This window comes from Dasypus novemcinctus, chromosome 2 (genome assembly GCF_030445035.2).
Source record: "Dasypus novemcinctus isolate mDasNov1 chromosome 2, mDasNov1.1.hap2, whole genome shotgun sequence".
In the NCBI taxonomy this organism is placed as follows: Eukaryota; Metazoa; Chordata; class Mammalia; order Cingulata; family Dasypodidae; genus Dasypus; species Dasypus novemcinctus.
This window is the reverse complement of record NC_080674.1, coordinates 26209498-26497855: the sequence shown is the minus strand read 5'-3', so window position 1 is coordinate 26497855 and position 288358 is coordinate 26209498. Positions and strand designations below refer to the sequence as shown.

The following is a 288358-nucleotide window of genomic DNA, read 5'->3' as shown; positions in this document are numbered from 1 at the left end:
CTAGACAATTGATGAAGGCAGCAAACTAAATAAAGATTGCCAGTAAAAGCAAGTAAATAGATAGTTTTAAATGCCGATATTATTTTATTGTATTTTTAGTTTGTAACTCCCCTTTTTGCTACTTATGGGATCTAAAACACAAATGCATAAAAAATAATGATATATACATGATTTGGGCCACTCAATGTATATAAACATAATTTGTGACAAGAATAACAAAAAAGTGTGGTGACTGTGAGCTATAGGAGCATAATTTATGTATGCTATTAATGTTAAGTTGCTATCAAATCAATGAATTATTATAGATTTAGGATGTAAAATTTAAAATCAATGGTATCCTCAAAATTTATTTTTGAAAAAATATACCTAGAAAGAAATGAGAAAGGATTCAAAATGGAACACTAAAAAGATGAAATAAATTCTGAAGTAGAGAGTAATGAAAGAATTTAGGGACAAAAAGAATGAAATTTAGAGAAACCAAATAACAAAATGACAAAAGGCCAGTACTTATTAGTAGTTCCTTTGATTAAAATGTTTAATTAAAAACAGATTAGACATTTAAAAGGCAGAGATGGAGAGAATGGATAAATTCATGGTCCAAATCTGTGCTATTTAAAAGAGACTCACCTTAAATTGAAAGATAAATGTTGGTTGAAGAATTGAAGAAAAAAAATCATTTAACACAATAGTAAGCAACAGAGAGCTTGGTGACTATTCTAATAACAGGTAAAAAGACCTGAAGTCAAAAACTGTTACAAGGGGCAAAGAATGACACTACGTGCTGATAAAAGTGGCAATTCAGCAAAGAGAATTAACAACTATAAATATATAGGCATCTAACAGCAGAGCCCCAAAATATAGGAAGCAAAATTGACAAATTTAAAGAGAGAAAAATAAAGTTCTATAATAATAGCATGAGATTTCAATAGATCAATTTAAATAATGGATAGAATAACTAAAACACAAATGAGAAAATAGGCAATAAACCACTAGATCTCACAGATATGTATATAGAACACTTCATCCAACAACAGCAGAATACACATTCTTCTCTAGTGTCATGGATCATTCTCTAGGATAAACCATGTATTAGGTCACAAAAAAAGTTTCAATAAAACTAAAACATGGAATCATATCTTATATGATCACAAGGAGGGAAACTAGAAATCAGTAACATAGGGAGAACTGAAAAATATGTGGATTTTTAAAAACACACTCTTACAAAACCAAATAGATCAAAGAAGAAAGAAAAAGAGACATAGGAAATATCTTGAGGTGAATGAAAATGAAAATAAAACATACCAAAACATATGAGATGCAGCAAATGCAATGCACAGAGAAAATTGTATAGTTCTAAATGCTTACACAAAAAAGAAGAAAGGTATCAAAGTGGATTGTCATTACTGCTAAATTCATGAATAAAAAGGACAATGACAGGATATTATGAACAGTTGTATGCCAACAAATTAGATAACCTAGATGAAATGGACAAATTCATAGAAACACACAGATAATCCACACTGACTTTAGAAGAAATGCAAGATTGAAAAGACCAATTACACGCAAAGAGATGAACCAGTACATAAATAAAAGTGCAATACCAGATGGCTTATCTGGTGATATTCAACAAACATTGGAAGAATTAACAGCAATCCAGTTCAAACTCTTCTGAAAAATGAAGAGGGTGGAACATTCTTAAGTGATTCTCTTAGGACAGTATAGCTCTAGAACCACAGGCAGATGTATAAATCAAAAGAAAAGGAAATTGCAGACCAATTCTTTTACGAATAGAAAGGCAAATATTATCAAATATGACCATTGAACTGAATTCAACAGGACATTATAAGAATTATACAGCATGTTCAAATGGGATTTACTTCAGTAATGAAAGGATTCAACATAAGAAAATTAATCAATATAATATGCCACATGCACAGAATGAAGGGGAAAAGATCCACATGATCCTATTAATTGATGCAGAAAAAGCATTTGACAAAATCCAGCACCTTTACAAAACTAGGAGAAGAAGGAAACTTCTTCAACTTGATAACGGGCATATATGAAAACCTCACAGCTAACATTAAACTCCAGGTGAAAGAATAAAGCATCCACCCTTAAGGTCAGGAAGAAGATAAAGGAGCCCACTGTCAACACTGTTATTCAACATTGTACTAGAAGTTCTAGTCAGAGAAATTAGGCAAAAAAAAAAAAAAAAAAAGAAAGAAAAGAAATAAAAACATCTAAATTGAAAAGTAGAAGTAAACCTTTCCCTACTGTCAGATGACTTGATCCTATAGAGAGAGAATCCTGAAAAATCCACAAAAAAAGAAACTAGAGATAATAAATGAATTCAACAAAGTGCCAGGGTGCAAAATCAACCTGCAAAAATCAGGGGAAGGGCAAGATGGCATCAGAGTAAGTGCACTCACATGTTCTTTCCTACAAAAAATGGCTGAAGTGGGAAATATCCTGCCTGAATGAGCTGTTTTGGGAACCCATAAAGCAGGAAGCTTCAAGACATCAATCTGGAAAGAGTACGACAAAAAGAGGGATTGCTCAAGGTAAAACCATAATTTTTTGGCACTTGAGGCTGAAGCTGTGGGATGGCTAAGCCCCTCCCTCAAGGCAGGAAGCCATGGCATTCTGTGATCCTTGCTGGTCAGTCAGCTGAAAGAGACAAACTCCAAGAGTGGAAGGGTTCTGGTGAAGGGTGGAGAGAGATATCTATAGTGTGGATTCTATTGTCTGGATCTTTTTTGTTTACTTTGAGGATCATACCAGCTGGCTTGAGGAGAAACCAGGTAGAGGAGAGAGGCAAATCTGCTGAGGAAGCTTGATTACCTAACTTCCCTGAAATAGGGAAAATTGGTCTGGGAGAAGGTGGAGTCAGGCAATTAACTAGCCCTGTGCAACCCACCTAAGGGACAGTAAGAAGTGTTTAATAAGCTTCCAAGAGCATATATAGGGTTCCTGGCAAAGTATGGGTGTTCATTCTCAAAGAGAGAGAGAGTTATTTTTTTCTGTAGTGAGTTAAGTCACGAGGGTCCCATTTGAATTTCAAAAGTTAACACTCACACAGGTTATTGCTTCCTGCTGCCCTGGGATAGAAAGCAGCTAGGATAAAAAGGGAGGGGGAAGGACAGATTCCTAATTAGTAGTTTATCCAATTGCAAAGAATTAATCCTGCATTGAAGAGCTGTTCAACCCAGTTGAAAGGTAGCTCAGTGGAGGAGTTTCAGCGTTGAATATACAAGGTCTCTAGTTCATTTCAAAGCCCCCCCAAAATAGGTTACTTTTGTTATGTAATTTAACATAGTTTACTCACTAAAACCCACTTCAAAATCTGCAGTGAGAAAGCTGCAGGGTAATTGATAAACTCTAGCAGCCTAACAAGTTCCACAGGGGCTTTGGAGGGAAGTCTGTTTATTCTTATTGTTTGGTAGATTCCTTGCTCATGGGTTCATCTGTCTTTTTGTTTCCTTGTCTTTCCTTCCACTTTATCACCCTACTTTGTTGTTTTTAATTAGGTGCTGTCAAATTGTTTCTTGTTTGATGTGTTTCTACTTCCTTGATTTTCTCTTTTTGGTGTGTGCTGATTTTAGCTACCAATGCTATCTCTTTTCCCTCATATGTCTTTTTATCTTCTGCCTTCTGTTTTTGCTCTTACATTCCACCTCTCTTGGTTTAGCCTCCAATTTTTCTAGCTTTTCATTCTTAACACTTCTATTCTGTTTTCTGTCTTTTACTAACTCTTTCTATTTTTGTCCTGTCTTTTCTCTTTCCCTCTCTCCACATCACACTGGTCTTTTAACTCATATTATATTCTTCTCCATATTCAGTTTATCATTTCATTGTAGGAACTCCACTTTTTTGTTTCTCTAACTGCACTGCTTACATGAGTTTAATATTCATTCTCATAGGTCTTATACGGTTCTTCTGCTAAATTTACTATCAAAATTACTACTGTACATTTTCTTTTCTTGCCTCTTGGGTGTTCCCTGGCCCTAATCTTTTTCCTTCAAGGTAACTTAGACGACAACAAGGAAATAGAATAAGAAGAAAAAAGTGTCAAAGAGAAAACATAACACATGCACACAAACAGAAACTAAATTAAACCCAAGACCAGAAGGAGAAGCTAACCAACTGAAAAAAAAAACAAAACATCAAAATAAAACAATGGCCAGACAACAACAAAAAATCACAAACCATACCAATAATCAGGAAGGCATGGCCCAGTCCAATGAACAAACTAAAAACCAGGAAGAGGAACAGAACACTAAACAACTAATAAAAACTGTCCAAACAAATATCATGGACCAACATAATGAACTGAAGGAAGAAATTAAGGATGTTGAGAAAACACTTGGAGAGAATACTGAAGAATTTTTAAAAATACAAGAAAAGATAACAGATGTGATGGTGATGAATGGCACAACTCAAGAAATAAAAAATACACGCTCAACAAATAACAGCTGATTTGAACAGGCAGAGGAAAGAATTAGTAATGCCCAAGACAGTACACCTGAAATCAAACACATAGTAGAATTGATAGATAAAAAGAAAAAAATCCTGTAGGGGCTTGAGGAATTGAAAGACAATGTAAAATGCATAAACATGTGCATTACAGTCACCCCAGAAGAAGAAGAGAAGGGAAAAGGGACAGAAGGGGTGTTGGAGGAAATAACGGCTGAAAACATCCCAAATCTATTGAGAGAGATGGATGTGAACATCAAGGAAATATAGTGCACCCCAAACAGTATAAATTCCAGCAGGCCTACTCAAGACATATACTTGTCAAATTATCCAATGCTCAAGTCAAAGAGAAAATACAGAAGGCAGCAAGATTATAAAGAACTATCATATACAAGAGAAGCTCAATAAGATTAAATGCTGATTTTTCATCTGAAACCATGGAGGCTATAAGGCAGTGGTAAGACATAGTCAAGACACTAAAAGAAAAAAAAAAAATCCAGCAAAGAATTCTCTATCCCACAGAGCTGACATTCAAAAAAGATGGGAGTTCAAAATATTCACAGATAAACAGAAACTAAGAGAGTACGCCAATAAGAAACCACCCTTCAAGAAATGCTAAAAGGGAGTTCTGCAGGTTAAAAGAAAAAAGAAACAGAGTAGGAGGAGAGTATAAGATCAACTAAAAAGACAAAAAGAGAAATAAAAACAATATATGACATATATAAATCCAAAGATTATATGGCTAATGCAAGTAATTCCTTGAGAGTAATAACACTGAATGTTAATGGATTAAACTCACCTTTCAAGAGATGCAGATTGACAGGATGGATAAAGACCTATGACCCATTTGCTGTCTACAAGAAACTCATCTTAGATACAGGGATTCAAGGAGGTTGAAAATGAACAGCTGGAAAGCAATCTTACAAGCAAAAAATAACCAAAAAAATGCAGGAATAGCTATACTAATATAAGACAAAATAGACTTTAAATGTAAAACTATTGTTAGAGACAAAGATGGACACTAAATATTAGTAAAAAGGATAATTTTCAAGAAGAAAGAACAATAAAAAACATTAATGTGCCTAACCAGGATGCCTCCAATTACATGAGGCAAACACTGGAAAAATTAAGTGAAGGAATAAATGCTTCTACAATTATAGTGGGGAAATTTAATACAAAATTATCACTATTAGGCAAAATGTCTTTACAGAGAATCAATAAAGAAGCAAAGACATTGAATAACCTATTAGAGGATCTGGACCTAATAGACATATACAAAATACTAAACCGAAATACAGCAGAATATACATTCTCTCAGGCACACATGGATCATTCTCCAAGAGAGACCACATGCTAGGCCACAGAGAAAGTCTCAATTAATTCAGAAAGATTGAAATCATACAAAATAATTTCTCTGACAAGAATGGAATGAAGCTGGAAATCTGCAAGGGCCAGAGAACCAGTTTAGGCACAAAGATGTGGAAGTTAAGCAACAGGAGGAAATCTCAAAAGAAACCAGTAACCACCTTGAAACTAATGAAGATATCAAAACTCATGGGATGCACCAAAAGATCTACTGAGAGGAAAATTCATAGCCATAAATTCAAATATTAAAAAAAGGAAAAAGAGTTAAAATCAAAGACCTAACTGCATACTTGGAGGAATTAGTAAAAAAGAAAGAAAAAAAAAAAACCCAAAGGAAGAAGAAAGAAAGAAATAACAGATCAGAGCAGAACTAAATGAAATAAAAAATAAGAAAAGACTAGAAAATATAAACAAAACAACTGGTTCTTTCAGAAGATCAATAAAATGGGCAAATCCTTAGCTAGACTAACAAAGAAAAAAAGAGAGAAGATACAAATACACAAAATAAGAAATGATAAAGGGGATATCACCACTGACCCCACAGAAATAAAGAGTATCATAAGAGAATACTTTGAAAAACTATATGCCAACAAGATGAACAATTTAGATGAAATGGACAAATTCCTAGAATCACATAAGCAGCCTACATTGACAAAAGAAGAAATTGATAATTTCAACAAACCAATCATGAATAAAGAGATAGAATCAGTCATTAAAAACCTCTCAATTAAGAAGAGCTCAGGGTCAGACAACTTCACAGGTGAATTCTACCAAACATTCCAGAAGAACTAACACCAATCTTGTTTAAATTTTCCAAAAATTTGAAATGGAAGGAACATTGCCTAACTAATACTATGATGCCAACATTACCCTAGTACCAAAGCCAAACAAAGACACCACATGAAAAGAAAATTACAGACCAATCTCTCTTATGAACCTAGATGCTAAAATTGTCAACAAAATACTCAAAATACTAGCTAATTGTATTCAAACACATCAAATGAATTATACACCATGACCAAGTGGGTTTTATCCTTGGTATGCAAGGATGGTTCAACATAAGAAAATCAATCAAGAAAACATGCCATGTAAATAGAACTGAAAGAAAAAAATCACATGATCCTATCTATAGGTGCAGAAAAAGCATTTGACAAAATGCAGCACCCTTTCCTGATAAAAACACTGCAAAAAAATAGAAATAGAAGGAAACTTTCTGAACTTGAGAAAGGGTATATATGAAAAACCCACAGCTAACATCATATACAATTGTGAAATCCTAAAATCTTTCCCTCTAAAATTAGGAACAAGGCAATGTACACTATCACCCCTCATACTTAACATTGTGGTAGAAGAACTTATTTGAGCTCTGAGGCAAGGAATAGATATAAAAGGCATCAAATTGGAAAGGAAGAATTCAGAGTTTCACTATTAGCAGACAACAAGGTCTTATACATAGAAAGCCCTGAGAAATCTACAACAAAGCTTCTAGAACTTATAAATGAGTTTGGTAAAGTAGCAGGTTATAAGATCAATGCACAAAAATCAGTAACATTTCTCTACACCAATACTTAGCAATCTGAAGAGGGAATCAAGAGAAAAATATCATTTACAATAGTAAGTAAAAAAAAAAACAAATACTTAGAAATAAATGTAAGTAAAGATGTAAAAGACTTAAACACAGAAAATTAACAACACTGTTAAAGGAAATTATAGAAGACTTAAATAAATGGAAGAATATTCCCTGTTCATTGATAAGAAGACTAAATATCATTAAGATGTCTATCCTACTCAAACTGATCTACAGATATAAAGCAGTCCCAATATAAATCAACAAAGCATTTTTTTAATGAACTGAAAACACTCACTATGAAATTTATTTGGAAAGAAAGAGGTCCCAAATAGCCAAAGACATAGCGAAAAATAAAAATGTATTCAGAGGAATCACACTACCTGACTTTAAAACATACTACAAAGGTATAGTGGTCAAAAAAGCATGGTATTGGCACAAGGATAGACATACTGACCAACGGATAATAATTCAGAGTTCTGATATAGATCCTCACATATACAGTCATCTGATATTCAACAAGGCTACCAAGCCCACTAAATTGGAAGAGAATGGCCTCTTCAACAAATGATGCTTAGAGAACTGGATATCCATATGCCAATGAAAGAGAGAGGAATACTACCTCACACCTTCTACAAAAATCAACTCAAGATGGGTCCAAGACCTGTATAAAAGAGCTAAGGCCATAAAGACCTTGGAAGACAGTATAGGGAAGCATCTACAGGACCATGTAATATGAAATAGCTTCATGAGTTTCACACCCAAAGTACAAGCATCAAAAGAAAAAATAGATAAATGGGGCCTCCTCAAAATTAAAAACTTTTTCACCTCAAAGGAGTTTATCAAGAAAGTGAAAAGACAGCTTGCCCAATGAGAAAATATTTGGTAACTATATATCTGATAGGAGCCTAATATCCAGAATATATAAAGAATTCTATATCTTGAAAATAAAAAGGCAAACAACCCATTTAAAAAATGGGCAAGAAATTTGAACAGATGCTTTTCCAAAGGAGAATAACAAGTGGCTAAACAGAACATGAAAAGATGCTCAACATCACTAGCTATTAAGGAAATGCAAATCAAAACTATAGTGAGATATCATCTTATATCCATTAGAGTGGCAGCTACTAAAAAATCAGGATTACAAGTGTTGGAGAGGATGTGGAGAATTGGGAGCCTCATCCACTGCTGGTGAGAATGTAGAAGGATCCAGTCATTGTGAAGGACAGCCTGGCAGTTCCTCAAAATGCTAGCTATAGATTTGCCATATGACCCAGGAATCCCACTGCTGGTTATATACCTAGAAGAACTGCAAACAGGGCATGGATTGATATTATGTACACCAGTGTTCTTTGTGACATTATTCACTATTGCCAAAAGTTGGAATAAACCCAAATGCCCATCAACAGATGACTGGATAAACAAAATGTGGTATATACATACAATGGAATACTACTCAGATGTAAGAAGGAATACAGTACTAACACATGGGGTAAATCTTGAGGACCTTGTATTGAGTGAAGCAAGCCAAGCATTGAAGGACAAATATTACATGACATCTCTGATATGAAACAAGAAAATCAAGCTGTCCTAGAGAAATAGAGACTGGAAGATAGACTTACAGGAAATGGGGGGGGGGTGGGGGAGGAAGGTTGTGAGCCAAATCCCAAATGGGTGAAATCTATGATAAAGTGGAGATAAATAGTTGTACAGTGAAGGGATAAGACAGGGGTATAGGGATACTATTGGGTTGGGCTTTGCAGGCTTGAGGGGGGCTAGGGTTGGGAGGATGGGTCAGATGGTCCATGGAATTGGGGGGAGGGTTGGGGGAGCAGGTGAACACAGGGGATTGGCAGATACATGGTTGAAACTATAATGTTGATAAAACACTTTAGAATATTCAGTAAGGAATGATTTTAAGTTTAAGGTGTTTGATTGGGGGCATCTGACACAGGGTACACCTGGGTCAGGCTTCTAGGGAGTGTGTGAGTGTTCCTCTTGTCATAGAATGTTATATCAGTGGGTGGAGGCCCATACAATGAGCAGGAAGGTGTTGTACCCACATCCGGGATGGCCTGATATTCTCAAACAGAGGGGAGAGTGTCTCTCAAGAACATGGGTGGCTGGCTACTAATGTGGGAGGACAGACTAGTGTGTCAATCGTTCAGCAATGTTGCAGGTATCTATAGATCTTGTCCTTCAGACAGTGAAGCTTGGTTGTCACTGTGGGGCCTGGGTGGTGGTGGTGAGAGGAATAGAGTAGATTGAAGAGGGGGTAACTGGTGGGTCATGAAGGTGTTCTGCATGATCATGCCATGATGGATGTAGGTCATGTTAAATTTCACCAAAAATTTGTAGAAGTGTATGGTCTAAAATGTAAACCATAGTGTAAACCATAATGTAACCATGGTTGATATCTATGTTTCAATATTTGTACATTAGTTGCAGCAAATATAACATCCACATGTAAAAAGATCATTACTGGGGAGGAGGGAGGAGGGGATGATTCGGATATTTGGGAACCCCCTGTATTCTATATGTTACTTTACTGTGACCTAAAAACTTTTGTAGACATATTAAAAAAAAGAGGTAAGATACTGAGGAAGAAATGGAAGAGACTGTCTTGCCACTGTACTTTCAGGGCAACACATATCACAGTCATGAAAGGAAAAAAGTAAAAAAAATAATTTATGACTTTTTCATTTTTTTAATAACCCAATTTATTTTTTACTTAATTTTAGTTATTCTAAATTAATATACATTCTATTTCTAATCTTTAAACATATCTTTACTATTTCATTTCCCTATTAATTGAATTTGCCAATATATTAGTCTTCATTTTTTAAGAAGTTTTGGATCTCAGAGTGGTTCAACTATGGCAGGGGAGGAGCATTGGTGTGGGGTGTCATTGATAGGGAATGCATGGGTGGGAGGGAGTTTTCCAGGGCATGCATACGAGATGTGTGTGTATATATATATATATATGTTCAGATGTTCATTGGCTATTGACATAGTGGGTAGTTTTACTCAACAACAGAGAGGTCCTGAGTTCACATCCTGGGGAGCTTTGTTGCATTCCCCAATGGAACAGTAACAATCCCAGTGAAGACAGATGGTCCAATGATGGGTCCTCGATACTGATGACTATGCTTATACGCCTGTGTACTTAAAATTTCAACTAGGCCTAGAACTGCAGGGTGCCTAAGAGTTACCTCCTGAGAGCCTCCATGTTGTTCAAATGTGGCCACTGTCTAAACTCAGCATATAATGCATTACTTCCCTTCAGCATGGGACATGACTCCCAGGGATAAGCATACCTGGAGCTGCGGGATTACAACCAAGCATCAGCTGGTGATGCAGCTAGAAAAAGATCTTGAATAAAAGAGGAAAATGATAAAGACAAATGAGTTTATATGGCTAAGAGACTTCAAAATGAGTCTGAAGGTCATCAGAGGGGCCACGTTTATGCACATCTCAGCAGGAACTCAGAGACAGCTAAAGTAATTACAATCATGGGTAGTTGTGTTCCTGAGTGCTATGGAGAAACACAGGTCCTATGGTCATGGCAGATAGTTACAGAGTTCAGTGCTTTGCCAGTGGGCCCTACTTTGGAATTTGTGCTCCTTAATGTGATGGAGTTGAACTCAGATGTGACTTTTCTGCACATGCCTCTTCTGTCACTTTTACTGAACCTGTGTTTGGTGCTGGGGTTGGTGTATGCTCAGGAGATTTGAATCTCTGGACTGTCCATGTGCAAGTTTGGGCCTTGAGACTCAGCAGAGTTTCAATACCTACTCTCGAGTTCATTGGACTTACTCAGGTCCACTAATAAGGAGATGAGGATGGGCAACCACCACACCAAGGAACTGAGATCATCTACAACTGCAAGCAGGAGAATCCCATCCATAAGCCACGTGAGATCTAAGCCCCTCTCAATTTAAGTGGAGTAGACATCACCATCCCAGGGTCCTCAGGCTGGAGGAATAAAATATAGACTAGAATGGACTTACTAGTATTTTACTATAGAATTAGTGTGACTCTAGCAATGGAAGAAAATGTATCATTTATGTGGAGACAGTAGCCATGGGAATTGCTGAGGGCAGGGAGAGGGAAGAAGAGATGTGCTATGGGGGCATTTTTGGGACTTGGATTTGTCCTGAATGATATTGTAGGGCCAGATGCAGGACATTATATATCTTGCCATAACCCACTGAACGGACAGGGAGAGAGTGTAAACTACAACATAAACTATAATCATGCTGTGTAGCAGTGCTCCAAAATTTATTCATCAAACATTATGAATGTATCACACTAATGAAAGAAGTTGTTGATGTGAGAGGTGTGGGGTATATGGGAACCTCATATTTTTAATGTAACATTTTGTGTGATCTATGTATCTTTAGAAAAAGATAACAAATTTAAAAATGCAGAAAAATCAGTGGTGATTATAAAAACTAGTAAAAAAATCTCAAAATGAAATCAAGAAAAAAATTCCATTTACATTAGCAACTGAAAGAATAAAATACCTAGGAGTAAATGTAAACAAGGAGGTAAAGAAGTTATACATGTAAAAATACAAAACACTACTGGAAGGAATTAAATAAGACCTAGTAAATGGAAGGAAATTCTTTGTTCATGGCTTGGAAGTTTATTACTGTGAAAATGTCAATTCTACCAAAGTAATCAGTGGTTCCAATACAACCCCAATCAAAGTACCAATAGTCTTCTGTGCAGAAATGGAAAATTCAATTATCAAATTCATATGGAGGGATAATGGGGTCCTCTGCTGGTTTGAGTCTTTTATGTGGACCTCAGAAAATTTTGTTCTTAAATTGAACCTATTGTAAACCTTTGATTAGTGTGTGCCAGTTAAGGGTCTTTGATTAGGTTATAGGACCTAGAATGGGTCTTAATTCACTAACTGGAGTCCTTTAGAAAAGTAGGACTAAAAAATGCTGCACACACTCTGGGAAAAAGCCACATAGACAGAGAGAAGCCAAGGGAGATGAGCAGTTGTTGTTATTTTGCCCTGCCATATGCTGGATCACCCCCAGCTGAGCTCGGAGAGAAATCATCTTTAGATGATGCTGCCATTTGCCTGATCACTCACATTTGCAACTTGCTGAGACAGAGTCTTTGATGATGACTTGACTTGGACATTTTTACATCCTCAGAACTTTAAGGTTTTAACCTAATAAATTCCAAGCATAAAAGTCAAGACATTTCAGGAACATTGCTCCCAGAATCCTTTAGCTAACTAAAGCAGGTCTTGAGTAGAACCAAAAAATACTTGAAAAATAACAAGATTAGAGATCTCACTCTTTCTGATTTTAAAACTTACTACAAAACTACAGTATTGAAAATAATTTGGTACTAGCACAAGGACAGGAATGGAACAGAATTGAGAGTTAAGAAATAAATTCTGACATCTATAGCTTTTTAACAACGGTGTCATGACCATTCAATGGTGAAATAATAATCTTTTCAACAAATGGTAATGGGAAACATGTATGCATACTCAGAAGATTGAAAGTAGACCACAACCTCATACCAAAAATAAAAATTATATCCAGATGGAACAGGAACCTAAATATAAGAACTAAAATTATAAAACTCCTAGAAGAAAATAAAGGGGGATATCTTCAGGGCTTTGATTAGGCAATGCATTCTTACACTTTATACCTAAAGAGCACAAGCAATTAAACAAGCACAAGTAAATGGGACTTAATTAAAATAAAAAAATATTAATTCATCAAAAGATACTATCAAGAAGATCAAAAAATGACCCATAGAATTGGAGAAAATATTTAAAAGTCATGTATCTAAAAGGGTTTAATATACAGAATATATTATAAATACCTACAACTAAATAATAAAAAGACAAGTAACCCAATTTTTAAAATGGGCAAAGGACTTGAATAGACATTTATTCCAAGAAAGTATATGAATGTCCAAAAAGCACATGAAAAAATATTTAACGTCATTAGCTAATAGGGAAATGTAAATCAAAACCATAAATACCACTCCACTCCCAATAGTATGCTTATTATTTTAAAAAGTAGAAAACAACAAGTGTTAACCAAAAATGTGAAGAAATAGGAACTCTGTACATTGTTGGCGAGAGTGTAAAATGGTGCAGCCACTATGGAAAAGTTTGGCAGTTTCTCAGAAAGTTAAGCATAGGATTACCATATCATCCAGAAACCTCACTGCTAGGTATCTACCCAAAATGAAATCAGGGAGTTGAAGAGCAATATTTGCATACTGATATTCAGGGCAGCATTATTAAAAAGTGTCAAAATTTGGAAGCAACCCAATCATGCATCCAAATGAATGTTTGAACAAAATGTAGTAAATACATACAATGGAATATTATTCAGCTGTAAAAAGGAATTAAATTCTGAGAGTTGATACTACAGGGATTAACCTTGAAGACATCATATTGAGTGAAATAAGCCAAACACAAAAGGACTAATATTGGATTATCTCAATCATATGATATAATTAGCATATGCAAATTCAGTATTAGAAACTAGAATACAACCAATGACAAGGAGAGGATTGGAGAATGGGGAGTTTTGGAAGGGAGGTTATGAAAACTTTTAGTAATGGACATTAGCGATAGTAGCACAATATTGTGAATGCAATTAATAGTACTGAATAGTATACTTTAAAGTGGTTAAAATTGGAAATATTATGCTGTATATGTTACCACAATAAAAAAAATTAAAAAATGGAACTCACAACACAAAGAGCGACCTCTAATATATGCTTTGAACTATAGTTAATAATATAATTATAATTATTGTTTCATCAGTTGTGACAAAGTTACCATGCAAGTACCATATATTATATAGGGAGAAAGTGCATGAGGTGAGGTTCTATGGGAACTCAGTACTTTCTGCCCGAATTTTCTGTAAATCTACAGCTGATGTAATAAAAAATAAATAAATTCCTGTTCATTTCTTCTAATCTCCTGCTCTCTGTGCCATACTGTGCCTTTTCCATTTCTTTAGTCAAATGCGCCTGCTGCCCTGGCTTCTTATTGTTTCAAATTTTTATGCTGCACCATTGTCCCTTCTGCTTTCTGCAGTATGTACTGTAATATTTCAATAGAAAGAGAAATGTTTATTTAAAATAAACTGAGCAAAACAGACATTCCTAGATTCTGACACCAGGACAGCATGTCATCTGCCCTCCATAAGGAGCTCTTTGCCTGAGGGACATACCGTATCACCCAGGAAAGCTCTTATTAATGTATAAACTGTACTGCAACCTACAAATCATGGTTGTCATACCAGAACTTCTTTCCTTTCACTGTCCTCAGTTCTATAGTTCTTTTTAATCTTTTCTTTTTTTCTCCACTATTGTGTATACTTTGACATCTTTCCCCTGGAATACAGCAACTACTAATCTTGTGAATTTTAAAACATCTAAATCATTATTTCCTTGTACCTTCAATGCCTTCAGTGGGAATTGTGGGATTTTTTTTAAAGAAAACAGCTGCACATTTCAAGTGTTCTTGTCACATAATTGGAAGGTAATAAGGCAAAACCTAAAACATACATAGATTTTAAATATCATCACTTGTAAATACATGATTATAAAAATAAATGGGGGGGAGGAGTGGGGTGAGGGGGTGGGGGGTATTTGGGGAACTCATATTTTTTAATGTAATATTAAAAAAATAAGTAAAGACAAAAAATAATTTAAAAAATGAATGAACACACCACTTCTTGAAAACTGTCACCAACTTACACAAAATGTCAAACTTTGGCAACAATAAATTTCCAAATATTTATAACAAACGTATAAAATGTGCATAGTTTAATAGCCCTTAATCAATCATAAATAAATGTTATATTGAGAAAAAAGTTATGCATGATGAAATGCAAAGATTTTAATTTGGTGAGTTTCTATTAATGCAAACACCTGCATAAAGACCAAACCAACTAAGATAAAAAATATGTCATTCCTCCAGAAAGTTCCCCTGTGCCCAATTCTAATCAATCCCAATCCCCTCATATATTAACTGCATTCTTATTTCTATTTCCACAGAATAATTTTGCCTTAACCTGAACTTCTTAAAACGTAACCATAGACTATGCATTATTTTCTTTCTGGCTTCATTTGTTCAACATAATTTCTTGAGATTCATTCATGTTTTGCCTGTTTCAATGGGTTATTCTTTTCCATTGCAAAAGATTAACCCATTATATGAATAATGGGGTATGAATATTCCCCAATTGGTTTCATCCTTTACCCGTTAGTAGACTTTTGGGTTATCAGTTTTTGTCTATTATTAATAAAGCTACTATGAACACTTATGCACAAGTCTTATGGTAAACATACATTTACATTTCTTTGAATAATTATGTAGCAGTATGTTTGCTGCATCATGAGATAGGTCAGCTTTTAAATTTAAATTGCCAAGCAGTTTTTCAGAGTTATCGTGCAATTTTACACTCCCACAAGAAATGTATATGAGTGCCAGTTGTTTTACATCATCATAAGAATTTGATACTGGCACTATTTTTAGTTTTACCCATTCTGTTGGGTGTGAAATATTTTAATTTACATTTCTCTGATGACTAATGACGTTGAATACTCATTTATTTGCATATTGGCCATTTGTACAATCTCCTTTTAAAGAATGCTTGCTCATGTTCTTGGACTATCTTTCTTGGGTTTATTTTTTATAATTAGTTTATATGCAAGTATCTTGCATATATACTCTTGGCTTGCTTTTTAATTTACTTAATAGAGTCTTTTGAAATGCAGTGAATTATTAAAATAAACTTTATTTTAGAACTGTTTTATATATATAGAAAAAATTACAAAGATAGAATAAGAGTTGCCATATAAACCACACTCATTTTCCCTATTAGTAAAATTTTATATTACTACGGTATCTTTGTTGCAGTTAATGAATTTTACTGATACATTATTATGAAATAAACTCTGTAACTTATTTGATTTCCTTAGTTTTAAAATAATGTCCTTTTATGTTTCAGGATCCAATTCAGGTTATCATATTAGAGTTAGTAATGTCTCCTTAGGCTGCTTTAGTATTTTCTTTAATGTCTTTGATGATTGTTGCAGTTTTGAAATATGTTCAAGCATGGATTTGTAGATTTCTCTCAATTGGGATTTTTCTGACCTTTCACTCTTGATCAGATTGTGGTTACATATTTTTTGAGTTAAAGTGAAGGGACATTTTCATCATATCATAAGCTACACAAACTATATATGAGTTATCACTGTTGATATTGACCTGATTCCCTGGCTTAGGTGTTTGTCAGCTTTCTCCAGTGTAAAGTTACCCTCTCCCATTCCATACAGTATTTTTTGAAATTCGCAATGTGAAGTCCACACTTACATAGTGAGGAGTTATGCTTTACCACCTGGCAAGCAAGGTATCTACAAAAATTACTTGGAATTCTTCTATACTGGACATTTGCCACTTTTCCCCAATTTATTGATTGATTCAATCACTGATTTATATCAGCATTGACTCATGGATATATTCTTTTTACTTTAAATTATGATACATTATTGATACTTGTTGTATTTTGAAATCATTTTATGAATCCTTAAAAGAGAAAGATTATGTTTGTGAATTAATCCATTCATGTCATTATGAGATCCTTTCAGTTGGACTACATCAGTGAGGTATGACTCAGGTTGAGTCTCTGCCCTCTTGCTGGGTCTGATAAAAACACTGACACAGAAAAAGGGAGCCCCATATTTGATCCTGCCATGTGAGAGAAAGGACTCCAGTTTTGTCCACAGTGGAGCTGTGAGCCCCAGAGCCTCAAAGAGCTGAGGCCCAGGGAGAAATGAGCCTGATAGCTTATAGAAAAACTCAAGAAGGAAACAGCTGAGAATGACAGAGAAGGCCCAGAAAGACAAGCCAATGCTTATTTGTCAACAGCTGCGCTCCAATAGATGACAGTAGATTCTGGAGTGGAAGACCGAAAACTCAGCACAGATTGGCAGCCCTCTTCGTTTACCACATCACAGCTGACTGTGGTGAGAAAGCATCTCCGATGATACCTTAACTGAGATATTTCATGGCCTCAGCCTCAGAATTGTAAGCTTTTATACTAAATAAATACCCTTTATAAAAGTCAACCCATTTCTGATACTTGCATCAGCAGACCTTTGGCAAACTAAAGCAATACTTTTATTTTGCTGCTCCAAATCTTCCAATTTTGGCCATTGGGAGCTCTTTTCTTTGGCTCCTGTGTACATTTGTTTAATACTATCTCATCGTGTTTGTATGTGTGTGCATGTAATCATTTGTATTTACTTATTTAAACACTTCCTAACTTTCTGTCATTTCAGAATATTTCATGCACATCTTGTATATTCCCTGCCTAAAACAGGTCATTTCTCCAGGGAGACTTGGCTCCTTTTATCAGATAAAGGTATTAGAAACCAAGATCTGGACCAAAGGTGTGCTCATGGCTACTTGCTTATCCTTGCTTCAAAGCCAACTCTGCAGACAAAGGAAATATATGTGTATATACTAACCTGTAGAAACCTGTAGAAATACATACATACAGAAATACATACAGATAGATATATCTATCTTTTGTATTTGGCTGTAGTTTTATTAAGGTAAATATGAATTCCTACTGATTTATCCAGCTCTAATCCATTAGTATATAGATCATTCTAGCCTCCTCCCCCTCCTTAATTAAGAGTAAGTTCCATTCCATCATTGATAAACCTAGCTCCCACCATCTGACAACCCTATATTTAATGGTTCAGTTCCAGTATACATGTATAGTAGTGTAGGAATTTGTAAACATTACCCCATGAGAAGAAACATTATCAACCAGAGCATAATGCTATATAAGTTTCCTTTTATATTTAGAATTACAAGCTCCACTCATTTCCAGTGTTACCAAGTTCAGGAACTTTTCCCCTCATCTCCCTGCAGTGAGGTTGTTTCATTCATTTACAATAAAATTAGAGTGTTTTGCCACATTCTGGATTCTATGTGATCCCCCAATCTCCAAAAAGATATTTTTAATATTGATTACATTAAGTATATTTTTGTTCTATAGGTTTTGACAAGTGCATGATGACATGTATACACTATTACAGTATCCTACAAAAGCTTCACCTCCCTAAAACATATCTTATATTTGACCAATTCAACCATCCCTGCCCTCATTCCAAACTTCTGGCAAACAATGATATTTTTTACTATCTCTATAATTTTGCCTTTTCTAAAGTACAGCACAATTGGAATCATGCATTATTATGTAGCTTTTTCAGACCAATTTATTTTACTTTGCAAAAGGCAGTTAAGATGTATCAATAATTTGTTCTTATTTGGTGACTAATATCCCATTGTGCAGACACACCACAGCATGTCTTCTGCTATTGTTGGATGGAGTAGTCTCTAAATGTCAATTAAATCCAGTTGACTGATTGTGCTGTTTAAGTCAACTCTATCTTTACTGACTTTCTGTCCAATTCATCTATCAATCTCTGACAGGTTGTTGAAGTCTTTGATTATATAAGGGTTTATCTCAATTCAATAGGCTTTTGACACCTGAAATAGGGTGTTATGGTTTTAGTTGTGTAGATGTTTAAGATTGTTATGTTGTAGTCGATAATTCAACCTTTTATCATTATGTAATTTCTCATGCTGTCCTTGATAATTTTCTTTCTTCTCAGGTCTGCATTGTCTGAAATTAATATAATTATTCAAGCATGTTTTGGTTGGCATTAACATGGACTGTCTTTCTCCATCTCTTTACTTTTAACATACTTCAGTCTTTACAGTGAGTGTCATATAGACAACACATAGGTGGGTCTTGGCATTTTCTTTTTAATATGTCTTTTAATTGATGTATTTAGAACATTCATGTTTAAAGTGATTACTTATATAGATGTATTGATAGCTACCATGTTATAACTGTTTTCTATTCACTGATGTGTTGTTCCCTTTTTCCTCTTTTTTTTTGACCTTCTCTAGTTTTACTTGAATATTTTTTGTGATTCCATTTTATCACCTCTTGCTGTTTTATAATTATATTAATTTTTAAAAATTGTAGCTTCCTAAAGTTTCCAATTTACATTTTTAACTAATCTAGATCTACCTTCAAATAACACTATAACTTTTTCTTTTGGCTGATTTAGCTTGCTTATATATACCTTTTGTAATCATACCTGTGTTTTGCTAAGCTTCTTGGATTTTTGATATAATGTTTTCACTTAATTTATAAGACTTACAATAATTATTTTTTCATATATTCTTTTCCTTCCCCACTCTTTTTCTACTCATTTCTCTATTCTAATTAGATATATATTAGAGCAGTTGGTAGCTCTTTCAAGTCATTGAGTTTTTAAAAAATCATTTCCCTTTATTTAAAAGTGGATCTTATTTCAAATTCATAATCCTAACTTTTGCTTTCTCTCTGCTGATGGGACATACATTATATTTTTGTTTTGTTTTGTTTCTAATTACAGATACACTTTTCACTTCTAGAATTTTCTATTTATTTTTTGTTAAAATTTCTAGTTTCCTTCTGAGATATTTTATCTGACTGTTCATTATTACCATATTTTCTTTAAGTTCATGAATATACGTATAATACCTGTTTAATATTATTTTCCTATTGCTGCATAATAAACTACCACAAGCATAGTTTCTTAAATCAACCCAGTCATTATGTCATAGTTTTGTAGGTCATCAGCCTGTTTGAACTCTACAGACAGGTTTCTGTGTATGGTGTCACAAGGTCAAAATCAAGGTGTCAGCTGGGATGGATTCTTATCTAGAGGCTCTAAGAAAGAATGTATTTCTAAGTCCATTCTTGTTGTTGGCAAAATTAATTTCCTGTTGTTCTAGGTCTGAGGTACCCAACCTTTTTTTTTATGGATCTTTTCAGGTTTTTTCATGAAGGAATTAAACTAGTCCAAGGTAAAACTGGACCCCAAATGGTTACATTATGCAAGCAGTGAGATTTTTTAACTTGTGACAAGGGACAGAAGGGAAATTTTCTACTCATTGCAAGGACATCCTCACTTAAACTCCACTGAGCCACAAGCACTTAAAACCCATGAACCTTCAGCTGGTCATCCTTAGCGAGTCCAATCTCTACAAGGAACTGGCATATCTTCTTGTGTGGTCACCCTGTAGCTGAATCACTTCTCCTTATTCTGCATGCTCAATTAGAGTATCATTGCAGGCAACTTTCTTCTTAAATGCCTTCACTAGTTTCTTTTTATTGTAATCATCAGTGACCCCTTGGACAATGATAAGTATCTTCCTGCCATTTCTCTGTTGAATTCTTATATGGATATAGTCCTCAGTCCCAGCAGGAAGCAGGTTATCACCCTTACTTGCATCAGCAAAGGGGTTGAAAGAGTGGAGATTCTGGAGAGCGGATATATCATATGATTCCTTTTCCTCAGTGGAAATGACCTGTGGAGGGACCAGCTGGAGAAGGCAGGCAGGGTGAACCCTACTCTCAAGTCCTAGAGATCCTTATCAGATCTTAGAAACATCTCTATGGTTATTACATTGGTCTCTCCACATTCAAAACCAGTATTGATGTATCACATCCTTCTTGTGCTTCTATTCACCCTGCAACCAGCCAAAGGAGGCTTTCTCCTTTTAAAGGGCTTGTTTTCTTATGTTAGGCAAATTTGTCTAATAATCATTTTGACTAACTCAAAGTCAAATGATTAGCAACTTAATAACATCTGCTAAATCCCTTTTGCCATGCTACATAGCAAAATAATGGGTGTGACATCCTCATTCTAAAATGATGGTCCTGGGAAATAGGACAGAAACCTTGGTGGGCAGTTTTAGGATTCTGCCTATCACATGTTTTAAAGTTCTTGTGTGTTCTTGTGTGGTGTTACTAATACCCAAATCATATATCTGTTTCTATTTCTAATGGCTGGTTTTTCTCTTGACTTTTGATTACGCTTCCTGATGGGGCACAAACTTAGTTAATTCTGTCTATAAACTACATAGTATGTATTATATATTGTGGAGACTCCGAGTTCTGTTATTTGCTTCAGAAATGCTTATTTTATTCTAGGATGAAGGCAAATTGCTGGCTGATCACCTTGAATTTATGGAAGTTTGTTGTTAGGGAAATTCCTTTAGTCATGGTATGTAGCCTTACTTCTAAAGTGTGGCCATTCTAGGTTTTAAATGATAAGGCTGAAATATTTACCACATCCCTTCTAATTATTTTGTACTGAAAACTCCATACTTATGTCTCCCACAGCTTGGCTCTTTTAACCTTCTATTCATATCAGGGTTCATTAAAGTTTTGTATTGACTTCTATGACTTCCATCTTCAGAGGATTTCCTTCCTCAATTTACAGCCACTGTGGTGTCTGAGAATTCTATCTTCTAATAAACTAAGTTAAGACTGCATCTTTCTTCTTATGTTCCAGCCAGCTCCTCCCTGTCCCCCTGGATTAGGAATGTCACTCAGGTTGAAAAAATAAGAATAATTTTTACCTAGTGTATTTTCCTATATTCAAGAGTGACAATCATGCAGATTTCTACTGGATTTTCTTCTCTTTCCAGTGCCTTCAAATAGTTGGGGCTTTTATTTATTTATTTACTCAGTTAATTTCAAAATTTGTCCTGAAATTGTAATTCCTGTCTTTGAGAGGATTTGCCTGATACCAGTTGATAATGAGCTGTATTGTGATTACCAAAACCAGAACAAACTATTGGCATTTTATTTAAAATATTAGCAAATGTTTAGATAATCATAATAATATTGATAATAACTCTTAAGTGTGGTATGGTCCCAAGTTTGCATATTGATTTACATTTATTCAATTTTAATATACACACATGCAATTTACATATAAATTCATATATACATGTATATGCACATATGTGTATTTAGCAGAATTTGAATATCTCACAATTGCATTTTGAGGAAGTATTGAAATCATTACCATGCTTAATTTGAAGTATTCCAAATAAGATCAGTGAGTTATTGCTTAATCATGGATCCTAAACTATCCAAATTGTTTATTCATTTAAGATTTAATTCAATATATCTTCCAAATAAAGAATTCTTCAACAACTGTTAACATTCATTGGTATTTAAAATGTGATTTAGTACTACTTTTCATACTAATGTGGCTTTCTCACTTTTTGAGTCATATATATTACTCATGCCATCCTAACTTGAGAGCAACGTTTTTGAACATAAGTTTCTGGTTTAACTTTATTTTGGAATAGTTCATAGTCTAACTGAAAGATTTAAAAACCTATACTCAAATATACATAAATTGTAGTTCTGACCTAACAGATTAGCTGGGTGACCCTGACACATTTCCTAAATTTTCTGGCCTCAATTTTCTCCTTTGTATTTTTTTTAAAGAAGTACTGGAGCTTGAACCCAGGATCTCCTACATATGATGCATGTATTCAACTGCTAAGCTACACCTGCTCTATGTAAAATGTTTTGAAGATTGTAAGTTGGTCTATGCTATTATTTTCTCTGGGATCATATCTTAATTTTGCAAAAATACTATGTTTCAATAACATGTTTAGTGATAATTCTACCATCTTATTTTTCCCACAAGCTGTGAGTACTAAAATCTAATTGGATTTGTATGCTTCTATTTATTACATGTTCAACCACAACATTTTAGGACTTTGTGGATACTATTTATAAATGATATTTCCCTGATATCAATAATGAATACTGCATAGCTATTTTAAAATATCCACAGGCAAACATGTTGGCTATCCCATGGTGGTTGAAAAATTTCAGTGTGAAATGTGTAGGCTGATGACAAAGATTTTTTAAAATCTTTAGTTTGATTTTAAACAATGGTAGGATTTATCCATTTTCTGCTACGTATCAATTATGGATGAAAAGTGATTTTTCATAAACAGAAATTGGAAAACTTGAAATATTCCCTTGGAGAGAAAAGAAAACTAGGTTGTGGTGGTTGTATTTTCTTTATTAGAGAGATCATGGGTTTCTTCTCTTTCAAGATGGCTTTGGTTATTGTAGACCACTTACCCTTCCATAAAAATTTGATGATTGGCTTTTACCAGTCCAAACAAAGGTTGTTAGAATTTTTGTTGAATCAGTAAATCATTTTTGGTAAGAGTGACATCTTAACAGTACTTTGTCATCCATTCCATGAATATGGAAGGCTCTTGCATTCATTTAGGTCTTCTTTGATTTTATTTAGCAATGCTTTGTAGTTTCCTGTGTACAAGCCCTTTACATCCTTGGGTAGTTAATTTGATTCTTTTTGTTGCTATTGTAAATGGAATTATTCTCTTGATTTCTTCTCATTGTTCATTGCTTGTGAATATAAATGCTACTGATTTTGAAGTATTGCTTTGAAGTCCTGCCAGTTTGCTGAATTTATTTATTAGCTCTAGGAGCTTTGTTGTGGATTTTTCAGGATTTTCTCTACTTAAGATCATGCCTTGTATAAATAGTCTTCTATTCCAATTTTCATGCTTTTTATTTCTTCTTGCCTGATTGTTCTGATAAGAACTTCTGTGTTGAATAAAGTGGTGATAGTTCCTGATCTTAGAGGAAAAGGTTTGAGTCTTTCACCATTAAGAAATCAGATGTAAGTTTTTCAAATATGCCCTTTATCATGTAGAATATGTTTCCCTCTATTCCTAGTGTTCTAAGTGTTTTATTAAGAAGGGATGCTGGCTTTTGTCAAATGAGTTTTCTGTTTCAATTGAAATTATCATCTGGTTTCTTTCCTTCATTTTGAATTAGTAGGGTTCTCTCCTCTTCAATTTTTTGGAAGAGATTGAGCAGAATTGAGGTTACATCTTCTTGGCATGTTGATAAAATTCCCGTTATGCCATCTTGTCTTGGAATTTTCTTCGTTAGGAGGTTTGTGTTGACTGAATAAATTCTTTACTAGTAATTTCTTTGTTGAGACCTACTATTTTTTCTTCAGTCACTGTAGATGATGTATTAGTCAGGGTTCTCTAGGGAAACAGAGTTGACAGATGTTATTTATAAACAATATGAGATTTTATAAAATTGCCTAATGTGATTGTGGGGGTGCATATATCTAATTTCCATAAAGCAGGTTGCAAACTGGGAACTCTGATAACAGTTTTTTATGAATTCCTCAGAAGTTAATTGGCTGAAGTAGAGATGAAAATGTTTTCTTCTGTTGAAATCATTACCTCTCCTTTTAAGGCCTTGAACTGATTGAATGAGATTTCTCTCATTGCTGAAGTCAATCTCTTTAGTTGGTTTTAGATGTAGTCAGCCATAGGTTCAATTGGCATACTGATGTTTGAAGTTCATGAAATGTTCTCACAGTAACAATCAGGCCAGTGCTTGCCCAAACAGCTGAGCACCATTACCTGGCCCCATTTACACATGAACCTAACCATCACAGATAGACTGTGTGTTTGTTAGATTTATCCAGTTCATCTAGATGAACTTATTAGTGAACTGGTGTTCATAGTACCCTCATAGTTCTTTTTATTTCTTCAGGATTAGGGTAATGTCCCATTTTCATTTCTAATTTTGTTATTTGTATCCTCTCTTTTATTCTTTGTCAATCTATCTAAAGACATCAATTTTATTCATCTTTCCAAAGAACCAACTTTGGGATTTTTAAAATTTTCTTCCTTTTTTTTTTTCTTTTTGGTTCTCTATTTCATTTATATCTATACTGAAATTGTCATTTATTTTCTTCTGCTTGAATCAAGTATGTTTTCTTTTTTTAGTTCTTCCAGTTTTGGGGTTAGGTCTCTGATGAGAGGTCTTCTATTTTATGTAAGGATTTAGAGTTATATATGCCTCTCAGCACTAGCTTTGCTGCATCACTTGTCTCAAGATATTTCCTAATTCCACTTCTGATATCCTCTTTAACCCACTGGTTGTTTAAGAGGATGCTGTTTAATTTCCGCATATTTAGGAATTTTCCATTTCTCCCTGTTACTGATTTATAGTTTCATTCCACATGGTCAGAGAAAATACACGATATATTTCCAATATTTTTAATCTATTGAGACTTGTTTTGTGACTCTAATATACGGTCTACACAGGAGAATGATCCTGTGCACCTGAGAAGATTGCATATTCTGTTGTTGTTGGGAAAAGTGATCTGTAAATGTCTGTTAGGTCTATTTGGTTTAGAGTATTATTCAAGGCTTGCATCTCCTTATTAATCTTGTGACAAATTTTATGCATTATTGAAAATGGTGTATTCAAATCTCCTACTAGTAATATAGTCAATTTCTCCCTTCAAATCTTTCAGTATTTGTTTCATATATTTATTTATTTACCTATTTTTGTTTTTTTTTGAAAATACATAGATCTCAAAAAATGTTACATTAAAAAAGATGAGGTTCACACACACCCCAACCCCCTGCCCCTGCTCCTCCCACATTAACAACCTCTTTCATCATTGTGGCACATTCATTACATTTGGTGATTCATTCTATTTGTTATATTTTGGATCTTTCCTGTTAGGTGCATGTATATATAATTGTTATGTCTTCTTGCTGATTGACTCATTTATCGATATATAATGACCATCTTTTTCATAATAACTGTATTTTATAACTTTAAGACCTTATTTTAGATGGAAAAGAAGGTTTGAAAAAGAAAATGTAAATTTAAACATTTGTTCCACTATACTTATAAAAGAAATGCTAATTGAAATTCTGCTGGCATATTATTTTTCACTTATTAGGCTGTCAAATTGCAAAAGTTTGAGCACCCAACCAGCTTTCAATGTTGAGGGAAAACAAGTGAGTTGTTGTTAGGTACGTACATTGGCAAATCACTTATGAAAGGGAATTTGGCAATACCATTGACCCAAAAATTCTTGGTCTAGAAATTTATCCTACAGATATAATTGAACATATGGACAGTGATATATGTACAAAGTTATGTATTTACAGCAGAGTGTGTAATAACAAAAGATTGAGAGAACTCTCAATGTTAATCGATAGGAGATAGTTATACAAATTAAGGTACAATATACAAAGAACAAGGAAGGAATCTATGAACTGATATGAAAAGATCTCCAAGACACAATGGCAAATTGGAAAAGCAAGGTGTAGAACAGTAGTAGATACTACAATTTGCATGGATAGGGGTGATTAGAATTTATATTCCTTTTAACTATTTATGCATCAAGAAATTATGGAATGCCACAAAAAAATAATAACATAGATTAATTGTGGAAGGGAATAAGAATTTTCACTTTACAATTTATACTTTTGATTTTGAACCAAGTAAATATATTGCTATTCAAAAATTAAATTAAAAAATTACATTAGAAGCTAATGTATTCTGCAGTGAACACATCTGTGGCCTGAGGAGGAGGGAGCTGCCAAACCACTTGTCTTGTGTGTTAGGAGTGTCAGCAACCAGTTGACTAAAGCTGGTGTGTTTGGTTAGAGTTATGACATGTGAGGCTTAGCAAACACCCTAAGAATGTAGATAAATATTTTAATATTCTCAGTATTCTGAATTCCTAAGGATTTCTTTGGGCCCCATCATTTAATGTGCTTCTTTTGGTTCCTTTTTTCCACCCATATTTTTCGTTCTTAAGTAAAATATTTTGCTTTAAGCAACTACCTTGGGGTCAGGGCACTACAGGAAGATGCGATTAGATGTATGTATGTATAGGTGATAGAGAGAGAGAGAATGCCTGGGTTGAAAAAGAATTCCTCTCTTCTCTTCTGCTCTTCTTCTCAGTGCAACACACACACACACACACACACAATTGCCATCTTTTATTCTAATATATAATTACAATCTAGGCATGGCAAACAAGCCTAATGATCCTATAACATTTCTGGCTGGGCCTTAGGCCAGAGCTGCCAGGAGCCTGGACATGCACATAAGAGAGACCTCTGTGCTCTCAAATACAGTCCCATAATCTCTCCACTTCTAGACAATATGCTCCTTGTGTGGAGAGTAGTTGTTACTGATCTTGGTATCTCTAGTGCCTAACATAGAATTTAATAAATAGTAAGACTCAGACAAAGATTTGTAAAATGAGTGGAGCAATGAACAAATAAACATGATGGTTTAGCCTAAAGGATTTTGGGTATTGATATATGGATAAAAATGTTTGCTTTCAGGTGTCTGAGTTCTTCACAAAGACCAGCTTCAAAATGAACCTAAAGAGCTGGTTTAAATGCACCTTTATATTTTTAAATTTTTTTATTATCTTTTTTTAAAAAGATACATAGATCACACAAAATGTTACATTAAAAAAGTGTAAGTGGTTCCCATATACCACACTCCCCACACCCCCACTCCTCCCACAAGACAACTTCTCTCATTAGTGTGGTACATTCATTGCATTTGATGGGTACATTTTGGAGCATTGCAGCACAGCATGGGTTACAGCTTGCATTGTAGTTTACACTCTCTCTCAGTCCATTCAGTGGGTTATGGTCAGATACACACCATGCATCTGTCCCTGCAATATCATTGAGGACAACACCAAGTTCCCAAAATGCCCCAATATGCCTCCTCTTTTTCTCTCTCCCTACCTTCAGCAACTCCCGTGACCACTGTCTCCACATCAATGATATAATTTCTTCCCTTGCTAGAGTCACAATAATTCAATAGTAGAATATCAAAAGAATGCAAGGAAGAGGCAGGGGAAAGTGCAGGGAGACTAGGTGGTCAGAGAGTCATCCAGGATGGAGTTAAGATACCCAAGAGACACTTGTTAAGATAAACAGACTCTATAACCAAACTGCATGTACCTCAACAGTTTTACAATGTATAAAGTGGCCATGCTGTGCAAATGGTGGGCTGAAGTTTTAATTTTTAACTGTATTACATCTAAAGCTGTTTTTGTATGATATTAGTATAGCCACACGAGCTCTTTTCTGGTTATTGTTTGCATGGAATGTCTTTTTCCAACCCTTCACTTTCAACTTATCTGAGTTCTTGGTATACGTTGAGTCTCTTGTAAACAATATATAGCTGGATCATATTTTTTTAATATATTCTGCCAATCTGTCTTTGGATTGTGAAGTTTAATCCACTAACACTCAATGTTATTACTGTAAAGGTAGTACTTACTTCAATCATTTTATCATTTGTCTTTATTTGTCATATCCTATTTTTGTCTCTCTTTTTACCTTTTTAGTTACCACTACTGATAATCTTCATTTCTACACTCTTCTCCAAGTCTATCTTTCCTGTCTTTTCCTTTCAGTCCACAGAACTTCCTTTAGTATTTCTTGTAGTACAGGTCTCTTGTTGACAAACTCTCTATGTTTCTCTTTATCTCTATAAAAACTTTTCCTCATTTTTGAAGGACTGCCTTGCTGGATAAAGAATTCTTGGCTTTAGAAACATTAAATATATCATATCACTGCCTTCTTGCCTCCATGGTTTCTGATGAGAAATTGATACATAATCATATTGTGGTGACTTTGTATGTGACAAATTGTCTCAGAGAAGGCCCATTAGGAATTATTTTGTTTGGAGCACATTGCATGAACATGTATGTTTATGTCTTTCATAAAAGTTGTAAAATTTTCAGATATTATTTCCTCAAATTTTCTTTCTTTCTCTTTTCCCTACTCTTTTCCTTCTGGGACATCCATGATATGTATGCTTGTGCTCTTCATGCTATCATTCATTTTCCTGAGACCCTGCTCAGCTTTCTTTTTTTTTCTTCCTTCTTTGCTCTATTTGTTCTTCTGTAAGATTTCGGATGTTCTATCCCCTAGATTGCTGATACTTTCTTCTGCCTATTCAAATGTAGTGTTTTATGTCTTTCATGTATTTTTTATCTCATCTATGTGCCTTTCATTCTCATAAGTTCTGTTAGTTTTTGGTATGCTTTCAAAGTCTTCTTTATACTCACCCAATGTCTTCTTAATATCCTTTATCTCTTTAGCCATATTTTCCTTCATATCCTTGAATTGATTTAGGATACTTTCTTAAATATCTTTGATTCATTTTTCCAAGTTAGTGGCACCTATAACTTTTTAATTTGTTTCTTTGACTGGGCTTTAACTTCCTATTTCTTACTATGGCTTGCAATATTTTGCCAGAGTCTAGGCATCTGGTTATCTTGATGGGTTTACTTTGATGATCAGCTTTTCTTTCTTGCCTAAGGTTTTATTGTTGTTTAGCTTTGTTTTACATTTCTTTTCTTTTCTTTTATAATGTAAAATAATTTTATTTTATTAAAATAAGGAAATATTAATATATGAACACTGAAGAGAGTTTATGGTAAAAGAAATGAGAAAGTGATATGAATTTTTTTGTTTGGTTCAACTGAGACAGTCAAACACATCATAAAATTTGACAAAACAAATAAAGACTCATTTATATAGGACTTATCAAACAGAGGGACAGGAGTCTCTTGAGAGCATAGGCAATGCCTAATGGAGGAAGACAGGCCAGTATGTCCAGTCCTCAGTGTTGTTGCAAGTAAATATGAATCTTGTCCTTCAATGAGTTAATCTTGGTGGTTACTGTTGGTCTCGAGGGGAAGGGGAGGGAGGAATAGAATAGATGGAACATGAGGCATTTTGGGGGTGATGGAGTTGTTCTGCATGACCTTGCAATGATGGATACAGGTCGTGTCAAACTTCATCAAATCTCTAAAAGTGTATGGTCCAAAATGTAAACCATAATGTAAATCATTTAGCACGGTAAGCTGCAATGTGTCAATATTTATCCATCAATTGTAACAAATGTATCATCCACATGTAAAGTGTTGTTGATGGGGGAAAGAGGAATAGGGGGAGGATGTTGGGTATATGGGAATCTCACCTACGCTCTGTATGTGATTTTTCTATGAACTAAGCCTTCTTTGAAGACAAAATGAAAAGAATAAGACACTGGGGAAATAAACAAAAGAAAATGTTACTGTACATACAAGACAACAGATCTTACAGAAATAAAGCTGTAATGCCAAAAAAAGTTTAATTCTCTATTTTTTATTATTTCAAACTCAATTTTTTTGGGGGGGAATTTATTCATCACTTTTAAAACTATCATTTTTATTTCATTTTCCTATAAGTTGTATTCAGTTATTTTGTTGGCTTCAATTTTGAAGCAGTTTTGGCTCACAGAGGGATTACAGCTGTGGTGGGGGAGGATCATCTGTGCAGGGTGTCAGAGATGGGGGATGCATAGGAGGTTCACCTCAGGCATGCCTATAAGGCATGTGTTTAAAGTTCTTCTTTCCACGGTGGTTCAACTTATCCTAGAATGTTATAACTGTCCATGTTTAACTGATAAAAACAGGGCCAGAGACCCACAAAGGGGATACAGATGAGTTCCAAAGGGCCCTGGGCAGAGGGTCAGGAAAGATGCCCCCAGACTTTTTGTTGTTGTCGTTTGGCTCCCTAAACCTAGGCTACCTAGCAGATGGTGATTTTCAGCAAGTCATTCCCCACAGTTAAAAGGAGGGAGGGTGTTTTTTCAACCTCCACCAGGTGGCATTGAAAAAATGGCCATGGGGATCCTTACTCAGGACAGGCTAGAACTGTGATTCAGAGCTGGGAACCAGCAGTCCAAACTCACTGAATATGGTCAGAAACCATATTCAGCTTGTACCATGATCACAGTGTTCCTGGGGAGGAAGGCCTTTATGCCCTCTCCATCCACTATGGACTAGACATGAGGCAAAGCTCAAGGGGAGGTGATGGGTGCCAGCCACAGCTGCACAGCAATTCACTCATAGTTCCTTTGCTGCAGCTTCTCAGTCTCCCCATCCTGCTCTTTTCTCGATGCTGCACAGTGTTCTTCTAGCCTCCAGTAGCCCAAAACTGCTATTTTAGATAGTCTCTGTTGTCTACTAGTTGTCATTATAGGAGAAGTGTATCTTGCAACTCCCTACTTTGTCATCTTCCCTAGAATTCTCCTCATAACTTTTGACTTAAGGTTCATTTTATCTGATATTTGGAAAACTACCCCAGCTCTCCTTTGGTAAAGCTGTTTGCACGGCATTTTCCTCTCATCCTTTCACTTTCAGTCTACTTGTGTCTTTGAATTTAAGGTGAGCTGCTTGTACACAGCATATAGTTAGGTTGGACTTTTTTTGAAGCATTCTTGCAGTCTCTGCCTTTTGACTGGAGAGTTTAATTTATTCACATTTAAAGTCATTATTGATGATGTAGGACTTTCTTCTACAATTTTGCTATTTAGTCTTTGTAAACCTAATGCATTTTAATCCCTCAAATATTGTTAGTGCTTATTTTTATATTTACTTGAATTTTTGTGTATTGTACTATATTGATTGCCTTCTTCTATCTAACATGATATATTTTTTCATATAACTTCCCTGTGGTTACCAAGGGGTTAAAATTTAACATCTTAAATATAAAACAATCATATTTAGTTTGCTACTAACTTAACTTCAATAACATAAACATATTTTTCCTATACCTCTCCACCTCCCAACACACATTTTTTGGCCTTGTTACCACATATATATTTGTCTTTGTATGTCAAAATCCATAGATTAATCATTACCCTTTATGTATTTTCATTCTGTAGGAAGAAATGGAGTAATATACCAAAAAGTGCATTGCAGTAATACTGTCATTTATAATTATCCAAATGATTATCTTAGCCAGCAGTCTTTATTACTTTATGCTTCCTCGAATCACTGTCTAGTGTCTTTCCATTTCAGTCTGAAGAACTTCCTTTAATATTGCTTCTAGGGCAGGTCTAGTGGTAATGAATTTCCTCAGGTTTTGTTTATTTAGAAATATCTTAATCTTTCTCTCAGTTTTGAAAGACAGTCTTTTTGGATATAAAATTCTTGATTGACAGTTGTTTTCTTTCAGTACTTTCAGTATTTCAACCCACTGTCTTCTTTCCTTGGTGGTTTATGAAAAGAAATCAGTACTCATTTATTTATTTCTCTGCATTTTACTTCATCTCCTTGAGCATTTTTAAGATCATTTTTTACTAAGTCTTTATTTGATGTTTCCATTTCCCAGTCTTCTTCACTGTTGTTTTCTGGATTTTTATCTTCTTTTGGATGGGCCATCATGTCCTATATCTTTGTCTTCTCATTCTTTTTTGCACACTGTACATTTTAATATTTTCAAATGTTAACTCTGGGTTTTATTCCTGAGATGTCTGTTTCTTGATATTGTAACCAGGTGATTATAAGACAGTGAATTTCTTGAGCTTCAGTTCTCCTCTCAGGAAGATCTGCCCAAAGAAAATGCAGTGTGAAGGATCCTCCTTGTCTTTTCTGGGTCTGTGTCGTGTCCTGGGCTTATAGTTGTTAGTTGTTTTGGTGTTCCGCTATTTACAGGCATCTGAATGTCCTTTCTTTTTCCCAGGGGCAGACCTTCCTCTACCCAATGTTTAAAGCAAGTAAACCTTTTCCACAAACTATCTGCTTTTATAGTTTCTTACCTTTCTTTTTTTGTCTCAAACTACTTTTGCTTTGAAGACAAATTCTGTGTGGGGAGGGGGGCAACTCAGAGGAGAGTTTCCCAAATTAGTCCCTCCCAGCCAAAACAGAGCCAAGGACCCATAAAGGGGCTGCAGCCCAGCTACAAATTGCCTTATGATGGAGGTCAGGAAAGGTGCCATGAACTTCCTCCATGTCTTACTAAAGCCAAACTTTCTTCACCTTCCCAGCAAATGCAGCCCTTCAGGTAAGTGTCCTCCACAGCCCTGAGGAAGCATAGTGTCTTTAAGTCTCCTCCACTACTGCCTTTGTCTAGGGTGGGTTGGAACAATGGCCACCCTCAGAGCTGTGTCTTCAGCAATCTAAGTCACTAATCAAAATCTGTGATCAATGATCAGCTGTACTCATCCCTGATCTTAGGGGGGAGGATTTATTTTTGAGGTACTAGAGCTGGGAATTGAACCCAGGACCTCAAATGTGGGAAGCCAGCACTCAAACACAGAGCCACATCAGCTCTCCTGAGTCAGTTTTTTCACTTGTTTGCTTGTTGTTTTTGTTGTTATTGTTTTTAGGAGGCACTAGGGGACAAACCTGGGACCTCCCATGTGGGAAGCAGGTGCTCAACTGCTTGAACCCAGTCATTCCTCACTAGCAAGCTATCCAGGAGCTGGCCTTCTAAGAGAGTTGGGGCTGAGCACCCATAACTGCTGGGTGGAGAGAGCAATTTCCTGGCCTTTACCCTATTTACTAGCTTCTTACTCCTGCTTCTCCCTGGATGTTATAAAGTAAATATAATTCAAAATAGTTCTATAATTTCAAAATAGTTCTTTCAGAGAGTTCCTGCCTATTTAATAGTTGTTCAGGTTGAAGCACTAAATCCTGGATCTCCCTACTCAGCCATTTTCCCACAGTCCCAGGTAGTTTTTTAAATAATTAGTTATTCTAAATACCTTTCAAATTATGGATTCTTATACTAATTTCAAAAATTAATTTAAAATCAGAGAAGAATGGGATAGTACTTTATTTAGCTTACTGTAATGAATAAGATTACATATATTTTATATTTATATAAGTATATATATATTTATATATATTTTATGCATAGATACTGATTATCCTAGAAACTTTAAGTGTGAAATATATTGCAATGATACCATATTAAATTCAACTTTTGGTTTAGATGAGAATTTTAAAACATTTACTTTATTATTTATCATCCTCTCCTCCTATATTTTACCATAACTTTCTCTTTGCTGTAGCCATCTTCTGATCTTTTTTAGGTTAAAAATAAATCTGGAAAAATTCATAGACCATAACGATAATGGAAAGAAAGAAAACATTTTTCATAGACATGTGTATGCTTCTCAGAAAGGGATAATGAAATAACTTTTTTTTTCTAATTGTGCATATTTAATTCTGTGAAATTCTATTTAAACACAGGGATTTACAAGGATCAGAATATAACTAAATGAATACTTTAGGGAGATATACTAGAATTTGATCAATAAATTTTAACTGTTAAAAATATGTAGAGGATTATTGATAGAGTTGAGACAAGTTTTAATTTGAAGCTGGTAAAAAAAAAACTTCTATTCATTCACTTTGTAATTCTAAGTGGAAATATGTATTTTGTTATCAAATATTTTTTTAAAAAAAAAACATTTTCTTTCTTATCTTCTTGCATTTTATTATTTTACTTCTTCCTTTAGGACCCAAGTCCATCATTATTCCAAATGAGATAATGATGATAATGATGAACAATTTTCATTAGTTAGGTTAGTTGAAAAGTGTTACATGAATTTGATTTAAATAAATGACTTATTGTCTTTTGCCCTAGTTTCATGACAATGGGTTACTAAAGTTACATTTGAAAAAGGATAATAAAAGTGTTGGAGTAATTAATATTAGGAAAAAAATCGATTCTTTTCATTTCATTACACTTACATTGACTTTTAAAAATCTCTACATTTATTTATTATTTATTAACAAATCTATTCAATTGATACATAATAATAAAGCATAAATCCATCAAAAGTATATAGTCAGTGGTATTTGATATAATCACATAGCTGTGCATTCATCACTTTAATCATTTTAAGAGCATTTTTATTATTCCAACAATAATAATAAACAAAAACCAAACAACAAAACAAAAAACTCATTACCTCTCAATTACTATGCTTCTCCTACCATACATAGTTGTTATTCTGTTTCCATCTCTCTAGTTTATTTGTATTTATATTTAGTAAAAACAGTCTTATATATGCTCTATTTCACATGAGATTTCATTGTTATACAGTCCCATGTTACATTTTTAGATTTCCTTCTAGTAATATGCAGGTCCTTAGACTTTCCTTTTCATTTATCCTCATAAACATATAAGCTCTGATACTTACAAACCCTATGATCTTTCATCTTTTCTATTCATTTCCAAAGATTTACAAACAACCTTCTTATTAATTTCACAGAGATTAACTGTCAGCTTTCTATTCTCTTTCCTCATTCTATTTTCTGGTGATCTATATTCTAATTATTAACTCCATGAGTCTATATACTGAGTTTTCATCTTTGGTTCTGTTGTTCAGACAATTTTCATACTTTGTGTGTGGTAAAAATGAATTTATGTTCTTCCCTTTCACTTCAATTGATTGCCTTGTCTTTGAGTTAAATTAATTCATTTTTATTCTCAAAACAGTGCTATAAAGTAGCGGCTATTATTTCTCCCCATTTTACATAATATGAAGTACAGAAAGGATAAATGGCCTTCTTTTCCTCCCACAGGTGGTAAATGGCAAAGCCAAGATTTGGATTCTGGATATTTGGCTGCAAAATCTATGGTTTTAATGAATTCACTATGCTTCTTAACACTTAATGGGGCCTCTCCTAGAAAAGCATTTTAAAGTGCATGTTGCTAGGCATGAACTGAACAGAAGCTGAATCCTGAAGTGACCATGATATGTGGTATTCAAGAACCTCTTATCTTCATGCTCCAATAAGCCCAGAGACCCATCTAAGCTGCTGAAGTTGCCATAGGAAAATAAAGACTGTTATTTGATTCTTTCTTTGGGTATTTGTTTACCTAAAACTGTAGTTTTTATTGGAAGTTTCTAAATACTAGGATATATAGGTCATGTTTTTTAAACTATAATTGATCTGGTTAAGATAAAAAGATAAAGACAGTTTACATAATGAAGAAAGAAAAAGAAAGGGGAAAATATTGTAGCAATATTCTCAGTTAAGGGAAAAGGAAGCTATTTTTTTTGGGTGGCGGTGGGGATGGTTGAGGGGATAATGAGCAGGTGTGAAGTAGTTACGATGTATGGGGCAGATTGTAGAAGGAGAAGAAAAAGTAACTGAAATATTTCTGCAGACTATTGGGTTTACTTTATGTATTTTTTTATTTATATATGTAAAAGAATGGAATTGTAGAGAATGTATTTTGTTTTTTACAAGAGCATTCATTCTAAATTGCATGGGAAACTTATACACACTATATAGCTGCCCTCCCTTCAACAACCTCTGTTTCTTCTTTAAGCCAAAATTGAATGTCTATCTTAGCATCTTCCTCAAGAGAATCCCACAGTGCATGATATTAATGAGCAATGTTATTATTATTCTACTACTGACATTATTATTCTAGCAATGGAAGAACTCTTATCATTGATATAGAGGCAGTAGCCACCAGAGGTTCTAAGGGGAGGAAGAGGGAAGAAGAGGTGTAATGTGGGATCATTTTTAGGACATTGGAATCGTCCTGCATGACATTGCAATGACAGATACAGACCATCATATATTTTGTCATAACCTACAAAATTGTGCAGGCCACAGTGAAAACTATAATGTAACCTATAATCCACAGTTAGGAGCAATGTTTCAGTATGTGATCACCACTTGTAACAAATGTGCCATACTAATGAAGGATGTTGTTGATGTGGAAAGGTGTTAGAGGGGGAAGGAGAAGGACATATGGGAATACCCTATATCTTTTTTTTCATTTTAGTTAGGTTTTATTTTTTTAAATCAAACTTTTTTAAAGATACATAGACCACAAAAATGTTACATTAAAAAATATGAGGTTCTCCCATCCCCCACACCCCATGCCCCAGTCCTCCCACATCAACAACCTCTTTCATCATCGTGGCACATTTCATTGCATTTGGTGAATATATTTTGGAGCACTACTGCACCACATGGATTGTAGTTTACATTGTAAACTCTCCCCCAGTCCTTTCAGTGGGTTATGGCAGGATATATAATGTTCAGCGTCTGTCCCTGTAATATCATTTAGGACAACTCCAAGTCCTGAAATTGCCCCCACATCACATCTCTTCTTCACTCTCTCTGCCCTCAGCTAATACCATGGCCAATTTCTCCAGATCAGTGCTACTGTTTCTTCCATTACTAGTCACAATAGTTCTATAGTAGAATACCAGTAAGTTCACTCTAATTCATATTTTATTTCTCCACATGGTGGACCCTGGGTTGGTGATGTTCACGCCACCTCTATATCAAGAGGGAGATTAGATCCCACATGGTTGATGGATGTGATTCTCCTGCTTGGAGTTGTAGGCACTCTCAGTTCCCTGGTGTGGTGGTTGACCATCTTCACTTCCCTGTTAGCCAACCTGTGCAAGTCAAACAAACCAGAGAGTAGGAGCTGAAACTCTTCTGAGACTCAAGGCCCAGATGGTACATGGCCAGTCCAGAGATTCAAGTCTCCTGTGTATACATCAACCCCAGTGCCAACCACAGGTTCAGTAAAAGTGACAGAAGAGGCATTGTGTAGAAAGGTGACCTCTGAGTCCAGCTCCATCACACTCAGGAACACAAATTTCAAAGTAGGTCTCACGGACAAGGCATTGAACACCAGGCCCAAATGCCATGATTGTAGAACCTGTGTGTCTCTGTAGCTCTCAGGAGCACCAGTACCTGGGGTTGTATCTACTTTGGCTGTCTCAGGGATCCTACTGAGGTGTGCATAAGCCTGACCCCTCTGATCCTCCAAGTGCAAAGCCCAGTGAAGGATCCTCCGATGATGAGCACTTGATACTGGTGACTATGTTTATGAGCCTGTGTGCCTGAAATTTCAACTAGGCCTAGAGCTGCAGGGTGCCTAAGAGTTACCCCCTGAGGTCTTCCATGTTACTCAAATGTGGCCACTCTCTAAGCCAAACTTAGCATGTAAACACATTACCTGCCCTCCCACCATGGGACATGATTCCCAGGGATGAGCCTCCCTGGTGCCGAAGGATAACTACCAATTACTAAATGGTGATGTAACTGGAAAAACACCTGGAATAAAAGGGGGAAATGATAAAGACAATTGAGTTTACATGGCTAAGAATCTGCTTTATATCTTTTATGTAATATTTATATAATCTAAAGCTTCTTTAAAAATAAAAAAGAATAATTTAAAATATAAACAATGTTGATTTGCCTATATCATTGGTGATACTGGGAATGGAGTTCTTTGACTACTTTTAATTTTATCTTTGAAATCTTTGCTGTTATAAAAATGGTGAAATGACACAGGTTTTGTAAACTTTTGTAATGCTGTAAATTCTGTTCAAATTGTGAACTTTTTATTTTCTGCTGAAACCATTGCAAAATTGAGCTATTGGGGGAGGAGAGTTTTGTGGGTCCTTTAATTTGTACAGAATATAGTAATTACTTCTCTCCAAATTTTTAATAAATTTGGTATTAAATTAAATGTTAAAAAAGAAAAGTGCCCCACAAAGCAACTTTAATACTAAAAAAAATTAATCATTAAAGGATCTTTAATAATATTTGGTGGATTTTTTTTTAATTTCAGACATGAACCTCTGAAGTATATCTTTCCATTTTTATCTTGCCATTATTCCTGAAACTAATGAATTGCTTTTCCAATATTGTGCCTGCCAATATGCCTATAAAATCATCTTAAGCATCAGAATGAATACCAAATTGTTAGTCATAATTTTATTTATGCCTTTATTTCTCCTTTCTTGAAAAAAGAAGTGCCGTTTTGATAATTAGGCTTAACACATTGCATTATAGAGTATCTCTCATCAAACTATTTTAAATATTTAATTAGGTGCCACTTAAATTTATTTTATTATACCGGAAATAGTTGATTACTGAAGAGTTTTAAATGGTATGAACTGAGAAAATTGAAATACTATTAATAACACGAAGTACACAATATGACCCAAACTCTTTTCTAAATGTTTTATTTAGTTTTAAATGTTTACTTTTCTCAGCAATATGAGATAACAGCACTTATTAGCTCCATTTTATAGATGGGAAAACTTAGGAATAGGGAGGTTAAGTTACTTGCTCAACGTCACAAAACTACTGAGTGGCAGAGCAATAACACTAAAACAAGAACTACCTCCTATATCCTCTAACTTACAGTAATATGAGGAGATATTTCCCTTGCTTTCCTCTGTACAATAAAAATTCTGATCATTGCCATTATATCACTATCATTGGCCTTACAGTGAGGGACAAAGAAGCTATCTGAAAAAAACAATATACAGATCCTTCTTGTTTTGTCTCTGAAAATACACTGAGTTTAATACATTATCTCCAAAACAAACTTATCAGAGTTTAGGTACGATCATTTAAGCATCAAAGACACATATAAATGTTTCAACTAAAATATACAATTCCAAATGGACCCATGCCTGCTTCTTTGACTAGATCCACACAGAGTATACATTAAATCAAAATTGGTTAATCAAAAAAATTGGTTAAATCAAAATTGGTTAGCTCAAAGTAGAAATCAGTAGAACTGTCAAAAATACTATTTAGCATTTTGAAAATGAATCAACTGCATGTTTCTTTTATTTCAAGTAGTCGTGTTGTTTTGTTGATATAGCTAGAAATATAAAAGCTGACATATCTTAAACTAGCAAAACACCTCTATATATTGCATTATATATATTATATTATAATATATTATATTATAATTATAATATTATAATTATAATAATATATTATATTATATTATATATATATTATATATATTACTTTATATACTGTGCTATTTTATGAGGCTACCTTGGTCCTTCTAAAAGTTTCATTAAGTGAGTGATTTTTTGGCCTTTTTACTTTTATAATTGACCAGTAGTGAAAATGTAAATGAAAAAATATATATAAGATATTGTCAGAGGCTGATATATTCATAGTTGAATTTTGCGATGCATTGTTCTAAAATTGAAACAATATCTGACTTTCATGTGGAACTTCATTCATTTTGCCAGTATTAAATGTTAATGAAAACAAAACTCTTAATTTGTTATTAATATTAACCCTTAAGAATAATTGATAGTGCTTTATCATGATAAAATATTAATTAGACAAAGCATCTAGTAAAACTATGCTTGAATATGTTTCTTTTATAAGAATGTTTGTGGTTCTTAAAAAGATTTTCATGTTTCAATTTTTAATTCTGTGTGGATTTAAAAATCTAAAGCATAAGCAAAACAAACAAACAAAACATACATCTCCAAGTGTCTGAGTCTTGGGATAATAATTTCCCATAGGTCTTCATTATAGATCATGACTTCATTCAGTTAGAAACTGCCAAAACTACAATTGGGCTGTGTGCAGTTTTCTTAGAGAAACCGTGAAAGTAAGGGGACTACCATCAAAAGCTATCACAGCTTTCCATTTTATAGATGAACAATAAAGGCCACTGACTACTTAAAGTCTTCATTTGCTTTTGTTGTCATATTTGTGTGCATTTGTCTTTTTGAAAAATACATTACCTGAAGCTGAAACTCTTTTATTTTAGTTACTTCATGGCCATACTCTGTGCTCTACTGTACTTTGTCTAGATAAGGAAATAAGCATTTCTTTTGGGAATGGAAACATACAATGGGCCAAATAATAATAATATTTTAGAAGTCTATTTCAGGGAAAATATTGCAATGAAACCCCTTTCTAATCCACATTGACCTATGAGCTTTTACCTTTCTCAAATAAATTATAGGCTAAAGAGCTGCAATAATTCTGCACTGTGCATAAAATCTAGTTTCTCAATTGGTGGGGTCACAATAAGTCAAAATGAAACAGTCAAGGTCATTGGTTTATTTTCCACTATACACTTAACTTTATCTATCAGTCATAGATAGTGTCCTAACCTTGGAAAATGATTTTGAACTGTGAATTTTGGGATCAGGGTAAGAGAGTGCAAATGGAAATGTGCAAATAGATCACCACTGGTTTTATTAAAAAATAGATCAAACTGCAAAATCGACAAAGAGGATTGAGGAGGAGTAGCTCCCACGGACTCTACATTAATGTGCATTATTTGCACATACAAGTGTTCTTAAAGATTTAATCCTCTACTTCAAGCATACAACTTCCAGCTAGGAAGTGCCAGACCTCAAAGGTCATGGGACTCAGTGCATTTCTAATTCATGAGAGCATGCACAGGAATAAATAAATACCTAAGTATCCAGTTGTTTGACAAGTCTTAATTTTGCTAACAAATCAGCATTGTGATTTCAAGCAAGGAACAATCTCTTGGACTCAGTTTACTCAACTCTCAAAAGAGTATTTCTGAGTTTACTCTCAAAGTTCCAATCAGACCTGAGATTTAAAAGTTTATTGGGCTGCTTACCAATAAATATGTTGTAAGTTTATATAATGCAGACACAGATTAAAATTTAGAAGGAAAAAATTCATGCCAAAATCAGAGAAAACTATTGAATACTGCAATTAGACTTTCCTCAGTTGTTTATGATAAGACATCAGAAAAAAATTGTTGTGTTAAAGTGATAGAAAGTAAGATTTAAAATATTGTGACTTGACCTGTATTTAAAATGCCTTGTAAAAAAATACATGGAATAAATTGACATTAGCAATTTCCTGCTTTAATTTGGTAAGAAAAAAATAAGACATTTACAGAAAAAGCATTATCTAAATATATGGAAAGTAAAACTAGCAGAATACTTTTATTTCAACATCTCTAAATTTTATAGACTAGGAAAAGAAAAAAGTGTTAACTTTTGTCTTAATACAGATAATGCTATGATCTCCTTCCTATGGCTATTCAGCATATCTCATAATAGTATTTAAATAGCAATTGGGGGAATGGATGTAGCTCAGTAGTTGAGCACCTGCTTCCCATCTACAAGGTCTTAGGTTCAATTCCCTGTACTTCATTAAAAAAAAAAGCCATTAAGTGAACAAGAGTTTTTCTCTGATTATTTTTTTAGATGATTTCAATAAATTAGCAGGATAGTAAGTTAATTTTATTAGTTTCAAAATTCTTAGTTTTGTAGAATAGAAACTTTTTTGTGAAGCAGAATGAGGTATAAGATTTGTATAAATGGCATTGTTTATACTTAGATGATTATTTAGTGAGTAAATTTTATCATTATATTTTTATTAATTCAGTGAGTATCTGGGTCATAGATCATCTGTTACTAGTATTTAATAACTATTTAATACTTGATAAATATTCTTTTTTATCCACCTAAGCAGTACTCTTCACACCATGTACTTACAAGAATTCACTAAGATGTGTTTGCCTCCAAGACAACATCAAATGTCAGTATTAACACAATGAATCTTGTAAGAACACACTTTAGCCTGTAGAAAGCTCACATGCCCAGGCAGGGAAAATATTATTTTTCTTCAAGAATTTCTAAGTCTTGATAATGCCTCAAATATTTGGACTTAATCCCCAAAATATAGAATGAATATTTTTATTGCTTTACATTGAAATTATTTCATCAGTAGATCATTAATGAGAATTTATGTTGAATCAGTAAATATTTTGAAATACTACTTTGCTATAAGAAAATCATATGAGAGATATACATTTGCATTTCATTAAACTAATGATTCTTTAATATATAATTATTAGATTTATATCTACATATTAAGTACTTGATATGGTTTGTGAAATAGTCTGTTATTCAAAATTACAATCCCTGTAAATATTTTAAATAAATACAAATTATAATTTACTTGATTTTATTCTGATTAATTCACTTTTTAATTTACTATTATGCATACAAATTTAGGCCTCCTCTTTTGGAGTATAGTGTTCTCCAAATGTATAGCTGACATATTTGACCTCATGAAAACAGTAGTAGTTATGTTTAATGTTTGAGACTTATAATTGAATAGGCACAATTGCTTACTCCCACATAACTTCATCTAGGAACAACTGCCATTGCTATGGAAATATAAAAGCAGAACTTTATAATACTGAAATCTCATCTCAATGCATTTATCTACACCTTCAAAAATACCATTCTTATTTAAATTCTCAAATTAGGTTTAAGCTATAAAAACATTGACTAGGCACTACTAGAGTGAAAAATGTAGAATTTGCAGAGTGGTTAGAAAGATGATTAAGCAGAAACAGTGATGATAATTTTCAAGTGAGCAGCATAGGACGTGTAATACAAACATGAAAATTTTGATGGTCTCTTCTAAAGCATCAATTCAAACATTTTGAATTAATGAAAATAATGATAAGGGGAGATATTGAAATTAAAGTAAAAGCCAGATAAATTCAACATATGTGAAATGCAGAGAAGTAAAAAATATTTTAGTCACAAAACAGACAATTACAAATATGTTTGCTGTCTCCAATTCTATCCCTCCCTTGGTTCTCATCTCAGTAAATGGTCATTTTGCAGGTGGAGTCAGTTCTTATGTTTTCCTAACAACTACTAGTTAATCCATAATCAAATCTTCATATATTTACTTCCAAAATATGTCCTAAACCTAATAATTTCTCCCCACATCCAAGATTCATCAACTCTCACTTAGACAAGCCTTTCCTTTTGCATCCCAGGCTTTGTCTGCTAGGTAACCAGAATTGTCCTTTTCAGATCTAAATCAAATGATGGTTTTCCTATGTTACAAGACTCCAGAAGTACCCCATAGCAATTAGAATAGAATGCCAGTGTTCACCAAGATGAACGACCCCGATTTGTGTAGCACCCTGATGCCGGTATTCACCTTATTGCTTAATTATCTGCCCCTGATTTACTGCTTTTTAGCCATGATGGCCTCCCTGCTGCTATACCTCAATAAGGCAGGTTTCTGCCTCAGGGCATTCACACTTACTTTTTCCTCTGCTTGGAGAGCTCTTCCCATGCATAAGCAGATGGGCAGCTTTGTCACCTCTTTAACCTCTGCTCAAGGATCACCTAATCAGAGATTCCTACTTTGACCAGATAGTAAAAGGGCATGTATCTACTACTATCTCCTGTATTAGTTTTCTCATTTGCTGTAGCAAATTACCTCAGATTTATTATCTTAAAGTTCTTTAGGTAGCAAGTTCTATACATGTCTGGTTTAAGGGATTAAGGCATGGACACCTTGGGGATCAATTCTGCCACCCACATCTCCCTCGCCTGCTTTGTTTTTAGCTTGAGCACTTGTTACCATCTGTCATATTATTTGCTCTTTTATTTGCTTACTGTGTATCTCTCCTTAGCTGAAAGCAAGTTTTTTGAGAATGCATTCTTCATATATTTTGTTTACTGCAGTATCACCAAGGCTTAAACTAGTATACCACATCTCCTATGTCCATCCAAGAAATGGTAGTTTAGTAGAAGAAAATGAAAAAAAATAAATTGAAAATTTGTAGGCAGATGAAACTTTATATTTTTAACAAAGACAATTACAAACAAGAGCATATTAGCTGTTAAGCTACATTATCTCCAAAGCTTTTTAAGAATGTAGAGGTGTAAAGTACAGGGGTGGAGAAACAAATGAAGTCTTGAGATTTCATATGAACAGTTTTACATACCAATGTCTTCCACTTGGCAAGTATTAGCACTCATTAAAATTATTATCATCTGAATTCATTCCTTTCTGTCATGGTCATAAATTTATTCTAGTGTTGTCATTCAACTTTTACCTCAGCATTATATTTATTTTAGTTTACTAGGCTGCTTCAAGCAGATACCATGTAATAGAATGGCTTAAAGTAATAGGAATTTATTAGATTATGTTTGAGACTGAGAAAATGTCCAAATCAAGACATCATCAAGGCAATGCTTTCTTCCTGATGACTGGTTGCCAGCAATCTTTAGGTCCTCTGCCACATGATAAGGTACAAGGCAGTGCCCGCTGATTTCTCCCTTCTTTTTTTCTGAGTTACAGGGCTTTCAGCTTTTTGCCTCTGTGGTTTTCTCTTTCTTTCTCTGTTATAAAGCCCTCCAGGAAGAGGATTAAGGCCGATCTTGAATGAATGGGTCACACCTTAACTGAAGTAGCCTCATCAAAAGATTCCATACTCAGAGGAATGGATTAAACTTAAGAACATATGTTTCTAGGCTGCATACAAATTCAAACCACCACAATATGTTTGGGGGATTTTATATAAAAAACATAAAATATTTTTTTCTACTGGCTTCAAAATACAGGCATGTACATTCTTGCCTATACTAAGAATGCAAGCTCAAGGAGAACACATAGAATAAAGGGTAGTGACCATGAGGACAGAGATTTTCAAAGGCCTGGTAATTACTATCTATAACTCTTTTTCTTTTATATCATATAGCCATTTACATGTGATTGTTTTGTGCTGAATTTAAATACATCCTTATATTACATATGATCCACTTAGCCGTGTTAATACTGCTTAAAATTTTTTAAACTTTCTGATTCATACATGCATAAATATCAATTTAATAATTAGTTCTGTACCTTCCATCAGAAATAATTTTTTCTTTAAAAATCATAAAAGAAAATATGAAAATTAATTAAATGATAGATTATATTGATTATAGTGGTAAAGACAGAGGCCTATCAGAATGTGTATGAGACTTTAAGATCAAATGAGATCATGGAAAATAAACTATTTTAGCAAAGACCACCCTATCCTTATCCTCCATTCCATTATATGGAGGGGAACCAGTCCACTGTTGAGGTGACAGCCACCTGTGCCAAGGCAGGAACAGACATCTCCAGACACAAGGTCAAACTTAGAGGGCTTTCTATTCTGGGGCTACATGGTGAGCTGGGTTTTCCAAACTATCCTTGAGGGTCTCCTGTACTTCCTTCTCAAGTCATGCCTTCTATCCTTGCTACTCACTCCCCTCAATTCTGGTAAAGATTTTTAGATTTTTAAGAAGAAAAAAATCTAGATTTATTTATATTAGAGTGAGCATGAATCTACTCAAAGAATGACAAATAGATTCAGAAGGTTTATTAAGGGATATATGAGTAAGAAAGAAAGGCAGCTTGGGATGGAGATGGAGAAGGGGATTCTTTTTGATAAATAAAATAATAATAAATAAAATAATAATAATACTGTTTAAATAGAATTTAGCAATTTAGTATTTTGAATATAATACATACAAACATTTAAAAAATTTAGAATTATTACAATTTTTTTAAGATTGTGAGTTACTTATAGGCCATCTGTATAGTTAGAGCAAATTGTCTCCAAGAATGTTCTCACTTCTGATACTGGTTGCAAATTTGCGGGGTTCCCAAACCACCTCCAGGGTCAATAATTCTATAGAATGAATCATCAAACTAAATGAAAAATATTATACTAGTAATTATAATTTACTACAGAGAAAAGGTACAGAATAAAATGAGTAAAGGAAGAAGTCCATAAGGTAGACTCTAGAAAAGTACTTCCATTGTTTCTGCTCAGGCAGTAAGGATGTGTTATTTTCTGGTATCTGGATATGATAATCCACATGGAGTATTGCCAACCAGGGATGTTCATTCAAGTCTTAGTTTTCAGAGTTCACATAAGTATCTATTACATAAACATAAATGAATGTTTGCCCACATGCTTGATTTCAGCCACCATGTTGAACTGATCTATCTTGACCCCAAGCTTTCCCCTGCATCATATTATTGGTCTTTCTGACATGGCCAGCTCCCACACAAAAATGTGGCCAGCTCCTACTCTAAGTTATTTTATTATTATCTGGTGTTTGATTATTCCAAGGCCCTCAGGCAAATAAAGATTACCTCCCAGAAATGAAGTAAAGATACCACCTCTCTTGGGTCAGAATTAAATTCTTAAGAATAGCCTTTCCTCTCCCACTATTTGGAATCCTGTGCTTAGCAGTACTGATTTTATTAAATGTGATTCTTTTGTTGTTGTTGTTTTTTTTAATATGGTCATTTTATTTTAACTCTGGATAAAGAACATTTTAGTATACTAGAATGATGACAAATAACAAAAATAAAATTGATAAAGGACAAATTTAAGGAAAATTTTCAATTCCTGGAGTATCAACTCTAATTTGACCAATAGTCATTTTTATGCTTTGCTGTGTTTTGTTCTTAAATTTTATTGTTCTGTGTCCCAGGCAAAATGTAAATCTGGGGTTCCTTGTTCAAAAATTATTAAGAAATTCAAGAATGCGGAGCAGAGCATTGCATGCTGCTTTCAAGAATAGATCCCTTCTAAGCACAGATCTCCATGCAACTGCACAAGATGCAAACCCATGAAGCCAGTCCTGCCAATAAGGAGGAAGTCATTTCTAGTTTTCTTTAGTTTGGGACTCAAATTTTTTACATTTCTCCTCCCTATTTCTTCTCATTTCCTCTCTTTCTCTTCCTCTTTCTCAGCATCCTACTGTTACACTTATACATGCAGACTGGAGAAAGTATTCCGAAAAGAGGGTCTGGAACAAGGACAGCTATTTGTATGCAAAGCAAACTACTACCATCAATGGAGATTGTAAGGAGTTAAAAACCCCTCCTCCTTCTAGTCAGCTTTCTTGGAAACTCTTGTGAGTCTTCTATTATGAGTTTGCTTCTAGGATGGAAATCAGAGTGTCAGTCTTTTGTATACTCCTCACTGCCATCCATCAAAAAATACCCCTGCCAGGCTGACCTCTGAAATGAAAACCAAAGCAGATATTCATCACAGTTGTAATACTCTATTCTGAAACCTCAAGAGTAACTAGTTTTACTTCCATCACTTACTTGGCAAAATTCCCTTCATTTCTTCCCCTTCGTTTACTTTTGTGTATCACTTGTTTTCATTTCTGTCTCTCTCATTAGATGATAAAATCCTTTTTCATCCAGGACCACGGTTATAGTTCTCCCCCACAATCTCATAAATAGCATATTGTTTTGCAGTGAATCTGCATGTGATATATATGTGTTAAAAATAAGTGACTGCACAAACAAATCTCTCATTAGTAAACCAGTAGTTTTAAGTCAGGGTTTTTTGCTTTTCTAGATTGTCTTAAAGCACTTATTGTAGGGCAGAGGTAATCAAATTTTAGCCTTCAGAATCAACTTCAGAGTTTTGAAAACTCAGAATTTTGGCCACTCCCCAGAGTTTCTTTTTCAGTCGTTCTGTGTTGGAGCCTGAGAATTTGCATTTATTACAAGTGCCCAGGTGATTCAAACCTGCTGGTCCATGGGCATATTTTGAGAGTAATTGTTCAAGGCCATATAATTGGTTGTGGAGGTAGAAACCCAAACATCTTCAGAAGTTTCCTAAGGATTAGGTCACCATGTACTGGGGATATATGAGTTTCCCAGATGACATACTGAGGTAAGATAAATCACTCATCATGAATGATTTCCAGTTAGAGATTCACCACACAGAGCTTGAAAACCTTAATGATGTTCAACTTATATTGTATATATTTGGTAGGATTCTTCTGCCTGAGCTCTGAGCTTTGGAAAAGAGTACAAGAAATTATTACAGCCTTTTAGGGAGTAAGACAAAGATTCTTTGTACTGATACAAAACGATGAAAAGAAATGAACGTGTTCAGCGAATTTCAGCTTTGTCAATGTGAATTGAGGGTTAAATTCCATGAGAATGGTTATATTCAAATTGCTTTGTTAAATAAGCTTCCTAGTCTAATATGAAAGGCTGAATTAATGGTTACTCTGAAAACCAAGTTCCCTAGCTAACTTCTCACCTTTAGCCTGCATTGCTTATAGAACCTATACCTTCTCTAGCCACCCATTGCTGTGGTGGTGGAGATGATAGTGTGCCTTGATAGAAATAGTGGCAGTATTTTTTTAAAATATTCAACCCACATCAGGGACAATTTCTAGATGGAGGAAGGGTCACATTCCAAAGGCTCATAGTCCAGGTGCCTGGTGGGATACAGTCACAAGAGAAATGAAGAATACAGTAGCTACTGGAGCAACTAGAATCTGCACTGCCTAAAATGAGGTGAAGACATTGGGGAAAGGTTCTATTGTGCAACAAGGATTCATAAACCAGTCAATTACATGAGTTATATAGCTCTGCTAATATTTCTAAATAAAATATGATCTATACTTATGGAGTATTATGTTAAATGACATCAGTCATCACTGTACTTGCTACTTTCTCATAACTCGCTGAAGTTTATTTATATATTTCTCATAGATCCATAAAAAATAAACAGGGGAAAGAATTGCTTACAGACCTCTCACATTTTTTTACTAACCTCTCTTTTGTTCTGGACTATCTTTCATGGACATTTGTGTAAGAGTGGTCTTGGATGATAGAGGCAGTATTCCTAGTATCTCTATAGAGGGAAGTTTGTTTACTCTACAATTAAAAAAAAAAAAAACAATTCCCCCTTTGGAGAAAAGTTCAGGAAGTTTGCTCACAGCAAAAAATCCACGTACTGTAAATTTGAAGCCCTCAGCTGTGTTGCAAACCCTATGCATGCATAGCATACATCTGAGCTATCACAGGCTCATGGAGGACAGATAATTGACACAAATATGACCAGAATGCTCATGCTGCTTTCAGTGTCCTTTGTCTCTGACTCAGGGGTCTTGGGTCTTACACCAGCACTATTGAAAATGTCATGCTAACTTGTTACCTTCCAAGAAAGGTAAAATCTCACCCCATTAGAGGTTCTTGACAAATAATATGGGAAAGAAAGGAGGAGGAGAATTGAAATATTTTGAGAGAAGACATAAAAATAAGACTTGTTATTTGCCTGATCTTTTATAACAGAGACTTAATTTATTAAAAATATTACCATTTTCTGGATATTGATCCAAAGATTGCCTTAGCACTCAGACCAACTCTGCATTAAAAATAAATTTTAAAATATAAATCTACAGGATTCTATTAATGTTCATTAAAAGCAAACACAAATACATTAGAATTAAAATGTATTGTTTTCCATGTTTTTTTCCTTTTAAATATTTTTTCTTTCATTCAATTCCTCAGGCATAAAGTTATAATCACAACTAGGCAATGTAAAATTCATTCCTGCTTACTTTCACTTCATCAGTGTTTCAACATTTAAAATAGGTCGCTAACCTTATTCTGATATGGATGGAAGCAGTCAGATTAAATAAGAATTTAGTTTTCAATCAATATGAGAATTATTCAATCCATTTTTTTCTGTCTTGCTAAGAAGATAAGATTCAATTTACTTGTAAATCTTTTCATATGTAACACAAATTCTTAAATTAAAAATAGTAGAGAAAAGATCAAGTAGTGTTATTTCAGTTTGATATTAGAAAGTCAAGAAAATAAGTGGTGATCTTAATACCTAAATAGAACAGGTAGAAATAAAATAAATTTAAGACCACATTTTCTTCCATTAACTTGATTATTTTACATTTTTGGGAAGGAAAAAAAAACACTCAATATTTTATCTTTGTTTTTTAACCTGACTCAATCCGCCCTTCTCCAGCCCTGGTTCCCACATTTTATGATTTAAGAAAGGGTGTGCTATGGATAAACAGGACAAGTTTCTGTAAGAGTTAAGTTGCAGATTTCAATACTTTATGCAAAAATAATTTAATGTTGAGTGGTAGGTGGCTGTAATGGTTTGGAACTATGTGTATCCCAGAAAAACATGTTCTTAAATCTATTCTATTTCTGTGGATATGAATCATTGGAAACAGGACTTTTTGATGAGGTTATTTCAGTTCAGCTGTGCCCCACCTCAATCAGGAAGGGTCTTAAACTTATTATTGTAATCATTTACTAGAATAATGAAATTCAGGCAGAAAGGAAGAAAGACACAGAGGGAGCAGCCAGAACCTGAAATCAACAGAACCAGAGGAGAATAGAAAGGCCAGAAGAGACCACCATGTGCCCTGCAATGTGATAAAATAAGAACCAAGGATCACTGGCAACCAGTCCCAGAATCCCACAGGCTTCAGGAAAAAAGCATTACTTTGATGATGCTTTGATTTGGACTTTTTCCCTAAACACAAAACTATGAACAAACAAAATCCCATTGTTTAAGCTGGACCATTGCATGGTATTTGTTTGAACAGGCAAGAAAACTAAAGCAGTAATTTAAAAAATTTATGGAAAGAGAAGGCCTAGTTGGCTATCAAGAACACTTGCAGCACCCAGAATCGTACATCTACTGCTGTGGTCCAAAAGCCACCACTATTACCATAGATGATGGTGACCACATAACCAGCTACCTCGCCCATTATCATGCAAGTCATATTAATGTCTCCTACATGGCTTTACTCTTCATTAAACTCAGTTTCTAATCTAAGCACGATAAGTGCATGTAAAGTACTGAGTATGAATCACCACCCCTTCACTCTCTACGCTGACACTAGCTGCAAGGGAAATGCAGTTTTCAGTTTTCCAACCTCTACATTCCAGGATAGATTATGTTTAGAAAAATGTGTCAACCAAAGTATGGCACATTATTTTTCTGCCCATGCATCTGTAGAGAGTAGAACAATGTTGACATTGTCAACTCTACTCTCATAGCCCTACAGAAAGAACTAAGTTTGAGAAACGTTATGTTTGAGTAGAAATTGATATTTCTCATAACATTAAAAAGGACCCAGGAAATGGTATCTGTGAAGCTATTACTTTAAAATAAGTAAGTAGGCATTTCACAAACGACACCTCAAAAATTTATGCCCATTGTTTAGTAACAGCATGACACACATTTAGGTGCAAAATAATTCCACACGAAGAAAGTTTTTTAGTTTTTGTTTTTGTTTTTTACCCAAATTGGGTCTTTAACATTTGCAATGAGGGGTCAGTTTCGCAGGTGGCCATTATTTTAATAATGACATAATGCTTTTCAATTTTTTAGGTCTTTTATCATAACAGTATGGCCTTTTCTTTGTTCACATTTATTTTACAAAGATGGGCAAGGTAATATATTTTGAAAGTTCTCATTGTATTTCAATTGCTTGTACAGGACATCTGACTTCTAAAGTTGAAAAGTACTGTTTTTGAGGCAACGGCCCATTCATAGAGATTTGTCTTTTTCTGACTTGCCTTATTCTACCATTTACTCAGTGGTGACTATAGGGGTATTTACCGTAATTCACAGGATGAGTTTAACTAAGATTTTCAGGGAAATCCAAAAGTAGAGAAACTTGCAGAATCCCAAATTAACTTAATTATTGGTTGAAATACATCCAATAGGCTAGCATTATCACCTCACACAGAGAAGCCTTATTTTACAAGGAGGCCATTAAAGGAAATATGATGGTTAGTACATTCATTGTCAAAAGCACGCACTCTCTTTGTATCTATATCTATGTTTCTATCTAAATCTCAACTTTGTAATATATGGGAGTTTTGATTATAAGTTACTAAATAGATAACCTGAGCAAAGAACAGAAAAAGCAATAACAGTTGTTGGGAATTAAATTATGGCCCTTACAAAAGACATGCTCATGTCTAAACCCCATTACTGTGAATGTGAAATCATTTGCACATAGAACCTTCAAAGTTGTTATTAGTTACGATGTAGACTAATTCATGAAGAGATCTTTGGGTGTCTTTATAAGAGGAAGCCAAATTCAATCAGGGTGGGCCTTAATCCATATGACTGGAGGCCTTAGAAAGAGGGGGAATTCGGACACAGTCAGAAGAAGCCAGGACACAGAAGTCAGCAGAAACCAGAAGAGCAGACACCAGGAGGGAGAGATCGCCCTGTGTCAAAGGATTGTCGGCCTACTACAAATTCTGGGTGAAAGAAAGCCCTGCCAACACTTCAATGTTGGACCTGTAGGCTCTGAAACTGTGAGACAATAAATTCCTGTTGTTAAGCCAACCAGTGTGTGGCATTTACCATAGCAGCCCCAGCAAACTAAAACATATTGAGAACATTACCTCTTATTTCAAACTTGTGAAAAATTATGATTAGAATTGATTTTAATTTGAGGTCAGGGCAAAATTTTACTTTTCTGTTCAAATGGCACAAAATACACTCCATATGATAGAGCAGTATAACAGACACTGCTGCTCTTTGAACACAAGGCTGTTACCTACTTCTCTACTAGTGTCACTGACTTTTAGGACAAATAGCTGCCCAGTATAAATATGACATTTCCCAGCCTCTCTAGCCACAATCTATGGTCAAGTGCCTTGTTCCCAGCCAATGAGAACACGAAAGTATTGTGTCCATCTTCTGGGTCATGTACTTCATTGGGAGGGACATATCTCTCCCTTCTTTATTTTACCAACTCTAGAAGACAGATGTGGATGTGAGCTCTCTTGGATCATATAAATGAATTCAATCCCTTAGGAATGGTTGACTATCAAGAGAGAAAAAGCCTGGCTGACAACACAGTGCAACACAAATACCAGTTCAGAAATGTGTGTAAGAGAAGAAATAATAAACTCCTATCTTGTTAAAGAAATTCTTATTTTTGGAATATAACATCTATTCATAACATCTTACTTCAAATCTCAGGCTTTGGTTATTTTCTCCACTGGCTTATTTAAATGTAGTCCAAAAAATTCCTCACACAATGTAGCAATTTATTCTGAAACTAGCAACAAAGAAATAAGTATACAAAGAGTTAATTTAATAAGAGATATAATGTATGTGTTTGTGTGCACCCAACCCATCACATTTAAGGACAGTGTAATGTACCTATGGAATGTAAGATTCTATAATCTCCAGGTAAAGCATTTTATTTGTTTCAATTACAGAATTATAATGATGACACACTTACAAAGACTAACACAAATACATATGTCACAGAAAAAATGGGATACTTATTTTGAACTGACTGTGAAATTAAGGCACTATGCTGAAACAACTAATGAGCATGTGCTTTAGGAATAACTGTCAGCCTTCTAGTTCTATTATTATACAATCTCAGTAGGTTCATTAGAACTTTCCAGATCTTACTTCCCTCATTTATAAAATTAGGATTTTCATAAGTCCTTTCCTACTCTAAATATTTAGCTGATTGGGAAATATTTGGTATTTTAAAAATATAAAACTATTTGGTAACATTGGCCATGTAGTAACCTTGTAATATACTAAAATATTTGACATCTAATTTAGAATACATTCCTTCTAATTTTTTTCCAGATTGAGTTACCTTTCTTTCCCATCATGCTGATTATATAAGGGGACCACTGACAGAACAATCAAATTTGTACACAGGAGGCAGTAAGAAACAGTACTAAACTGGAAAGCAAACCTCGTATTGTAGTTTTAACCTTGCCTAGTCAGCTTTGTGCTCTTAAGCAAGTCATTTAGGATTTCTGTACATTATAATCTGTCAAAAAAAAAAAAAAAGCCATAGCTGGGCACAGTCTTCCTAATTCCTTGTCTAGCCTTAAAATTATTTTTATGATTGACATTTTAAATATTTACATATGACTATATCTGTAAAGAATTTACATGTAGCCAGAAAAATGTAAAGATGTTAATTGTTTTGTGGAGTTATACTGACATCCTTTGGTAAAGTCTTGGCTAATTCCAACTTAATATAAAAGACAATTATATAGGGAGATGGTCTATTAGATGGTTGATAAGAGACAGAACTATCCACATATATTTACATGAAATTCATAACACTGATGAGAAACAATATTAAAAGGAAAAAAGAGAGATGATTGTGGGAGGTCCAAAATACAAATATTCGTTTCTAATGGCATTGTTTGTCTATTTAAATAACTAATAACATACATCAACTGTAAAATACAGAAATGCAAAGCAGATGAGATTGAGCAGGCGAGACTGTAGCACACACATTCCAAAATGATGAGCAAGGTGTGCTCTCTTATGACAATAAGAAACACAAAAGGGTATTTGGAGGATCAAGAAGAGAAAGTTCAGTGAAAGCAAAAATAAATAAAATTTAAAACTGCAACGAAAATCTCTTTGGCAACATACATCACATCCGGATGGAATTTAACTTGGCACTCCGTTAATAACTTGTATTTCGGTGGTCTGGCGTAAGGATGATGCAGGAATATGTATGCCAGTAAAAGAATAGATACCGTTAAAAAAAAAAAAATGGCAAGAAACAGTCCCGCTGCTGAGAGTGTATTACTGACACAGGCGGATTAGATTAGGCTGGTTACCTTAGCCTGGAAACAGAGAGTCTTTCTGCCCTGCGGGGGAGGGGACTGCTTTCATCCACAGCCCTCCTCTCGGATGCGCCCTCCCCTCGCATTCACTTGCAAATCGCTGTGTGCTCGCGAAAGCCAGCACTTCCCCAGTCTCTAACCTTCCCAAGGCGAGTGCTGCAGTTCTATCAGCAGAACCTTTCTCTTCGGGAGAGGAAAGGCTTTTTCCTCCCCTTTCCTTTCCTTGTTCTTCCCCCCCCTTAATCAGAAGCACTGAATGAAAGCCAATCAGAGAGAGAGCTCGCCCCCGTTTTCTTCGGTTCCCTGTCGTCCAGAGTTAAAAGTGATGCTGAGAGAAAGCTTGAGTTAGACTGAAGTAGAATCAGTGATAGAAAATAACAGCTGAAAACAAACAAAAAGGTGACATAGTGACAATTTCTCAAGGGTTATTTTGGCTGGAACCAACTTCCGTTATCCAGAAGCTGAAAATAAAAGGTAGGAAGACTTCATCTCTTCTTTCAACTCCCGTAAGGTCTTTTTATTTTCTTCCTCTGGGAGAAAAATGTTAAGTTGTTTTTAACAACGATGTCAAAATAGTTATCTTTAATACAATAAATAATTTAAATAAGCATACAACTATATTAGATTCTAGAAGCAGCTGCTTTGAATATATAGGTAATGTAAACTGGATAAATTGTATGTTATGTTCAACAGTGAGTCAAGATATTGGAGTTTGGGAATTCATTTACTCTTAAGAAATGCTAAAAAAAATATTATGGAGTATAATTTGTTGTGCTTGTGTTGTTCGCCTTTATTTTAAAAATCAGTTTAATGGATAACACTGATGCTGTAAACTCTAACATTACTTTGCATTCCATATGAATGCATGCACTCTGCACTTACAGTGATAGTTCATTGCACATTCAGTATAAAGATAAATGGCAGGTGGAATACAGATTTCTTGAAACTGTCCATGGTCACTAAGCATCTGCATGAATAAAATAGATTGACATCCATCAGAAAAAAATAGGCATAATTCTTATATACACATTTTATATCCAAGTCAAAAGTATGAGAGGGAGAAGATGAAGAGGAGAGAGTAAATGCGTGTAGTCAGCAGTTGCAGCATTTATCGTCTCTGCTGCAATAAAATCCATATTTTATGTGGTGTTAAATTAATGCAGTACATTGTGAGCCTAAATGCATGTCCCTAACAAGTAACTATTGATAGCACTGTAAGTATGAGCAAAAGCAGTCGTCTGAAAGTGTTTTCATGTGACTGCAATAAAAATCTACATTCCTCTTATCATAAAAAGGAGGCGTTCAACATGTGCAATCAGAGAAAACATTATTTTAAAACTGACCTATCATCTTTGGCTTCCAGAGGAAACCAGATATAATTCCTATAACTGTTTCTTCCTTCCAGGAAAATCTTTTATCTTTTATTTTCCAAAACTGGACATCCATTACCTCTCTCTCTCTTCACCACCCCCCCCCCCCTTTTCTCTTGAAGGATCTATATTGAAAATAAGCTGTGGGTCTAATGCTGTCAACAACAGTTATACCTCAATGCATGTGTTAGTAGACTTTCTCTCTCCACACCATCCCCCTATTTTTCCTTATTAAAAACGTAGCTACAAGAGCTTCTCTGTGGTGAACAGCTCTTGGCAAGAGTGTGCCCTTTTTTTTTTTTTTTAAGGTCTGGTATGGTGAGGGTTTTTAATTAGTAGAAGTTTCATGAAAACATTATGTCATTGACAGAGGTGGGTTGTCATTTTTAGTTAAAGTGATGAAGAAAAAAGGAAGAGGTTGCTTCCTAGACAAATATATGAATTGCATAACTAATCAGCGCTGCCTCCACCCCCACCCCACCCCCCGTTTAGTAAATGTAGCACATATGTATTCAATGTGCAATGCATAAGGAAATAATGGCTTATTTGCGGGGATTAACATGTGGGAGAGTGATCAAATATAAGCAGCATGTGTCTTTGGCTGAAGAGCACACCAAATCCAAACCCATTCTGATGATAAAAACATAAAGAAATGCTTCTTTCATTTGCTTTCACTCCCCCCCCCCCCCCCCCCGCCCCCTTGGCTGTGTTTTTAAAGTATGAGTCAATGTCTGCTTTCATTAAATCAGATACTTCTTTGGTTTCACATACTTGCTGCTATCAAACTGACTTCCCTGGAGAATGCATATGCCTTCTTTGACTCCAATCAAAGAATTGAATTCCGTACACTTAGCTATCTGGGGGTTGAGGGAAAAAGCCCAGGGAAATGGAAAAAGAGCATGGAAACTGTATGAGCCACCCATATACATATGCATACGTGTGACACTAATGGTTAAACTGCCTTGTTCCTGATCAGTGCTTTACTTGATGTTCCTCAATGCTTATAAAAACTAGCTGTTTATTGACAAGAACAGTATGGCACAGGTATTCAATTTAATATTTCATCATTAGATGTTTACCTACCTTGGAATTTTATTGGAAAAAAAAAAGAAAAAGAAGAAGAAGAAAGGGTAGAAAATTGGTTTCTTGTCTACAGAGATATTCATTTCTGACACAGAAGAAACTTAGTATAATGTGAAAAACTGATATACGTTTTTCTTGTTGAGAAACAATATTTGAAACTGAAAAGGTCAATTCAAAATATGTGATCCCCATCTACAATCTAGGGAGAGTTTCTTGATCTTCACTTAATTTACCATATAAACAAATAGCTTAGCTGTTAACTTAGCTGTTAACTACAGTTCTTAACTGTATGTTATCTTGGTGATTTCTGGGCATATGCCTTATTTGCCATGTTTCTTAACCTACTTTGCAGCAAGCGATAACACCACGTCCTCCAGTAATATGTCATTTTTATACCAAATCATTCCACTAGGCTGCAGCACAGGAGCAGCATTAGCTGGGATATGCTGATTCAGCAGTAAAGTGAACCTTATTGTTGTTAAGCATTATTATCAGTAATAGTGGTGTATAATAAGCAATTATACAAATCAGAAGATGTAAAGACAATTGCATGTCTAGCCTTTGGCTTTAAAAAGTATTATTTACAATATATTATGTATCCTCATTTCTACTATGAAATTGCATTCTAAACCTGTTGTCAGCTTAGAAGTGCTTATAAGATACTGAAACAAAGTAACAAAGTATAAATAGAGACATAAAAAAATAGTGTATGCCTATACAAGTAATTTTATGCAGTTATTTCATCTCTAAATATCAGGTCTATATTTAAAAACTCTACTTTTGATTAACCTATTCTACTATCTGTAATAGGGTTTCTAAAAAGTCTACTTTTTATCCACATTAAATGTTAGATGTGTCTTAAGTGCACCAAATTGACAACAAAGTACCCTGAAAGATGTCCTCAGAAAGATGTTAGACTTGTACTGAGCAATGGTGAAATTGATTAAGCATGGTACTAAATATCATATATTATCCCTATCATGAATATTTTTATAAATCATAGTCTAAAATAAAGGATATTATGAATACACATTTAAGGAACGAAAGTTAACATAGAAAAGCCTATTTTCCATTTCTTGACACTTTACTCAGACCAATGAGCTCATCAAGAAAAGTTTGCTTTGTGTGAGTTAAAATTTTGTTTTGCATAATAAATATGTAGATAGAAAAATTGTTAAATCTCCCTCGGTTTTTTTGTAGTTAAAGCATATGGATCATGTTTACAGAGTAATAGTAAGACATTTCCTAATTTTACCTCAATAAATTCCATACCCACAATTGTAGGTCATTTACTTTATACTCATAAGAATAAGAGAACATCTCAAACAATCATCAAGGGGTGCCTGTTTTCTAAGACAACAATATCAGCTCAGGGACACCTCCACCCTCTTCTTTTCTGGCTCCATTGCAGACTCAACTCACTTGACCTTTTAGTATGTGTCCATAGCTCTTTTATAAATCCAAAATCTAGTAGATGAGGCCGTTTTCACATCTGCCATGCCACCTTCTTTTCAGGACTTAGTCCATCCAACTCAAGAGAAAAAACCTTGTAAGAAAATAAAATTTATCACCTTGAAGATGCAGATTTCTGGGAATTTATTATCCTTAATGCATTATTAACATGAATTAGTTAAAATAATCTCACAGTTTTTCTTCAATCTAACTTTTACCTAACTCTTTATTATCAAGACTTCATTAAAAAGTAACTTTCCAATTTCTTTAAGGAAAGTGTTTTGTTTTCACCAATTTCTTTGTAGTCTTATCCTGTTTCTGTCTTGCAGTGAATGTGATATTGTACCCCTCCATATTACTGAGAGTCGTTTATTAAATGTTAACCGTATTAGTGGTGTATAAGCTGCAAATTCAGTAAGGACTGGCAAAATCAAGTTGTATTTTATATACTTTTAGGATATAAAACATAGCATTCCTTTGAAAATAACGTCTTCCTGTGGGAGGCTGAAATGCATTCATATAGCAATCTCTTGTAGTAAAGGGATACACATCCTTAAGGAGTTTGCCAGTAACATTAGAAAGCCCTTTACCACATCATGTGACCTCAGTTTTCAATCCATGCTTTGTTTTTTGCTTTAAGAAAATGGTCTTATTTCTACAAATTTTATAAAATGCAGAAATATAAATTAAAGTTGAATGGGTAAATGACATTTCAAGTTTAAGAACAAGATTAAGTAATAGGTTTTAAGATATGAGAGAACATTGCTTCATAACAGGAAATTCATCATTAAATGACATGTCTAAAGACTTTAGAGCCCTGCTGATGCTGATAAATGTACTACTTTCCTTTCTCTCTCTTTTCCTCCACCTCTACTGCTCTTCTTCTCTCATACTGCCCCCCACCCTCACTCCCTCATTTATGACAATTACAAAAGTCCTTGAAGGAATTTCCCATGTGCTTTTTTTTTTTTTGTATTACTCTTAATGAAATAGTATTTCTGTAATGTTCTGGGTTTTGGAGCTAATATTCTATCATCTGCCACATTATATATTAAATTTGTTACATTATCTTTTGCATTTTTGCATAAAGTACCTGACAATTCATTTGGCTAGAGTGCATCAATAAGAATGGAAACAATCCTTACAGATATTATAACACCACAGCATTTAAGGAATTGAAAATGGCACCAATGCTGTTTAATGCTCTACCAAGTAATTTATGGGGAATTCAGCATTTATTATTGAAATGACTTCTCCAAAGTATCAGAAAGTGTATTGCATAGATATAATAGTATTTTCAGTATATCAGTTACTGATTGGGAATCTGTTGATTTACATAAATATTGAAATAATTTTTAAAGAATCAATTTAAAAAATAAATAAAACAAATAATTAGCATATTTTTGGAAGGCAGTGTTTCATTAGACATTTTCATTCTTTGCTGCAAATTTTTCCAGTTTGTAATATAAAAATGTAAACTGATATATAAAGAGTAAGTAAATTCTAGATATTGTGGGGTAAATATCTACCAGGTCTTCTTCTTGTTTCTCATTAGTATTTGAGATATGCAAACTATAACAATAATCATTTTGAGCAGAATGTGTAGCAAATTAAAAATAATTAAGAAACTGAATGAAGTAAGAATTTTGACTTGAGTTATTAAAGTAATTCTCTTCAGTGTTCACATTGTGTATAAAAATATGAGAAGAATTGAAAGTTGAAATAGTTATATAAGTATACCAAATATATAAATATACCAAAGGCAATCAACATACTTGCTTAGGTTATTGGAAAATTCTAAATATATATTTTTGTGTGTACATAATGCAAGTATCATAAATTTTTAAACTGTTACTGATTCTTCCTCTTCATTTAACTCCACTTCCAATAAAACAAGTTGAGTGAACTCCCTTAAAAATATTGTAATATATGGGGGATTTTAAAGTAACAATGTTTCCATAATTTTTGAGCCAGACTTCAAGGTTAAATGAAACCCCATAAACTTTCAGGATAATTTGACTTACCTCTAAGGACTAATTTTAAATCATTAGCTTTACATTTAGGTAGATTTGAAAATATTTGAAATCTCTGAGAGATGTTAAGAGTTTTGAGTTTACCATATAAATCTTTTACATGCAAATTCTATTCATCAGTTGTTTTATTTAAAATATTTGCTTTACCTAAAATAAAATATTAATACCTTTAATTCAGTTGGTTTCACCCCACTGTCAACAAAATGAAGAAGATGAATTATTATACTTTTAATACCATGCATTTAATGTGTGGTATTTATTTGCTTGAGAAGTGACATAAAGAAATGAAACCATTAGAATAAAATAAAGTGTGTCAAGTGATTTCATCAAATAAGCAAAACAGAATATAAAATGGTTAACCGTTAGCCTAGTCAAGTACAAAATTTTCCATTGTTTGTCTTAACTTCTTCCTCAATATGATAGGTTAGGCTTTTTCCTGCTCAGTTGTCCTGAACTGTGTTCCGTCACTGAGTGACTTTTCAATATGTAGTTTTTAGAGAGTGAAAACCACCAACAGGCACATTTATTCTATCTGCATTAAGCTTCCTAAATTTGAATAAAAGCCTTTTCCCATGAATAAGAAGCCATGGAAAGCATTTATCACTTTATCCACAACCTCTTCCAAGGCCCCAGCTTTTCTTTTCTACTTCTTTTGCTTTTTTTTTTAGATTAGTTCAAAATTGAATACTAAGTACAGGAATGGAAGTTTATCCCTCTACCTCATCCCTCATCTCTCTCCCCTTCATTTTTTTCTTGCTGGAGTGATGAGTGGAGATTTTCTATTGCATTTCTGCATTAGTAAGTGATTTTTTTTTCCTTGCTGACATAAAGAGTTTTGGATGGATGCAATTAAAAAGGGGGGGGGGGGAGAGGAAAAAAACTGCTTTTTTTCTAAGAACCTCTTTTCTACTATTCCTTTTATTAAATGTATGCCCTAATTTTTTCATTACTTAATGACTAGATAGTTCTACAAAATAATTTTTATTAATATGCATTCATTCACTAATTTGGGAAGGAACACAAGTATTTTGTTTTCAATAAACTAAAAAAAACATTGGGGAAATGAAATCTCCATAAAAATCTGTTAAGAGAAATATTTTCTTTAAAAATTATTTTTTCATGGAATTGAATTTTGCTCTATCATTTCTTGTGAAATTCAAACAACATGGGTTAAAAATTCTCTTTTAGGACAATGCCACTTCAGTGTGATTTACAATCTCTTTTGGGCAGCCTGTCTAGTGAAGAAGCAAACTGAGAGAAATGGGAACCATAATCTTTAGAGCAAAGTTAATAGTTTATTTCCCTTGTTGTATAGGAGTTGGATCAAGATTTCTAGTTAAGTCCAAAAAGGAACATATGTGAATGAGAACAACGTTGTCCTTTCTAGAACAAATGAGGATGTTGTATATACACCACTGGCTCCTAAAAATCCATAAGGAAATTTTCAACATTTAATAATACTAAAAGGCTAAATACTATGATAATACAGGATCCAAAAACATTGACTTCATCTCTTTTGATTTTAGATTATCACATATTGCTGCTTATTTTCTGCTTATATTATACTTTTTTTGCATTACATTATATAAATAAAATGTCCTCCTGATATCTAAACAATAGCCTTCTCTATTTACCTTCAGTTTCTAGTTAATTTCATTCATTTTCTGGAAAAAATTCACTGTGAGCCATATATGTACTACAGCCAGATATAAATGAATGAATCAATACAATTTTTGTCATGAGGTGAGGCAGGTCTTGACTGTGAGATTCACAACTAATTATCAAATGATTTATAATAGTTTTAATAGTTGTATTAAAAATATTTCAACTTTCATGAAATAATAATTAAGTATATGACAAAACATCACTGAGCATTCATCTATTCCTTCTTGGTTTATTCATTCATTCCTTCTTTCCCCAACTATTTTTTAAGTACCTACAGTAAACCAGGTACTACATCAGCAATCAGACATGCAAACATGGAAAAAGATACAAAACAATTAAAAAAACACTGGCATTAAATGAATAGTAACATGGCTTGTTATTAAATTCTAATTTTGATAAATATAAGCAAGATAAGTACTAGATGCTCATCTCACCTATTTGTCTGAAAGATGCATCATTATATTCAAGAGAATATCAGAATGAGTTATCAATTTGATTCAAGATACATTCTTTGTGTAGCCTTAGATTTGTTCCGTTAGAATCCTGTGAATGGATTCTGAATTGGTGCTTCAGTCAGGAGTAGCCATCTTTGGTGATATTGATTCTTTGTTGCCCTTCAAATTTACAATAGCCAGTTGCCATCTTTCAGATTCAGCGAATATACGGAATACAGCAAGTTCTCCACTTTGAGAACAGAATAGAGATTCTAATATATCCAGCCCAAACTAGAAGCTGTGAGAAAAACTATGTATCTGAAGGCCAGGTTGACCTAAAATTCTATTGCTAAAATTTCTTATGGATAGAAGTTTCCACACCCGCATGAGTAATTATTCTCTCCAGAGAAGCACTGAATTTCAAACTTGGTCACTGTGAAAAAGTTTCTTCCATATAATATTCTATTTTCATGTGCCCACTAAATATAAGTCTTGTCTAATAGGGAGACTGCACAGTGATAATTTGCAGGCTAGAACCGTTGAGATTACCTTCCTTAGAAAATGTGATGACACTAACCCAAGAGCCCTCAGAAGGCTCTTTGATGGTTACAAGCAAGGACAATTGGGACCAGGTTGTCTGGGTTCAAAACCTGGCTCTGCCACCTACATATATTTTATATTTAATATTCTAGGTTATACCATCATCTGTAAAATGGGTTAACAATTGTTCATGGTTAAATTGTTATGGTTAAAGTTAGTGTCACCAATGGTTGTAATTTTTCTCTCATTTTTATTGTAATTATTGTATGAAAATTCATATCACCTACATTTTAATGTTCACTATATTTTATATTAACCCAAGTATAGTGTATGACCAGACTACACTTTTGTACTTGAGTTGAAGTGAGAAACCTATAGTATTTTATGTCTGATTCTGCCAGTAATTCTAATGACAGCCCCATCATTTCTTCATTCCAAGTTCTTTCTGTTTGTGACCATGGGAGTTTGAACCATATAATTTCCAAGGACAAAGTCAGATTATCTTTTATTATAATCAGAAAGGGCTCAAACAATCTATTATTTTAACTGGGAAGGTCTCAACTTATAAGTGTTATAAATATGTTCATTCCCAAGCGATTGTGAAAATGTCAGTTGCAGAAAGTGGGAATGTTTCATGAAAATTTCAATTGCAGTCTCAGATCACATAGAGTCATTGCATGAGTTAGGAAATTAATGGATATGAAATTTTGAAAATGATGTGAAGAACCCAAAAAGGAAAGAGAGGAGGAGAAAATCATTAGAAGAAAAAGAATAACTGTTGAGAGTCCAATAAACCTCATAAAGTTACTCAGGTGAAACATGAGCCATTTCTGAATATACTGCAGTAATGGTTCCTTTCACAGATTCTCCTTCTTGAGGTCATAGTAATGAGAATTAGAAAAAGAGTGATGAACAGAGGCAGTGTACTACAGAAATAATCCCATTAAAATTTTGATACCTATAAATCTCAAGAATAATTCTACAGACTTTATTACAAGCTGAAAGGTCAGTGGACTGCTACTTTCTTAGACTAGATCCCTGAAACTACCTGATGAACTCATTGAACTTGCTGCAAAATGTGAAATTTTTAACAGGCTTTATTTAGATCATTCATTCTTTTCATTCTTTGGATTCAAGGTGACATGAAGATCAATTTAAAATCATTGTGTCTGACTTTCTCTAACTTTTTAGAGGCTCTATTTATATGGTAATTTTAAAAAGATTCTGGAATAAATTCTGTGGATTAATAAACAAAACAAAACAACTTGAGTTTATAAAACATGCATTTATCTGAGTCCATAACTACTTACTTTTTGAAACTATATTTTAAAAATTCAGAATTATATTGTTTTTTTCAGAGTTATTTATAATTCAGGACTAATTCATAATTTCAATTTAGAAATTTGAATATTTTAAGTGTATATTTTATGATTTATCTTATCCACCAACATGGAAAGGTGAGGTGAGCCGTAATAGATACTACTAAACTTAGCCAACACACATAATTTAGTCAAAACACTCAAGCTCATTTTCATTTTTTGCTTTAGCTATATTTATATTTATTATCTATTCAAGAAAGAACTATCTTTTTCATACATCTTTATTAAATGCTGAGGTCATTTAATTGCAATCACTGTGTTTTCACAGCTTCACTATAGTATTTGGCTGGATGATTTAACCTTATGACTGCAGGGCACCTACTTTAAAACATTCTACTCCAGCATACATTTTTATTTTTATTTACTTCATTTTTTATAAGTGTGTACTATTTGACCTTCCAAGGTCTGAAATATTAGACATTCTTTCTTTTTAGTTTTAAAATTCTTTATCATACTAAAGAAAGAAAAGTATTAGTGTGCCTATATTTTCCATTCATTTATGTGGAAATAGAGTGAGAATAGAACTTACATTATACAACACTAGTGGAAAAGTTAATTAAAAGTCTAGGCAAAAGAAGGATTATTGAGCAATTAATAATGCAGAGGACCTAAACAATCATTTCCTTTCAGAATTCTTCAACTTCTTTAGTGGTTTTTAACCATTTGATGTTTGAATGTCTGTGTTTTGAAATAATATAAATTAGACCTGAAAACTCGATCCGAGGGCTGAAATGAGGTTGTGATTATGAAGTATTGACCCATTTATAGGGTAAATTGCTGCTAATATTTCTGGCAAAATCTATTCACTTTTAAGAGGGAAAATAACATATTTTGGTGTTTGGAGCCATCTCGTGGCCATACAAAGTATATTAATGGATGTTCTTCGGTTTGTTTTTCTGCTTGAATATTGCAACTTAGAAGCATTAAAACAGATGCAAATTTACATTGAGGACTATAAAATGGCTTTTAAAGTGGATCATGTTTAGATTAATGCAATTTAATTTTATTCCGTGTTATGAATTATAACACATAATGTTTTACACAAAATCTAAACAAGATTTTTTAAAAAATCCCTTTGACAAAAGATACAATCTTTAAACTAAAAATATTTTACTGTGCAGCTGCAAGTAAACTCTAAAAACCCCTTAAATGCTTAACTTTGTCAAGGTAAAATTCATTAAAGTATCCTCTGTTGTACAGCATACACCCCCCAGCACACAACAGGAGCGGCGTTATTGTTGGTTATACATTTTGTAAAACTTAAATGTAAGTATGCTCCCTGCATGTAAAGCAAAGAACGGATACCAGCAAACTCTGGTCATTTAACATGTTTTTCGTTGGACTTAATGGGATTCTAAACAGACTAATTTGTCGCTTCTATTTTCCATAAGTACTGGGGTAATTTCCAATTTGCTGAGTATAATGCATATGCTCCCTTACTCCCATCTTCTTTTACTAGGTTTGTTGTTTACTAACCCACTTACAAGGAATCTTGGTTCATAGTTACATCTTCCCTTATAATTTTACAAGGAAATACAAGGACAAAAACAAAGCCACACTCTTCTTTCCTAAAAACTGGAAATAATAACTCTACCAGATATTTGAAAGTAGAATGATGTTGTTTACATAGTCTCACTCCTCAGTATTTACTTTTACTTTATTATGTGAAGGTAAAAATTTAGAAAACGACCAAAGTGAGTTTCTTTGTACATATCCTATAGTTATAGATGAACATAAAAATTTCCCCCAATTTATCACCATATCAATCTATACTTACATATTTATATATCTGAAAATATTTATGTTACTATCCAAATGATTATTATTATTATTATTATCATTATTAAAAACTGAATAATACTGCAATTCCAAGAATGGACATGGGATAGTTTAGTCAAAATCCCAGGGTACCACATGAACAGCTCCTGAATTGCCTCTGTTTGAGGGACTGGAAAGATTTGCTTTAATAGACAGAAACAGAGCTCAATGGAACTGATGACTCATTAATAAAATCACACAGTTTTGTGAAGATTATCCCCATGTTTTGTGTGATAAGTCGTAAGTAGTCCATTTCTAAAAAGCAAGTGATTTTCTCTCATTATTTTGAACATACCAGGATGACTTTAATGCAAAACTAGTGGTCAGAGCATGTCATTTTTCATGCATAGCCCAATATTCTGACTGGAAACAAAGATTATTTTGCTTCCCATTAAACTACGCTCTTGCTCTTCTATCAACAAAAGTGTTTCTATTCTAAGAGATATTAGTATTGATTTGTTTTTATTCTCAAAAGAATGCTTGGTTTTTTCTGTGTAATGCTGCATACCTAGGAGTATTTCAAATAAATATATGAATTACTTGTCTGAACTTGAAAAGGAGCACAGAGATTGAAATGGTATATTTAAGAGTTCAGAAATTTTTAACATGCAAATTTTGATGATGTCATATACACATTTAGTGCTTTGACTTCAGGAAAATATTTTTTTTCACAGAGTAAATAGTGAATGGGTTACCATAAATAAAGAAAAAACATGACAGTACCACCCCAAGGAAGTAAAAAACCAAGGAACAACCCAATATACTTTTAGCTAGAAAATTCTAGTTCCTTCTCCATTTTGGCCTAAAGCATAATATACCTGTTTATCCAAGATTATCTAGCCTCAAGTGATAAAAGAGATTTCTGTAGCTAACCATAATCCTCAGATCATTTCTCAAACTCGTTATTTTCTTTTTTACTGACCTGGGACTAGAAATGGATTGTTTATAAACCTAACTCTTTTCTTGATCCTTATAAATAATTATTTGCCAAATCTGTTTAATTCTAGCTCTAAACAAACCATAAAAATTGTTCCCTTCCTTTTGATTTCAACTCCATACTACAGAAGAGGTTCAAATTACATCTTTCCTTCACAAATTAAATATAATTTAGAGTTCTTAATATATATTATAGAGTGCTAGGAACTTGGGAAACAGAGTTAAGATATATTCCCTCCTCAATGAAATCAGCATCCAGTAGGAGAGAACACTTAAAATTAGTAAATCATTTAGTATTTTGCTTGTGGTTTGAATAAAGTTTTAGAGGAGTATAGCTGAGAAAGCATGGTAACTTAAACACAGGAAAAAGGAAGCAGATATGTGAAGGTATTATTGCATTGGATATTAAAAGGGGAAAATGAGGAAATAAAAGGCTTGTCACTCTCCAAATGAAAGCAACGACCTCCTAACTGATCTTCCTGTCTGCATCTCTACCTGCCTTTGCTTATTCTAAGATTTATTTTTCTTAATTCACTTTTTCATGCATTTTTTTTCATTTTATAATGATTACTGATTTTCTATTATGGAGAAAGTAACAACTTAGGCAATAGGATGTGATGGAAAATAAGTGATATTCAAATTTCCTGACTTCAGCTGACTTGCAGTGTACTGCAGTAGATACAGTGAAAATTACATTAGTGTCTGATATAAGTACAGGGTGCTGTGGAGTACAGATGAGGAGATATGCCAGTGTTAGCATCTAAAATGGTTTCATGGAGGGAGCAGTTTGCAGTGACACCCTTAGGTCTGTAACACTTCATGCTGATCAGTAGCTCAAAATTGTTCATGAACTGCACCATTTTGAGAGACACTATCCTTAGTGATAAAGTGCTCTCACTCCAGAGTTAGGCAAGTCTACTTAGAATTTTACCTCTGCTGCTATGCAGTTTGAAAATCTTCACCAAAGTATTTAATCTAGCTAAGTCTCAGTTTCTCTGTCTGGAAGGTAGGCTAATAAAGTGGTTACCTCACAAATCTGCTAAAAGGATTGAATAAGGCTCAATTTGTCTTCGTTTGCCAAAGCTTCTATGACAAATACCACACAGAGTGTTGACTTAACAAAAATTTGTTGTTTCATGGTTTTGGAGGCTAAAAGTTCAAAACAAGGCTTCAGCAAGGCCACAAGTTCTCCCTGAAGTCTGTCCTATTCTAGTGCTGGCTTTTGCTAACCCTTAGCGTTCCTGGGCTTGTTCCCCTGCCTTCAGTCACACGGGCATCTTCCTTTGCTTGTGTCTGCTGTTTAGTTTCCCCTGGTTTCAGGTGTCTTCTTATGGCTTCCTCTGACTTTTTTATAGGGCCTTCAGTAGTCCAGGTTAAGGTCCACCCTGATTGAATCTGACCACATGTAAATGAATCCACACCTTCACTGATGATCCATCTTCATCATGTTTACAAATGGTTTCACACCCACAGGATTAAGATTAAGAATTTGTTTTTATTTCCGGGTACAACATTCAATCTATCACACTTGTAAAGCGCTTAGCAGAATTTCTTGTAGTTAGTAAGTGTCTAATAAATATTAGCATCATTATTATTGCTAACTGGTTAAATTCCAAACTCCTTAATCTATTCTAATTTAATTCTTCCTTCTTTTTTAAAAATCATAGCAGGCCTCTTGGTTCCTTCCCCTGTAGTTTGCTCATAATACAAATAAGTTGACTAGCTCTCAGTTCTATAAGTCTTCTTTCTTATTTTATTCATTATTTTATTATTACTAATTTTAATCTAATTTATGTTGGTTACTGTTGTCCAGAGTCTGTCTGCTAAAACTTTACTCCAATGAGGCAGGCTTCAAAGTTACTTTTTCCTGAAGCTGTTAGATGGACCTCTCCAACTACAAGGGCACTGCAGCTTTGGAAACTCTTAACACCCTTTACCTCTCTCTTTACCATTTAACATTGTCTTACTTTAAATTATTTTAGTATATGCCTTGTTTCCTTTAGTAGGTTATTGCTTCCTTAAAGCCAGAATCATTTTTATATTTGTCTATAACCACATAGCTTAGCCCAGTAAATCCCACATGGTAGCAAATGTGTGATAAGGAAAGTTCATGCATCAAATAAGTAGATCATATATTATAGTTTGCATTTCACAGATAAATATACTACTCTAGAGTAAATGAAAGATTAAGAGATATACCAAAGGCACAAAAAAAAGATTTTCTTTCCACTGGAAAATATTCCTGTTCTCTTCTTTAATGTAAAGCACTTTTTTTTCAGATGAAAAATAAAAAGCCTAACATTTTGCTCTTCAACCTGATAGTTTAATTTATTTGGTTGTAAGCTTATTAATTTTATATTCACAACTGGCCCAACTGCATTAGACCTACTGAATTATAATTTTTGGAGTTACAGTATAGCCATTCCCATTTTAAATTTCTTGTTGGGTGATTTGAATGTGCACACCAGTTTAGGAATTGTAACTGTAAAATACTGAGATGTTTTTATGTTTGAGCCCATAAACTGATAATAAAATCAGTTTTAAAAGTGAAAGTGTCATAAATATATGGAATAATCACAAGTATTTATTCTTTAAATAAGTGCATCAGAGTGCACATTAATCCTTTTGAGATATACACATTTATATTTGATTTTTTTTAAAAATAGGCTCTTGCCATATAGCCAGTCATTGTTTTATGCACCTTTTGTGTACAGAGTCTTGTGCTACACATTGATGCGAATATAATAGAAAATGTTATTGAGAAAATTAGTATTTGGTAGTACTAGGTGGCACTTACAATAAGTACTAGGATTCAGCAATATAAGTCCAGAAACTGAGGTCATGGGGATGGTGAAATTGGATTGGATGGTATATAGCATATATACGATGGGGAGATAGTGCAGAATTTGTATCATTATGAGCAGGAATAAACATGGAGGCCTGGTTGGATACTGAAAGTGAAGCCAGGTCTAAGCCGAGTAAACTACATTTGTGAAGAATCCTGAACACTAAGTTTAAGAGTTCAGACATGATGGAAAAATTCATAAAAGACACTCAAACATGAGATAAATATTTATATTTTACTATTTACCTTGAACTGATTGGGGCTAAAAGTTTAAAGAGTATCAACCACTTTTCTTGGGATATTTTATAGGCACCAGCAGGTCATATTGATAGAACCAAAAATCCTTTCAAAGTCAACCCAAAACTATTGTTTTTGCAAGATATGACAACCTTGTGGTGTAGCAATAGAGTTATGCTAATAAATAATATTTGTCTGCATCTTCCCATTCTCCATCCCAGCAGGTGTCTCATATGTGGTCTCAAACACACATGTGCCCTGAGTTACTACTTGGCACTAGCAATTTTCTTTCACTCCGTGTCCAGTTCCTCATGGTTTGAGCACTGTCTTGCATCTTCTCCTGCTAGTGGAAGTAATTCTGCTTGCTGATGGTGTCCTGGTGTTCGAAATCTGTTAAAACTGGCGGTTACATGAATCATTTAACATCTTTGATGTGTCAGAATAGTTTTGTTTAAGTCATACTTGAGTTTAGGCTTATGTTGTATGACTGGGGCAACAGTTATTTATTTCAAATGCTCTTTATTTTAAAAAAGCTGGTTTATCCTGAATCTCATAGCTATTTATTGGCAAAATCTGAAGTACAACTTTTGCCTTAAAACATCAATCCTGTGTTATTGCCATCATATCCTAAGAGTTTTCCCTCACTCTAAGATGAAAAGTGGGACAGTAACTTCATGATTTTGTATTTTATTAATTAAATGTACTAATATATGTTATGTACTGGATAGTGGTGTTTGTGGTTCAGTATGTACTCTTAATGTTGTTATTTTTTAAAATTGATTTTGTAAAAATATTACATTAAAAAATATATATGAGGACCCATTCAACACCCCCCCCCCCACCACCACTCCCCCCCCCCCCCCCCCCCCAGCAACACTCATTCCCATCATCATGACACATCCATTGCATTTGGTAAGTACATCTCTGGGCACCTCTGCACCTCATGGTCAATGGTCCACATCAAGGCCCATACTCTCCCCCATTCCATCCAGTGGGCCCTGTGAGGATTTACAGTGTCCAGTGATTGCCCCTGAAGCACCATCCAGGGCAGCTCCAAGTCCCAAAGACGCCTCCACATCTCGTCTCTTCCTGCCATTCCCCATACCCATTAGCCACCATGTCCACTTTTCCCACTCCAATGCCACCTTTTCTCTGTGGACATTGGATTGGTTGTGTCCATTGCACCTCTATGTCAAGAGGAGGCTCAGATTCCACATGGATACTGGATGCAATTTAATGTTGTTATTAAAGCTCTTGTTGTACTTTCACTATACTGGTTATTTGTAGGAGATATTAGTCTTCTTATTTTAAAAAGACAAAGCAAATTATTAAATATGTATAATGGCCATAATAGCAATAGCTATCATTTATTGAGCACTTACTAATGTTTGAACTATACAGAGTGGCTTGCATATAGTTTTGTTCTTCATGCTATTTCAACACCCACTTATGATCATCATCCTTTTCGTGTCTCCTTGCAGGCTTCTGAGAAAGAAACAGAGGTGGACCAATCTGTGATGTTATGATGAATTACATGACTAACTGAAAGTTTTGCAATATAGAAAAAAGTGGACAAAGTTTATGTTACTAAATGTGTACCAGTCTCTAAAGAATACCCATCATAGCTATCAGTGCCATATGCTCATAGCCATCAACCTCTTTGATTTTGCAAACCAAAAGAATCTGCTTCATAGAATTAATGTTTATTTGAATGCTATTGGTTTTGTCATTTTATTTGCAATTGTATTTAAATTTTGTGTTGACTTTTTAAGTACACTGAACACAAGTGTTTATCATGTTACTGAAATATGTTTATAAGCCTTTATGCTTATTTTTATGTCTGTACATGTTCCAGTAACAGTAGTATAGAAATAATTCACATGAATGAAGCAGAAGACATCATAATAAGAGAACAAGATTCAAAATACAGGCATAAGATAAATCTGAAATAAATAATCTTTCTCAATGTTTAGTAAATTTTTTGACAAATCATAATTTCTGAGTTACAGTGATAAGTAGCGTAAGTATTTCATCCTTCAGCCAAGTTTGGCATTTTAAAATGTGACAAATCTTACAATATGAAAGACATTTATGGATCCCTAGCACCTAACATAAGATGCTTCAAAATAATTGTTTCTATGTATCAAAAACTAGAATGCATATCTGGTAGGGAAGTTGCCTTTGGTACATATTCATGTTTATGTATGAATCAGCGAGGTCTTACAGCTAAATGTGGAGATTTAATCTAAACAAATGTGCGAGAAGGCACACTCAGAAAGAGTTCAATATATCTAATCACATTTCACAATGGTTGAATGGCCATTTGGAAAGTTTACTTTTGCCATAGGAAATTAATTCATTCACCATTTAGCTGTTGAGTATTTACTGTGTGTGAAGTACTGCACCATATCAGCTTCTGCTGTCTTGTCCATATTACTAGACACCTGGTTCTTTAACGTCATCATAAAAATGTCTAAGCCTGGTTACTTCAAATATAACTAAAGAGCAAGGAAAGCCCAGTACTTGGGAAAAGATAAAAGCAGTATTAATGGTATGTGGGCCAATTCCCTTTAATAGTCTAGAATTGATTTATTGTATGTTTTTATCTAAACCTTTTATAAGCCTATTATATTTTCTGCCTGTGTTACTTCCATGAGCACTCTACCTAATAAATAAAAGGCTATGGCACTTCCCATTATTTGTCCCAAATTTATCTCTTTTAAACTCCAAAGGGTGCCCTTAGACCTTGTGTAATTGAAGTTTGTGGATGTGTGACTTTCACTCTCTCCACCTTCTTCATGATTTAATAGATGTCAGAGTTTCCAGATTGAAGATTCTAATCTTTAAGGTCTTCTTGTCCAAAGCTTTCTGTTTCCCTAATGATAGTTGAGTTGTCTTTCTGGGAGAATTTTCTAGGCCTATAATATTTCTCAGAAGTAATGCAGTCAGTCAGCATTGCATGGGAACATTCATGCCCATGGGCCATAGAAGCTAATAATGTAGTGAGCATTTTTTAGTATATGAGTTCCAGTCCTCCCCTTTCCACTAATCAAAGGACCTTAAACGTGTCTAAATAGCTCTTGATTTTTCTTTTATTTTTCTTTCATCAAAAATTGGGCATTTAAGAGAATTGACTGTTAAGCTTTGTTCTAAATATAGAATCCCAAAAATGAAATAACAAATTTGTTATTGAAGAAAACAAGCTTTAGGTGTGGTTAGTGAGACAATGAACAAACTGATGAACTGATTTAAACTTACCTTCTATGTGGTAATTGGTATGGACTAGCCACAGAACTTCATATACTGATATAGAAAACTTTTTGTACCTCTACTACCACCAGACCCAGTCTTGTGTCACCTCATTATAACTTTTCTTAAATGTCTCAGAGGGAATCATGTTTATGTTGTTTATTCACAGTTCAATCACAGAATTTCCAGTAATATTTAATGATTATTGTATTCATTCATTTAAATATTTATTGATGCAGGAGAAAAACTTATATACAATATAGATTAATAGACTATGTACAATATACTTATATACAATATAGACAAAATACACTAATTTGACTTCATGGAGTTTACATTCTGGTGTGGATATCAGATAATAAAAAAACTGCATAAAAATTAATATGATAAGTTATAATAAGAGCAATTGAGGAAACAATTCCAGGAATGGGAGCATTAGGTTTTTTCTTCACAGGCACACTTCAGAGAACCCACTGAGCCCTCCAAAAATGGTTGCTGTGTAGATATTTGACTATGAGCTGTTTTCTGCCTTCAACCTGCTGTTTTACTTTGATAGTATAGAAATGTTACAGAAATGTATTTCTTAGGAAATAAAAAGAGAGAGGATTTTCATTTCTCACTATATGAGGTACATTTCAGAAAATGCAAAAAATAGTTTTGAGTGATACATTTTTCATTTTCATCACTGATATAGTTGACAGTTATGTGAAAAAAAAGGCACATGCTGTGAGACAAATCCCTAAAAACACATATGCGGTTATTTAAAAGCTCAGCTCACCCTGTAAGTGCATTCAGAACTCAGCATTGCCTTCTGCTTGCTTTGTTTTTGATAGCTTTCTTCTTCCGCAAGGTAAGAAATACTCTGGCCAGCAGGTTGTTTCATTTCATAAATATTTTTGTCCACATGATACTTAAATGCTATTGAAGTACTCTTGCCAGACCAGCAAATCACCCTGATTGGGGTTGTCTTATTTCTTCATTGCTAACTTTGCATCATTTTCCATTCATGTATCTTTGAGGTGATTGAAAACAGAGAATTTCTTTGATTGCTTAAATTATGTCTGATTTGAAGGAAATACTCCATTATAAGAATGCCCATTTACAATGACAGTTCCCTTTTAAAATTTGTTAGGCAATTTACAGGTTTTGGACTGTCAGTGCACATTTGTTCTGTTGTATATTGCTATTACCTTTTTGCTTCATTGCATGTCATATTTTATGTGCAATCACCAGACACTTTCATGCTCAAGTGGTCATTAGCTGTGTGCTCTCCAGCTGTTGTTGAATGTTAAGTAAAACCAGTACCCCCATCGGGAGTGAGACTGACTAGCTTCTCTGCATCTCTAGCAACTGCTGGCTTGGAATTGGCTGCCGAATGAATAGTGTGGGGCTGCCCTGAGCCAGTAGCTGTATTTCCCAGCCCTGTATCTTCTTCCTGAGTGACACAGAGGAAAGCTACAATAATCCTCATTTCTGGCAGAAGCACACCATTTTTTTCCCCCATATACTTAGAATTATAAGCACAGCACTCTTTGAAGCTACCTCACATTTTTATGTGTCCTAGAAAGTGCCAGAACTAAGGTCACTTATGCTAGTCACATAATCTTATTTGGTCTCAGAGTCCTCTTTTTGAAATGAAAGGATTGAACTGGATGATTTCTAATATTTTTTCAGAGTTTCACAAAATGCTATAATTCTAAGTGAAGACTTAAAAATATGGACAAAATTTAAACTGGAAATAACCTTGTTTTTCCCTCACTAAATTCATTGTAATTAAAACAGAGAGATTGAGAGGTGAAGAATTTCTTGTTTGTCTGTTTTTTGTTTATTTTTATTATTGAAATAATGAAAGTCGTCTATAATGATTGATGCAATGAATGCACAACTCTGTGATTATACCAAATACCACTGATTGTATAGTTTGGATGAATTGTATGTTTTATTAATATGTACCAATAAAATTGATTTGTTTAAAATTAAAAATTAAAAAAAAAAAATTGGGGAGCAGGTATAGGTCAGCGGTTGAGCACCTCCTTCCCATGTATGAGGTCCCAGGTTAGATTCCCCATACCTCCTTAAAAAACAAACAAACAAACAAAAACCCAAAAACAAATGAATCAATGTTTTGTGTCTTGTGAATATTGAGAGTTGCTGTACTGCCACCACCTAGCATTTTCTTAGGCACTGAGAACTTGAAGAGGATTAAGACGTAATCTGTGGCCACATTTTCTTCTGAGCAGCTTCAAAGTATATCATGATTATCGCTATTATAGCTAACAAGGATTTAGAATTGTGATTTAGTGTCTAATCAGGAGTTAGGTTGATCTGCATAAACTGTATATCTGAATCTGAACATTCTCATCTACCCTGATACATTCCAAATTGCTTAACCCGCTATAGTAGATCTTTTAGACTCAGCAGAGCTAATGGATAGGATTGGCTAGCTAGAAAAATGTCCCTTCCTCCTCATGGTCCCACCTTCCTCCTCCTTGTATATTCTCAGAGTCCACATGTGACTAAATATGTTCTTGATCCACCATGTGAGTGGTTGCTTACAACACTTAGAAGCTGAAAATAATTTGGTCAATGATCACTCATTACATCAAATGCATAGGCTCTGTCAAAGGTTAGCCACGGCTGGTGAATTTTAGTTTATGCCGACATCTTCTGGAGCCTTCATCCTGCCTGAACTCAGTAAACTTCAAATGGGTCTCCTTGTTTCTATGACTTCCCCACTTTAATCTATTCTCAACCCATTAAGGGAGACTATGTTACTCTTCTGTTCAAACATCTCACTTAGTGCAAAATCCGGAAGTTTTGCAAGTGCCTGTACAACCCTGGCACGGTCTGGTCTCCACTTCTTCTCTACCTTCATGTCCTTCTCTCTCAATGCAGATACCACTCCAGCCATCCTGTTTTCACCTGATCATGAAACACACTACCATACCCTTGCCTTTTGTGGGGCCTTTGCACTTTGCTGGCCCTTTTGCATGAAAAAATTTTCCTACATCTGTCTTCCAGGCTTACCCTCATTTCCTTCGAGGCTTTACTTAGTTACCACCCCATTAAACAAGGCTTCCCCTGATGCCTCTCTCTAAAATGGAGATCCCTCGCCACTCTCTATAATGTTTTTCCTGTTTTGGTGTTTTCTAAACATATCACATGTAACATATATTTTACTTATTCTCTTTGTTTATTGTTGGTATCCTCCCAATGAAATCAAGCTTCTTGCTAACAAAGAATATATTTGTTTGGTTTCTGTTGTTTTACTTATTTATTTTGTTTGTTGCATCAAATTTTTTTTTCACCCTCAGTATGGTGGGGGACGGAAGAGGTACTTTTAGACACTCTAAGGTTTCTCCTGACCCCAACAGCTCTGACTGTCATTGTGTAGTGAGGAGATGAAGGAACCCCCCTCTTGAATTAAACTGCATCAGAGGAACTGTTTGCTGGATGCCGGCAGACATAGCCCAGTTTCAATCTCAGAATGTTAAGTCAAATGCTGATAAGTCCAAGTGTCTTATATATTTACCTGGCAGTTAGACCTTGATGATAAGATGAAACTGAAAGAGTTTTCCCATAAACCTTCAAAAGTTGAAACAAACTGTCTAGAGTTAGTCATGCAGCTAAATTGATTGCTGCTTTGTAGGATTTGTATATTTTGTATGTGCCTCTTCTGTCAACATTCTTTATGTCTAGTATTACTGGTACAGAGATCACTTATAAAACTGTGGCAATGAGAAGAGGAAGGAAATAAAAATCTGTTCTACCCCATAACAGTGGTAATATATAACTGACATATTCAGATTTGAATGCCTAGAATAATTCTAAAAAATTAATAAAGGTTGGGAAAGTACAAGCTAAACAAGCATATGCTTTTCCTTACCACAGGCTTAGAAAAATAGTTGGACTTAGGATATTTTAAATCAAATGCAATGTTAATGTACTTCTCCTTTTTTAGTGATTGTTCATTATTCATAGGCCAGGTTTTGACAAGGAAAGAACCTGCTCAAATTTTATATGTCTTATGCAAGCTCTTTTCTTATCTGAATTGACTAATAATTAATGCTTTTACATTCTGAACAAAATGGAAGAACTTTATTTTTTAATGATCTTTTTCAGCTCATTTAGAGAGCTAAATATTGAGGGAAATATAGATTTACATCATGAAAGTGTCCATCATCTTTATATATATATATCTTTCAAACTTCAATAGATGTAAATAATTGACTACAATACTTTGAGACATCTGATAAAAGGATAACAGGGAAAATCTAAGTTTTAAAATATTAGAAATATTATTGCTATGTCTATTGCAAGATTTTAAAAAAGTTTTAAAAATGTACTAACATATGTGAAAAGGGTATAGCCTTATGACCTGAAGTCACTAAGGTAGGATTAAAAAGAAAAGAAAATAAATTATATTTTTGAAGAAGTATCTTTGCTGAGAGTTATTGGTATATATATTTCATTTTACTGATACAAAACTATTCCTTTGTATGAACAAATCTTAGTGACAACCTATATTACAAAAAAAATTAAAATAAACCTGTGTGATAGAAAAAACATACAGAATAAAAATATGTATTGTTTTAGATACAAATATTTTTAGTAAAAATATAAAAACTATGGATAAAAATGTACACATCGGATTGGAAGAATGGGATATTTTTAGACTGAACTGTAAAAGGCAAGTGGAAATAAGGTTTATCTGTCTATCTGTATGTGTAGTATCTTTTTTTGATTTTTTAAAAAGAGAAATCTGAAGCAAATATGATGGTTTATTAGCATGTCTAAAATCTGATTTGTGGGTACTGAACTTCTTTTGCAGTATTTCCTATATTTTAGACTACAGGTATTATCATAATACCATGGAAAATACTGTAAGATTGCATATTTATGGAAACTATTAAAAAATTGTAGACCACTTTCAAGCATTCCAGCTTGTGTTTAACTTTCACTCAACACATACAATTGAGAGGAAATAAAATATCTTCACCCAAAATACTTAAAATTACATCTAGAAGTATAATATTGTAAGATTTATTTCAACATGAAAACTGAAATATTCATTCCATATACCAATACACATCCCATCTTTATTTTATTTTTTTTTATTGACTTTGTAATAATATTACATTAAAAATATATATGTGAGGTCCCATTCAACCCCACCCCCCCACCCCCCCTCTCCCCCCCCAACAACACTCGTTCCCATCATCATGACACATCCATTGGATTTGGTAAGTACATCTTTGGGCACCTCTGCACCTCATAGACAATGGTCCACATCATGGCCCATACTCTCCTCCATTCCATCCAGTGGGCCCTGTGAGGATCCACGATGTCCGGTGATCACCCCCGAGGCGCCATCCAGGGCAGCTCCACGTCCCAAATACGCCCCCACCTCTCATCTCTTCCTGCCCTTCCCCATACCCATCGTCCACCATGTCCACTTTTCCCAATCCAATGCCACCTCTTCTATGTGGACATTGGATTGGTTGTGTCCATTGCACCTCTATGTCAAGAGGAGGCTCAAATTCCACATGGATGCTGGCTGCCATCCTCCCATTTTCAGTTGTAATCGCTCTAGGCTCCATGGTGTGGTGATTGTCCTTCTTCAACTCCATCTTAGCTGAGTGTGGTAAGTCCAATAAATCAGATTGTAGGTGCTGGAGTCTGTTGAGGCTCAGGACCTGGCTATCACATTATCAGTCCAGAGATTCAAATCCCCTAACTATATCTTAAACCCCAACATTAACTGCACCTCCAGCAGATTAGTATGAAAGTCTTATGAAGGGAGATCCCATCTGAGTCCAGATTCATCACACATAAACACCATTTCCAGAGAGGGGCCATCTGCCCTGGTAGTAAACCCCATCGGCCATGACCATAACTCTCATGGGTCTCTTTAGCCTTCATAGGAACCAATATCTGGGGGTTGTATCTGCTTTATCTGTCTCTCTGACTCTGCTCAGTTGTGCATGAGGGCAATCCTTCTGCCAGCCTCCAGACTCTTTTTTAGAAACTCGTAGCCATATAAACTCATTTCTCCTTTCCATTTCCCCCTTACTTTAGGTCAAACAGCATTTTAAAGTCATGTTATTTTATGTAGACATCACATCCCATCTTTAATATGCAGTTTTACCAATATACAGTTTCTATATTCTGATTCCAACATTTTAAAAATGCGTGATGGAAAAATGTTTATAGTTTTCAAAGTCATGGAAAATTATTGTTTAAGAAGTCTTGATTTAAAAATATTAATACTATTAGTGAGTATTTTTGAAAAGTATGGTAGTTAAATTCATTGACAATGGACTATCATAATCTTTGTATATAGTGGAATGTTTTTGAGATTTAACTGCTAAGTCTTATTCTTTCGGGATGTTAAAAGAAGTAAAAACATAAAAGTTGTTGTGAGGGTATATAAAAATTGTCCATGCTGCTGCTTACTATACTTAAAAAAAAATTCAGAAAGCGTGGTCAACCCATAATCATATTTTGACCTTATATTCTGGTTAGACATGTGTGCATGGGGAGTTGGATAAAAGATAAGAAATTATAATGAGCTTGTAATCTAGATATGAATTTAAAATATACATGTATATAAAATTATCCATAAAGAATTATATGACTTATTATCAATATATGAACCAGACCACAGGAGGATTTAGGAGTTTTTGAGAAGATTAATTAGAGCATTGCATTATTTCTTCAACATCAATGAACCTATACAGTTTTTGAATTACAAAAGATCTTATCAGCAACCAGGCTGTCTTAACTCCTACTTTTTGCATAACCAACCGAGGTCAAAGATGATATATAACTTTACTTGTGTCACATGCAATTACTAAAAGAGTGGCTATTACACACCAATTCACCATTGTCTAGTCACAATGTTTATGTGGTTATTTTTTTTTAATGTATGTATAGAACACAAAGTATTCCATCATTTGTGCATTTGGAGCCTGTGTCAGAAAAAGAACTATTAATATATGCACAATTATGGGTAAAATTGGGTCCAAATAATTTACTGTGATTATGATGGCAATAAATCTGGGTTTCTGGAAACTGCATTGTTGTGAATGTGACTGTATTAGTCAGCCAAAGGGGTGCTAATGCAAAGTACCAGAAATCTGTTAGCTTTTAAAAAGGAAATTTACGTGGAGGGAAAGCTTGCAGTTATGAGGCCCTAAGTCGAACTCAAGGTACCATAACAGGTACTTTCTCACAAAAGTCAGCTGCCACATGTTAGTCGCCCTGTTCTTCTTCCTGTTAAGGCTCCGTGGTCCCAGCTTCCTCTTATTTCATCTGTAGGCTGGCATAGGGCTCCTTTCTTTCCAGGCTTTCTCAGTTGCTCAGCTGCTGTGTTCTTTTCAGCTGCAAACTATCAGATGAATGACTCATCTCTCCTTCCGTGGCTCCAGGATCAAAACTGACAAAGTTCTCCCGCCTCTGTGTGTCTTCTTGAGTGTGTCCATTTAAATTAGCCCACTAAGGGGGCAGGGACTTACCCTGCATCATGCCCTACTGATGTGGTTGAATCAAAACCCCAATCCTAACAGGTAATTTAATCAAGACATGTCAGCTGTAGCTAATGAATTCGAAGGCTATCACAGCCAGAAGAATGGATTAGTTTGCAAACATAATCTTTTTTTTATATTCATAAAAGATAATCTCGAACTGCCACAGTGTCCACAGGCAGATTGGTTATGAAGCAAAAGTTGAAACCCAGTTTACAAGATAACTGCTATTGAACATGTAAACTTTGTGAAGGTGCTTTCTAAGTGTTTCATTACCATTTTGCTTTTGAAATTTTTTTCAGTAAGTATGGTCTTACTGATAATTTAAATTTCATTGCTAAAATAATAGGGAACTACTACTACTTTTCTGCAGAAATATTGCTTAGACAAGCATGGACATTTATTCTGTACTTTATATTTTTAGCATTCTTAATTTGTATTAACCATACGTTTGAAACTATAGTCCCTTAATGTTATTCTGAAATGACGATTTCAAGGAAGGAGTGAATACTATTTTATGAGATCTTCTAACCATCTAGCTCATTAAAAATGTGGTCCATTAACTAAAGCTGGGCACTTTATAGAATCATGGAGGGAAAAAAAAGTTATATTGTCCAATTATCTAAGTAATGCTTCAGTCTCTAAACAGTTTCATCAAATGTATACACATGACCAAGAAACTCCAATCTATAGGATCTTTCCTTTTCTTTGATTTAACTTTTTGTTCATTTGTAGAGGTTATTTTATACTGGAGTTAAAAGACCTATTAGGCATTAGTTAGAAGTATTTTGTATTATTAGTGATGTATTTCCTAACTTCTTAATCATTTGCAATTTGTATTTGATAATAATGATTAATTTTTAATTTTTGATAGACTTCAAATGACTGTAAAGTTTAATTTTTATAATTGTTACTATTCATTTCTTTAGTGTGTTCTATAGGACTTCTTAGTGACATACTCTTAAAAATAGCTCAAAATATGAGTTTAGTTTTAAAAATCATCTCTACTGTCAGTAATCTAAAATAGTAATAAGAATCCCTAATCCTAACTTATTTCAGGGGTAACTTGCATCTTTAAAATGAAGGAGCAATAGCACAGAGAGTGTAATTACAAGCCGCCTTTACGTGTTTTAATAAGATGTGACTTAGACCTTCTTAAATACACATGCATACATTGGAGATACTGCGGTACTACTATATCTATTTTTGAAAAAGTGCAAAATAAATATAATACAGTAAATAACATATTCTCAAGAGATCCAGCAGCTGATGTAACAGACATTACATGCACAATTCTTATTTCTAAGGAAGAGATTATGGGGCATAATTATTTTTAATTAATTTGTAAAATTGTTATGAATTTTTATTACACAAGGTAAGGGGATTTGCCCTTCAACATACATATTTTTTTCTTTTTCAGCATACATTTTTGAAAGTTCCTCTTGTTTTATTTATTTCTAGTTTGTGTTTTGCTTTACATTGTTGTTTTGCTTATCATGTTTTTTTAGCATTTAATAAAATGAGATTATTTAGGTTTTTTACAAACTATAGAAATGGTAAATCTGAACTTGGATAATAAAAAGGATTCGTACAAATAAATATTAAAATTAACTGAAGTTTCACAACACAGAAAAAATGAATTTTTATTCTGTTGCTGAAGATTTTGCAAGTATGGGGCTCACCATGCAGACAACCCATTATGTCTTCAGTATAAGTTAATAATACAAGTGAAATCAAAACAGGAGCAAAATTTGCTTAGATCTCAGAGTTTCATTGAATCAGTTCATGAAATGTGGAAGAGTCCCATCACCAGAAGATAAAGAGAAATTCCACAGAACAAAGAGAACAGGCTTTTATAGACAGGGCAAGGGGTATATTTGGAGGAAATCTTAATTGGTTAATGCAGAACACATTCCCTAATATGGTTAGTACAAGCAGTTGCTTAATAATGGGGAATTTAACTCACATAAGACTAGGGTGATAGCTGACAGACTGTTTTAAATTATGTTTTCTGGATGAGCTAGGCATTTACAGGGAATAGAAACCTAGATTTTGGGTTTGTTGACATGGGGCTTAGCACAGGCACTTGTAATTGGGCCTACTAGATTTTATTTATCAAGATCATATACAAATACTACATGTACTAGTTTTTAAGCACTTTGTCATACAGGCATCTAGTGTTTGCATAATAACTCCATGTCAAAAATGAAGATATACATCAGCAAAATGGCTTTTAGTATTCTATTGCTTGGATTTTCTAAGCTGTATGAAATGGTATTCGTCACTATATTTATTTACATTTAAGTTGTTTCCAACATTTTTGGCAAGCTCATGCTTGCATGTATTTCTTTGTACACATTTAACTGTCGCCCTTAGAATGGATTTTTAGACACGTAATCACCCTGCCAAGGAGGATTTGGATATTAAATGCTCATATCCATTATCAAACTGACTTCTAGAAAGATTTATTACTTTATATTCCCAATAAGAACATTCCTATTTTTCCAGTCAATACTGTGTTAATTTTGTTAAATATTTTCTTCTTTGCTAATCTGAAAAGTATATGTATTTCTCTTCATTTTACCTCCTTCAATAAATACTAAAAGTGACATTTCTTCTTTATATTCTTGGCCACTGCATAAGTCAGGGTCCTTACCTGGAAGGAAAAGCAGAAAAGTTCTGGTTATTTTTTTCTGATCACCTAGTCATAGATGTGGATTAAGGGAATATGACACTTTAAGAATATGAGCAACATGGTCATAAACTTGTGCCAAGTTTGTCATATGTAAATCACTTCCTCTACAAAAAAGAAATATGTGGCTTGTGGCTTGTGGCAGAATTTAGGGTTAGTTGATATCAATTGGCACCTAGTTTACATAACGTAGTTTAGATCACAAAATTACTGTTTTGGTATAATCTTGTGCTCATCCAGCATCAAGGTCCACTAGTAAACTGAGTTCCCAAACAGGAAAATTGCACAGGACTTTATGCTAAATGTTATGAAGCTCCACTGTAATTTCAGAGCTCGCCCCAGATCACATATACCATTTCCATCTACCAGAGATATCCTGACAGTCACTGGATCTTTTGTACCCTAAGAACGAAGTTACAAAACTGCTTAGATTTCAGCCTGGAACAAAGAAAAAGCATTTTCTTAGTCTGGAAATTTTCAAATCCACAGCCTTGTAGCACGCTCCCTAAATAATTTGGTGCAGCAAAGTCAAATGTAAATTTTGATTCTGAAATTCATAGAGGTTTGTCAAGGGTTAGGTCTCCCTTAATAATTGGAAGTAGAATGTGAAACTACTCTCTCATATTGAATGGTAGATTTCAATATACCTCAAACTACTGCTCTGACAAAAGTGTTTTAATATAGCAATAAAACTACCCACTTCTTCTTACTATTTAAGTGCTATCAGTGTATCATGGATTTAGTAGACCAATGTCATGTCTTTAGTATGAAGAGACAGTGAGTGTTCTTATTTGCGATGGGAGCTGGGGCTGTAACCCTGAGGCAGAACAATGAGAGAACACTGTATTCTTATTTCCTAGGTGAAAACAAACTATTTCTGGTATTCTCTGTTTACTGGAATAGAAATAAATCATTTTTCCTATTGATAACTCCATTCAAGATGTCAGTGGTTTTGTTTTTGTGCCAGTGCTAATAGAATATTATCTGCAATCAGATTGCTACCTGATAGTTTATGATAACACACTGAAATTTTCCCTGGTCATTTTTCTCATACCTAGTCCAAACAAACTAATTGGAGATGTATTAGATATAATTTACTCTTGTATATTTTATGTGTGTTAAGGCATCTTCCCACTGCTCTTCCCTACCTAGGGCTGTGGCATTTCTTTTGGAAAACATTTTTTATTTTTTAATGGGGAAGAACTTCATGGAATTCTATCTAGCATTTCTTGACAAAACAGTTGGGTTTTTATGGCTCACAGACCTTGAGCTCTGTGGGAATCTCTAAGTTTCTGGATAGGTTTGAGGCCTCACTGTGTTGATCATGTTGTGAAATTAGATCTAAAGTGCATTTTAACACTTAATTATCTCTTTTCTGGCCAGTGGATCATAAAAGTATTTGGGTCTTTAGGTATTTTCATAAGTTTGAATCTCTCATCTATAGTTCTCAAAATGTTTGGTTATTTATTTCTGCCTAGTGCCGAGTTAACATAGTAAACGGCTAGAGTTTCGTTTAGACAAGCTAGGAGGAAGATATTTGTCTTAGCAGGATTATTCCTCCATGTACCAAAATAATTCATCATTCGATAGTCTCTTAGTCTTTGAATTGATCCAGATCTAGAATTTTGATAAGGATCCAGAGCTCTCTGTTGCAGTAGAGCAAGACCTTTCTCTGCCTGATCAATATCAAGGATTTAAAATTTACAATTCATGTAGGCCTTAGAGTGCTATATATGTATAACAGTTATAGAGATTTTATGAATAATTAACCACTGAAAAATAGTCCCTTGCAATTCCACTATTTGTTTTAATTATAGACGATTCATGTTTAAAGAAAAATGATGAAGAAAATACAAAGTTTCTAAAAATGCCCCATTCTTCAGTTCTCCCTTTTATTAACACTTAACATTATGCGGTACCTTTGTCATAATTGATGGACATGTATTATAATTGTACTATTAGCCATAGTCCGTAGTTTACAAGACATTTAGCTATGTGTACAGTCCTGTTTTTTTAAATTCTAGTAACATATTTACAAACTAAAATTTATACATGAACCACATTAAAATATATAATTCAGTGGCACTAATTACAATCATACTACCATAAACACCATCCATTACCAGATCATTAATTCTGCATTCTCTATCCCTATCCCAGCCTCTGGAAACATGTATTCTTGTTTCTGACTATGAATCTGTTTATTCTAATTGCTTCATATCAGTGAGATCATACAATATTTACACTTTAGTGTCTGACTTATTTCACTCTACATGCATCTTCAAGGTTCATCTGTGATGTTGCAGGTATCAGAACTTTATTCCTTTCAAAGGTTGCATAATATTTCATTGTATCTGTATACCACGTTATTAGCCCTTCATCAGTTGATGGATACTTGTGTTGCTTCCATCTTTTGGCAATTGTGAACAATGCCACTGTGAATATAAGTGTGCAAATATCTGAGTCCTTACTTTTAAGGGATATACCTAGAACTGGGATTGACAGGTCATATCATAATTTTATAATAACCTTCTGAAGAACTGGCAAACTGTTTTGCACAGAAGTTCACACCAATATGAATGAGTGTCCCTATTTCTCATCATCCTTTCTAACACTTATTTTCTATTAAAAAATTATAGTCATTCTAGTTGTGTGTGAAACGTTATCTCATTGTGTTTTTGATATGCATTTACCTAATGGCTAATGATGTTGAGCATCTTTTCATGTACTATTAGCCATTTTTATCTCTTTTTTTGGGAATTGTACAAGTGTTTTGCCATTTTTAAATCAGATTGTTTATATTTTTTCATTAAGTTGTAGGATTTCTTTATATATTCTAGATATTAAACCCTTACTGGATATGTGGTTTACCAAATATTTTCTCCCATTGTGTTGGTTGTCTTCTTAATTTCATTATAAAGTCCTTGGAGGCACTAAAATTTTTATCTTGATGAAGGCCAATTGTCTATTATTTCTTTTGTTGTTTGTGCTTTTAGTGTAAAGTCTAAGAAATCATTGCCTAACAGTTTTCTGCAGATGCTTCTATCTATATTCTATTCTAGGAATTTTATAGTTCGGGTTCTTATATTTAGGTCTTTGATCAGTTTTGGCTTAATTTGTTTATGGAATGAAGTAGGTTCATTCTTTTGCCAGGGGATAGCTGTTTTTTTTCAGTACCATTTCTTGAAGAGATTATTATTTCCCCACTGAGTGGACCTGGTATCCTTTTAAATTCAATTGTATGTAGATATGAAGGTTTATTTCTGAATTCTCAATTAGATTCCATTGGTCTTAATCTGTCCTTATTCTAGAACATAATCTTTTGATTGCTATAGTTTTGTAATAAATTTTAAAACCAGAAAGTGTGAGTGCTCTAACTTAGTTCTTTGTCTACAATGTTTTGGCTATTAAAGTACCATTAAACTTCCTTATAAATTGATGATTGGCTTTTCCATTTCAACAAAGAAAACAGTGGAATTTTGAATGGGATTACATTGAATTTGTAAATCCGTTTGGTAGTTTTCATTCCAATCCATGAAAACAAACTGTTCTTTCTCTTATTTAGGTCTTGCTTGGTTTCCTTTACAATGTTTTGTAGATTCCCATGTACAAGTACTTTATGTTCTTAGTTAACATTATTATCCTAGATATTTGATTTTTTAGTTGCTATTGTAAATGGATATTTCTTCTTGATTACCTTTTTGAATAGTTCATTAGAGAGGTTGTGTGTTTAGAGAAGAATGATGCCTAAAATAAGGATTTCCCATATACCACCCCACCACCAACACCTTGCGTTAGTGTGGAACATTTGTTACAATTGATAATAGCACATTTTAATCATGGTACTATTAATTAAAGTCCATGGTAAACTTGAAATTTTTATTGTTACCATATATACAGCCTAACATTTCCCCTTTTAATCATATATTTCAGTACTGCCAATTGCATTCACAATGTTGTGCTGTTATCACCACTTTCCATTACCAAAACATTTCCATCATTCCAAATTGCAACCCCATACATTTTAAGCCTTAACTTCCCATTCCCTATCCTCACCCTGTCCCATGGTAAATTTATTCCAGGTTTTGGCTTAGGGTTTGCTTATTCTAATTGTTTAAAATCAATGATATCATACAAAGTTTGTCGTTTTGTCTCTGGGTTATTTCTTTCAACACAATGTCTCTTAGGTTCATTCATGTTTTTGCATGTAACAGGACTTCTCCTTTTTATGGCTGCATGATATTTCACTGTATCTATATACCATCTTGTACTTATTCACTCATCAATTGATGAACTTAGTTTGCTTCAATCTTTTGGCAATTGTGAATAATGCTACTACAGAACACTGGTATGCAAATATTTGTTTGAGTCCCTTCTTCCAATTCTTCTGGGTCTATACATAGTACTGAGAATCGGTCATTTGGTAGTTCTATACTTAGTTTTCTGAGAAATTGCTAAACTGTCTTCCACATCAGCTGTACAAATTTACATTGCCACCAGCAATGAATGAATATTCTTATTTCTCAGCATCCTTTCCAACAATTATTATTTTCCACTTTTTAAATAGTAGTTATTTTAAGGGGAGTGAAATGGTATCTCATTGTGGTTTTTGATTGGCATTTTCCTGATGGCTGGTGATTTTGAGCACTTTTCATGTTCTTTCTGGACATTTGTATATCTTCTTTGGAGAGACCTCTGAGTCTTTTGCCAATTTTTAAATTGGGATTTTATCTTTTTGTTGTTAAGCTGAAGGATTTCTCTATATATTCTGGATATTGAGCATTTATTGACATGTGGTTCCCAGATATTTTCTCCATTGTGTAGGTTGTTGTTTTACTTTCATAATAAGTTCTTTGAGGAACAAAAGTTTTCAATTCTGATGAAATCCCATTTTTTCTATTTTTTTCTTTTGTTGCTTGTGATTTGATTGTACAGTCTAAGAACCCAATGCTTAACACAAGGTCCTGAAGAAGCTTCCCTATGTTTTCTTTAGGGGTTTGATAGTTTCAGCTTATATTATGCTATGTGAATCATTTTGAGTTTATTGTTGTATATGGTGTGAGGTGGAGTCCTACTTCCTGTTTTGCAAATGGAGACCTAGTTTTCCCAGCACCATTTGTTGGAGAGGCTATTCTTTCCTAATGATTGGTTTTTGCTACCTGGTCAAAAATCAATTGAGGGATAATTTATGAGCTTTCAATTCTATTCCATTGCCCTGTATATCTGTCCTTGTGCCAGTACTATGCTGTTCTGATTCCTGTGACCTTGTAAATAAGTTTTTAGATTGGGCTATATGAGTCCTCCATTTTCATTCTTTTTTTTTTTTTTTAAGATAACTTTAGGTATTTAACACCACTTTCCCTTCCATATAAATTTGATGATTGACTTTTCCATTTCTATAAAGAATGCTGTTGTTGGAATTTGGTGAGAGGGATTGCATTGAATCTATGAATTGCTTTTTGTAGTATTACATCTTAGCAATATTTAGTCTTCCAATCCATGGGCATGGATATCCTTCTATATTATGTCTTCTTTAATTTCTATTCATAATGTTTTTCATTTTTTTTGTTTGTTTGTTTTTTGTTTTTGTTTTAGTTTTCTGTGTACAAGTCCCTTATATACCTGGTTAGATTTATTTCTAGATATTTGATTCTTTAGTTGCTATTTTAAGTGGAATATTTTTCTTGGTGTCATCTTCTGACTTTTTATAGATACACGACTGGTTTTTTGGATGTTGATCTTGTACCCTGCCACTTTGCTGAATTCACTGATTAGCTCTAGGAACTTTATTGTGGATTTTTAAGGACTTTCTGTATATAGGATATCATTTGCAAATGGAGAAAATGTTACTTCCCCCTTTCCACTTTGGGTGTCTTTTTTAAATTTATTTATTTATTTATTTATTTATTTATTTATTTATTTATTTATTGCATAATTGCGCAGATTAGAACTTCCAGAACAGTGTTAAATGACAGCGGTGACAATAGGCATTCTTGTCTTGTTCCAGATCTTAGGGGATAAGCTTTCAGTCTTTCACCATTATGTAGGATGTAATTGTGAGCTTTCCATATATTCCCTTTACCGTGTTGAATAAGTGGGGTGAGGGGGGTTGGTGGGTATATGGGGACCTCTTATATTTTTTTATTGTAACATTTAAAAAAATAAAGAGAGAAAAATAAATTTTAAAATGTTCTAAATGTTTTTATAATTAAAGGATGCTGGATTTTATCAGATCCTTTTTCTGCATTAATGGAGTGTAGTTTTTCTTTTCATTTTTGTAATATGATATGCTACATTAATTGATTTTTTTATGTTGAACCACCTTGTACAACTGGGAGAAAACCCACATGATCATGGTTGTATAATTCTTTAATATGCTCTTGGATTTTATTTGCGGTATTTTGTAACAGGCTTTATTTTTGGCAACTATTTTCACAAGAGGTATTGGTCAGTAGTTTCTTTCCTAGTGGTATCTTTATCTTGTTTTGGTATGAGGGTTTTCTTGATCTAGAAGAATGAATTAGGGATGTTCTCTCTTCAATTTGTTGGAGAAGTTTGAGTAGAATTGAACTTGTCTCTTGGAATGTTTCCCTTCTTAAGTCATCATTACTGGGTTTTCTTTTTTGGAGGAGTTTGATTACAGATTAAATCTCTTTATTAGTAATTGTTTATTGAGACCTTCTATTTCCACTTGAATCACTGTAGGTAGTTTGTGTATTTCTAAGAATTTTTCCATTTCATCTAGGTTATCTAATTTATTGGCACTTAATTGCTCCTAGTATCCACTTATAATTCTTTTATTTTGGCAGGACTGTTAATAATGTCCCCCTTTTCATTTTTGATGTTCATTATTTCTATCTTCTCTCTTTTTTTCTTTGTCATTCTGACTAAAGATTATTTAATTTTATTGATATTTTCAAAGAGCCAACTTTCAATTTTGTTTGTTCTATTGTTTTTTTCTTTAACATTTATCTCTGCTTTAAACATTGATTATTTCCTTTCTTATTCTTGCTTAGGTTTTAGTTTTGTTTTTATTGCTAATTCTCCCAGTTTTGACATTAGATTTCTTATTTTTTCTATAGGTATTTAAAACTATTTATTTCTCTCTCAGCACTGGTTTCACTGCATCCTATAGATTTTGTTATGCTGTATATTCATTTTCATTTGCTTCAAGGTATTTCCTTTTCATTTTTCTGACTTCCTCTCTAACCCATTGGTTGTTTAAGATTATGTTGTTTTATACATATTTGTGAAGTTTCCATTTCTCCCCCTGTTATTGATTTCTATTTTCATTCCATTGTTGTCAGAGAAGTTATATTGCCTGATTTCAATATTTATGAATTTGTTGAAATTAGTTCTGCAGCTCAACATATATTGTATCCTAGTGAATGACTCACATACACTCTAGAAGAATGTGTTCTCTGATGTCATTGGGTGCAGTGTCCTATATATGTCTCTTAGGTCTAGATGGTTTCATATATTGTTCAAGTCCTGTACTTCCTTAATGATCTCCTGACTAAATGTTCTATCCATTATTGAGAATGGTGTTTTAAAGCCACCTATTATTATATAGAACCTTCCACTTCTCCTTTAAAGGTCTCAGTATTTTCTTCATGTATTTTGGGGCTCTAGTGTTAGGTGCATATATATTTATAATTATACATATTCCATTTCAATTGTGCCCTTTACCAGTTTGTAATGACCATCTTTGTCCCTTGTAATTATTTTTTACTTAAATTATTTTTTATTCAATATTAGTATAGCCATCTGTGCTTTTTTGGTTACAACTTACATGTTATTTATATTTCCATCCTTTCACCCTTGATTTACCTGCATCTTTGACTTTAAGGTAAGTCTCCTGCTGACCATAGAATTGGGCCATACTTTCTTTCCCACTCTGCCAATATCTGCCTTTTGACTAGAGAGTTTAATCCATTTACATTTAAAGTCACTACTGATAAAATGGGATTTTCTGCTTCCATTTTGCTATTTAGCCTTTGTAATTCTTATACCTTTTATTCCTCACTTCCATTAAAACCTAATTTTATATTTATTTGCTTTCTTGTATTGTGCCATACTGAGTACCTTCTAATTTTATATGTTTTCATTGTGGTACCATGGGGTTAAAATTTAACATCTTAAATATCTAACAGTCATATTTAGTTTGATCTCCATTTAAATTTAATAACCTGCACATTTATTTTTCCTATACCCATCTGTCCCCCAACCATATTTTTGTATTTGTTACCACTTATATCTTTGTACATTGTATATCCAAAAGACATTGATTTATAATTACTTTTTATGCATTTGCATTTTATTACTGTAATTTATCAGTCTCTTTCTTCTGTTTTTCAATGGATGTACAGTGTTCTTCTGGCCTCTGGAGTTTCAAAATAATTGTTTCAGAAAGTCCATGCCTGTTTTGTAGTTAATTTGTGGGAGGACGGATTTATGTAGCTCCCTACTCTACCGTCTCCCCCAGAAGAAAAGCACCACTGAATTTTGTGCAGTGATCTTGAACTCTGCCATTGTGCTGGATTATTTTATTAGCTCCAGTACTTTGTTTTGAATTTCTAAGGACTTTCTATATATATATAGGATCATGTTATTTGAAAATAAAGAATATCATACTTCTCCTTTTCCAGTTTTGATCACTTTTTACATTTTTCCCCTCCTTATTGCTCTGATTAGAACTTTTAGTACAATTAAGAATAACAGTGGTGACAGTGGGCATCCATGTCTTGCTTCTAATCTTAGAAAGCTTTCAGTCTTTTACGTTGCATAGGATGATAGCTTTGGGTTTTTCATATATGTCTTTATCCTGTTGAGGAATTTGTCTTCCTCATTTTCTGAGCCTTTTTTAATCAAGAGAAGATGCTGAATTTTGATAAAAAACATTTTCTGCATCAATCACAATGATCATGTCTTTTTAAATTTTTTTGTTTTATTAATGTCACTTATTACATTAAATGATTTTCTTCCATTGAACCAATCTTTCATAACTGGTATAACCCCCTTGGTTTTGGTGTGTAGTTCTTTTAATGTGCTTCTGGATTTGGTTTGCTAGTATTTTGCTGAACATTTTTTGCACCTGCATTCATAAGGGATACCAGTATGCAATTTTCTTTTTCTTTTCATATGGTATCTTTTTCTGACTCTGGAATTAGAGTGATTTTGGCAGACTCATTATTAACTGTAGAAATCACATCTTGTATGTAATAATTCATTGTTATTATTTGGTTTCAGCACCAAGATATTAGTTCTCTATATTGATATAAGGGAGTCCATTTCAACTGCCTACCAACATTCCTGGCTAACAGAGAACCGCTTCTACATTCCTGGTTAATAGTGAACAGCTTCTGCATTACTTTTCAAAGACACTATTACTCCATCACCCATGCACTTCCCAATTATGAAGGTATTTTACATATTCTTTTAAAATCGTAAAGAGAGAATTGATAAAACTCTTTACTATTCTCATTTCCCTGTTTGGCCAAATTTTTTCAAACACAATATACCAAAAATTTCCAGCATCTATCAGTGTTCATTAAGTCCATATTTCAGTAAATCAACCAAGCAAAAAAGCAAATGACTATCATGAGCTCAGGTTAGCACAATTACAAATATTCTAGAAAGTAAAATCATACTAATAAATGTTATATCTATGATTATATTCCACGATACATGGTTAGTATTTTCTGAATATATTCCCATGCATTTTTTAAAATTTATTGAAATATCGCTCATGCATAAACATGCATAAACAATAAATGTATAATAGTTGTGAACTTACAAAACAAACATATATAACATCAAACATATATAACATCTCACCCTACCAACAATAACTTGCATTGTTTTTAAACCTTTTTAACTAATGATCGAAGAACATTGTCAAAATATTACTAATAGACAAAGTATTTTCCCCTAACTAATCCAATTTATTTTTATCTTTGTATCATTTTATATGAACATACATAAACAATTAATTGTACAGTAAAAGTTGTGAACCTACAAAGCAAACATGCATGCATTTATTCCCTAACATTTTTTTGACATGTTTGCTTTTAAAATCAGAAAATTCTTGGCCTCTGGAGTTTCAAAATAGTTGCTTCAGAAATTTCCTACCTTTTTCATAGTTGTTTTGTGGGATGACTGTTTCCTGGAGCTCCCTACTCTGCCATCTTTCTCAGAAAAGAAACACCACTGAATTTTATGCAGTGTTCTGGAAATAAGTAGGAATGTTGGAGGATGGAAATGATGAAAAAAAATTTCCCTTGTAAGATAATTTTCCCAGACAAGGTTTTATCGGTTTTAAGTAAGAGAAAAAGAGTTCTTGGAATGGGAGGAAGGTTTCTGATAACAATGCATACTCAGGAACTTTTGGGAGATTAGGGTATACCGAGTCATGTGTACCTATCATATTTTCCTGATCGTACTTTTAGAATCTTACTTTTTCACACTCATTTCATTGGCTTTAATATGGGGTAGTGATGTGGTTGTGTATCCAACCAACATTGAAATTTTGTAATTGGTGGGATTATATTTCTCGAGTTCTGCCTCAAATCTGCAGCAGCAAATGATACAAGATGATTTCCTCAGAATTATGAAATCTCTATAGTTCTCTCTGTGCCTTGAGTCAAGCTTTATGGACTTTGAGCTTATTATTCTTTTCTTTCAAGTTTCCAGTACAGGTTGAAGCAACCAGCTCACATGCACAGTTCATACATTCCTCATGGCCTTTATATTGTGCTAGCAGAACAGCCACCAGATCATGCAAAGCATTGTGTGCCATGGGCATTTTATTTTAGGTTGCCTTTAGTCATAACTTAATTATGTATTTTACCACCATAAACCATGGGGTAAGAAATTCCTATTTTTTATTTTATCTCTTTTTTTTTTTTTCTTGGAGCCATCAGCTCTAACCAGGCCTGGTGATAAAGTCAACATTTCTCCTCTCTCCCTAAATTACTGTTGTCTGCAACAACTTTTTGTATCAATTGATGTATCATTTTGAATTTTGATGCATCAGGTTGGTGAACCCAAACATAAATTTAAGTTTCCTAACTGCAAGGAAGATAAGAAAACTACTTTTGGAATTCTTCCTATAAATAAGGAATTATAAGGCAGAACATTAACTCAGAATTAGAAGGATATTCAAAACAGACTTGACAGTAAAACTAACAACATATAATAGCCATTCTTAATTGGGGGAGGGCATTGCCTATTAATTTTTTTGTTTATTTTTATCACCTTTTTTTCTTATTAAATGTTCAAAAATGTTTCCCTTAGTGGTATAAAACCTTTATTATACATGTTGCATGTGTTTGGTTTTTTTTTTTTTCAAATAGGCATAATGTCCTTAAAATGTATAGAAGAATTCTTATTATTAAAGTTTTTACATTTATCTCTTTAATATGTATGATTTCATTCTTTAAAGTTTTAAAAAATGTTATATATATAATTGTGTCATATTTTTACAATTACTTTTTGGTTCATTTTTATTTAATTTCAGTTAGGATCCTGTTGTTTTATTTTTTCAAATGTCTAGCCAAATATTCGAATATGTTTTCCCCAATGAAATGAAATGAAATTGTATTTGGAAATTAGTCAAAGTTGACATTTATCAGCTATTGCTCTGATTCTGTTGTGAAAAGAACAAACCAAAATCTTAGTAGTTTATTAATCTGCCGGTCCACTGGCCTAATAAGTCAATAGGTTGGGAATGTGAGTGCCACTTTCTCTACATGGAGCCAATGCAAAGACACAAGGCAAATGGAATAGATATTTAATTCTAATAAAAGGAGCAATTGCAGAATTAGAAACAGCTATTTGATTATTCTTCCATAGCATCTTCCATTAATTTATTATCATTCTTTTTTCTTTGGTCCATTTTTCATTCTATGATCTGAAAATATGCAACATTTTCCTAGAGCTTTCTAAAAGATAACTTCATTTTTACATTTACTCTTTATGTCCATTCAATCTAATACCTCATCCTTTTGAAACATATCCTCTTAGGATTATCATTAAATTTATAATGATATCCCTAGGTTAAGAGGATCTAATTTTAAATCAAATAGTCAACTCAGTTTATCACAAAATTCAGATGAACATATTTTTTTCATGTTTTAACTTAGTGGCAACTGTTACTTTTTTTTTTTTCTTTGTTAGAGAAGTTGTGGGTTTGCACAGAGGAATTATGCATAAAATAAAGGATTCTCTCATGCCATCCTAATTCTCTCATACCATCCCATTTTAACGCTTCTATTGGTATCTAATATTTATTAGAATTGATGATAGCACATATTTATAATGTACCATTAATTATAGTTCATGTTATAAATTAGGGTTCATTGTTTGTTTAGTGTCCAAAACCATAGATAAGTCTTTACTTTTTATGCATTTGCATTTTAGCACCTGTTGGAAGTAAGAAGTGGGGATACATACAAAAAAATATAGTGCAATAATGTTGGCATGTATAATTACTCAAATCATTACCTTTACTGGGAATTTTTATTTATAGATGCCACTTTGAAACACTCTTAATTGCCCTTTACTTTCAGTCTGAAGATTACCCCTTAGCATTGCCTGAAGGTCATGTCTAGTGGCGATTAACTCCCTCATAAGTTTGTGTATCTGGAAATGTGTTCATCTCTCTCTCATTTTTGAAAGATAGTCTTGCTGAATATAATATTCTTGGTTGACTGATATTTCCTTCAGCACTTTAAGTATTTCAACTCATTTTGGCCTTCCTGTTTCCATGGTTTCTGATAAGAAATTGGCTATCAATCTAATTGGGTCGCCCTTGTACATAAAATGCTGCTTTTTTCCTGCTTTTAGACTTTTCTCCTTGTCCTTTGATTCCAATGGTGTGATCAGAATATGTCAGTTTCTGTTTTTCTTCATGTTATCCTAGTTAGTGTTCTCTGAGTTTCTTGGATGTGCATAGTCACATCTTTACTAAATTTAGGAATTGCTCTGTCATTATTTCTTTGAGTTTTCCTTCTGTCCCTTTCTCTCTCTTCTCTTTGTGGGACCCTTATCATATGTATGTTGTTATGCCTGGTGGCATCCCAGAGATATCTTAAGCTATTTTTACTTTTTATAATTCTTTTTTCTTTTTACTCCTCAACCTGATTCATTTCAAGTGCCTTGTCTTCAAGTTCATTGATTCTTTTTGGTCTGCTTCAATTTGCTTTTGAAAGCCTTTCTGGGGATTTTTCATTTCAGTTATTGTGGTCTTCAAATCCATTTCTTCCATTTGGCTCCTTTTAAAATTTTTTTATCTCTTTACTAAGGTCCTCATATAGCTCATTCATTGTTTTCCTGATATCCTTTAGTTCTCTCTCTATTTTTTTTCATCTCCTTGAGCATTTTTAAGATCATTTCTTCAAAGTCTTTGTTCAGTACATCCATATCCTGGTCTTCTTCCTTGGTGTTCTGTGGATATTTATCCTCTTTCTTTGGATGGACCATCATTTCCTTTAATTTTGTTTGTCCTGTACTCTTTTGCTGCATTTTGATATTTTAAAATCTTAACTCTGGGATTTATTCCCTGATATATCTGTTTCTTGGTTTTGTCATGGCTGGTGATAAGGCAAATTTTCTTCATCTTCAGTCCTCCTATCATGAAGGTCTGCCCAAAGAGGATGCAGTGTACAGGGTGCTTGCTCTCTGTATTTCTGGGGCTGTGTTTTATCCTGGATTTTGCTTATTAGTTGTTTGGAGTTCTCTGGTTTACAAGAGTTTAGTCATCCCCTCTGTATCCTGAGAGACAGATCTCTCTCTCCCTTTCTTTGAAGCTGGCAAGCCTTTGTCCAAGACTGTCTGCCTCTACGGTTGGTTTCTTACACTCCTTTTGTTGTTTCAAACTGCTTTTCCCTGAAGGACAAATTCTGGGAGAAGAGACATTCCAGAGAGGTCTTTCCCAAATCAGTATTTCCCAGCTGAAACAGGGCCAGGGATCAATGAAGGGGTTGCAGACCAGCTCCAAAGTGCCCTGCAGAGGATCAGAAAAAGTGCCAAGAACTCCTTGCATGGCTCCCGAAAGCTAAGCTTTCTTGGCCAGCTCAGCAAATGCAGCCCTTTAACTAAATCTCCCCTACAGCTAGGATGAAATGTAGTGCATTTAAATATGTCTTCTCTACCCTTTGTCTACAGAGGTTTAAAACAATGGCTGTTACAGCCTTTCTCTGGAGTGGGTTTAAAAAAATGGCTGCCCTCAGTGACCGGTCGCCAGTGATCTGAAGTTGCTAATGAAAAGCCATGATAAGTGATCAATCATGCCCAGACCTGGTCAGTGGGAAAAGGATTTTTATGTCCTTTTCTGTCATCAAAAAGTTATCCAAGTGCTGGACCCCATGGTGGCCTACCACTTGAGTGGTGGATGGGTACACATAGCTGCTACATGGAGAGTGCAATTTCCTGTTTGTTTGTTTTTTTTACTGCAATATATCAGCCTCTCACTTTCATTCTTCCCTGCATGCCACTATTCAGTTCTGACCTTTGGTGTTTCATAATAATTGTTTCAGACCCTTCCTGTAGTATTTGTTCTGGTGTAAGGAGTAAGTCCCGGAGCTCCCTACTCTGCCATTCTCCCACAATCCTCCTGCAACTGCTTTTTTATGGGAATGTACTGTGAATATTGAAAAATATCACATGCCTCATCTCACTAAGTTGTCAAAAGATTCCACAAATGGCATTTTATTTTTATTATTTCCCCAAATCCAAAGTAAAGAAGTTCTTTGCAAAAGATTATGTCGATTCATTTCAATGAATGACAAAGTGAAAAGAGAAAGAAAATGGATATACAGATACCTAAGATAAAATCTCTAACAAGTATATATCCCATATTGTCATTCATGGATAACTTTTCATGCTCCCTTGAACCTACACATTCTTACCTCCTCTTACTCTCACATAACTCATGTCCCAATTTTTGCAGCTACTCTCTTTGCCAGTTACTACGGAAAAGAACTTACCAAGTCTCATATCTCATTTATATACTTTATTGTAAATGAACTTTTCAGTCTTTTCCTGAGATTCAGTTCAGTGCAATGGAAAAGACAGTCTTGGTGGATTACCATATGCTTGAGAGAATATGGAACGTTTGAGAGAAACTGGTGTGAGACTAGATTTGGTTTTTTGGATCAACTATCTTAGCATGAACACTTGGGGAATAATTTACCTCTATGACAACTAACATTTTGCATTTGTACAATTACTGATTTGGTTTAGATGAACTCTCTGAGGTAATTTTAAACTTTAAGCTTTTGTGAAAATGGTTTGGAAATAGGAATACAAAGCAGTAGTCATTTATAAAAACTTGGCTTATATTATAAGTTTCCATATGAGTTAATTAGCAACCATATGCTTAATGCCCACTTCTTTTTAGGAATTTAGCCAGGTCCTAATTCTGGTCTTATTTTTATTTCAGTTTAGCTTTTGCTTTCAGGGCTTAATTAATTTACTCATCTAACTACAAATATTCTAGGCAGTGCTACAATTTTGTTTCTCCAGTAGAGCAACAGACAGAATTATATAAACCAGTGGTTCTCATATGGGAGCCATTTTACATCCTAGAGAGTATTTGGTAATGTCTGGAGACATTTTTGGTTGTCAAAACTGGATGAGGGTATTGCTCTGGCATCTAGAAGCTATAAACAATGGATACTGCTGAACCCATCACAACAAAGAATCATCCAGTCCAAAATAATAATAGTGCCACTGTTGAGAAACCCTGATATAAAGTTACTTTGAATGGGACTCTTTGCATTTACAAGAGGCTGGGTTTTTCTTTCCTTTTTTGTCTAATATGTTTCATTATTAGACAAGGATGAGATTTAATGGAAGGTTAGATTTAATGGAATCCCAATATTGAGAGAAATGTGTTTTTTCTAACATCACTTTGTTGCTTAGATGTCCTAGTAAAAATAGTGCATACACTCAGAGATCCAGTATAATCTATGGCCATACCACACAGTGAATTTAGGTGACATACAAAGTAATAAACTTAAAGCATTGGCTTCAATCCAATGGTCTAATTGAAATGTAAATTTGATATTCCTATTTATCTGGAATCAATGAAAGCATCTGAATGCCTACCAAAGCTTTCTGGAAAATAAATTTTATTTTGCTTCACATTTAAGTTCTCACAAAACAGGAACAATTGGTTGCAGAATACTTTTTGTCATATGGAAAATATGTTATGTCCAGGAATTTCAAAATAATTGCAATCTAGTCATAGTCCTCACTTTGTTAATTGTCTTCACTCATTTTTACCAATGCTACTATCTCTTTTTATGTCTATCTATTTTATACTTTCTTCTCCTTTGCTTTGTTTTTCTGCATTAAAAAATTCCCACATGTAGAAAATATCTTCAATGTACTTTCCAAAAAGGCAAATAATCTTGAAAATCATAATGCCAAAAATTCTCCAAATTTATTGCTTAAAAAACAAGTTCCTGTTTGTCATTAGCCTCAAAAAACAAAAAATGTTCTTCATTTCAAGGCTTAAGTGGGGAGCATTTAAATATTGTTTGGTCTTTACAATTAGAAAAAAATATATATAATAACTGAAGTCTCTTTTGTTCATTAAACCTAGTGCTTTAGTTTCCTAACCGCTAAAACCAAAACCCTTCAATGGATTGGCTTCAAAACAAATTAGCCTCACAGTTTCAGAGGTCACAATTATCTGGTTAACTATCAATCCTTAGGATTCCTTCACTTTCTTGTAACACAGCAATGCACAATGTGGTATCTTCTCCTTTCTCTTCTGGCTTCTGCTCAGTTCCAAATTCTTGCTTCTTCTGTGTCTTTGGCTTCTGTACACAATTTTCTTTACTTAAAAGAACTTCAGCTATGGTGAGTTAAGATGCAACTTCATTCAGCATGGGCACATCCTAACTAAAACTATCTTCAATGATCCCACTTACTAATGAGTCCATACCCATAGGAACAGGGGCTGGGTTCTGAATATGCCTTTTGTAGAGGAAATAATTCAATCCCCAACACCTGAACTCCTTTTCTTAACAATTATTACACAGATATACAGACATTCTCCCCACACACACACATGGACTTTTCATTTTTTAATTGTTGAGAAGAACTGAATTCTTGCCATGGAATGTAATATATTATTTCTTAAAAAACAGAATAAAAAATTAAATACAGGTAATACATTGCATAAAAAGACTATGGCTCCCATTGACATAATTTGTGATTCTTAAAACACAGGCATGATGATACCTTAACAATGTAAACAGGTAGAAAATAACCATAACTGTAGTCGAGATCATAACTTCTAGTTACCGAGGGACTTGTTTAGTAAACATCTGCAAATGCAAATCACACTAAGGACCACTTCATTTCTCAATATAAAATCTCAAAAAGATGTGGAATACTCAGCCTTGGTCCTTTTCTTGAATGAAATATATGAATTAATGCATGCCATCATCAGTACAAGGAGAACCAGTCTAATGAGTAGGCATATCAGTTAGAATCCAGTGGTACCTGGAATTCAGGTGGAGATTAGAGTTCTGCTGATATTACATGAAGCATTATGCTTGGCAGAAATGGAGGTTTCCAAGAGCATGCTTCATCCATGGTAGGAGATGGAAGGCTTTAAGAAAGCGCCTTTGTTTTAGAAAAGACTGCAGTTCTTCATTCATTCTTTGTTTCCTTCCACTGGTTTCACCTAAAATGTGCCAAATACTGTTCTGTGCATTGTGGATGCAATGAAGATACGTTTCCTTTTCTCATGCAGCATATATTTTAGTAAATAGAAACTGAAGTTTTAAACAAGAAATCAATACTACTACTACTACTACTACTACTATCATACTGATATAAAATCTAGGGAGAAAATAAATGAGAGGAAGTGAATAGGAATGTCTTTGAGGGACAGATTAAAAGTGAACAGTCAAGAAGTTTCTAAGGATGTGATATTTGAGCTGAGAATTGAGGAATGTGAGATATGAAATCTATGAAATGTGAACAGAGGAGTTTTTCACACAGATGAAACAGCAAATACAAAGGTTGTATTGCAGAAATGGGCTTGGTGTGTTGGCTGAAATGACTAGAGGCCAGTGTGGAGGAGGGAATTGATCAGGAAAGAGACATGAAGAGAGGCATGTTTAGAAGCAGATAAGGAGGGAACATATTATCATGAATTGCAGTCACTTGGGCAATTTGAGAAGAAAATACAATTAAGAATATGGTAGCATGTTGAGCAGGTGTCCACACTCACTAGTCCAGGTGCTTGGTTCCATCAGTTGAAGATGTCATGATGGTCAAGGTCCAAGAATGCACATCCTCATCAGCTACTGTTCTAGGCAATAAAATCCGGGGAGAACTATAAAAAATGAGCTGTCACTTCTTGACATTTCATAGATAAGCTGGTGACATAATGATGACTGTAAGCCAAGGTAAATTGGGTCCTGTGCTCTGCCCTTAACTAAACAGGTGCTCAGGATTCACCAGAAAATATTAAGTTATAGCCTAGTTGACTGAATGTGTAAGTGCAAACACCAGAAGCCCAGTAGATATAACTTTATCTTAGTTTATCTTGTCTAGAAACCTAAACTTGAATTCAAAACTTAACACCCAACTATGAGAGGTTAGTGAAAACATAATATAATGGAACTACTCCATGACTCATTTCAATGGTTTCTGCAATGTTATGCTGGTCATTTTGCCATAAGTTTAATTTATCAGCTTGATATTATTTAGAAGTTAAAACTTTAATAAATTTAGCCTCAACTATAGTGAGATCAGCAAGTACAGTTTAATGATTTTTACTGTTTCTCTTCCCAGTTAGTATTGTCCGAATCCAGTATCATGGGATCAGGAAGTATGGCTACAGTTAAGTGTGAGCTCTGGAACTAATTTTGTGGCAATGAAAGAGATTTTTCTAGTCCTCCACGGTTTTAGGAGTAATTAAAGGGTTTGTGTCTGTTTCAATTATTCAGGCATGCCCTTCATTCATACTTGAGGATGCATTTTCTAATTTCATTTTCCAATTTCATAAGTTTTAATTGTATTGATATGATCTATCTTTGGACCCAACTGAATATGTCCTCTCAATAGTGAGTACGTATTATGTAAAACCTTAGGATCCATCATATTTGTTTTATATATATGTATCATCACTCAATGGAACCAGAAAAACACCTTTCTCAAAATTATCAGAATATATTCCTTAGCTATCTACTTTGATTTTAGTTGATCTGTTTGTATTAGTGTTTGGGTTTCCCTCTAAATAGATAATACTTCAGATATAAGGCTCAATTTGCCATTTTCCTCTTCTAAAAAAAAATGATTCATTCAGTGAACATTTATTTATTGAGTAGTCCATACAAGTTTTTTTTTCCTCTTCTGGATGTGGGAAAAGCAACAGAAAAAGTTCAAAAGAGGCCTTTCTCCTAGAAGTCTTTCTACTAAAAAAGTAGTGAAAGTATTTCATCTATACTATGTAACATATTTACATAAAAGAAGGCTTCTTTTAATGACAAATAAATCTTGTCCCTCAATATTAGTGTAATTACATCTTGCTACAATTGCCATGATGTCTGATATAGCAGCACTATCCCCATTTGAACATGCTGAGAATGACTTCACCAGCTGCCCCCAAAACCTCCAAGGACGTTCTTTCATTTTAATGGCAAATGAAAGTTGTCATTTCTCTTTTTTCAGCCAAGAGGATGCTTATGAACTAAACAATAGAGTGAAGAATACAAAGAAAACAACAAAATTTTGAAAACTGCCATACAGAGAAGAAAAGGAACAGATAGAAAATAAAGATGATTTAATCTCTTTTTGCTAGGAAGAACATAAAAGTGAATCATACTGCTGTGAAAATGAGCCTTATCTAACCACTCAGTTATTTATATTTGTTCATAGATACATTAACAGCAGATGGGACAAATGCATTATTTTTCGTGAGCTTTTTAGAGGTGCTTTTGCTAACTACAGTTGTTGTCAAACAAAAGATGAAATAGTACCAGTATAATGCTGATACCTAAGCCATTTTCGACATATTCTCTGCTACTTACTTAAAATTTGATTATCCATTTTTGGTTTTAACAAACTGATGCCTCAAGTAAGGGTAAAATAAAAACCATCACATTGCAATCTTTAATACGGTTTTTGTGTGAAAGTTGTGGTGGGCTGAATTATGTGTTCCAGATTTATGCATATTCTTGGCCTTAATCCACCTTCCTGTGGGTATAATCCATTGTAAATAGGGTCTCTGGAAGATGGTATTTTTAATTAATATGTGGCTCTACTGGATAAGGGAGCATCATAATCTGATCACCAGAGTCCTTTAAAAGGAAAAGAAATTCAGAAATAGTGAATGAAGGCCACAAGAAGGTGTGGGGAACCAGAAGTCCATGGAACCCAGAAGAAAAACAAGACAACATCACCATGTGACTGAGGCAGGGATACAAATCAAGGAACCCAAAGAATGCCAACCAGTCAGAACACCACTGACTGGAGGAAGGAAGACATACAGCCTCTGAAACTGTCAGTCAATAAATCCCTGTTGTTAAGACAACTTATTCTGTGGTATTTCTCATAGAAACTGTGGAACTAAGACTGAAGTGCACTAGAGGAATGTGCCCTTATGCTTCACAAATAGAATGCTGCCCAACTCTGATAAATAAGTCCAAGCAACTTTTAAAAAGACTCAAAAAATAATAGTTCATTAGGGGCTGTGATTATCAAATATATTTTATGATGGACTAACAAACTGTTAATGCCTTATATTCCCGAATTCAATTTATGTCATGTTAATATGTCTATATTGATTCAGTGGGAATACACCTTTAAATATGAAGAAATTTAAGAAAATAACTTTTAAAAATTATTATAACTGCATGCATTAGACTGATAAATTAATGTATGTTTACTTAGGTGAGGTGTGACTTTCTAAGGCTTAATGTGTTCATTTAACTTGAATTTTATTCCTGAAATTTTTAAAAATAAAAGATAAATAATTCAGACCACTAGCATTTATCGGTTATCTCAATTTATCAATTGTACGAGCACCACTACTTTGTATCACGAAGAAAGTCAACTTCTTGCAATTCAATTATGCAATCAGTTATAAGATGTTTTACAAATTCAGGGATGATAAAGTGTGAAAAAATTGCATCTTGGAATGGATGAAATAAGATAATAATAAATGGGTTTTCATGAAAAAAATGTTTGCTATTAAAATTTTCCTTTTTGAGATATCTTATTGCAATTGGAACCACAATAATTATTATGTCATTTAGTTTAAGGAAATTACCAGTAGGGGCCACTAGGACATTTTGTTGCTTTTCTACATATATTTGTACCCACGAGAGCAATCGATACTGTTTCTAGAAAAAATACTAAGCTTGAAATATTAATTTATTTGAATGTTATTGCATTCAGTATCTATTCATATATGTAATAAAGTATCACAAAACTTATTTAAAACAACATACATTTATGATCTCACAGTTCCTACAGGTCATGAATCCAGGTATGGCTTAATAGAGTCCAGCTGCTTTAGAGTCTCACACAGGTTGCAATCAAGGAATCATACAGAGGAGGAGGAGGGGATTTGCTCCCATGATTGTTGGTCAGATTCATTTTGGGATGTTGGACTGAGGACCTCAATTTCTCAGTGACTATTGGCTAGAATCTACCCTCATCTACCCCATGGGCCTCTCCAATGTGGCAGATGTTCGATTCAAATATGTGAACCAAGAAGGCAATAGAGAAAGTCTGCTAGCAACACGAATGTCACAGATTTTTTGGGAACTGAATCATGGAAGGACCTTCCCCTTCATCCTTGCTGTAGTTTGCTGGTTAGAAGCAAATCACTTGACCAGCCGTGCTCAAAGGAAGTGATCGCATGGCAGCGGGAACACCAGGAGGAGAGGATCACTAGGGGCCACCTTGGCAAAATGTCTGCCACAATCACTAATAAACATCTATTCTGAAATGAAAAAAAAATTATTTAACCACTTTGCTAGGGATCCTATTTTGTTTTCTCCTCTATAACTATGTTTTCACTATTTTGCAAACTATGAACAGTCTATTATTTGAACACAGTATAATAAAGAGGAAAGAGAAAGAAAGACTATTTAAAATCCCTGTTAGCCACTTACTAGCTCTATTGCATTGGACATTACTTAATCCCTCACCTTTCATTGATTTATTAATTAAATGGGATTAATACTTAATACTACCTTGTCTTGGCATCCTATGAGGGAAATACATTAATAATATTACTTTCCAAGAATTTGAGTGACTGTATATAGAAGGATTTGTGCTAGATTCTGGGGGTAAAAAGCTAAGTAATAAATAGTCATTTGCCTGAGCAGTAAATAATAGAAAGTAAGAAACAATGTTTAAACTATCTAGAAATATAACTGGTCTATAGTAAGAACTTAGCAAATGTTCACCCTGAAGAGGGTTTCTGTTCTCTTTCTAGTTTGTTTGTTTGTGTTATGTATAATACTGATTGTTGAGCCATGCTATGAATTTTACCCTTTTTCCTTCAGTGACAGTAAGATTACAAATGTTACACTCTTAGCAGAAGAGCAGTTAAAGGGACTGCATGGTGGTTTGAAACTGTGTATCCCAGAAAATCATGTTCCCAAAGCTAATCCATTCCTATGGGTGTAAACCTATTGTAAGTAGGACATTCCCATTGTGTTACTTCAGTTAAGGTGTGGCCCAGGGTGGGTCTTAATCTCCTTAATGGAATTCTTTATAAATGGGGTGAATATACAGAGAGTAGTCCATAGAAGCAAGAAGCTGAAAACAATGTAAACCAGAAGAGAAATGAAGAACTCAGTAGATGCTGCCATGTGCCTTGTCAAGTGACAGAGGAGTCCAGGAATGCCAGTAGATGGTCTTCAGCAAGAAAGCATCACAAAATAATACTTTGCTTTGGACACTTTTCTCAGCCTGATTTCTGTAAGCTTATAAACTAACAAATTCCCATAGCTAAAGGCAACAATTTTCATAGTATCTGAACAGCTTAGCAAACTAAAACAGGCAGCATGCCTTCTTTCACCAGCATTCTCACCTGTTAGGTTACATTTCTCTATCTCCTTAACACATCCATTCTTTCAATCTGCTGTGAATAACTTTTACTTTTACTGTTTTCCCATTCCCATTACTCTGCTGTACACTCCTGCCTTGCTTTATAATGGTTATCAGATGTGAATATAGCCTGAAATCTGGGAGTGATAGAGCAAGAGTTGGATGGAAATCTGACAGGAAGGCAATGGAGCAGTGTGATCAACAATTTTCACAGGTGCCTAATCATTGGAGGCAAAGTCAACTGGCTGTGGAACTTAGAACACTGTCAGCAGTGGCGAGGGTGACTGGAAAACATACATGCAGTGTGTGACAGTTTGAAATTGTGTGGACCCCAGAAGATCATGTCCTTAGATATAATCCATTCTCGAATTAAACCTATTGTAGATGTGTAAACCCATTGTAGATAGGACCTTTTGATTAGATTCAGTTAAGGGATGTTTTGATTAGATTGCTCTAGTTAAGGGCATTTGATTAGATTGTGGGACCCAGGATGAGTTTTAATTCTCTTACTGGTGTCCTTTATAAATGGTGGGATAGAAAACCAAAGTGACAGAGAAAAGCCTCCAGATGTTGATGAACTTAGGAGAAAGAAAAGCCACAGTTGGAGGAGCCCAAAGCTGAAGCAATGCGCCTGGAGAAGAAGGGAGAGACAGGCTGATACTACTATGTACTGATTTTCCATAGCTGAGTTGGGGAAGAAGTGAATCTGAAAAAGAAGGCAGAGACTGACAGAGCTGCCATTGTGCTTTGCTGATAGGCAGAATTCCAGGGCCACCAGAAGCCAACCTTTACGGAGACAGCGTCTCTGATGATGCCTTGATTTATACATTTTCATAGCCTCAAAACTGTAACATTTTAACCTAATAAATTCCTACTATAAAAGCCAACACATTTCTGGTACATTGCTCCCAGCAGCTTTTAGCAAACTAAAACATAGTGAAAGACTATAGGGAGGAGCAGGAGATCAAAATATTGCAGGGAAGCTTATAGAGTCTCATGATGGTAGTTCTTAGTTTCTTAGGGTCCTGTTGGTCTGAGTTGCAAAGTAGCTAGTACCCATGAAACTACACTGTAATCTTCTGGGGGTCGAAGTGGTGGTGGTGGTGGCTGTGACAGTTTGAGATTACTTATGAATCCCTAAAAGATAAACACTATGTTTGTAAACTAATTTATTTTTCTGGGTATGATACTCTTTGATTATATTGGATTCAGTTACAGGGCCCTTGATTAAATTACCTTTCAAGATTAGGTCTTTGATTTGACCATGCAGTAAGGCACGATTGGGGTTGAGTCCCATCCCACTTGGTGGGCATATGTAAGAAGACACTCACTCTACAAGACACATGGGAAGAGAGATAGTTCCATCATTTTTGTTCTTCAAGCCCTTGGGAAAGATGAGCCATTTTCTTGGTAGTTTGTTGACCTTGGGAATAGACCAGCATAGCTGAGATTGATATAGAAAGCCTTGAAAGAAATGAACCCCATGCCAGGAGAGAGAGAGGAAGCCCTGGGAGACAAGCCTTATGCCAGCCTGCAGCTGAGAGAAAGGAAGCCGTGAAGGGAAGACTGAACTTTCTCAGAGATCATTGACCATCTTGCTTCAATGCGTGGCAGCTGATTTTGGTGAGAAAGCAAACTTGAGTTGGCCTCTTTAAAATCTTGTAACTGTAAACTTTTACCCCAGAACAATAACCTTTATAAAAGGCCAACAGATTTCTGGTACTTTGCATTGGCTCCTATTTGGCAGACTAATATAGTGGCCATCCTAATATGTTCCCACAGAGCTGTGCTGATATCTGGTATAGTGTAGTGGCTTAAGTTTTTTAGTAGCACCCTATAGTGATGTACTGTTGAAATCTGTGATCCCGGAACTCTGTAGGTTTTCTGTTTTGTTTTGTTTTGTTTTTGCCAATTCTCCCATCCCCCCCAATTTCTATTCTGGTTTACAAGTAACTTCCTCTGTACCTGCTGGATATTATGGGGCTTGTGAGACTTCCTTCCAACTCTTTCAAGTATACCCATTCATCTACCATTTATTTCCACTCAGTCTGTGTGTCTAACCCTTCCGCCTCTTCCTTCAGTAGAGCTTCAGGGATGTTGACTGGCTTGGAAGAGGATGAAAGAGCCAGGATCCAAGAGATGAATTCTCTTTGATCATTTGCCATTCTCTTTCTCCTCCTAAGAGCCATCCTTCAGAATCTGTAACAGTTTCACTTTTCCAGTAGCGTAGAAATTCTCCTACATGTTATAATAAGCTGTTTCCATGATGAAGTTTATAGTAAAGCTTTACAAATCTAAAAAATTCCTAACTTTTAAGGCATTTGTTCTACAATACACTTTAGAAAATAAAATTTGAAATTCTGTGCTAAATAACTTTATTTCTAGTCATACCCTGGGAACTTAACACCCGAAACCTCTAATCCAAAAACTAGCATTAATTCATTCCAGTTATAGTCAGAGCAACACATTTTATGGAAAAGTTTAAAGATACATGCATTATTTTAACTTTAAAAATTCAGCTTCTTCAGTTTACTTTGTTAATATGTCTATTCCCCCCTATTGAATTTTAAGCTTATGTAAAAGAGTATTATTTTGTCTTTATATTCTGATTATATAGCCCGGTAGCTGATTCATATTAGGTATTAAACAATTGTTCATTGAATGAATTAAGGAGGTGACAGATATTAAAAAAATTGACGTTCTGCTGAAATATTGGAAAAATATAATATAAATTATTGTGCTGTATTTTGAATTATTTTGCCCAAATATTCACTACAAAAGACAAATCAAGCCATTAAGTAATAACTCACTGTGTTGACAGAGGGTAAGAAAGATCAAATAAGATGGCTAAGTAACTGAATCAATTACTATACCATATTTTTTAGCATTACTATTGGTTTAAAATGGGACAATTCTGTTTTATTTCAGGAGTATGTCTACACAATTATTAAAAATAACAAATGCTGTCCATATATATAGTTCACTGTCCTTTCTCCAAATATTAAAATTCTTTGTCAAGGATATTTCAATATCATGCTGTGGGAATTTGAAACATTGACAGATAAGTCAAAATGTTCAAGATGATACTGTCAAATAAAAAATTTAGAGGGCTTGTTTAAAATATAAAATTGTCTTCATAACAACACAGAGCTAATATATTTTTATCACAAGATAATCTGTAATATTTCAATTGGAATAAGAAATAGAATATTTTAAAGTATTAATAAAATATTTTTATGAAAATCTTCACAGACTATTTGCTTTTCCTGCAATGTGAACAAAACTTTCATTTGTATGATCTCAAATGAAAATTCCTTCCTAGCTATGTGAATGATACATAATTCAACCTCTTTTGAGAATTCATTAAGTTGACTTTTTCAGATATAATTTTAAAAGGTATAACTAAGGGATATTTCTAGACAATAGAATGTAAAATACAGTATATTGAATTCTTGCCCACAGCACTTTAATTTCTCCAGACATACAAGAATTGTTAGAAGGCTTAGCAGAGGAGACTTAAAAATATTACCCCTTATTTATAATTTATGTTAGAAATTCACATGTGAATGAAGAAGGAATAATAGAAGCCTGGTGGTATAGTTCATAACTTCCATTCTCATAAATAATGCAGTTCTGTCAAGTTGGTTTCCCTCATTGGTTTTCCCTATGTGTCCTTCCCTATTTTTGTTCTCTTCCTCCAGACACATGTAATCTAAATCCCTTTAAGAACAGTTCTCCTACCTTGTATCCGTCTCCAAGGGAAAATGTAATCTTCAGTCATCTAATTAGAAGGAGTGGGAGTCTCTATGCTGCAGGCATCGGCATCAGCACAAGTCTGATGAGCCAGTCTGCTGACATCAATGAACAATGTTATTAAATTACTCACTCCCCTAAGCAGGCATGGGCTTTCAGTTTCCTAATATTTTATGCGCTATTGCCCTGACTCCCTATTTTTTGAAGTTGTGAGTGTGCAGGCAAAGCTTAAGATATATAAAGTCCGGATGAGATTATGGATTTTTAAAAAAAGATACTTGGCGTGCTGTTAGGTGTTAGGCTTGGTCTGTTTTGAAAACTGATAACAACTTAGAATTAAAGGATAATGGGAAACAAAGACAGGACATACAATTCGGGTATCTTTTTCTTCGGAATATCAATTTCTCGGAATAGAATCAAGGATAAACTGTTTTAAGTAAAATTTCAAAACGATGAATCTTTTCCTGGATTCTCGATATTGAAATATAGAATCAGTTTGTATTAGGGTTTAGTTTTCTGAATTACTTATAAAAATAAACATGCTTTAATGAAAAAAATTGGTATTAGACGGAGGTACTCACAGTAGAGTCAAATATCCTTTCTTTTTTTTTTTTTTAAGAAATACAGTCACTTTCACATTGGGGTATAAATTATATACTGTAAAATTTACACTTTTCAGTATGCAATTCATTGAGTTTTGACAAATGCATAGTCTTTTAACCATCTCCACAACCAAAATAAAAAACATCTATCTTTCCCTCAAAAGTTCCTTTATGTAACCTTTAGGTCAATGATTTCCCCACCACTAAGCCCTGGCAACCACTATTCTTCTTTGTACCCTTATAGTTTTGCCTTTTCAAGAATATCACGAAAATGGAATAATATATTATTTATGAATTATGAGTCTAGTTTCTTAAGCTGCATTTGAAGTTCACCCATGTTGTTGCATTTATCAATATTTCATACCTTATTAATGCTAAATAGTATTCCATTGTGTGGATGTAAAAATGTTTATTTATCCATTCACGCATTGAAGAATATGTAGTTGTTTCCAGTTTTTGATGATTATGAATAAAACAACCATAATTTATGTGAATAAAGGTTTCCATTTCTTGTGGACAATTATCTAGTGATCTTATTGCAGCAAATGATAAGTGCATTTTTAACATTCTAAGGGCCTGTGAAACTGTTTTTTAGAGTTCTGTAATATTTCGTCTTCCCACCAGCAATGTGCATACGTTCCAACAGCGCAACACCCTTGCCAGCACTTGCTAATGTATATATATATATTTTTTACTTTAGCTATTCTAATGTTGTGTAGTGGCAAGAATTGTGTTTTTAATTTTCCTTCTATACTACTAATAATGTTGAGCAACTTTTAATATGCTTTTTTGCTGTCTGTGTATCTTCATTTTCAAAATGCCTTTTCAAATATTTCACGATTTTTAATTGGATTGTTTGTTTTAATTATTGAGTTTAATATGTTTTATTTTAATTCTAAGGAATCAGCATCTTTTTTTTTAATTAGATGCTGTGAGTTAAAAGAAAAAAATCATGCAGAAAGTGCAGAGTTCTCATATAACCCCTCAAACCCACAGTTTTCCCTATTACAAGCATCGGGCACTAATGTGATAATTTTGTTACAATTGATGAAACAATGTTATTACAACTATGCTTAGCTGAAATTCATAGTTTACATGAGGATTTACTGTTTATGTTGTGCAGTCCAATACTTTTTTAAAACAAATTTTTCTTAAAATTTCCCCTTTTAACTGCATTCAAATATATAATTCAATGTGTTAATTATATTCACAATATTGTACTACCATCACTACCATCCATTACCAAAACTTTTCCATCATAGTAAATGAAAGTTCTGTACCAATTAAACATTAACTCTGCATTCTCAACCCCCACTCTAGGCCCTGGAAACTTGCATTTGATTTTACTTATTTATATTGTTTCATGTTAGTGATACTATTTAATATTTGTCCTTTGGTTTCTGGCTTACTTTATTCAAAATGATATCCTCAAGATTCACACTCATTGCTATATGTATCAGAACTTCATTCCTTTTTACAGCTGAATAATATTCCATACCATATTTTGTTCATCGATTCAGCTGTTCATGGACACTTGAGTTGCTTCCATCTTTTGACAATTGTAAATAATGCCTCTGTGAACACTACTATGATGAATACCTGTCTTAGTCCCTGTTTTCAATTGCTTGGGGTTTAGACATAGATGTGGATTGTCAGATAATATGGTAATTCTGTAATTAATTTATTGAGGAACTGCCAAACTGTTTTCCACAGTGGCTACACTATTTTAGATTTCCACAGACAATGAGCAAGTGTTCTTGTTTCTCCACATCCTCTCCAACATTTGTTATTTTCTATTTTGTTTTTTGTATTTTTTTAAAAAAAAATTTATAGTAGCCATTCTAGTGGATAACTCATTGTAGTTTTGATTTATATTTCCCTAATGGTAATGAAGTTGAGCATCATTTCATTTGCTTATTGGCCATTTGTGTATCTTCTGTGGAGAAATGACTATTCAAGTCTTTTGACCATATTTTGATTGGATTATTTGCATTTCTCTTGTTGAATAGTCAGATTTCTTTATATATTCTGTATATTAAACCATTACTGGATATGTGGTTTCCAGATATTTTCTCCCATTGAGTAGATTGTCTTTTCACTACTGTGACAAAATATTTTGATGCACAAAAGTTTTTAATGTTGATGATATTTTCTCCCACACTGTGACTTCTTTTTATTATATTAATATCTTTTGAAGAGATGGTGTTTTTAATTTTGAAGTCCAAATGTGTCATCTATTTTCTAATATAAATCATAATTTATATATTTTCTCTAAAGAAATTTACCAAACAGAAGCCACAGAAGTTTTATCCTATGTTTTCTTTTTGACATTTTAGAGTTTAGAGTTTGTATTTAGGTCTTTAACCCATTACAAGTTAATTTACGTAGGTGGTTCAATGAATGGGTAGAGTTTCTTTTACTTTTGCTTTACTTTTATTTTTATCAGGATATCCAATTTTTCTCCTTGCATTTGTGAAAAGACTATTATCTATCTGTTGAATTGTCTTTGCAACTTTTTGTAGAAAGCTATTGATCATATATGCAAGTCTATTTCTGGACTCTCTAATCTTTTCTTTTATCTATATGTCTAATCATTCACCAATATCTTACTATCCTGATAAGTGCAGCTTCATAGTAGGTCTTAAAAATGACATAATGTGAGTTCTCAAAATTTGTTCTTCTTTTTATCCATTCTCATAGCCAAGTACATGCTAAGCAATTTCAAAAACATTTTGACCATTTTCTTTCCTTCGATTTTACATATAATTTATTTTAAATAAATTTGATGACAAAAAAAGAAGTTTGTCAATTTCCACACACACAAAAATCTGGCTGCAGTTTTGATTGGTATGGTGTTGATTCAGTGCATGAATTTTGAGGAAAAATTAGCATCTAAACAATATTGATATAAAGATTGTTAATACAATATATCTCTTTTTTTTTTCACTTTTTCTGTTTGACTTTGAAATTTTCAGTATTTACGTATTGAATATATTTTTTTCTTCCTAAACATACCATAATTTTAGAGCTGATGAAAATGGAATAACTTTTATTTTTACTTCAATTTATAACTGTTAATTGCTAATATGTTAAAAATGTAATTACTTTCTTATTTGACCTTTAGTCTGTGAACTTGCTAAATCCGTTGATTAGCTATAGTAACTGTTTTTTGTAAATTCTCTGGGATTTCCTACATTTGAAATCATGCCATTTGCAAACAAAGGAATTTTATTTTTTGCCTTTCAAGGTATATGCCTGTCATTTATTTATTTATTTATTTATTTATTTATTTATTTATTATTACTATTATTATTTTTTGTCTTACTGCTTTGGCAAGGACCTCCAGTATAATTTTGACTATAAGTGGTAAGAACAATAAATTCAAAATATAGATCCTATTCTAGTTTTGGTATGTGATTTCCTCTGCAACCTATGGGTTGTTTAGAAGTTGATGTTTATTTTTCAAATATTTAGTGACACTTTGAATATTTTTCTCTTTTTGATTTCTAATTTAAATCTTTTCTTGTCAGTGAAAAATTATATGATTTCAAACTTCTTAAATACGGTATGACTTGTTTTATAGCCCGAGTATGTCCTGTGTTAGCATGTGTTACATGTTGTATTAGTCAGTCAAAAGGGTCTTGACGCAAAGTACCAGAATTCTGTTGGCTTTTACAAAGGCACTTTTATTTGGGGTAGAAGCTTACAGTCACAAGGCCCTAAAGAGTCCAAATCAAGGTACCATGTGAGGTACTTTCTCAACAATGTCTTTGACCACATGTTGAAGCAAGATGGCAGGCAATATCTGCAAGAGTTCAGCCTTTCTTCTGCCTCTTAAGGCCCCATGGTTCCAGCATTTCCACTCTCAGCTGCAGGCTGGCATAAGGCTTGCCTTTCTCCCCAGAGCTTGTTTCTTTCTGGGCTCAGCTACTCTGTCCTCTTCACAATGTCAGCTGTAGACTTTCAGGCTCACCTCATCTAATGGTTGTGAAAACCAAGCCGTAACCCTAACATAATTTAATCAAAAGCGTCTCAGCTGAATCTAATGCAGTCAAAAGGCACCATACCCAGAGAAACAGACCAGTTTACAAACATAATCAATATCTCCTTTTGGAGTTCATCAATAATATCAAACTGCTACATATGTACTTGAAAAGAATATCTCTTCTGGTATTTGGGGGTGGAATGTTGAAGATTCCAATTTTAATTGTTGATTTTCTCTATCTCCTTTAGTTTGTCAATTTCTGTCCATGTGTTTTGACATTCTTTGTTAGTTGTACACATATTTAGGATTGCTATGTCTTCATAGTGAATTGAGTACATAATGTCTTTCTTTATTCTTGTAATATTCCTTATTCTGAAGTCTAATTTGTCTAATATTAATGCAGCTACTTTATATTTCTTATAAATAATATTTATAAGGCATGAATGTTTCCCTTATTTCAATCTATCTAGATACTTCTATTTAAAATAGGTTTCTTATATACAACAAATAGTCAGGTTATACTTTTTTATTCATTCTGATGTCTGGACACATTAAAATATTAGGTTTGCTAAAATGTGTAAGCACTTTACTAATCCTAATTAACTAAAAATATAATACAATCAATTGTTAGTTGATTATATTTTATTCATATATCATTCATTTTCCCATTGGTGATAATTTTACCTTTACAAGTAAAAATCAAAATTTAAATCTTGTTATTTATATTCATAAACCTTATCTACACTGGGTTTCATGAGTGTAATATCACAAAACATTTATTAAAAATGTTTGGTTCCCAAAGTTGGGTAAGTTGTTATCATTTATTTGCAAAGTTACACTTTGCAATCATACTTTACAATACAAACTTAGAATGTATATGTACACTGCATACCAAAAATCGTCAATATTATGAAAAATAAAGCTGGAAAGAAGCACTACAAACTTTATGGCTTTAAACACTATTTTGATTTTTGTGCTCTCTCATCTAGTTTTATAATCCTTTCCTGATGTCAGACATTTTTATTCTTCAGAGCCTTATTGCAAATTTAGTATGAGAGGTGCAAACCCACTCTCATATTTACTACCTGCTTGGTTTGGATCAAATGCAAGAAATGAAATGCCCAGGCTTACAACTAAGGACATGGAGTGCAAAAACTGACATTTTCAGTTGTACAAAGTCCTGCACTTCATTACCAGAGTGCATTCTGTATTCCATCTATATGCCAACAAGTTTTATTTCTTCCCTAGTAAATGTCCTATAACTCTGATATTTAAAAAAATAAAATAAAATCTTTTAAGCGTGAGGTAGTTATTAAATGAAATTAGCATGGTCCAAGATAGTTATGGGAATAGTCAATGAGTTATGCTGAAAAGGGTAATAAATTGGTGGAAAAATTCAAATATAAATAAACTTATCTTCTCAATATCCCTCCACCACCTCTCCATGTATTGGCATGTAAAACTCCAACTTCCTAGGTGGTTGTATGTTAGCAGAATTCTGTGCGTTTCTAGGTTCTTGGCTATGTAACATAAAGTAACTTAAGGACATAGCATAAGGTAGACAAGGGTATAAAGAGATGCACACCTCCAAGACGTGGATGTGAGTATGCTGCAGGATGAGATGCGTGTACATAGGGCCCTGGGGTAAACCTTTTTAAGGCCTTTCCTCCTCCCCTTTTCCCATATTAATGAGGGATAGCATCTATTTTCGGTCCTGATCCATTGCCTTTCTACCTCACCTGACAGCCTTCAAGGAACCAATGGGAGGACTTGCTGTTTGGATTATCCAGGACTTCTTTTGAGCCAGAGGGTTTCAAACAGGACCTCGTGACCAGGGTCTTGGAGAGCTTTCAGGCTGTAACAGTTATGGCTTTGTTCTCAACCTGCTGTTATGTTCAGACCAGCAGCCTCGCTGTTTCCTATACTAATCTGCCTCAGTAAGAGGTAGGGACACATATTAAAAATGCCCTTAGCTGTGGTTTGCATGGTAAAATGAGAAAGATCTCTCATGAACAATAACAAATATACAATACTAATATAGGGTATTCTTTTTTCTTATTATTCTTTATTTTCTTTTAAATGTTACATTCAAAAAATATTAAGTCCCTGTATACCCCCTACGCCACCTACCCCACCCCTCCCACATCAACAACCTCTTCCATCACTGCTGCACATCCATTGCACCCGGCGAATACATTCTGGAGCCCGCTGCACCACATGGACAGTGGTCCACATTGTAGTCCACACTCTCTCCCAGTCCACCCAGTGGGCCACGATAGGACACAGTGTCCAGCATCTGTCCCTGCAGCACCACCCAGGACAACTTCAAATCCTGAAAATGCCCCTACACCATATGTCTTCTTCCCTCTCCCGACCATCAGCAGCCACCGTGGCAACCCTCTCCACATCACTACTACAATTCTTAATTTTGTGGGTTGGGAGGAAAATACACCAAATGTAATAAATGAGCTATAATATTTTGACAATGCTCTTTCATAGTTTGTAACAAATTTTTCACAGTAATGCAAGGTTTTGGTAGTAGGGAGATGTGTGGGAGCCTTGTATGTTTGTTTCATAAACTCACAACTTTTGCTATACACTTATTGTTTATATATGTTCATCTCTGAAAGATAAATGTCAATAAAAATTTATTTTAAAAAATAGCAAAAAAAATGCTCTTAAACAGAAATGCTATCCTATAATATTAACTCATTTCATTACAGTCCATTAAGAACCCCCCCACACACATAACTATAAAACTAAGCTTTTCCCCAAGACGCCAAATGTCTGAGTATAACAATATATAAGTATCACCATGCGTAAATTGAAAAGGTGTAGTGTAAATGTACAGGGAATAGGGAATATAAACAAGTTATATCAACTATCCCGGGGAACTAGGAAATGCTAAAGCAGCAACTCTACTTGAAATGATATTTTGCAATTAACTGATTGGCACTTTATAAATTGTACCTTGAATGTCTAGAATTTAAATATACTATTCATTTCTGACATTGATTTTAGTCCGCTAAATTCTTCCTGAAATGATGAAGCTTTCTGGTTCCCACAGTGATTGTATGGACTTGTGACTGCAAGATTCTACCCAAAATAAATACCCTTTATAAAAGCCAACACTTAGGTCCTCTGTCTTTTTTTTATTACTTTAATTTTTTTTCTCTGTAAGTAGAAAAATGGGTGAAGTCCAAAAAAGTCTACCACTTTTTTATTAAAGATAATTTACTTTTGATTAATGTATCATGGGTATATAAGAAACTAACAGTAGAAAATAGTTATGGGTTCTGTAAAAATCTCTATATTTTCTCAGTTTTTCTGTGACTTTAAAACTTTAAAGATATAAAATCTATTTTACAAAGGAAAAAAACCAGTAGATTTCTGGTACTTTGCATCAGCACCCTTTTGGCTGACTAATACCTGCATTAAGGTATAAGTTTTAATCACAATAACATTTATTCATTATTAAGTTTTGCAGGAGATTTCAGAAGAGTGCAAGGTGAATTTGGTTACTTGAGTGATATTTCTTCTGATGACACTAACTGCTTGAGACTCAAAAAATCACTTAACATTGCTTTTGAAGTTGTTTCCATATGTCAGCTTAAGCCGTAGGAGAAAACATGTCTTTCTGAAGATTGGTTTAAATCTCTGTGATTGTGTATTTTCCACTAAAGTTAGGTCTAACTTCTCTAGTAGGCATAGCAGGTACAGAGCTTAGGGTCCACAATACTTTTAGGGGCACATGAAAATATTTTAATTTCTTTAAAAATCAGAAGGAGAAATAGGAAATGTTAGGTCTGCAGTTGCAGACAATCTCTGCTCCTTGGGATGGGTTTTGTCCATCATCATCTCCTTTTCAGTTGTGCTGGGTGAATCCAGTGAACTAGAAAGTAGGTGTGCATCTCTATTGACATTCAGGACTCAACTGGCACATGGACGGACCAAATATTTAAATCTCTGGTACATATATTTATCAAGTATAGTATTAATTATAGGTTCCAGTAAAAGGGGCAGAATAGCCAGGTGTAGAGAAACAATAAATGAGTCTAACTCTTTTACACTGGGGAGCATAAACTCCAAAATAAGGGCCACTGGACAGAGTGCTGAATTCCTGAGTGCCTGCCCTGCTTATAGTTTCTGAGTATCTTTAGAGCCCTCAGTAGCCCTGCTATTTGAGGCACTATTTACTATGGAACTCAATGAGATCCTGTTGAGAATTGCATCATTGGAACCTCTGGAATGAAACCTGATTCAGTTTGAAATCTCTTAGCCATAAAATCTCACTAGTATTTACCATTTCCTCCTTTTGGTCAAGGCCTTTTTCCAGATGCATTGCTATTTGGTGCTTGGCAATAATCTCTCCATACCTGGGAGGCTCATCCCTGGGAGTCATGTCCCAAGTTGGGGGAAGGTAGTGTGTTTATATGCTGAGTTTGGCTTAGAGAGAGGCCATATTTGAGAAACAAGGAGGCTTTCATGAGCTAACTCATAGGCACTATAATACTAGATTAAATTTCAATTTCACAAGAAAAGGTTCATAAGTACAATCATCAATGTCAAGGGCCTGGCAAAACAGTCTGTCTTCCTTCAGTAGACATTGCCCTTGCACTTATTCTTGCTGACCTATTAGAGAATGCAGCAGAACTCCCCATGATGGGAATTAGATATTCTTTAGGTTATTTTGTGAATCTCTACCCACTGAGACAATATCTTATGAACATATGAACATATTTATATGTCTTAGAGGGATCCCCAGGTAAACCCCTTCCTATGCAACCCCACACCAGTGATCATCCTGCACCAGTGATCCTTTCTGCCATTGCTGTGACCCTTCTGTGATCAAAAACCTCTCCAAAAATGAAGCCAACAAAATAACCAAATAGAATTAATAAGAAAATGAAATACTAATTTAAAAAATAACCAATAAAATACAAAAAAATTAAAACAATTTAAAATAATAAAAAAATTTTAAAAATTTAGACATTGTGTTCTTCATCACTGTAAGATATGTTGTCTTATATGTACAATGACATTTTCTTCCATATATTCTCCCAGTGTCTTATTGTTTGAATTTTATCTTCAATGGTGCTTTAGGATACAGAAAAGTCACATAGAGAATACAGGTGATTCCTGTATACCCAGTACCCTTCCCCCTTTCTCCTCTACCTTATTAATAACACTTTACATTTGAATGGTACATTTGTTATATTTGATGTATAAATATTGAAGCATTGCTATTAACCATCATCAATGGTTTACATTATGGTTTACATTTGGATTGTACACTTTTATAGAATTGGAAAAAATTGGAAGTGGCATATATCTGCTATTTCAAAATCATGTTGAACAATTCTAATACCCTAAAAATACCCTCCATTCCATCTATCTATTCTCCCCTTCCCTACCCTAGGAATCTGTGGTAATCACTAAGTTTCAATTATTGAAGAATAAGATTCAAAGTTAAATAAAATAATATTGAGGGCTTGACATATTTGTCTGTTTTATTTTATTAGGCAATGCCCAAGTTTTGAGGGATTCATGTCCCTCTAATTGAGAACATATCAGGACTCCCCAGGATGGGAGTTTAACATTTTCTCATTTTACTGTGTGGGTATCTACCCACTGATACAACACACTATGACAAAATGAACACTTAGATATTCCATGGAGGCCTGCTCCAGGTGCACCCTATCCTGTATACCCCCCACACACACCCGACACCCTATACCAGTGACCCTCCCCTGCCATATTTATCAAAAGTACACTTCCAACATTATAGGTTTAACCACAGACTTGCAAATTCCCAGAGTTCATTTGCTCCTTTTCTCAACCCTCTCCCCAGTGACATGGATAGTCCAACCCATCCCACACTACACTACTACCCCTCACAGACCAGCACTGCTGAACCCAATCATTTCACTGCACCACTGTCATGCACATCCACTGCCCAACCACACACTTCTACCTTACCATAGATTTTGCCCCTATGGGCATTGGCTCACCACCCTGTACTCCCTGCCTCCTGTAAACCTATCTTCCAGATTCCAGTTATTTGAGTCTGTTCAATTTGCTTAATTCATATCAGTGAAGTCATGTAATATTTGTCCTGCAGTGCCTTCCTTACTTCACTGAACATAAGGTGTGCAATATCCATCCATGTTATCCCATGTATTAATACTGCATTCCTTCTTACAGCTGAGTAATATTCCATTGTATGCATATACCACTGTTTGCTTGTCCATTCATCTGTTGATGGTCATTTGAGTTGCTTCCAACTTTTTGGCAATGGTGCATAATACTGCTATGAACAGTGTGCATACATCTGTTCTTATCCCTGCTTTCAATTCTTCTAGGTGTATACCCAGCAGTGGGATTGCTGGATCATATGGCAGTTCTATAGTTAGCTTCCTGAGGAACTGCCAAACTGTCCTCCAGCAGTGGATAAACATTCCCTTTCTTCCACGTCCTCTCCAACACTTGCAGTCCTCTGGTTTTTTAATTGCCGCCAGTCTAATGGGTGTAAGATGATATCTCATTGTCATTTTGATATGCATTTCCCTAATGGCTAGTAATGTTGATCATCTTTTCATGTGCTTTTATTTTTAGTTTAATTGAAAACTATGATGAAAGTAATGCTTAGCATGGAACCATGCCTTATGAAAAATAGGAAGTAAATTACTGTCTAGTCTTTTGGGCCCTCAAGAAGATGAAATTTAACTAATGTAATGTTATTCTAAGTTTCTATTTCAGCTCTAGATACATAATTTAGGAGCTAATCCTTTTAAATGTATTGGGCCTCCATATAGAGATAAGAGAGGATATCTGCAAATGGGCTCTCCTGTACTGTGAAAATATGAAAACATAATTAGAGTTAAAATTAATTTTGATAAAAATCCCTTCCTCTTTTACTCAAGGCTTACTATCTTACAAATACATACCACCAAGATTCTGTCTGATAATTACTGTGCTTATCCTCCTGCATTGCCTATATTTATTTTTAAATTTAAGTAGATTTTAAATACCCGATAATAACTCCATATATTTGTACCTTTGATTAATTTGCACAAATGAGCTTAGCATACACTTTGCACTTTTATTTATAATGACAAAAAATGGATTTTGTGATACAGGTAGCCACCATTTAAAGTGCATTTTCTACATATTCATATAGTAGAGCACATTAAAATATGCAGTGATTTAGTTTACAAACTGCTCATTAGTTACATGTACAGAAATGTATCCATACCATTAACTTTGAATGGGGTTGATCTTTAAGAGATTCTTTCTTCCAGTTTTGAATATTTTTTCTCAATATTCTAATAGTAAGACATGAAGTGGGGAATGCCATCTTATCTTAAGGAGGAATTCCTAGTAAAATCCTCAAACCCTCTTTCCTCATTTCTTCACTCATTGCCTTTAGAAAGTAGTCTACATCCTGGATCAAAGAAAATTCGGTACCAGATAGCTTTGCTTCTAAAATTTTCAAGTTATACTGAGAGCATTCTTTGCTACCAATTCCCAAATAATGAAATAAATCCAAGCTATAATAAAAGCACATTCTAGGAAACAGCAGGTGTAATGCCACAGCTGTATTAGCAGTGATAACATGATTTGTGGATCAAGTTACAGCCGAGACTTTCACACTGCTGAAGCTAAAAAGGCTGCTGAGGGTGTAGCCAGAACTCTTGAATGGTGTCTTTATTTACCCTATTAGCAAGTCTTTCCTTAAGATAATGACAACACCAAGTTTTGTGCCTCACTCACTAATGTGCCTCTTTATGTCTGCCATGTACTTTATCTACTCACTGAGTACAACTATGTAGGTTATATGTGGTTTTGAAAATAGTTATATTAAAAGCGAAATTAGATTAGTTTCTGACCAGTGTGTATGCAAGTTATATTTCTAGAGAATAAAAGAAATTCCAAACGATTTTGCTTGAGGGGGAATTTTAATCTGAGAAGAGTAGCAAGGACCAGAGATTCTTGGAATTTTTCCTGCATTGGTGACAATCATAGAAATGTTTGATAATCTAAGAATAGTTTACCTTTGTGTTCATAATTCTTTCAAAGACAATGTATTGATTGCCCATTTGGTGGCTGTATTGTATGAATTTTATAATACTAAATACAAATCTAATAATGGCATAAAATAGGTCCATGAAATGTTGCTATTGTTTTTACTTGTTTTGTTTTTAGGAAAAGTTAAAAAGTTTTCCTTTCCAGCAAACATTCCTCAAGAATGAGGAATGAACAAACATAAAGGGGGAATGCAGCTATGGACTAAACTAGACTTACGATTTCCTAGCAATAGAAGAACTCGTATCATTGATATAAAGGCGCAGTGGTCACTAGAGGTTCTGAGGAGAGGGAGAGGGAAGAATAGGTGTAACACGGGGCATTTTTTGGACATTGAAATTGTCTTGCACGACATTGCAATGACATACAGGTCATTATATATTTTGTTAAAAGTATTGTGTGGTGCAAAGTACAAACCATAATATAAATTATAGACCATGGTTAGTAGCAGTGCTTCAATATGTGCTCATCAGTTGTAACAAATGTACCACACCAATGAAAATTGTTAATAGGGGAAAGTGGGGGAGGGGAGGGTTATATGGGAAGCCCCTATATTTTTTATATAACATTTATGTAATCTAAAGTTTCTTTAAAAATAAAATCTATATATAAAAAATATTTTGGGAAGAATAATAATGTTCACCCAAGTCAAGAAATAATTATTGAACATTTTGTGTGAATCCTGTATTAGTAATTTTGGATGCAAGACAGATCCTGCTTTAAACTTACGTTCTTGACAAAGAAACATATGCAAATAACGGCTTAAAATATTGATAAATATTCAATGCAGAATTATATGTTTTCTATGGTATTAGAACACAGTAGGTAATGTGTAATTAACTCTTAGAAAACATGATTAACCATATGGACTCATAGTATTTGAGCCCTTAGTATAATGCTTTGATTCAATTATATCACATAGTGCATTACACTAGATGCATAAAATCATATCAGCTGCATACAAAGGAAATATTTAGTATGCACTGACTCACTGTAATTGTAAAAACACAACTGGAAAATGTTTCTTCATTTTGCAAAGTTGGAGTTTTAATAGGTTGTATTGGTGGTATGAAAATCTAAAAGGATTAAAATTGCCACCCCCATGGAGACTTGGATTTGGTATCAATAATCTTTAACATTATCTTTCATTGCTATAAATAGTGAAATTTAAAAAAAAACTTCTACATTATGATTCTAATCAATATAACTAATTGGTGAATAACTAGTTCATTTTATTAGCCTAAGATCTTAATGATCAACTGTGATATATGTATACTTAATTAGTAATTGAGTTTTGTCTAAATGCAAATATTATATTCTATAATCTGTTGTTTTGGACAGACAATATAATAAAATTGAAGGTTCTAGAGAAAATAATCATATGATAAATATTTCACAAAAATTATGAAAACCCCCAGTTGTGAAATTGAAATAAGGTTCAGTGAAACAGATAATTTAAATTATCCATTTATAGTTTTCATATAATTTTCTGTTTGTATTTAATCATTTTATTGTTTGAAAGGTTTTATCTAGTAGTCTTTTATGTAAAGCATAATTTAAATATATTCAATTATTTTAAGTAAGTGTTAAAATTGTATTATACTCAAGATTCTTCAGGAAATTCATCACTAGATAATTGAAACTAAAGCAAAAACAAAATAGCTTTTATAGATACAATCACTCACTTTCCTACTCCTGTAATATTCATGTTTAGACTTTCAACATTGTAGGTAATATTATAAATGTATTTAAAATGATCACCAGTATAACGTATAGCTTCTGGGAATTTTTAAAAAGATAAATAGAAGATAAATAAAATGAGAATGACTATTGATTTAACAAGTTTTAAAGCTTTTACAGAAGAGAACAGAAAACCTCAATTACCTGAGCACCTAGTCCCCACTTCCCTAATACATAAAAAGATAAACAGCCTTTAATAAATATTTCTATTACTTCAAATCTATTCAACTTAGGTTCCTGTAAAATCAGCATTTTGTTGATATAAGACCATTTTATGTATGAGATCATTTCTATACTCAAAGTATAGTATTACATGATTTATTTTAATACAGTTTACATCTGTCATGTATATTTTCATATGTCATTTAATACAGTCAAGGGAAATACTGGTTCACCAATCTAATTTCTGAAGCACTTTTGCATTAACCTTTAAAATTTCTTAACATTAAAACAAAAAAAAGTAGACAGATTGCTTACAAATCATTGTGAATAAAAGCATACATGTAAATGTAAGAGTACATAGAATATATTGCTAAATTAGAGATGTATAATTCAATCTTTTTGGTGTCTTAACTACTTTTTATAATCAATATTTTATCTTACTCTGAAATAATATTCATACCAAAAACAAAAAAGACTGACATGTCATTTAAAAATAAAAATGCTATCATAATAACATAAATGAAGAATATAATAGAAATAATTATATAAAACATGCATTCCATCCTTCCTTATGGTATTATACCAGGAAGATAGTATATATTCAAAATAAATAAAACATATATAAAATATCAGTTAGTGCTAAGGAGATGCATTAATCAGGGGGATTTGAAATGTCAGGGCAGGTTTTAAAGAAAGACGTGAAAGAAGCAAGAACTTAGCTGTGGGGATCTCTAGAGGAAAAGCTCTGCAGGCAGAGGGAACAGGAAAACAGCACTGGTTGGGGAGGGGACCACTTAAAGAGTATTGCAGGGTATTCAAGAAGGCCCCTGTGACTGGAAAGGAGTCAGTGGACTCAGGGAACAAAATGAGGTGTGAGGTCAGAGAGGTGATGGGAAGACACAGGTGTGTGTGCAGCTTTGGAGGTCCTTGTCAGGCTTTGTTTTTTTTTACTCAGGAGTGAGATGAAAAGCCATCGACATGTTGGGTGCAGTGAAGTGACATGATCTGATATACATCTTAATGGGATTGCATTGGATACTTTTTTTGCAAAGAGAATTTCAGGGAGGGGATGGAAAGCATCAGGAGGCTATGCAGAGCTCGCACTGGGACATTGTGGGGTTTTTAACCAGGGTAGTGGCTGCCTGAGTAGTTAGAGGTGGTAGTTGGTGGAAAGATTGTGCCTGTGTGTCAAAGGTATAGTTGCAAACATGATTAAATCCTCCTACACAATAGGATTAATTAAATTACAAGTTGGTTCACTTTAGTAGGGATTTATTTGAATTCTAGGGAACTTTGTGTGTTCCAGACTGATCTGAGGGAGGGGAGAGGGGAGGTCTTCAGTCACTTCATTTTTGGCTTTACTGCTGGGTAGGTTTACCTTTTTAGAAACTTTACTACTGTTTACTTAAATATAAATACCATTTTGTTGCAGCACAGAATGCATATCCCCTGTAGATTATTAAAATATTATCTTGTTTTAAAATTTTAGTTTATGTTGAATTTCTCTGAAGTGCCACACAAAAAGTAGGAAAGAAACAAAACAAAACAACACCTTCATGTTGCCCCTCTTTTAGAATTTGTTTTGAAAGACATTGCCCCCATTATCTTTTCTTAAATTGTAAGCATGCTATTGGGTATATAATGTTTAGCTAAACTAATAATTATTTTCTGAAAAAGAGGAAAAATAACTATTTTTGGTTGTAGTTAGTTAAATAAATCATTGTCCCTTTACATTTAAAGTGACTGATGACATTCATAATATTGTCAACTGACATTTTCTTTTATTTGTTGTTTGTTTGAAGCTTTTGGAAGCATGTTCAAAACACTGATGAATTTGGAAACCAGTTGAAACACAGTAAAATCCAATCCAGTAAAATAGGACTACATTCTCCTTCATCCACGTTGGAATTGGTCAAGAATTGAACTATGACAATATATCAATTTTTACTACTGTTTCTACTCTGGATATGCCTGCCAAATTTCTGTTCTCCAGAGATAGTATTCAGAAGGACATCTGTGCCCCAACCAAGAATTTTAGGTGGACGTGTACCAAGAAGTGATGGCAAAATTCTGCACCGTCAAAAACGTGGCTGGATGTGGAATCAATTTTTCTTGCTAGAGGAATATACAGGATCTGATTATCAATATGTAGGCAAGGTAAGTCTGTAATGAAATGGCAAATGCTTACATTGTTTCTTTATATGTCTTATTAAGGAATATTTCAAGATCATTAAGACCATCATTCTTATAGATTTGATTCTCTAAATATACTGAAGGCATTTTTATTTATTTAATAATAATTGTAATTTGAAAAGTTTGTAATGGCTATAACATGATAAATCTAGGAACACATTTGGTAGAATTAATTCTCCTTGCTAACTCTTGTATTAAAGAGATACTAAAAATTATAATATAGTAGTAGTTAGAAAGCAGAAATAATGAAAATACTATATATCAAGCTAGCCATTTATCTATATAATTAGATATTATCATGAAAAAATTTCCAGATAAATCCATGTAAATATATTGACTGAATATTCTGTATATTATTATTCTATTAAAAGTCATGAACTAAAATAAATTTGGAGATAAATCTTATTATATGCATGTATAATTTTCTGTGTATGCATTTATGTATTTGGTAGATTTTTCAATGTGCATGCATTGTATTTATAATCAGAAAATATAGGTTTTAATACTGAAAAACATAGTATTAGTTCTAAGTAACTGTGTTAACAGATCTTATGATTACTTTATTATGTGATAAATTCATTTTATATTATAAATTTTTAATGCCAGAGAACCCAAATAATTAAAGATTTCAGTGAAAGGAACATTTAAAGTTTAACATATTATGAGTTGTACAGATTCGTGCAATCAGTAATTATTTATTGGAAGACCCACACAAATACATGTAAAATTCAAAATGTAGTAACTTAATTCAATACTGTGATAGATACGTTACTACAAAACTATTGATGCCAGAAACATTTATAGAGTAATTAGACAGAATCCAATATTTTGGGAAGAGAAGGTGGTGTCATTGACACCTTTGGAAGAGAGTTGAACAGAAGAGGGAAAATCTTCTGTGTCACTTGACCTCTTATAAAATTTCTGAAATATTTCTTGGAGTGAAAATACTCATAATAGAAGGCAAATTGCTGTGGGTAGTGGTGGTGGTGGTTGTTCTTCTACCTCCTCCTCCTTCTCCTCTTTTTTTTTCCTCCCTCTCCTCCCCTTCCTCCTCTTCTTTTTTCTGATACAATGTCTTCTTCTTCTTCTTCTTCTTCTTCTTCTTCTACTACTACTACTACTACTTCTTTCTTCTTCCTCTTCCTTTCCTCCTCCATGTCCTCCTCACCCTCCTTCTTTATTTTCTTAAAGTCAGGGGAAATGTCAGCACTCATTTTAACAGTTGCTAAACCGGGACAGTAGGAAAAATGCTACAGTTAAGGAACATTAAGTTCAAATTGAGGATTTGTGTGTGAATACAATGAGGCAATCACTTTGGAAATGCAATCAACAAACTGAAAATTCTGTTGAATGATTATTAAAATATATTAAAGTATGTGTAATACATTTGGTAAAAAATCATTACTCTCTAAGAAAATCTTAAAGCATGGGAATAGAGGCATAAAAGTAAGTGATGTATTTTTTCAATTGTGAATCAGAATGGGAGGCACATTGAAAATTAAGTATTAAGTGCTCAGAGGGACATGAACAGTTAGGTATTGTTTATGAATTCCAAAAATAGATATTGGATTATTTTTGTAAACTGTTCTGTTCCTCTGGGCATATTAGATTGTATTAGATTCAGAGGTTTCACTCTCACTTGATTAAATTATGATTAAGGCTTTGATTGGGCCACGTCAGTACAGTAAGATGGCAGAGGAGTTAGTTGAAGTTTTGGATGCTGAAGCCCCGGGAAGTAAACACACAGGAGAAGAACTTAGAGGAATAGAAATGGCTCCATAGACATGGCAGAGGCCCTGGGAAGAGAGAAAGCTTGATAGTCTACAGCTGACCTTGTGGAGGGTACAGAGCAGCTAAGCCCAGAGAGAAATGATCCAGGGAGAGAAACAAGACTTATCCCAGCCTACAGCTGATATTGGAAGAAGATGAAAGCACAGAGTCTTAAGAGGAAGAGGAAGTCTAGACCCTTTCAGAAGTCAGCAGCTATCTTGCTCCAACACGTGATAACAGACTTTGGTGAGGGAAGTAACTTAGGCTTTATGGACTGGTAATTTTAAGCTTCTACTCCAAATAAGCACCCTTTATAAAAAAGCCAACAGATTTCTGGTATTTTGCATCAGCACTCCTTGGCTGACTAATACAGACATTGAGACTATTTTCTAATAAGTATAATTTGAGAAATAGTAAAAACGTGACCAGATACTACTAATGGGTGGATATAAGGGATAATTTGCCCCTGGGGATGATTAAAACAAACAAACAAACAAGCTAAGTTTCCTTAGGTTGTGAGATGGAAGAAGTTATGACAGTGACTGGAAACCGTGTCTTGAAATGGGAATCATTCCATGCAGTGAAAAGAGAAAGCTACTTTATAGGATGACTGCAAAATGAAGAAACTGTAAATGTGAATTTATAGCTCTTGGCCCCTGATGTATGGGAAACTGAAAATTGCCTAACCTACTTGTCACTGCTGTTGACTTCAGTGAGAAAGACAAGATACATTTATGAATTGTTTAATCTTCCACAGAATGAATAAGGAAATATTCTCTAAAATATGACCAATGCTAAAAAATTGCTTATGTTTGAGAAAACTATTCCAGATACATGTATTGTTTATTTTTAAAATTCTACTATGAATAAAATTATGTAAGTGAAAAAAAAATTGGAAGGCAATTTCCAAAAAATTGGAAGGTAAAATCAGTTTATTTATTGTGATATGATATGCATAAAGAAGAGCTTTCATGCCAATTAATTATGAAAGTTAGTAAGCAAAATAATGGTTGGGGATAAAATGAAAGGTGCAGTATATAAATAACAATGAATGCTTTATCACTAGATTTATTGATTTCTAGTTTTCCCTTTGGTACCCTGTGAATCTAATCAAAGTAAGCCAAATCTTAGCACACTTGAGAACTTAAGAAGAAATTCATTTTAATAGTCTCAGTGTTATTTTATGGATGGTATATGAAAATATGCCACATCAAAAAGAGGAAATCAAACCCACTAAAAAAGAAAAACGTATAATCATATCACATGTTAATACTATAAAATTATTATGGGTACATTACCATGTTGGCTACTTCTGCATTTATATAAACTTTAATATCTTCTTTTAAATAATTAAAATTGTGGTAAAATACTTTGTCTTCTGAGGGAAAAAAAACATCAGTTTTGGCAGAATTCATTTTCATTGATTTTAAAACACTTCACTGTGTTTTGTCATATTACTTTATGCCCATCCCTTTTTGATGTCTGATAAGAATAATAAGAGGACATTAACTCTTAAATGACATATTGGCTAGAAGGAGAAGGAAGGGAACAGTAACCTAAACAATAACATCAGTGTCAGACATCCCAGGTCTCATCTAGTTGAATGATTAAAATCAGGGGTGAAAGTAAATTTTATGGGTACTTTTATTTATGAAGCCAGTCACATAAAAATGTATTACCAGAAATCTGAGTTGTAGAAACTGTAAAGTAAATAGACTTCTTTAGTCCTCCCTGAGCACTTGACTTATTTATATTTATTTCCCTTCATCTAGCTCTTAATGAGGATCTAATAAAATTTGGTAAATTGAATTATTACATTTTATAATGTCTCATGATAGTCAAACTAGTTCTTACATACTTTTCTTTTTTTCCTTCTAAATAATATCATCTCCTTGAAGTCAAGAACTCTGCATCACAGCTCTCCATCTATAGCTTTTGGAGTAGAACTTAAAACTTATTTAGTTGATTTAATTAAACTAAGTTATGCCGAACTGAGCTTCAGCCATCTCATGACCCAAGGCTCATTGGCAGAAAAAAACTAGTCAAGAATTTTAAAGCAAGGTGGGCAATCAGTGTTGGCAAATGTGCATCTTGATGTGCATCCCACATTTTATTCTTCATTACTTCTATAAAATAGAATCAGAAAACTCTAATGAGAAAAGGCATAAGAAATTTAAGAAATGTGGTCGCCAGTTCCTTGATATACAGTATGTGCTCACACATACATATACACACATACATATACTACAAGCTATCGCTCTCAGATTCTCAGTCTACTTCTAAAAGCCACATTGCCTTTTTTTTTCTTTATTATTTATTCCAAGTCCATTTTGTAGTTTCTGTGGTTTATGTCATAAACTGTGAAATAGCTCTTTAAATTTTTTGACTATATCATATTTATATGAATCATTTATTAATTATATTAATTACTTATACTTCTTCACTTTCATTATAGCACCCATGACCTTAAAAATACAATTTCCCCAGTGAAAAATGCCATGTGTGATTTTCAAATAAAACACGTAAACTATGATGAATACTCACTACAATTATAAAACTATTGTGTTTAACTTAAATTCATTTTTATTTTTTCTAGTCATAGATGTATACATATGCATACACAAAATAACTTTAATTTTGAAATTTTACAGCCGAGTTGGTGTTGACATTCTGTTTCCTGTCAGATATAATAAAAATGTAGATACATTATCAAAATATTATCATGCAATTGTGCTTACCCTATCTAATACTATCCACGTTGACTTTTATCATGGAGATTTGAAAACTAATACTTCAGAGTAAAATCATTTCAAATTACCTGATCTTTATCAGTTAACTTTTGAGAATTGTTTTATTATTGAATTAAAGATGAAGTACAAATATATAGAGTTTTGTGCATATGCTGTTTTACTGGAATAGCTTCCACAAACATGAATAAAAGGAGGATTCCGTTATAGTAGAAAGGGAATTTTGCTGGGCATTCTTGGTTGAGCTAACCTAGTAACTCTATGTTCTCATTTTGCCTGTAACCTTTTCACTAAGCTCCTGTTTACAATGGCTCACTCTTACTCTTTTTACGAGGGAGGCAGCACCTTTTTTCCAGTTTGGAGAAAGAATGTATTCATGACAAAAGAATTAGTGGGAAAATTGTATATAGCAGGGGGAAAGAGGGGAAGCCATTTACATTCTTGGTCCAGGCAAATTGCTGAAAAGTTCCTATCAGATGCATTTGATTACCAGAGAACCTGGTGCCAAGGGCATACTTGTTTTCCACCCTTTGTCAAGTCATGCAAATTCTCTTCTTTGATTTACACTGTAAACAGGGATTTTACTATTTTTTTTTTCAGATAGAAAGGTTATTTGTTTAATTTAGCGCACTGTAATCTTGATATACACAATAGATCTTTGTGATTCCAGTGAATAAATTGGCAAGTTAGCAAGAAAAGGGTAAAGTCAACAAGGATTGCACAAAGAGCCATCAAGCCCAAACTGTGACAAATGGGTAACATAGACACTTATGAACATTCCTCAAAATGTGAAATTTGTTTCAGATAAATGAAATGCTCTCTACAATCATAGAATTGTGATTCACTTTAACCCATTTTTATTATTATTTTCTAGTAACATCTTAATATGGAAAAAAATAGCTTTGATTTTGAGATTTTTCCAATTGAGTTGGTCTGCAATAATAGGGATCCAATTGTCCTCACTTCTTAGTTCTGAATAACCAGACCCAAGTTATATGGTCCTGTGACATTTCCTCTCCATATGAAAGAACATTTCACAACACACTGTAGGCCATAAAGCTTTGCACTGCAGAATAGACTGAACATTGGAATTAACAAATCATTGCAAATGGAATTGTAGCTAAATATTAGTTCAGAGTCATAGTCATACTACTAAATTGGGTACACTCTAAACCTGATGTACAAACAGACTTACAAGTACAGACATCAGATTTCTCTTACTGGCATTTCTTCTCAGTAGACGTGCCAAAAGGAAACACTAAGTGGCTATTTTACAAAATATAAAATGAACATAATTATTGGGATTCTGTACATTCAGAAAATACATAGTTTTATGGCCATGCATGAGATCTTGACTTAATGCTAGTTTTAAATCAATGTTTGAATTCTAGAGCACTTAATTATTTCTTTGCTTAAAATGCTTACTATGTGTGGAGAAGGAACACAAGCCTTGTGAAAGAATAGATATCACCTTGAATTTTGCCCTCTGTGGGACTGAAAACTAGGACAACCTGCCTCTCTTACTCAGGGCACAGGTGAATGTTATCTAGGAAAGGATGGCAAAAGCCAGAGGCAGGTAATCTTCATTATCTACACATCATTTTGAAGTGCTGTAGAATTTTCAGAAGAGGCCTTCTTACCCATTTGTCACAATTTGGCCTTGACCGCCTATTGCACAAATCCTGAAAAATGTACTTCTTTTTTTGGTAACTTTTCAATTTACTTTGCAGAATCCTAGAAGTGATGTAAATCACTGTTCTCAACTGTAGGCAATTTCCCCCAGGCATATTTGGGAGACATTTTAGCTGTTGACAACTGGTAGTGTTAGGGGATGGGGTGTTGTGCAGGTTCTACTGATATCTAGTAGATGGAGCTAAGGGATGTTGCTAAACACCCTATAACACACAGAATAGATCCCTGGACCCCATCCATCAACCAAAAATCTGTGTGAGGTTCAGAACCCTGGAGTATAGTAATAGTTTTCACATTAGTTTCTGCTGAGTTCTAGGGGTCAAGAGATGCTGCAGAAAGGTGTTGCTGAAACAAAGACAGGAGGCAGCGCTCAGAATTCTTTTACCACCTTTTCTCTCCTACCTAGTTCACTCCTGGATGCTCTGACCTGTTTCACATATTGAACTTTCTCCACTGAAGATGACATATCCTTTCCATCTCTCTCTCTATATATAAGTGTGTGTGTGTGTGTGTGTATTTATAAGCCACTAACATAAAAATAATATTTGATTTTATACATGATAAAATGAAGACCAAGAGAACTTAGTTGATTTAACCAATGAAAGAAATAGTGACAGAAACAACATACATCCTATGTTTTCTGATTGCAGTTGCATGCTTTTCCTAAATTTCCCTCCACTTTAACTCCAAGAATAGTAAAGGGTTTTATCTGAAAAATTGTATGCCACTCCTTATTTATAAGATTTGGTTGATTAATTAGTTTTGGTATTTTTAAAATTTGTCTCCCTTTATCACATATATACTTTCCAGTCTTGTCCTTACTCCACCAGTGTATTTCTCCCGTTTTTCCCTATTCTGAACTCCCAACATGTCTCCAAGCATGGGATATTTATCTGGTATGTCTATAAATGGGCTATATACTGCTCCTACATCTAATTTAACCTAAAGACCTTAAATCACTTAGCATCAATATCACATACCTACTTTAAAGGGAGTAAATCCCGAAAGGAAACCTCTGCCTCATTTCCTTTGCCTTTATTCTCCTCAGCCTCTGCAGTTGACCCGTGGCTATAAATAATTCTTTGGTGAGTCATAAGAGGGCAGAGAATATACAGCAACGTCTTTCAGTTAGACGTGGGAACCGGGAGGAAATCCTTGGTGTCTGTGCCTTTGGATGGCTCTTCAGGGTTTTGCTTTGCCTTGAAGTGTATTCCATGGTTCTATTAATGACTCTGTGTTGGATTCAAATGTTTATTTAGGATTCATATCTTTTCTGCATTCCAGTCATATTGTTAGAGTTCCAGTTAAGCTTACAAAAAATCTCCAGCCTTCTTTCCACAGGGAAGAATATCTTGCTTTCTGTTCTCCTGGTAGGTAAGTTGCTGCCAGAAATGAACAATTCATCCAAGGAAATAAAAATGAACATATGGTAGATATTTTCCTAAATGTTTCCCCGTGAATTAGATAGTGTGATTTTCACAGCAACGTTGTCCCCTGTTTAGAGATTATGAGACTGAGACTCAGCTTAAATAATTCAGCCTGTGGCAGAGCCAGGATTTGAATTTAGGTTTATTTGGCTCTAAAGTCCTTGTTTATTCTACTACACTCAGTGCCTTGTAAATTAAGATGTGTCTTTTTCCTACTGAGGTGAATTTCTTTCTATTGCTATCTCCAACCAGATTAGACCTTTGGGCATTTTGCTGTAAATTCTCAGAAGTCTCTTCATGGGCCCTGTTCTTCAGCAGACTTAATTTCTCCTAACCAAGTTTCATACCTCCCTTAACCTCGTTTTGTCATTCTCTCTTCTCATGGCTACTATATACTGTTACTCAAGATTTAATTTTTTCTCTCTTCTGTTTCTGTCTACTATTCCACTAGCTACTCTTTTTCTCTTAGTTTAGCATACATACTGACTCTTTAAACAGCATGCCATTTGAGCAGAAAGGGACACAAGGGACCTTCATCCTCAGGACAGAAAAAAAATACTCTATTTTTTTTAAAGTTTTTTTTTATTTTTCACAATAAAAATGTCCCTTGCCAGGAGCAAATCAGCAAGGGGCAAGAGATGTTGTTAGCCTCTGTTTTTTTCTACAAATAGAAAATTTATTTTTCCTCTCTAATTTTATACTCTGTGTTTATACCAAGATTTGGGACTTAAAATTACCCCTAGCATCATATTGTAAACTACCTTCCTAAGAAGAGCAATGGGAAGAGAGCACAAAATGTCAAAAACATTTATGTTTGTTCCAAGTGGCTCTTAAGTTGTTGAGGGCAATTAAAGGCATCCTGTATGAGTTTAACTGAAGTCATCTCCATAGTCTGGCCAAATTTTACACTGAAGGTTTTTTTGTTTTTGTTGTTCTTTGTTTTTTAATAATGAACTAAAAAGGCTTGAGTTAGTTTCCTAGGGCTGCCCTAACAAAGTACCACAGACAGTGGGGCTTAAAAGAGAGAAATTGATTGTCTCACAGTTCTGGAGGTCTCACAGTTCTGGAGGCTGGAAGTCTGAAATCACGGCTTTGGCTGGGCTGGGCTCCATTTGAAGTCTCTAGAGAAGAATCTCTTCTGTGCTTCTCTTCTGCCTTCTCTGTGGTAGCTCCAGTGGTTTTTGGTGTATATTTTCATCTGCCCCTTTCCTCATGTGGCTGTCCTCTCTTCCTGTGTCTTCTCTCCCTTTCTTATAGGGACACCAGTCTTATTGTAATAAGCTTCCTCCCTACTTCACTATGACCTCGGTAAAACCTAAATCCATCTGTAGTGTCCCTTTTTCCAAATAAGGTTACAATCTAAGGTACAAGGGATTAAGACTTTAACTTATCTTTCCCAGTGGACACAATGAAACTCATAGCAAGGCTAGAAAGATCTTTCAATGTCTGCTTTCCTTTGAACCAAAATTATATACTACTGCACACTTTTCTACAACCCACTGTTGGGAAGAATGCAGCTTTCAAAGATGTATTTGTAACTGCTCCCCCCCTTCTTCACATTCTTAAACTAGAGAATCAAAGTTGAACTTTAAGGGATCTACTATTGAATTGTGTTGTCTCCATATTTAAACATTTAAAAATTATTTTAAACCGAATGCAGTTTTAAAAAAAGATTATGCTTATAAATTCATTGTTAGTTTAATTTCTTTTTACATAGGGTTTCTGTCTATAGGTTTTAGAGATTAATCCAGTTGCCATAGACCAGGGGTTCCTAACTTTTTTTGTTCCACGGACCCCTTTGCCAGTCAAGTGAAAACCCTTACTAAGTCCACACTATACTGTATATTATTTAAGAAGTATATCACACCCACACAAACATGTCCCCACAAGAATAAGGTTTTTTAAAAATTTCAACTCAAACTTACAGTCCCCTTGGTAAGAATCCCTGCTCTGGACAATTTCAAATTTTTAGGCTTCTAGTATTTCAAATCTAAAGTAAATAGCACAGTTAAACCAAGTATTTTAAAATTTGTTTTTACATATAAAATACACAGTTCTAAGTGAATTTCTAATTTTATTTACTATAAAAAATTACATGCATTTTACATGAACATTATTCTCAAGTGTAAAAATCATATTAAAAATAGATTTTCAATCAAAACCAGAGATAGAAAAAAGTCCCAAAATACCAAACAAATTAATAACATACAGGGCAACCATAAATCTAATTTTGAGATGTTAAAGCAAAATTATTCACTCTAGGGAGTAAAAATGTAATAATTTTTGAATAATCAGTGTAATTGTTTTACAATAAAATGAAAATGGAACCTATCAAGACACATAAAAAGAGTTTACCAGTTTTGTACCCTCTAAGCCCTTCAGACCTAATCGTACCTCATTGATATTTTCCTTTCAATTCAGAATGCATTTGGCATATACATCCTTAATTATTTTTTATTTTAAGTCTTACTGAGTTCACATATGTTCAGCAGTCTTAGAAAATAGGAACAATGTTCAAGTATTTCTTAACTTCATATCCCTTTCTCTGAAGAATTAATGGCCTAGGGTGGCTGGAGCAATCAGTATTGCTTTTCACTTCAATAGATTTGGAATCCTTTTGGTACTTAGGTTCTCTTTTCCTCTGGTAATTTTTTGAGCTCCCCTTCTAACCAAGAACCACATGTTTTCCCCTCATCTAACATAGCTTTGTTCTGCAATAATTTATAACCTGGGACATACCAGTTATCTTCTTGAGTGGCCATAATTCAAAACTGTTTTCTTGGCTCCTAACCAGCTTCTTCTGTTCCAAACAGAAGCATCAGGTGTTTTGAAAGAGCACCTTACTGGTCATTTGAGCTTTTAACACTCTCAGTTGCTACACACTTATCCCATGATTCAAAATGATGTTTTCATTTTCACTTCATACGTTTTACTAGTTGATCTTAACACTGTATTTTCAGTATGGTGTGATTTGCTCACATACAACAAATCCTCAGAATTGCTCATGATGAGCTCAAAATACCCAAAGTGAGTGTTTCTCAATTGGTGAAGATTTTGACCCCAGGGAGACATGTAGCAGTGTATGAACACATTTTTGGCCTTCACAATTTGGAATGGGTTTACTACTGGGATCCAGTTTTTAGAGGCCAGAATGCTATTAATGCACAGGGCAACATGCCACAGAATAATCTGGCCATAAATGTCAATAGGGTTGAGGTTGAGAAACCTTGTCAAAGGTCTCTGTGGCTTTCCAAAGCCTTTTGAAGTTTCCTTTACCTGGAGCTAGGATAGACAGAAGAAGCTGACCTGTGAAGGAGACCGCAACTAGGCAGGTTCAGAAAGTTGAAAACACTCCTGGAGATTTTAATAACAGAATTGAGACCGTTCTTGAGACCAGAAGTTCCCAGTTGATTTTTTTAAATTGATCTAAACATGATCATAAGACCTATATGAAACAAAATTTAACTGATCACTAGACATGATTCTGCTTTTAGTGGTGGGATGGGGATGGGCAGTGGGTGTATGGGGTTGGGATACAGTTATTTCCCATTTCACTCTTTTAATTGCAGCCATTAAATAAAACGGACTGTGTATGAGTCAAATAAATACACCACATAATTTTAATTTTAATTAAACTTTAAATAAAATAAATAAGGATGATATGGTAGAGATTGGCCGAGATTCAACACTAAATTTTCTAAAAGGCCTTCTAACAAAGTAGAACCCACTGGCAAGGCACTGAATGCCAGAGTCGTCTGCCATGACCATAGGACCTGGGTGTCTCTGTAGCCTTCAAGAGCACAACTACCTAGGGTTGTATTTACTTTGGCTGTCTCTGAGATCCTGCAGAGATGTGTGTAAGCACAACCCCTCTGATGACCTCCCGACTCAATTTAAACTCATTTGTCTTTACCATTTCCCTCTTTTATTCAAGTTCTTTTTCTACTTGCCTCACCAGTTGGTGCTTGGTAGTAATCCCTCGACGCCAGAGAGTCTCATCCCCAGGAGTCATGTCCCACACATTTACATGTTGAATTTGACTGAGAGAGTGGAATTTGGAATTTGTGCTCCTGAGTGTGATGGGGTTGGACTCAGATGTGACCTCTTTACTCATACCTCTTCTGTCACTTTCACTGAACCTGTGGTTAGTGCTGGGGTTGGCGTATGCTCAGGAGTCTTGAATGTCTGCACATCCATGTGCCATCTGGGCTCTGAACATCAGCAGATTTGAACACCTATTTTCCAGCTCATTGGACTTATACAGGTCAGCTAACAGGGAGGTGAGGATAGTCACCCACCACAACAGGGAACTGAGAGACTCTTCAACTGCAAGCAGGAGAATCCCATCCATCAGTCATGTGGGATCTAAGCCACCTTGTGATTTAGAGGTGAAATGGACATCACCATCCCGGGGTCCTCAGAATGGAGGAATAAAATATGGATGGGAGTGGAATTACTGGTATTCTACTATAGAATTATTGTAACTCTAGCAATGCAAGAAACAGTATCACTGATGCGGAGACAATGGCCGCAGGTGTTGCTGAGGGCAGGGATAGAGAAGAAGAGGTGTGATATGGGGGTATTTGTGGGTCTTGGAATTGTACTGAATGATATTGCAGGGACAGATGCAGAGCATTATAAATCCTGACATAGCCCACTTAATGGCCTGGGAGAGAGTATAAACTACAGTGTAAACTATGATCCATGCTCTGTAGCAGTATTCCAAAATGTATTCCTCAAATGAAATGAATATGCCACACTGAAAGAGTTTGTTGATGTAGGAGGATGTGGGGGGATGGGGAATGGGGTATATAGGAACCACTTATATTTTTTAATGTAACATTTTGTGTGATTTATGTATCTTTAAAAAAAGATAGTAAAATATTAAAAATAAATAAATGAAAGACCTTCTTGATCAAGTGACATTTGAATGAATATAGACACTTTTCTCCCTTATATGTAAAGATTACATAGAAAAATAAACCTGCATTAGAGTTTGCAAGGCATATTTTTTATCCTAATCCTCAAGCAAGATAGTAATAAAAGCATTTATAAACGCAGAACACTGATAAGGTTCCAGGTAGCCCTCCTCTAGATTTTTAATACTTTAGCTTCATACAATAAATATATCTCTAAATAAAATGATATTTTTGTTGGTAGTTACATTAAAAAAGAAAAATGTTTACATTCTTAAAACTCAATATAACATTTTTATCAAAGTAGTGTACAAGAAAATCTTGAGTCACAGTCCAGATATACTTGATAGAAATTCGAAGCTATCCATATATTGTTTGAAAATTGCATAGAGTATAAATGAAAGGACTGTGCATCTTAGATTTTGTAGGCAACTAAAGAAGCCATGTTAATTCATATTTAACTTTAAAGGATAATGTGATAAGGGTTTAGGCTTTTTACATAGTTACATTTTAGCATATTATTCATATATAGGGATCTTTCCGTGTTTTAATTACTAAGAAATTTATTGGGAGTGTGTGCTTGATGCATATTCCTTTTATTTTTTCTCATTTAAAATAATGGGATGTGGGATCCCTGCTACTAGTTTCAAGCAAAAAGCTTGAATGTCAAAAAAAAAAACCTGATAGATAATATTAAATATCAAGTGCTCATATGTAAATAGAATCCCCAATAATTTATTTTTACTTCTAAGATGTTACAAGTGGTATTACTTACATAATTCCACTAAATTTTCCATAAAGTTCATTACTTCATGTCATCAAAAATCAAGATTATTCATGTTTCTAAGTTCAGTTTAGAATCGTCACACCACCCACACTCACAACACCTACATACATATATCATAGTCCCCTTCACATACTGTTAAACCCTAGAGGTTTGTGTGAAGGCCAACCTCTCGCTGTTCTTTTAGTTCCCTTAGGTTACTGACCCTGAGATGCTGTGAGATTTGTCATCCTCCCTACTCCCACTGCTGCCTAAATATTTTATGTGCCTCTCCTTATTTTCTCTTTTCCTAACTCCTCCACACAGAACCTTCTCATTTCTTTTCCTGATTTAATTTAGCCACAAAGCATCTTTTAAAATCCACATTTCTATTTTGTGTTCTTTAAATTCATTTTTATTGGAATATATGTTTGATAAGAGATCATTCTGTAATTATTTTCTAAGAAAATATAATTTCTGTGTTTTTAGGCCAACAGTATACAAGGGCTAGTGTTGGCTGGAAGTAGATGGAAATAATAAGACTTTGATAATAATAGAAAATGAATCAGATTTTTTTATGTACCAACATAAGTTTTGAAAATTTTGCTTATTATTTAAAAATATTTAAATTCAGTAGAATTTAAATCAATAATTTAACCTGTTGTTTTTCAAGTATAAATATTTTAAATATCATAACCTAAGAATATAAAAAATATATAAAAAGAATACATAACAAAGAATATATAAAAATATATAAAAAGTCAGTAACTTTTAGCTAAAACTTGAGAGAAATCTCTATAAATGAAAAATAAATGTATTATATCTCACATAAATTTGTATTGCAGAAAATATTTCAGTATAATATATCAGTAGTAGATTAAAGTGAAATGTCCATGAAATATAGGGAAATTATGAATTTCTACAGGAGTCCACTCATTATCATTTTTTGAGGGAATATTTCAGTACATGCTCATTTAAATCTAGGACATTGTACTGAAGTATATGTTCCTTTTAGGCAAAAAATGAAGGTGGGAGAACTACACCAGTGTGTTTGGCTCATCAATGTCTCATACTTGGTATGTTTTCACATATTCAAACTGTCCATTGCTTCTTTGGGAAGTATGAATAGAAAAGGGAAGGAGTTCTTTAAAGACATTAGAAAATATATGATGAAATAATTATTTATTATTGTTAAATTTCAGCATCCATTATATTGAAGACTATTGTTTAACCTAGATAATTGTTATATTATTATTTCTGCATTCCATTTTAACTGAAAGATAAAATAAAGGAAAGCATGGAAGTTTCCAGGTAGATAGACTAACATTGATGAAAGAGGACAGTCATCTTAGAGAAAAAACTTGGATTCTTTCCTGAGGGTCTTAATCAATATTTGGCCTGTTATTTTATATAAGTTTCAGAATCCCCATTTGCAAATTCTTTCATTAATTTTACATTTAAAATTATGTTCTATATATTTGTAGACTGCAAAAAACTATTACATTTAGAACTCTAAATTAAGACATTAAATCTTAGCCCAGAATTAAACTTTACCAAGTAGGAGATTAGGCTATAAGAATGCATAATTCTATGCAAATTGTTCTGAAGAAAAAATTCTATTTCAGCTGCTTTTTCACTTAAATCCCAACACCCCAATTTCTCAGAGAGGTGCTTTTGCCAAATATCTCAAAATCCCCAATGGTTTCTGAATTTTCTTTCTATTTTCCTTGTCACTCCATTGTTACTATTTACAATCCAGCATCACAGACTAGGAACTAAATCTAGTTTATCTGTGCTTGATTTTTCTGAGTCCAGTCTTGAAGAGGGATAGTGTTTTCATTAATGAATGGACTGAACTTCTTTACCCATATTAGTCGAGCTTGTGATAGGAGGTGATGAAGAGGACAGGCAAAGGCAGAGGACATGGGCTTTCATGATGTTTATTCTTAGAGGTAGAATCAGTCATGAAGGAGTATAAAGAAATGGGGAGAGATCTAGGACAATTATAGCAATCAAAGAAGAACAGCATTCCAAAGAATTGATGACTAATATTATTGAATGAGGCAAACTGATAAAGGAGGCAGGTATAGCAATATGGAGGTCATTGGACAGCTGGAAGGGAGTTGTTTTAGTAATCTGGGGAAATGGAAATCAGAAGACTGGTTCAGCCTGAAAGAAGAAAACAAACTGGTTTTTCAGAGGCATGTTATTAAGAAGATAAAATGAGTGAAGAGCAAGAGATATTTTGAAAAGATGAAGAGCTGTTGATATGATTATGGTTTAGATAGACTGTGAAAATGAACATCAGATGAATTCACTCTTGTTAAAAATTAGAATTAAACATATTTATTATTAATTTGACAGCCAGCATGATACATAATTAAACAGAAAAATATTCCCATTTGAATCAACAAGAATGAAACAGTTTAAAAATTAAGACCCTTCTCATCAGTAATATTTAACTCTTCTTGTAAGCAAGATAAAGATTATAAATGCTATTTCATTTATTTTTTGAAAATTAAATGAGATCATATACAATATTTTAAAGTATCCTAACAATGATACCTCTAGAGTTTATTGTATTTATTTTATTTAATATTTCCAACAACTTAAAGAGATAGTTTCATTCATTATCTCTCTATTGAAAGTAAGGAAAAATATAACTGTATTCTTGAAATAAGTATTCTAAGGGCAAATATCTGATAAATTACACAAGTTATATTGTAATCCAGAAAGTTTGACTCCAGGATTTATACTAACCAACATTACACCATTATTAATAATAATATTATTTCTATTGTTAATAATATTAAGTGGTATTATCTCACCAAAGAAAAGTATATTCCTTTTTAAGTAGTGTAATGATGGATGAATTAGACTTTCTTTTTTAAGCAATAACTGTACCAATCTAGGATTGCCTAAGGAACAGGGGTATTTTTACGACTTCATAAAGAAGTCATTATTAATTTTAATTGTTATATGCATATAATTTAATTTGATTTTGGAATTGGTAATGCATGAATTGTGTACAAAAATTAAAAGATATAGTAGGATAAACAGATAAAGCTAATATTCCCATCATTTAGATAAGGCATCCATAGATCTCAGAAGCAACCACATTTCAATATCAATTATATATCATAATTTTTGTATGTATTACCAGACACATTCTAGAGCTATTTAAACATATGTGTAAGAACTTGTTTTTACATAAATAGTGGCTTACTTTTTGCTATGTTGTATAACTTGCTTTTTCCACTTAAAATATCACTTGAGGACTTATTCCATTTCAGTACATAAAAACATTCTTCATTTTGTTGGTAGCTGCATAGTATTCCTCTGAACAGATATGCCATAATTTTTTTTAATCATTTTTCTTTTGAAGGGCATTTGGGTTTTTAAAAATAATTGGTTACTCTCATAATATGACAGATGTTATTTCTCACAGTGCTGATATGCCTATGAAATATACTGAAAAACATATCTTGGAACAAAGTCTTGAGAAATTGCAATCTTTGATTAAGTGTTGCTAAATTGCTCTTCCGTAAGGGTTGTTACAACTTATCATACTAAGAAAAATGTATGAAAGTGGCTATTGTCCATAATACTATCAAATCTCTGTACTTTCAAGAGTGGGGCTGAGCTGAGAGAGTTGCGCTGAACAGCTAAGTATCAAAAGCAGCTGATTAAGACAATGTGCCAAAATGAAAATAGCTGCCAAGCCTTTAATGGGATAATATAAGCAATAGGCTAATTTGGCAGAAGTACAGACTCCTCCTTTCTTTCATTTCTCCCAATGAATGGCTCCATATGTGAGGAGTACATGGATCAGGCAGATGCAGAGGATGTCTCACTAAAGAGGAAGCCATAAACAAAAGGTTACTGCAGTTTTATAGACTTGAAAGCATGAGGGAGGAATAAGTGGAAAAAGCAAGAAGTGGAAAGTGAATTGAGCACTGATAAGGAGGTCTCAGGAGAGGGACCTGAGGAAAGCATCCTTTTTGAGCCCCCAGATAGGGAAGTGCCTGGGCAAAAAATGCAGATACTAGGGGACCTGCATCCTTGACTGCAACTCTAGAGGCTGCAGTGAATTGGCTGTGCAGCGAATCTAATGTGAGGGCACCTTTCCCACATGAAGGTTGTCAAGTAAAGCCTACAATTACAGAAAAGTTTTAGACAGGAGCGGAAGTCCTCATGTATTACCATTTTTGAAAAATATATTTTCCAAGTTTATAAATGAAAATATTTGAGTGTTATTTCTTTTCTTTAATGTGAGGTTGAGCACTTTTTCATGTGTTTAACACATTTTGCCTCTCTTTAAAACTTTTTTGTTTATATCCTTCTGCTAATTTTCTATTGACATTATAGACTTTTTCTTTTAACTCACAAATACACTTTATTAATATTTAATCCTCTTTTCATTATCAAATACAATATATGCTGAATATTGCTAAAACATATATGCATGTTAATGAATAAATATAAATCGATGGAGTGCCAATATCCCAGGTCAGAAAATGGAAAATTGCTAACCCCTAAGAATTCTTTCTTCTGGGACTACTGATAACAATACAATTTCTTAGAGATTATAGTAAGCTTCACTTTGTGGTAATAGTGACTTGCTTAACTTTATAGTTTGATGTAGCTATTCCTAAAAAAAAAAAATAGTACAGTTTTGCACATTTCTGAAATATAAGAAAATTTATATAAAACTCATAGGTCCAGTGTTCTTTTGTCTCTTTCTTCTTTTCCTCAAATAAGTTTATGAAATTAAAATGTACTACCCCATAGAGTGTTTATTTATATGGATATGTTTGAATTTACTTATACATTCTATCAGTAATAGATGACAGGTGATGCTGCTTCCTTCTCCAGTTTGGGCTATTACTATCAATGCTTCTATGAATGCACACTGGTGTTCATGTACATTGAGTAACTTTAAGCAATTGAATGAGGAGTAAAATGGTTGATCTATAGTGTGTGCCTAGCTTCATGCCTTCAGATATTACCATAATAGCTGTGTAAATGTGAGAGTTCCTATTATTCTAGGTTGACAAATATGTGATTTTTTGGCATTAAAAAATCTGCTGTTTTTAATTTGCATTTCCCTAAATGATAATGAGGTTTCATTTTTTGTGAAGAATTTTTTTTTATGTTTTGATCAATTGTTTCTTTGGGTCATCTGTTCTTTTCTATTTGGTTGCTTCATTGCCAAATCTATAATTGGTTTGGAGCATCTATTATTCAGGCACTCTCCAGGTCACTAGGTCACTCACTGAATAGAAGCCAAAGCTTCCTGTTCTCATAAAGCACACATTTTTAGTAGGAAAGGCAGGGAATGCAAAAATAAGCATAATGGGTGTACTATTTTTGTGCTCTTTTTAGAATATTTTAAGTGTTCTCAGAAAAGAAGAGATAAAGCAAGTTCAAGAAACTGGATGCAAGTGAAAGAGGTGGTCAAGCAGCTGCTAGTGGAATGCCCTTTGAATGCAGAGGGCTCTGTATTGGGAAGCTCTTGGTAAATATTTGGTGAATGGCAAAGCAGATGGGTGTGGTTGAAACAAAGTGAACAAGGAGTAGGGTGCAGAAGATGACAGAGAGGTAATGGGAAACCAGATTACGCAGGGTATGGTAGACAGAATAATGGCCCCCAAAGATACCCATATGCTAATCCCAAGAATTTGTGAATAAATTACCTGAACTGGAAAAAATACACTGTGCAGATTTAAGTAAGTTAAGGATCTTGGGATGGGAAAATTATCCAGAGTTATCCAGGTGGGCTCAGTGTAACCACCAGGGTCCTTATAAACGGGAGGCGAGAAGATTAAAGTCAAACAAAGGAGATGTGATGACAATAGTCAGAGGTTGGAGTGATGCACCTTGAATATGACGGAAGGGTTTATAAACCATGGAATGAAGCCAGCCTCTAGAAACTGGGACAGGAAAGGAAAGAGATTCTTGCCTGAAGGTTGCAGAAGTAAGACAACCCTGCCAACACCTCATTTTTAAACTTCTGACCTCCGGAACTATGAGAGAATAAATTTGTGTTGTTTTATACCAAGTTTGTGGTAATACATTATGGCAACAACAGGAAACTAATAATAAGTGTTATGAGAACTCATACGTATTCTTATCTTTACTCTGAGTAAAATGGGCGTTACAACCCAGCTCCTGAGTGCACGGATCGGGGCGGCAGCAAAACCAAAGAACGCACTCAGCAAGTTGTGAAACAGGAACTTTATTTATTGAGACTTACGGACAGGAGAGATTCTTTCTGGTGGCGGTGGTCCAGAGAATGAAGAAAGTGCTCTGCAAAGAGGTGGGAATATGAGGGGCAACATATATAGAGTCTCAGAACAAAGGCACTTCATAACAGAGTTTCTGCTAGGGTCACATGAAGCACACAAATGGGGAATGATGATGTTACTGTAGGAAGGTAGTGTGCTGCCCAGAGAAAATTACAGTCTAAGATACCATCTGTACATTGCTCTCCTGTGAGGAGGTTTGTTACATGTTAACTTGTGTCTTGGGGCATGCAGGCACCTGTTACTGCAGGCTGAGTTTCCTTTATGAAGGGGGAACCAGAGTTGGGGGCCCACTGGAACCCTGCAGTGGGAAAATGTTGTAGAATTTTGAACAGAAGTCTAACATTATATGAATATCATACTGGCTTCTGTATCTAAAGTTGATACAATAGAAACTTCTGAAGGATTAAACATGAAGTTAGAAAGTGTTGTTATGGATGACCCCAAAGATTTTGACTGAGCAGGTGGAAAGGTGGTGTTGCCTTTATATGAGGTGGTAAAACATTAGGGGCAGGAGCCAAATTTCAGCTATGGGGATTACATAGAAAGAGGTACAAACTGGAACCTTTTAGGAGTCATCAGCTACAATTGCATTTAAAGCAATGAGAATGAATAAGCTCAAGAAAGTGAATATAGCTGGGGAAGACTAACTAGGCTGATTGTAGAAACAAACCTACATTAAAAAGTGTGTGTGTGGCTGGGGAGAATACAGGAAGAAGGAGGAGAAATCTGCACACAAAATGGAGAATAAATATTCCTTGAACTAGAAAGAAAACGGAGAGTCTGGTTCTTAGCAGATAAATGAAGAATGTGCATGAATGAGAAAAGAGTCTATCAATTTGTCACAAGCTGCTGCTAAGTCAAGCAAGATGAGGTTATTGAATTGACTCCTGGCTCTAGCTTCATGGAGATAATAAGTGGCCTTGATGCTTGTGGTTGCAGTGGTATGGTGCATCCAGAATTCTGATTGTAGCAGATTTAAAAGGGAACAGGAAGAGAGGAATTGGAAAATCATGTTTTGACAGTCTTCGGGTGGACTTGCTGCAGAGCACTTCAAGTATATGCAACAGTATCTAATAGGGAGGAAGAGCTAATGGGACTGAAAAAATAAATTTTAGAGGTGGACCAAAAATGCATATTTCTATACTGATGAGACCCAGTAAGGAGGAAACATCAATAAGAGACTCATATTAAGAGAAGGAGAATTGCTGGAAGAGTATCATTAAGTGAGAGGAGATAGAAAAATTTTGCATGTGAAAGGCTAGTCCTTGGGTAGAAAATGAGCAATTAATCTATGGTGACAGAGAGGAAGAAATGTCCATGAATAGTGAGTTGGGCCTCTCTGAAAGTTCAGTTCTGTTTTAATTTAGTCAGGGAATTAAGATGCAAGAGGAAAATGAGGATGGAACATGAAATACTGATTTGTATCAGTCTTTTAAACATTTTGAATACTAGTAATTTTTCAGTTATATGTGTAGCAAATGTCTGCTCATGTTCCTTTTCATTTTCTTATTGTTTTCATATTAGTAAAAAGTTTACTTTTAGTTGTAATAAATGTATCAGTCCTTTTCTTATGTGTCTTGTGCAGAAAGTTTTCTTTATTCTCAGATCATGAAATTATAATTCTTTTACAAGCTATATAATTTTGCCTTTCATATATAGGTTTTAAGCTACCTAAACATATTTTGGGTTGTCTGATGCTGTGGAGGACCATGTTTCTCATTTTTACCATATAACTAACATGACTTTTCACCATTAATTTATTGAAAAGATTGTCCCATACCCCAATCTTTTACAGTGCCACTACTTTCTTTTATCAAATGTCCAGATACAGGAAGGCCTGACACTCTTTCCTTCATTGTGTTTCTTTGCTCTCTTTGCCTCTCTTCACAGCAATGCCATATTTTATTAATTGTTTTTGCTTTACAATTTGCCTCAGTATCTGGTAAGACTGGTCCTCTCTTCTTTTCCTGCTTCAAGCTGCCTTGTCTATTCTTGGCATCTTGGCATTTTAGAATCAGTGTGAACATACACACAACATGGAAATTTTGGGGAGCATCATTAAATATTGCTGGTCTTGAAATGCTGGAAAAATTCCAAACTTGAATCAAATGCGAAAGCTGGAACTAACTACTGCTGCTGGTATAATAAGGAGTTGTTGTGGTGGCATAGACAAGAACAGAAAGCAAAATAGAAATAGGGAGCAAATAAGAGGGAGCCTGTCTCTTCCTGCTCCAGGCTTGCAGTCTTTCTCTAGAGCCACCTGTTGCTAGAGCCTCATTGAAAGTCATCTGGCAAACATAAACTGTGGTTTGCAGAGGTCACAATCACAGCCCCACAAAACAGAATATACAAGGTTGGTTTTGAAGCTGGAAATGGAGCTTACAAACTGTCATGATACTCTAACACTGATAATGATACAGGAAACTTCAATTCAATTTTTATATTCATCCTGAAATTTTGCTAAACTTATTCTAATTATTTTGTTAGTTGCTTCTTTGACATACTCCATTGAACAACTGTATTATATGCAAAATCTAAATATTGTATTTTCTCCATAAAATATTTTTTTTTACTTGTCTTGGTACAAGTAAAGACTTCTTGTGAAAGGCAATAATACAATATTAAATAGAAGATATAATGGAGAGCATCCTTAATTTGTTTCTATTTCAAAAGAAAATTTCAACATTTTACTGTTAATTATGAAGTTTCTCAGTTTTTAAAAAGTATCTTCACAGTATCTGATACTGGACTTTTAATTCTTTTGTGCTATGTGTTTTTGCCAATATATTTTTAAAAATTAGTGGGAGAGAGTACATATCTTACTTCGTAAGTGTTTCTCAGCAAAATATTGTGTCTCATTTTTATATAACATTTAAACTGTTTTTCTATAATTTTGAAAAATAGTGACAAAATTTTTGCATTGCAATTTCTTATCTTGAAATTATTGAAAGTATGCTCCAATTTTCCTTCTTTTATTCATCTATTATAAGTCTGTTCCTAGCATAATAATTGGAAATTTGATCTTTCTGCTGTTGAGCCTTCTATGTCTTTACATCTAATAGTTTGACCAAAATATGCTTCAGAATTTATTGTTCCAGGTCCATTTTCTCTGCAAACCTTTTCAATCAGGAAATTCTAAAGCTTTATTTTATTTTATTTATTTTTGGAGACTTCTGAATTGCTGTTTTAAATATCAACTTTTCATCAGCTGAGATGGTTCTGGTTCGTTTTATTGTAAACTTAAACATTTTGTGAACAGGATTCCTAGTTTAAGAGTACCCTCTTCTTTAAGTATTATCTACTTTCCATGATAGATGGCCTTGGTCAGTCAGAGAGAGAAGGAGTGTTTTTCTTTCTTTTCTGAAGGATCCATAATTTGCTCCTCTTTCTTCTTTCCCTTCTTGGCCACGTAACCAAGGGGCATCTTTTTTTCTGTCCCTCTCTTTTTCTCTTCAGGAGCAATGTTTCGCTGAAGCTGACACTTCTTGTCCTTCCCTAAAGTGCTTTGAAATAAAAAGCCAGACAAGATTTAAGTATTTTAGGATTAGGCTTAGACCTTCTCCTTTCTGGGGTGATTTCATCTGTTCATCTCCCCTCCTCTTTACTGCAGAGACCCTCCATCTTTCCCTCCCACTGCTGTTCACATCCATTGGCTTAACACGGCAGTGGAGTTTCCACGACAGCCCTTAAATTGGTCTCTCATTCTCTACTTACAGATAATTGAAACTTTTGGGTACTTTTGACTCCCTGAAGTTGCTGAAAATGTGGAACCTGTGTGGTTTATTAGTTCTCCTTGTTGATCTGATGCTTTTATTCTTTTTTAAGTGTCTGTTGAAAGACTATTCAAGAAGGTGGTATTATCATAGGACCAACCTGGAAAGCATAGATATATTTAAAAAATTTTTATCTCTTTCAATAAAATTCTTATATATTTTCATAATATTTTCATTTCTGTAACATCTAAAATGATGTCCTATTGTTAGTACTGGTATGATAATGTGGGTTTTTTACCTTTTATCTTGATCAATCTTGTAAAAAATTGCTTTGATTTTTTCTAAGAACCAGCTTTTGTCTGTTTCTTAAATAAATTTGTTACTGTTATTCTTTGTTTCATTAATTTTTTAATCACTTTTCTTTTTCTTTTATTTGTTTAGATTTTTAAATTTTCTACTTTTGTGTTTTTCTGAAATGGATTTACTCTTTAGTATTCTGGCTTTCCTTCCTCTCCACCTCACCCCCTCCAGGCTATGGATTTAAGAATTTAAACATCTCTTTAATAGATGTTTTAACTGTATCTGACATGTTGTATATGTTAAATTTCAGCAACCATCAAATTTAAAATATTTCCTAATTTTCATTAATATATCCTCTTTGACTCATGGATTATTGAAAGGAGTTACTTAATTTTTAAAAAATCAAGATTTACTATAACCTCTTTTCATTTCTGATTTACCTGTCTTATGTTTAGAGAATATGAAATCTTATTTTAATTTGTTTATGTAGTTAGAAAGTGAGTATAAAGTCAGTTTTTATGCATGTTCCATGTGCCCTTGGAAAGAATATGGTTAAGTACAGTATGTTAAAGTTCAGTGTCTAAATATATATATATTCAATATTTTGTTAAAATATCCTATATCTTTAGTCATTTTTTGCCTGCTAATTCATTCATTAATAAGACTTGTATGATATTTTATAGTATGATCACAATTTGTCTCTTTTTTCATATATTTGTTAATTTTTACAATATTTAAGTCTTAAAGCTACGTTATTAAGTGAATACAAACAGAATTGTTATAGATTTTTAGTGCATTGAGCCTTTTTACCATTATAAAGTGATATAACTTTTATTTTTTTACATATAATGATTATATTAATATAGACAATATGTTTATATATAGTTTTTCTTTCTTCTTTTTGTTTTTTTAAAATAATGTTTTATATTTTAGAGAAACCATTTAAACTGTAAAATTTTGGAATGTTTTTTTCCTGATCTAACCTCTCTGTCTTTCATCTGGAAATTTTAGTCCAATTTAAATGAATAAAACTGGGGATATAATAATGGTCATATTATCAAGGTAATTTTTTAAAGTCAAGATTTATAATTACTTTACATAAGTTAACTCAAAAAAAAAAAAAAAACCTAAGAGGAAGGTTCAGATCATCATCATTCACTCCATGCTGTGAATCAAAATTGAGATAAAGACAGATCACAGAACTAGCAAATTGTCAGGACTGAAATTTAATTCATTTTAAAAAAAAATATTACATTAAAAAAATATGAGGTCCCATTCAACCCCACCGCCCCCACCCCCCACTCCCCCCACAGCAACCCTCTCTCCCATCATTGTGACACATCCATTGTACCTGGTAAGTACATCTCTGGGCATCGCCGCACCCCATAGTCAATGGTCCACACATAGCCCACTGGACTGAAATTTAAATTCAAGTAATCAGTCTCTGGAATCTGTGATCTTAACTAATCTGCTTTTCTCCTCTCTATGTGTTTGGGTTACATTTTCATTCTTGTTTAGTGTTTTCTAAGCAAGTTGCCTTAGGATTCTGTCCTTAAAAATAATCAGCTTTATGGAGGTTTAGTTGATATACAATAAACTTCACATGTTAAGTTTTGACATGTGTACAACTATGAAGCCATCATTACTATGAAGAAAATGAACATTTTCATCAGCTAAAAAAATTTCCTCTTATCTATTTATTATTCTTTTCTTTACCCTTCCCAGTCTCTCTATGTCCTCAGGAAATCACTGATCTGCTTTCTATCACTATACATTTGTTTCCATTCCTGGAATTTTATATTAACAGAATCAGAGAGGTATGCACACTTCTTGTGTGACTTCTTTCTCTCAGCAAAATGACTTTGAGATCAATCCATGTTGAAGTGTGTAGCAATAAGTCAACTTTTTACTGCCGAGTAATTTGTCTTTCTATGGATGTACCACATTTTCTTAAAAATAATTTTTCCTGTTGATGGACATTTGAATTACTTCCAACTTTAGCTATTACAAATAAACAGGCTATGAACATTGATAGACAAGTCTTCTCATGCATACATGCTTTTCCTTCTCTTGGTTAAATATGTAGAAGTGGAATGGTGGGCGGTTGCTCGGGAGGCCATGCCACCGCTGGATTGCCACTGAGACCCCACACAGGACACAGGCCTCACAATGCTAGGTCCTGTATTGCACCAAGAAGTGTGGCCAGGCCCACTCAGGTAATTACTACCTCTTCTTCAAGAATTTGGCTGGTAACTATATTTCCCCATTTCCTGATATTCCTCTGAAGGTGGATTCTGTAGAGCAAATGGCATGCGCTACAAAGAGCATGAAATGATGTACCTGTGAATGTGTTTAATATGGTTGTAGAAGTACTAGCTAGACATATGCTAAAATGGAGAATGCTGCCAAGGAGCCACTGAATCTCATCAAACAAGATGCAAAGGATGGCAAGCTAACAGCTATGTGGCAAATACCGTCCCTCATAAGGGAATAATGGAATTATGGTACCCTCCCTCAGACTTGGAAAGATCCCATCAAAAAGATAAGAGCACAGACTGCTTGTGGAGATAATGGTCCTACTGATGTTGGTGAAATAGGCTCAAAGTTTTTTTTTCTTGTGGAGAGGTTATTCATGTGAATGTCCTTGGAATTTTGATTCTCATCAAAGAGGGTGAAACAGTTTGGAATTAATTGTTATCAATATGAATGACCCCAAAGCCTCAGAAATTAATGATATTGATGATGTCAGGAAGTAGAAACCTGGTTACTTGGAAGCTACACCTAATTGGTTTAGAATTTATAAGGTGCAAAATGGAAAACCAGAAAACCCATTTGCTTTTAATGGAGTTTACTTTTGAAGTTGTTGAGTCTACTCATAAATGTTAGAAATCATTGCTTATAAAGAAGTGTCATAGAGGGGCATAGTATAAACGGGCAGGTATGTGAAAGCCCTTTCCATTGCACTGAAGAGGAAGCAAAATCATTAATTGAACGGATCATTTTCACTGAGTAAAGAAAGTAATGAAGAAGAGAAATATGACACTTCCTTGGAAAGTGATTGGAACATTTGAAGTTCTGCCATCAAAATTCCAATCATCCTTTTCCCTTAAGTGCCTGAGACAGGCAGGCTCATGAGTATTTGTTGACTTCCTGCTGAAATTTCAATTTTTTAAAAGACTTTTTTGAAATATGCAATGTGTAATTAAACACTGAAATTTTTGAAAAAAAAAAGAAAAAGAAGTGGAAGGCTGAATCATATAGTGGGAATACATTTAACGTTTGAAGAAGCTGCCAAACTATTTCCTAAAGTGATTAAATCTTTTTCACCAACATTGTATGAGATTTCTAGTTCATCCACTTCTTCGTCCATGCTTGATTGTAATTCTTTTAAAATTTTATCCGTGAATTGGTATCTTATTATTGATTTCTAACTTTTGTTTCCATAATGCTAATAAGATTGAATATATTTTCATGTGGTCATTTGTCTTTGGTATAGCTTTTGTGGTGACATGTGTTTTTAAATCTTGTCTATTTCATTTGCTTATTTTTTGCATGGTGTAGCTTTTTCCTTACTATTGAGTTTGGAGAGTTCATTATATATTCTGGATACAAGTATTTTATCAGAAAAATAATTTGGAAATATTTGTTCACAGTCTGTGGCTGTCTTTTTGTTTTCTTCTGAGTGAATTTGGAGGAACAGAAGTTTAAATTTTGATTAAATTTAAATTAAATTTTTGCGTCTTAGTGTGGCAGTTGGAAAACTATGGCCAGTTGACCAAATCTGCTTTCCAGTCTCTGCTTGTATGACTCATGAGCCAAGAATGTTTACATTTTTAGAGCTTGATTTTTTAATAAAAGAAAAAGAAGAAACAAAAGAAGACATTGCAGAGACCATGGCACTCAATGTGTAAAATATTTACTAAGGTCATTTAAAAAAAATTATTGACATGCATATTAGTGATTCCTTTGGAAATTACAGTGTAGTTTATGTAGGTAGTCCTCTTTTTGCATCATAGGGTGGGACCATAAAAATGTCTGTGCAATCTGAAATCATGCAAAGTTATCTTAACAATTAATGGGAAAATTATATCTGTTCTTTAACCTTTAATATTTTTCACCCAAATATTAAAATTCTCCTATTATTTGTTACAAATTCATAGGGAAATAAAATATTAAAAGGATTTGATTATCAACAGATTAGATACTACAGAATGAAAGATTAGTGAATTTATAGACCTAGCCATTAAAATCATTCAAAACTAATCACAGAGCGTCTTTGGGACATGGAGCTGCCCTGGATGGTGCTTCAGGGGCAATCACTGGACATTGTGAATCCTCACAGGGCCCACTGGATGGAATGGGGGAGAGTATGGGCCATGATGTGGACCATTGACCATAAGGTGCAGAGGTGCCCAAAGATGTACTTACCAAATGCAATGGATGTGTCATGATGATGGGAATGAGTGTTGCTGGGGGTGGGGAGAGGTGGGGTGGGGGTGGTGGGGTTGAATGGGACCTCATATATATATATATTTTTAATGTAATATTATTACAAAGTCAATAAAAAAAAAGTATAGCTAATGAACAATTAGAGAGAGAAAGAGAGAGATTAAAGAGATTAAAGAAAGAGATTAGGGAAACGGACTTTGGCCCAGTGGTTAGGGCGTCCTTCTACCACATGGGAGGCCCGCGGTTCAAGCCCCGGGCCTCCTTGACCCGTGTGGAGCTGGCCCATGCGCAGTGCTGATGTGCGCAAGGAGTGCCGCGCCACGCAGGGTGTCCCCCGCGTAGGGGAGCCCCACGCGCAAGGAGTGCACCCATAAGGAGAGCCACCCAGTGCGAAGGAGGGAGCAGCCTGCCCAGGAATGGTGCCGCCCACACTTCCTGTGCCGCTGACGACAACAGAAGCGGACAAAGAACAAGAAACAAGACGCAGCAAAAAGACACAGAAAACAGACAACCGGGGGAGGGGAGGGGAATTAAATAAATAAAAATAAATCTTTAAAAAAAAAAAAAAGAAAGAGATTAAAGAGACAATAACATTAAACACATAATCCTGGACTGTATTTACTAATGGAGGAGAAAATACCCAAAAGAATTTTACTGGGACATGTAAAAAAAACTGGAATATAAACTGTAATCTTTATATCAATGTTAAGTATCTTGAACTTGATAACTGTACTTAAAGTGGTTATGTAAATGAATATCCTTGTTCTTAAAAAAGTACATGGAAATAGTAAATGTTCAATGAGCATGCTATATACAACCTATTCTCAAATATTTAGAAAAGAGGTAGATGGATAGAGGGAGGGAGGGATAAACTGATATGCAAATCTGGCACAGCATTAAAAGTTGATGAGTGGGTATATGGTTGGGATATATGTAGGAGTTCTCTGTATGGAGTTTGTATTATTTTTGCAATTATCCTGTATGTTTGAAATTATTTCAAAATAAAAAGTTAAAGATATTTTTAAAAAAAACTAATCACAGAAAGAAAAAATAATTTATTTTTAAAAATTTATTTCTTGGCATTTGAGTAATTTAATTTTCAACTGTACCAATGTATTGATTTATTCTAGCTACTACAAGTTTAATTACTACTTTTTAGCTATTTTTATAGTTTACTCTACAAATCATATAATTCACTATGAGTTGATCAAAGTCTAGTTTTAATTTCTAATGTTACTTGGATCCTTGACTAAAAACACTCCACAGAATAACGTTTAACACTATCCAATTCCAACATGAATTATGCTGTTGTTGTGTTCTATGTTCCTTGTTCATTAATATTTACTCTCATATTTTGCATTCTCTTCCCTCTTTCTTTCATGTTACATCCAAGCTATTCAATTGGGAATCACTTGCCTTCGTTCTGAAATAATAATTTATATTATTTCAGTGATGATATTTTTCAGCCTTGTTTATCTGATGGTTTTTTGGCTTTTAAAAAAATATTAACTATTCTGCGTATGCAATTTAAAAATGGCAGTCACTTCAGGCAACATTTCTCTGTGTTGTAGATTCCATTATTCTTGAGACATCAAGTGATTATTTGTCTCACCTTTGGAGGTAATTTGCCTTTTTTTGAATGACTACTTTCACATAGTTTCTTAGGGTTCTCTGGATTGTACACATTTTAATCTCAAAATAAATAATTTTTAAAAGCTGTGTGGGCACAACTTTTCAAGATCAACTAATTTTCTCCTCCACCTTTAGCTGATTTTTGCAATTTCTTTCTGTAATCCTTTAGATTCGCTTATGATAAAGCAGTTTTCTTTACAATTGCAGGACATGGCTAGCTTTAACTTTTTTATTTTTACACTGAGGATATTTTTCTTTGGCTGTCAGTTGCATGGCTTTGCCCCAAGTGAACAACAAACCTGAAATGCAAGTTTTCCCTTTAAATATATATTCTTATAGCAAACTGTCCTTGAGATTTGTTGTTCTATTTAACGATCTAGGTTTTAACTTTCTCTTACATTTTCTTCTGGCATTTTGGTTTTTTTTTAGTAGTTTTATGAAACCACTTTATTTTCTATCCAGCAATTTATATTGTTTTTAAGTAAGGTTTTTCTAATAATTTCTCTATCGTATCCAAAATTGTTAGTCTCTCTTTAAGAGCTTTGATATAAATTCCAAATATTTTTCCATATATATATATATATAAATGGTGTATACAACCATTTGGTTATGTATTCTTTTATATTATTTTTATGAAGTCAAATTATGTATTTTTTTCTCTCTAAGTTTTTATTTTTTTCCTTTCCATTATTCTAATTCTCTTCCTGCAGACAACTCTCTCCATTCTATTATTTTCTCTCATTTGATTCTGATCTTTCCAAGTCTCTTTGCTTCCCTTGGTGATGTGAAACTGTAGAAACCTCAGAAAAACATGATTTTAAATTCACTCATTCCTATGGGTTTGGATCCATTGTAAGTAGGACCTTTTGATAAGACTACATAAGTTGAGACGAGACCCACCTTATTCAGGATGGGTCTTAATCCTATTACTAGAGTCCTTTATAAAAGAATGAAATTTAGAAAAAGAGAGAGAGCCATGGAAGCAAGAAGCTGAAATAAACAAAACCTGGAAGAGACGGCAAAGACCAGCAAATGCCACCATGTGCCTTGCCATGTGACAGAGAAGCCAAGGATCTCCAGCAGCTGATCTTTGGGAAGAAAGCATCAATTGTTGATTCTTTGATTTGGAAAATTTCCCAGACTCTATCTGTGAGCAAATAAATCCCCATTTTTTAAGCCAAACCATTTCATGGTATTTGCTTCAGGAGCCTAAGAAAATAAAATATTTGGATTTCTTGGTCTCATCTTCTCTTTTATTTATTATATTTATAGCAAATTCTATTTTTATTTTTTGTTATTTCCAATGTTGCCTTCATTTCTGTCACTATTTCATTCTACTTTATTTTTTTTCTAAATTCTATTTGGCTTTATATTTATGCTCTTTCATTTTATTGTGATATCTTCCATCAACTACTCTTGGATTCCTGTTATATATAAGCAAATTTTCTTCTTACATTTTTAAACAACTCATATCTTTTCCATCATACTTTTCTAATGTGTTTTTGGTATGGATCCTTTTTTTTTTTTTAAAGAATTATTTTTATTTATTTAATTCCCCTCCCCTCCCCCGGTTGTCTGTTTTCTGTGTCTTTTTGCTGCGTCTTGTTTCTTTGTCCGCTTCTGTTGTCGTCAGCGGCACGGGAAGTGTGGGCGGCGCCATTCCTGGGCAGGCTGCTCCCTCCTTCGCGCTGGGCGGCTCTCCTTATGGGTGCACTCCTTGCGCGTGGGGCTCCCCTACGCGGGGGACACCCCTGTGTGGCACGGCACTCCTTGCGCGCATCAGCGCTGCGCACGGGCCAGCTGCACACGGGTCAAGGAGGCCCGGGGCTTGAACCGCAGGCCTCGCATGTGGTAGACGGATGCCCTAACCACTGGGCCAAAGTCCGTTTCCCGGTATGGATCTTTTTGTCTTATTTGTTTCTTTCATTTTTTTCTTCTTCTGGTACAATTATCCAGATTCTGAACTGGTTCCCTTGATACTCATAATTGTATAAAATATGTTGTTCCCAGTCCAGTTATTTATACACAATTGGTGAATCAGAGGCAAGAATGCAGGAATTCTCTCTGTACCCAGGGATGTGAATGTGGTATGAACCAGGGACAAGATTTGTGATTGTTTGTTTTCACTTCTTAACAGTTACCTCATGTTGGTGGCTCTAGGACTGTTCACTATGGAGAGTATCTCTTCTCCTACAGTCCCATACACACCTCCTATAAATATGGCCCTTATTTGATCCCTTCTACCCTGCAGTGTTCTTTGTACTAAAACTGATCCAGGATGCTCCTGCCACCTCCCATATAACTGTTCACCTTTCTCAAAATAAAGTTGCTCATTTTTTCCTGTAATTTAATACCATTTATATTGGCAAATTGTAATCTTCCAGTTCTTTCTTAGATTGCAGTACCAGCTATTCTCTCCTACTTTATTTTCCTCCTATTTTAAAATCCACTGCCTATAGATTGCCTTGGGATATTGCTTCGTTTCTTTATAGTTGGTGTTGTTTTTCTTTCTTTATCTCCTACATTCATGTAGGTTTTTTGAAGAAAAGGAAGTGGGAGAGCCTCTCTCTGAAAAATGCTGTTTTCTAATTGGAAGTTGCAAAACAAGTTTCCAAAGCTCCATTCTGAATTACCAGAGGCTAGGAGACTTCATTCCTCTATCCCCGTTGCTTGGATTATTCAGGTCAAGTCCTCTTAAACTCAAAGTTAATTTTGATTTCTGGTCCAGCCACAGCTTCAGAATAACATTGACTTCCTTTTTCACCTGAAGAATTTTTTAGTAAATGTGTCATGAATTTTTAAATTGAGTATGGTGGGAGTATTTTATGGGAAAATAAAATATTGGCAAAATCTATATATCAGGAATCCAATCCCTAGTGAGCCATTTATTAAAAATTTTTCAGCTACCACTGTATAGTGACATTTTTTTTTCACATGGACATCACTAAAATTGAATCTATATATTCAGAAATTCATTAAGTATGTATTATGGCATATTACAAATATCCAATAAATGTTGATGACATTCCCTTCTTGCCTTTTTGCTACTCCTTAACTGGAGTCCATACACTTTTTAAATCTCCCCTGAATTGCTTCATTGTCCTTCTATTGACCTTGACTTAAAACTGGGCAATAATGCTTTCTTCTTACACTTTATTTTCCTGTCACATAATCCCTCAGCTATTACTTTCTCTGAGGCATTTTCTTACTGTAGACTCCTGTGACTTTCTGCATTAATAAATCCCTTCTTCTTAGTTTCATTGAAGCTGTTCCCAGCATTCTTGCATGCTGTTCTTTTTTTCCTTTTTCTTAAAATCTTTCATTTGTCTCTACACTCTGCAGAGTTCATTGTATATCTATCTACCTATTAAAGTAGACTGAAGCATATAAAGAATTAGTATATTTAACTCTCTATATAAAATACACAGCCAACTATGTATATTCTGATTATGAATGATTCCAAAATAAACTAAAAGTGATTTGTTCTCTTTAAAACTTTACAATTGTATACTTACTGATATAAAATTCCATTTTGATAATATACAACTTCTGAAAAGAGGAATAGGTTACAGGACATTGCTCTTACTCTTTTTCCAAATCAAATTTTAAAAAGGCCACCAGGACTAAGTGTTTATTAAAATAGTTAACAAGGTAACAGAATCAAAAGAAACTACTATTACATTTTTTGGTTCTCACTATAGCGAGTCTAGCAGTGTCTTAGTGTTCTACATTTTCTATAACAATGTACCCCAAATTAGCTAGCTTAAAATGATAGAGATGTATTGTATCAAAGTTGTGGAGGGTAGACATCTAAACCAAGAAGTTGGCAGAGCCATGCCTCCCCAGAGGTCTGTACAGTGCTGGTGGTGGCATGTCATTTGACAATCCATGTCATTTTTGGCTTGTAACATGACTCCTTCTCTGCCTTGATTATATGGCTTTCTTCTTTCTTTTTCTATCAGTGTCTAAATTTCTTCTCCTTCTAAGGACACCAGTCATATTGATCAGGGCCCACTTTAATCCAACTTTGCCTCATTTTAACTAATAACATCTTCAAAATCCCATTTCCAAATAGGATCACATTCACAGAATCAAGTGTTAGGACTTGAACATTTCTTTTTGGGGGACACTATTTAAACAGGTACCAAAACAAATTAGATTTAGAAAGAAAAGTGTGAAACTCTAATAATCATATTGTTTTAAATCTAGATCAGATGGCATAGAAATGTAAAGACCATTTCATTATTATGGATACTTTGCATTATATTAGGTGTATAACAATAAATAGTATGTATTTTGCGTGTTGTAGGATGGAAGATTTTAGAATGTATAGTAGGATGTGCTTTTGGAATCAATACCTGTGGGAGAGATAAGAAATAAGATTGAGCAAAGAGAAAACTGAACAGTAATACATGACCTACAACCTCAGCCGAACTCATAAAGTCACTGTTGATGATTTCCATCAGAATCCTCCTACAACTCTGATTTTAAATTGTCCTACTATGTTGAATTTAAATGAGCAGGACTTTATATTCCCACCACCATCAGTCTTTGCATATGGGTTGGCCAGGAAATGATGACCTACTAAGACACCTCTGAATCTGAGACATCTCTGGAGGGGAATTCATAGCAAGGACAAAAGTCAGTCCTTGAAGGGATATCTCGGGCTGGCAATTCCATGACAAACCATATATGAATATTTTAGTCTTATTGTTCCCAGTTAAAAAATTGGGTAGAAATATTTTATTATTGTTAAAATCATAAGCAATAGTTACTACAAATTAATAGCTCTAAGAGGATAATAGATTCCCAATGCAACAGAAAATTGGAAAAAATTTCTGAAAGAATAAATGTCATAGAAATCACAAACTTGCTCACACACAAACACATACAGGAAAGACAGTAAATTCTCCCCAAAAAGAAAAATAAAGAATTGAAAAGCAAACAAATATATATATGAAATAAATTTGCTGTCTACTTAAGTATTGCAAAAATAAATTAATTAAAATCAGAAAAAAATATGGAGTAATTTTAAGTAACATAAATTTTCACCAGTTATTTTAGAAATTGAATTAATGGTTTTGAGGAAAATCTAAGTTTATGGCAATAGAAATTATTTTTAAAATATTCGAATGAGACTTTGGAGGCATGTATTTATTGCATTTCTTTTAGTGTATATGTAAAAGGCATTGTTAATCAAGTTTATAAAAATTAACACACCAATAATATTCCTAAACTTTTTTATTTTAATTATCTTAATTCTATGTAATTATGTATACATTATCTATGCACAATATTCTTTTATAGAGGTAATATATGGACTATATTAATGTTTTATCATCTATTCTTCATTATATATATATCTATTTATAGCAAGTATACCTTTAAAAATTAAAATTGCTTATACTAAAAAAATAAAAGTACACAGTTAAAACAAAAATCTTATAGATATTTTTCTGGATAATGAGATGTATTGAATGACATGCTCTCCACTATCTGTATGATTATGGAAAAATAATTCAATTCCTTGGATTTCTTATTGATCATTGCTAAAAATGGAGTAGTGGGGTGATATTAAATTTGAGACACCCATTACATTCTATAATTCTATCTCAATAGGGCTGACAATAAAAACAGAAATTTAAAAATATATATGTGGATATAGGAAGAGAAGATAATATGTTTTGGCTTATTTAAACTTCCTCTATAAATCTCTTCAAGAAAAGTATCTTAAAATTTTAAGACATCATTTACATTAGCAATATACACAGATCTTGAGTGAAGTTTGATGAATTTTTTCAAATATATACCTTTTTAATCACATAGAGCTTTAGAACATTTCCAAAACCCTAAACACTTCCATGCACTCCTCCAAAGTCAACACCACCCAACCCCACCCTGAACTACTTTTGTGATTTCAACAGACATTAATATTTCCTTCTTAAGAAATTCATATAAATGGAACCATAGGGTATGTACTCTTTTATATAGCTATCTTGCTAAGCAAATGTTTTTAAGGTATTTGTATGTTATTCCATTTAATTGGTTCATTTCTGTTTATTGCTGAGGTGTGTTCTTTTGTATCAACATACTGCAATTGTTTACCCATTCACGTGTTGACAGGCATTTGGGTACTTTCCTGTCTATGTATTTTCATTTATAAACATTCATAGAAGCAAATATACTGAATACATGGGTATGAAGTCTCTGCATTATGGGCTAGATATGTTGTTAACTTATTGAGAAACTTCTAATCATCTGAACTAGTGGTATGTTCCTTTTACATTCCTGCCACTAATGTATGGGAGCTCCTGTTTCTCTACGTCTTAGATAAAAAGAGTGTTGTTAGTCCCTTTAAACTGACCTATTCTAAAGGATGTATAAGGATATTTCGCAGTGGTTTTTATTTGCATTTCCCCGTTGACTAAGGTTGTTAAGATTTTTAATGTGCTTAATGACCATTTGTATATATTCCTTTATGACATGTCTTTTGAAGATTTGCCCAAATATTTCATTGGGTTGTTGGGCTTTTATTATTGAGTCATAAGGAGTTGTTCTGGATATAAGTCCTTTGTCAGATATATAGTTATTGCAAATGATTTTTCCCTAGTCTCTGGCTTGCCCATTCATTTTCTTTATGTTGTAGAGGTTTTAATTTTGATGAAGTTCATTTTATCATTTTATTCCCCTTTTATGGTTATGGCTTTCTGTATCTTCTCTAATAAATCTTTGATTTCTTCAAGGTCATGAAGTTATTCTACTATAATGCTTCTAGAAAATTTATAGTTTTAGATTTTCCATTTAGATCTTGAATAAATTTTTGTGTTTAATGTGACATATGAATTGAGGGCCATTTTTTCTTTATAGAGAGCCTGTTGTTCCAGCATAACTTCAGAAATTGCTTTCCTGTCCTCATTGAAATGCTGCCATGTCTTGATCAAAAGTCAATTGACCATATACACTTGGGTCTAATTACGAATGATTGATTCTGCTCCATTGATCAATTTATCTATTGCAATACCAATACCACATTTTCTTGATTAGTGTAGCTTTAAATTACATTTTGAAGTCAGTTATTATTAGCACTCCAACTTTGTTCCTTTATGAAGGTTTTTTTTTTACTTCCTTCTCTTTTGCATTTTAATACGAACTTCAGAATTAGTTTACAGCTTCACCAAATATATATATATATAAAATATGCTGAGATACTATTTTGATTTTATTGAATCTTTAAATCAATTTGGGGAAAATTGACACCTTAATAACAATGAATCTTCCAATCTGTGAGCATGTTTTATCTTTAATTCTGCTAATAACTTCTTTAATTTCAATGTTTTGTAAATTTAAGTGTAGAGACATCTTACATATATATCCCATTATGTTTACCCCTAATCTAAGTGTTTTATTTTATTTAATGTTAATGCAAAAGCTATGGCATTTTAGATTTCATTTTACAAATGTATATAGAAATATACATATAGTATAAAGAAATACAATTTATTTTGGGTTTTAACCTTGTATAGATACTGCAACCTTTATAAATTTATTCATTATATAGAGAAGTTTATTTTAATGAATATCTTAGCATTTTCTACATATATAACATTTTTCAAAAAAGGAACATTTTTAATTTTTCCTTTCCTCTTCCCTTTTATTTCTCTTCCATTATGTCTCTGAAGAAAAAAAAATCACTCCTAATGCATTTGGAAAAATTCTAGCTAGACATCTACTTTTGGTTTGAAAGAGCCACAGTCATGAAAAATGGGGTCTCAGAACCAAATCAGGGGCAGCTTTACAGATGGCTGCTGGATATGTGATTTCAGAGACCAAGCAAGATAAAGAAAGCATTCCTACAAGGATATGGACAGTCAGAATCAGAAAAGGATGAGGTGATGAGTCAGATTATGAGCAGGGTTATCAGAGATATCAAATCCTTAGCAGAAAACAAACAAACAAACAAAACATCCTTAGCAGAGGGCTAAGGCTCTCCATGAAAGAGAGGTGATGGTGGCAGACATGGGAGATAGGTTACATACCGAAGGATTGAGAAAAATAAATAAATATATTAAGGATAATTATAGAGAGGATTATCTCTGTCATCGAAGTTTATTAAACTATGCAAAGGTCTGAGGGGACAGTTGGGTGGTGTTGTTCCTTTCAAGAGGATGGCTTTATGCCCTTTGCTAGCCATGTACCAGGCATCCCCGTTTGGGTGCCAGGTTGCCCATGTGACACAGGTCCGGTAAAGACAATAGAACTGGCTTAGTGTTTGCAAGTCTTGATTTCTCAGGAGTGGATACTGTTTAGATGACACAAATGCTTATTGCTATAAGTATACTCTTGCTCCCAGCTGAGCCCTCTGTAATTGCTCCACTTACCAGTTTATTGCTTGACAGCCATCGTATAAGAGGGACACTTGTTGGTTTGGGCTAGAGACTGGGGTAGAATTAAGCAGCTTCCCATATTGATTAGACACTCTTATATCCCATTGACAAGGGACTGCTGGGGCTTTCGGGTCAAAGCAGATAATTTGGCCAGATGTGTTACAGACACTATAGGAGACTCCCTAAAACTGGCAGGTGGTTGTATAGCCCTTGCAGGCATAATGGTTATGGTATATTAACGTATTATTCACATGGGCCCCCATTCACACCTGTTGGATACGTGGCTCACAATCTGTGGCGTCAACCCAGGACCAAGGGAGGGTCAGGGCTGGAATTAGGGGGAGTAGGTGATAGGATATTTTTAACCAAGGTTGGACTGGATTCCTGATTTTCAGCTGTGCATAGACCAAACAGCTTCCAGGGTTGTGACTGGAACAGAGCCTGGCGTTTCATCCTGAATCTTTGGCCCTGTGTGGACCAGTCAGCTTCCAGGGTTTGACTGGAACAGGGCTCGGCATCTAGTCCTTTCATAGGATGAGTTTGGTTGAATTGTGGGTCTTCGGAATACAGGTCCAAACTATGGGGCAGCTAATTTGACCTGGCTATGGTGTATCCTTGGAATGATCTCTACCATCTTAACTGCAGTAGGGATAGATAGAATGACAAGATAGAGTCTCTGCCATTGAGGGGTTACCAGGGTGGCTTTCCAGTCTTTGACCCAGACTGCATCTCCTGGTTGGTACGGATGGGTGAAGCTGCTTAGGCTAATGGGGGCCCTTTCTTGGACCCAGAGATGTAAGTTTTGTAGGGTTTTTCCTAAGCTGATCATTTGCTGAACTATTGATAATCTCCCTCTTTCTCTGAGAGCCCCTTCTATATTTCAATTTAAGGAGGGGGGTTCCCAAAGAGAATTTCATAAGGTATTAGGCTTGGTTTTCGGCTTGGGCTGACTCCAACTTGGAGGAGGGCACTCGGGAGCACTTGCACCCATGTTAGTCCAGTTTCTTGGCAGATTTTGGCAATTTAAATATTTGTTGTGTGGTTCTTTCACTCTACTTTTCCTGAGCTCTGAGGACCATAAATGGTGTGCAGTTTCCATTTGGATGCGCAGTGCTTTGGCAATCTTTTGGGTGATTTCAGAACTAAAGGTGGGTCCGTTGTCTGATCCCACTGAGAGAGGTAGCAAGGGATGATTTCCCTGAGCAGAACTTTGGTCACTTCCTCAACCTTCTTGGTTTGAGTGGGGAAGGCCTCAACCCAGCTGGAAAAGGTGCAAACAAGGAGTTTGGCATTTCATGGCATTTCAGTGAAATCAACTACTAGATCTTTGAGAGGCATGTTGCTGATTTGCTGGATTCTTGAGGCTTCCTTGGGTACTTGGTAAGGGTTATCTTTTGCACATGTCATGCATCACTGGCATACAGCATGGGTGATAGCAGCCAGACTTGGAATGTAGAAGAATCTTTCTAAAACTCCTCTAAAATGGGTTTTTCCTAATTATGAGCCTTCATGGTTGTCTTGTACTACAGTTGCGGCTAATATCTGAGACACAACTGTTTTGTGGTTGGGCAGTGTCCACCATCCATCCATTTCCTGGGTTCCACCCTTGGAGAGTATCCATGCTTTTTCAGCTTGTGTGCACTGTGGTTGCCAGTGACCCAGGGGTTGGGGAACAAGGGTAGGTTGTGTATACTGAAGGTTCTGGTAATTTAGAGGTTGGGGGATGAGGGTGCAATTAGGCCTTTGGTTGGTCTCTCTTCCATGCTGCTTTCTTTGCCTTGGCACTTGCCCTTCGATTTCCTTGGGCCACTGGACCATGGTACATCTAGTGTCCTCTACTGTGAATCATGGCTACCTCAACAGGTTCTGAAACTGCTTCCAGCAATTCAAGAATTTGTGCACCATATTTAATGTCTTTACCTCCTGAGTTGATGAGTCCTTTTTGTTTATACAAGGCTCCATGTTAATGCAAGGTTAGGTAGTCATACTTGGAGTCTGTATAGATGTTGACCCTGGCTCCAACCACAAGTTGTAGGGCAAGAAGTTCGGCCTTCTACACCAAGGTGTTATCTGGGAGACGCTGGGCTTTACTGTCAACTTGGAGGTTACTATGGCATAGTCCAACAGTCGGTCTTTCCCTTGGACAAAGCTACTCCCATCTGTGAAGAATTCCATGTTAGGCTGATCCTGAAGGGCCATCCTGCTAGAATACACTTCTTGCAAAGTTTCAAGACAGATGTGGGTAGGAGCTCCTGGCTCAACAGGCAGGAAAGTAGCAGGGTTCAGGGTCTTCATGAGTTCCACTTGAACAGATGGGTTTTCACATAGTAAGGTTAGGTATTTGACCACATGGCTGTTGGTGAGCCAATGTGTTCCTTTGTCTTCTAAGATTGTGACCACTGTGTGTGGAACTCAAACAGTCATGGGCTGCCCAAGAGTTAATTTTATGGCTTCTGTTGTCACCAATGCTGTAGCAGCCACTGCTTGCAAGCACAAGGGCCATCCTTGGGCTACAGTGTCCAACTCTTTGGACAGGCAGGCTACAGGACTTTGCCAGGAACCCAGGTACTGAGTTCTCCTACTGTGATGTCCTGATGATTATGGATGTACTGGAAGAATGGTTTACTGACATCTGGAAGCCTGAGGCTTGGTGCTTCCATTAGGGCCTGCTTAAGGATGGTAAAAGTCGTCTGTGGACTCTTCCAGAGCAGAGGTTCATGATCTCCCCCCTTTGTGGCCTTGTACAAAGGGCGTGTGAGGACTCCAGTATTAGGGATCCAAAGGTAGCAGGCTCCAAGGAATTATCATAGCTTTTGGTGAGTGCTGGTCTCAGGGAGGCTGCAAATTGTCTCCTTTCTTTCAGGTCCCAGTTTGTGGAGCCCCTGTGCTATTACAGAGCACTGTAACCCAGATATTTGACTTGTGGCAGGTGGATTTTGGCTTTCCTTTTGGATACCTGGTAACCCTTTTGTTGCAGATGCTCTAAGAAGACATGGGTTTCTCTGCCAGTCTTGGTAGGTGGGGCTTCCAAAGATGAGATCACCTACATATTGGAGGAGGAAACAACTATGGCTGTTCAGTTCAAAGGACTTAAGATCATTGGACAAGGCTTGTCCAAAAATAGTGGGTGCATTTTTGAGTCCTTGAGGGGTGATGTGCAGGTGAGTTGTTGCTTTTAACTGGAGCTTGGATTGTCCCATGTAAAAGCGAAGATTGGTTGACTTCAGGGTGCCACCCAAATGCAGAAGAAAGCATCCTTGAGGTCCAGGCATGAAAAGTAGGTTGCCGATGAGGCTATCAAACTGAGGAGAGTGTAAGGGTTGGGGACCACTGGATGTAGGGTGACTACCACTATGCTGACTGCTCGCAGGTCCTGTACTGGGCAGTAATCCCATCGGCCTTTTCAACTGGTAAGAGTGGGGTATTCCATGGGGACAGGCATGGCCTCAGTAGGCCTTTGTTCAGCAACCTTTGAATATGTAACCAGATTCTTGCATGTCACATGGAACAGAATATTGTTTTATACTTACTGGGCTGGCAGTGGGCTTTATTTTAACAACAATTGGGGGAAAGACATGTTTCATCCCCATTAGGTTGCCATACATATCTTCAAAGGGGAGTGATACAGGTGTGGATTGGGCTGTGGTGTCAAAGGTAATCTGAGCTTGCAGTTTAGACAGCAGGTCCGGACCCAGGAGTGGAGCTGGGCATTCTGGGAGATACAGGAACTCATGATTGACTTCTTTACCCCCAATATTACAGGTTCTGACTTGGAGGAAGGGCCACTGGGTGTTTTACCAGTTACCCCTATGATAGTGGCCTGCCTTTTTAATAACGGCCTGCCTGGCCTGGTTACTACAAGGTGTTAGGCTCCAGTATCAGCCATTATTATGTATGGTGAGGCTCCCAATTCTGACTCTGACCATGGCTCTGTGGGACAGAGAGAGTAGGAGCATAGTCTGTCCTAATCATCCTGATCAAAGCCCTCTATTCCTTCAAGTTCAATAAGTTGATTTGCAGACTTTCCTTCCAAATTTCCCTTAACCTAAGGTTTAGTTTGTGGTGCCTCGTTTGCTTTCCTGGCCAATGTTTTAGGTGCCTTCTTGGAAGCAATGGGGTCGAGCAGTATGTTGCGGAACTGCCATTTCCAGTGCCCTTCCTCCTTGCAGTATGCACACTGATTTTGTCATTCAGGCATGGGCATTCTGGTTCACACTTCTTGCCACAAATTGCTTTTTTTTTACTATTGCTGCTGCAGTCAGCTTCTTTTTCATTTTCCGGTTTTCCTTCCACTTGGTCTCTATGTTGCAGTTTACATAGACCTTGGTGGCCACCTCCATGAGCTGGGAGATGTTCATACTGGCGAACCCTCCAACTTTTGTAGTTTCCTTTGGATGTCATCCTGTGATTGGGCAACAAATGCCATGTTGGCTATCATTTGGCTCTCAGGGGCGTCTGGGTTGAAGGGTGTATATGCATGAAATGCACCACATAACCATTTGTAGAACTGAGCAGGGCTTTCATTGAGAGTTTGTAGGACTTTGGTGGTCTTGACCATGTTTACTGCCTTTTGGGTCCTAGCCTTCGACTAAGGCCCTGTTGAAGGTTTCTAGTCGGGTGAGCTCGGTCCATCATTGGGATCCCATCGGGGGTTCCATCTAGGAATTGTGTGTATGCATATTGGTCACTGTTCAGGGTTCCCACAGGTGGGTGCTCTTTGAACCAGGTTAGGGCTCCTTGTGTAACCCACGTCCTCTCCTGGAAGTTGAGTAAGGTTATGAGTTGTTTGCAGTCAACCCAGGTGGGTTTGTGGGTTTGTATGATGGATTGGAAGAGATCTGTCATGGCCTGAGGCTTTTCTGAGTATGATGGGATGTGACTTTTTCAGTTAAAGAGGTCAGTGGTAGTGAAGGGTTGGTACACAAACATTTGGTTTCTTCCTTGGACCTGGCCATCGGCATCATAATAAATTGGAGCTCAGGTCTCATGGAGAGGTAGCTGCAGGGTGGCCATCCTCCCTGCTGGACTTCTTTCCAGGGTTCCCCATGGTCTGAGTTGTCATCTTTCAGGGACTCTTTCCTGACTGACTGTCAGCACTTGCACCTGGGAGGGCAGCACTATGCTGCTGGGGTATGAGATTGGTGGAGACAGTGGCTGTGGGGATGGTGAGGCTGTGTTACTCTGAGAAGGCAACTGCGGGGGTGATGAGGCCATGCTACTTGGAGAAGGTACCTTATCCTTACTCTTGGGCACTGGCACGGTATGGTAGGGTAGCCACATAAGGTGGTGAGAGGTCATCTTCGTCTGACCCCTTCAGAATAGGTGGGTCATAACTAGGTTTTGAGCTCACTTTTTCTAGACTCTTTGCAAGGCACTTGTTTGACTCAGTTCCCTGGACAGCACCCCTGGGTCTTTGTATAAGACAAATCCTGGCTTCTTTAGTCATACATTTCTTCAACCAGGGTGGACTTTGACTCACATTGTCCTGCCAGGCTTTGATGTATGGGAACTGGTCAGGGTTTTCTGGTCACCACATTGTAAACCTTATGGATGACCTGGGGGTCAAAAGTACCCTCTGGGGACCAGCTCATGCTAAAAGTTGGCCATTCTAGCTCACAAAGTGTTCTGAGTCTTCCTAGTTGGAACCTTATGCCATATACTTCCCAGTGGAATGCTTGGGGAAAGTTTTTCAGCATGCAACCTATCAGGGTTCTATTTTGTGTGTTTCCCCTGTTTCTACCCTGTGTCAGCCCTGTGCAACACATGTCCAGCCTTTTGCTTCATCCATCTCTGACTGCTTCCCTTGTGGGGACTTAGAGTACCTCTTAGTATGACAAGATGATATAAACCCCTGTCTCAGATGAAGGACCTTAACAGAGCTCCTCCACTGCCTCTAACCTTATGAGGTCACTATGGAACCATGGATTGGGACTCCGCACTTGTCCCACAAAGGTTCTTTCCATCTCACAAGTTCTTAATTCTCAATCACACGCACACAACCAGCCTCCTGCCCTTTCTTTCTCAGACCTGGAGAAGATGATTTCCTCCCCTCCTGGGAGTACTCAGGTCTTCCTGGGAGGTGATCAGGCTTCCAGTGTCAGGCTTCCCTACAGTATGCCCCCAGAGGATTATCCAGCCAACGCACGGAGTTTCTCTACTTCATTCCCATAGTCTCCTCCAGACCTTTTGGTGCCCCTGGTTCCCTGAGAGGGCCTTGGCAGAGTCTGCTACTTTGTGCTGGGCTAAGAGAGTCCAGGGCCACCTCAGGCAGGGTATTCACCTGAACCCTCCCAGTCTCTGCAGGGAGATCCAAGAGGAGCAACTAAATGTTATCATCTCTGACTTTCTCAACAATCCCAGATGAGCGCCCCAAAATGTTGTGGCATCAAGGAGGATTCTGTGAGTGTGGTATTGAAACCCAGGACTAGAGACCTTAGTGGGAAGGAAGTTTATTATAGCCAGCCAGACCTGGCAGACCTGAGTCCAAAAACCAAGCCCCAATCCAGTCTTTTAGGTTGCTTTTATACCGAGTATAGGAGGGGTGGAATTAAGAAGCATTTCGTGTGAAAGATTTAAGTTTCAGTTTCTCGGGGCTTGGGGGCTTTCAGGAAAATAGGCAAGCTTGAATACACACACAGCCCATATCAGTAGGGAGGGAAGAGAAATGGGAGAAAATAACAGGTCATGGTTCAGAGGTAGAGAGGAAGGGGATGAAAAGTGATAAAGAAGGCTGATTTACAGACTACAGTTCTCCATTACAGATTATAAATCCCCAGGCAGGGTTTATAATGCATATTGACCAGGCAGGGGCAAAGAAGCCAGAATAAGGCACAAACAGGCACCTGGACAGGATGAATGTAAGATAGTGCAAGAGATAGATTCAGCCTTTGCACTTGCTTTTTAAATCATTAGTTACTCCACCCTCTTGCTAATGGTAGAGGAGGAGTCCTAGCTGCTTGCTGTTTTGATTGATTACCCCACCCATCAATCCCCAAGGAGGGCTCAATAATAAGGTCCCTGGAGAATATCCAGGGCTTCTCCTGCCTTCCAGAGGAAATCTTATCCTGAACTGCATTTCCTGCAAGTCTTTCAGCACCTATCTTGGAGTTATTGATGTCCATGTGGACTTCTTGCCAGGTTCCAGGTCTGTCTATTGATTCCTCATCTTACTAGCCTGCTTCACTAGTTTGGCTTACAGGCTTATTGTATGCCTATGCTGGCATCTGATCTTGATTACCATTTCCCTATATATATATTTATTCTATCAACGAAATTCACTCCTAATCATTCACTAAAATAATCTTGGATTGGTTTGGATGATCTTTTCATTTTAGCTTTTATTGTCTCTAATCAATAGTGTGAAAAATGCATGTCTGGTGAGTTCATGTCTTCACTTTAACAATAAGGAAGATGACCAGCAATAACTTATATCTCTCCTCTAAACCTTTTTCACATGCAAAGTAGCCAGTGCATCCTTGGCACGGACAGCAACCAGGGCACTAGCTGATAAAACAGGCAATCACAAAAGCTTAGACCAAATCAGCCAGGTACTGCTAACATCCCCCAATCCCTGGTGTTGATCAAAGAGCTGTTCTCATTTGTTGACTCTGACATATACTTTGTATACCAGTCCGTGCCCTGAACCATGAAAGGTGCAGTGCCACCAGGCCACTAGTTAGTTGGAGCAGTGGGAAATGTGGGAATTGATGGGTTAAGTATAGGTGAAATATTTATAAAAAATATAGGGCAGTGTTGTCATACGATATTCCAGAGACTAGTCTGAAAGCTGAAGAAACCATGGATTTTTCATTTATTGCATGTACCAAAATTACAACTTTTTAAAATTTTATTTGATAACCCTTAATTTGAAATTGATTCTTTCATCATCAAATTTGCATTCATAACACACGCACAGTTAAAATAATGGAGCAAGAACCGAATATGTTTTTGATGATGAATGCAAAAAACTTCTTTATTATGGTAGTATGTACATTTTATTTTGGCTGTTGATGTTCAAACAGATTTTATAAATGTTTGAGTAAACTTTGTATATAAATATGTGTTCTAAATGGCATTGAACTTTTTGACATATTTTATTAAAATTGAGTTGGGTATATTTAATTTAAAAATTTTAAAAATAGCATAAAAATAATCAGTTTTAAGCTCTTAGCAAAATTATTTTTTTGAAAACAAAGTTTGCAGAAGGAATTTATCCTTCGAAAGAAATGGAAGCATGAAAAAGTTATACTATAAATTTCACTTGTATATGAAAACAAGGATGTGCATTGCTTCAATGCTGGAAATGGTGAAAAAGTTGAAAAAGTCAAAGTAATGTTTATACAAAACTTGTATTATGTTGAATGAAAAGGCATATTTTAGATTTGTGCTTATAATATGATACTAGTTATATATATATATGTTTTTTTTTAAAAATCCACAGAAGCTTTACTAATAGTCATTATTATTGATTGTGAATATGCCCAGTAGGTAATTGTGGAACTAGTTGTTATATGGTGCATTATAGAGCACAGGTTCAGACACATTAGAAAGTTTCAGCAAGTGACTGCTTTACTACTTACACAGGACTTGGGTCCAAAAGAGCAAGGAAAGGATCCCAACATGGCCAGTGTCCCAGAAAGGTCAACTGCTAAGGGCCCATGGATGGCAGCTCCACATGGCCCCCTTCATGTCCTATGGAGACACCTACCCTTGCTACCCCAGGCAGGGTATCGATACAACCTGGGGTGGGGGGAGCCTCCTGCCAGTGAAAGTTCCTGCCATCCTAAGTAGGTGGAACTAGGTATTTCCTGGTTAAAGATATGGCCAGGCCTTTCAGTAGACCTATTGACTCCCCCAGGCTGTGCTGAATGGAAACGTATTGAAACATCTGTATATAATACAAAAGGAGGGCTTGGGGAGTACCTGAAAACTAGGATGGTTGCTAGGTGTGTTGCTGACTTCTCTAGCAGTAACAGAATAAAAATGTAAAACAAAACAAAACAAAAAAATCCATTCTCTTGAATAAAGGCTACTTCTTGAATGCTTTTACTGGGGAAGGGAAAATTTTGAAAAATATGCAAAAGCAATACCACAGACCCGAAAGGTTCTTGTGGTGGGTATAATATTGTCTGTCATATTGTTACCATAATATTTTGGGTTTGTTTGGCATATTTAATAATTTTAAGACATTTAATAAAAGAAAATCTCTGAAAATCTCCAGAGTAATTTTTTGCAAAATTAAGTAACATATGACCAGTGTTTTACCATGCAACTATTTTCATGCACAAAAGTATATTTAAATTACATTTTAATTGGTGGCTAATACAAGTGATCTATCCATTTGCTTAAGAAATGTTAAAAGGCACAGAAGTGTAGAAACTGAAATGTAAAGGATTTCTCTGGAAGAAAATCTTAACAGAGTTCTTTATTTTTACATGATTTTGTGTTCAACGTTATTTAAATGTCTATTTTTTTATTTGTCAACATTAGTTAAAATATTTTGACAAATTTTCCTTTAGTAAGAACAAGGCAATATATCTTATATGGTAACAAATAAACAAATTACAATATTCCCATCTCTCATACCATCAAGTTACCAAAATTAACTAATGTAGACCGTCCCAAAATTTATTTACAATTATATAAGGACTCCTTTCCAATTTCTCTTTCTAAATCTAATGTTTTTTCTTGCTTTGTTTTTAAAGAAAATTATTTTTGTTTTCATATTGTTATATAGTATAGCATTTAGGGGGAAACTACATAGAAGATGAAAATATCTTAATATTTCTCCATTTGTTTCTTTTTCTTTTCTTGCTGAATTAAGAAAATTAATTAAACTTATAAAACAGTGTGAGGGCTTATGATGGTGGCAGACATTCTTGATTTTAATGAGAATTATTATTTTTAATAACTTCATTTCAAATTCAAAAAATAAATAACACAAAAAAGGCAGCTCAACAAGTTACAGAAGGATTATTCCTAAAAAGTTCTGTCTAGGCACTTTTATTTCATCTAATTCCTCTAGTGTTCAAAAAGATAAACAGATAAACATAGATTAGTTAAGTGACATAGTCAAGATCTCCTTATTAATGGAAAAAAATGAAGAGAAAAAGGGTTAATCATATTTATATCTCAAAAAAACACAACAAACTCCATATTCTTTTATTTGACCTTTAGTATCATATTGTACCAACTTTGCTTTTACTACAAAAACATTACAATGTTGTTCTTGACTATAGTCTATAAATTACATTAGTTATTTTTTCCCATGTATTACCACATTTTATGTTTAAATAAAATTTTATCGAAGTATATCATACATACATGCACTTAAATGAAAATAAACAATAAGTGTATAAAAAAGTTGTGAACTTACAAAACAAACATGCATATCATCATATAAGACTCCCATATATCTCCCCACTACTAACACTGTGCATTGTTGTAAAACATCTGTTATAAACTATGAAAGCATCCTCAAAATATTACTACTAACTATAGCCCATATCATACATTTGGTGTGTTTTCCCCCAACCACCCAATTACTAACACCTTGTATTAGTATTATATATTTTTTATAGTTCATGAGAGAATGCTCTCATATTTGTTCTGTTAATCAGTCTTTTTATCCCCAGATTCCCTGTTATCACCACATTCTTACACCTTGTAATGGAAGAACATTCCTGTAGTTATGTTATTAACCACAATCCTTATCTACTGCCAAAATCATTATTATACATTCTATATATTATATATTATACATTATATCATATATTATATATTATATATTCCCTTTTTGTATTTTACTGTTTAATTGATTCTGACTTCCTGGGTTAGTTTACTGTGGTTGCCTTAAAAAAGTACTACGTACTGGATGGGTTAAGTAGCAATTTATTGGCTCACAGTTTGGGGGCCTTGGCAGGCCCATGTTTCCTCTGAAGTCTGCAGGGCTTTTGTGGTGGCTTGACTGAAATTCATGGCATAACTTAATCTCTGCCTTCATCACATAGTTGTTTTTTCTTTCTTCTACAAAACGTGTCCAGATTTTCTCTCCATATAAAGCCACCAGTCATATTGGATTAGGACCCACCTTAATCCAGTTTGGTGGCGTCTTTATCTGATCACATCTTCAAAGACCAGATTTCCAGATAGGATCACACTCATGGGACTGGGGGTTAAGCTCTGAATATATCTTTTGGGGGGACACAATTCAGTCTATAACACTGCTTTACCTATTTTGTTTACTATTGGAAAATATTGCAGTTTCTTATCAAATGTTTCTATTTCATCTATTGTTATTATGGGATACTCTTTCTTAGTTAGTTTATTGAAAAATCAATTATATTTCTGCAATTATCTATTTTATAACTTCGCTGTATTACTGGGATTAATTTACCCTAGCCTTGGATGATTATTCTTTAGATTCATTGCTGGCCTTAATTTGCTTATATATTGTTTAGATGTTTTAGCTCCTACAATAATAAGTAATTAGAATATAGTTTTCTTTCTATTAGGATTTATTAGATTCTCTTCCTTAAAATTGAATGAGTTAAATTAATTAATTCAGAAGCTGTCTTTGATTTCCTTGACCACAAGTAATTTGCTTAAAAATAAAATATATATTTTAAACATTTTTTTAAGGCCTTGCATGCAAATTGTTCATTTTATCCTTCCACTTTTAAGGTTGGTTATGTGTGAAATTCTAGTTTCAAAAGAATATTATCTCTAGTTAGGATATTTTTCTCTGTTGTCTTTTTTTAATTTTGATAATTAAAAAAATTTTAAAGATACTTAGATTACATAAATGTTACATAAAAATATAGAGGATTACCGTATGCCCCAATCCCTATACTTCCCACATTTTCCCACATTAACAACATCCCTCATTTGAGTGGTATATTCATTATAATTGGGGCATTTTGGGGCATTGCCACTAAGCATGGATTATAGTTTACATTGTAGTTTACTATCTCTCCCTCACAATTTTTTAGGATGTGGCAAGATATATAATGGCCTGTATCTATCATTACAATATCATTCAGGACAATTCTCAAGTCTAAAAATTTCTTCCATATTACAACTGTTTTTCCATCTACCTGCCCCCTGAACCTCCTGTGACCCCTGCCTCCACATCAGTGATATAAATTCTTACATTGCTAGAATAATAATAAGTCTACAGTAGAATACCAGTAATTCTACTTCAGCCCAAGGTTCACTCCACAGTCCTGAGGATTCCAGGATGGAGATGCCCAATTCACCTCTAATTGAGAGAGGGATTTGATTCCATAGGGCAGATGGATGTTGGACTTCTCAGTGGAAAAAGATCCATTCATCCATCCATCCATCTGCTGTCTTTTAACATCCTCTCTTTCTGCTGAGAAGTCCAATGTTCCTATGATTCTGTCCCTTTGACCATATTGTGTTCTCATTTTTGTTTAATTTTCCCTTGATTTTGTTTTACTCATTGGGGTTCAGAAATTTTTGTTTTGGTTGTAGACATAGTCTTTAAATTTTGTGTTGTGCTCCTCTGGCCCTTTAATCTTCAATTCAGGGCATTTTTAAAATCTTCTTCTTATTACTATATGCTCTAATAACTTCATTCCTTTGTTCCTTCGTTCCTTCGTTCCTTCGTTCCTTCCTTCTTTCCTTCCCTCCTCCCTCCCTTCCTTCCTTCCCTCCTCCCGCCCTCCCACCCTTCCTTCCTTCCTTGATATATTGATTAACTTAGTCATTCCTTTATTTTTATTTAACTAATAAACTGCATGGCTACTATTCAAAGCTATTACTATAAACCAGAGAACTTGGATTCTTTTACTATTGTGTATTAGTGTAATACTAAAATATTCTTAGAATATCGCAGATAAACAATTTTTCATTTTATTGTAGTCAAGGTTCTTATTGAATACACAAGTCTATCAGCAATAAATTCTAAACCAGAATTGTTTTATTCTGAATATACAAACAATGTTTTATAAGGAAAAGAGTCGTTGAGTTTCCAACACATGTCAGCAATCAAGGAACTTTGAAAACATGACCTAATTTCCCTGAGTCACAATTTCCATATTTTTAAGCAAAATGATAAGATCTATTCATGTGAGTTGTAATTTTGGAAATCAAGATTAGATTAGTATGAAAGTACTTGAAAATAGATCACATCCTATCCAAATGCAGAGCATTATTACAACTTGGAATATATGTCAATGCAAAGCCACAATAACTTCTAACAAAAAATATATTTAATTCAATGCAGTTTCCATGATGTAAATGCACAATTGGAATCTAAAGAAAATCATCAGAAATAGAAGTGGCCACACAAGCAATAATTACATGGTGATCATATGTTGTGTTGGTAGCTGGGCTTCTTCCCCAACACATTTTCCTACCAGTCTGCTACTTAGTAAGATGCAGGAAACATGCAAATCAAAAGGAAAAGTATAGAAGATTAGAAAACATCTGATATATATAGGCACACATAATTAGAATGAGAAACATTTTCAATGAAAACATATTAGTATCTTTTCTTTTAATCAATACAAAGTAAATAAAATCTTGCTGTAATTGAGCAACTGGGATCATGGGTTACTAAAATGCTATCATCCAAAAATTTTAAGGCAAAGGCAAAATATAGGTAGCCAGATGTTCACAAATTTAGTGATAAAATAATGAGAACTAGTAACGCACTTGATATCAGTGATATATAATAGCAAAATATTAAAAATAGGCACACTTGAAAACATGGGAAGTATGACCCAATTTTTTATTTATTTTCTAGCCAAAAGTGATATAGCAACTAAAATCATCTGGCCTATAAAAGAAACAGAATTTTCTTTGCATTTTAATCAGCTAAATTGTTCCAAATGTAATGTTCATCCCACATTATATTTCTAAATTTATTGAAATATATCACTCATACATAAACATGCATAAACAATAAGTGTATAATAGTTGTGGACTTACAAAACATATATAACATCAAAAAATATAAATAGCCTCTCACCCTACCACCAATAACTTGCACTGTTTTTAAACCTTTTTAACTAGTGGTTAAAGAGCATTGTCAAAATATTACTACTAAACAAAACATTTTCCCCTAACCAATCCTATTATTATTATGTTTATATCATTTCTATATGAACATACATAAACAATTAAGTGTATAGTAAAAGTTGTGAACATACAAAGCAAACATGCATAATATCCTACAGGGGTCCCATACATCAACCCTCCACCAACACCTTGCATTATCATGAGATGTTTGTTACAAATTATGAAAGAATATTGTCAATCTAATCAAAGTCCTTATCTTATGTTTAGTGTGTTTTCCCCCCAGCCCACCCTATCATAATTTTTTAAATATATTTTTTTATGACAGAAGTTGTAAACTTATAAAACTACCATGCACATATGCAGAATTCCCAAACAGCACCCCTCCATCAACACACCACAATGTAATGTGTCATTTGCTGCAGATAAAATGGTATCATCTGATTGTTACCATGTCCGTAGTGTACATTTGATTCACGTTTTCCATGCTGCCTCAGTATCAACACAGTACATCTTTCACATAGATGCAAGAAAATTTTGCTATTACTTCTAACCACAGCTGTATTTTTACCATGCTTCACATTCCCAACACCCTGCAATAGTAATATACATTTGGTCTGGCTAACAAAGGACACTCTTGCATCTGAACTGTCAACCACAATTCTCACCAACCTCTTAGTTTACTGTGCTATTGAGTTCCTCGATTATTCTCTAGCGTTCTGTCAATTTGCAGTTACATACCTAGACTACCATTTTCAATCACATCCCCATTTATAAACTAGCTGTTACTCACTGTGTGTTACCACCTACTCTATACATTTCCACACTTTTACAGTAAAGCTAATTAAAACTTCTACATACATCAAACATCAGTAGTCCACTCAGTCCTTCCCTTATCTCCTTTAAGAATCCACCACTTACCACGAGGTCTAGAAGATATTTTCTAATAATTTCTTGTGGAAGTTTTATTTGTTCTTGCTTTTAGTTTTAGTTTTTTGATCCATTTTGAGTTAATTTTTGGATACGGTGTGAGATAGGGGTCCTTGTTACTTCTTTCAGCTATGGATGCCCAATTCTTTCAGCACCATTTGTTGAGTGGATTGTTCTGTCCGAACTGTGTGAGTTTGACAGGCTAGTCAAAAATCACTTGATCATACTTGTGAGGGTCTGTTTCTGAGCCATAAATTTGGTTCCATTGGTCTATTGTGTCTGTCTTTAGATCAGTACCATGATGCTTTTACCACAATAGGTAGGTATTATGATTTAAAGTCTGGAGATGAGGGTTCACTTTTCCTTTTTATGATGGTTCTGGCTATTCAGGATTCCTTATCCTTCCAAATAAATTTTATGATCATGTTTCAATTTTTTTCTTTAATGCTGGTGGAATTTTTATCAAGTTTGCATGAAATCTGTGTATCAATTTGAGTAAAATTGATATCTTAATGATATTTAGTCTTCCAATCAATGTGCATGGAATGTTCTACCAGTTATTTAGGGCTTTTTAAAATTTGTTTTAACATTGAATTGCAGTTTTATGAATACAAGTGCTTTACATCATTGGTTAAGTTTATTCCTGACTATTTGGGTTTTATCTATCTTATTTTATTTTCACCACTCTTTTGACACTTTTAGTTACTTTTATTGATATAATCTTCATTTCTAGACTCTCTTCCAGGCCTCTCTCTCCTGTCTTTTCTTTTCAGGCTCTAGCACACCCCTTAGTATTTCCCGAAAATCTGGTCTCTTGCTTAGAAATTCTCTCAGTTTCTGTTTATCTGTGAATATTTTAATTTCTCCCTAATTTTTGAAAGACAGTCTTGCTGCATATAAGACTCTTGGCTGGAAGTTTTTCTCTTGTAGTTTCTTAAATATATCAGTCCACTGTCTTCTTGCATCCATGGTTTCTGGTGAGAAATCAGCACTTAATCTTATTGGATATCCCTTATATGTTATGCATTGCTTTTCTCTTGCTGCTATCAGAATTTTCTCTTTGTCTTTGGCCTTTGACATTCTGATAAGTATGTGTCTTGGAGTTGTCTGTTTGGATTCTTTCCATTGGGAGTACATTGTGCTTCTTGGACAAGGATATCTATGTCCTTCAGTAGGCTTGGGAAATTTTCTACCATTATTTCTTCAAATATTCCTTCTGCCCCTTTTCCCTTCTCTTCTCCTTCTGGGACACCCATGACACATATGTTTGCATGCCTTTTGCTGTCATTTAGGTCCCTGAGATCTTGTTTAATTTTTTTGCATTCTTTTCTTTATCTGTTCTTTTGTATGTCCACTTCCAGAGGCCATTTCTACAAGCTCACCAATCTTTTCTTCTGCCTTCTCAAATCTACTGTTATATGATACCAATGTTTTTTTAATTTCATTTATTGCACCTTTCATTCCCATAAGATCTGCTATTTTTCTGTGTATGCTTTCAAATTCTTCTTGCGCTCATCCAATGTCTTCTTAATATCCTTAATCTCTTTAGCCATCTCATTGAATTTATTAAGGAGATTTGTTCGGACATCTCTAATTAGTTGTCTCAACTCCTTTATGTCATCTGGAGGCTTATATTGTTCCTTTAATTGGGCCATAGTTTCCCCTTTCTTCATGTGGATTGTAATTGTTTGTCTTATCTGGCTTACTAGAGTATTTTTTCTGGGTGAAGTTTTTCTCTTTAGTTCAGGGCTTCCTATCTTTTCTCCCTTGCTGGTTGTGCAGTAGGAGCCAAGCATGTAGTTGATGCTGTAAGTTGTGGAGCTGCCCTCATTGCACCACGGACCAATAAAGCTTCTTTCAACTTTCTTCCCTGGGAGGAGGTAGGGACAGAGTCACAGAAATGTGGAATAATCCAAGTGCAGGCCTAGACTGTATTTGCCCAGAGAAACTGATGAAGCTTCACATCCCTTTTTCCCCTGCCTGGAACAGAGATGGAGCTTTAGCTGTGGGCAGCAATCTACACAGTGTGGGTCCAAGATGACCACAGTTGCCCTGGTAGACTTCTCATTTTCAGTCTATGCCAGCTAAAGTTACCTGCAGTCACCTGTATAGGCTGGTGCAGGGCTCCTCAGCCTCCTCCTCACCAGAGGGAGGGCTGAAGCCTATGCTAGGGCTACAGGCTGATCTGCATGAAACAAACTGGTTTCCTCTGACAGTGAGCATTTCAATTAGCCCAGCTTCCCCTCAGGCTGGGGGCAGAGTCAGAATAGTGACTACTGGCCTCTTTCTGACTTGGGCTGGTTCATACCTCCCTGTACTCAGGGTTATTCTTAGCCAGCCAAGTCTACCAATTAGTAGCTGAAATTGGCAGCCAACCACCTTCTCCTCCCCTATTTCTATGAAATGGAGCTTCCAATTCCAGCCACAGAACAGCTCTGATGGTGGCTCATGTTACGTCCACAGCCGGTAATTTCCCAGAGAGTCTGGCACAAGTCCCCGCAGCCTCCTCCCTGCTGGATGTGGCACTGGGACCTGGGCTAGACCTGCAGTATGATCTGGATGGAAAGAAGCCGGTCGCCACCGGCACTGGGTTTTTCAGTCCACCCCGCTTCACCTCATGCCAGGTGAGGAGTTAAGAGGGTGACTCCCAGCCTATTTCTGACTTAGACAGACACAAACCTTAGCTCTTCTCAAGATCATACTGCAGCCCACTGAATTTACTCATCAGTAGCTGAAATTGGTGCCCAACTGTCTCTTCCTCCTCCATTTTGGGGAAGTGGAGCTTTCAATTCCAGCTGTGGAACAGCTCCCGAGATGGCTTGTCTCTCAAGGGGAGGATGGGCACCAGCCTTCAGGGCACGGAATGAGCTACTTACAAGTCTTCTCTGCAGATGGGAAGTCTCCTCCTTTTACTTCTTCAAGGGTGTTGCAGGAGGCTCTTCTGGTCTCCTGGAGCCCCCAAACAGGTGCTTCAGCTAGCTCCAGAGAGCTCTGAGTGTTTGCTAACTGCCTGTAGCAGAAGCTGACTGTAGGAGCTCCTTACTCCGCCGCCATCTTGCTGGTTCTCCCCACATTATTTTTTGACTTGCAATTTTGGAGCTAGCATTTTTTTCTTATAAAATGATTTCTCTCAAAACTTGATTTTGTAATCAGTTTTTCTCTTTTAAACTCTTCTTTCGATTACTGATGTTACCATTTTACTGTCATCTCTATCTGTATTTGGTAGCAACTTACAAATTTCATTTCATCAGCATGTACTTACTCTTGGCAGGTTTTAAGTTGTCCAGGACCATTTGAGTTTTCTTTTCTAATAACACGTTTTCTCAAGGTAAAGAGAATATTGCAATGTGTAATCAATCCAACAGTGAAATGTCTGACGGAAGTATTGTTAATTGGATATTGATCTAGAGTCAATTTATGCACATAGTAGCTATGCATTCAGTTGATAAAAGGGGTAAAGAGATTCGTTAAAAGACTTTCTTTTATGTGCCCAGACATACATTTGTATAGACAGATTTATAGCTAAACAATATAAACAACAAAATTGTAAATTTCAGTAGATGCCTATTCATTCCTGAAATCGGCTGCCATGAATATTATATGCAGCTTGGCTAAAACAAGTTTGTAGTATGATTTTTCCAAAGAGTAAAATAATAACAGCCTATTTTCACTACCTGTTTATTTCTACTGAACAGGGAAAGAAACATAATTCCATTGATACCTATTTCCTAACAGCATGTTTATTTGTGTGCATTAATGATATGGAAGCAAGTGGATTTTTTTGTGAGACGAATTGTCCTACTAAAGACACCAGTTAAAACAAATAATTCAAAGTAGGCAACCCACCCCAAACCAAATGTTTGATTTTACAGGACAGGATTAAAATCTTACAAAGAGAAGGGGGGTGGGAGTGAGAAAGGAAATGAAAGAAAGGAGGAGGGAAAGAGAGTAGGGCATGGGAGGGAATGAGATGGGACTAGGCTTCTGACTAAAGAATATGGATTTTCAAACACATTAAATAAGAGATTTCTAATGAAATAGCTTAGAGTTCATACTGGTAGGTCACTGCAGGTTAAACACTGAAACTTCATCATTAAACACCCTTGTTTTAACATGGTATACATATTTTATATTAATTGAAACAAACTCAGGTAAATTGTAATAATTTGGATTTTTTTTACATTTTTTTTCTTTTCTGTTTTCTTTACTCTTGCTATTTATTATGCTGACATCTCTATTTTTTACTGTGACGTTTATCTTTGTTCAATCTCATAAACTCACTTTGAGATGACTTGTGAATTTTATGATCTCCTAAAGTATATACTTAACCTTTTGTAGATTAAATACAATGTTCCATTTAAGTAAAATTATCCAAATTAAATTATAGTTATCTAAAATAATCCTACAGATTAATTGTGACTATTTAAAATATCCATTCCAACATACTTTATTATTTTACTAATTTTCTTGTAATTATTTTTTCATAGTGTCTTGGCTTGCTAAATTTAAATGAGTCTGGAAGAATATTTGAAATTATGAATTTCTTAGACTATTCATAAAATCTGCTATTTTATAATAATGAAATATTGAACATAGATGTAATTTCTTTATAAACAAATATTCTGAAATAATAAAATATACTAATATTGAATTTAACAATTTAAGTTATAGGAAGTTTTCCCTAAATCATAAGTAATTCTCAACATTACTTACTCAAAGTCTTACACATTTTCAAGACTTAAATGATCCTTTTTTCCCTTGTTCTTATTTTTTTTAAATGAAACTTATTTTAATTTTCAATTTTCTTTTTCCTGTGTTTATTTTGCTTAGTTTCACATTGAAATGTAATAGATTCAAAAACATTTTATTTTTCTAATTTGCCTCATGTCCAAAATTTAAATTCTGGGGGTGGTTTAACATTTTTAGCAAAATACCAAATCACTGTAATAATTTCTCAAAGGGGTTAAAAAATAATTAAATTCAGTTCTTATTTGAAAGAACTGACATGCATCATTAGTTGCATCTTTAATTCATTCCATTTAGCTTATTTTGTTTAGTGACTACACAAATTTTTAAGCAATTGCTAAATGCAGCAGGGAGGGTTTTGCTGGAACAGCATCAGTTCTGCAGATGAAGTAGTTATCTGTTCTCATATTACACAGAGATACTTATTAGTAATTTAGGGACTTTTATTTTTTAAGCTGATTGAAAATAAGTATTGTGAATTCATTTCAGTTTCTTTTCCATTGACTAATGACTAACGGATGCAAGCAAATAAATGAGCTGAAAGATGAAATTAAGCCATGGAATTTTAATGTGTGTTCTCATTATTTTATGTGAAGGGGCCTTGGGGCCCACAAATGCAATTAAGCACAAAATTATGAGAAATATTTTGAAACCTTCTCAGCCAGCAATTTGTCCTGTCTTACTAAAACAGGATGGATATAAATTTAAAATGAGATAATGAGAAATAGCATTGATTATTTAGATTAAGGGTGGATTTTCAAATAGAAAAAGGAAAAAATTCAGGCCTTTCTTGGGAATAAAATTTATAGTATATGCAATGCAAAGAGAAATAAAATTTCAACTTAAAAATTGTTATGAAAGCATCAGTGGTAGATAGAAAGCATCTAAATTGAATGTAGGAGTAAATAAAAATTTAAAAAGGTGGTGTAAATGTTCCTTTTTTTGCCTATGATTTAATGTACAGAATGCAGTACTAATAACAAAAAGTTTTCCACCCAACACCACCACTACGCATACATACCAGCTAAAAGAGCAGTGCAGAGGCACTAAGGAGGTCCATGCAAACTTGAAAAGAGGGATACCTTCAGGTATGTTTGTTATGCCCTTTTAGGACAAAATTATAAAAAAAACTCTTGAAATTAAAATTCATCAATTTCTTTTACAATAAATTCAATCAAATGAGACTATATACTTTTTTTTTCTGGCAAACTTTCATTGATAGATATAAATAAAGCATAAATCCATGAAAATTGAACAATAAGTAGTATTTGGTATTATCACATAGCTGTTGCTCATCACTTCAGTCATTATTATAGCATTTTCATTGTTCCAATAGTAATAATAAATGAAAAGCAGACAAACAAAACTCATCACCACTCAATCTCTCTGTGCTTCCCCTGCCATACATAGCTGCTATTCTGTTTCAGTCTCTCTAGTTATTAGTATTTATATTCTGTAAAAACAGTCTTATATATGCAATATTACCCATATTCCTATTTCCTATTAGGTTCCACGATGTTATACAATCCCATATGGCAATTTTAGCTTAACTTCTAGTAATATACATGTCCTTATACTTTCTCTTTCAACCCCTCAAGTATGCATATAATAGCTCTGCTAATTACAAACATCATGATGTTCTCTCACCATTTCTATTCATTTCCAAAGATTTACAAACAGCCTTTTAACCATTTCTGCACAGATTAACCATCAACTTTACATTCTCTACTCTAAGTATGTTTTCTGGTAACCTGTATTCAAGTTATTAACTCCATGAGTTTACAAAATATATATAGTTCGTAATAGCGCAATCATACAGTATTTGTCCTTTTGTGTCTGGCTTGCTTCATTCAACATAATGTCCTCCAGGTTCATCCATGTTGTCATATGCTTCATGACTTAATTTATTCTTAACTGCTGCATAATATTTCATCATGAGTATACACCACAATTTGTTTATCCAGTCATCACATAAACCTAAGTGATTTCCATCTTTCAGCAATTGTAAGTAATGCTGGTATGAACATTGTTGTACTCGTGTCACTAGTCTTAGTTCTTATGGGTATTTACCTATTAGTGTTATTGCCTGATCACATGACAAACCTGTATTCAGTTTCCATAGGAACTGCCAAAAATGTGAAAGGAACTTTGGCCTCTTTTTTAAATAATGCAATTTTCTTGAGTCAAATTGAATTGCAGTTTCTCATTGCTCTACAGAAAATTGCGGTTTGATTTGTACCATTAAATAAAATGTAACTGAAAGTTGAGATATTTTTAATTTGCTGTATAATCCATATATTACATAGTTATTTTATATGATTAGCTTGACAACTCTTTTTACAAGATTTAATTAAAATAAAAGTTATAGTCTAGGCTCCATTCTTACTGAAAAACTTTTAAAGGCATCTCTAATGGTAATGATTGAAAAAAATGATTTGATTGAACAAATCATTAAATAGTAATTGCTTGAATGATCTTCTTTTAATGTACTAAGCAGAAAATTATAAGGAGAAGATTAAAACATTAATGAAAATTTAATAATATATCAAATATGTCTTTATTAAAATCAGCCCATTGGTCTATTATGTCTGCCATTCTATAATAGAGAAAATTAATTGAGTAGAATTTGTTCTTCATAATTTTGTCTCCTATTATTGTTAACAAAAAAATATATATTTTAGTACTTCATAACGCCAAGGAGGGTGAGAGACAGAGAGACAAAGAACTCAATCAACATACGTGAGTTATGAAAACACTGCAGTGGCCAAAAAGGGCCCCTTCACACACCATCAAGTTCCTTTCACATTTGTAGTCTAGTTATTTCCTCCTTCACCTAAAAAAGAAAACAGTGTAATTGTAAGTATAGATAGAAGCACATAAACAAACTGATAATGTTTCAGAAATATCTGAGGAATTTATGGGGGATCAAAGAGGTTTGGGTCACAGGATAGCTATATCAATATCCAGAACTGAAGTAGACATTGATGAAATGGGTATAAAGGAAGGAAGGCTGAGATGAAAATGGGTAATATTTCACTTTTAATTTAAGCTGATTAATTTAGTTAACTTTCTCCTCATCAAAGAGCTGCATAATTTAGCTTTCCCTCTCTAATTTCTCTTTCCCCCTGTCTCTACTAATAGCATAAACAAACTACCCAATATGATATCTTTGGCTCAAAATCACCCTGTATCAAGCCCAATATTTGTGAAGAGTGGTGGGGATGGGAGAGCATCCACTTCATTTTTCCCATTTTGCAGCTTATATTGAAGTTCTCCATCCCACTTGACATGCTCTAACCTTACTGGAAGGAAATTTTCCTTAAATCTCTCTTGTTTCTTCTTGTCTAGGCATTACCAGTTAATTTTCTTAGAGTCATTTACATTCCAGATAGTATAAATAGAAAATAGCTCTCTTCCCAGAGACATTCCAAGATCTCTAGGATTGGAAGCTGTATTAGTCAGCCAAAGGGGTACTGATACAAAATATCAGAAATCAGTCGGTTTTTATAAAGGATATTTGTTTGGGGTAGAAGCTTACAGTTACCAGGCCATAAAGTGTAAGTTACTTCTCTCATCAAAGTCTGTTGCCATATGTTGGAGCAAGATGGCTGCCTACATCTGCAAGGGTTCAGTCTTTCTCATAAGGGTCCATGGTCTCAGCTTCTTCCAATATCAGCTGTAGCTTACCACAATTCTCAACTCCTTCCTGGGGCTCAGTTCTTTCTGGGCTCAGCTGCTCTGCTCTCTTCTGTGTGTTTACTTCCTGGGCTCCAGTTCAAAACTCTAACTGCTCTGCTCTGCTGTGTCGTTTTCTCTGTGAGTCCCTGCCCCTTTAGTGGGTGGGGACTCAATGTCCTACTGATGTGGCCCAGTCAAACACGTAACCATTATTTAATCAAGTAAAAGTGAAGCCTCTGGATCCAATCCAATCTAATATACCCAGAGGGGCAGACCAGTTCACAAATATGATCATTTTCCTATTTTTGGAATTCATAAACTATATCAAACTGCTACAGAAGGCAATGAAGGTAATGCTAGCAGCACCCATATATATTGGGGATTTCCTAGGTTTAGCATTCTTCAGCTGTGACACAGAGCTATTATGTTCATAACATTTGTCTCAGCCACTTCTTTATCACCATCATGGGACTTAGTACCAAGGGAATTGATAACAAACATGGCACTCATGCTACCTGCTGTTTCTAGAGTTATAAGCTGTCAAAATACATTTGGGCTCATTGTCTCCATACAGTTCAACTCTATGGAAGTGTGGTGAAGCATCCTAGCAAGTGCTGACATGCTGCTGCTTAGGAACCACTGGCTTACTTGACATGTAGTCATGCTCATTTTAGTGGCCAGGCTTGTAAGGAAAGGGAAAACTCTTAAAAGCCTCAATGGAACTAGTAATTCATTAAAAATTATGAAAGATAATGTCACCAATACTTGAGGAAATTCAATGGCACAAATAAGAACCCTCATTTAATATATAGAGCATCAGTCAATTGGGGAACAAGAAGTAGCTCATGGAATAGTAAACAGGCTTAGAATAATTAAATTTTATCTTTCAAGGAAGTAGAAAAGATGGGAAGAGGTCCCTGTAAAAGGATTCAATTAAAAGAAATAAAAAATATTTTTCAAATGATTAATAATCAAAGCTAAATATAGAAAGGGAGAGGGTTAGAATAAGAAAGCCAAGAATAAATCCAGAAGGTCTAATAAATGTCTTATAGAAAACCTAGAAAGAAAACAAAAGAGAGCAAAAATCTGAAAAGTCAGAGATAATAAAATATAAAGTAATATATTAAAGTATTTTCCAGGGCTGAGGAAAGACAAAAATTGTAAGATGAAAGTACTCAATTGAAATTTACCATACAAGATGAAAGAACTTAATTTCCATATTGACTTTAATTCCTTATGGACAGAATCTTCACTCATAATTGTTTCCAGAATGATAAGTTTATGTATGTGTGTGTGTGTGTGTGTGTTACTGTAATTAAATGTGAACTGGACTTTCAATAGACTTTTCAACAACAGTGTGGTGTATTAGAGGAAAATGTCACAGTTTCTACATTCTCTGAGAAAACTTATTTAGAAAATACATATGTATCCACTTAAATTATTAACCAAAAGTATGAGATAATTTTCCAGAAATTTTCTAAATTCAAGGCTCAAAAAGTTTACCTCCAATGTACATTTTCTGGGAAAAATTAATCTGAGGTAGAACATAATGGAAAAATATATGAATAAAAGGGACTTTTGCCAAAGAAGAATGACAAAGGGGCAAAAATAAGTGAGAACAACCATAAATGAAAGTCAAGGATAATATCAGAACAGCAGCCTTGGAATTCCTTCATCTCAGAATTGATCATTTTTAGGGACTGAATCATGATCTTCAAAAAGACATGTGAATCTTAACTTATTTGTAAATAAGGGCTTTGACGCTGTTCTATATTAAGATGAGGCCGAACTTGATTAGGGTGGGCCTTTAATCCAATATGACTGAGTACTTACAAGGAGTGGGAATTTCACAGAAAAATAGAAACAGAAAGGAGAGCAAGAGCCAACCAAGTGATGGATACAGAGTTTGAGATATGCCTCCACAAGTGAAGGAATGCCATGGATTGCTACCATCCACCTGAAACCAGGGGAGAAACATTGAATGGATTCGCCCCTTAGGAAGAAACATGACCCTGTCAGCCATTTTATTTTGTCCTTCCAGCTACCAGAACTGTGAGATAATAAATTTCTGTTGTTTAAGTCAAATTCTCTGGCATTTTATTATAGCAGCTCTGGCAGACTAAGACAATCATTATTTAAAAATAATATTTTTAAAATGAGTAATCTGAGGGATATTTTGGAAAAGGCATGTTTTATTATTATTTTTTTTTACTAGCCATTGTCTATAGTTTATTTTATGGTTGGCATTTTGCACCACACAATTTTATAGGCTTTGACAGAATTTATAATGGCCAGTATCTATCATTTCAATATGGAGAACAATTCCAATGTCTCCATGTTATATCTATTCTTCCCTCTCCCTCTCATCAGAACCTCTGGTGACAAATGTCTTTATACCAATATTACAAATTCTTCCATTACTTAGATAGTAATTAGTCTACTTTCATCCATAGTTGCATTCCCCTCTTATGTTTTTGTCATTCCTCAGTCTTGAGGATTTTGGGATGGTGATGCCCACTCTGCTTCTGATTAAGAGGAAGCTTAGATCCCATAGGGCAGATGTTTGGATCAGTCTTGTTTGCAGTTGTTGATACTCCTTCAGAGGGTTTTTATCTTACACCCACATATACACATACAAATAACAAACTCCAAGGCAAATGAAAATGCTATAAATATAAAGTTCATGCAAAAGCAACATAATTGGAATACTAATATTCTGTGAGGAAATAACTCAACATTTGAAGCCTGTTCTTTGAGCAAACAGAATTTTTGTTCCAAACAGTTGTATTCTCATACTATAAGAATCCAAACTGCACTTCCTGGTTCTGGATGAAAAACAAAATATTATGCATAGTTATAAAAATCTTAAATTCTCCTTCATGATTTTCAGGTTTTAGTTTATATATATAAAAATATATTTTTGTTCATAATATGTATATTATGTACATATGTATGCTATATATTAAATATGGTTTAATTTTAGTTATAATGCTATAAACTTTTGCAATGAGAAAATGATGCAATGAAGGTTGAGAGGTAGACCAAAATAAGAAATGGAAAGAAAATGGGGAGTACTGTTGGTATTACCTTATTAAGTGCATGACCTGAGATATTGTTTAAATGAGAAGGGTTAACTAAGTAGTATTGAGATTTGAGTTAGCCAAGACTTTAAAATTGGGGCAAATAATTTGTTTTTCTCACATGCCAGATAGTAAATATTGTAAGATTTCCAGTGTATACAACCTCTGTTCAACTCCTCAACTCTATAGTTGTAGTGTGAAAGTAACTTTAGACAATATATGAAGGAATGGGAGTCTTTGTCTCTACAAATCTTTATTTACAAAACAGACTAAAGGTCAGATTTGGTTCACAGGCTATAGTTTGCAAACCCTTGCTTTAGAGTAATTATCGTTGATTGAGCAAATACATCTATTTTGATCCTTCTTGAAACCCCAAGACGGGGAAAGGAAGGAGGAGAAAAGAGGGAGAAGGAAGATTCAGAAAGAGAAGACAGAATGAATATTCTGAAAACTGCAAAGTATATGTATGAGAGATAATTTATCAGCCTCATGAAAATGCAATCCTAAATTAAGAATAGAAAACCACAAAACCAAATTATTTATATGCAATAGTCCCCAATTAAAAATTTTTAGGATTTGGTAGCACCTGGTAGAATTGCATGGTTAAAATGAGTTATTTTGAAGTCTATTTATAAAGCAGCCCTTCCTTAAATTTTGTGTATCTGGGAGACTTCCCCTTTCCTACCCAGACAAATATTAGATGTTCATCCACTAGAAAAGGTAAAACAGAGGCTTTTAGGACTGAAGAACACTGAGATAGAAATCGTGGTAATTGCATGTTAAACACAGGATATAAGCAAGCATTCATTCTGCTTGCTGAAACCCAGAGTCTTCATTCTCTATTTGGTTTCCAGAACTCTAGCATGCCTTAGATCTAGAAGCAGGTGATAGTAGAATAATCACTTAGGATTCTGAATGCCCAGAGAACAAAGACCCAAGATATGTTGACTTCTAGGAATCCTCACCTAAAAGTCCCAGGCAGAGCTCTTCTAGTGACAAACCCTTCCCAAGTTCTCAAATAATAAAGGGAAAAATTTGAAGGAATTAGAGAATAGGCAAGGAAAAGAAAAACTTGATTAAAAGCACGCTAATTGCCACAAATAGATTATCAATATGTGTTAATAATATATAATATTAATAAATATATATTGTACTCATAAAATAAGAATAGAATATTTTTCTGGTTAGGCATTGCACATAATGTGTTGAGGTAACACAACAAAAATCATCAAATGATCTCATATGGTTCCCATGATTCAGGATATTGGGAGTATTCTGCTGATTGATTCTGGCTTAGAGTGTCTCCCCATTAGGTTTCAGTCTGATGGTGAGTGAAGAGCTGGAGTACCTGAGGACTGCTCAGATCTCTGTTTCTCTCCCTTTTTCTTTATTTGATCCCTGGATGTTCTATCTGCATAGGCTATTTGGGATTTGTTGCAAGCCAGTAAAGCTGGCCTGCCTACATGGCAGCTCAGTGTGTAGTGTAAGTTTTTTAGCAAACAAGATACAAGTTCCATCCCTGTTTATCTACCAGCCTAGGAAATCTGTTCATTACAAGAGATTCAGGGGGAAGGGAATTAGACTTCATCTCTTGATGAGGATTTAAGAGGAGTGTAATTAGACAGTTGATTATGAAGTGGCAAATTATTAAGAGAGGATGTAGGGTGGGAGATAATGTTGCAGACACGTGTGGGCTATACAATCTACCACAGAAACATAACTTTTAGAAATAAATACACATTGGAAGAAAAAAGTTGTCTTTGGAAATTAAATATATGACACCAAACATTTTACAAAAAACAACTCAATAGATGATTTGGAGTATAACATTAAGATTGTAACCTAAGAAGTAAACCAGGAGGATAAAGAGATGGGAAATAGGAACAAAAGAATAATGAAATGAATGGGAAAACTATGCAAACCAATATCTGAATAATAGAAGTTTCAGAAAGACAGAACAAGGAAAATGGAGGAGAGGAGATAATGAACAATTCGTTAGTGTGTCCTAGAACAGAATGGCAATGAATTGCAGATTGAGGCTTGCTGATTAAGCTATCCAGTTTTTATAGAAATTACACATGCCAAGGAACAATATTATAAAACTCCAGAAATCTGGACAAATTTTTACTAGCTTCCAGAAATAAATAAATTCTTGTCTTATATAAAGATAATCCATATTTGCTCAACAGCAATTCTAATGATATTTCTTAAGAGCAGTACTAAGAAGAGAGAAATGATGGAACAGTGCCTTCAATATTATCAGGAGAAATAATATCCAGCCTTAACTTCTTTTTTTTTTTTTTTTTTTACTAACTAAAAGAGATTTATTTAGCTAAATGAATAATACTTGTAAGAATTTAGATTCAGCAATCACAGTAGTTGTGTAGTAACAGTATAACAAGGAGAAATGGGTTATTTAGATAACACAGAGGAAAAATGGAAGTAGATGTACACTCACCAAAAACTAGCAATTTATTTGACAGTCGATATGTAGATGATCTAACATTAATAAACAGTCAAATAATCAGAATTATCGATTACTCACAATAGAATGCAATAAACCAATTAGATAGCACAAGGGAATGAGAGAGAGTATTTTTAAAAACACTCACCAAACTGGGGGAAAACTCAACACCTGGTCTCTCATAAGGTAGAAAACTCAACAACCCACCAGAGTCCCAACTGGAAACACACCTGGGTGAAGCGTTATCTCTCAGCCTTAACTTCTGATCAAGGAAAGTTCATGAAGATATTTTCAGGCATTGCAAGTTTCAAAAAGCCAAATAGTTACATACTCTTCCTGAGGAAAATACTGAAATCAATATTTGGATGCCATGTCAAAATGAGAAAGTAAACTACAAAGGAGGAATATGTGTCAAGCTACAGATTAGATAGGTAAAGGGATTCCCCAGGATTCTGGTAAAGGCAGATCCCAAGAAGACAGCTGAAAACAAAGTGTGAAGCACAAACAGAACCTATTGGAAGATATCAGAAGGCTCTGAGAGACTTGTGTTCGGAAGGATGAAATATATTTATTGTCAGAAGCTCGGAAATAAATTTAGGTAATTAAAGAAGAGTTTGGGGTTAAATTTAAAAGAAAAAAGAAAACTAAGCATCAAGAAAATTATTCTTTCTAAGGAAAAGGGGAGGATAGTGTAGTGGCAAAAATGTTGTGGAGGAAAGGAAAATTAATCATTGTGGGAAGGGGGAAATAGAACCATAATCAACTTTGTGTTTTTGTGAAGAATCAAACCTAATCATATTAATTATACCAAAAAGGTTGAAGTTAATGAAATCAAATATTAGCAACAAGAAAGAATAATAGCAACATGATAACAGGAAAAGTTAAGGATATTCTTAGGTATTTCTATTTTTTATCACACTATGGGGAAAACTTACAAGGAAATTGTGAAATGATGTTTATACTGATTATAATCAAATATATATAATGAAACTTCTTCAAATTATTAGAATAAATGAGTTTTACACACCATAAGCAACTATACTAATAATGTGGTAAATGGAATTATATTCCCCAATGAAGACATGTTGCTAATCTTAATATGCATTCTCATAGGTGTGAACACACAGTAAATAGGACCTCTTGTAGATGGTAGTTTTAGTTAAAATATAGATCAAACGAATGAGGGTGGGTTTCAATCCATTTTACTGGAGGCCTTATTAAGAGAAGAAACTGGAATTTCACAGTGGAGAAGGCCACTCAAGAATCCAGTAGTTAGGAAAGCAGATTTGGCTCAACTGATAGAGTGTCTGCCTACCACATGGGAGGCTCAGGGTTCAAACCCAGGGCCTTCTGACCCATGTGGTATGCTGGTCCACATGCAGTGCTAATGCGTGCAAGGAGTGTCGTGCCACGCAGGGGTGTCTCCCATGTAGGGGAGCCCCATGTGCAAGAAATGCGCCCTGTAAGGAGAACCACCCCACACTACAAAAGTGCAGCCTGCCCAGGAGTGTCACCACACACTCAGAGAGCTGACGCAGCAAGATGATGCAACAAAAAGAGACACAGATTCCAGGTGCCTCTGACAAGAATGCAAGTGGACACAGAAGAACACATGGTGAATGGACATAGAGAGCAGATAACTGCAGGGTGGGGGGAAAGGGCAGAGAAATAAATTTTTAAAAATTAATTAAAAAAAAAAGAATCCAGAAGTCAGCAGAAACTGGAAGAGCAGACACCAAGAGAGAAAGATTGCCATGTGTCAGGATGCAGGGATGCCAGTCAAGGAACCCCAAGGATTTCTGGAAGCTAGCACCAGAATGCTACAGATTCCTGTAGATAGGCAGCCTTGCTGGTACCTGATTTGTACCAGCCTCGAAACTGTAAACCAATAAATGCTTGCTGTTTAAGCCAACTCATTGTATGATAAATGTTGTAACATCCTGGAAAATCAAGACAAAAGAGAATATGAAAAAATACAAGGCACAATAATACAAAGTCTGCAGAGATATAATAAAGAGTCTTGCAAAACCAGATGGTAAAAGTGAGCTAAATGTTTAAATAAAAATGTAAAACTGCATTGAAGGGAATTGAGGAGTCCTAAATAAATAGAGATATAAAATATTTAAGAATGGGATTTGTTCATATGTTTAATGATAACTCTCAACTTTAATGTGAAAATTCATGGCAATCTCAATCAAATTTTTAGTAAGATAACTTTTTGTTTTGGATTTGTTTTTCTTTTTTGTTTTTTATAGAAGTTAACCTGCTGATCTAAAAATCATTATGGTAAAGACTAATAAGCCCCAGGCAATTTTAAAGGAAATGGAAAAGAATGGGTACTCATTTGAATAGATATCAATAATATTGTAAAGAGATTAAAAATTAAGAGTGTGTTGTTAGAGTACTGATGGAACCAATAGACTAATAGAACAAACTATATAAGTCTGGAATTTACCTGTGTTGGTATAGAGAGGGTTTAGATGACACAGATGGAATTAAAAATCAGTGACTTAAAGAAGGACGTGTGGCTCAAGCAGTGGGGAGCCCACTTACCCTATGGAAGGTCCCAGGTTTGGTTCGCAGTGCCTCCTAAAGAAAACAAGCAAAACAGCAAGCTGATGCAATGAAATGAAAGAACAAGGAGACATGGCAAAGAAAAACACAATGAGAGCTGCAACAGTCAGTGAGCAGATATGACTCAAGTGATTGGGCACCTCCCTCCACATGGGAGGTCCCAGGTTCAATTCCCAGTGCCTCCTAAAAAAAAGAAGACAAGCAGATATAGAGAGCACATAATGAATGGACACAGAGAGCAGACAGCAAGCAGAAATGATGGGGGAGGGAAGGGAGAAATAAGTAGAATACATAATTTAAAAAAACCAATGGCTTAAAAATGTGTATCGTAAAGCTGTATAAGAAAAATCTTTTGCTCATCAAACACAAACACACATATAATCATATAGTAAAAGTGAATTAAAGTAAGAAATGAAAGCTTCAGTATTTTTAAATTGAGGGAAATATATGAGATGAGATATATGACTGTGTGTCAGGAATGGATTTCTTGACTAAAATGCAAAAAAGTTATAGATGAAATGACTGATAAATTTGACTATATTAAAATTAAACATTTTTCTGGACAAAATAAACCATTAGCAATATTAAAATAAAAATCTCTTATTATGAAAAAACATTTTAATGGTATTTCGTTCATACTCAGAATATATAAAGAATTCTTTACAAAGTGAGAAGAATATAAAAAACAGCATGCAGAAAAAGGAGTGAAAGATACACATTATCTATATCTATCTATCTATATATGCACTGAATAGGAAAATGGAATATCTTATAAAAATTAAATGAGGGAATGAGTCAGATTCAAAGAGATTAATTTAAAATGTGAGATAGAGATAACTTGGCATGTTCAAAGACCAGAAAAGCTGATATGGTTTAAGCGCTTGAGGGGAGAATGGAAAGAGATGAGGCCAAAGAGATAGGCAATGCTAAGTCATTCTGGATGTTATGGACCAGAAGTTTAGATAGTATCCTAAGTGTTATTATAGGAAACCTTTGGTAGGTTTTGAGCAAAGCAGTGATACCGACCAAGCTACTGGGTAAAGAGTAACCATAGGGGAACCAAGTAGAGGTAGAGAGACAAATGGCTGATTAGGTTAAAGTTTTGGTGACTTTTATAGGATGGCAGTGGTGGAGGTTGTGAGAAGCAGCTGGAGATGTATTTGGAAAGCAGAAAGAATTTGCTTGTAGAATAGATTGGTAGAATGAGTCAGGGAAAACATCAATAATGACTCCTAGGTTTTTAGTTTGAACAGCTGGTTTGACAATCAAGCAAATTTACTAGAAAGAGAATTGATTTGTGGGGAGAGTGGAAATGAAGCATTCAATCTAGAAGAAGTACTGCTACTCAAATAGTAAAAATATAAAATATAGAATAAAAAGATGCACACCAGCTACAGGATATAAGTAAGAAAAAGAGTGAAAGGACATAGAGAGCTTCAGGTCTGTAAATTAGACTTTAAGTTTTAACTTTATTTCTAATTGCGAAAAGGATCTGATATAAATTTGGCAAAATATTGACATAGGTGAAATTGCAAAATTTGGCTTGTTTGTTTTGTGCTTCCCCCCACCCCGTCCTTATATACCATTATTGTTGCATCCATTTCTTTAAGAATTATAGTCAGACTTAAAAGCTGCAGTTGATGGCAGGTGAATGGGGGAGGGGTAAGATTGGAGGTGGGTGAAAGCAAATATAAATTATGTAAATTTGAATTGAAATAAATAGAATACATTTATATAGTCATACAGAAAATGTGCATTCAAAACTACACAGTTTGATCCATAAACTGGCAGAAACTAACTTGTTTTGTCCCTTCTTAAATATTTTTATAGTATTATCATCATGTACTTTAGTTCTCAATCCAAAGACATCACTATTATTATTTTGTACAGTCAATAATCATTTATATTACCCCAGAATTAAAAATTCTAGTGTTCTTCATCTCTTCCACCAATTTTATTTTAGATCATTTTCCTTCTGCCTGAAAAACTCATTCTCATAATTCTTTTACTGTTGGAAGAAATGTGCTTAGTATTTGTCTGAAAACATACTTAGTCTTATTCTCCTTCCTTACTGATGCCTAGTTTTCACAATGTGGAATTTTAGGTTGTTGTAGCAGCTTGATATGGTTATGAATTCTAAATATAGATATTGGATTACCTTTGTAAACTGATCTGCACCTAGGCATGATTAAATTAGGATTAGTTTTTTGATTGGGCCACATCAGAATAGAAGGGATGGCGGAGGACAGAGTTGGAATGTTGATATTGGAGTTTTGATGCTGGAGTCTTGAACTGGAGCCCCAGGGAGTCAGCTCACAGAGGAGCTTGGTTGTGAGGAAAGAGAAAGAAGCTCTGGGAAGAGAGGAACCCTGAGCCTTGATAGAAGTGAGAGGACTAGGAAGAGAGGAACCCAGGAAGCCTGAACCCTGGCAGACATCAGCAGCTGTCTTGCTCCAACCTGTGGCAAAAGACTTTGGTGAGGGAAGTAATTTATGCTTTATGGATTCTACCCCAGATAAATACCCTTTATAAAAACCAACTGATTTCTGGTATTTTGCATCAGCACCCCTTTGGCTGACTAATACAGTTGCCTATTATTTTCTTTCAGTAATTTAAAGATATCAGCCCATTGTACTTTGGCATCCTTTACTTCTACTGAGATATAAGCTATCAGTATTATCCTTGCTATTTTTTATTTAGTTTTTAATTTTAATTTTTAAAGAAGATTTAGAAATGTTGCATAAAAAAATATAGGGAGTTTCCATATGCCCCACCCCAAACCCCACCCACACTTTGCACATTAACAAAATCCTTCATTAGCGTGGTACATTTGTTACAACAGATGAACACATATAGAAGCATTTCTACTAACAATGGACTATAGTTTACATTATAGATTGCACTCTATCCCACACAATTTTGTGGGTTATGACAAAATATATAATGATTTATAAACATCATTGCAATGTCATGCAGGACAATTCCAATGTCCCAAAAATGCCCCGATATTATACCTGTTCTTCCCTTTCCCTCCTCTCAGAATCTCTGGTGGCCACTGCCTTTAAATCAATGATAAAAGTTCTTCCATTGCTAGAATAATAATGTCTATATAAGAATAATAAGTTTAGTTTAGTCCATTATTCATTTCCCAAAATTGAGGATTTTGGGATGGTGATGCCCACTTTGTTTCTAATTGAGAGGGGGCTTAGGTGCCATGGGGCAGGTGGATGGAACTATCTTGTTTGCAGTTGCAGACACTCTCTGTGCCTGGGGATGGGCATTGTGCATCATCATCTCCTTGTTAGTTGTGCTGGTTGAGTCCAGTGAACTGGAGAGTAGGTGTTGCAACTCTGCTGAGATTTAGGACACAGCTGGCATATGAACTGACCAAAGATTTAAGTCTCTGAAACATATTTAACAAATATAGTGCTTATTATCAGTTCAAATAAAAGAGGCGGGAAAGACATGTATACAGAAACTATAAATGAGTCTAACTCTGTTACATGGAGAAACAAAAATTCCAGAGTAAGACCCACTTACAGCTTGCCAATTCCTGAGCTTGTCTGCCCTGCAGACATCCATATAGTTTCCTTCACATGGTGTCTGGAAGTCTCTAGAGTCCTTAGGAGCCCTGCTGTTTGAGGCACTGTTTACTGTGGCAGTCAATGAGATCCTGCTGAGACATGCATAAGTGTAACTTCTGAAATGACTTCCCAACTCACTTTGAAATCTCTTAGCCATAGAAACTCATTTATATTTAATGTTTTCCCCTTTTGGTCAAGGTATTTTTCAGGATGCTTTGCTAGTTGGTGTTTGGTAATAGTCTCTCAGTGCCAGGGAGGCTCATCCCCAGGAATCATGTCTCATGCCGGAGGTCGGGGCAGGGGTGGGGGAGTGGGGAACATAGTATGTGAAACTTTTCTTGTGATATTGAAACTTAGCCTGGTGTTATATTAATCCATTGCCTAAGCATTACCTCCTGAAAGCTTCCTTATTCCTCAAATGTGGCCTCTCTCTAAGCCAAAATCCTTGCAGCTTTGAAGTTAATCCATTTTTTTTCCCTTGGATGCTATACATTTTTTCTTTCTTTTGGATTTTCAAAAATTTGACTATAAAGGGATTAGGTATGGTTATCCTTTAATTAATCTTTTTGGGTTCTCAGATCTTTTTGAAACTGCATATTGATATCTTACATCAGTTTTGATGATTCTTTGCCATTTTCTCTTCAAATATGACTTATTTTCCAACCTCTTTTCTCTGCATTACTGACTTCAGGTGCATTAGAATTTTTAACTCTGTTTTACGTACATATTTTACATAAATGTTTTGCATATGTTATTTTATCTAGGTTTTTTTATTTGCATTTTTTTTCTGTTTCAGTTTGCTTATTTTCTATGTGTCTATTCCCTTTTGGTTCTTTACTTTTTATCTTCCAAGAAACTAATTTTGTGTTTTGCTCTATCTAATCTGCTGTAAATCCCTTCTATTGATTTATTAATCCCAGTCATTTTATTTTCAGTTTTAGGATGACTTCTTGATTCCTTTGTTAATAGAGTGTCTGGTATAACTCTCCATTTTTCTTCTTTTCCTTTCATTTTGCAAGTATATAAACATAGTAACTTTAAAATACTTGTCTGCTAAATCCGAAATGTGAATTTATCTGTACTCTCTCTTTTATTCTGTTGGATATGTCATATGATTTTGTCTTTTTGTATGTATAGTAATTTTTTTCTTCTTTAACACACATTATGTATAAAAAATATAAATTTCTAGAATGGGTTATTTTTATCTGGAAATTTTCTGCTTTTATTTGTTAGAGTTGGGGCTTATCCCTTTAATCAAGAATTATTTTTTGGTAAGATTGTTTATACATTTTCTGAGGGAGTGATCCCTTGAGGTTTCCAGTTGACAGTGGGGCCTACCTCCTCTGCCCCAAAATTCTGCTCGACATGCAGTATTACCCTTCAAAAGTTCTGTTTAGTTCTTTAATCATTTGTTTCATACTGCTTCAGGAATTGATGAAAGCTTAGAAGAGATCAACTGTGTGTGAGGCCCCTTACAAACAGCATAACTACTACTTTCTTTGCTCCTCAGACGTGACCTTTTGTCAAGGGATGACACCTGGATTCTTAGCCTCTAGGTGCAGTATGAATTTTCGAAAGCCCTCAGTGAAAATTCTCTGAAAAGCCCCAGGTTCAGTTCAATATTTCCTATAGAGCTTTTCACATTCACCTATTTTTCAATTTTTTTCTAACTGAAGAACCACAAATCTAAGGGAAAGTGGAAAATTTTACTCTGCCTTTCATAAGCTTTCAGTCTGACTCTTTGGCCTCCTTGACTCAGAATTTAACAAATGTCATACAGGAAGTTAGGAAATGTGTGTGAAGAAACTCCATTTTCTCCAATATCATCACTTCCCAATCGCATGCTCTCTGAATTCTTGTTTATTTTCCTCCCAAAAGTACCTTTTTCTTGAGTTAACCCCAGATCCAAAAGTTTAAGCCCACACTCAGAACGGGTAAATGTTCCTGAAGAAATAACATCTGCCAGTCAGTAGTTTGCTTCTGAAAAATTCTCTTCTCTCATATTTCAGTCTTCCCAGTTCTTGTTGTTTACAGAGCAATTTGACATTAGTGATATGATATTTATAATCTATGTTGTCTGCGAGAATGTTGGCATGCCAGTACCTAAGTACCTCATCCTACTATTAAGGTAAATTACAGATCTTTACAATCACTTAAACTTCAGTTTTAAATGCACATTTGCATTTATAGGTCTATCCCTGGCTCTTCACTGAAAATTTTACATTTCACTTTTTATATCAGGATTTACAAAAAGTTTTATATATAAAAGTGTGTGCTCATGTAGATAGACACATACATATATACATACCCACACATACACGTACAATTACACAGGGGACACAAAGAAAGCAAGATCAATTCAGCTTTAAGAATGAATTTAAAAAATGCTGCATGGAGTAGATAAGGAAAAAAGAAGACATTAACAGACAGTTAAGAAATTGCAAAGTAGATAAATGAGGGTAGAGGTGGCAAGTTATAGAGCTATGATACTGTCTGATAAGTTTAAGGAATAGATGTTCTTACATAATTTAAATATGAATGTCTTTTAGGGAAATGAGTAATCGTCTTTCCTGGGGAGAATATCTATCCTGATCCCTCAATTCCTTTCTATTGTGGAAAACACAGAGTCAAACTAGAATGCAGAGTTTCTTTATTGTTTTGGTTATATTTCAGAGGGTCTCTGCTCTGCCTGATATTATACATAACATAGTGTGTATATTTTTCTAGAATGTTCGTAAACTTTTTTTTCAGATTCCTATTTCAGTCAATGCCTCAAAAAAATCCAATAAATGATAAGGAATCTACCCCTCTTTCTTCTCCTTGGCCACAGACTCTAGACACAGCAGGCAATTGCCCAAGTCTTCTATTTTGGATATCCAGTCACATATCTGTCACAAGTATTAGAGACCTAAGAGCTTCAAATACTGCCTCACTCACAAAGTTCTCCAAAACTTTGAAAGACCTAAAATACCATATTTATAATTTCCATCTAACTCTTTAGTTCACTTCAGTTAAATAAATAATTTATAAAATAAATTATGTCAGTGAACACTTATCCTTAGTCCTCTTCTTCCTTTTATATTTCTCTTCACCATATCTTCCTTGGTGAATAGAAGAAGAAAAGATTCCCACTTGCTGGTATAGCTCATAGAAAAGAAGGGATTTTAGTTTACTAAATTTTCTCCAATCTTTTTTCAATTTAATTGAATTTGAATCTCTTAATTTAAAATATTTTACATTTACTTGACAACCTTATAGACTTCTATTTACCTAGATTATTGTTTTATAAATGAAGACGTGTTTGAGTTTGGCCGGGAGGGGAATAAGGTGTAAAAATACTCAATGACATTTTCAGGCCATGAGGGGATATTTGAGTAATTCAGTATTTTCAAAATTATAAGAAGGAATTTGCCAGGCTACTACAAGAATATGTATTTCTCAAAAATATTCCTCCAAGGACTAATACAAAGAAAAAGGCAATGTATTAGAAAGAATGATCATTCTATAGTAGCATACATACCACTTCGGGGCTGGTAAGGTACCAAAGAATTTTAAAGACATGTTTCTCACCCCTTGAAAAATATCGAAATAATATACATAGTTTATCCAGCAATTTGCAAAACACTGTTAAGAAGCTTTGATCATATTGCAACTATTATTATGAAATAAACCCAAAACATGCTTGTGTGTCATTTATTGGACCCTTCTCGGGTGCTTTTATTTTACGTTTTGGATCTTTGCCTTCTTTATTTGGTATCTTTAGACAAACATGTTTGCTGAGTGTGGGGGTCCAGTGATTCCCTGACCCTACCCACCCCCACCCCCCAAACGGAAACTCAGCCCGCAGTAGGAGCTGTTTGCATGACCCCGGACACAAGTTAAAATGTAGAAAACCTCCTCACAAGAGAACAATGTACAGCTGGAATCTCAGACTGCAATTTTCTCCAGGTTGGACAATTTGATACATCAGCAGGCCCCATTCATGTAACCCTGTTATGAAATGTCTTTCCTTTAAGACTGTATATATTGCCCCTCATTTTCCTGCCTCACCATGGAGTGCTGTCTTCATTCTCTGGACTGCTGCCACCAGAGAGAATCTCTTCTGTCCCTAAGTCCCAATAAATAGAGCTCATGTCTGACACCTTGCTGAATGTGTGCTTTGGTCTTGTCACTGACCTGACTAGTGCCCTTCAGAAGCGGGACTATAAGACTGAGCTTCCAAGCAGATAAGGCTCTATGAGATTGTGTATATGAAAACCTTAAATAAATGCTTCCAGTGGAGACTTGGTGTCTTTGAGTACAAGCAAAGCCTATCTGCCCTAGCCGGGCAATTTCTCATGTGATTGACCAGCCTCTGTGCTAGCAGAAGACAACTTCTGGAATTTTAGAGGAACCTGACCTGTGATAAGATTTTTAGTAGTACACAGTGGCTTCCTAGAGAGTCCCTACAGTTTCAGAACCAACCCAGATTAGATTTACCAGTCAGGGTGACTCATGAGCACCAGGTCAGTTTTCAACAGGCTGTATTCTCAAAAGAGCAAACTCCACTTGGAAAACTATTTTCCCAATTTTACTTTGTAATCTTCATAAATTCCAATTCAGAGGTTGCCACCATACTACCCTGCACTGAACTTTTTTTCTGAGCTTCAACAAAAAGAATTTACATTTTTCTGATCAGATGGTGCTGCTGGCTTAAATATGCTTTCAGATGATTTCTGATCCTGGCCTATCTTCACCAGCATTTTATTTATTTATATTTAGTTATTTATTGTTGTTGTTTTATTACAGAGGTTGTAGGTTTACAGAACAATCATGTATAAAATACAGGATCCCCATGTACCTCTCTTATTATCAACAAATTGCATTGGTGTGATACAAATTTTTATAATTGATTAAAGCATATTTTTATAGTTGTGCTATCAACTACGGTCCCTGTTTTAACTTAGGACTCAGTGTTTGTTTTGTGTAGTTCCATGGATTTAAAAAAATCATTTTTGTAGTAGCATATACACAACTTGACATTTCATCTTTTAGCCACATTCAAATAAATAATTCAGTGCTGCTAATTATGTTCGCATGCTACCATCATCACCATCCATTACCAAAATTTTCCATTGTCCCAAATAGAAACTCTATAGAGTTTAAGCTTTAATTCCCTATTCCCTACCAGCATTTTTTATTGGATACAAATATAGAACTATTTGATTCAATGCTTTTTTTCCATTTGATGCTATGTTACTCACTGGAGCAATTAGGGCATAATATAATGTAGATGTCACTAGAATAGCATAGCATATTTGCCACATTCTGTTTTTTTTTTAAAACAAGTACAGAATATGCCAGCTATGTGAACAAAAAGGAGGCTTGGCATAAAATTATCAAAGTACATTAGAAAATCTATACAACTATTTCTGATGCTTTTAGGTTAATGAATACAAAATAATCAGAAATCATTAAGCCGATATAGAGAATGTTAACCTTTACACTCTTAAAATGTATTAGTCTTGTAATTCATTGATCAAAATATACCTTTCAAAGAAATAATTTATAACAAATACAATTGTGATATAACTCTACAAATATAAATTCTAATTTTACCTACTACCTTTTCCCAGTTTTGGAATGAAATCAGATTTCAACAGGTACAAATATATTGAAAAGTATCAAAATTCTAAATGAGATAGAATCTCTTACAGTAATATAAATTCTTCTGAAATAATCAGACTTTTTTCTGGCAAAATTGATAGATATGGGCTTTTCCCTGTGTTTATTACTCTTCATTTTTCTTCCAACAAAGGGTGAAAATATAAGGTAAAATCTTTTATCTGCTATCTTTTGTGTAACAAACTACTTAAACCTGCTATACTTAGATACTGAATCCTTTTATTTATTTCTTCATTTAATATAACAGGAAATAAAAATAAACTGATACTGAGGCAAATGTTTTATTAACACACCTCATATCCTTATGTGTAATATTAATTTAAATTTCCCTGATATAAAAATTGGCTGATCTTGGTTTCTTCCTATTAAAAAATGATGACATTTGAGTAGATAAGCCACAAGATTCTTAGCTTACAACCACCTTTTTAGGTTCATATCTTAAGATTAGTACTTTATATGGAATGCTATAAAATTATCAGACACCTGCCAAATTAAAAAACAAACAGGCTTTCACTACATGATTTATTTTAAAAATTATTTTTGCAAATCTGATGTATTGGTTTGCTGTAAATATTAAAACTATGCAATTTAAGTAAGTGTAATAATGAGTTCTAATTAAATATATCTAAATCAAAAAGTTAAGTAACAGGAAGATGGCTTTTAAATGTGCAGCGCAGTACCAGTTGTTCTATTTTCATTAGTTGTCATGTATCTTGCCATGTCCTTTTTCTGCTTGTGAATTTACAAGGAACACAGCAGGTTGTGAATTTTTAATAGGTTTTCTTGAAGGGAAGAAAAGGTCAATATTAACATAAAATTCCTCTTAAAGATTTGTGGCACAAATGTTTCACACCAGAGAACAGGTGTTACTGAGAAACTAAAGCCACAATAATCTGACATTTTTTCAATGTTTAAGAAAAACTTAATGTCTCATGTAATAAACAGCACAAGGTCAAATCAATCTAAAGTTATTTTTCTCAAAGTATATATAAATTGGCACATGATCCGTAATTCTACTTCTAAATAGCATAAACGCAATGTTATTAAATTGTTTTTAATACATCCAAGTATTGATACCTAATATTCAAATAAAAATGAAAGGATAACGAGAAAGTTAGTTATAAGGACTAAACCTTTTTAGGTTCGCATTCCAACTCATTTACTATCACTTAGACACACACACAAGACACACAAGAATTGAGTGGCAGAGATAATAACAAGGCAGGAGGGCAGAAAGCATGCAAAAAATACATCAATTACATAAATAAAGATAAACTTTAAAAGAAAAGGGGAAGCTTAGGCAGGAGACGGTAACTACAAAACTTTATTCATTGACCTCTTTCTGTAATTGTTAGGAAATCAACATCAAAATTCCTCTTATTAGTTAGCACTTATATCCCATCAGTTTCGACCAGAAAGGAAATCTCAGATTTCATCTCTCTGCTTCTCTTACTATAGCAAATGTCTCTTTTTACTTGCCCAGTTCTTAAATATGTTTTTTAAAGAATCTTTTGATAAACATATGTCAATCCTCCAAATAGTCATTTTGGCTCTTTACTCATGATAGTGTTAGTGTTCAGTTGTTTTCCCCTGTAAGAAAATAATAGATTTTTCTTGAATTCAAATTATCATTAATACAAGCACTGCTGTTTTATTTAAGTTGTATTATAAGTCTTCTTTCTTAAGACAATAATTTATAAATTCATGAGTCTAATTTACTCTCTTAATTACATTTCCACTGGCAAAACTAGAAATTCTTTCATTTTCAGATTAACAAATCCACAGTTCAACTTCCAACCTTTATCCCTATCATATCCTACTATCATGTTTAATTTTCTAATGCAACAGAAACTCTCAGACTATATGGTCTAATTACAAGATTTAATTTTCACTCTTTGTAGTACAAGTGAGGGTAAAAATCTTGCTGTGATTTATAGTCCAAAACTGATTTTATAAAAAATAAAACTTACCATATTACCAACTCTTTTGCATATAATTATAATAGCAGAAATGTCTTCACAATTACTGTCTTCCTTTATATCCTTTCCCACCCCCAATTCAGGCTCTGTATTATCCAGTGTTTTTTTTCAGAGTTGAAAATTTATAAAATGTAAAATTCCCCCAGCTGCATATCTGTACTCATTATTTATATGGTAATCTATTTGTCATATGCTTAAGGAAATCCTCACTTGATACCTGTGCACTAGTTTAGAGACTGCCCTGTGAATTTCTACCACAAACAGTGCTTGTGTCTTCCAAAGCTCTTATTGCCTATGTTGGAAATGTCCATTAACTTTAAAAAGCAACTGATTCTTACAAGAGAGTCAACAAATATTTCTCAATTAAATTATTGAATGAAGTAAACATCGTAACTGTCTAGTATACAGCACAAAGTCATCTGATTAAATGACAAATAATATCAGTAATCTTTTCTTGAAAGATTTTGATTCTCAGACACAACAAGATAAATACAATGTTTAAATTCGACATTTGGAAAATTGCCACAAGGGTGCACATTCACATAATCACAAAGTTTCCTGGCAACTATGTATTTTCAGTTACCAAAAAGCATCAATTTTGTGACCTTTTGAGAGAGGTTCCCTGGAAAACATAGTCTTATGTTATTTCTGAGAGATTTTTAATTTAGAGCAAATATTTCTTGAGTTTTTTAACAAGACTTTGGATATGAACATCTAAAAATACACTAATAAACTATTTATTAATCTGATTTCTTTAGCTTTTCCTCCAAAGTATACATCTATTTGAGCTTTTCTTTATTCATTATATTGATAATAATAGGTTATTTATTCAGATACTATTAAATGGAATTTTGTTAATAGTTGATGGGTAATTGCTAATTACCCTAAATAATTAACCAAAAAGGGGACTTTGTTTTGTAGATGCAAAAATTACAAGTAATCTAATATAATAAGATTATATATATGTTTTAAAATATGTATTTATTTTCAATAGTTTTTATGTCTATTTAAAAATGTTTTCACAGTCAAGTTAATTGGCTTAAGCCTCGATGAATAGAAAAAATCTTTCAAGGAAAAACAAAATTCTATTTTAAATAAGAAGTAATCAGTTCAATATTCCTGCATTGTTTAGATAAATGTCTCACTCTATAAATTTTTTTTGCATAACTGAAGGATATTGTCTCCACTTTTTAATTCTCTAGGCTGTAGGTTGTTATGCATATTCTGATTTTTAGATGACGATTACAAAGAAAGTACATCTGTGTTCATATCTAAATTATAATAAATATTTTGTAGAATTTAAGAAATCTACACAATGGTTTTATAGTTCTCAAATAAATCTCAAAGGAACACAAAAGTATAAACTCTCAGTGCAATTAATAAAACCATGATTATAGTACATAGGAACGTTTATTTCTGGGTGATAAACTAAAGAAAATCTAATAATCCCTGTGTTTCAAAGCCATGCTCTGATCGTCCTGTGGCCATGTCCTTTCTTTTAGGATAAGGATTCCATGAACCTACACATTCCCAGTGCAGAGCATGCTTATGGTATTTGGTACTCATTATTCCCTGCCCACACAGTGTCAAGCCTGCTCTCAGGTCCTGGTAGCATCTCTTCCCCACGTTAGTCAGAAGCAGGCCAGAATAACTTGCTAATATTTGTTCCCCTCAGCTTGAAAGCTGCTCTGGTGGGCAGCTCTCATAAATAAATGGATTTTAGATGGAGTTTGCCTGTATCTCTTACACTAAGGTTTGCACTGGGATGGGGTGTTCACTTGAGTGATGCAGAGGTCTTTGCAGTGTTGAATTGATTCGGGAAGATAAGCATTGTGGGCACAGGAAAGAGGACAGCACAAAGGCTGGTCCTACATTGTCTTGATCCTGTGCGGAATTTGTCCTTGAGGTGGTTAAGAATATACAGTCCACAAAGTAGGAGGCTAGATACATATTTTATCTTATAGTTTGCTAAATTGATTTATAACTTTGATTTATGCAGACATGCTTTATGTGGACATCTATTATTACTCCTGCTCTGAACCCTGCAAACGTTTGTGAGGCAGTGGCTGTCTTGTATGAACCAAAGAATGACACTCAGTATCCTGAAAGTAGGAGCTACGTCTTATGCAGCTTTGCCTGTCACAGAGTTTTTAAAATATCACAGATTACACAATAGTAAAATATTACTGATTACACAATAGAAATTCAGTATAATAAGTTTATAGGAGATAAATTCCTGTAATATATGAAAGTAAAAGACTTTTCCATTCACAGGATGCAATGCTTACATTAACCATGTCAAGACTGATTTACTTTTTTATCAGGAATTATTTGCCCTTCAAAATGGTTACCAAGCAAAGCTCTGTTTGGCTTATTTTATTAGTTTTTTTTCCATTTAGAATAAAATTACTCTGATATGTAAAAGGCTACCCCTGTTGTTTAACGTATATATAAGAGTGATCAAACTTATTCAATTCCTATTTCAAGAGCTAAAATACCTGAGCCTATTATTCAGTGATGGAATTTCAGGGACGTCCATTGAATTCTTTCAGGTCTTATGTACCTTTACACATTAACATGGATATGGTCTTTTTTATTTCCCCTAGCTTCATTCAGACCAAGATAAAGGAGATGGATCACTCAAATATATTTTATCTGGAGATGGAGCTGGTACGCTTTTCATTATTGATGAAAAAACAGGTGACATTCATGCCACAAGAAGAATTGATAGGGAGGAAAAAGCGTTTTATACTCTGCGTGCACAAGCTATTAACAGAAGAACTTTGAGGCCAGTAGAACCAGAGTCTGAGTTTGTGATCAAAATCCATGATATCAATGATAATGAGCCAACATTCCCTGAAGAAATTTATACAGCTAGTGTTCCTGAAATGTCTGTTGTAGGTAAGTTCCTCTATTTTATTTAAGATGGTATTCAAATATTTAAAAATAATGATCAGGAACATCCTGGTTTTAACAGTAAAATGTATTCACTTTTCCCCTGTGGGCAAAGTTATATAAACCAATGAAACAATTCTGATGGTTTTAAAAAAATATTTATAAAATCAAACTCTCAAACTCTAATTTCTCACAAGCATTGTTCTAGGATAGTTATTTAATATAAGCTTCACTTAGTCAAAATGACTGCTGACAATTGCCTTATTATCAGCCCTTTTAAATATCTTGGACTTTATTAAATAGCATTTAATACTTCATGGAACTTGTGATCATTTTGGAATATTTCTAAATTTAGAACTTAATGTATGCATAAAGTTGTATTCTGGAACAGATGTTAATTATTTTTACACTTAATTAGTGGAGAGTGTTGAAGAAGGGCACACTTAGTCCTTTGTGATTAGATATGCCCTTTACATGAAACAAATCTATTATGTGAAAATGAACTTAAATATCAAACTGAACTTTTATTACATTTATTACGATCTGATACAATGCAGCATTATCTATTGCAACATAAAATACATCTGTTGCCTAAATGAATATTATATTATTGAACTCAACTTGGAGTCTTCCCATAATACATACACACACACATAACATATATTTATATATATAACTATGTGTATACACACATGCACATACAAATACAAGATTTTCATCCAATTATATATAAATGTTTCTTTAAGAGGTCATGATTAAAGCCCCAAATCATTCAAGTCTTCAATGAAAACCAGTGCTTTTGCTCCTCCTTCTGGTACTGTGCAGAACTAAGCTGAATTTGGATACTTCAGGTACTTCTGTGGTGCAAGTCACAGCTACAGATGCCGATGACCCTTCCTATGGGAACAGCGCCAGAGTCATTTACAGCATTCTTCAAGGACAGCCATATTTCTCTGTGGAGCCTGAAACAGGTCAGGAATAATGAGTCACTTTTGATCATCTTTATGATTTTTATAAGCAGAAAGAAGATGAGAAACTAAGAACAAGACCTTAACTTTAACACTCACAGAAGAGTGATAGCCCATATCATGGATAAGACCCGAAAGCTGAATGATTGAGTTAGCTGAATGAAAATAGAACCGTGCCTTTATTTTTATATATGGGTTCAGATCATTATAGAACATGTACAGCATCCTTTAGGAAATAGAAAATCATAGCAAGTTATAACATATTTACATTAGATCTCTTTTTACACTTTCTTGACATTAATTAATGGCAAAGATACATTTTTGTCTTTCACAAAAATCACTATTTCAGAAATACTATTTTTGGGCTTAAATAATTGAGAATTTAAGGAGGATGATGAGAGTTTATTTATTTTCAAGGTATCATCAGGACTGCTTTACCAAACATGAACAGAGAAAACAGGGAACAATACCAAGTGGTAATCCAGGCTAAAGACATGGGGGGCCAGATGGGCGGCCTATCGGGGACAACAACAGTGAACATCACGCTGACGGATGTCAATGACAACCCACCTCGGTTTCCCCAGAGTAAGCTGTATTTAATGGTCTTTCTTCTGGGCACAAGTTTAGAGTAAAAATTTAAGAAATTGTCAATTTTTTAGGGTAAGTAATTTGAAAATGTGCTACAAAAGTTGTACATGCTGATGAATTCCATTATTAAAAGATAGAAGTATTTCATGCATATTTCATTCAGAGAAAGGAGTACCTATGATCACAAACCCTCTCCATTGATACACTCCACTGCTAAGAGCATAATTTAAGCAATATGTCTGGCAGTTAGCCAAAAGAAATAATGCTTTATCAAAAAATTAATAGTTTTTCAATGCATGCATGTTTCTGCTTAGAAATTTAATAAAGAGGATTCCAACTGAAAAGTAAATCTTTTCAACAAAAATTCTAATTTGTCATGTTATAAAGGATCATCTAGAAAGGGTTTCTAGGAAGAACCATAAACATTAATCAGATTTGCATCTAATATCACCGTAGTTGATATGGTCACTATAGCAAAACATGTCATGTTTCTTTAATCTACTGATCTATGTCTAGAACTATTTTGTGTTACAGAATTAACCCCTCAAATTCTGAATATAGGATAGTAGGTTAATAATCATTAGCTTCTGAACATGTAATTCATATAGTTATGTTCTTTCTCTACACAAATTTGTAGAGACGAACTGAAGAGGATGCTATTAGGTTTCAATAGACACTAAAATTCAAGGGATCATTGGGACAAGTGACATAAAATACAGGTTCTAGTAAAAACTGTGCCCTTAATTAATAGTATTTACTGCCTATTAACTTATAAATTGCTCCTTCATTTCTTTTTTATTTGTTTGTATTTTGGTTTTTATGTCTTTGAGATAATGTATTAGAGTGTAGAAGGCAGACATTTGTAAATAGCTAAAGACTATTGCCCCGAAGGAATTCTGGTCTAAGAGTTCACTTTAAAAGGCCTTGTTTCAACCTTTTAAAATTATTTTACTTCTTTTCTGTGATACATATATATATATGTATATATGTATGATAGAATGTGTGTATATATATATAGAGAGAGACACTGTAATACATGTATATTTAGACTGTGATATATATGTGTGTATGTGTGTATATATGTATGTATGTGTGTATACACACACACACACACACACGTATAGACTACCCATCAAGCCTGTAACCAGGATGTCAGGTCCCAGAATACACACAGGTGTATTAAGGTCTATTCATGCTGTTTTCAAATAATCAGGTCTCAGATGCAGGTTACCTTTGTGATTAACAAGGGAAAGAAAACCAACAATAAACCTTTATATATCTTTTGATAACATGTCTAAAGGCATTTGTACAATTACACTAACAATTAAATCTTGTACACTTACATTTTTTCTGACCACCTCTTAGGCTAAGCTTGTTAGCATGAGAATGGAAGTGCAGAACTAGGAGAATAAACCATAACTAATTGACTGGACAATGCACAATGAGCAAGACTATTCCTGAAGAAAAGTATTATGTCAATAATAAACTCCCTTAGAGATGAGAATTACATTTAAAGTGTTCAGAAATATATAACATATGTCTAAATTGCAATCCATTTACAAATGGCCCGTTCAGTGAATGAATTGGTGATTATAATTAAAGGCCAAAAAATAGACTTTATTTATTTAACTTTTTTATGGCAAAATATATGTAATATAAAATTAACCATTTTAATCATTTTTCAGTGTACAACTAAGTGGTATTAATTATATTCACAATGTTGTGCAACCATCACCACTTGTATTTCTAAAACTTTTCATTAACTTAGACAAAGTCTATACCCATTGAGTAATTATTCCACATTCTTTTCCCTGGTCAGTTGCTGCAACCTCTTTTCTACTTCTTTCTTTATACGTTTTCCTATTCTATGCTTTTTCATATAAAATATCAGTCCTTCTGTATCTTATTTTAGTTAGCAAAATATTTTTAAGGTTCATCCATGTTGTAGTATGTATCAGAACTTCAGTCTTTTTAGAACTGAATAATATCCCATTGTATGTCCATACCACCTTTTGTTTATCCATTCATCTCTTTATGGATATTTGAGCCATTTCCATTTTTTAGTTATAGTGAATAATGTTGTTATGAATATCGGTGTTCAAGTATCCGTTTGATTCACTGTTTTCAATTGTTTTGCATGTATTTTTAGGAGTGGAATTACTAGGTCATATTGTTGTATGCTTATAAAATATTTCTATGTTACTGTTTAAGGAACCAAGAAACTGTTTTCCACAGCATGCATACTAAAGCATAGGCATTTTTAAACATCAGTTTTAGGTGAAAAATCATTTTATTAGTTTTTTAAAAAAATTCTTATGTATCGCAAAATAGTCATTCATTTATTGGACAAATATTTCCTTTTATTATTTCAGAATTTGTAATGGGCATTGAGTAAACACATTAGACAAGGACTGACATCAAAGTAAGAGTAATAGTAATAATCATAATCATAATCATCAAAGAAGAAGAAGAAAAAAGAAGAAGAAAAAAGGGGGAGTAGCTTCCATTTACTGAATTATTTTTTATTGGAAATTAGGTTAGGTTATTTTGACCTACTTTATTTAACTTAATCATAGTAATTTCCATTCAGAGCAGTATTTGTATCCCCTTTCTATATATGAGAAAAACAAATGGTAAATACATAAAAGTCAAACTGGTAGGAATGATAGAGGCTGATTGAAATCCAAGTCCAAATATAGTTCTTATAACAGAATACATTTAGATGAATATCGGAGCATCCTGTATTTTGAATCAATATTTTTATATTATTGATGCAAACACAATCCATGTGAGGTTTTAAAATTTTTCTAAATTATCTTTTCTTCCATAAATATTTGCAACAAGATCTGACCCTTCGGAATACTCAGTATTGGCAATCAGAATATTATTAGGTAGCCTAAGTCATCTAAAATTTGGAAAACTAGTTTTTAATTTCTAATATAAGTTAATTATTTAGACAAGGTTTGGAGAGAGTTTGACAGTTTATAAAGACTTTTGTATAACATATCATTGAAACCTCACAACTAACCTGTATTGACCCAAGCTTATTATTATCTCCATTGTACCGAAGAGGAAAAGGAGACTCAGAGCAGAAAGCATAAAGAGAGCAGACCAACTATGTACAAGAGAAGTAAAATGAAAACCACAAATGTGCACAAATATTCAATTTAAAATTTTCTATTAGCCATCTTTAAAATAGTAAATAAAAACAAGACATTTATTTTAATCACATAATTTTCTTTTTTTTTTTTGGCTGTGAAATGTACTTTAATGAACAAAAATAGCTAATTTCTTAAAAAATCAGTCTGTTACCTTTAGTCTAAAAGTACTGGTATCTTTACATTCTTGTAGTTAAAAAGCTATCTTTCAAATCTATTTTGTTGTGCTTTTCTCTTTTTTTTTTTCTTAAGTCATTATTATCCTTTAAACTGGCAAACCATATTATTATCAATTAATGCGATCTTTTACATTCGTTTTTGTCTAAAGCCTTATAAATAATCATCTACATCAAGTCACAATTTGGGCAAACCACATTTTAGTCAATAGCTGCATGTGGCTAAGACTTGATTAGTGACTGCCATACTAGACAACCCAGGAGAAGACCTTGGAATCATACACATATTCCCAATTCTGTCTTATAAGTTTTATTTTTATTTTTAAAGAAGCTTAACTAGTACAGTTTATACCTCGGCCAATTAAACTTACCTTTCTCTTCTTCAATCTCATTTGAAGGGGTGGTATAAGACAAATAAATGTTGATGAAGCATGTAGCTTTAGTGCCTGACACATAGTGAAATCAAGTGTTCAATAAATCCCCATTTGTGCTACTGCTGTTCTATTATTATTGTTAGTCCTATAAGTTGCATAAAAATTTAAACTTTCATAAAGGTTGGCTGATATAAATTCAACATTTTCTAATATGCTGCATCTGTTGAGAATAAAATTCTAGTCAATTGGAGAATAAAGGGGCAGAATAGAACTCCTCATGTTTGCTTTCATTTTTCAACTTTCTTCCTTGTGTAGATCTATTTTGTCCCATGGGGGATAATTTTCAATAATTTCAGACATCTTTTGCATGTCTCAACTGGTGACTATAACTAGCATCTAGTGGGTAGAAGCTAAAGATGCTGGTAAACATTCTTATAATTGACATGACAAAGAATATCAATAGTACCAAGGCTGAACACTTTGATATGTAATAGGAATAAGTGCTCAAATAAAAACATAGCCATGTTTTATCAAAACATGTATTGAAAAACACTTTTCCATAAAGCACTACGCTAGACACTAGGTATATGATGGTCATATATGTCCTGGTTCCTTTTCCTATCATCTTTCAATAAATCAAGAGTCACAATCATACATGTTTAAAAACATATGCTTATAATGTCTTCATTCAGTAATGGAAAAAAAAAGAGTAATATGTGACGGAATTCCAGAGCAGACAGGATAGATTAGATTGGGGGTTCAGGGACGATCTCACTGAAGAGACCATATTTCATTTGAACACTGAAGGATAGAATAAACCCAGCCACACAGAGAGGGAAAAACCCCAAGTACAGGCAGTAGCAGGTGTGAAACCCCAAAGTAGGGAAGTGAATGGTGTATTTCAGGAACTGAAGATATGGGTGGCTGGGTCATACCAAACAGCAAAGAAGAGGGTAATGAGAGATGCTTAAAAGAGTATTGACAAAAGTAAATTATTAGTATTATTACAAACATAACTGTGTGCCTGATCTAACTTATCATGATGGTCTTGTGGTTTTAGAAGTTTGTAGAATGTGAACATTAATATAATGTATACATTGATATAGTTCTGAAAAGAGTAAATAAATTAGAAGGTTGGAAGTATACCTTGAAACTGAGTTGCAAAGGTATTACCTACTCCTTAGCTCTAGATATTAAATTATTTCTATTCTCTATCAAAGCTATATCACTGTTGAAATTATTTCAGACAGCTTTGGTGATTTTAAGCTATTCAATTTAAATGTAAAGACAATAACTGAAGAAAAAAATTTAGTTCATCTTCTATGCTTAAGCATATGAAGATTAATATGTCTTGATTCTTGAAGGTGAGTGGCTTTTGTTATCAGAGGAGGGAATATTTCAATGCAAAATGAAAAATGCCATGAAGATACTAGGTACAGAATGCAATGGGCATACAGAAGAGCAAACTTATTCAAGTACAGGGATGGGCAGTGTGAGTGCATTCTTTTCAGTGGAGGCTCCTTTAATAACTTGTCTTCATAACTGAGATCCTTCTCAAAACTTGCATTAATCTAGAAAAATGGAATGATAAGGACAGCTCAGTGAGTCTAGAAAATTAGCAAAGTTGCCAACCCATAAAAGAGCATGTTCTGGGCAGGAAAAAGAGAAAAAAATAGAAAGGATATACTTCAAGGTGATGGTGAATAATATTCGTAGGTAATGAAATAATAGATGTTTTAAAGTTTGCATATCAGTATTTTCTATTTTTTAATAATAAGCATTTGTATATTTGAAATTTGAAAATGTTAACAAAAAAGGTAAAAGGGCTTGAGAAGATGAAAATAAAAATGGCATCAGAGAAGTCTGATGAGATGAGGACTGCAGAGTAGCTGTTGGAATTTTCATAATTCAGGTGATTGTGGAGGATCCTTCCTAACTCAGTTACAGGTGAAATGGCTTCAGAGAAAATAGGAGGGCAATTAGTTGAAGAGTAAAAGAGAGTGAAATAAGCCATGTACAAAAGACAATATCATATAACTTCTCTTATATGAAATGCTAAGAATGAGCAAATTCATAGAGACAGAAAGCAGAATAATGGTTATCAAAGATGACAGGAGTAGGGTAAGGAGAGCTATTGCTAAATGAGGATGAGTTTTGGTTTAAGATGATGAAAATGGTCTGGAAATAGATAGTGGTGAAAGTTACACAGAATTGTCAATGTGTTCAATTTCTAAGAATTGTCCACTTAAAATTATTTTTATATTATGTATATTTTACTACATTTAAAAATAAATTCATGAAAGAATAAAAGGAAGAGAAATGATCTAAGAAATAATGTCTGCACCTTAAGAAGCTGAGGCGAAAAATAAAACAAAATAAATGGGTATTGTCATAATTAGAAAGAAATCCTAGATTCAGAGTGTGTAAGGAAATAATTTTTGAGTTCCTTGTATGTCCCAGGTTTTCATCAGGAATTAAAAATACATAGACTAACAAGGGGCTTAAGCTTCTAATGGAAGAGAAGGACAAAAACTGAAAAACAGTTCAATGAATATGTAATATGGTACAAGATAGTGTGTAAAGAAACTAAAGCAAGACAAGGAGCTAGAAAATGGCAGGATTGCCTTTTTAGAAAGGGTTGTTTGGGAAGGCTTCTCTAGGGAAGTCTTAATGATGTCAGAAATTGGAAATGCATAAATTAGGCAATTTAAGTTCACTGAACATAATTTGTTGGACATACAATACTAATCTCATAGTGTTATAATTAAGAAATTGGGTCAAAACATAAAATTTCTTTACTTGTATCCATAACACATAATATATTCTAAACATATATGAATTAAAGTACATTATTTTCCTTATCAAAGATTATGCCTGATTCTTCTAATCTGTTTTCCTCCCTCTGGTGGTAGACTATTGTTCTTTAATAGCTAACCAAAGATTAAATAAAAGTGCCTTAAACCTGGAAAGACCACAACAAAATGAGAGCACCTACCTCTTATGTATACATTAACAATTTCCTTAATGAAAATAACAGAACAAATTTTCCTGCTCCCCAATCAGACATCCAGTGATCCTTGAATTTAGTCATGTTTCATTGTGCCAATTTAGGAAACACATTTTACTTTCTCATCTTAAATCTATCAGCTTGATAGTCCCAGTTGAATATTTTAATGCATTTAACCCCATTTCCTTCTTTTTCTAAAATTAGATTACATGGGAAAGGTTGACGAAAAGATTAATTTCTGGAACCAGATTAAAGTACAGCTTGGCAAAACCAACTAGGACAATAGTTAGTCCTCAGTAGGCCTTATTTCAAAATCTTCTCTTGGAAAATGTTACAATACCAATTTTCAACCAGTCAAGAGACAATGATTGGGGATATACTTTCTGCAGAAGTCAGGCTTGTCCCAGCATCCTTGTCCTAAGGTTGTGGAGAATGTCTGTATAAGAATGTGAAGACCATTAAAAAAAAAAAAAAAGAAGACCAGAAAGCAAGGCCCGGACCTAGAGAAAATTAATTTGCAAAAGTAATTAAATAGGATGGTCAGGGTCCCAGTCAAATTGTTGGTGTCTAGGACACCAGCAACCAGTTGGTATGCTAGTCCTTGAGGAAACTATGTGTGGGTAATATAGCACTAGGTTAAAAGAAGGTAGAAAGAAATTAAGCATCTGAGACTTAGGCAAAAATTCCCTACCTACAGATGACCCCCAAAGCCTAGAAAATAATCCAAGGAGGCTATACCTCTTTATTCACACTTATGTGCTTTTCCACACAGCCTATCACAAAGCCAAAAGACCAGAACAGATTATTTGTACATCCTACTTAATACTCCTCAGAAACCCAACTATCCTAGACCCTTGCTGCTGGTTCACTTAGCATGGAGTCATAGAAAGGTTTGTACAACACTGAGGTTGACAAGTGTAAGTCATGGATCAATAAATAGCATGTAAATTCGTTAATGGAAGCTTAGTGGAATCTTTACAAGGGGGAAATGTATCAATTAAAAACCAAAGATCATTGTATGATTGAGCGACACTCCCCTTTGTATATACATATCTATGACTCTATTAGGGACTTTTTGGGCATTATGTAGACAAGTAATCAACATTAATATCAAATTTATGAGAATTATGATCCAGATCTATCCCATGTACACTCAAATAAGGGAATTTACTGCTGTCTATCTTATTATTGGCCAGGAATTAGTGACAGTCCTACCAAAAATCACTTGTTCTTCAAGTTTTGGTTAACCTTTTTTCTGAAAATTAATATGGAATTTCTCATGTGTATGAGTGGTGGGACTCTTTGGGGTGGGCAAGTAAACTTAATGAGACTCTTATTTCCTGAGAATTTAGATACCACCTCTTTATATCTCCCATAAAATTATCATTAATGGTTATATGCAACTATAGTCAATTCACAGGCAATAGACAGTTCCAGAATCACTCAGAACCTAAGAGGGATTTTATATCTATGTTTGTTTGCTTGTTTTTATCTGCGTGACATTGATTAGCTACTGACTTTATTTAGATAATCTAATTACTTAAATATGGATTATGTGGACTGCCCAAATTTAAGTAGAATAGAGCAGTAATATAACTAATAGGCATGGTTTCATAACATGTACTAAATTCTATAATATATAACACACATATTAACTCATTTAATGTTTATAACATCTATATGAGATGGAAAATATAATTACCCATTTTCTATTATTAAAAAGCATATGCTGAAACACATACTAAACTTACATACTTGTTTGTGGTTCTATACCTGGGAAATAAATAAAATGTTGTGGGTCCAGGTGTTTGGCTCTAAATTTTATGTTTCTAAGCACTACACCAAGATAGAAATTGGAGCATCAACAATTCTCTTTATCCTCCCTGGTGTACCACTCCATTAGTTAATTCTCTATTTTTAATAATTGCATAGATATGAGAGGTTCAATTTCTGACAGGGCACACCGAATTCCTCAAATGTCTGTGTATTGTGATGCAAAGACAGAAAAATCAAATATTTGTTGGTTGCTGTTTTTGCCATACCTAGTGACCAAACATGACCTCTTTGCTGAGCTCCTAACACTGAGAAGTTTGCATGAGACAAGGTCTTTCAAGGAAACATCCATATAAAGTACACAGGGATTGAAGTAACATACATTCTGTGAGCTCTGAGAGTCCCATAATCCCTACCTGGTACAAGAGAGATTTGATTTAATAAGGGCTGATTTTCACGTTGTAAATAGAGTCAACCTCTCCTCTCCTGGGGATCCCAAGGTAATGTAGGCCCCAGGCTGATCTGCATATTTTAAAATTATCATGCACATTTCAACCTGAGCAACTGTCAGGTATGTCCCAAGGAAGATGATTCAGTATGAGAAAGAAAGGAATGAAATTAAAAATGTCTCTCTTTCCCTTTTTTGTTATCTAGAATTAAATGGATATCCTTTTATTTGAAAGCACTGTTCTTTAACTTATAATAGTTAAATATAACTGTTTTTCTCAGTGACCACCAGAATACCCTGAAATACTTATAGGGCTTTTATCGTGGTCCTGGTGCCTAGTGTTTGGAAGTATTATAAAGTTAATTAATAATTCCTTCAAGTATTAGACATCGGCTGAAGTTCTGCTGTATCCTATGATCTAGGCTAGGATATAATAGTAAATTGCAGTTGTCGTAAAGTAATAAATAAGATGAAAGATACAGACAAAAATAGTTTTCATTTTGATAGGATATACAGTCACAAGCACATTTATTATGTTACATTGCATTTTCTCCCATCTTTATTGTCACTGTCACACTTTTTTTGGATCACTTTCATACATGAATATAGATTGTGTATGTATGAATATATGTATCTACACACATACTTATATATATTTATATATGGGCACATATATAATTGGACAGTGATACAATAAAATTGGTACTATAATTGTCAATTAAAGCCCCAATCATAAAAAGATAAACTGAGGAATAAAGGGATCCGGAAAGAGGAAATTATTTAAAGCCACTTCTAAAATAAGTAATAGTTTTCCAGAGAGAAAACGAAGGAGTATAGAGGGCAAGAACAATTTCGGTAGGGAGAACAGGATGCAGAAATGTGGCAATCGGTAAGATGTGTGAAGCTTGGTATGGCTGGACCTCAAGGTTCAAAGCAGGGATCGTGAGAAAGGAGAATTGAGCTATTGGCAGTGTTAGCATCATGAAGAGAGTGGGATACAAAAACAAAAAGCCACATATATTATTGTAGGCCAATTTTTAGGGAAGCACCCGGAACAGATCTTCATTTAACTAATTTTTCTGATAGCAATGGAATACTCTGCTTGAATAGGGAGGACAAGCGTTGATGAGAGTCTGAACTAATGCTGAAGATTGGAGGAGAAGAGGGATTTGAGATATATTTAAGAATACAATACAAAGCACTTAGTAATTAGGTCGATACAATTTTGAGGGAGATTGAAGAACAAAAGAAATGTCCTAGTTTCCTACCAGAAAGGGTTTGAGGGAGACACAAGTTTAGTTCTACTTGGACATTTTGAGTAGAGATGGTAGTGAAAAACATACAAATGTGATATATATAAGTGAAAATAGACTTGTATGATTTCAGTTAGGCTAAATGTTTGCACGAACAGAACTTGGAAAATATATAATTTTCTATGTATAATGAATTATATAATACTAAGAGACATAAAGTATACCAAATTATGCAAGCACTCCATTTGCAAGTCTTCAGTTCTTGAACTGAAAAGCCTTAGACTAAACTACTTAGCATTTTCATAAATAGAATTAACAACTCCCTCTTTATTACAGAATTCTCTAGAACAAAGTTGGGCAACACCCCAAAGTAGATATAGGTAGAGAAATAGATATAAATTTAGCTATGCAAATATGTTTAAACTATTAAACTGCTGTTAAGAGTTTTGGGTATGCCCAAAATTTCAGACAAAACATAATTGTAATGACGCTGAATACTTGGTAAAACGTAGTATGTTTGTGAATAATTTAAGGTTTATCTAACCTCTCCCAATCCTATATACCTTTTATGTTTACACATTGAAATTGCACTTAGTAATGTGCCAATTAACTTGCAGACAATTTCAAAGAAATGTATCAAGATGGAGTCTTTAATCTCTGGGGATCAATAGGACTTCTTTAAAAGCTTTGCCAGGAAGAGAATACTAAACTATCATACAGCATCTCATTTTGTTCAAAGTTAACGGAAATACCCAAAGCTAAATTAGTGCTCATATCCCCAGGCCTACAGATTTAGGTTTTTGTCTTTCCTCTGGTGGTGTCTTCAGTTGCAAAGCATGGATACTTTTCCAGTCTCTGGTGTGACTTTCAGTTCTCCTCTCTTTTCTCCTAAATACCCATTTAGCATTGCGTAATTTCCTTAACTACTCTGCACTTTCCTCCATGGAGCTTTATCTTGTTTTTAATTTCTTCCTGTTAAGCTCATTAAAAAAACATCTTTTAAACATTATACAATAGAATGCTTTATAAACCATAATTGTGTAGTTTTTCTTAAAGCAAGTATTGTTTGAGATTATTAGGTGGCATAGAGATGTTGCAATAAGATTACAAACAAAGCAAATAAACAATTAAACTAATGGTAGATTATTTTGTTGATTCATATATGTGGTACATTTTTATCTCAACTCTGGAAAAATAGTTTTTATTTAAATATAAATAGAAAAAAAAAGACAGGGAACAAAGGATAAAGATGAATTATATATATTATACATCATTGAACTTATTGTTTTTGTCAAAACAAAACAAAATAATGCAAAACAGAAGATGCTGTTACCAAGCAACAAAACCTGGATGTAAGCAGTTTGTCCTTTTGTTCTCCCAGGTATTTTCTGGCCTCTCTCTCTCTCTCTCTCTCTCTCTCTCTCTCTCTCTCTCTCTGTCTTTCTCTCTCTCTCTCTCTCTCTGTCTCTGTCTTTCTCTCTCTCTCTCTCTCTGTTTTCTAACAGAAGTCACCCTGTCATATCTCTTACTTTGCCTCTCTTTAGTCTATCCTCTAAAATCTCCTACTCAGGTTGAGCTGTCCATGATTTCTAATTTCTAATTCAAGTACAAAATTCTGCAGTGTTTTTAATACTCGTGTACAAAGGTGTGACTGATCATATTTTTGGTAGAACAAGTGACCTGGAACACATCATTCTTGAATTATGCAAAGACAGTAATATGCCAAAGTTGTTAGAAATATTTAATAATGAACATCCAAATGTTGTGTGAGGTGATTAATAACAGCCTGTTTATTTATGTAAGTACACATGTATTTTACCCAGTTCTTATGGAGCTTTCTTTGCAATACTACCTTCTAGATTTTTCCTTGCTAAAGACAACTTTTTGTATATGATACAGAAATGGCCAGTTACCTCTGTCCTCCTCACATTCATGCCTTTATACTTATGTGGGTGACCAAAATAAGAACATACTCACCAGGAAGAACTGTGACTGCTCTAGATATTAAAAGAGAAGCAGATGATTCAAACTGACACATGGGAATGGATTTAAAACAACTATAAATAGGAATTGATGAGGAAGCCTACCACAAAATTAAAGCTCCATCAACTGTAAGCTAAAACATTAGCAGCATGCAACAGCATGCAAATAGATGTCTTTAAGGAGGAATGAAACTGAAGACGGGTGACAGGCTCCACTGTGCCTTGTCAGTGTCTGCGTAGCAATTTATACTGCCTTTCTTGTTTCGGTCCTGTTGCTCCCTCTACATGCAAACACCTTTGGAGGGAGAACATGCTGGCTCTCACATTAAAGTAATTTCAGTTTGCTTGGCAAATTCTGATATTTGTATTTAATAGTCTAGCCTTGGAAATAAATGAAAAAATGCAAATGAATAGCTCTTCCATACACCGAAATTATAGAAATACACATTTTTGATTTGAAGTAAACCCAGCCTATCTTGACCCAAGATATTTTCTGGGCATAAACATAATACCACAGAAAGTATTTTCAAATTTCATTATGTTGAGCACTATATAAATATTTGTTGAATGAATTAAGTATTCAATCTGCCATGCAATCAAAACAATCATATATGCATATTTATGTGTGTATGCAACATATACATCTTCCCCAAATAGCTACTTGAGTTATTTGGCAGAAGCAAAATCTATTTTATTTCAATGAATGGGGCTCAATATTAATCATAGTCCTTCTGGAATGTGTGGAACACTTCAAAAACTCTTTTATTGTTATTACTAGGCAAAAATAAAGCTATTTATGTATGTATATATGCATCCAATCATATACATGATATATTGCATATATATGTACACATGTACATATATTTTTTAACAAATGACATGGAAAATAATTTGTGATTTTCTTTATTAACACCTACACATATATGTAAAATCATGAATTTCACAATTTAAGCTCATTATGATATGAGCTAATGGAGCATGACCACTTCTCTGTTCAGGTTTCAGAAAACACTAAAAATTAACATGAGTAACCCAAACTCTAATCGAAATGAGATACAGCTTGTAATAGCTATTGTCTGCACCAATCAAGAAATAAAATGAAGTGATAAATAATTTTGGATCCTTAACCAGAACTATAATGGCAAGTTCAAAGCAGACAGATTTTCAGAATGTAAGTGTGAGCTCAAGAATACAAATCAAGCAATCCCAAAGAAGTTCAAACTAAAAATAAAAAGTGGGAGAACAAATTCCCAGAGAGACAATACACACAGTGAAATCTATTTAACACCAAAATTAATGAAACAAAGAAATCTTTATCCTTTTTAAAAAAATCTTTTAAAAAGAGACTCCATGATATATAGAAGACATTTTACCATAGCCTTATGATCTTTAATATAATCAGGAAATTGCTCTATTTAATTTTTGAAAATAATTTGCAGCAAAATAGTAAAAGCAGAAATAGTAAATATATATATATATATACACATATATAAAAAATACATAGCAGGAGCCAAATAGTATTCAGTGAAAATTGTGAAACCTAGTGTTGAATCCTAAATATAAGATCTGTGTTTGCTTCTGTAGAATACTAGGAGGACGGAGACTATCAAAATTTAAAGTGAATTCTACACTTGACATTGGATGTGGTAGATACATGTTTGTTTTAAATTTTCATGAAGTGTTTAATAAGTGCAAAAAAGTCACACTTGTATGTACTTTAAAGCATTACTAGAAATTTTAAAAATAACATGCACCTGTGTGATCATCATCTTTCTGATACCCAACAGTTTCCTATTATCCTGAATTTGTTCTATTATTTATATATGTATATGTATTTAAGTATTTATATAATATATACTGTGCAGTTATGTATCCCTAAACTTTTTATTATGAGATCTTATTTTTAAGGTTGATAAGAATAGTAGCATAATATACATAATTTTCTGAAAATTGCCTTTTCCACTTAATATTAATCCTCTAATATTCACCCATATCTTTTCTAATAACTAAAGCTAATAGTTTTGACTTTTGTTTCATATCGGTATGTGTGATTATTTAACAGTTCATTTATCTGTCCTTGTGCTGTTTGACGTTTGGGTTCCCCATCTAAAAATTTTCTAAATTTTACAGAAAATAATTCTATATGAATTTCTGAAATTGTTTTTCTGGTACACATATATAACAAATTGCTTGATTTTAGTTACACAAGTATTTAACTTCATAGTATATAATCCCAAATTGTTTCTCAAAGTCAGTGTGCCGAATTTAATACCCATTATCTCTGCATCATAGTTTCTATTGTAATACATGCTGTTAGCACTTATTTTTGTCAGAGTTCTTAATTTTTGTCGATGTAGTAGTTGTTAAATGGTAGTAGCCTTAATTTATAATTGCTGATTAGGATTTCATATATTTTCCTGCATTCATTTGTCTGTCTTGTTTCATTTACCCTGTATTATTTTCCATTCACATCATTGTCTATTTTTTCTACTAGGTCATCTGTCTTTTCTTATAGATCTATGGATATACTATGTCTCAGTATGAGTGATGAAATTACCCTCTTCTCTTTATTTGTAGCAAGTTATTGCAATTAAACTGTATTGTTTCTTATTTATAAAAGTTAGTAATTTCAATATAGCTTGATTTATCTTTTACTTTTCTGTCTGTGAATTTATTATTTCTAGATATCCCTTACAAGTGACATCACACAATATTTGTCCTTATGTACATTGCATGTTTCATTCTACATAATGTTTTCAAGGTTCCTTCATGTTCCATCATGTCTCAGAACCTCACTTCTACTTATGGCAGAATAATAGTATTACATTGTGTGTTTGTGTTTGGTTAATCCATTCATTTGTTGATGGACCTTCGGGTTGTTTTCATTTATTTCCTATTGTGAATAATGCTGTGATAAACATTGGGTACAAGTATCTGTTTGAGGTCCTGTATTCACTTTCTTTGGGTGCATACATAGGAGTGAAATTGCTGGGTCATATTCTAATTCTGTATTTAACATTTTGAGGAATAACCATATTGCTTTCCACAGTGACTGTACCGCTTTATATTTTCACCAACAGAACATTGCAGTTCCATTTTCTCTGCATCCTCTTGAACACTTGTTATTTTCTGTTATTCTTTTTAATAATAGCCAATCCTTGTGGGGGTGAAGTGGTATCATTATGGTTTTGATTTTCATTTCCCTAATGGCTAATGATATTGAAGATCTTTCTATATGCTTATTGGCCATTTGTATATTCTATTCAGAAAAAATGTCTTTTTAAGTTCTCTTATATCAATTTTAATTGGTTTGTTTGTCTTTTTGATGTTGCATTATGAAAGTTCTTTATACTTTCTGGATTTTAAGTCCTTATCCCATATATAGCTTGCAACTATTTTCCGTCATTCTGTAAGTTGTCTTCTAACTTTCTTGATAATATCCCTAGATGCAAAAAAGTTTTTAATCTAGATGAAGGATAATTTATCTACACTTTATTTTGTTGCCTGTGCTTTGGGTGTCATATCAAAGACTCTGTTGGACATGAGTGACCAAAGGCAGCTGATCCCCTGCAAGAACAATTGCTTGGCAGCTCCACAGGCCTCTGTTTTAGAGCTGAGTGTTGAGCTTTTAAGTATTTCTGGCGGAAAGTGCTCTGCTAATGCTCAATCTTTGTGCTCTTGCAAACAGATGGGGCTGATTAAAAATTCACTCTGACATAGAAACATACCAAACACCTGCATGCAAACAAGCACAAATGTAAACATACCAAAGACCTGCATGCAAGAAAACACAAATGGAAACATATCAAACACCTGTGCACAAATAAGCATGAGAGAAAAAGGAGGGAGGGATAAGTGAGGGCTAAGAGATGGCTACTGAGTGTGCCCCTTGACTTTCCCAACACCAGGGCATTGAACTTGGCTAGGATTGGATAGGATCATGATATACTAGTTCAGGATAGGTGTAGAAAGCAGGAGTTTGCAGCAAGGGACTAGATTCTACTTAAAAGTTGATAGGTTTTTTAACAGGCATCTGAAATGAACAATAGATTTATTCCCAACTTTTATCTTCCTGGTCAAGAGTATAAAGGAATAGTAAAGTTTTATTGCTGGAGTATTATAGTAACAAACTCATGTTAACATAGACAGTTGCTATGAAGATGGTTTCCATCCTGCGTGATAATAAAAACTAAATTTTATGGTAGAGGAACCTAAACGGGAACTCAGAAGTCTGTTTGCTTTGTGGGGAATTCCCAAGGTGTGGGACCTGGTGATGTCTTTGTATTTGAATTTTCTTATTTTCTGATCCTCTAAATCTCTACATTATCTGCATTTGTATTTCTCTTTTTAAAGTTCTTAATAGTATATTTTGCCTCTCTTACCTTTCCATGAATATCTTGTCAGATGTATGTTTATTTTATAAGCCTTTTCAAAGAACTATTGGCCTTTTTTATTCTCTTTTTTGTATATTTGTTTTCTATTTCATTAATTTCTGTTTTTATCTTTACTATCACCTCTTTCTTTGGTAGTGGATTTATTTTGTGCTTCTTTTCCAGTTTCTTATGCTTAATATGAAGCTCATTAATTTTCTGCTTGTCTTTATTTGTAAATAAACATAAAAGGTTAATGATAATCTTCTCAAAGTAGTATCATTTTTTCTGCACTTTCAAGTTTTAATTTATTTTTACTATATTTTCAATTTTCCCCTGAAATTTTTTATCTTCTTAGAACTATGAGTTATATAGAAATCAGTTTTAAATTTCCACAGATATGATTTGGAGTTTCTCTTTTCTGTATAGCCCTCTAACTTAACTGCAGCCTGGCCAGAGAATGTGGTAGATACCTATTTATTAAGATCTGTCAGAACTTGCCTAATAACTTAGTACCTGATAAGATTGGGTTAAATGTTTCAGACCTTCTTGAAAAGAGTCTGTATTCTCTAGATGTTGCATACTGGTATTATATAAATGTTTATTTAATTGTCCATGTTATTTGCATTTGTTGTATTAGATATTCTATGTATTTGCAATTTTTATCTGATTATTAACTAAGGAAACATTAATGTGCTTGAAATTCACATAGCCTCTCAATATAAAAATAGATGATTCTGACACTAAAGATTTTAGCAGAAGCCAGATTTTGCAAGACATTATAACCAAATGAAGAAATTAAGAATTTATCCTAACATCAATAAAACATCACCTAAGTACTCCACTGAGTGGTATCATCTTTGTATTTTAGAATGGTTTATATTGCTAATGGGTGGTAAATCACTTTATTAAGGGACTGGTATTATAAGATCTAATTATTTAGAAAGTCCTTGCAGTAGGTAGGCTAAGGTTGATGATGTTCTTTGCTAGAAGCATAGCAAGTTAAATATACATCAAAAGGAAGAATAAGAGTTTGCCAGGTAAAGGGTTTTAGGGAAAATCTTTCACAAAGAGGAAAAGTGTGCTAAATATTGAGTTATGAAAGATCTTAGCATGTTAGTAAAACCTAAATACATCCAATGTGATTTGAGAGTATTATTCAGGGGAAAGAATGGAAAGACAGAGGAGCCAAATTATTTAGGGTCATCTGAGGATGTTTTATTTTATCTTAAGTATAATGGGAGCAATATAAATGTTTAGAAGCTCTCAGGAATTTTGATAATGATTACCATATTTGAAAGGATTAAACTGCTGCAACGTGGATTGAAAGTAGCTGAGAACTAATTGGATTTGGCAAAGAATGGGAGCTGGTCAACTAGTTAGGAAGCGTCTTTTCATCTAATTACAAGTATTTATTTAGTGACTACTATACTCAAGGGGACAAAATGGGATCTAATGATTGAAAAATATAAGCTACCTGCTTTGTATTACCTCCACATGGTACTGAAAAACAAATAAATAGATAACTTAATGGTTGGTAGTGGTCAATGGTATGAAGAATGATTGGGTGTCTTATTCTCAATAAGGTTATTGGTGAAAGTTTCTGAGAAGGTTAGAATTGAGTAGACCATGAAGGAAATGAGAGAGCAGATTATTGGAATATATAGTGAGCAGATGTTCCAAGGAGGAAAACGGCAGAGGCACAGATAGACAAGGTGATGTACCAAGAAGAAGCTGAGAGTTGCTTTCAATGGTGTGTTACTAAAAGGAAATAGAGAGTAAAAGAGAAAAGAGAATCAACTTTACTTTACAGTCTAAAAAATCAACTGAGGTGTGAAGAAACATGAGTTTTAATGATGACTCCTAAGGAGTGGCTTCCATACTGAATGGATGTAGGTATTATTTTCTCAGATTTGGTTAGCTGCATAATAAGCATATGAGAGTAGTGGGGAAAGAATTTTATGTGAGGGAACTCGCATGACAAATATATAGAGAAAGGTGTAGGACATTAATTTTGGCCAGAAACCTTTGAAAAGTCTTGTTTGGTATAAATCCTTCCTGGAAGTGACTGAAGAGAACACATTAAGAAAGATGTACTGAGACAAGAGCACAGCTGGCTACAATGTCTGGACTTTATCATGTATATTAAGGAGAATTACTTAAGGTTTATGAGGAAGAAGGTGCTCTAATCAGAAGTGTGCTTCAGGTCGATTAATCTGTCAGTAATATGCAGTTTATGATCAGGTGCAAAAGCATAAATCTTATTGGCAAGAGAGGTTGTTCAAGCTAGAAGCACATCTAACACCAGGGGCTTAGATATATTCTTGTTTTGGTCTGGAGGGGAGTTTGTCAGAATGTAGTGCTTTTACTTTGACAATGTGAAGGGCATCCTCATGTTTCTCCCACAGACTACCTTTTCTTTCTCCTGTCACAAGCAGAAAAAGCATTCCTACCCACTGTGAGTGTTTTCGTGGGAATTTTTAATGTTTTATCCTGCAGCCATAATAAACTATGAGAACTAAAAAAAAAAAAAAAAAAAAAAAAACTAAATACAACAAAGTAAAAAATAATTAAATAGAAATATTTACTGTATACTCTGTAATTTGTTATGATTATATAAACACACGTCAGTACATATCTGCACTCAAAGCTAATCTGTAGTTACTTTTGCAAATGAAAGAAAGGCAACATATTCATTCTTAAAATCAATATTCCTAATGCTTTTAGAGGTTAGTATTCATTATTTATAATAATATCTACATATCAAAGCCCCAGATTTCTACTTATTCCCTTAAACTGTAATTTATGGCTTTCCATATAATGTATACTTAAAGGATCAATTTGTTAATATCTAATGTAGAGTTTACTATTAATAATATTCTGTCATGCACATCTTACCTTTCAAGATTTTATTGAGAAATTTCTTTCTTTATTCATCCATCTCTCTATCTACATTCTTTTCTCTATTCTTTACAGACACCATCCATCTTCGGGTTCTTGAATCCTCCCCAGTTGGCACAGCCATTGGAAGTGTAAAAGCAACTGATGCTGACACTGGGAAAAATGCTGAAGTAGAATATCGAATTATTGATGGTGATGGAACTGATATGTTTGACATCCTAACTGAGAAAGACACACAGGAAGGCATCATAATTGTGAAAAAGGTGCACAGCGTTAGTATAAATCAGTATCTGTGTGGTTAGCAAGTGCAGATTTTACTATGTACTATTCACTCACACATTATCTGCTAATAAATATCACTGTTATGTTTAAATTTAATTTTTATTATGCACGAGTAAGAGGAATATAAAACCAAGCAGACATTTGGAAATGTTGACCAATTTTTTTTTACTGGTTGAAACCTGAAATCTGAAATTTTACAAAATTTAAAAAACAAGTTAGTGTATGTGTGATTATACTTTGGAGCCATGTTCATGGCCCACTACAATTACCATTGTTTTCTTTAAAGCATAAAACTAATTAATAGCTAATAATGGTAACATAACCTCCCAGTTGGAGTCATAAAATGTAACATGCCATATTTCCAGATGTACAGAGCAATAATTAGAGTTGCTAATGAAAAGAGGCAGCGTGGATTGGACCGTAATTTAATTGTTCACATTTTCCCTTCTGCTAGATAAATTAAACTTTTCTGCTAACATATGTTCTGGGATACCGTTTAAATGTGACCAGTTTTATATAACAGAGTCAGTACCATCGTGATAAGAAAAGAAAATGGCACCTTAAAATGTGGGTCCTAATGAAATGTCATGCACACTCCACATTCATCAAGTAACCACTGAAACACTGATTAATCGCAGAAATTACTCTGGAATTCTATCACAAAACACAATTTTCACACAACTAACTGTTATTAAATGGGCAATGATCAACAAAGGGGAAAGCAGCTTTCTTGTTTTTTTCTTTTTTCTTTTTCTTTTTCTTTTTCTTTTTTTGTGACCAGCAAATAACTCGGTCATGCAAATACAATCTGCAGTTTCTGAGAATAAAAAAGAACTCCTACTCTCCAGGACATTGAACTTGACCTGGACAACTAAGAAAACAATGATGATAAACAAGTGCCATCCCCAAAACAAGGCATATCTTTAACTACAAGCAAAACAATTCTTTTCCTCTGCCCCATAGGATCTAAGTCCCCTCCCAGCCGGAAGCACTCAGAGTGGATATTATCCCAAATCCCTAAGGACTGAGAAATGAACAAAAATCAGAGGGGAGTGTAACCACAGACCAAAGCAAACTTATTGCTAATTATAGTTATTATTGTGTGTTAATGGAATAACTTGTAACACTGACATAAAAAAAAATTAAAAGAAGAAGAGTAAGGAAATATGATTCAATAATGTCTTTTATCTGTTAAAAAAACATACCATTTAGAGTGAGTAAGAGAATAGAGATTAGGGACTGGATTTTATACTTGTGACAAACTATTTCAATATTTAAATTCCTTTTTTTGTTTCCAAATGTAACCTAATTATCAAAAATTATCAAAACTTTTCATTTCTCTTTACACAGATTTTCCTTATCTTGAATGTTTCATATAACTGTTGAAAGTTTCATATAACTCTTCAAAATTTCATACAGTTTATGTAGTACCATAAACCCATCATATTGAATTGAATATCACAACATAGGTTTTAAAAGATAATTGAAATATTTGGATTAGAAGAAGTTTAGCAGTAAAGCAAACACCTCAGCGTGCACACACACACACACACACACACACACACACCACTGGCCCATTTTTTGTGTGTAAGTCACACTTTAAAAGAGAGATATTAATATCCTTCCCAATTTTTACAAGGTTTAAAAGTTCATTCAAAAAAAGCTAATTTTTCTATATTTAGGAGTACTACATATTGAATATATAAAAAGTAAAAACTGTTTCCTAATTGATATATAGAGATTATGCATATTTTATTACTTTTTATTATTTATAGTTATAGAGAAACTTGACAGAATGCAACCCAGTTTTTAAAATCACTCTAATTTGATGACTTATTTCCTTATACAGCCACTTGATTATGAGAGCCAAAGACTTTATTCTCTGAAGGTTGAAGCAGAAAATACCCATGTGGATCCACGTTTTTATTACCTAGGACCATTTAAAGATACTACAATTGTGAAAATCTCTATAGAAGATGTGGATGAACCTCCCATTTTTAGCAGATCTTCCTATCTGTTTGAGGTCCATGAAGATATTGAAGTGGGCACGATCATTGGCACTGTAATGGCAAGGGACCCAGATTCAACTTCTAGTCCCATTAGGTAATTATAGCTACATCTGAGATGAAAAGATAGGAGTTGGAATAATTATTGAGCGCGTGAATTTGCATTTAAAGCACTTAATGCAATGAAAGATGCAAGAGTCTCTCCATAAGTTGTACATAAATTTAATGACCGCAGGTGTGTGAAATAACAACTCTGAATGTTTTGGAGCAGGATATGCACACGTTTTCCTTTTTGCATGAGTTCTTATCTTACCCTTATCCTGAAAGCTTGCCTTTGTCAGCAGCTGTCCCCTTAAGGCATTTGCGGTTCTAACCTTTGGTATAGTTTCAGACTATTCAGGTGCACTTTTCCAATGTAACCAAATTGTTTTCTTTGTTACTTCAGGTTGTTAAGTAATATGTGATGTTGTGAGAAGTTTTAGCAATTAAAGAGGATATAATTATAATAATGCTGCAATGTGGTTAAATTATGATTTTAGAAAATACCTTTAGGTTCCTGTCATCAAATAAGGAAAGATCTCTCTTTTTTTCTCTCTTTGAGTTTTAAAAAAATATTAGAACATTCTAGAAATACCAAAGCTATTTCAATTTTATTTTTTATTGTGTTTTTTCTTTTCTTTCTTATGTCAGCTTAAATGCATGTGAAATAAGATAAATTCACAAAACAAAAAAGACTGAAAGTTTTCAGAGACATTTTCTATCATTTTTAAGAAGCTCAGTTATCTATATTCCATAATCAGTATCAAAATGACTCATAATTTTAATCTATTAATTCTCTTGATCACTGCCTTATTTCTTAGTAAGCTGATTTTGCTTGCTCATTGTTATACATAGGCCAGTCAACTATGTGTTCACATGGTTGCTGTTCAGTATCTGAATGCACTTTCCTCTGACTTCTAACTCTGTAACCATATATATATATATATATATATATATATATATATATATGGAATCTCTAAATGTGCATGCATTGGGATTCTAGTTAAACCTAGAGTTGAAAGTTCTGAAAATTTTTACACATCTTCAAGTCAAGTCATAGTGCATATACATGTATATACATATACACACACACACATTTTACTTATATAATTTTACATGAATATGCTTTCCACTATTCTCACACACTTCACACAATACTGATCTCATGTTACACATTGGCATTAGAAATCTGTACACAATAATCACAGAGTTGCCCTTTGCCAACTTGACTTCTCAATAAATGCCTGCTCACCAATCCATTTATTGTCATCTAGATTGCTGTATTCCTTGGATTTTTAGTTTTCTTTTGAAGCTTTTAAATAGCCAATATACACATTCAATGTTCTTTATCAAGTACTTCCTTAGTGTTTCCTTTTTAACAAGGAAAATAAAGTTAAAATCTATAATTTTTTATCAATAGAGAATTGCAAAAAAACCTTTCTCATGTTTGGAAAAGAATGTCAATCCCTTTGTGCCTTCAAGACATCACATAATTGTCTAAACTTTGTCATTACTTTTAAAAAGTAAACAAAGGAAATAATTAAGAAAAAGCAGACCGAAAGTGGAAATGGCAAAGACAGTGATGCTTGATAGCAGAGCCTTGTATTGATTTAAATATTGGAACTTTTTTTAATTTTTACTGAATTAAGGAAAGCTATTATTTATGAAAATGCCATATATGTCCATCATTTGCTGTTTCATTTAATAAATATATAGGGACACCGTATTAGGTATTAATATTTTCCTTAAAAGTTCTCAATCTGCCAGGGAAGAAGATTCAGTTTGAGATTCAAATTATATTTCTTGAGTGCCTATTAGACTCCAAACAAGGGGTTCTGTGTTTTCTTGTTTTTTTCCTGTTTGAGATATGAGACGAAATGAATGTTGAATACAATGTGACAAATGGCAGTGATGAATGGTCTAAGGTGCTTGAGGACAGAAGGACATAGATATGTTGAATCTTTAAGTAGTAGAATAATTTTGTCATTTTGAAATGTAATTTGAACATTATACGAGATATAGCAATGCAATTTTGACTTTATTTGTGAATGGTAAAACATGTAATTTGAAACCAAACAGAATTCATTGAGTTAATAGAGAGGGCTAGAGTGAATTAAGAGACGTGTAAATTTGTGTTTGGTTCTATTTAGAGCTGCTATAAAATAAAAATATAAACTAAATAGTCCTCAAACAGAAAATCACTTTTCAATCAGATATTCTAACATGTTAAGTTGTTCTTCTAATTCAAAGTATTCAAAACCAGATGCAAAAGCCTTAAATTTCAATGGCTTCTTGGAAACATTGCACAAATTTTAAAATAGCAAACAAAGAAAAGAATTATTAAAGCATTATTAAATCATTTTACTATATGACTCTCAGAATGCAATTTAAGAATGATAGTTTATATATATATTTTCCCTTAAAAATGATAGTAGCTGCTCATATTGGTCTTGTAGCTTTTGGTTTATTTTTTAAAATTTATTTTTGAAATATGGAACACTAAATAAAGCAGGAGGATAATGCTTAATAATTCAAGCTCTATAAAAAAATCTATCCAGTAGGATTGAGAAGTGACAGTACAGAAGACAGTATGGTTACATTAAACCTTGCCTGACAAACCCAAAGATAATGAGATTATCCCAAGTAGATCAACCCAAACTGATAAACATGTGTTAGCTGTTAAAATAATGACACGCAAATCAGTACCTCCAATCAATTGGTGGCATAGATTTGCATACATATGCTAAGACTGTACTTGACTCAGACATAAAAATGCTTATCTTCAAGTTTTAATACATTTTTAAAAGTTCTGGTTAAAACATACATTTTGGGGAGCAGGTGTAGCTCGTTGTGAGTGCCAATTTCCCATGTACAAGGTCCCTGTTCAATCCCTGGTACCTCCTTAGAAACAACAACAACAACAGCAAAACTTAAATGTTTTACAATGGCTCATGTGGTTAAGAACTGAAGTTTCTCCTGGATGTCATACTACAGGTAACATACTATGAAGTCAATAACCTTTTGCATTAGATCCATGTAGAAATTCCATATTAGAATCTCCAATAACTAAGTACAATCATTTGGTAAAGTAGCCACATGTTAATGCAGACTATTTTGTGCTCAAAATATGTCAGTCGGTTAAATGTATATGACAATAGGTAACAATTTAAATAGCACAGACATTCAGGAAATTAACATTTGAATGAGGAACAAAGTGCCGAGTCATGCTTTAGAAAGGATATGTGTAAATGTGTGACTGTGTGTCTGGTGTATATGTGTGATAAATGTCTGAAACAGTCTGTACATTCTATATAGGCCTATGTTTTTTCTGAAATTGTTAGTGATGATATGTGCGCCTTTGGTTTCACCATTTTCCACTGCAAACCATCCATGTACTGCCATGCATTTTTCTTTTCCCTCTATGTTCAGATTTTCCTTGGACCGCCATACAGATCTTGACAGAATCTTTAACATACATTCTGGAAATGGATCTCTTTATACATCAAAGCCACTTGATCGTGAACTATCTCAATGGCACAATCTTACTGTTATAGCTGCTGAAATAAGTAAGTTGACTTTTATGTATAAAACATTTTCATATATATTTATAGGTTTTATTTTATATAAAAAGAAATTATTCTCATTGCTCACATGTATTGTAATTTTAATCCAAGTACTTAAAAGACTTTTTAATACCTGTCAAATTTTTCTTTAATTTTTATGCCAAGGTATCCATAGATCTATATTTAATGTGAATAAATAAAAATAATGTAAAATATAAAGGATGATATATAATGGGAGAACTAAAGATATTCTCCTTTTGGGAAAAATGAAATACGATGAGGCATTAGAAAGTACTAAAATTTATTACACGGACCCATTCAGTTAGAATATTTGCTATATACTGGGTGTATTTATAGTATTCAAATCTTAACAACAAACAAGTTGGTAGATATAATTACTTCCTTTTTAAAAATGAGGAAACCAAGGAACATATTGGTAGTAATAACAGTTCACATTGAGCACTATGTGCCTGATATATTAAGAATTTTAATTCATTATCTTCTGCTATTATTTTTATTAAATTCATTTAATGAAGAAGGAGCTAAGACTCTGAGGTTTTAGCAACTTGTCCAACATTACAAAACCCAGAAGCAGTAAAATTAAGTTTGAACCTAGTTATTCAATTTCTAGATCCAATACTTAATTCTGTACTTAACTTGCAACATTTCATCTAACTAGAAACTGGCAGATGCAGGATTCAAAACAATATCTGTATGTAATTGCAAAAACTCTTGCACACACATAATTTGTGGGGTCAGGTGCACAATGAAAATGTAGACCCCCCTGGTTAAAAAAGTGTTAAGAATTTTAAGAAGGTAACAACAGAGCATTAAAACAGGTTCAAGGCCATTCTAAGCCAAAGATTCTGTGCTACTGTATAGGTCACTTGCCCATGAAAGCAGCCCTGTCTGCACATACAAACTCATATATGGTCTGGTCCCTGGGCTATGATGTACATGGAGTAGGGCAACTTTTGAACTGTTATAAAAGGAAACAGTAATTGGAGATTGAACCATGGTGAAAATATAAGCCCAGAAATTCCATATCAGAAATACTAAGCTGAAGTATCAAAAAACTATCAAGGTCAAGTTACTTGAAGGAAGTGTTCCAAGCTTTGGAAGGCAGGACATTGGGGATGAATGACCAAGTATTTCAGGAGAATGGAAGTGGCCTAGTGAGGTTATCATCAAAGAATTCAGAGCTTCAAAATGAAGTACTAGATTGAGCTTTCACCTAAATCTGTCTCTAAAACACAGAAGAACCCTGCCATCCAATTGATGCAATTTCTCTGCAGTGAGATATAAAGGCTGTGCCTTTTAAGACTAACAAGATTTTTGCATTTTTCTTTAAATGAAAGCTTTTATTTCTATGCCTGTTTCTATTTTGTCATCATGATTAGATGTACCCCATGGACACATCTGGGGCAACATGATCCTGTCTGAACTATCCAGATTCATGATTGTTTGTGCTCTCTGCTGGATTCAAGATCCTTATTCTAGACAAATGAGCTAAGAATTGCATTTTCCATTTCAGATACTTCGAGAAATTTAACTTTTAAAGCTAGTTGAAGTAATTAGAACTCTGTAAAAAGCTAGGCCAATTACTTTTTTCTTTTTAAGAACTCAACCTATTTTTGCCCTGAAATGAAATCGGTCCTTAGAGTAAGTGCTGGAAATGCCTACCTGCCAAACTACAGGCAGTCAGGATCCCATTATGCTGTCCTGGGTCTTAAACAGAATGAGCGATGTAAGCACTGGTTTTCTCTCGACTTTAAGCACTGGTTTTTATCTTAAGTGTGTCAGATATACACTAAGTCTGAGCAGGACAGAACGATGTGTACATGTGCTTTTTACTAATGTGTTTCCAGCTCTGCCTCTAACAGTTTAATTCTACATTCTACAGCAATACATCACATCACATGGCAAGTAGCAATCCAGGTCATTATTTAGTGTACTATACTATGGAATAGCTTCTCTTTTAGTTCTATAAAAGAAATAGTTTAAAATACCATGTGGAGAATAGAAATCTAAAATTAAGATCAGAATCAATGACCTAACAAACTTCGAATTGTAGGACACATTTGTTGTGGAAACCAAATACCTCCTCCAATAATTTTCTGAAATTTCACTCCTGTTATTTCAGTGAATTGGGAAGACATTAGAGAAATGTTTATGACTGAAGAAATCTATTATCTAAGTGTAGTGCCTTATTGATGGAAATTCTTGCCCTAAGCTGGTAGAAGACTTGCAAATTTTCTAAATCCAGAGATTTCTAGATAGTTTACACTTTCCTCCTTTCAGAGGTGTAGAAGAGTCTGCAAAGATAAAGACATGGTTTGACTTTAGGGCATACATTTTAAAATCCCTTTTGCTGATGCATTATTTCTATAGTACAGCTTATCTGATGACTCTGAAAGAGACTTAAGGTGGTAAAGATATGCTAGCTACTATTCAGTATGATGCTTCCTTGGAATGTGCAATAATTTTATTTATACCTAAGCTGCAACATCTGCCAAAAAAAAGATTAGTGTAAGAACTGATATTTGAATGTGATCCCAGACCTGGTGCTTTACAAAACACATTTATCCCTATGGATTTAGCTCTTAATATGAAAGAGCCCTGAGATATTTGTGAAGAACCTAGAGAATCTATATATTGTGCTAGGGAAAGGGATGATAAAGCAAAGTTTTAGATGTGAAATTAAACTTTACTTCCTACTTGAAAAGTGAATTACTACCAAAAAAAGAGATATTATTATCTCCAAACTTTACATTGAAAGGAAATATTTTGCTTATGGCCAATAACGATGTATGTAGGTTAAAGAGCAAATTCTAGTATGTATGGAAGAAGTAGTTTGCTTAACCTCCTTCCGGTCTTCTCCACAGCAAAAAGTAACTTCAGATAGTTGAAACTTCATTTATAAAGGAGCACTTTGCCGTTGGGTAGTAGCAAACGGTCTAGGAATAGGGAAGGCAGGAAAATAGGAGTAGAGCATTGTTCTCTTTTATACCCATCTCCACTTCTTCCAAATGCACCCTCTTTATTCAGCCCTTAACTTGGACTGTATTTGAGCTAGCTAGCCTGTTTTTAACTAATGTGGATGCTTTATTTGGAGAAAGCATAACTTCTTAAGTAATATAAGGTAGAGAAAATAATGAGGTAGTGTAATGAAGATGATAACAGCTAACATATACTGAGTGCTTCCTATCAAACTGATACTGTGACAAGATCTTTTCAGCATTAACTCAGTCTAAGTTTCCAAATAACTCGAAGGGCTTGGTAGTTCTATTTTATACTGTATTAGTCAGCCAAAGGGGTGCTGATGCAAAATACCAGAAATTGGTTGGTTTTTATAAAGGGTATTTATTTGGGGTAGGAGCTTACAGATACCAGGCCATAAAGTGTTAAGTTATTTCCCTTACCTAAGTCTACTTTTATGTGTTGGAGAAAGATGGCTGCCAACGGCTGTGAGGGTTCAGTCTTCTTGGGTTCTTCCTTTTCAGGGTCTTGCTTCTCTCTGGGTTCAAGATTCCTTTTTTTCCTGGGGCTTGCTTCTCTTTCCTCTGTGTGCTTACTTCCCGGCGCTCCCGTTTAAGCCTTCAGCATCAAACTCCAACATCAAAAACCCCAACATCAGAAATCCTCAAATCTGTCCTTTGCCATGCCTTTTATCTGTGAGTCCCCATGCACCAAGGGGTGGGGACTCAATACCCTAATCATAATTCAATCATGCCCAGGTACAGGAGAGATTACAAACATAATCCAATATCTATTTTTGAAATTCATAACCATATCAAACTGCTACATATACACATACATATAAATATTTTATACATGTACTCAATGTAACTATTGAGTAATCTGAGGCATTAGAGAGCTGGAGTAAATTGGCTAGTCACACAGTGAATGGACAGTGGAGTAGGTCTTCAAAGCAGTTCTGTCTGACTCCAGGACCTGGATGACCTGACACACACTCACAAGTGAACAATACGAAGCAATATATTAGCAAATAAATCTGAAAATGGAATACCTAAGAGTTAAGACCTGGAGTAAAACTTCAGAAGACTGTTGAAGAGCAGATGCATCATCATTTTTCTCTTGGAAAGGGGAAGGAAAGGTAAAGGTAATACAAATGGATTTAGAATTCTGTTTTCCTTTTAACTACATCAGTCTTGTAAAAGTTCCTGCTGAGTAATCAGTTCTACATATTCTTTTAAAAAGTGCTGATTTCATTATTTTAGTATTACTGTAATTACATAGAAAAAAGAGGAAAATAAATTATTTTCAGCAGTCATATACTACCTACTTGTACATGAAAAGAATGTTCTCCTTATAACTTATTTTCCCTGGAACTCTAACAAGTACCACACAGTTAGTTGGCTTAAACAATGGGAATTTATTGTCTCGTAGTTTCCAAGGTTTGCTTCCTTTTTGGCTGGCGGGCAGTCTCTGGTATGTCTTGGCCATTCTGCCACATGGAGGTGTGCTCTACTCTTCAGGGTTTCCACTGACTTCCTGCTTCTGCTCCTCTAAATTACTTTCTCTTTACGTAAAGCCTCCCATAATAGGATTAAGGTCCTACCCTCACTTTAAACTGAAAAACATTTGATAAAAATAGTAAGTCAGATACATTTCACAATGGTAAATGTTATTACTCATAGCCAATGTTGGTGCAGACGATTTAAGAGATTGCTCAGGGCTTATCTGCTCTTTTATTTGTTTGTTTGTTTAACCTAATTATCATTCTCCTTTTTTATTGCTATTCAGCTACACTTTGCCAAAGTCCATGCAGAAGTTGGATTATTTCCAAAGATTGAAATATTGATATCATGGAAGCTGATGGATATTAACTGAGTTTAACAAAACACTCAGATAGTGTTTCTTTTTGAGATAATATTCTCCACAAGTGCCTGGAAAAAGCAACAGTGGAAATAATGCCATTATGATTTATAAAAGGTTGTTCCCCAAGGCTAAACCAACTAAAGAGACTTTTATTTTTAAATTCAATTTACAAATCAAAACAATTCTTTAAGTTCATCTTCTTATATGAAAATTTGGGGGTTCTTGATTTTTATCATTGATAGCAAAAAGAAGTCATGGTTAATGTGCCATTTGTTACTATTGAGCAAATTTGGTAGCAATAAATTGTTATGTAAAATAACATTTGGACTGTTGAAATAGTTCTGGTAGTAAATATATTCAAACAAAATTTGAACCCTTATATTTCATTGTAAATTTTCTATCTAATTTGTAAAATCAGTAGCCATATACTACAATTTCCAGAGAATATATATGAGCAATAAGGAAGTAACTCTTAGGCAACCTACAATAGTAGGCTAAGTTTCCATTTCAAAAGTAAATGTTTATAAATACAGTCATCAATATCAAGGGTGCATCAAAGGGCCATCCGCCTTCACTAGTCATTGCCCCTGTATCCTGGGGAGTCTTGCTACTCCATTAGAGAATGTGGCAGAGCTCCCCAGGATGGGAATTTGATGTGCTTTTGGTTATTGTGTAAATCTCCACCCACTGTGACAATGCCCCATGAACACTCGAACACACTTATATGCATTATAAGTATGTCCAGGAGAACCTCCTCCCATATATCCCCCATTACTGACACTCCATGCTTAAGATCCTCCCCTGTCAGAGGTGTAACCTTTCTGTGATCCAAAACTTCTTCAAAAACAAAGCCAACAAAATAACCAAATTCAGTGATTAAGAAAATTAAATAATAATGTTAGTTTTAAAAATAAGCAATAAAATACAAAACAAATTTTTTAAATTGGAATAATAATGAAAAAGCAATAAAAATTCTTTTTGATATTATGTCTTTAATCACTGTAAGATCTGTTGTCTTTTATGTACACGGACATTTTCTTCCATTTATTCCATCAGTGTTTTTTTTTTTCTTTTTTCATTTTGTCTTAAGAGAGGCTAGAGGTTTCAGAAAAGTCACATTTGGAATATAGGTAATTCCCATATACCCAATATCCTCCATCCTCCCCTTTTTCCCCTTTCCCTTATTAAAAATATTTTGCATGTGGGTGGTACATATGTTACAGTTGATGTGCAAATATTGAGAAATTATTACTAACCATTGTCAATGATTTACATTATGGTTTACATTTGGGGCCATATTCTTTTATAAATTGTGATGAAACTTAATATGGCCTATATCCATCATTGCAATCATGTAGTACAATTCATCATCCCCAAAATGTCCCATGTTCCATCTATTCTATTCCTCTTTCCCCCTCCCTCAGGACCTATGGCAACCACCAAGCTTCACTCCTTGATAAGCAAGATTCATGGTTACTTTCAACAACATTTAGGGCTTAACATACTGGCCTGCCCTTCCTTATTAGGCACTGCCTATGCTCTCAAGAGACTCTCACCTCTCTATTTGAGAACATAGCAGGACTTCCCAGGATAGGAGTCCCACACCTTCCCACTGATACAACCCATTAATTCATTATGACAAGATGAACATTCACACACTCTATAGAGGCCTGTCCCAGGTGAACCCTCTCCTACATGTCCCCCACATCCAACACCATAAACCAGTAACCTTCCCCTGCCATATTTGCCAAAAGACCACTCCCACTGTTGTAGTTTAAACCACAAACCTGCAAATCCACAGAGTTCACCTGCTCACTTCCCAAACCCTCTCCCCAGTTCCATGGACAGACCAACTCATCTACTCTCCTACCTCCTTACAAACCAGCACCGCCCAGCCAAATAGCATCACTGTACCACTGTCATGCCCATCCACTGCACAACTACACCCTTTCACCTAATTATAGCTTTTGTCCATATGGGCATTGGTTCACCAGCTTCTTCTCTCTTTCTGTCTCCTGTAAACCTATCTTCCAGACTCTAGCTCAGTGAGTCTTCTCAGTTTGTTTAATTCATATCTGTGAGGTCATGTAATATTTGTCCTTCAGAGCCTAGTTTGCTTCACTCAACATAAGGTCTTCCTAGTAGCTCAAATATGGTCTCTCTCTAAGCTGAATTTAGCATATAAATGCATTACCTTCCCCCCAGCATAGGGCATGACTCCCGGGGATGAGCCTCCCTGGCACCAAGGGATTATTACCAAGCACTAACTAGCAATGCAACTGAAAGAAGACCCTGACCAAAAGGGGGAAAAGGTAAAGACAAATGAGTTTATATGGCTAAGAGACTTCAAAATGAATCAGGAGGTTATTCCAGAGGTTGTGCTTATCACTCATTTTCCTCTTCTATTTGAACCTATAGTTAGTACTAGATTTAATAGGTGTATGTCCAAGAGACTTAAATCTTTGGGCTGTCCATGTGCCAGCTAGGCCATGAATCTCAACAGAGTTGCGACATGTACTCTGCAGTTCATTGGACTCACTCAAGAGAACTAACAAGGAGATGATGACTGACAACAACCATCCCAAGGAACAGAGGGAGTCTGCAACTACAAACAAGATAGTTCTATGCATTTCCCCATGGGATCTAAGCCCCTTCTCAATTAGAGATGGAGTGGTCACCTTCATCCCAGAATCCTCAGTATTGGGGAATGAACAATGGACTAGAGTAGACTTACTGGTATTCTACTATAGACTTATTTTTGTGATTCTAACAGTGGAAGAACTGATATCATTGATGTGGGGGCAATGACCACTGGAGGTTCTGAGGGGAGGGAGAGGGAAAAACAGGTGTAATGTAAGAACATTTTTGGCACTTGGGAATTGTCCTAAATGACATTACAATGACAGATACAGGCCATTATAAATCTTGCCATAATTTACAAAATTGTGTGGGAGAGAGTGTAAACTACAATGTAAACTATAATCCACACTTAGTGGCAATGCTCCAAAATGTGTTCATCAATTGTAACAAATGTACCACACTAAGGAAGGATGTTATTAATGTGGGAAAATGTGGGCGGAGTAGGGAGCAGGGCATATGTGACTCTCCTATACTTTTAATGTAACATTTATGTAATCTAAGTATCTTTAAAAAATTTAAAAGTATATTTAAAGAAAAGTATATATTTGAGAGTAGCTGTTGGAATACATTTTAGTAATAAATGATGAATGTAATATAGCAACTACCACTTAGGAGCCAGTTATTTTGAACAGGTTACTAATTTTTTTAAAACTACTTCTTCATCAAAAAAATAGGTAACAAGATATTTTCTATAAAGAGTAAATAAGATGAAGACGTATGTTAAGGATTTAATAAATATTGCTTCTAGTTTTATAATGATCCAAGTAAAATATGAATTAAATTACACTGGATTTTTGTGCTTTTATAAAGATTTTCCAAAATAATAATAATAATACCCTTGAGCCCAATGATGATTGAATTCATGACTACTTAATTAGGCTCTATAGTAGTTTCCTTTATTGCATTTGCTTATTATGTTAGTAGAATGAACATAATGCTTATTTGTATGTGATGACTTCTTATCTACTAGATGCCTACACAGATTGAATCTGGCTCACAATTCTTTCTTCCTGAGCAAAATATTCCTTTTCTTTTTCTAGACAACCCCAAAGAGACCACTCGTGTGGCTGTTTTTGTGAGAATTTTGGATGTAAATGACAATGCCCCACAGTTTGCTGTGTTCTATGACACTTTTGTATGCGAAAATGCCAGACCAGGACAGGTGAGTACTTGTCAGATTGTCAGCGTAGGAAGATTTTAATTGCTTTTTGAATATTTTCTTTTCCTATCTTGAAAGGAAAGAAGTAGAGTTTGAAACACATATTTTGTCCCTGTAATAAAATATAATACTGTGACTGATGTTTTTAGATTAAAAGATATTTTGAATCACAGTATACAGGTTTCATGTTTCTTTTGTAAAATTCCAGTGCCACAAGAAGGTTTTATCCTTGCCCCAAAGTTAAGACGCACTAGAACATAATAACTAACTTCGTAAATGTTCAAGAGCAATATTAAACAAACCAACAAAACTTGCTGTGCCATTGCATGAATACTGATATCTGCTAGGAAGATGGAAAGAAAAGTTGGGAGAAACACAGAGACGAATATGTGGGATCAGTGAAACATTTAATCAATACTATAATTTATGCAAATATAATCTTGAAGCAGGGCAAGAGAATTGCTCCTTTGATGTGTACGTTGTATTTCATCACTGCAGCAAAAAATAAAGTATTTATTGACCCAGTTTAAGTCCTTAAAACAGTTTTCCTACATTGGGCTTATTATAAGTCCTGAGTTTTATTCAGTCGCCTCCTTTTGTTGTTTCAAATGCTTGAGTATATATGGCTGAAAGAATTGCTCTTATTTGGTTTGAGTGCTATCTTCACAGAATGAAGTTACATGTCATAAATAATAATTGGGAATCAAATATGTTTTATTAAAGAAAGAGAAGCCATCCTGAAACTGTATTATATTTTGACATCATTTGATGTTCTTTATAAACATCAATGTCAACATTACATTTTTATGCAAATTACATTATAGAACTACTCAAATTCTTCCTTCCAAAAATTCTAACTGGAATTCACTGGCATGTCTATTGTTTGAAATGGTAAAATTGCTTCACTTGGATTCAGTTTTTATTTGGAAATGCTTTGGGAATGTTTGCTTTGGCTTATTTAAATGATTTAGCTGCTTCCAACTTACATCTTAATAAAATAGGGCTTGCCCTAGAAATACTATTTCAAATAGCCCTCTGCTTGGCAGCCTCAACATGATAAAAGTGGAAGCCTTTTCTCTGAGAGATAAATTACCCATTTTGATATTGTCACATACATTGCTTCCTCTTAGGTTATTCTATTTGATTTTCAAGAGATTTCTTTTCCAAGCCTTTAAATCAGTATAAATATTGATTTACAAATGTATTCAAAATGTACAAAATAAGGGATTATATTTATTTTCCTTATGCATTTTTTCCCTTTTTAACTAGACCTGGCTTAGTACCTTATCCATAATTAATAAGACTTTTTAAAAATGCCAAACAAAGATTATTTTAATAAAAATTCAGTATCATATTTTGACAAGTTGCTCGGGAGAATATGATCAATAGCCTCCTATACTAATTATTTTGCATGAGATCAATTTGATAGGTGTCATCTTGGTCTCATAAGTTGAAATATGACTTTGCTTAAACTAAACTGTGATATAATCAATGATGGAATTCCAGGTTATGACATCCTGGCAAAGAGCATCAAAGTGGTTCTTTGATTATATCTTGTTCTTCACTGAGCTTTCATTGAACATTGTTTGTTAACTCTCTTTCCTCATCATAGGCAAATGGGATGCTAGAAGGACTTCTGGGCAAGCTTTAGCCCATTTTTAGAGTATTTTATTCCACCCAATACTCCTCTGAACTAAGTACTCTAAAAGTAACACTTAGAACAACATGGAAAATGATTCCATTCATTTAGTGCGGAGGACAAATGAGAATACAAAATTAAACTAATTGACGACCGCATCCTCTTTTCCATTCCCTGCTTTTACCTATTCCATGGACTAAGGGTAGAAGAGCTTCTCTCTTGAGAAGGATGTGACACTTGTACCTGATCTAAGTTACTTGACTCCCCATCTTTCTCATCACAGAAAAATTAAGGGGCCCTTGGGAAAGGGAGAAGGTAGGGCTGATTGTTTTTTGTTTTTTTCTTCCATTTGCTCACACTCACGCTACATTTCTTCAGCCAATAAAATAGATTTTAATAATTTTTAATCCTTGTGAGAAAAAATTCATATCTCAGTCTCTTTATATCAATATCCAATGTTAAGTTAATGCTGTAAAAAAAAGGGTCATTTTAATTAAGCTTTTTTTTTACTTAGTGTAAAATGGATACACCTATTTTACAACTTTTGAAGTCCTTTTTTTAAAATTAAAATGCTCCAAAAACTATATAATAAATATGAATTTTTTACGCACATAAGTTGAAGGATATAAAAGGATATAAATGCAAGAAGTAAATATTTATCTAGCTTTACATACATATTTGTATATACAAATATATAAACCATATCATATTTATTAATCATATAACATGTCCAAAGCATTGATCCTGATTATACCTGATTATACATAAGTGTTCAATGTTCTGCTTAGTTACCACATAACTTGTTATATTATCTTACTTTAAAATAAATTGAAGAGTTGATACTCCTACAATAATCCTTCTCCCATATATGCATATACTGAATGTAAGAATTTATAATAATTTTTTGACAGTGCAAATGAAGTGAACTGAAGTAATGATATTTAAGATTTTTCTTTAAGAAGTAATATATAAAACCTCTACATATTTAGAACATTTTTCACTTTACTTTCAAAGAGGAGAAAAGCAATAATAGAAATAATTTTTCCTACATTAGACAATCTCTTTTAGATTAGTGTTTAAATGTATATGAAATAGCCCATCCACTTCAGCTGCTATGTCTAAATTGATAAAACCTCATTATATTACCAGATTCAAAAGAAAGGGTAATATTCAGGCATGCTCATGAAACAGCAAGAGTGAGAACAAGAGTGAGAGATAGACAGATACAGTGTTAATAAAAAAGATGGATGAACTCAAATAAATATACATGTAAAAGGAACAAAATCACCTGCCTTTAAGATTTTTTAAACAAAATAAAGATGTTAAGAATTACATATTATGAAGCAGATAATACCCATGGAAGTTTGATGAATATATATATATTTCTCTCTTCTGCAGCTAATACAGACTGTAAGTGCAGTAGACAAAGATGACCCTTTAGGTGGACAGAAATTTTTCTTCAGTTTAGCTGCTGTCAATCCAAACTTCACAGTACAGGACAATGAAGGTAAATTTTAGAGCATGTTCATTATGGTTCTAAGGTGACATTGAAAGGAAATTTACCCCATTACCATACATAGGAGTGAAACTAAATTTTTATTTCCTCAAATATTCAATGAGATGTTATGGCAATGTCTTATGTACCCTGCTTTGAAAGGTTTACAAAATTATTACCCACATTAATTTTAAAATAAAATATATGTGAAAAGAAGACAATTTAGGGGTGCTTAAGGTTATATTTCCCTTCAAAAGATTAAGGAGGCTGAAAATAATCAGTTGCTATATCAAAATAGAGTGGGGCACTTGGTGTAAAGAATGAGATTTGTGAAAACGGAGATGTGAGTTAGCAGCAGCAGAATCACCAGCCCCAAGTAGTCATAGAGAAAGAGTGAAAAGAAAGAAAAATACATATTAGTCTGTGAGGAGACTCATTGCAAAAGCGTTGCTTCAGGGCATGATACATATTGCCCTGTGTAATAAATGAATAATTTCATGATACCTCTTAGATAAAAAATATAGAAATTATATTTTCTATACTGTCATAAAAAAGCAAAAGCACATCTTAGGGGAAATATTTTGAAAATGTTTGCTGTTTTTAAAAAGCTTAACAGCCCTATTCCTTACTAAAGATGTATCATAATTATCTTAGTGTAAAGAAGGTATTTTATGAACTCTTACCTCTACTTAATAAACTTACGTTAAACTAATTGTATCAGCAAGTTTCATTAAACAAACATAATTATTTTAAAACAGTGACTGTGGATATAGGATTTTTAAAATGAACCTATTAACCACCTTTGTATATCTGTAATATTTTTATAATAGTGTGTGATATGTGTTGGCTCAGTCCAGTTGCTACATCACCACTAAGTGGCTTATGGTGTACCGGAAAACATTCTAAGCAAATTAATAGTGTTATATTGAATTAATACTTGAGATATTTTCTTTAATAGAGACCCTGCACAAACTAGTCAAAGGGAGGGCATCCATTAGTAACATCCTCTTTTATTAAATCTTGAATTTCTGAAAGATCTATGTTTTCTATTTATTTTTAGTCTGGACACATAAGAATTATTATAATTAGAAAAATAAACATACATAGAATTGGCAGATAAAATAGGATGCCTGGTTACATGAGAATTTCATAATTTCAGCCAGTATTTTTATTTACTGAATTTGGCAATCCTAAACAGAGAACTTAGTCTGGGGTTATCCTTAGTTCTGAATTGACACATACCTTTTATTTTAATTTGTTTTTTTATTCATGATAAATTGGGCCTTGGCTTCCAATAAGCTACCTCTCAATTATAAAAAAAGATTAGGGCTTAAACAGTCTCTTTTATCCCAACATTTCCCTCAAGATTGATCCTAATTAATTGCTGATGAATATTGTATCATTTTCTTATATTGGGAGGAGTTCCTGATCTTAAATAAGTTACCCAAAACAAGAATTAGAGCTCAAATGCATACAAATCCAAATTCTCTAAATAACATACTATTAAAAGCTGAAAATATTTTATCTAATCCTTCGTAAATTCACTTTTCCCTGTTATTGGATGGATTTTGAAAGGATGAAGACATCACCTTAGTGTTGTTCTTTATATACTCTCCTATATTTTCCTATAAGTCCAACCTAAATTCTTTAATTCTATGACATCATTATTTTAAAAATTAATTTCCTCGTTATGTGATACCACTCTTTGACTTTTTCATTCTTAAAAGTCCCTCATTATTTTTGTTATTTTTTGTAATTGAGTTGAACGTGTTATTATATGATAACTTTCTGAATGCTTAAAAATTTGGATCAGCAGTGGTTAGTTTGGGGTAAAACTTCATTTGGTTCTGTGGTATATCAAAGCTGTTGTAGGAAAATTAAGAATCAGGAAATCTGTAAGTTTAAAAAGTAATTAGGCAAGAAGATTCTAAAAATACCCACATGTATATAAATAATAATCTTAGTATAGGTTTGAAAATGCATGATTTCTATCTCAATACTTCCTTGGAATATAGTAAAAAATTTCAAAAGTATCAGGACTACATTTTATTTCTTAAATTTGCTTATGTACATTTGCTATTTTCCCGATCTACTTTCCCAGCTCCTGAAGTTTAGAAATTTAACAACTGACATATGTAGTTAATTATGCAGTAGAATGTAACTTCTCACTAATGATTTAAGAAGTGTGAGTGTTTTTTATTCAACCAGTATTCCTGCAAGAAATTCTCACCTCCTTTTTTTGGATGTTCATTTTGTTGTTTTGCTTCCTCGTTTGATTATAAATAGTCCTATGAAACACAGTATATGTATTTATTATTTTGGCTAGCAAAGACTAAGTCAATTGTACAAACAGTATAGGACACTATCATAAATTACTATATTAATTTTAGTTTTTTAATATGGGTTAAATTGAGATTAAAAAAGTCTTTTTTTAAACCCAACACCTGCATTTCAGAATATTGGATGGATTATCAGGTAATGAAAATACTTGGTAACAATATATTAGAAATCAGAATGCTAGCCTTTATTAAATCCCTACTTCTTCCTCGGACTCTATTAGGCACTCTAGATATATTATGTCAGGTCTTTCACCAATACTTTGAGTCTTATACAACTATACTAATTTCAATGGGTAGAAACAACAGCTCACAAATATTAAGTATCCTTGCTCATTGTTGTTCAAGTATTGTGATTCTTGAAGATTTAAAAATTTTTTTTAGAGAAATTGTAGGTTTACCGACCATTCAAGCATAAAATTAAGGTTTCCCATACACCACTCCTCCAGCAAAACCTTGCACTGGTGAGGATCATTTGGTACAATTGATGAGAGCACATTTTTGTAATTGTACTAAATTTTAACAATGGCTACCTTTGTTACAATTCATGAAAAATTATTAAACTAGTACTCTTAACTATCACCTATGATAAACATTAGATGTATTTTTCTGGATACTACTATATTATTAACACAGTGTATTAATGTCCTGTTTTTGTTATAACCCATGAAAGAACAGTCATATATTTAGACTTTTAACCATAGTCCACCATCTACAATAGGGTTCACTGTGTTATATAGTCCTATATTTTTTCTAGTACATATATGACCTAAAGTTTCCTCTTTTAAACACATCCATCTATATAATTCTCTGGTGTTAATCTCACTCACAATGATGTGCTACCATCACCACCATTCATTTCCAAAATTTCAGAATCAATCTACGTAGAAATTCTGTACAAATTAAGTAAAAACTCTGCATTTCCTAAGCCCAACCTATGCCCTGATAACCTATATTCTGGATTCTACCTCAATGAGCTTACTTATTCTAACTATTTCATATCAATGAGATCATACAATATTTGTGTGGTTTTTTTTTGAGCCTGCCTTATTTCAGTCCATATAATGTCCTCAAGTTTCATTCATGTTATTGTATGCATCAGGACTTCATTCACTTTTACAAGTGAGTAATATTCCATTGTTTGTATATATCACATTTTGTTTATCCATTCATCAGATGGCGGACACTTGGGTTGCTTCCATCTTTTGGAAATTGTGCATAAGACCGCTATAAATACTGGTGTGCAAATATTAGTTTGAGTCCCTCTTTCAATTCTTCTGAGTTTTTTCCTAGTAGCAGAATTGTTGGGTCATAATGATAATTCTATACTTAGCTCACTGAGGAACTGACAAACTGTCTTCCGCAGTGGCGGCACCACTTTACCTATCACCTGCAGTGAATAAGTGTTTTGATTACTCTTCCTTTACAAAACTTATAGTTTCCTGTTTTTTTTTAAAATAGTAGCCATTCAAGTGAGTGTGAAATGATATCACAATGTGGTTTTAATTTGTATTTCCCTAATACCTAGGCATATTGAGCATGTTTTCAAGTGCTTTTTACCTCTTTGAATATACTCTCTGAAGAAATACCTATTCACATTTTGTTTTTGTTTTTGTTTTTTCATTTGTAATTGTGTTGTCTTTTTATTGTTTAGCTGTAGGATTTCTTTATACATTCTGGATTTTTAACCCTTATTGGATATGCGATTTTCAAATATTTCTCCTATTGAGTAGGTTATTTTTTCACTTTCCTGACAAAATCCTTTGATGCACAAATGTTTATAATTTTGATAAAGCCCCATACTCCTACTACTCCAAGCCACTTGCTAGTATATTTTCCTTTCAGCCTGAAGAACTGACTTTAGTAAATCTTGTAGGGCTGGTCTCTTTTCTTCTTTTTTTATTTTTGAAAGTAGCAGGGATTGTACCTGGGATCTTATACCTGGGAAGCAGACACTCAACCACTGAGTTACCTACACTCCCAGAGCAGATCTCTTTTTAACACTGTCTCAGTTTCTATCTGTGAATATTTTACATTCTTCCTCATTTTTGAAGGAGACTTTTATTGGATAAAGAATTTTTGATCATAAATTTTTCTCTTTCAGATCCTTTAAATATCATACCTCTGCTTTTAACCTCCATGATTTCTATGAGAAATCAGCACTTAATTTTACTGAGGATCCCTTGTGTGTAACAAATCACTTTTCTCTTGCTTCTCAGGATTCTGTTTTTATCTTTGGCATTTGATATTCTGATTAGTATTTGTGTTAGATAAGTCTATTAGGATTTAATCTATATGGAGTGTTACATTTCTTGGACATTTATTTATTACTTTCATAAGATTTGGGAAATATTCAGCCATTATTTCTTCAAATGTTCTTCCTTTCTCTTTTTCCTCCTCTTCTCTTTCAGGGACACTGATGACTAGTATGTTTGTGCACTATGTATTGCTACTTATATTTCTGAGAAACAGCCCATTTTGTTTTTCTATTCTTTTCTCTGTTTTTCTGACTGTTTGATTTTAATTCTCCTGTCTTCTAATTTGCTGATTCTTTTTTCTGCCTGTCCAAATCTGCTTTTGTATGCATTTAGTATATTTATCTCTTCTGTTGTGCCTTTCATTCCCATACATTTCTGTGTTTCTTTTTATATATTTTTAAATTCTTCTTTATGCTTCCATATTGTGTACTTAATATCCTTTAACTCTCTGCATAATTCCCTTCATCTCCTTGAATTGACTTACAAAATTTGAACAGATTTTCCAAATTCTGGATCTCCCCGGAAATTTTAATTTTTCCTCTTGATTGAGACATATCTTCCTGTTTCTTATTATGGCTTGCAATTTTTTGCGGTGGTCTAGGCTTCTGATTATTTTGATGAGTTAACTCTGAAGGTCAGTTTCTCCTCCTTGTCTAGTGTTTTATTGTTGATTGGCTTTGTGTTAAGACTCTTCTTTAATGCTTGGTCCAACTTATTCTAGTCCTTTTGAATAGCACCTATTTAACTGATCAGATTTTCTCAGTTCTTCTTTTCCTGATTTTGGCCCTGGATATGTGGTACAATTTTTAAGATTCCATTCTTTTTATAATTGTTTCAACTCCAGTAAAAACCTTCTTTCCATGGTTCCTTCTTCAGGAATCTTGATTTGTTCTGATTGTTTTAGTGCAGAATTTTCTATTCATTTCCTATGATGTCAATCCAGAAAGGTGGGTCATTCCAGAAAAGTATATTTTGGGGGTCATTTTGTATGCAGTACTCCTCAGGGGCTTGTGTTTCACCCTAAGTCTCTGTGGACTTGGATTCCTGTGCCTGCATGTTCTTGGGTTCTAATTTGCTGCTGTGACTATCTCTATAGTTTGTGTCCCCAGTGGGAGGTGGGGGAGGGATTCAGGCTGCTGTCTTTGAGCAGCTCCCAAGCTTCATAGGTCCAAGTGAGGGAGATGGAGTAGACCAGCAAATCCACAGTGGAAGTTTCCTACCTCATAATTTTTCTTTTTCTTTGATTCAGCATTTGTGGCATCTTTCTCCATTCTCCACCATTCTCCAGAGTTCTAATCATATATATTTGTCTATGAAAACATTTAACATGAGGTGTTTTTTCCCTTGGTATGCAAAGTATTTATGTTTTCTGAAAACTCTGAAAAATCAGATTTAATCACCTATGTATGCCTGATAAATTAGTCACTTATCAAAGTTCACAATTTTGAAAATATCATTGGATAATTATTTGAAAACCTGAAAATGGGCAACCTATAGCCTCAGATTCTTCTATCAATTTTATATTTTCTATATTTTAATCATATTGTATATAACTTATAAGTGTATTTGTGTCAATTTTATATAAATGCATATTTTATTTCACTTTTCAAGCCATAGTTATCAGCATGAGACTTTTATTGTCTAACACATTTCTAACATTTGAAAATTTATTTTAGATAATACTGCCAGGATTTTAACGAGGAAAAATGGGTTCAACAGGCATGAAATAAGTACCTATTTGCTACCCGTGGTGATATCAGATAATGATTATCCAATTCAGAGCAGTACAGGCACACTCACCATCAGAGTGTGTGCCTGTGATGGCCAAGGCAATATGCAGTCTTGCAGTGCTGAAGCCCTGCTCCTCCCAGCTGGCCTCAGCACTGGGGCCTTGATTGCTATTCTCCTCTGCATCATTATTCTCCTGGGTAAGTAATGCAACTAGAGTGGCAACATAGTTATTGTCTAGATTCCCTAACTGCCATTTAAATAAAATGTCTGTCCCCAAACTAACCCTAAGATTAAAGAAAGAAAGAAATAAACTATGAGATATTTTTATATTAAAATATCTTATCCCTGGAATAGAGTGTTTGTAAATAAAAATTAGTAAAGAAAGAAAAAATGTTTTATCCTGTTGGAATATATAGGAGATATAAAGAATTTTTTGGTGGTTATATTAGTAGTGGGACTTTAGCTAGACGTGCTTAGAATTCATTCAATTGTGAATCATAGGTGAAAAATAAATATCTATGTTTCACTACAATATAGGGAATAAATAAATGAAAAGCTGTGAAGGGGGAATGCAGAATGCCTTCTGTAGGAATGTGGGGAGTTTAGAGATAGAGAATTGCAATTTTTGCTACCCTCCTAAATGTTCTTTTGGAATTAAGATTTTCTACAATAAGATACTATGAATAAGGAAGGAAGAGGTTTCAATGGCCAGTACCCTGATTCTTTTATAACTGCCCATTATTTCTTTCCTTAGTAAGGTAGCTATAGACTCTGTGGCATTGTCTCATTTGGATCATTTGCCTATCTTTTATTCATAAATGTAGGAGTTGGGGAAATTGGGGGAATACAGTCGAGAATCAGCCTTCAAGTCTTAAAGTTGGTCTTCATTAGCAGAGTTCAAAAAGAATAATAACAACAACAAAAAGACAAAGTTGACTTCATGATTTTGTTAGAATGACATTTCCAAGTCTTGCTATGGTATAAAAGGACTTCCAGCCAGCACACATGCCCTCCTTTTTGCATATTTTTCATATTGACAAAATGTGTTAAATATGACTTTTAGCCATAATCTCAAATTTCAATAAAATAATGGCAATAATTAATTTAGAAATGTTTTTCATGATTATGAAAAAAAGAGCAAGTTTTTATATACATTTAGGGCCTGAAACAATAAAATATGCTTTAAAAATTCTTCCTTACTCTATATTTATTTCAAATATACCTACTTAATCTATAAAAAAAAACATTTCCACTTTTTCTCATTAGATTATATATATACTCTAGCTCTGTGTTTAGATAATTGAAGGGTAAATTACTCATACCAGATGAACCATTACATGTGCAAAATTATCAATTCAATATTATATCTTTTTATAATTCAGGAAATGAAATTGTACCACATTTAAAAATAGACTTTATAAATCATGCATACTATGGAATATGAGACAGAACAACCTTCTCTATGTAAAACAAAAAATAGTAAACATGATTTTTCTTAATAGAATATGTGAGAAATTATTTAAAATATCTTACTATTAATATGATAATTGTATTGAGGAAAGAAAACCAAAGTGTTTTATAGTAAAAGAGCCTATAATTGTAAATATAAATGATATAGATGTTTATCTTTGGAGTTTAAATTAGATATTGAAATTTATCCCCAAAATGTTTTAAATATTAAAGTCTCCAGTGAGAATAGTATAAATAGTAACAAGCTTTTTATTAAATGCTTACTGCATGTCAGATTGTGCACTTAGTACTTTACCATGCAAAATCTTATTTCAATTCACAAAAATTATATGAAGTATGTAGGATTATTATCTTAATTTTATAAATGATGAAAATAAAATTTAGAAATATTTCCATGGTCACACAGTTTTTGAGTGACTGAACCAAGACAACTTTCAGTAAGGCCCTATGTATACAGTTTTCCAGGGGATTCTGAAGTTTAGTTCAGCTTTTTTTTGTGGTGCTTATTGGCTGGTTGGAGGCCTCATTATCTTATATCTTTATTGAAATAATTATGATTTGCTCATCCCCAAAACAGTTTTGTCTTGGGAGCCATTTTGGATGTTTTCATTATCCTCAATACTAGGAGATTTTTACCTGATAAAATCTTTTTGTTGATGATAAAAATCTGAGGTTTCAAATCATAGCATCACAGGTTTCTGTGTGTGTGTGTGTGCATGTAAGCGCATGAACACATGAATTTATTATAGTAAAAAAATGATATATTCTCAAAAACTTAAAGAATAAGCATTTTTTCTTACTTTATAGGTCAAAATAATTAAACTTCATAATTTTGTTTTTCCTTCCTTTTCCCCAGCTAATTCAATTTACATCTGTTTCTCCAAATTGTCATTTTAAAGAATTACACCAAAACGTTTGAGGATATTGTATGAGGGTGGGAAGCTCTAATTCACTAATAGAATTTAATATTTAACTTTCTCCTATCTTTTACAATATTAAGATCATTAACACTATTATGATTGTGATTGGTACCTTATCATGATAGAGAGAAATGTCTATTCTAGTGATACAACATTCTACCTATCCCTATCCATCTATGTTTGTATAAAGATGCACGTAGCAGAAGTTCATACATGTTTGTTGGAGCTAATTCAATGTTGTCATCTGAATTTACTCTTTGCCTTGTATCATAACACTGGCATTATTCTTGCTCTTGTTTTGAGCAGTGTCCTGCAGATCGCTTTTCAAACGAACATTTCACTCAGTGAAATCTTCCACTGTAAACTGATCTAACACTTTTTTTTGTTTATTTCACACCAGTTACATATTTCCTTTGTAAACCTGATGGACTTCTAAACTAGAATATAATGTCCAAAAAACTTGGTCTTTTTTCTAGTAATTAAGATCTTATTTTAATAAAGTAAGAAAATCTATGTAAATCCATCAGCAAAGCCATCTGATAGAAACTAAGTCTCCATATCTTATAATTAAGTTGCTTTTTAATAGTGTATAAAGAGGTGAAAACGTGGGTTATTTTTGCTGCTTTTAATTGTCTTATTTGAAACTGTATTCAATTGATGTTGATTTTCACATAATGTCTATGTCACCTTTTAATACAAAGGATAAAGAATGTACAATCAGGAATCACCTTTAAATGTTCCTAGCTGCCCTCCAATATCTCCACAAAAAGAAAATTTTCAGAAGTAAAAAAATTAACTATAAATATAACCAGCCATGGAAAAATTAATTTAAATCCCTTTACAGTACTTCCACTCATTGCATGTAGCGTTTTTGAATGGTCTTCTAATTTATCTTTTCTTTTTTTCAAGTTATAGTAGTACTGTTTGCAGCTCTGAAAAGACAGCGCAAAAAAGAGCCTCTGATCTTGTCTAAAGAAGATATCAGAGACAACATTGTGAGCTATAATGATGAAGGTGGAGGAGAGGAGGACACGCAGGCCTTTGATATCGGCACGCTGAGGAATCCTGCAGCTATGGAGGAAAAGAAACTCCGGCGAGATATTATTCCGGAGACTCTATTTATACCACGGAGGACTCCTACGGCTCCTGATAACACGGATGTCCGGGATTTCATCAATGAAAGGCTAAAAGAGCATGACCTTGATCCCACTGCACCTCCCTACGACTCACTTGCAACCTATGCCTATGAAGGGAATGATTCTATAGCTGAATCTCTGAGTTCATTAGAATCAGGTACTACAGAAGGAGACCAAAACTACGATTACCTCCGAGAATGGGGCCCTCGGTTTAATAAGCTAGCGGAAATGTATGGCGGCGGGGAAAGTGACAAAGACTCTTAACCTAGGATTCATGTTCTGTTCAAACAAAAGCAAGTAACTTTACCGACGCCGTCTCCACATCACAGTATTTGATATTCAGAAGACTTTTCCTGCCACTCAGCACAATTTTTTCCCATTTACTTTTTAATTTGTTCATTAATTACATTAATTCTTTCCTGTAGGATGTCTCATGGAATATATACGACATTTTATTTAATCACTTCCAAGAGCCAAAGCTATGGAAATTCAGTGTTGTCCACCTTAGTAAATAAAAGATAATTTCAGAAACATGAACAGGATAGTACTCCTTTAAGCAACCTCACAAACAAGCCGCTTCTGTTACATGTCCTGCCCTTGCAAATGAAGCTTTTAAAAGGTGAAGAAAAGTTTTAAAGTATATCCTGTTCTGTACATTAAATTTGAAAAAAAATGTACATGTGGTGTTAGTAGGTGTGATATGCAACCTGGTATACAAACGTTTGTGCAATTTCATTTCATCAAAATCTATCTGCTAATGTTTTATATTTATATTTTTGTATTTATTTTTAAAAAATAAACCAGTTTTTACAACTACTTTGCCTCCAGCTTCTTTTCTTTTTTCCCTAGGAGGATAAAGCTTTTCCATAAATTAAATATCTTGGTACAAAACTACGTTGATTACAGGTAAGAATGCAAAGTGATTTTAATTAGTCCTGAGAACTCTAACCAATTTAGTAAGGTTTAGGTAAGAATTATTTATTCAATAATTCTTGTTTTGCTGTGATACATGAAAAATTCTTCCATTAAATGTAATAGTCATTAACAGGCCACTTAAAAATTTACCATATAAACAAATTGCAAACATTGCCATCCTCATGCTAAATATCCCAAAACACAGCAATGTAGTAGTTTCTTTTTGTTCCTATTTATGAAAATAGTATCTGAAAGAGTAAAATACATACATTTTTAAAATTCTTGTGTGACATTTGTGTTACTAAGTTTTATAGATGACAATACTTCTGACAAGTTTCAGACTGAAATAATCCTTTAATGGAAAAGATACCTCCTGTGGTAACTTTGAAAATGCCTAGTAATGACAGTAATAACGCTGAATATTCCATTAAGATACAGCATTGAAATTTTGTTAAGTTTTCCAGAAGACATTTCATAGTTATTTGTAACATAGTCTGTTTTTCCATGAATAAGTGATTAAAGCGGAAAAAAAATATGGCAGTTAATTATCCTGAGTTCCTGAGCTTCATGGAAGTTAACTGCCACTAACTGAACCCTTCTCAGGATCCACAACATGACTTACTTAGAGTTGGAGCATTTTCTAGGGTCTAAGCTAGAAAGTCACATTCCCTGCTGAGTATATCACAAACAGTATGAAAGATTTGTCTGCTCTTCAATTAGAGAAAATGTTATGCTATTGGAGTTAGTCAGTGCAATATTGACATATCCTTAATGTAGAATTATTTCAGTTTTATTGAATGGAATTTTTTTTCCACCTCCAGAATGAAAAGGCCCACATCCTTCTGACCAAAGCCATTTTGTTTTGCCGTCTAATTAGGAGAGAAAAACACCCACATACTCCAGTTAAATTGCAGTCATGTTACAAACCTAAGTGACATATTAAGACCTAAATGGGCAGACTTCCCATATTTCCAGAGTCCATTCATTCATACTGAAGGATGGTTCTCAAAGGATAAAGTTTAAAAAATAGTTGTTTGATCCCATAAGCTGAACTGAAGTGGAGGGGAAGTGCTCAATATCCTAGAAGGGTGATTTTAATATCAAACATCAATAAACAATGGAAAAGAAGGTATATCTTAAGAGCATTTCACATTAGGCATTATTAAAAATAATATTCATTTGGTTGAAAATTAGTTTTAAATTTAGTTGTTTTTATTAAGATTTGATGTCAGTTATTGGGATTCTTATTTGGCTATTTATTCATCCTCATTCCTGTCATTTTAAAGTGATATTAACTTGTTCTGCATTTATTTTTCATGCAGTTTATTTAAATTTAAACGATTCTAGCACTGATTTCAGCCATCTTCCAAACCAGTTTTTTAAAAACGGTCTTTAATGAGATTGATTTTTAACTCCTTTGTCAATATAAGGACTAAATTGTATCCAAATCTTTTCAGAGTATTTAAACGGTACTCAGTAACAAATATCCTAATATTTGATGATAATGAAAGCTGTATATAAAATATTCAATTTCTTAAAGAGCCCAAAATTAAAAAGTATGCTTATAATGACTAACCCAAACTTTCACATGCAGTCTCACTGATATGGTGCATTCCCAAAGGGAGTGTGCATAATGTGTGCAAAAACTGTTTTGCCCATTGAATATTCAATATGCAAAATATTTTTTTCTTTGATAAAGAGAAGATTTCAAAATCTTATTATTTAGTTTCACTGAGCAACTGTGGGCTTTTCATTTATTCACCCAATAATTCTTTCTTTCATCAAATATTTATTGAGCCTGTATTATAAAATCATGCATGTTCTAGAACCTAGAGATGCAATATATATATATTTTAAAACCCTATGTCATATATGACTCACATTTTCGAAAAAAGAAATAAAATTCTTGATCTTTAGAAATTGTGATTATTTTGATCAATTATTATTGGTTCTACTTCAACAAATTAATTATTAGACTTATATGCATAAACTAATCAAAATTTCTAAGATTTAAAGATGAGGAAATCTAAGATTAAGGCTTGGTAATATCTAGATATCTCGAATCATTTATTAATTTATCTGCATTAATATATATACAAACTTTATTGTATATACATTTCATACTTATGAATTATGATTTTGAGGTTCTGAGAAAGTTTCCATAAAATTTTAAAGAAAATCTCATGTATTCTGGCCTACAAATGCATACAGGCACACATTCATTTACACATATCTTCATTAACCAATTTTAGTTAAAAATACCTCCTTAACAAGAAAACTGGGCCATTTCTTACCATCCCTTACACGTGATGGATCCTTGTCTTCAAAATAAATAGGTAGAGGGATGCAAAGATGGAGAAATTCTGTAATTCATTCAGAACATGCTTATTAATCATTACCAATATATCACAGATTTTTTTGAAGGAACCAATGAGATAAAGTCATTTTTTTTATATAGCTAATAGTACAAGAGATAAATGAAATTTGGACCTTGCCTCTAATGACTCAGTGTATGATAAATGGTATCTACAGGCTCAAAAACTACAAAATGTCATACAAGATAGAGTAAGAAGTGAAACAAAAATTTTGTGGACTTCTTGAGTTCAAAGATGAAGTCTTTTTTCTCCCCACTGGTAACTAAGTGCACAGTGCCTGGTGTATGGTAGTCAGTCAAATAATATTCAAAGATATCATTAAGCTTCTCCAATATAATTTTCTAAAATGATCTTCATCATTACCCAATTTTCCCATCATCAATTTGTTTTTCAATCTAGAATAAGGCCTTGATTATTTAACCCTGTCAATTCCCTTATCCATCAACATCTGTCTTCCATTTCTGAAGAATGTTCAAAAGTAAATTTGCTACCCTTTTCTGCATTCAATTTTCCATTATGAATATTTAGCACCACTCTCTCAATTTTTTCCTTTACACTTTGAAGATATTATCTTTAGTCATCACAATAGTTCTCTGATGTATTGCCATCATTTTATATGTGACATTTAAACAAATGAATAGAAAAGCTAGTATTGTAGTATATGGTGGGTGGTGCTTACATTTTAGGGGAATCCCTCATATTTTTCACTTGGACTACTGTCAAAATAATTGCTTCTTAAACCTCTATATCAAATATATTATTGCCTACCAACCTACCTATTTTCTAAATGTGTAATCTTTCCAAAGCAAAATAAAATAAAATAAATGGTCATATCATTCTGTTTGTTAAATCTTGTATTGATTTCTTCTTGTCTACAAGTTCAATTCTGAGTTCCTCAGGAGCAATGAGCTACCTACCATCCCAGTACCTTAAGTCTCAGACCACCACTAGCTTTTTCTTACTGCTATGAGCATTTTAACAATCACTTTAAAACTGATGACTACCTAATTTATTATGTCTGAATTTCTCACTGAAATTCTAATGACATATTTTTGGACATCTTATATTAAACATATCTTGAGAAGTGGTCATATTTCCCAACAACTACACATCAAACTACATCATGTCATATTCATCTCTGATTAGGCAATAATATCCCTCCAGCGAGATGCTGAAGTCCCAAACCTTAGAGTTATGTTGAACCCTACTTTTCTCTCAAATCCCACGTCCAGTTCGTTAATTTTGCTCCATTTTTCAAACATACACAAAATCACATCACTTCTATTTGTTTTGGGTCACCTTTGTCCAAGCTGCCAAAAACTCCTGCTTTGATTATCAAGAGCAAATATTTCAAAGCTGGTCTCCTTCCCTCCACTTAGCCCTGCTTACACTCTACTGTGAGCATTGAGGTCAGGAAAATACTTTCAAAATGAACTTGTTGTATCAATATTCTTTTGTTCTTTATGCTTCAGAGAGTCCTTATTTCACTCAGAGTAGAAAATGAAATTTTTCTAATGGTCTACAAGGCTCTCTATACTGCTTTGATTTTTTTCTCCTCTTTTCCCACTTACTCTGCTCCAGCCTTTTACAATTCTTTGTTGTTGTTTTTTTAATTTTTACATGTCATGTATCTTCCTACCTACTTGTGTTTAACTGACTTCCTTTTCCTCTAGTGTTCTTTCTCCAGTTTGCATCCTTACCTCCTTCAAGTCCTTGTGTAATAGTTAATTTAAGTTTCAACATTGTGAGATTGTGATTTCCTTTGTTTGGTCAAACCCTAACCTAGTGGCTGCTCTGGAGATATTTTGTAGATGTGATTAATATCTATGATCAACTGATTTTAGTAAAAGAGATAATGTGGGTGAGCATCAAGTAATCAGTTAGAAGTCTTAAGAGCAAAGATTGAGGTTTCCAGAGAAATGAAGAAATTCTGACACAAAACTAAACCCTTAACATTTTTCTTAGTTTTCAGAATACTGATCTCTCCTTCAACTTTTGGACTCAAGACTTCATCATCACTCTCACCTGAATTTTCCTGCTGTATGGAATCTGGACTACCCTATGGAATTCAGACTTGCCAGCCCCTGTAATTATGTGAATCAATTCTTTTAAATAAATATCTTAATATAGCCTTACTATATCCAGGAGATATTCTGTTTCTCTAGGGAACCTTATGTAATACAGAGTTTGTTACTAGGAAACTAAGTACTGTTTTAACAAATACCTAAAAATGTGAAATTGGCATAGGAATTAGGAAATAGAGGAAAGAAGAATTTTGAGACTCTTTCATACTGAAAGTCTAATCCATACCTGGTTTAGATGATTGAGAAAATAAGATTTTGTACTTAGAGTTGATACCACAATGTATTAAGACTTTTGTGAATGTTTGGATAAAGTGAATATATTTTGCATGTGTGACGCACATGAGTTTTGGGAGGCTGGAGGACAGACTGTTACAGATTGAATTTTGTTCTCCCAAAAGAGATATGTTCAAGTCCTAAATTCAGCCTTGTCACTATGATCTTAATTGGATATAGGGTTTTTGAAGATGTTATTAGTTAAGATGAGGCCAAATTGGAATAGGGTGAACTCTAATTCAATAGGAATTGTGTCTTTATATGAAAGATATAAGACACAGACAGGTACAGGAGGAGAGAACGCCACGTGAAGAGATAGAAGAGAAGATGGTCATGTGAAGTTGGAAACTGGAATTATGCAGTCACAGTACATCAAAAGCCAGGAGTGAGCATGTATCTGCTGATACCTTGATTTCAGACTTCTAGCACTCAGAACAGTGAGAAAATACATTTATGTTATTGTAAGCCAAACTGTTTGTAGTACTTTGCTGTAATGGCCCTAGAAACCTAAGCCATCTTCATCAAATGTTACTTTTTAATTGAAGTCAACCTTTCCACTGTATTACAATTACCATATTTCCTTATACTTTCCCATTGCTCTTATACTGCATTACTTTTCTCCCTAACACTTTTACCTTTTTAATATTTTGAATAATTTACTTGTTTAATATGATTATTTTCTATCTCCCTCAAATACATTGTAAAGTCTGTGAAGACAGAGATTTGTGTCAGGTTTCTTCATTATGATAACCACAATGCCCAGAACTATCTTCATCTTTGATAGGTCTTTTAATAGTCAAGGTTTTCTAGGAAAACAGAACTGAGATGATACATATATATATATAATATAGTATACAGTATATATAATATAGTATATAGTATTATAATATAGTGTAATATAATATAATATATATTATATAATATTATGAGATTTTTAATAAGAATTTTCTCATGTGACTGTAGGGATGGGCAAATTCAAATTCCATAGGGCAGGTTATAATCTAGAAACTATGATGAAGTTTTTTGATGAATTCCCCAGGAGATGCTGACTAGTTGAAGTTGAGATGGAAATTCCCTCTTCTACTGCTTAATCATCACTTCTCCTTTTAAGGATTTCAACTGATTAGAGGAAACTTCACTCATTGTTGAAGGCAGTCTCCTAAACTGGTTGTAGATATAATCATCCATAGATTCCATTAACTTACTAATGATTTAAATCCATGAAATACCCTCACAGTAACAATCAGGCCAGTGCTTACAATTAACATATAATTGGATATCATAATCTGATCAGGTTGACAAATGCACTTAACCATCACACTTCTCAATAAACATTTGTTGGAAGAATTAATAAATGTTGCTTTTTATTTATCACATATTATAATTATTTTAAAATATGTATAAATGTGTGTGTGCAATATAATACTTCTGTCTCCTCCTTTATATAGTGAACTACCCAAAATTATAGGACTTATCTTAGTGATTTGTTTGCTTTCAGTTTAAACCAAAACAAATTTCTTCTCTGAATAGTTTGGATGTCAGAAATCCTCAAATAAGTTGTAGGTTTGCAATTGAGATTCTGACTCTGAGTTTGCTTATTTTAATTATTTCATATCCGTGAGATCATACAATATTTGACCTTTTGTGTCTGGCTGATTTTTTCAAGGCTTATTCATGCTATTGTACATATCAGAACTTCATTCATTTTCGGAGCTGAATAATATTCCACATGTGTATCTACCATATTTTGTTTACTCATTCTTCATTTGATTGATGATGGGTTGCTTCCATCTTTTGGCAATTGTGAATAATGCCACTATGATTTTTGGTTACTTTTGAGCAACCATTTTTTTCCAGAAAATAACACAGTGATTTAAGAACAAATAATAGTTAGCCAATAATTATATTTGTTAATTGCCTCAGGAAATATATTAAGAGAGAAATATTAAAAGGCATGCAAACCTGAGAAAGGCAAAATATTGCTTTAAAAAGGTTTGTCGCAAATGTCTATGGGACATTTGTAAAGTGCCAAATATTACTATAGTGAGAATGAATTTAAAATAAAATGATCCCTGATGATTCAGAGAATGGCCTCTGTTCTGGTTTTATTTTGGAGTAAATGGGGACTGGGTTATGGTTTTTAAAAACTTAACAGTATAGTGGCATGAAAAAGACAAATGGAGGGAGTATTGCTTATGAACCTTTTTCGGAAAGATTGTGACGAAATGGAATGTTGAAGTAAGAATCCAAGGAAGTCAAGAATCTCAAGGAGACCTCTTTTCTATTTCATTGCCAAAAACACTGGGATTAAATCATAGAGTTTGCTTCTTATATTCTTTATACGCTCCTTTCAGACTGTAATTAATGGGTAGAAAGGATTGATTTGTGTTTTCTTGATTGTTTTCAAGAACTCTTCTTTGCTGAAGGTGGCATATTATATATAGCAAGGTAATGATATACAAAGTCAATGGTCTTCAAACTTAACGAGGCTTGGAACATGCAGACATATTTAAATCAAGAACCCACAACAAAATTTAGGGGAGATTTGACTAGAATGAGCAAAGACACTTGGAGTCAAAGGTATATTGCTGATTTAAAAAAAAAAAAAGAATACATTTCAAGTATCAGTCACAAAAAATATACATACCAATAAAGAAAAAAAATATGTTTTAAATTTATATTATTCAAAAATTTATTTTATTATACATACTAGGTTTGGCTGTGATTTTCTTGATAATATCATTAATTCTTTATGGCTACAAAAATAGCATTTGCCTCTATGGTGACCTACCTACTTCATTTTCAAATTTGGCAACTAATTAAGCAAAAGTATTTAGAAGAGGGCACTTTTCACAATAATAATTATTAAGAGCAAAAATGTTAAAAAGACAAAGATGTTTTCCAGCCTTATTTTCCACTGTTAATATAAATGAGATTATTGTAGAATATGTAAACAGTAGCACAATAGGTATTCTTTATTAAATGAAAAGATTTATACAAGGAAGGATTAAAGATTAAAGACAGAATAATAGAATGCTGGTAGACAGTTTGTGAGAACTCTTTTCCAGCTGTGGAATTATCCTGAATTTGGAGCATGACATTTACAACTCCACAGGAAGGAAAACAACAACTTCATTCCTAAATTTATATGAACATACTTCCTACTCAATGTGAACTATTTAGAAACATGTCCAAGATTCTTGCTATGATTTTTGCTTCCCTCCTATTACAATCAAGAGGATTTTAAGTTTTTGTTCTCAATGTATAATATCTATGCGACTGTGTTACAGCTAATATTTATTTGCATTATCCTTAATACTAATATAATTTAAAATAAATCTTTCCTAAATGCTATTTTTAACATCAGTGCATGGTTTTAAAAAGAGCCAATTTCAGTGATTGATTCTACTTCTAGCATGCTCTTCCACTTTTTTTTTTTTTTGTAAGATTAGGATTTTAACATCACAAATTCATTCTTCACTACATACATTTAATTTATTTCTGTTTCTTCAAAGTTATCTTTTAGGCAGACTTTGCTTTTGCCTTTGCAATAATTCTGAGCTTGGAAAATATTCACCCAAAAGTATGTAGGTCCCTTGGTAGTTCAAACATATGAATGCTAGCTACATTCTCACGGCAAGTTGTATTATTTAGGTTAAAGCAACTCCTTAATTTTTAGGTTACATTTGGTTTAACACTGAAACCTGTTAAATGCTAGTTCAGAGCAGTTCATTGGACACACAAGCAGGTATTCCATAAATACTTACTGAGTGATTGATTAATCTTGGCATTTCAATACTTTGTTTTCTAATTTTGGCACAGTGGAAAATGTCACGTTCCATGCCTTCCCCACCCTCAACCAAAAAGGCAACATGTTTCATTCTTATTTGAAAAAGCATATTCTAGAAATGTCACAGTAACCTTTTAAGATGACAGTCTGCCTAGTAATTCTTGACAGCAGCTATGCACAATTATGTCAACTATATATTGAAACTTTCTTACATCATCATCCCAAAGTGATAGCCTGAGTAGACAATATGTAGATGACTGGAGAGAAGGAAATGGAAACTTGATGCACTCTTTCATAAACTTTGTTTTTTGAGATAGGAAGAGAAAAACTGAAATGCAATTTCTGTTATTTGTTGTCAAAGTGAATGATTTAAGTTGTTTTAAAATAACCTTATTATGTCTCTACTTCCCTATCTATGAAGTTAAAATAGCAGTGCTTTACTAATAGAGACTATAGACTACTGAACACAATTAATTTTGCACCTTGTTACATTTGTTAGCATAAATATTTCAATTCTGTTGAAAAATCACAAAAAATAAATGCGAACAAAAATAGTAAATCACTTAAAACATGATTTCATACAATTTTAAGTGGTCAACGTTAAGTACATAAGGTTGTCAATGATAACTATTTCAAATGTGTGGATTTGTAAGACATAATTAGACTCTTAAGGATGTATCTAATATATAATAATGGCAATATTGGAGATGGTATAGATCATGGTATGATAATAATAACTACAATTTATGTGCCTATTACATGACAGGGATTGTTCAGTGTCTTATATTTATTAAACATTTCATTTTCACAATGAATTGGTTGAGGTAAACAATATTATTATCTTCATTTTATGTATGAGGAAACATTAGATACACCGAGCTTAAGTAGAATTTCTCAAAGTTCTTCTTACTCTTAAAATCAACCCTAATTCTGGCAAGAATACAATAATCAAACTTGATAACTCAATGTACTGATGGTTGAGAGAAGTTTTTTATGAAAAGTATTATGCAGAATGAGCATTTTAATTTAAAAAATGGTAAGATCTCATTGGCCAAATTACATCACAAAGCCAAGCTGAACAACAGACATGTGTATTCCACATTCTTTCGAGGGAAAAAGATTCAACATCAAATGACAAGATATAAGTGAATAATTATAATAAAGGAGGGAGGGAATTATTATCCATTACAGAAGTATGTTAAAATCCCACAGATTTGGTCTATTCAAGCCATTTCTGGTAGCTCATTATCCAACATTATATAGTTCCTTTAAATAGGAAAAAATTTTGTTTTTGTTCTATGTTTTTGTTTTATTTTTTTCTCCAGCATGACAATGTTTGTATTTTACCAGGAAAATTTGGCATATTTACATTTATTCTAACTACTTTTATATACTTATTGAAGACTATCCTCTTTTCCATATTTTTAAACATTTTTACTTCTATTTGTCACACCAGCAATACCTCATTCCTCTCTCTGTTTTTACGACTTATTATGACTGATTTTGAATGAACCATTCATTATTCCATCTATTCTTTGGAAGTTGCAAATAAAAATTCTATTTAAAAAAAAATATTTATTTTATTTATTTATTTCTCCTTACCCCCTAACTGTATCTATTCATTGTGTGCTCATCTTCCTTTTATAGGAAGCACCAGGGAACCAAACCCAGGACCTCCTATGTGGGAGGGAGGCACCAAATTTCTTGAGCCATCTCTGCTCCCTGCTTTCCCATGTCTCTCATTATGTTTTCCTCTTTGTGTCTCTTGTGTCATCTTGTTGCTTCAGCTTGTTGTCTTGCTCATCTTCTTTAGGAAGCACTGGGAAGCAAATCAAGATTTCCCATCTGGTAGGCAGGGGCTCAATCGCTTGAGCCACATCTGCTTCCCGCAAATTCTACTTTTTAGGGATTAACCCAGAAATAATAATATGCATATTAAATTTACCAAAGGTATAGTTAACCATTACACTTCTTTTTGTTCTTGCCAAAATCGAGGGCCTTAAAACATTTTAACTCCATGTGGCAGCCAATGTCCAAAGAAGCTTCACTTTGCCCCTTTCAATATATATTCCTGAATTATGTCTTTGAATATTCCTATTCCATCTGGAATTTGGACTGATCCTATATGTCCAACAGAAGGGATGGAAGTGACTCTGCATGACCACCAGAAATAGGTCATAAGAAACCTTGATGATTCCACTTAGATTTCTTGGCATGGTCACCCTAGGCGCAACCAACTAACGTATAAGTCCGACCTCCTTTAGATGCCCGTGCTTTAAGTAATCCAAGCTAGAAACCGGATGAGACCAAATGAAGATATAGAGCTGTTTATTCAGCACTGAATGTTTCAATTATCGCAGTTTAGATTCTGTCTTGGACATCAACTCAGTTGAGCTTTCAGATGACTCTAGCTCCAGCTGCAATTTGACTGCAACTGCATGGGAAAGCTGAAATGATAACCAACTAATCTAAACATACGAACATATTCGACAAAAAAATTTTGTTTGAACTACTAGCTTTTTCACTGATTTTTGCACTGTTTAGTGATCAAATATATTAATCATTTACTCCCTTCCTTATATGTTATTTTTATGAATTCTAATTCTTTATTGTTATATAATCCTATTAGATAGTATTATTTTTGACAGTCAATTTAGATTTATCTACTTATTTGCACTCTCTTTTCCTATGAAAGCATTCTAGCATTTTACATCCTTATTTTGATATAATCTTCCTCCTTCCCTGTTAGAAATAATTTCCTCTGGTGGAGATGTCACTAAATTTCTGTTTCCTGAAAAATGTCTGTAATTTGAACTCATTTTTAACAAGTATTTAATGGTAGATATAGATGACATTTTTTCTTTCAGTTTTGTTAAAATTCACAATCCTGATGCCTTTTTACTTCAGTTTTTACTTATGAGAAATGCAAAATTCCATCACTATTTCTTAAGTTTATGTCTTTTATTCTTTGGCTACATTTAAGATATTCTTTTTGGATTTTACACCATACAATTTAACTATGACATTTCTGAAGTGTTTAATTTTTATTTATCCCTATTTGAAACTGTTCAGCATTTTAAATATGCAGTATTTTCATGAATTCCAGAAATCTAAGGCTATTATCATTTCAATTATAATCTCACATCTCCTTGTATAATTCTTTATGTTAAAATTTCTAACTTTATCCTTCATGTGACTTAATTTTCTTCCACAGTATCTTTTATTCTAGATATTTACTCTGATCATATTTCAATGTTTTAGTTTAATCCATCATTTTCTTTTCATTTCTAGAAGTTCTATTTATTCCCGTTTGAATTTACCAAATTATGTATTGTAGATTTTTTACTTTTGGACTTATGTTCATTATATTTTCTTTATTTGAAGAAATAATCACAGTTGTTTTTTTAACCTATCTGTGTTTCTATCATTATCTGAAGTCTTTGAAGATCTGTTTCTATAGTGTCTGTTTATTCTTGCTCAAAATGCTATTTTTTTTGTGTTTCCTTGTTTTCTTTGATAGGGAGGGTCATTGAATTTGAAACAATATATCAAAGGAAATATTTTAAGAAAAAGATGTATTTTTCTATTCACTACCTCTGTAGTATAGTATTGTCTCACACACATACACAAACACAAAACCTCTGTAAATTTAACACGAGATTTTTGAGATACCAAAGTATCTTAGCAAACTGAAGCTTTTGTGACAATCTAGCAAAACTGGTGTCTTAAAACAAAATTTATTGTCTCAATTCTACAGGCCAGAAGTCCAAATCATGGTGTCGTCAGGACCAAGCTTCTTCTGAAGTCTGTAGGATTCTGATAGTTGCCTGCTGGTGATCTATGGTGTTCTTTGGCTTCTGGCATAACTCAATCTCTAATACTTTCAACTGGCTGTCTCTCTCACAATCTGCCTGTCTTTGTTGAAATTCCTTCCCCTCATAAGTAAACCAGTTATTTTGGATTAGGGCACACTTAATCCAGTTTAGCTCCATCCTAACTACCAACATCTCCAAAAATACTATTTTTTAAAATTGATGTCTCTTATGCTTTGGCTGAGACCAGAGTTTAGGACTTGAACATGTCTTTGTGGTGGATACAGTTCAATCCATAACACAAGGTTGTGACTCTTATCTGGAAATCCATGTGAAGGTGGTCATATCCTCCCACTTCTCAGACATTGTTGTCTGTTCTCTTTTTTCTCTGAGACTCTGCTAAGGGTCAAGGCAATCCTTTGAGTACTCTCCTGATGGGGACTAGAGAGGCAGAAGACAATTTAATTTAGGTCCACATTTAGCTTGATAGTGTATTCTTTATGTGTCCCAATTTTGTAGACCATCTTAGTAGGACCTGGATTTTGCTTATCTAGGTGAAAGCATCAAAATCAAAGTTCATTTTTGTTACAATTTGCAAATGTTCTCCCAAAAAAAGCAATGAGTGTTCAGGTTATTTTTCTGCCCCAGATATTCTTTGTATCTGTAGAAAAATGCACATGCGTATTTTATCAGTAGAAGACATGTAGTGATAACCTAGCTTGTCTGTTCCAGAAATGAAAAAGAAGGCAATACTACTATCTTTAATTTAAGCATATTAAAAAGTTTTAAGTAACTCTGAATATTTCAAGTTTCATAAAAATTGAAGCTTTGTTTGAAAATAACAACTTGTCTCTAGATCCTAGATTAATAAATCAAATATTACCCACAGAAATTAAATTATCTTATATTTATTTTCTTTTAGTAATGTTTTGTAGTTTTCTGAATAGAGATCCTTTATGTCCTTATTCAAGTTTATTTCTAAATATTTGTTTATTTCAGTTGCTATTATGGAATTTTTCTCCTGGTCTCGTTCTCAGATTGCTCTTTGGTAGTGTATAGAAATACTACTGTTTTTTTGCATATTAAGCTTGTATCCTGCTAATTTGCTGAACTCATCTATTAGCTCTAGGAGTTTTGTTGTGGATTTTCCAAGATTTTCTAAATATAGGATCATATCATCAGTGAACAGTGAACGTTTTACTTCTTCTTTTAATGTATGGGTATCTTTTATTTCTTTATCTGGCTTAATTGCTCTAGGTAAAATTTCTAGCACAATTTTGAGTAACAGTGGTGCCAGTGGGCATCGTTGTCTTATTTCTGATCTCAGTGGGAAAGTTTTTAGACCTTCACCATTGAATACAATGGTAGGTATAAATTTTTCGTATATGCACTTTACCATATTGAGGACGTTTCCTTCTATTCCTATCTTTTGGAGTGTTTTTATCAAGAAAATATGCTGTATTTTTTTCCAACAACTTTTCTGCATCAGTCAAGAGGATGATGTGATTTTTCTTCTTCGACATATTACACTAGTTGATTTTTTTTTTTTTTTAAAGATTTATTTATTTATTTAATTCCCCCACCCCCACCCCTGGTTGTCTGTTCTTGGTGTCTATTTGCTGCGTCTTGTTTCTTTGTCCGCTTCTGTTGTCGTCAGCGGCACGGGAAGTGTGGGCGACGCCATTCCTGGGCAGGCTGCACTTTCTTTTCACGCTGGGCGGCTCTCCTCACGGGCGCACTCCTTGCGCGTGGGGCTCCCCCACGCGGGGGACACCCTTGCGTGGCACGGCACTCCTTGCGCGAATCAGCACTGCGCATGGGCCAGCTCCACACGGGTCAAGGAGGCCCGGGGTTTGAACCGCGGACCTCCCATATGGTAGACGGACGCCCTAACCACTGGGCCAAAGTCCGTTTCCCTAGTTGATTTTTTGTGTGTGGAAACACCCTTGTATAATTGGGATAAAAATAACTTGATCCTGGAGTATTATTCTTTAAACGTACTTTTGGATTTGGTTTGAAAGTATTTTATTGAGGATTGTTGCATCTATATTCATTAGAGATATTGGTCTGTAATTTTCTGTTTTCATAGTATCTTTATCTGGTTTGGGTATTAGAGTGATGTTGGCTTCATAGGATGAGTTTGCTAACATTTTTTCCTGTTCAATTTTTTTGGTAAAGCTTGAGTGAGATTGGTATTAGATTGTCTTTGAATGATTGGTAGAATTAACCTATAAAGTTTGTCAACTTTGTTGATCTCAGAAAGGTCCTGGACTTTTCATCTTTGGAGGCTTTTTTTTTTTAGATTTTGGGAGCCAAGGATTGAACCCAGGACCTCTTAAGTGGGAAGGTGGGAAGTAGGTGCTCAACTACTGAGCCACTTCCACTTCCCTGAGTTGGTTTTATCATACAGGAGGCACCCAGCACTGAACCTGGACCTCCCATGTGGAGGTGGGCACTCAACTGCTTGAGCCACATTGCTCCCTTTGGGAGTTTTTGATGACTGTTTCAGATTCTTCACTTGCGATTGTTTTGTTGAGATCTTCTATTTCTTCCAGGGTCAGTGTAGGTTATTCATGTGTTTCTAGGAATTTGTCGATCTCATCTACATTGTCTAGTTTTTTGGTGTACAGTTGTTCATAGTATCCTCTTACTATCACACTTATTTCTGTGAGGTGATTGGTAATGTCCCTTCTCTCATTTCTGATTTTATTTATTTGTATCATCTCTCTTTTTTTGTTCTTTTTCAGTCTAGCTAAGGGTTTGTTGACTTTCTTGATCTCAACAAATCAACTTTTGGGTTTGTTTCTCTCTGTAGCTTTTTTTTCAATTAATTTATTGAAGTATATTACTCTTACATAAACATACATAAACAATAAGTGTATAATCATAATTATGAACTTAAAAAACAAATATATATAACATCATACAGGACTCTCCTAGTTCACCCTACCACCAATAACTTGCATTGTTGTTAAGCTTTTTAACTAATGATTGAAGAACATTGTTAAAATGTTACTAACCAAAGTACTTTCCCCCAACCAACCCTATTATTATCTTTATATCATTTACATATGAACATACATAAACAATTAATTATATAGTAAAAGTTGTGAATTTACAAAGCAAACATGCATAACATCATACAGGGATCCCTTACATCAACCCTCCACCAACCTTGCATTGTCATGAGATGTTTGTTACAAATTATGAAAGAATATTATAAAAATCTTACTACTAATCATAGTCCTTATCTTATATTTGGTATGTTTTACCTCCAACCCATCCTATTAATATTTATAAAATATATTTTTTATGACAGAAGTTGTAAAGTTATAAAACAATCATGCACATGTGCAGAATTCCCAAACAATACCCCTCCATCAACATACCACACTGTGGTGGAACATTTACTACAGATAAGATAATATCATCTGATTGTTACAATGTCCATAGTGTACATTTGGCTCACATTTTCCATACTGCATCATTATCAACACAGTACAAGAATATTTTATTATTACTACTACCAGCCACAGTCCATAACACACCAGCTGTATTTTTCCCATGCTTCTCCACATTCTCAACACCCTGCAGTAGTGAAGAGCATTTGCTCTAGCTTACAAAGGACATTCTTGCATCTGTACCATCAGCCACAATTCTTATCTACCTCTTGGTTTACCATGCTATTCAATTCTTAGATTATTCTCCAGCATTCTGTCAATTGGCATTTATATACCTAGACTACATTTTCAGTCACATTCACATTTTTAAATGAGCTGTTACTCACTAATTGTTACCATCCATTCTATACATTTCCATACACTAACAATAAAGCTAATTAAAACATCTACATACATCAAACAACAGTATCCATCTCAGTCCACATCTTAACTCCTTTTTAAGAATCCACCACTTACCACCAGGTCTTGAAAATATTTTCCTACAATTTTTTCTGGAAGTTTTATGGTTCTTGCTTTTAGTTTTAGTTTTTTTGATCCATTTTGAGTTAATTTCTGGATCAGGTGTGAGGTAGGGGTCCTCTTTCCTTCTTTAGGCTATGGATATCCAATTCTCTTAGCACTATTTTTTGAATGGACTGTCATGCCCAAGCTGTGTGGGTTTGACAGGCCAGTCAAAAATCACTGACCACACAAGTGAGGGTCTGTTTCTGAATCATAAATTTGGTTCCATTGGTCTATGTGTCTGTCTTTATGTCAGTACTACATTGTTTCACCCCTATAGCTAGGTAATATGATTTAAAGTCTGGTGATGAGGGTTTGCTTTTCCTTTTTATGATGTTTCTGCTATTCAGGACCCCTTACCCTTCCAAATAAATTTCGTAATCATGTTTTTAATTTTTTTTAAGCTGGTGGAATTTTTATTGGAATTAGATTGAATCTGTGTATCAACTTGAGTAGAATTGACATCTCAATGATATTTAGTCTTCCAATTCATGACTATGGAATGTTCTTCCAGTTATTTAGGCCTCTTTTGATTTTTTTTAACATTGAATTGCAGTTTTCTGAATACAGTGTGCTATACATCATTGGCTACGTTTATTCCCTCTATTTGAGTTTTATATGTTGTATTTTATTTTCACCACTCTTTTTGACACTATTAGTTACTTTTATTGATATCATTTTCATTTCTAGACTCTCTTCCAGGCCTCTCTCTCCTGTCTTTTCTTTTCAGGCTCTAGCACACCCTTTAGTATTTCCTGAAAATCTGGTCTCTTGTTTAGGAATTCTTTTAGTTTCTGTTTATCTGTGAATATTCTAATTTCGCCCTCATTTTTGAAAGACAGTCTTGCTGGATATATGATTCCTGGCTGGAAGTTTTTCTCTTGTAGTATCTTAAATATATCAGACCATTGCCTTGTATCCATGGTTTCTGGTGAGAAATCAGCACTTAATCTTATTGGATATCCCTTATATGTTATGCATTGCTTTTCTCTTGCTGTTCTCAGAATTCTCTTTTTGTCTTCCGCATTTGATGTTCTGATGAGTATGTGTCTCAGAGTTGGTCTTTTCAGATTTTTTCAGATAGGAGTACATTGTGCTTCTTGGACATGGATAACTATGTCCTTTGATAGGTTTGGGAAATTTTCTTTCATTATTTCTTTAAATAATGAAAGATCTGCCCCTTTTCCCTTCTTTTCTCTTTCTGAGACACCCATGACTTGTATACTTGCATGCCTTTTGCTGTCATTTATTTCCCTGAGACCATGTTCAATATTTTCCACTTGTTTCTTCATCTGTTCTTTTGTACGTTCACTTTCAGAGGTCATTTCTTCAAGCTCACCAATCCTTTATTCCACCTCATCAAATCTGCTATTATATGATTCCAATGTTTTTAATTTCCCATAATATCTGCTATTTTTTTTATGTATGCTTTCAAATTCTTCTTTGTGCTCATCCACTGTGTTCTTAATATACTTAATCTATTTAGCCATCTCATTGAATTTATTAAGGAGATTTATTTGAACATCTATGATTAGTTGTGTCAACTCCTTTATGTCATCTGGGGGCTTATCTTGTTCTTTAATTGGGTCATAGCTTCCTGTTTCTTGGTGTGGATTGCAATTTTTTGTAGGTGCCTTGGCATCTGGCTTACTAGAGTATTTACTCTGGGTGTAGTTTTTCTCTTTAGTTTAGGGCTTCCTGCCTTTTCTCCCTTGCTGGTTGTGCAGTATGAGGCAAGCATGTAGTTGGTGCTGTAAGCTCTGGAGACTAAAGCTGTCCTCATTGAGCCAGGGACCAATGAAAGTTCTTCCACTTTCTCCTTTGCTAAGGGTGAGGACAGAGTCACAGCTGTGCGGAATAATCCAAGTCTTACAGGCTTAGACAGTAGTTGCCCAGAGACACTGATGAAGCTCCATGCCCCTTTCTCCCCTTCCTGGGGGTGGGGGATGGAGCTGCAAATGTGGACAGTAATCCATGCAGTGCAGGTCCAAGAGGATGGCAGTTGCCCTGTGCGGTCACCCCTTGGGCTGAAGTGTGGTTTGCTGGCCTGGCAGGGGAGCGGCCGCGGTAGGCCTAATTCCAAGCCGCTGCCCCCATAACAGGGTGGCTGGTCAGACTCACCGCCACCCCTGAAGGGAGCTCGGCATGGGCACAGAGTGCCCTCGGGTCTCCCCTTCTCGGCAGCCATGCTTCCACGGCCGCCCCTCCTCCCGGATAGCGCCACACGATGCCTTATGAGGCAACACCCTTCTTCTTCTTTCTCCCTGTGCAGGCGCAGGGTGGAAAATTCCAGTCTGCCCTTTCCCCCCGCCACCGACAGCAGCAACAGCCAGGCACAAGGCGGGAAACTCAAGTCTGCCCTCTACCCCAGCAACAGCAGCCACCAATCACTAAATCCTGCCACTTTCCCCAGCAACAGCAACAGCCAATCCCTAATCACCACCCCTCCCCTGTCCAGTACCTCCCACTGACCTTTCTCCGGCAACCAATCAGAACAGGGCGTGGCTTCGACCAATCAGCCTTCCCCAGCCCCTATAAAACTGTTGCCTCTCCCTCAATAAAGTTGGACTTGCGTGTTTACCTTGTCTCCGCAGTAGTTCTTCTGCCGTGCGCCCTCCAGTCCTGAGAGCCCCCGACAAGGGCCTGGCCTCCCTTGTCCCCAGTTCGTCTCCTGCTTCTCCGGGTGACCCCATCGTTGCCAGCTTTGCCGGGTGACCCCGTCAGCCGAACCGCGCAACCCCTGTGAGACCGACCCCTTGTCTGCTGCCGGACCGACCCCTCGTCCCAAGTGGGACTGACCCCTCGTCCCAAGCGGGACCGACCCCTTGTCCAAAGCTGGACCGACCCCTCGTCCGCAGCCAGACCCCACCTCTACCGACCGAGCAAACCGTCGCAGCCCTGGTAGACTTCCAATTTTCAGTTTATGCCAGCCAAAGTTACCTGCAGTTACCTGGATAGGCTGGTGCTTGGCCCCTCAGCCTCCTTCCTGCCAGTGGCGAGGCTGAAGTCTAGGCAAGGGTTGCAGGCCAATCTCAGTGAAAGAAACCAGTTCCTTCCATCATGGTGATTTTCAGTCAGTTAGGCTTCCCTTCAGGCTGGGGGCAGTGTCAAAATGGCAGCCACCATCCTCTTTCCGACTTGGGCTGATTCACACCCCAGCTGTTCCCAGGGTTATATTTTAGCCAGCCAAGTCTACCAATCAGTAGCCAAAATTGGCAGCCAGCCATCTCCTCCCCTGCTTTTGTAAAATGGAGCTTCCAATTCCAGGCTAGAGCTGCAATCTGATCTAGATGGAAAGAAGCTAGTCCCCACCAACACTGGGATTTTCAGTCCACCCTGCTTCCCCTCATGCCAGACATGGAGTTAAGATGGTGGCTCCCAGCCTCTTTCTGACTTGGACAGGCTCAAATTTTAGCTGTTCTCAGAATTACACTTTAGCCCACTCAGTTTAGTCATCAGTAGCTGAAACTGGGGTCCAACCATCTCTTCCTCCCCCATTTTTGGGAAGTGGAGCTTTCATTTCTACCCGTGGAAGAGCTCTTGAGTAGGTTTGTGCCTCCAGTGGAGGATGGGCACCGGCCTCCAGGGCGTGGAGCGCTTTACTTATGAATATTCTCTGCATATAGGCAGTTTCCTCCTTCCATTCCTTCAAGTATGTTGTAGGATGCTCTTCTGGCCTCCTGGAGCCCCCAAACAGGTGCTTCAGCTAGTTCCAGATAGCTCTGGGTGTTTACTAACTGCCTTGTAGCAGGAGCTGTCTCTAGGAGCAACTTACTTGCCACCATCTTGCTGGTTCTCCTCCTCTCTGTTGTTTATTTATTCTCAATTTCTTTTTTTTTTTTTCTGCTCTGATCTTTCATATTTCTTCTTTTCTGCTTGGTTTGGAATTAGTTTGCAGTTCTTTTTGTAGTTCCTCCAGTTGTGAGTTATAGCTTCCATTTTAGGTATTTCTTCATTTTTAAGGTAAAGATTGAGAGCAACAAATTTTCCTCTTATCACTGCCTTTTTGGTGTCCCTTAGGTTTTGATAGGTTGTGTTCTCATTTTCATAGTCTCAAGTTATTTACTGAATTCTCTTGTAATTTCTTCTTTGACCCACTGATTATTTAAGAGTGTGTTGTTTAATCTTCATAAATATTTATTAATTTTCTCATTTTCCATCCATTATTGATATCCAGCTTTATTCCATTTTGTTCAGAGGAAGTGTTTTGTATACTTTCAATCTTTTGAAATTTATTGAGACCTGTCTTGTGAACAAACATTTGGTCTATCTTGGAGAAGGATCCAGGAGCGACTGAAAATGATGTATATCTTACAATTTTGGGGTATAATTCTTTATCAAAGTCTTGGGCCTAGTTCATTTATCATTTTATTCAAACATTCTTTTTCTTTATTTATCCTCTAAGTGTTCTATCCAAATACTGAGAATGTTATATTGAAGTCTCCAACTATTTTTATAGAGACGTTTATTTCTTCAGTTTTGCCAGTGTGTGCCTCATGTATCTTGGAGCACTCAGGTTATATGCATTAATGTTTATTATAGTTATTTCTTCTTGGCAAAATACTCCTTTTATTAATAAGTGATGCCTTTTTTCATCCCTTATAACAGTTTTTCACTTAAAACATATTTTGTCCAATACTAGTATAGTTTCTCCAGAACTTTTTGGTTGCTATTCAGATGGAATATCTTTTTCCAACCTCTCACTTTCAGTTGGGTTGTGTCTTTAAGTCTGAAGTGAGTCTCGTGTTGACAGCGAATAGATGGCTCTTATATTTTTATCTATTCCATCAGTCTGTGTCTTTTAATTGTGGAATTCAAGCCATTATCATTTGTAGCAGTTTGATATGGTTCACGAATTCTAAAAATAGGTATTGGATTATGTCTCTACCTGGGCATGATTAAATTATGATTAGGGCTTTGATTGGGCCACTTCAGTAAGATGTTGAGTCTCTGCCTCTTGGTGGGTGGTTACTCACAGATAACGGATATGGCAAAGTACATAATTGAAGTTTTGATGCTGGAGTCTAGAGCTGGAGCCCCAGAAAGTAAACACACACAGGAGCTTGGTCGTGAGGAAAGAGAGAAGGTCCTGGGAAGAGAAATAAGCTGTTCACCTAATTGTCTACAATTGGCCTTGTGGAGATGATAGAGCAACTGAGCTTGGAAAGAACCAAGCTCTGGGAAGAGAGGAACCCAGGAAGCCTGAATCCTTACAGACATTGATATGCCATCTTGCTCCAAAATGTAGCAATAAAATTTGGTGAGGGAGGTAACTTGTGCCTTATGGCTTGTTAAGTATTATCTTCTCCTCCAAATAAATACCCTTTATAAAAACCAAACAATTTCTGGTATTTTGCATCAGTACCACTTTGGCTGACTAATACATCATTCAATGTTATTACTGTAAAGGCTTTATTTAGTCCATTTTATTATTTGGCTTTCTGTTGCCCTATCTTACTATTGCCCATCCTTTTACACTTTAATTTACCCTTCTTCATTTCTCCATTCTTCTCTAAGTTTCTTGTACTTGTTTTTTTTTGTTTGTTTGTTTGTTTTTTTCCTTTCAGGCTGCAGCACTCCCTTCAGTATCTCTTGTAATTCTTGTCTTTTGGTAACATACTCTTTCAGTTTTTGCTTATCTGTGAAAACTGTAAACTCACCTATGTTTTTAAAGTACAGTTTTGCTGGATACAGAATTCTTGGCAGGCAGTTATTCTCTTTCAGTACCATAATACATCCCACCACTTTCTTCTTCCTCCCATGATTTCTGATGAGAGGTGGGCACTTAATTGTAATGAGGTTCCCTTGTAGGTGGATGTTTTGCTTTTGTCTTGCTGTTTTTAAAATTCTATCTTTATTTTTGAATAAAAAATATTTCTGAATATTTATTCAGAAATAAAGAGAGAATTCTGAATGGTAAGTGTTCTGAATGGTAAGTGTCTTGGAGTATGTTTAATCTGATTTATTCTTTTCGGGGTATGTTTTCCTTCTTAGATAATAGTATTTATATCTTTTATAAGGGTTGAGAAGTTTTTGATCATTATTTCCTCAAATATTCTTTCTGCTTCTTTTCCATTCTCTTCTATTTCTGGAATACCAATAACACACATTTGTGCATTTTGCATTGACATTCAATTCCTAGAGACCTTGTTTCATTTTTTCCATACTTTTCTCTTTCTTTTCTACTGTCATTTCCAGTTCAGATATACTTTTCTTGATATCACTACTTCTGTTTTTCATCAATTCCAATCATTGTTATGTGGCTCTCATATACTTTTTATCTTATCCTTTGTCTTTTTTCTTCATAAGCACTCTTACTTTTCTTTGCAGACTTTCAAATTATTCTTTATGCTCACCTAGTGTCTTAATATCTTTTATCTCCTTGGGAAAATTTTCCAGCAATTCTTTTAATTGATTTATGAGATTTGTGTGGTTATCTTTGGTTAGTTGTCTTACATCCTATATCTCATCAGGTTTGGCTTGTTCATTTGGGCAATCTCCTCCTGTTTTCTATTATGGTTTGTAATTTTTTGTTAATGTCTAGACATCCAAATATGTTGGTGAATTTACAATGAAGGTCAACTTCTCTCTGTTGCCTACTGTTATTTATTTATGGCTCTTTTTTGATTTTGGGTTCAACTTATTATGTCTTTAAAATTGTCTGACTTAAATTTTCAGAGCTGGCACAGAGACTCACTATAGGGTACCAAATTTTTACCAGGAGTTGGTATTAAAAAGAGACCTAAAAGTAATTTTTCTCCTTGCAGTTTCCTGGCCAGCAAGCAAATGGTGCTCCTCAGCAAATATTTGCACTGAAGTGTTTAAACCTCTACTTGCCTGTGTTTCTGGTCTGGCCAGTGTCAAGATTCAGAGAGAGCTCAGCTGACTGCATTCACTGAAGAGCAGCCACTCTCTGCCTCTGACACATCCTTCCTCTTACCCTGTAATAGCTGACAGGGAGGAACACATGTATTCCCCTCTCAATTTGCTGCAGTGAGTTAGGGTTTTTAGGTAAGAGGGTGAAGGATGGGAGCTCTTTCTGGTCAACATGTTGATTTAATAACTCGTGTATGTTGTTGTACATTCTTTGCCCTCCTGGGGGCTGTGCATCACTGTCCTGGTCTGCTGATCCCCAGAGAAGGTTTCTCTGACAGCTTTTGGCTCTTTCTCCATTCTTTTTGTGAGATAGTTGAGTCATGCTTTTTCATCAGACCCCATCTTCCCAGAACAGCTGGTATATCAGTTTTAATAGCATTCTTAGAGTCCAACATTTACATATATAAGAGCCATTGGACTTATTTTATTTTCCTTTTTTCCCCACTTCTCCCTTTTAGGTATGCTCTTTCTACTTAGTGAGATCATATACTTATTTATTATTCTCCTAATCTATGTCTGTGTCACTTTTTATTCTCAATTATACAAATAAATATATTAAATGCTATTTATTATTTGCTCAAGTGTCCCCAGTTTCTTGGTAAGATAAAGCTTATCTTTTTCTAGACTACTGAGAAAGACTCATGGTAATCTTATGCTCATTTCCTTTCAGAATGTTTTCTCTATAGCATATATACTTGAAGGAAAATATGGCAAGTTATAAAGTCTTTGGTGTAAACTTTGTTTTCTTGAGTTTCTTGAAAACACTACTACCCCATTGTCAAGTTTTGTATATAGCATTTGAAAAATATGCTGCCAGACTTTCACACACTAATTTCACACTAAATTTCACACACTAATTTTCACACTTTAATATTTTTGCTTACAATTTCTAGTATTCTTTATCTTAAATTCTAAAATTTTTATTGAAATGTCTCAGGGTTGACCATTCCAGATAATTTTTCATAAGGTTCATTATGGGCCAATTCATTAGGTCTATTTAACATTTTTTTAAAAACTCACTTCTGTAAAGAGTTCTTTCATTATAGTTTTACATATTATTCTGTGTAATTTGCTTTCTTCTTCAATGACTCCAATCACAGATATGTTGGACCTCTTTTGTCTGTACCTCATTTTAACCATTCTTATCTTTGAATCTTATTACTTTTATCTTTATTTCATTTTCTTTTTTGTTTTATTGTCTTTTGAAAAAAATGCCCTACATTTCATTCTAACCTATTCTTATTTGTCAACTTTGCAATATTTTTAAAGTTTTTCATTTCTGATACTTTTTCTTTCTAGTTAGTTTCTGAATTAATTCTCTTTGGCATTATTTCATATTTTTGTGTACTAAACTTTTCAAGTTGTTAAGTTGGCAACCTAGACTTTCCTATTCCATGGGAGACAGGCCCACCCCTCTCAGACTTATGGGATGCAGACCTTACCCTTCCTAATCCTTGGGGAATGTGCTCCACCCTCTCTTACTATGGGATGGCAAAACTCTCCCTGAACAGCAGGTAGGAACGTCCACCCTCTTAACTGCCAGGGCAAACTAACCTTTTTGTACATATGGGTGGATTTCCTCTCTTGGCCCAAGGAGATGTCTTAATTCCAGATCACGGCTTCCATAGTTTACTTCATAAAGCCATTTTCCCTTCCATCTCTCACTTTGAATCCCTTTTAGTCCCCACAGACAGTGGTGTTGTTCATTCAGATCTCTCAAAAAGTTTTTTGGTTTGGCATGCAAGAATCAGGTATCTAAGCCATTAGACAGCAAGACTTTCCACAAGTCTTTCTTGTATAACTGAATTTTGAATCCTGATTTACAATTTCCAAATTCAGTTAAGTCCTCAAATGGGGTACTGTCATCTGAAGGCCTGATTTCTAGAGGCTTGGGATTTCTGGAATTAATTTCTGGTTTCATTATGCCCAACAGTTCAGTTCTCAGTGTTTCCCTTTCATCTAGCATTTTACTATAAACTGCAAGGAGAAGCCAAGCTTCATTCTGCAAGTTTACTTTGGAAAGTTCTTCAGCTAAATGCCCAGCTCACCATTTTCAAATTCTGTCTTTCATAAAACATCAGGAGTTAAGTTTACTATGTTCTCTGCAACTTAAAAACACAGATTGTCTTTCCTCCATTTTCCAATAATAGTTTCATCATTTACTTCTAAGGTCTCATAAAAAGTCTCTTTAGCATTCATGTACCTATCCCTACAGTCTCTTCAAATGAATCTAGGCCTTTTCCATCAAGAGTCTCAGAATTCCTTGAAAAAAAAAAACCTTTTATCCCTTTATAAAACCATTCCAGTATTTTGGTAATTGCAAAAGCATGATACCACTCTCCAGTATGAAATTCTGTATTTGTCAGTCAAAGGGTTGCTGATTCATAGTACCAGAACACTGTTGGTTTTTATAGCAGGTATTTATTTGGGGTAGAAGTTTACAGTAACAAGGCCCTAAGAAATCTAACTCAAGATACCGTAAGAGGTCCTTTCTTACCCAAAGACAATGTTCACCTGTTGAAACAAAATAGTATGCAATGTCAGCAAGGGTTCAGCCTTCCCTCTTTCCTCTTAGGGCTCTGTGGTTCCAAAAGTTCTTCATATCTCAGCTGTAGGCTGGCATAAGGCTCATTTTTCTCCCCAAGTCTCATTTCTTTTCAGGGTCAGCTGCTCTGTTCTCTCTAGAAAGTCAGCTATAGACTATCAGCCTCATTTCTCTTCCTGGGGCCATGTCTATAAAGCACTCTCTCTTCCTGCATATCTGCTTCTGTGTATTTTACTTCTGTGTGAGGGTCTGGTTTATCTCCACCAAGCGGGCAGGGACTCAACCCTGCATGCTTTAACTATATGGTTGAATCAACACCCTAATATTGATTTAGTAAGGTAAAAGTGAAACCTCTGAACAAAATCCAATATCTGTTTTTGGAATTCATAAACAATGCCAAACTGCCACACCATACAATCTATCCAAAGTGTATAATCAATGGTTTTTAACATAATCACAAGACTGTGCATTCACCACCATAAAAAAATTAGAACAATTTCATTAATCCAAAAAGAAAAAGTTCACACCATAGCTATCACCTCTTAATCTCTTTACCTTTCTTCAGCCTTACATAACCACTAATCTAATTTCATCTTTATAAATTGATATATATTTACATTTTCTGTAAATGGAATGATACAATATGTAATATTTTATATCTAGTTTCTTTCACTTAGCTTTGTTTCATTTTATCTGATATTAATATCTTGTAATATTAACATGTATTTTTAGTTTCAAATAAAAATAGTCATGTATGAAATATTACCCTTATTCATATTTCACCCATGTTACATTATTTAGCTTTCCTTTTAGTAAAGTATATGACCTTAGATGATCCCTTTCAACCACTGCCATACCCATATAATAGCATTGCTAGTTACAAATATTGTGTTGTACCTTTCCCTTTACAATTCATTTCTAAAATTTAACACAGATCCATTTTATAAATACTGCACAGTTTAAACCTCAGTTTTCTATTCTCTAAGCTCATTCTATTTTCTGGTGACCCATATTCAAGTTATTCATTCCATGAGATTACACGATACATTTAGTTTATAATAGCACAATCATGCTGTATCTGTCCTTTTGCACCTGTCTTGCTTCACTTAACTTAATGTCCCTCAGCTTCATCCATGTTATCATATGCGTCACGACCTCATTCTTCTTCTTATGTTGCATAAGCAGAAACTGTATATACCACAGTTTTTTATCCATTCATTGGTTGATGGAGACCTGGGTTGTTTCCATTTGTTTCCATGATTATTCCAATCATGAATAATGCTGCTATGAACATTGGTGTGAAGACATCTGTTTATGTCACTGCTCTCAGTTCCTCTGGGTAAGACTCAGTAGTGGTATTGTAGGGATACATGGAAAATCTACATTAAACTTCTTTGGGAACTGCCAAACCGTCCTCAACAGTGGATGAACCATTATACATTCTCACTAACAGTAAATAAGTGTTCCTATCTTTAGCAGTTTGATATTATTGATGAATTACAAAAAGAAATTGGATTATGTTTGTAAACTGATCTTTTCGTCTGGGCATATTAGATTATATTGGATTCACAGGTTTCTTT

General features: G+C 34.3%; 1 protein-coding gene and 1 pseudogene across 1 annotated transcript; both read left to right on the top strand.

Annotated features, from left to right (window-relative positions):
- The first annotated feature begins 54988 nt into the window (after window positions 1-54988).
- On the top strand, window positions 54989-260962 carry LOC101446764 (cadherin-10). The gene is made up of 12 exons (XM_004453842.4): window positions 54989-55498; window positions 127504-127858; window positions 211344-211638; window positions 212484-212603; window positions 213018-213185; window positions 232706-232893; window positions 234762-235015; window positions 238387-238523; window positions 247043-247164; window positions 250199-250307; window positions 256566-256817; window positions 259920-260962. Exons 2-12 carry the CDS (start codon window positions 127628-127630, stop codon window positions 260408-260410), a joined length of 2367 nt encoding a protein of 788 aa, XP_004453899.2. The 5' UTR covers window positions 54989-55498; window positions 127504-127627; the 3' UTR covers window positions 260411-260962.
- Window positions 134972-154543, top strand: LOC139439802 (inorganic pyrophosphatase 2, mitochondrial pseudogene; annotated as a pseudogene).
- Window positions 260963-288358: the final 27396 nt, after the last annotated feature.

Coding starts and splice junctions, on each gene's coding strand:
- LOC101446764 (XM_004453842.4), top strand. CDS start 127,628: ATGACAATATATCAATTTTTACTACTGTTTCTACTCTGGATATGCCTG. Junction 232,894..234,761: donor GCATCATAATTGTGAAAAAG/GTGCACAGCGTT, acceptor TTCCTTATACAG/CCACTTGATTATGAGAGCCA. Junction 250,308..256,565: donor CACAGTACAGGACAATGAAG/GTAAATTTTAGA, acceptor AATTTATTTTAG/ATAATACTGCCAGGATTTTA.